This window comes from Pteronotus mesoamericanus, unplaced genomic scaffold (assembly GCF_021234165.1).
Source record: "Pteronotus mesoamericanus isolate MK-2021 breed Mesoamerican mustached bat unplaced genomic scaffold, CSHL_Meso_final contig_20, whole genome shotgun sequence".
Classification (NCBI taxonomy): Eukaryota; Metazoa; Chordata; class Mammalia; order Chiroptera; family Mormoopidae; genus Pteronotus; species Pteronotus mesoamericanus.
The window spans coordinates 80,104,379-80,349,586 of record NW_026555085.1 but is presented as its reverse complement, the minus strand read 5'-3'; the positions used below and the strand labels follow the sequence as shown (position 1 = coordinate 80,349,586).

Genomic DNA, 245,208 nt, shown 5'->3' with positions numbered 1-245,208 from the left:
TCTGCTATGAAAAGCAACATAAAAAAGGATTTGTTCAAACTGAAGAAAATCACATAATTAGTTCTATTAGTGGCAGTGAGTGGTGCATGTAGTAAGATAATTCTAGGGCAAAAGAACTTTCTGCAGATTAGCTGTCACCAGCTTTCTTTTTCCTCCTGTCAACTTATCCAAAATTTCACTCCTTTCAAATTTGGATAATGCTTCTCTTCCTTTGCTTGCTGTTAACCTTATTAATCTCTTGCTCACACCTCCATCTCTCTCTTTCCCTGTACTTTTCTACCTCTCTCTTACAAAACCCTTTTTCCATGATAACATTTGCTCACAAATTATAATGAATGTACATGAGAAAAAAAAGTAATTCATGATTTCAACATTTTCTTTGCAAACAGCACTTTGGTTACAGGTCAGTGGTGGAAGACAATGAAGTGCATGTAAACAACTGGGACATTGGAGAGTTCTTCTCTAGGCTGTTTTTGAAACTCTCCCTGCAGACAAGATCTGATGCTATGTAAAAATTGTAGAGTTGAATGAATGAATAAAGAGAAGAGATAGAAATGGCCTCAAGCATTCAGGTTCATAAGGACTTTTACAGAATGTCTTGGAGTCCTGCTCTCCTCCTGTGATGAAATTTCCTCCCACATCTCTCTCCCACATCAAGGTAGCTTGCCCCAGAGTTAAGTGGCTTTTGTGACTGACAGTCTCTCTTTATTCAGAAAGGAATTTCCTGATCTTGAAATGTTTGCTTAGTCCAAATCGAGGGCCACCCTTTCCTTAATTTTTGACCCTTGCCTACCAATAGTGACTCCACCGTGTGTATATGGGAGTTGGGGGTTTGCACCCTGCATTTTCTCTCTAACTTCTGACTTGACTGAGGACCTTTAGAAGCTTCCCTTTCTTTCTCTATTTCTTTGGACCTTGGAGAACATTCACCCCCAATATCTAGGGCTGTGTTTTGTGGAGGTGTTTTCCCACAGGCCAAAGTTAAACATCAGAATGAATTTTCACATGGAAGCAATGTTATCCAAGAGATGTGTCCAACAGGCATAATGAGTATGGATATATGGTTGAGCCACAACATGGCTTCCCAATCATTCATTTGTTGGCTCAGTATATATTTATTTATTTATCAGCTGACTGCTATATGCAAGCACCATTTTACAAGCTAGGGTATAAAACCGGTAAGAACTGCTGTTCTTATGGAACTCATATTCAAGTCATGACAGTTAAAAATAAAAATAAGTAAGATATATAAGATGTTAGACGGTGATAAGAGCCAAGGGAAAAAAAATAAAGCAGGGAAGGGAGAGAGAGATGGATGGGAGAGAGACTAAGGGAGAAGCAAAGGCAGGGGGAAGAGAGAGAGAGAGACTTAGGGAAAAGCAAGAGGCAGGGAGGGAGAGAGAGACCGTGCAATATTAAATAGAGTAGCAAGAGAAGACTGAGACAGGTCTTCTCTCGCTACACTATAAAATCTGAATAAAGGTCTGAAGGAAGAGAAAGAGCAAGTCTTGCATATATCTGAGGGGAGAACATTTCAGGCAGAGGGTTCAGCAAGTGTAAAGAATCTATCTGAGGTAGTTGTGAACGTGTATTCCAGGAAGAGCAAGAGGGCTAGTGAGGCTGGAGTGGAATAAGAGAGCGAGAGGACCTCCGGAGACAAGGCCAGAGAAGTGTGAGTGGGTCAAATCCTGTGATTCTTTGGAGAATACTGCAAAAACTTCAGTTCTTTTGCAGGTAACATGAAAAACTATGCGCAGATAGTTGTTAAGCAGATAATTGCCATGTTTTGATTTTAATTCAAAAGGGCTTGTACTAGACACACCGTTAAAAAAAAAGTCTGAAGAGGACATCTGCAAGGCCAGAACAGGTGAGAGAAGATGGTGGTTTAGACCAAGACCAAGTAGTACAGATGATGAAAGAAAATATACCTGGAAATGTAAAGTCAGTAAGCCACTGCCAGTGGATCTAATAAGGGGTGAGCAAAAACAGGAACAGCTGAGGTAGTTGTCTTGGTGTGGTTGAAGTGTTCTAGAAGACATTAACCTCTCAATTTATCAATTTGCAATTGAAATAGATACTACCAATAATGTCTGTACTTACAGAAGAGGAAATTGAAGTTTAGAGAGATAAGGTAATTTGCTTAAAGTTTGTAAAGGGAGAAACTAAGGCTTAAAACTCTACATCCATCTGATTAGAATCCATAATTTTAATCATCATGATTTACTAACACACTTTCTAGACAATAGTAAGAACAATATTTTAATTTACCTTTGCTATCTACCCTAAAATTTTTTACCCAGCTTTATTGAGATATAATTAACTGAAAAAAAATTTTAAGGAGCAGAAATCATTATAAAGGTGATATCCAAGAGAAAGAGAGCAATGTACACTGAGTTACAAAATCTGTTTATACTATGTTTCCTATCATTGCTGATAAAACTAGTGTATAATAAAGTGTGGCTGACAAGTAGACATGGCTTACAAAAGCAGGAACACCTCTTAAAGAAAATGGAAATGGCTGGGATATGACTGTATGTAGGAGAGCATCTTCCTCTTAGTCCAATTTGTCCAGCCTGACTGATGGTTTTTAAGGAGTTCTCCCCAATTTGGAGAGGCAACATGTTTTCTGAGTCACTGGGCTTCATCCTCTCTACAGCCTATTCTTTGATAAACTGTCAACCTTTCAATACATCCTCCATTTACACCTTAGCCTACGCTGATCCAGTTTGCCTCCTATTTTGGTCCCAGGCTTTGCTCTGATTCATAGCTATTGTTTTTACCTCTTCCACAGGATAGGGAATCAGTGAATAGTTTCTCAGGTTTATTTGTGTGCCTTGGCTCCTCCTCTTTTTGTTTTTTTGTTTTTAAATAGACCCCCACTCAGATCTGTTCTGGCCCTCTGCCTCTATTTGTAAGTCAGTGGTTTAAAACTCAACGTGCATTTTCCTATGAACACTATACGAGACCATTCGTCCCTCAAGTGCATCTATAAATGCAGATGACAACATTTTGAGCAAAAAGAACATGAACTAGGCAGACCTGACTAGTATTAGGATAAAAATGAGCAAATGTTATAAATCTAATGTATTTTATGGCTCAGAATAGGACTCCCTTTCTTCCTTTAGCTATGACCTACTGCCAAAGGAAATATACTGTCACATCTTTTCCCCAACACTCCTGACTAAGAAATAAACACATAGTCCTCCTGAGGATTTATAGTGTTTTAAAGAGTTAGTAACATTGAAAAAATATAAAGTATATGAGAAGTTTTTAAAAACTTCTATTTGCCATCCTCTCAGACTTGAAGTGGAGAGCCAGTGTAATGTATTGACACCAGGGGTCAAAGGAAACAGGAGGCAAGATGAAAGAGAAGAAAATGAAAGAAGGAGATATTTATTGAGCATATACTCAATGCTAGGTGTGTGCTAGGCACTTCCAAGTATTACACCATGTAATCATCTTCTGTTGTAAGAGTATCTCTATAAGAGACAGGAGAACATCAAGGCTCTGAGTTGATGAATCTTGCCTAAGTTCCTTAAGCTACTAAGGGGTGGAACGGGTATTTAAAGCTAACTCTGTCTGACTTCTTGTCCATAATATTTTAATATGTTTAACATATAACAAAATGTATGTAAATAGTATCTTACATTCTTAAAATCAGCCTTTATGTATCTTTCATAAAGTAAGTACTAAGTCATTGTTCTCCCAAAGAGTAATCTTATATTTCAATCACAACATTTTAACATGTTGAAGCCCAATTAATATGAGAAATCTGAATAAAATGGTAATGCTAATTTAGTTTTGTTTTTCACAGACTTTTAAAGAATTTATAATAAAAATACCTTTCTAAATGTAACTGTGGCGTAACTTCCTCAGTACTTTAATAGCTTCCAGATGGTTAGATAATTTTGTTTAGAAACTTTGTAAATTATCAAAGTTCTTTGCTGATTAAATAAGACTTATAATAAAGTAAGTCTTCTCTGCCCTGTTAGACCTCATGATGTTGAAAATCTTTTTGAAGTCATAACTTCAAAGTAGTTTACATGGTTGTAGTCTCATAACAAATGTAGGATTACAGACTTTTCTGTAAGATTATAAAGGAAATGAGACAGAAATAATGACAAAATGACTTCCCATGTTCGTATCTCTTCCTTTAAATGTTTACCAATTGGTCAACAAACTTGATATGCTGAAAGTCTTATTGACATCAAAGAATATTTTCTTTAGTGTCAAGGGTCAAGTGCAGTGCCTTGCCAACTGACAGACCACTGGCAACAGAGTTAAACAACTTAAATGAACTTGAGATAATGTCAGTTTGTGCAGTGGGAAGTAAAAATTCTAGATTTGTAGGTTGGAGACATGAATAACAAAGAGTAAAAGGTGAGGAACCAATTAAGAAAAGTGTGAAGCCATGTTAATAAGATGCTCAGATACAATGGTTATATTCCAAATCCTGAAGACTTTGAGGATGAGAGAAAGGGATTTGATATAAAAACAAACAAAATAAATAAATAAAAAGGGTTGTAACTAAAAGTGAGAGATAACTTTTTAAAAATTTGATTTCTTTGTTTTAAAGGTATACAATATTTTAAGGCTCCAGAAGATAGCAGCAACAATGAAAAGCTGAAATTGAAATAAGTAATAATATAGCCGAGAGTGTCACATGTAGCTATTGTCATTAGGGTGTGTGGTGAACTTGGACTATTGCCACATTTGTGGATGAAATTCTATTGCACAGCTTGTTTTCTGTCTATTGATCACCACCATCTTTTCCATCTGACTTGCTGAAAGTACAAAAACTTTGTAAGTATATACTTTGAAAGTATATTCACACACATATACACACACATGTGTGTGTGTGTATATATACATATTTTTAAACAGAAACACAAGATAGTACAGAGCCAGTAAGAACAATTGAGAAATAAGACTTCAATCCTCTTAGATAGCTTAGAGAACGTTAAAGGTGGCATATATTATAAATATTACTATAGTAGAAAATTCCACCTGCTTACTTAACCCTATTGCATTTGAACAATTGGTTAACTACTTATTTATAAGTAGTTTTCAGTTGTTTTTCTTACATTGTCTCCTAGATCTTATTTGATATCCTTTTCCCTGGGAATTTGCTTTACTAAAATTGTTCTGTGATTCAACAAAGGGACCATGACACTGAACTGGAAAAAAATAATGTTTACTTTTCTTAGCTAATTAGCTTTTGTTTTGATTTCTCTCTCTCTCTCTCTCTCTCTCTTTTTTAAATGGATAACATTGTGAGACAAGCCTTCTCTTGCCTAGGTAAGTTTTGCCACAGGCTATGTATTCTATATATTGTGATTTAAAACAAAATGCTTCTTATTTAGAACCCAGATGTGATAGGGCTGTATTTCTTCAGATTTGCACATGTTCACAAATATAATTATGCTATTGTTCTAATTTCTTGATTACTCACAAGAACAATCATATCCAATTTACATTGTTGTTAAAAATATACATTTTTTTTGTTTTGATCTTGAGAATCGAGATCATATCGATAGAAATACATTTCCATCACACATGTAAAGTCATAACTGATATTCCTGAATACAAAGCAATAGTACTATTGAGAAATATATTAAATATATTTATTCAAATAAGAAAACTAACAGTACAATTTTGAGAGACAAAAGTATATTTAATTTTGAAACCATGCTCCTTTAAAATGTTTTTTTCAAAAGTGAAAATAAAAACTGGTAGCTATTTACTTAGCAGTAATTAACAGCTTAAGGAGACAAATCAATCTGAATGAACCAAATATTAGGGCGAGCAGCTATGCTATCTTAAAATTGGTTTTAATGTTTTTAAGACAATTTGAAATATATTCCCGAAGTGAGGGGTTAATGCTTTCTGCTATGAAGGCCTATGATAAAAACAGAGATCAAATGGACACATTTTTTCCCTCAATATCTGTTTTTTATTAGACTTTTTATTTAAGTATAACATACAGAAAAGTGCATAAATTGTAAGCTCAATGAACTTTTACAATGTTAATACACTTGTGTAACCATCACCCATATCCGGAAATGGATAATTGCCAGCACCCTACCAGTGAAATTAACCATCTCCCCTGATTACCTGTTTTTTGAACTTTATATAAATGGAATTCTATATATTCTTTTGTGTCTGGCTTTTTTCATTCAGCATTATATTTTTGAGGTACATCCATATTTGCTTGTAGCTATAATTCATTCATTTTCTATGTTGTAGTATAACTGATTTGATGAATATACCATAATTATATTGTTTGTATGTGGTCTGTTATTTGGGCTATTACAAAAAATGCTGCTATGTACATTTGAACATCTATCTATCTGGGTGTGTTTTTAAAAAATAATTATGAAAGTTTATGTGAGCTAAACTGACAACATCTGCTGGGGACGATGATCTCAAATGCATCCTATCTTGGCATGTTTATGAACCCATTTCTTTAGAATATATTCTTTGAAGTAGAATTTTGGAGACATAGATATACATATATTCAGTTTTAATATATACTGCCAAACAGTTTTCCAAATTGGTTTTCGCAGTTTGTACTCTCACCATCCTTAACATTTAGTACATCATTCCTTTTAATTTTAGTCATTCTGGTGGGTATACAGTGATATAACACTGTGATTTTAATTTGCATTCCCTGGTGACTAATGATGGTGAACATCTTTTTATATGTTTGTTTCCCATTTGAGTATCCTGTTTTAATGAAGTTTCCATGTCTTTTGCCCATTTTCTATTGAGTTTTCAGGTTTATTTTTATTGACTGGTAGGTGTTTTGTTTTTAAGATTTTGTTTATTTACTTTTAGAGAGAGAGGAAGAGAGGGAGAAAGAGAGGGAGAAACATTAATGTGTGTGAGATACATTGATCAGCTGCGTCTCACATGCCCCCAATGGGGACCTGGCCTGCATCCCAGGCATGTGCCCTGACTGGGAATCACACCAGTGACCTTTTGGTTTGCAGGCCAGTACTTAATCCACTGAGCCACACCAGCAAGGGCTGTACTTTATGTGTACTAGATAAGGATACTTTGTCAGATATATGAATTCCAAACATTTACTTCCAACTTGAAGCTTGCCTTTCACTCTCTTGATAAAAATGTTGTCAGATGAACATACATTTTCAGTACTAATGAAGTGAAATTGATCAATATGTTTCTTAATGGTTAGTGTTTGGTGTGTGCATATGTGCATGTTAATTTTAAAATGTTTCTGCCTATTCCAAGATCATGAAGTCATTATTTTATGTTAGCTTGTAGAAAGAAACTTTATTGTTTTACCATTTACACAGGTCTACAATTCAGCTACAACTGTTTTTTTCCTGTTTTAAAAATTTTTATTTTTTAATTATATTTTATTGATTATGCTATTACAGTTGTCCCAATTTTTCTCTCTTTGCCCCTTCCATCCAGCACCTCCCACTCCCTCAGGCAATCCCCATACCTTTGCTTATGTCCATGGGTCATGCTTATAAGTTGTTTGGCTACTCTGTTTCCTATTCTGTACTTTACATACCCATGGATGTTATTTTTAAGTGATATCTTTGCTAGGTAGAGCAATCTTGGCTGTAGATCCCTGATTTTCATGACTTTGAATATTTCTTGCCAATCCCTTTTAGCCTGCAAAGTTTCTTTTGAGAGAGCAGGTGACAGTCTTATGGGAACTCCCCTGTAGGTAACTTCTTTTCTCTTGCTGTGTTTAAGATTCTCTCTTTATCTTTAACCTTTGGCATTTTGATTATTATGTGTCTTGGAGTGGGCCTCTTTGCATCCATCTTGTTTGGAACTCTCTGTGCTTCCTGGACTTGCATGTCTATTTCCTTCACCAAATTAGGGAAGTTTTCTTTCATTATTTTTTCAAAAAGATTTCCAATTTCTTGTTCTTTCTCTTCTCCTTCTGTCACCTCTAGGATGAGAATCTTGGAACACTTGAAGTTGTCCCAGAGACTGCTTATACTATCTTCTTTTTTTTGCAGTGGGAGGGGGAAGGTTCTTTTTTCTTCTTGTTGTTCTGATTGGTTGTTTTTTGTTTCCTTATGTTCCAAGTCATTGATTTGATTCTTGGCTTCATCCACTCTACCGTTGTTTCCCTGTAAATTGTTCTTTATTTCAATTAGTGTATCCTTCACTTCTGACTGGGCATTTTTTATGATGTTGAGGTCCTCTAGGCATCAAGGTGAGAGTTAGGGGATAGCTTTCTTCCAGATAGAAAGACAGGCAGAAGCTATTGTCCCTTTTCTGAACCTTCTCCCCACAGAACCACAGAATCAGCAGGCAGGTGCCATATCTGAGACTCCATCAACCTGGCTAACACTTTTTGCCTTGCCCTGGAGATCTCCTAAGAATCCATCCCACCCAACTTATGGGCCCACCTGAGCTGTTAACAATGACTTTTCCATATGAATGGCTGGTCTTGGCTCATGCTTCATAATATCTTAAATCCTCTCAAACTAGCAGCAGCCTGGCTAGATTCACAGTTTGGCTTCTCACAGGAATCTCCAAGCCCAGACAAGTAGCAGCCATCTCAGATTGCTATTTAGTTCATGCAACGTGGGCCTGGGCAGAACGCAGGTGGGAGCTGATCTTGGCCTGCACCACCCGGGAAACCCCCGAGCCTGCACACTCAGTGGACAGCTATACACCATATCAGAACACCAGCACCCTGTCCTTGCACAGCTGATCCTCCATGGAGGGTGGAGGTTGATGGTCAGTGATCACAGCCAGTCCTTGCAGCTGAATGGCCTGGGTAAATCCCTCCCATTGGCCTACCAACAGCAATCAAGGCTCAACTACGAGAGGGTGGTCTACTCAGCCCACATGAAGGGAGCACTTCAAGTATCCAGCTTAGGTGTTAGGGGAAGCTGTGCCACTAGACCCTATAGGACACCTACTACTTTAAGCCATGCTACCAAGATGGGGAGTCATAGCAGTTCTATCTGATACATAGAAACAAACACAGGGAGGCTGCCAAATTGAGGGGACAAAGAAACATGATTCAAACGAAAGAACAGAACAAATTCCAGAAAAAGAACTGAACAAAATGAAGATAAGCAATCTGTTAGTTGCAGAGTGATCATAAGGACAACCGGTTTTTAAGTATGGAAGGAAGTATGGGTCAAGATTCATTTCATTTCCTATATGGCTATCTAGTGGACTCAGTATCATTTATTGACATGACCATCCTTTCTCAGTTTCTCTGCATTGGCACCTTTCTCATAAATCAAGTGACCATATATGTGTGGGTATGTTTTGAGACATTCTGTTGTGTTTTAGTGGTCTACTTCTCCATCTTTCTAGCAATATCCTGTAGATTTATAAAATATCTTTATATCAAGTAGTGTAAGACACATCTAGATATTGAATTAAAAGAAATATTTTTGACTGAATAAAAGTTTCATTTGCTTCTTATTCCTCTTATTGTCCCATCTAACTTTTTTCTAGATTGGTCCTGCTAGAGCTTATTAATTTTATAAATATTTTTATAGAACCAAATTTTGACTGCAGTGATCCTCTCTTCTGGGTGTGTTTTAGATCTTTATTTTCTACTTTTATATTTATTACTGTCTTAGGGAAGAACCTCTCTTTTTAAAATTAATTTTTAATGTTCGATGCTTATTTTATTAATTTTCAAACTTCCTTCTTTTCAGTACATACAGTTAAAGCAATGAATTCTTTCTAAGTACCATTTTAGCTGAATTCTGCTATTGTTTTAATCATGTCATAATTAGTTCAAACATTTCATAATTTCCATGTTCTCCTGTCTCCATGAGTTATTAAGATGTACCCTCCCAAATATAAAGAATTTTAAAAGTTACTTAGTCCAAAAAAAGTTTAGTCCCCATTTATGTGCTAATTGCCATGAAGTCAGACCATATGGTATATCAGTTATGAGAAATTTGAGACTTGAATTTGAAAGTTGAAAGTTGAGACTTATTTTATGCCCTAGTGTGCAATTTTCATAAATAGTGCTTCTATATTTTAGAAGATTCCATATCTGTAGTTTGGTGCAATTTTCTACATCTGTTCATTATATCAGGATTATTAATTGTACTTTTAAATTTTTATATATTCCTACTGATTCTGTTCACTTGATTAGTTAAATACTGATAGAGATGTCTTAATCTTTCTTAGTGATAGTAGTTTGTTAACTTTCACCAGGAATTTTGTTTTCACTTTATATATTTTGAAGCTATGTTATATGATGCATGTAATCAAGTTTAAAATTTTTTATGCCTTTCTGGTGAATTAATTTTTAGAAATAATATTGATCTACCTTACCCCTAGTATTGCTTTACTCCTTAAAATCTATTTTATCTACTATTAATATAGGAACGACAGCTTTCTTTTAATTAGCATTAGCTTGGCTTACCTCTTTCAGTCCTAACATAGTCGTTCTCTGTCCTTTATGTAAACAGCACATAGCTGGATTTATGAAGCTGCAGTCTGTCAATCTTTGCCTTTTAACTAGTCATGTGATTCATTTATAATGATTATAATATTGTGCTAAAATTGGACTACCGCTATCTTAATTTTTACTTCTATTTTTATTATTGTTACCACGATTTCCCAGTTCCCAAAGGGGGATGTGAAGAAGGCCAAGTGATCAGTTTTAACATGTATGTTATTTCCTTACTGTTTACTTATTATTACTATTGATTATTTCAAAATTAAAAAATTTTCAAATGCATCATACATACTTGTTTTATATCATTTGATAATTTCTATAACTATAGTCATTGAGCATTTGAAACTGTACATTGTTAGTTTTTCTGATTCTTGCTTATGATGACTTGCTTATATATGTATTTTATAATTTTTTATTGTGAATATACTTTCTTTGGAATTTTAACTGTGAGATTTCTTTGAGAATTTGGTTGAAAGTTGATCTGTGAGAAAAGATTTACACTTGCTTCTTGCCAGGTGCTAAATTTTTGAGTTGGAGTTTCTCAGGCCACAAAGGCAGCATATATTCTAACTCTGAATACTGGGTAACAGGTGAGCTGCATTAGGAATTCTCAGGGAGATGTTTTCTCTTTCCCTCCTGCTTCCAGAATTAATGCAAAGTCTTTCTGTAGAGAAGACTTTTTTTCTAATTGCCTCACCAAGGGTATTGCTTTTCAAATCCAGCTGACTTGTAATAATGTGGTCAATTTAAGACAAAGCCTTTCTAATAGTGTGGTCTGTTCAAGACAAAGCCCTAAAACAACCAAGGATGTGCAGCATGATGCCAGGCAAAAGCTAGCTCAGTGCTTCTGCGAGGTGTGAAGCACAAATGGCACCCTGTAAGGATGGATACATTTGAAAAGGTACTGCTTCTTCTGGATTGCTTCAGGCCTGTACCATGACACAAGCCTTGAGGAGCTAAGTGTGGGCTAAACATTGCCTCACTTTGCACTGTCAGTGGGTGCTCTTACGCGCAGCACAACTTCATCATTGTATGTAGAGGCCTGTGCCAGTTTTCCTTACCTTTCTGAATGGGCTCATTCTCATAGATTTTGGCTTCTTGCAATTATTTTACCTTTTCTATCAGGGTCAGCCATGTATTTAAGAAATGATTTTTACTTATTGTATCCATCATTTTTAGGTGTGTGTTCTAAGAACTTTTCCCTGAAAATTAGATCTTAATATATATATATAAATAGAATATAAGTGTGGGAAATGGAAGTTACCTCATTCTTTTTCAATTAGGGTTACACTTTCATTTGTTCAACAAATACTTGCTGAAGAAGTCCTGTATGAGCCACAGTGCTTGAAAGTAAAATATAGTGGTAGAAGAAGCAGGCCAAGACCCTGTCTTCATAAAGCATGTAATTAGTTGAGGGGTCCTCTGCTATTATTTTGTGGTTGTGTGTTTCTTCTAGTGATTGTTCTCTCCAGGAGGATATTCCTCTGGAGAGGATGGGGTGAAAGAAAGCAATAGCATATACAAAACCTTAACATTCCTATCTTTCTAATTGTGTTCAATAAGTAGAACACATTTGTGTGCCTTTGGGAACCACACAATACCAAACTGAAAAAATGGTACTTTGTTCAAACCAACCTTCCACCACACATCTGTTTTAAATAAACTAAAGACCACACCCTAAGATGCTCTACTTTGTAAATGTAGGAATTTATTTGCTTTGAAAATGCAATAGTCCAGTTCCAATCCCACTGTTCCCAGTATTTCTGGAGGCTATTTTACAAAATAGTCAGTTGAGTCTGGGCTATGTAAATATCTCAAGCAAAACCCACGTAATCCAGGGGATTCATCTCCTAATTTTTCTCTTAGTGCTTTTATTCAACAGTCTCTCCTGCTGCTACTATTGCTGTTGCTGATGGGGTTCTTACCAAATAATATAGGCTGAGACTACTTAGAAATTAGGCCCCGCAGGCAAGGTTCCTTGCAGTGTGCTCAAAGCAGTTGGCTCTTGCTTTGTGCCACATCAGAATTTTTCTGTGGTAGCTCTGCTTATCCTGCAAAGTGCAATGACACTGCTTCAGGGCCATTTTGGCTCCCCAATCCCCACAGCTAATTAAGTGGGAAGTGGAAGTAACAGTGTTTCTCTTGCACCTGACCAAGCTCTCTCCAGTCTCTGTGTCTGGGAAAGAGCTTTGCAACTGCATGTCTGCTGACCACAGGCCTGTGGGGGGAGTGACATGCAAATCCGTTCTCATTAACGTTTGGGGTTCTGCTAGGTTCTTTCCACTGACTCTTCTTTTCTGTAGATTCTAGGTTTATGTCAAGGAATGAGCCTTCCCTTCTGACCTCTAGCCTTTCTTACTGAAGATCAGGCATATATGGAAGGCCCTATAATCTTTCTTTACTTACCAATGAGAATCAAAGTCAAATATAAAATTTTACAAACTTGCTCTGTATTATTGCTTGAATTGGTACAAAATGGTACTGACTCAATGATGCTTACATATTAATATCAAAAGATGTTATTTTATCATTGTATTTCTTATATACTCTACATAAAATGGCAGAGACTACTGTCTGTCCTAGGTAGCAAGGACAATATAGGGCACAGATAGAAACCAGAATTCCTGATTCCCTTTGACTAATTTTATTATCTGCCAGACTGTGAACTCCACCACAGCAAGGACAACATATTAGTCAGTTTTCTAAAGTCCAGGGCATGACATGAGGCCTGGTACGCAACAGATTGTTAAACTGAAATAATGCATCTTTGTTTCACTCTTCCCAAACGTAGCTTTTTAGGGGACATCTCCTATTTCTGCTTTCAGATTTATGGAGCAATTGGCCATGAGATCCCATAGAGTGCAACTGTGGAGATTCCGCCCCAGCTCATGGGAAACAGCATGTCCAGGCTTCTGTCTCTGTCACTGAGCCAGATGAAGCGCGGCTGTGTGCGTGGCACAGCTCCAACTACAATTGAGGGAATACCTCGGTTTGGCAGGCTCGAGATACTTATACCTTGAATAAGCCATAGTTGGGAGTGGCCTTTCAAAAGGAATGCAGATGGATGCAGCCACTGTGGAAAGCAGGATGGAGCTACTTCAAAAAATTAAAAATGGATCTGCCTTTTGACCCAGTGATCCCGCTTCTGGGAATATATCTGAAAGAACCCCAAACACTAATTTGAAAAAACACAAGCACCGCTATGTTCATTGCAGTGTTATTTAAAGTGCCAAGATATGGAAGCAGCCAGTGTCCATGAGTAGATGACTGGATAAAACAACTGTGGGACATTTATACAATGGAATACTACATGGCGGTAAAAAAGAATAAATTTTTTCCCTTTGCGACAGTATAGATAGACCTGGAGAACATTACGCTCAGTGAAATGAGCCAATCAGAGAAAGAAAAACACCATATGATTTCACTTATATGTGGAATCTAATGAACAAAATTAAAAATTTTTTAATTGGTTAAAAAACCAATAAGGAGAATAGAAACAGACTCATAGATGGAGAAAAGATGACAGCGAGTTAGGAGGAGATTACGGGGTAGAGGGACTGAGCAAAAAGGAAAAAGGACTCATGGACATGGACAACAGCAGGGTGATTGCTGGGGGAAGGACAGTCTAAGGGGGCTAAATGGTAATGGGAAAAAATACAATAAAGATTAAATTTAGAAAAAAAGGGGATTATTATGGCTCAGTGTGATTTAGATAGAAAAGGGGAGGCTTTTGAGAAAAAAAAAAGCCTTTGGAAAATTTTACTGCTGATGGGAATAAAAAAAGAGCCGCTTAGGAGGCAGACTCTAATACTAGACTAGAAAAACATGGCTTGTGTGGTAAAATGTTTCCCAAGGTGGCTGCCAACAGTGCTTTCCATCTGTACATACATTATACTCTTCCTATCAAGTGCTAAAGTCTGTGATTCTCTCTCCTTGAACTGGAGTTGGCTCTGTGACTTGCCTTGACCAACAGGATTGGATATAAGTGATGCTGTGACTTCTGCGGTAAGGCCTTAAAGGCCTTACAGGTTTTGTTTTTATCTTCTTAGAAGCCAGGTGTTATGTAAGAAAGTCTGGGCTATTCTGCTAAGAGGCCGCATGGTGAGAGAAAGTTCCTGGAAGATCAGAGTCCATTTGGAGAAGAAATTAGGCTACCCCGTTAACAGGAAGCACCAACTGCCAGACATGTGAGTGAGGCCATCTCAGATCTGTCATCCACAGGTGTGCCTCCCAATTGACACCACACAGAGCAGAGATGAGCCACCCTGTTGAGCCCGGCTTCAATGCCTACCCTGAAGAATCATGAGCAGTAAAATGATTATCATAAAGTTTTGGGGTCATGTAGCCACAGATAACTGAAACAGCTTCAAGGATTGGCCAGGGGATAGTTTGACTCCTGTTGACATTTGTGTGGCATCTTCTGTTGTTATGGCAGTGGAACTAGGGATGCATACAATCCCAGTAAAGTTTGAGATTGCCTTAGCCTGACAGAAAAATGAGAGTGAATGGTTAGATATTCCTGCCTGGGGACCATGTAAAGTAACGGTAGGTTCTCAATCCAGAGCCACTTCAATATTTTCATGTGGTTGGGTTTGGCATTCAGAAGGCACAAAGATAAAAGGAGTCACTAGTATAGTGAGATCCAGATGTCTTAGAAATTGCTGTGTGAGTTCGTAAGAAAAGGCACTAAGGAGGTGCTGGGTAAATTTCTAGTCCAAATTGCCAGACTGGCTTTGCCTGTAGGTGGTGTTACGGTTTGAGGCTGCAATGCTAAATTTGGATATGGTGACTCTCAGGCCAGAATCTAGGTTCCTGTTTTGCTCTTTGTGTCAAGTCCTTTGCCTGTGATTCTACTCTGTCTAGTGGGAAGACCCAGCCTTGCTTTTATCAGTCTCTTTTCCTGCTGATTAATGTTCTGGCCTTGAACCACAGCCTGTTAGTCCTGCCACATGATGCCAGTGTTTTAGCTTGCTGACATCACTGGATATCACCTGTTCAGGACTTTGTCCTTCTTGTCTGTCCAAACCCCTTTTGTCTCCCTGTTAAGACCTCCCTGCTTGCCTGGACTACCACCTGTTGTTTGCATATATCCGTATGGTGCCATGTTTTATATTTTCTTTACTTCCTTAAAGCTCCTGGAACTTGATTTTTCTACTATCAGTTCTTGCCAAGCTCTCATCGAATCTGCTCCATTCCACTGAAATGTTGGGGCCATGTGAGACTGTGTCCAGAATACAGAGTCTAGTTCTTCTTCCACACAACAGACTTTACATATTTGATAACAACCTTTCCATCACCTTTACTCATCTGTTTAGGCTAAATCTTGCTTTTTTCCTGCATTATCAAAGTCACCCAACTATGGATATAATTTAGCTTGTCAATATTCCTCTTAAAAGGCGGCATACAGAAATGATTCATTTGCTTCAAAGGAGAATATAGTAAGGATATTATTTCCTATGATAAAGGCATATTTTATTAATTATTCCTACATTTATATTATTATTTTGCATTAGTATTTTAAAGAGTTTTCATCAGGAACAGACTACAGTTTTATGGGCCATAAAGCTTATAAAACATAGGGACTCTCTTTAATAATTTTGTTTTTTATAAATATATAATTAATTTCAAGACCCATGAAAATGAAGGATCCTGAAGCTTAAGTTTTTGTAAGTTTCATTGTAAATCTGCCTCAAAGCTCCTAATAGTATTTGTCTGGTAAAATTCCCAGGTCTTCTTTACCAGACCTGCTACCTAATCAGATTCTTTCTGTACCAGTGAGTCTTAAGTTTAACTTGGGTACCTAGCATATGGGGGATTAAATAAGTTAACATAGGTGAGGGACTTAGAACAACATCTAGCACATATAGCATGCAATAAATAGTAGCAATTATTATTTTTATTACTCACCAGTAGAACCTTAGCAAATAATTTATTTTCCTGACTCTTAATTTTCTCTTTGATATAATGAAGATAATACTTGCTCTGATTCTTTATAAGTTATTGTGAAGATCAAATGATAAAATAGGTGAACGTGCTTTGTTAACTGAAAAGCATCATGCACATGGAAGGCATTGTAGCTGAGGTTTCATTTGGCATTGTTAATTTTAGAAAAGGTTATGGTTAGAAAAGAAAAGAAGACTTTACTTTGGTGGAGGTGGAGTCACTAAAGACCTCAGTAAAGGTGGGAGGAGGCAAAGGACAAGAGGTACAGATGCCAGAGGCAATGACCTGCACATCCTGTTGGACATGCAAACATTCAGAGAAGTAAAATCTGACAGAGAGCATGTAATTTACACGAAAGGAAAGAACTGGGAGGTATTTGTGTGTGTGTGTGTGGCTTTCCACAATGGCCTTAACCTAGGTCTCCAGCCTCTTTTTCAGCCATATTCTGCTCTGCAACCCAGGCTCCCAGGCCTGGAGAAATCCTCTCACACTTTGGGCTTAGAAAAAAGCCCCTGCTTCCTGGGGTTTCCCCAATTCCTCCTGTTCCTCCCACAGGAAGACTAAATTGTTCCTCTTCAATGCCCTCTCTGTGACAGCACTTCCACTCTAGACTAAGAGGGACCCAGTTTTCCTTATTTCCGTGTCTCCAGGGCCTAGCCTTGCCTGCCATTGAATAGGTGTTCAAAAAGGTTTAGTCAGAGAATTTACTTTGGAGAAACAAGTTTTAAAAGTTGATAAAAGGGCATTTAAGGTTGGGATTCGCAAGGAACAACGCCTTGCCCAACCGCATAAGCACTCGTTATCCCGGGCTGCTTTGAGGGTCAGATGTCCTTCCAGCCTGGGGTACCAGGCGACGGATCTCAGAGGATCCCGCGGGAAGGGCAGCACGCACCGCCTCGGGGGCGTGGTCTGGGAGCAGCGGGGCGTGGCGAGGCCCGAGGGGTTTTCGTGCCGGGGGCTCGTCCGGCGGGGGCGCGGGAGGGGCTTCCGCTCCGAGGGGGCGGGGCCAGCGCTGCGAGTCCTCTGACGGCCCCAGTCAGGGAATTTCAATTTGAAACCTAGCAGAGGGAGGAGGCGGGCGCGGTTGCGGAGAAGCTGGGGCTGAAGCGGGACAGGTCCCCGCGGCGAGAGAGCTTCTGGAGTGCGGTGTCCGGGTAAGGAAGCATGCGGGGCTGTGGAATGGCGGGCCTAAGGCAGTGGAACCCGGGCCCACTGACTCGTCCTGCGAAACTGCAGGGGCGGCTCGGATTTTTCCTCTGGCTGCAGCTGGGAAGCTGATCCCAGGCAGGAAGCGGTGGCGGGACGGTCCCACTTGGGGGGAGGGCGGCCGGCTTTGGGATTTTCTGCAGTTCCCTCTCCTCTCCTCCCCGTTTCTGCTGGACCCCATTCCCTTTCTAGAGTGCGGGTCCTGTTGCTCCCGGCCAGATCCTCGCTTCTCCGCTCTACTGTGGATCCCTCTCCCCCCTTCCTTGGGAGCCGGGGCCAAGTCTTGTCGTAGCTCGGAGAGGTAGGGATACGGTGAGGACTGTGTGGGCTCCGCCCGCGTGCCATGGGCTCAGGGTCTCGCGCCCCGATCCCGAGGAGCGGCTGGAGCTGGAATCCGGCTCCATCGGGGCGCGGGCCGTGATGAAAGAGCGGGTCTTGGCCAGGAGCAGCCGCCCGCCTTCGGCGCCTGGCGATGTACGCCGGGGTTCCGGGGACGCAGCAGCGGCAGCGGCGGCCTTCGGTAGTATGATTTTGGGAGAGGAAACGCAGACGGGGACGCTGCGCCTTCTCGGGCCATCTGCCTGTGTGGGCACTGCGAGGAGCCGGGCGAGTGCCACGCGCCTGTCCCACGCGCCCTGGGGGTCGAGCCCCGCGTCATCCCGCGCGGATGCGGAGAAGGACGCACGTTTTGCGCGCGGATCCTTACAATTCCGACAGCCTGGCCATCTTCCCGCAGATGGCATTTTTTCCTCCTCTGGGGCTGGAGGCAGAGGGTTAGAAGCATTTTTAGGTGAGCTGCAAGGGAAGGAGGAGGAGGAGGAAAACAGAACGGAACGGGCAGAGTTGGGATTGGCGTCCGGGACCCCATCCCCAGCCTGCAACGCTGTCCTAGCTAGCAGCAGGGAGGGATGTCTGCGGACGGACGTCGGTGATTATGCTTCCCAAGATCGCAAACTTCCTTTGAGGTCAGGTTTTTTAAATTTTTTTTTTGTTTTGTTTTGTGAGGTTAAAAGAGCTTTGGCCTAGAGTCTATTATTTTTGGGAGGGATCTGTATGTGGAGCCTCCCTACTGACCGAGGACGCCTTAAATTGAAATCTCCATCACCACAATCGCTGCCCCTGTTTTTAAGAGTCCTGAGTGGGTAGATGGGAAGGTAGGGAACCTAAGAAGAGCTGTGGATGTATCTTCCCTTTTCTGAATCACATCTTTTCCTCAGTGTCATGACCTTCTTGCATCTGAAATGGCATGTATGTGCCAGGCCTCTTGTTCTTATTGTTTTTCTTTATTCTTCCCTTTTTTTCGTTCCCTCTTTATTTTTCCCCTTATTTTTGTTCTTTTATCGGAATCCATTATTTCTATATCTCTACATCACTGTATTGAAAAAGCATTTTAGTGGGTGTCCTATTACATTTCCCCTTGGGTTTAACACTTGAGGGAAACCGAGTGAATTTGTTGGCCGCAGGAACTGGGATTTAAAATTCTCAGTCTTTCAACTGGTTTTACCGGGAAACAAATAGCACTTAATCCTATTCGGTTTCCGTTTGCAGGCTCATTGCTGTGGGAAATCACTGGGTTGCTCTTGCAGCCACTGATTGGGCTGCATTGCAATGCAATCTTGAATTGTGATAAGGGTAAACCCAGTACATTCTTCAGGCTGACACAACTTTTTAAGAGCTTGGCTGTGTCACCTGTCAGCTTGAGTGATCACTCCTATAATTTAATTTAAGAACTACCATCAAACTTCAAATATCTACTCTTTGGAGGTTATTGGAGAACTGTACAAGTGGAGATGGCTTGGAACAATGGCATGGATTTAGGGCTAATTTAATCCTATCCTGTCTTCCTCACTTCTTGGGCAGAATTCCCACTGAAGTCAGTAGTGGTCTTGTGTGCTGAAGGACTGCAGAGAACAAGAGGCTGCTCATTTAGAGTAACTGGAAGGGACAGTTTCTTTCCTTTTTAAAACATCCCCTTTTAAGAAAGACCTAGTCATAACAGTTCTTTAATCCTTTACCTCTAGTTGAAGTAGATAGAGCAGTGTGTGCAAAGACCTTGCAGAGAAAACATGTGGCTGAGTTGAGCTCCCAGTCTCAAATTCTTGATCTCTAAATTGAATAAGGGCTGCTTAAAGTGATTAAAAGCGATAAAAAATCATCATTTAATAAAGTTAGAATTTCATTTCAGTAAAATTATACCTGACTTGAAAAAGAAATTTAAACTGCTATGGACTATTTTCAACTAGGTTTGTGTATTAAACTGGGTATGTATACAACTGGATATGTATATTAAAACCTGAAATTTAATTCCAGTAGAAAGAAGCAAATTTTCAGATTTAGGAGACAAATCTGAAGAGAGGCCCACAAAAAAAAAACAATGCAAATATATAAAACTAGTAAATTCAGATAGCTCTTACTGTGTTTGGAGAGCTAGTAAAGTTTTTATATATAGTGACTTTCTTGGCCCAGCATTAGATTTGTGAATACTTGGAGGTTTCCAGGTTAACTTTGTGCTGATCTGAGTTGGTGAACTTGTTAGGTCCTTTGCTTCTTAATGTAACGCTCTTGTGGTTTACCCTTTCCAAATTACTGGTTCTAAAGAATTGAGTTTAGAAACCCGATCCAGCCACCAGATTTTAAAAATAGATTTTTAAAAATCATAACCATGTCCACGTGTACTACCCAACTACTTGCTTTCAACTAAAAATACTTGCAAAGATGACAAAGCAGTCCTCAACCAAAATATTTATTGGTAAAATTACTCTGTAATTAGTAATATTGTATAGTTAACTTTAACATCAGGTTTTGCTCTGAATCACCACTCTCATATTACTGTGGTAGAGAATTACAAAGGTTCTGTCTTTGCCATTTTATTTAGGAATGTGGGGTTTATATTTTATATAACAGAATGCTAAATATTTTTGAAGACTTGACTGTTTCTGTTTCCACAGGGAAGTATAAACCCTTTCTTTTTTCTTTTTTGTACTGAAGTAGTCTGTTTAAAAGCTGTGTGTGGACTTTTTGAAAAGTATGAATTGCTAGTCTTTTTATAAAGCAATAAAATAGTTTATAAGAATCAATATTGCTGAGGGTCAAATTTTGCATTTTTAAAATTGGTGTTGTTTATTTGGAGAAAACAAAGGATTTGTGCCTACCTCCTCCCCCTTTTATTTAGAAACCTTTTCAGGGGCCTTGTTTGCTTTTTCAGATTCAAAATTACTGTAGCTAACCATTGGGCACCCTTACAGATTTAAAAGCCTCAAGTAAATGTTTCTGCTGGCTGCAGTAGTTAGCGAATACTAGCCAAACCCTAATTTACTGCCCTTTTATAGAATCTTGGAATCTCAGGGCCAGGGCCGGACCTTTAGGAGTCAGCAAATCCATTTTCAGTCATTGCCCCTTCCTCTCAGCACACATACATGTCCAGCACCTTTGGAAGGCCAGAGTTAATAGAAGATTTGTAGATGATTCCTCCACAGATTCCAGACAGCGTCTTCTGGGATTGCTATGTTTTGGCACAAACCAGCAACTTGATATTCATAAGATTTTTATAATTCCTCTGACTGGGCAGTGCCCCAGATTAAAATCTAAAATGGAATCAATGTCTGGTGTCATTAACTACAGGGCCTCCATTTGGCCTCCAAATATAAATAATATAGTTATTTAGAAGTTACAGGTAAACCAAAAAGCACAGAAAAAAAAATTATCTTGAATAGCAGCTAGAAATAACTGATTGTGATAACCAATGCTTTCTAAGTCTCCCACCCCCCATAAAGTGTATGTGTATTTTGTATGAAAGTGGGAATATTTTGAAAGCAGGAATATATTGGGTTGGTCAAAAAGTCTGTTTAGTTTTTTCTGTAAATAAAAGATACATTTTCCATTTTCACCAATAACTTTATTGATTTGGATATTGAGTATGTTGGCTATCTCCTGTGTGCTGTAACATTGATTGTTCTCAATTAATGTCTCAATTTGATCATCATCAACTTCAACTCCATGGAGCATCGTCCAGTGAGAAATCTCCAGCACAAAACTTCACAAACCACTTTTGACACATTTGATCAGTCATAACTCCGCCTCCATTCACTGCACTAATCTATTTCTTTTTTGGGTTTCAGTTGCATTTTTACCTTTCTTGAAATAGTAAAGCGTAATATGCCAAAAATGTTTGTTGTTTTCTTCCATCATCAATATTAAAACGGCTACCCCAAAATTCATCAATTTTGATTTTTTCTTAAATGCATCCTGATATGACAGCTGTCACAATACAATCCAACAAAATTGTTTTGAATAAAGTGAAAGAACTAAGTGCGCTAGGGCCATCTTAACGGGAAAAAACAAACGGATTTTTTGACTCGTACAAAATATACAGACATAAACACACTTTAAAAAATATATACAGTGGTACCTCGGTACTCATGGTTAATTTGTTCCGGAACTTGTGACACGAGTGCCGACACCGAGGAGTACTAGATGATGAATCATTTTCTCTTGTGGGTTGTGTTTTGTGACACATACAAGTTCTAGGAAGTGGGATGAGTCCCGAGCAAGTGCCGAGTGACAAAACCTTTTTATCTTGTCAAAATGCAATGAGTACAGGATTTGACGAGTTCTGAAGCCAATGAGTACCGAGGTATGACTGTATATTTGTTATGTGGAGACCTATAACATTGCTTACGGTTAATAAATTTGATGAATCAATTCATTGAACCTTTATGTAATATATTAGAGGTGCTTTTAGTGAAGATTCTTTGAAAGTTGGAGTTGACTTTGTAGGATTCGGTACTGTTACACATAGAAATGCCTGTCATACAGGTAATATTTTATATAGGGTATTTGCTTTTCCTTCTACTGGATGTTGTTTCCTCTTGTTTTGTGGTTGGCTTGAGATCTATGTGTGTTTCTTAGATGCATGTTTTTCATGTCTGGAAGGGTAGATAATCTATATATTCCCTAAATACCAAGTGTTTGCCATGGTATTTATTTTTAATGAGAATTTTAGCGGTGGTCTCAACATTTTCATTTTTAGCCCTGGCTGGTGTGGCTCAGTGGATTGAGTGCCGTCCTGAGAACCAAAGCGTTGCCAGTTCGATTCCCAGTCAGGGCACATGCCTGTGTTGCAGGCCAGGTCCCCAGTAGAGGGGGCCCGTGAGAGGCAACCACACATTGATGTTTCTCTCCCTCTCTTCTTCCCTTCCCCTCTCTCTAAAAATAAATAAAATCTTTAAAACATTTTTTTTTTCATTTTTAAAGTGATGTTTCTTACCTCTTAGAATAGGGTTAGGCCTCATGTGGCCTGTGAGTACATTCATATGGTTTCTGGATTTTTTTCCCAAAGATTGAAATTGGGCTTATTTCATATTCTCAGTTACTTTTAACATGGAAATATGTTTTTATTTCACAAATAATTCTCTGCACTTTGGTATTTTTTTCACTTTGGCATATTAGAGTCATTAAGGTCTAAATGTATACAGATTGCCTTCTAAATAATCTTTGTAGTAATATGGACTAAATTTGAGGAATGAGAATTATCTTTTTATTTAATCTGAGAAGTTTCTTAAGTAAGGCTTTTCTTTTGGTAACCAAGATGACGTTTTACATATGTAACTATATTCAGTGTCATGGGGATGATTTTAGTTCCTTCCAGTTTAAGAACCAGAGGGCATCGAAATGGTTCCAAAGTGATTTTTGTCACTGTTCATTAGTAAAATTTTATTGTCTAGGTCAGGTATGTAAAGTTCATTGTATGTAAATTAAACCTTTTTTGCTATAATTGAAAACTCAGTTTCCTCTTGCTTTGCCCTTTTCAGGGCCTCACTATCAACCTCTATGAAAGAGTTTTCAAATACTTAAAAAAGACTTAGGTCACCCTCTAATTGCCTTTTCCAAGATAATTGTGGTTTAAAAATTTTTTCATATAGATCTGATTACCCAGCTCTCTAAGCATCTTTTCCAAGCCCTGACTTCAGGTTCTTAGACCTCCTTATGAGCTTCGGAGCTGGACTCATCACCAGGATAACAGTGCTGAGTGTAATCTCATTTTTGATTCTAGTAGTAGAGGTACACGTGCTTGAAGATATTAAATGAAAATCTCTGCCATAACTGTTAGGTTCTTTTTCTTTTTGTCCAAACAGGCCACTTGTTTTTCACCTTAGGTTCATTCACCTAGTGGATAAAAGGGCATATAGGGGTCATTTAGTTCAGATCCAACCTGAGGTGGGAAATGGGGTTAGTGGAGAAAGTGTTGCCCAGGGTGGGTGTTACAAGTTCATGAACTGTCTGAGACTGTAAGTAAATTGGTGTCTGTGTATGTGTGTCAGAGAGAGAAAAAGAGAGGGGGGGAGGGGAGGAGGTGTTTTTGGGAGCAGTTTTTGAAATGGTTTTGGGAAACAGAAAGGATTGAAAACTGCTGATCTAGTTCAGTTCTTACTTTTGACATTAGGAAATCCAAATCTTAAGACTTTTTTTTTCTCTTTCTTAATATTACCATACTGTACTTTCATAACAGATTCCCCTATCCTCCTGCACTTATTTCCATTCAATTGTCTTTTTTTTTTAACCCATTTGTCAAGGTTAGGCTGAATTCTGATGGCATCTTGGCCTCTTACATTCTTACCTGTGAATTTAGTGAATTTAACAAATGGACTTTTATTTTCTCACAAATTTCTTTGATGGAAATCTTGATTAGAAGGGATCAATCTACACTATTAGGTGCTGGTTAGACTGTCACTTAACGTCAGTAACCTTGGGTAAATTATTTCTCAAAGCCTTAGTTTTCTTATCTTTAGTATGGGGTGGACAATCAACCTACCTCATAGAATTATATGAGGATTAAATGAGCTAGTGCTTATAAAATGCTCTTCATGGTGCCTGACATCTGTGAAAATTGTTAGGTTAAGAAAAGACTTAGTGGGTTGATTGTGAATATGTGGTTAGCAGTTGTTTTTTTTTGCAGTGGTCAGGAATAGTTATCTGTGTGGAACTACAGTTTATTGATATGAAACTGTAATTTTCTATGGTCATCACAAGTTAAAACCACTTTTTAACAATTACAGTACAATCTCTAGAATTTTTGAACTTTTAGAAAACTTTAACAGACTGTCTATTCCTTTTGGTAGTATTCAAAAGAACATACACCTGGCAGAGCTCTTTGGCTCTTGTTTCAACAACACAGAGTGTTTGTAAAATTTCCTAGGGCCGAGAGACCAAAGACAGAGGCCAACAACTTCAGCATATTACATCAGGAGTTTATATACAAGGTGCGTCTTGGGCTGTGCCAGGACGACATGGATTATTTCCTCTGCTGCAGGGCGGGTGCTAAAGAATCACACAGGGCAGGGCAGGATGGATGGGGCACTGGCGTATGACCTGCCCCACAGAAGGGGAAAACGCCTGCATGCTTGCCTGGAACAGAGCAGTCGTCTGCTCCAGGAACAAGCATGTGGTGGGGTGCTGGGAGGGGTGGATCAGACAGTATCCAAGGGGATTTACAGGAAAACATTCTCTGTTTTGGCCAGGATCTAGCGGGCTGGTCCCACTGTGGTCACATCATGGAACAGTCTGTCCTCCATACGGGGAGAATGTAGTTTTTCTGTTATGTTGCCAGAGGTAACTTACTCTGAGTGTAAAATATGTATGCATTCTACTATACGATAACTTCCCCTCTATAACTTAGTAAGCTTGCTGAAAGAAATCTGTGAATGGGATTTCTATTGATAATGTTTAAATCTCTGCAAGTGGCATAAAAATGTGACCGCTAAAAACCCAGTACATATTTTTGTACGAGAAATAGACCTGCAGACATTACTTTCCTTTGACATAGTGTATTGACTTTTAAATTTGTTGCCAACATTAAGAAATCAGGAGGTTTCACATAAGTATCCTTATTTTAGGCTTCTCTGGGGAAACTGGAGGGTCTCGGGCCGGCCCACCTGGGAAACACCGGGCTTGTGCTCCTCTGGTGCAACGGCCGTCAGCTGGGCCTTAGCGGTTCCTGCCCCATTTTGCACAGGTCATCCTCTCCCTGCTTTGCTGAAGTTTCTCCCATTTCCTTTTGTCTTACCTGTAGACATTTTCAATATACATCTGTCTCCTTCAGGCTATTGAATTTGCACCTTTAAAAAAAAAAAAATGTCGGTCGAAAGATGCAAAAAAAGCCCAGATCTGTATGACCTTACCGTAGGGATTCCTGGCAGTGGGGCTCTTCTATCTTTCGGGCCAGCAGTCATTTCCCGCTCCCCTCTTCCTGAAGACTCACCTTTGGGGCACTGTTGGTCTTAGTTATTGGAGCCCACTAATCAGTGCCCGCTCACAGTAGGCTCTTTCCAGTGTCCTCCTAGACTTCATGACTCATTGTTCATAAACACATCCTTGTTCTTTGAAGCCTCGTGTTACACTCCAGGAGCCTATAGTTGTACCTTATTTGGATGTTGTTTGGTTTTTTTAAAAGCCTTTTTTCCCATTTCATCATTTAATGTTGTAGTGTGTATTTCTAGAAGGACTTTGTTGTAAACATAACTGGAATACTATCATTACCCTAAAAACGCCTTAATATCATCAAATATCTAATTGTGGCCATTCAGATGTCCAGTTATCTCAAGTATCATTTTTTTAATGAGATAGAATTGAAGTATAACATTATATCAGTTTCAGGTGTTCAGCATAATGATCTGATATTTGTGTACATTGCAATGATCACCATGATAAGTTAGTTAACATTCATTACTACATGGTTATACATTTTTTTTCCTTGTGGTGAGAACTTTTGAGATCTATTCTCTTAGCAACTTTAAAATACTCAATATAGTGTTATTAATTATAGTCACCATGCTATATATTATATCCCCAGGATTTATTTTATGACTGGAAGTTTGTATCTTTTGATCCCTTTGATCCATTTTGCCAACCCCTGACCCCCTGCCTCTGGCAACCACCAGTCTGTTCTTTATATCTCAAGTATCAGTTTTTGAAAAAAAAATTAGTTTGATTGAAGATCCAGTTAAGAGCTACACATTATGCTTGGTTGATATAACTTTAAAGACCAATAAGTTATGGTTTCCCCTTCTTCTTTTTTCTTGCAATTTATTTGTTGCAGAAACTTCATTGGTTGTTCTATGTAGGTTTCCCACAGTCTGAATTCTGCAGATTTCAACCCTGTAGTATAGTAGACCTGTTCCTCTGCTTCCTGGCTTTTCTTTAAGAAAAGAGTTTGTATCTCAGATCAGCCATGACCTCTGAAGGGTTAAATTGGTGGGTGCATCTAGAGACTAAGTCTAGTTCAATTTCTTTATTATCATTATTAGTTTTTCTAAGATTACTCCAGAGTTGTAGGCTTCTGTTTGATACTTCTTGCTTTCTTTGCCCCCAATCCCCATGTGGCTTCAGGTGCTCTCACAGCAGCCACTTTGTCATCTGCTTAACCTGTCCTGGACAAGTGCATTTTACGCTCATGGGTTGGCTTTGTTCTAGGTTCAGTTTTAAGTAATTAAGTCAGGCCAGAAGCCTGACTTAATTTCAGTAATCATGCTTATTGAAAATTAATAAGCATATAAAAAAAGGAAGGAAAAAACTCTTATAGACAATAGACCGCAAGCCAAGGATGGTAGCTGGTGCTTTACACATGTTAATATCCCAGTCCTTCTTGCAGCAGCACCTTGAAGTTGGGATGCAGCTCATTTTATAGATGGAAAAAAAACTGAGGCTTAACCATTGAATATTTGCTTAAGGTCACCCAGCCTGTGTGCTGCTGAAACTTGTGCTTCTTATGCTAGGGAGGGCTAGTTACTGCTTTTAATCACTTAACGCTTTTACTGCATAGAACTTCAGGTTTTTAGGAATTTGTTGGCACCTAGAGTATCTGATTTTTATAAAAGACAAGCTTGTTTTCCTAACTTGTTTTTCTTTTGAAAGTTATGATTAGGAAGCTGACCTCTCTAAAAATAAATAAATAAAATCTTAAAAAAAAACCCAAGATAAAAGGTACTCCCAATTCCAGCATGATTCTTGAATCACACAGTAAAAAGTAGTACTCATTGGTTGGAATTAGCCTTCTTTCCTAACTCCCTCTTCCCGCACATTGACTCACACTCTCTCATTCTACACCACATACATGGAGTAGCTAAGCCATGTAAAGTGCTCTGATTGGATGCAATTTTTTTTCACCTTTTTGTTTTGTTCTGAAGTTAATTGCCTTCCCCCTTCCATCCTTAATTTAGCCCTAAACTACACTGAAAACTATTGACAACCCTTTTCTTTTTTCTCAGAGACATCCTTCCGGGCCCTCTAGCCTCCTGGACTGGTTTATTTCTAGAACTGCTGCGCTGTGCTCTTCCTGGCCTCCCAGGTTTCTGGGCTCCATATCCCTTTCTTAACTCTTACTTTACCTGAGTACATCTTCCAGTAGTTTCCCAAGAAAGTGCAAACAGGATGTGAATTTCTTGAGATCTTGCATGTCTAAAAACAACTTTCTTCCACTCTTAAAATGCCTTGTTTGCACTCAGTTTGAATGCTATTATAGTTTGTCTGGGTATAGAATTCTAAGGTAGTGATTACTTTTCCTCCAGATTTTGAAGACATCATTGCATTCTAGCATCCCAGTGTCGCTGTTGAAAAGAGTGATGTGATTCTAATTTCTGTTTCTGTGTGTGTATAGTTTGTTCTCTTTAGGAGTTTTCAGGATTTTCTTTTGAACGTGGTGTTTTGAAGTTTTAGGGTGGTGTGTCTCCTGGTGTGGGAGGCTTTTCATTCATTGTGTGAGGCGCTCACTCACTGGGCCCTGTCATCTGGGACACTCTTGTCTTTCAGAAATGTACGTACCTCTGTGATAATTTCTCCCTCTGTGTTCTTTGTTTTTTCTGGAACTGCGTTATTTGGATGTTGAATTTACTAGAATGACTCTCCAATTTTATTACTTTTTTTCCTCTGTTATCATCTCTTTGTCCTTTTGTTTTGCCTTTTGGGGAATTTCTTCATTGTTTACTTCTAATCTCTGTACTAAATTTTTTTATTTTCCAATTTTCTAAGCTCCTCCTTGGTCACTGAATTTTCTGTTTTAATGTCCTTTTCTTTTTTCAGAAAAAGATATTACGTGTATGTAATATCTCTAGTCCATCCCTACTTGATGCACCTCTGTACTTACTTTCTCTCTGGAATGCTCTCCCCTCGTGTACTTGCATGGCTTGCCCCCTTGACTCCTTCAGATCTTTGCTTTCCATGATCATTCATTTGCAACTACTGTACAGACTACTCTCACCCCTGCTCCAGCATAGCCTAATTCCTTTCCTTGTCTTTTCTTTCTTCTGTACTATGTATTATTATCATCTGATACATTATATACTTTGCTTTTTGTTTATTGACTGCCCCCTCACTGGAATATAAACTTCATGAAGGCAAACATTTTTGTCTATTTTGTTTGCCCTAGTATTTCCGGTACCTAGAGCAGTGCCTGGACACAGAGTAGGTTACGCTCTGAGTATTTGTTCACTGAATACATGGACCTCTTTGTTTTCTGTGGCGTGCCTCACATCTGCTCCTATATCTGGATTTCCTGACCTACAGCCTTTCCTCCCTCAGCTTCTCTGGAGAGTGATCCTCCTGTTTTTGGCTGCGAAGGATTGGGAAGAGTGAGAGATGGAGGAGGGGAGGGAAGGAGAGAGAGTTTTAAATGTTCCTTGTATTTACTTATAACTGGTCTCCTGTTTTCAACTCTCTATCACCTCAGCCCTCAGTGGTATTGTTTCTGGTAGGCCCTCACCAAAATAGGAATTCAGGGTTCGGCTTCCGCTTGTCTGCTAAGTCAGTTACTCTGTACATCTGTTTTCCATCTTCTAAAATTCTGTTGATATATCTCATCTGCTGGCCTGCCCCCTCCCGTGTGTGTGTGTCTGTGTGTGTGTGTGTGTGTGTGTGTGTGTGTGTGTGAATGTGTATTTGTCTAAGGTGTCATTTTAGTGTGGTTTTGGGAAGAAACAGAAATTAACTCATGTTTAATCCACAGATTTTAGGGTTTTAAATTGATAAAAGTAAAATTCCCAAGATACTGTGGTACTCACAATTTGGTAAGGACTGCAGCTCTAATAAAATGGTCCTTTTTTTTTCATGCCAGATGCTTGAGTTGAATGTTAGTTATATGTTTGTACATAGAGAGAGAAAAGTCCGGTGAATTAGTCAACATCTAGAGTGAACGGAAGTGGATGAACAAGAAGGTGCTTCCTAGGAGGAAATCAGCAAATATGTTAGTTTTTTTTTCTGTAGTATTGTAAGAATTAATTCATTATAGGCACTTAAAAGTTATATAATATAACTTGAACTAGATTTAAATATAAACAACAAAAACAAATTTGGTGAATGTGTATCAGGAATGGCCATGTTAGAATTTATTGCATATCTTAGTTTATCTTTGGTTGACACATGGTTTGTATACATAAATTTGGATATTCTTTGAATATTGAATATAGAGGAAACATGTAAGACAGGTGGGTTCTGTTAAATACTTTTAGGGTGAAAAATTTCATTACTAGGGTATGAATAGCAAGCGGGAATTACCCTAATGTGAAGATACACACTTTAAGGGATTTTTATGTATGGGGTTTGAGGGAAGTAAGAAAAAAATGGAGGTTCTGCATAAGGTAGTGGCTGTGAGGTCTGAGGGAGTTCCAAGAAGACCCAAAGGCTCATCATGCATGCGTGTGGTTAGTGTTGGTTAAATTACCCAGGGGGTTTTAGTGGTTTATAGGTTCAAATACTCTATTCATTAATGTTGAAGGTGGTATAGGCAATAGATCAGGACAGTATTTCCTTAAAATGTGATGGCATGTTAAAATGATTTGGGATGGTACACAGATGGATCTTTCTTACAGTGGTTAAATGTATGTGTCAGCAGGCATCAGAAAAATGTACAAATACTTCAAAACTGTGATTTAATTGATATTAGTGTAAGGCTAAATAAGTATTTTTTAAGTGACTTGATCTAAAGATTAGTACTCAATAATAAATAATAATATAGTAGCTCTTAGGTTTGGCAAAGATTGTAAAGTAGGTTTGTGAACAACACTTGAGAAACATTGGGTAGTTTCAAAATACAATTTTCTTAATCTAGGTGCTTTGTTCATTTCTTCTTTCTCCTAGTATGTAACAGCATGAAACTATATGGTGAGTGTGGCATGGAATTCTAAGCATTTTCTTTCCTTTTTAAAATTCAGTTTTAATTTGTAAATTTTTTTTCTCTTCAAAATCAATTATAAGAACACTTTCTCATTTGATTGTTAAAGCAATTTCATACCATAGATTTGACAGGTAAGAAAAATGAGTCAGGAAGATGTTAAACTTACCCAAAGTCATTTGGCAATTCAATAATGGAGCTTCAGGCACAGCCAAGGTCTCCTTGTGTCTAGAGCTGTTCGCTCTGCATTGTTTTCTCTCGCTTTTAATGGAATTGTCAATTAAAGTTTTTTTGGGGAATTCAGGAGGTCTGCCAAGTTTTGTAGCTAGAGGGCTGTCCTGTAGCTTTCATGTATTTGTATCTTGAGGCCAGAAGGTAGACAGAGCTAGGTGTTCCAAAAATAGTTCAATAAATGTGTCAACATTTTGAAATACTATTAAAAAAACAAGGAAGCATGTGACCTATGGGATTATTGGAAAATGGTGGCAAATGCCTTCATGGGTATATGAAAAGCAAATGTGGCAGTGGTCATATGCTAGACAGTGGTGCATACTCAGCCGTTATTTTTGGAGCCCATTTTTATTATAATAATCTTTTACTTTTCCCCAGTATACTCTGTTTAATTGCTTTTGACTGTGGTTAAAAAAAAAAAAATCTGCTAAATGATCTCCCATGAAAAATTATCTCTAATCCACTTCTTTTAATGAGAAAAGGAAAAACGTATTTTAAAAAATAAAATGATTAAAAATTGTACATGAGAAAGGTTAAAGTGGCAAGAAATGAGTTGGGTCTGTCCACTAACAAAGGAATCAAGAGTTTATCCATTAGTTTGTAACCAGAACTGTTTTTGGATCTTCGCCATTAAAATCAACATCAGTAAAGCCTGCATCTTAATTTCCTAATGCCAAGATTGTCTGTTTTAAATCATGCACATATGGGAATGTGAATACATTCGTTCGTGTTACCCCTGTATTCCTCCCTCCTGCAAACAGAAAAATAAAGGTATGTTGGAGATACTCTGAACTTTTGCAGCTCTGCAGTGCAGAGCTGTAGATGTGGGCAGCATATGTAGTGCAGATGTGCCTCTACTTTCCCCTAATTGAGCCCAGTTCACTTTCATCCTCAGTCCTGCAAGCTTGAATCCAAAGACGTGAGGGTGGATTCTAGAGCATTCTGTAGATCTGAGATCTGTGTGTTCGCTCTGTGCAGTATATACATGATAGTGGTGAAGGATAATTAGGCTTTTTTTAAGGACTTTTTTTTTTGTCATTACTAGATTTTTTAAAAGACGTACTTTTGCTGTGTGATTATCTATTGAAGTGATATATTTTGGAGAAAGTATGTTCCATTGTGTTTTTCTTTTTAAAAATTTGAATTATGAAAAATTTAAAATACATTCAGAAGTAGAGAAAATAGTGATGTAATATAATAAACCCCATGTACCCTCAGCCAGCTTTGACAATTCCCAGCACATAGCCAGTCTTGCTTCATTTATATTTCTCTTCCACTCCCTGATAATTCCCCACCCCCATTATTTTGAAGCAAATTCTAGACATTATATAATTTCATTTGTATATAAGATATTCCCCTTCCCTCTTTTGGATGTGTACTTTCTGGGCTCCAAAAGAAAGCTCATTATGACATAGTCAGTTCGCTTGTGGGGTTTTGTTTTTTTTTTTTTTTTTTGCAATAAACACATAAATATAGTTTTGACTGATGAAAGCAGTTTCACCTAAATGTAATATTGTGGACATAGGAAATGCTTTAGCCAATGTTAAAAAATACCTAACAATTTCTAAATCAGATCCTCAAATTCCATTTTAATATTGATGTTTTATGAATTTCCCCCTATGACTCCTGCATGTATTTACACTAGATTTTAATGTTTTTATATTTTTATTTTTTTTCTTTTCTCCCTTGCTCCTTACACACCTCTTCCTCTGTTCCTCCCCTCTGTCCTGTCTCCCCCACCTTCTTTTTCTCTAATTCTTCTTTTGCTTGGTATAGTTTAGTGGCAATATGTTGGAACCAAGTGAAACTTTTATTTTTCCAGCTGACTGGATTTTAATGTGACTCCACAGTTGTTATAAAATCCCATCAACCTGCTGCGTGTGTGGCCTGTCTGGCTGTAGAGAAGGGAAAGTGTGTGCCTCAGACATTGATCATACACTAGTTTAGAAATGTGTAAAACATGGGCATTATAGATGAAGCTGACTGTAGCTTAATATTTGAAGTGCTTTTGATAATGAATACAGGCAGGACTACTATGTTTGAGATAATTTATTTTATATTTTAATTTGTACTTTCATAAAATATTGTATATGCTCTCTTTGTAAGGATATTACATATTGAATTAGAAAATGTTTATAATAGGTAACATTTCTTTAATACTAAGTATGTGTCAGAATCTGTTCTATAAGCACTTGTATAATACTTACTAATTTAATCCTCACAGTAACCATGTGTAGTGAGTATTGGCCTCACTGTACTGTGTGGTGAGTAGGTTGGCCTGATATGAAAATTCAGTAACTCGCAAGGTTTAGTACTGTGCTCTGGGTCATTCAGCTCATTAATGGCAGAGCAGGGGTTTGAACCCAGGCCTTCTGATTCCAGAGCCTATAGTAATTATTTGCTGTCCTATATTATCCCTAAAAATATGTAAATTTTTTCTTCACACTGCATTCCTACTTGCGTTCCCTTCCTCAGAGGTACATACTTGAACCAGAACCAGCACTACACTATTGTATTAGGATATAATTTGATCACTGTGGGGGTAGTTTTTAGTCAGAAACTTGAAAGCAGTTAATGAGATGCTACTCATGTTCCTTTACTGGTTTTAATTTAAAGAAGAAAGGTGTGAGAGAGTGGAAGCATGTAGAAAGTAAGGTGGTAACCGCTGATATCTGTGTTCCTTCACCCCCAGCTGTTTTTAAAAATGGAATGTTCAGGCCATCTGGAATGTTGACAGGTCACCAAGAAGTTGCTGAAGTCAATGGTTCTAAGCACCACTGAGCGATCTAAATTTGTGTCTTCGGTTCAGTATCTTGAAGTGCCAGATATATTGTTGAAACTTTGGGCATCACTGGTATGTTCTGTAAAGTACAGACTTGTGGGAGTGTGTCCTGAGTCTATTGTGACTGGAATTTTAACAAATCAGTTACCTGATATTGTTCCCTTCCCCCCCACCTTTTTTTCTGAAAGGAGCAGAGGACAGAAAGAAAATTGTTCCAGCCCCCAAGTTCCAGTCCCAGGTCAGCAGTTACTAACTGTGACAATTGGGTAAGTTATGTTGCTTCTTATGTCTCTTTTAAATGATTCAGATGCCCTGAAATAAGCCCTAATCTGTGTCACATGTTGACTGTGCCTCATTTATTTGTTTCTGTGGAGAAAGCCATTTAAAGTGTCCTTCCTCAGAGGAAAAACAGGATTTTGGCAAAACACTTACTTTCGTGGTATATTTATAGCAACTTTGGGAAAAAAAGAGTTTTGTACTTTGTGATCACTGACATGTCTTCCAGGATATTTTGATTTTTAATTTTGTGACTTGCTCAAATTTTAAGGTGAGTAAAGTTATTTAAGTGAAAAATATTAATTCTGAATTTATTTGCCTCTATTCTACTTGCTTAAGTCAAATATTTCTCAGTTCTTTTGTAGGTGTGAATTTTATTTTTAAATTTTGTTTTAATTTTATAAATTAACTTTATTATTTCATTTTTTCACACAAAAATTTTATATATATAAAAAATTACCTGTACATTTCGATCACCCAGATGAAACAAGTATCAACTCATGGCTAGTCTTATTTTATCTATATCCCTATTCACTTCACCACAACAGTATTATTTTGAAGCAAACCCCAGGCATTATTTCATCTACATATATTTTGATATTTTGAAAAAACTCATAATACCATTATTACACCTTAAAATGTTACTGGTAAATCCTTAATATCATCAAATATTTAATGTGTTCACATTTCCAGTTGTCTTTTATCTTTCAAACTTCATTGTTTGAATTAGGGTTTAGATTAAGTCTATGTAATTACGATTAGTGATTCTGTGTAATCTATAGGTTCTCTCTCTTCTTTTATGCAGGGATGGGCAAAAGGTTTACTGTTATAATACAAATAAATAATAACAATTAATAAGTAGTACAAGAATGACTGTGTTTCATATACTCACAACTGTAAATCTACTTTTGTCCCCGCCTGTATATCCTTGTAATTAATTATTTTGAAGAAACTGGGTTGCTTGTCCTATATCATTCCCACCATTTTTATTTTTCTGGTTTCATCCCCATGGTATAGTTTAACCTGTTACTCTGTCCTGTAAATTGGTAGTTACTTCAGAGGTTTCTAAAATCAGCTTTGGGTTCAATTAGAAAATTTTTTTTTGTCGTGGATATTTTATTGGTTCTGTTTTTTCTTAAAACCACTCAAAAAGTATACCAAAGGTGATTGGGTTTCTTAGTTCTTCATTTTTTGAAGTTATCCTAAGCCAAATTCACCATAAAAACAGATGGAACCACTTAGAAATTTGGGAAGATAATAATCCTCTGCAAACACCACATCCAAATACAAGTTACACAAGAATTTCTAGGCCAGCTTCATTTCCAAAAAAGAAAGGAAGAAAGCAGATGCCATAGTAATTTCTGTAGACCACAAGCTCGTTTTTCAGTTAAAGTGTGACATTTTACTGTAAAATCAGTCTTGATTTTTCAAACCAATGTAGAAACAGTTCAGTTTTGCTAGTTAAATTTCCCACCCAGAAAACAAGTATTGTTAGTGACTGAGGTTTCTCCCTGTTCCTCCTTGGCCGTTGGAAGTAAAAGGATAAAAGTGGGAAAATGGCAAGTCAGAAAGCAACCAGTCAATATATGTAGGCAATCAAATAAATGTGTTCTACAGTGATCGGAGGGATGTTTGTAATCTTTTTATTCCTACCTTTTATTGTGGAAAATTTCAAATGTACAAATAAATAGAGAAGCTAGTATAATGAATGTCCATATTCTCACCACCTAGTTTTTCCCCTCTTGTTTACTATAGTTTTTAAAAATTGGGTATGGACTCACACTGCTGTTGACCAGAATCTTCTCTTTTTTTCATTTGTTATGAGGTTTGAGTTGCAGGCCTTACATCTTTTTAAATTTCTTTTGTCAGTGTTGATAAATCTTTTGCTAGATTTTATATTATTTTATTTTGGTTGGTGCTCATTATGTTAGGTAGTCCGTAAAGATGATTCTGTGGTTAGGTGAATATGATATAATTAGGCTTCATTGCCTGCCTTCTTATTCATCTTTTTAAAAAAATTTTTTTTATAATGGAAGCCAACAGAAAGAGATGGGATAGAATAGTGAGTTTTTATGCACCCATCTTGTAGCTATCAACATATGGTCAATTTGTGTTATTTATGTGCCCCTAAACCCCTGTCTTCCCACTCGGTCCCATGATGGATTGTTTTAAAGCCAACCACAGACATTATTATCACTTCATAAATATTTTTTTATATGTCTGTGATGGGTAAGAATTTAAAAAAACAAAACCAAATCACAACTCCATTGTCGTATCTAAAAAATTTAATATATCCTTAATAGCAAATACTCAGTGAGTGTTTATATATTCCCCTTTGTTTCCTAAATGTTTTTATAGGTGATTTGTTGAAGTTAGGACCCAAATACAGTCCACATTTTACTTGATTGCTATATCTCTTAAATATCTTAAGTAGTTTATTTCACCTCTTTTTCTTTTAGTTTATTTGGTGAAGAAACTGCTGTTTCTTTAGTATTTACCACATTCTGGATTTTGTTGATTGCATCCCTGTAGTAGTGTTTAATATGTTTCTATCTTCTGAATTTTCTGTAAATTGGAGGTAGATCTGAGGCCTAATCAGGTTCAAGGTAGTAATTAGATTCAAGGTTGATTTTGGTGGTGGTGGTTTGGAGAATTCTTCATAGTTGGTGTTTATTTCTTACTGTATCTCTTCAAAAGACACATATATGTTTGGCTCTCTTTTTGGAATGAAGGTAGACCAATGGGCACAGATATTGTTAGCCAGCTTGATCTGTGCATTGTAAAGTTTCTCATCAAGCTTTTGCCTAGTGGGTTTCCTCCCCCCGCAATTTTATTTATTTATTTGTAGACAGAGGGGAATGGAGGAAGGAAGAGCAGGAGAGAAACTTCAGTGTGTGGTTGCCTCTTGCGTTCCCCCTACTGGGCACCTGGCCCACAACCCAGGCGTGTATCCTGACTGGGAATCTTAACCTGTGACCCTTCGGTTTGCAGGCTGTCGCTCAATCCACTGAGCCACATCAGCCAGGGCTACCTAGTGGTTTTTAGCAGCCATTGATGATCATTATCTAGAAGCTTTTTTCTTTGCATTAACTTTTTACACTATATATTTTTTTCTCTGAAGTATCTTAAGGTAAATTATGGAACTCATGACCTTTCACCCTATTTCTTTATTATTATTTGTAAAAATTGTGGATATTTTCCCATTTAACCAAAATACTCTATTTGCCTATAATAATAAATTGACAATACTACTCTAATGTTATCTAATATCCAGTCTATGTTAAACTCTCTCCAGTCGTCCCCATGACATACCTTATAGCTTAGCAAGCGAGCTAGGATCTTGTCAAGGAGCACATACTACATTTGGTTTTGGTTACTGTTATGTCACTTCCTTTCTCTTTTTATTGTCTATTCATGACAACAATCTGTTGTAGAGATACCAGAAGATGCCTACATAGTTGAATCTTTCTTTTTCTAGGTTTGTCTGATTGTTTCCATGTAGTGGTTATTAAGCTTAGTCTTCTATACTCTGTGTTTAATATAAAGTGGAATTTAGAGCTAAATCATTGATCAGCTTCAGAATGTATGTTTTTGATAAGACTTTGCATCATATCAGGACCCACAAATGTAGCTTCCTCATTATTAGTGAAGGAAGAATTGATTAGAGTGATGACTGATCTCCCCAATGTAAAATTATATTTTTCTCTTTGAGACTAACGTATAGCCTGGGAGAGGTGAGACTTTGGAACCATACAAATATCTAGTTCCTTATCTGTCTTTCATTATATCTGTTGAATAATGTTAGTATTTATTGGTTATCCTTAGTCGAATCAGTTAATCTTATTGGGAGTGGCAAAATGGGGATTAAATAGGATTTTAAGTGCATATAACATGAAATTTATCATCTTAACCATCTTTAAATAAACAGTTTAGTAGTGTTAGGTACACTGACACTGTTGTCAGACTGATTTCATTTTGCCAAACTGAAGCTCTGTACCCTAAAATGGGATTTTTACATTTTAACATTTATTCGACTTTATATGCTTGCAATTTTCTGTGCCAAATAGCTTTCCTTTAACAGTGTAGGCTATATGATCACCATGAAATACAGTTTTTTAATTTGAAATGGAGGATAAAAACTTAATTTTTTCCTTTACCAAGTTTTAGAATAAGCCGTTAGTATAATAAGTATCTCAGGTTTTTGTCTCTTTTTTCGAGTATCTTTATTGGCTTGTTGATTTTTATATGTTTAGTGAATTTCACTCAAACACAGTCATTCTTTTAGATATTCAAATTGTCCCGACTTTGGCCAGTGGGAACTACTTTAGGTTGACTCCTGAGTCCTTTTGACATGACCCTATCAGGCATTGAAAGCAAGGAACATGTTTATATAAAAGAAATAAAAATTTCCTAGGAGAATAGGGTCAAATCTCTATTAGCCATAGCAGAGAAAACATCTACGTTATAGAAAAGTGCCATAGAGCAGAGTAAAACCTTGATACCAAGGCCCTAATTTATCAATATATGGAAAAACAGGTTGAAGTTAGGTGATTTCTAAGGCCGCTTGTCATTTTATGTTCTGTGATTTTTCACCATCTATAAAATTATTTTACTATATAGTTATTATTGGAAGAAAATATTTCAAGAGTTTAAATGTTGTCAGATTTTGTCTTCAAGAACATCTTTAGTACTTTCTTCCTGTTATGATAGATAACTTCCTGAGCCATGCATTAAAGGACTGAATTTAGTAGTGCGGGGGTTTCAGTATATTTCACAGTTATAGAGTGTATTGTCAGAGGAAATGAGAAGGTGTTTGCTTCCTAATCTTTGCTTTGTATTTCAACATAATGTGGCTAAACATTTCACGTGGAGAAGGTCAACCATGTAATGCTGGATCAATAAGCTGCTGCCTTGTTTCCTGCAGATGGTGTTTTTCTTCTGATTTGAGTAAACAGATGAGGTTTCATCAAGAGTTTAAATGTATACCTGAATTTGTGAAGACCTGTTTTATATATCATAATACTTATGTAATGTTTCCAAACTTCTGGGAAGTCACTGTCTGCCATCTTAAAAAGCATGTTAGTTTTATAAATTGACTTTTTCATTCTGTTGTAGAGTTTAATGTGGATAATTATCATCCCATAAGCAATAATAGTTATTTTCAGTTTAATAGGTTTTCCTTTCCAAAATGAATGTGGCTCAGCTTTATCATTATGCCCCCATAGTCACTATCATGAGTCTTTCGTTAAGTATTAAACTTGAATTGCCAGTTTTTAATTCTTTGAACTCTCAGTGAATGGTGGGCGGAAGTACAAATAATACAGCTGCATACCATACTAATAAAAGCAACATGTAGTGCCTTAAAAACCATTTCTTCTCCAAGAACAGAAAGAAGTATTACGGAATTCTGTATTTACTCATCACCGAGTTAAGTTTTGGAATAAATAAAAGATTATACTATAGTTTAGTTAAAGAATTCCTTTTCAGTGTCAGGCATGGTTGGTTTGTAGAATAAACTTATAAAGATCATTTTTATAACTATAAGAAGACCAGTACATTTTTTTTTTTTACAAAAGCTGTCACTTTAAAAGCATGTTAAGTTGCTTTAACTGTAGATACTATATATGAATCTTGTCATATCTAGTAAATAAAGTTCATTCTGTTAATTTTCCAATTGGTGACAGCAACTGGAAGGATGTGATTCAGTTCTTTCCCATTTGTGACATTAATGAATTGTGAATTAGTGCAATTGAAATCTGTACTGGACTGTCCACATAAGACTGTAGAGGCTTGGTGTCTTCTGTATGAGAAATTTCAGTATAAGTATTCAGAGAGGTAATTATTTTCTTTATTACTCTAACAAAGAATTTGAAGCATATTATAGGGAACATATGAGATACATTTGCTTAAATAAAAATAAATGGAGGTCAGATGGTCAGATAAATTAGAAATTAAAGAAAAATCACAGTGGAGATCTGCCCTCTTTGTACACCTCCTGTTTCTGAACATACATATATAAGCTGTGCCTATAGCCTACTGTACATTTTCATTGGTTCTGATTTTGTATATCTTTGTGTGTGTGTGTGTGTGTGTGTGTGTGTGTGTGTGTATTTTTTCCATAAGAAAGATCTTTAAAGATAATGTTTGATAAAGGCATTACTGTTCTCTGAAATGTCTTCTGGAAGTTATTGAAGATTATTTCCATAGATATGATCCTTAAATATTTTGGCCTTTTAAAGTATAAAGATGAATAACATTTTTGAAAAAAGGAAATTAGGATAATAGTTGATATTTTCTCAGTTTTTCAAAAAAAAAAGATAAGCATTAAATGCTTTAGAGCCGGTTCTTTTAAGCCGTCCTTATGAAAAGTGAGTCATGTCATCCATGCCACAGCTCATATGTCAGTTTTTCCATGAAGGTCTGATTTCCGCAAGTAGAATTAATCTCTCTGTTTCCTGCATCTCCCAAAGAATTTAGCGGCAATTACCAGGTTGGATTTTAAAATCCTAAAATGGTCATCTTTCTTACTATATAAATTTTTCCAGGGCAGCAACCCTACATTGCTTGTGTATTCCCAGGGACCAACATAGAGCACAAAGGACTATATAGAATAGGTACTTTTGGAATGAACACCAGCAAATGAAAAAAAAGTTTTAATAGATTTTCAACTTCACATATTTTGCTTGTTTTAGAATAAGCTAATATATTTGACCGACTTGATAACCTTTTATTGTACAATCATTTTTTAGGTGCCAATAATAATGCGAATTGACTTGTAGTTGGAATTTGGAACATTCTTGCACGGGGGTGATGGAGATGATCAGCTGACAACTGCTAACTGTTTTTCTACCCAACACTGGCTTGACCCATCCTTACCTCTTTTCTGCCTGTGAGTGGAAAAGGTGGCCTTTCTCCTGTCTGTGGATAAGTAAGCTCCTGCCAGTTGCACTGTAGAATCCTATCCCCATCACTTCTGGCCTACCCAGCGATGTCCTTCTATCAATTAATCACTAATGTTTTGTCTTTACCCCTTTTTTTAGACAGAGGTTCTCAGCCCTGCCTGTGCATTAAAATCATCGGGGGACCTTTAAAAAAAAAAGTCTTGGCTCCTATCCAGATCAGTTATATCAGAATCTTAGAATCATGGAAATGTAGAAAGTTGGAAAAAATAAAACTTTTATTTTATGAGGGCACCTCGAGACTTTAGGGGGCTCTTTTAAAGCTAATGCTTCTAATTAATCTAAAAGACTTGGGTCAAGAACTTAAGGATTTGTAAAGCCTCTCCATGGCTGCTATCTCCCAGCTCAATATCTCAGAATCATTGAGTTCCATCCGTTCCGTCTCTTGGTTGGTTTTGCCCCCTTAATCTCCATTTCCCAATATAATATGTTCTCCCCTCTATGCTATGATTATTTTATAATGTTCTTCTTCTGCTCATAAGATCCTGTTCTTTTATTACGTGACTCGTCTACCTCTAGTAGCTTGTTTTTGCTGTGCAGGAAGTCAGAAGTAGCAGTCTTCTTCCTTGTGGTCCCCGTTTTGGATCCATGTCCTATTGTACAGCCAATGTGTATTTCTGAATTCTTAATACATTCCATAAACTGCACCTAGAATTCCTTCCTTCTCTCACTTTACTGACCTGATTCCTACACCAAATCATGGAATGGTAGCTCCAGAAGATGTTAGCAATCGTTTAATTCAGCCTTTTAAATTTATAGATGATGAAACTGAGACCCTGAAAAGTTATATAATCTCCTACTGCCGGGGCAACAAAGCAAATTAGCCTCAGACCCAGGTTCTTTGTTCACTTTTCATAAAGACCTTTTTCTTTTAAGATGCAGCTCAAATTCTAGCGTTTCCCTCAAACTATCTTTGATCACCTCAGAATTCTGGCCCCCAAACTTTGGTACTACATATTGTGTTGTGACAGCCTTCGTGCTTCAGTTGTAATAATAATGAACAGTGATGTTGCTTACTTTGAGTGCTTACTGCAACAGTTCCTGTGTTAATAAGCACATTGCTTATTTCACTTTCACCTCACATTCAGCCAGCATAGCGTAGGTATTGTTATCCCCATTATAGACATAAGGAAACAGGTGTAGGGAGGCAAAGTCTGAAAAGGTCAAGACTTACCTTTGAACTCAGTTGGCTCTGATCCCAGAGCCAAGCTCATCTGAGCTTTGTAGTCTTTTAATTGTAAACATCTGTTGTTTTCCACTGGATTATAATGCTCTTAATAACAGTGAACAGGTCATGAATGTCTTTGTATCTCCTACAGTATCTATCACAGAAGAGCTCAGTAAATAATTGTTGATGTCATTTGGACAGGTGGAAACCTGGTGACCACATTTTGATGGTCTCAGCATTGGTGTACATTGGAGAAGGAAGCAGGTGACATGTTAAGCTTTTCTCAAATTTAGGCACTAAATCTAGGATGGGAACAAGAGTCTGGGGTTGGTTGGTGTTACGATAGAATGATGTGGGTAGGAGAATTCCATCAACTTTGTTTAGTGGCTGTAATTAGATATTATACATTTGTTTACCTGTGAGAGTTTCCAAGAGAATCTCAGTTGGACATTGTCTTTTTGGCTTTGTTCCTTGTTGTGCTGGGTGTTACTTTCTTCAGGTTCTCCTGAATATGTGAACCAGAGTATTAGCAAATACCTTTCCGCGTAAGATTGATCTTTTTAATCAAGAGAGGTCTTGGGCACTTTTCTCAAAATAGGATCTTGAACAGTCTTTTAACAGAGAGCTTCTGAACTGGTGGGATGCTTGAGCGGTGCAAATTCAATTTCGATTATGGATGTGGGTTAGGTGAACGATTGTTCTTTTGTAATTAGCAGTTAGGTGTGAAGAATCTTTTTGTTCCTTCTACTTGTTAGTGCAGCAAAACCCTTAAGCTGTGTGGACATATTGATTTTCCATTTTTCTCGGATTTGAGTTTGTCTTCTTTGTTCTTTTGAATTAACCCCCGTAAGGTATTGTGCGAACTTAATTCTTTAGTGATTGGGGGTGTTAGAATGAGGCCTCCTCATTAAAGGGAGGTAGATTTAAGTCTTGTAGTGTGATTTTTTTCCTTTTTTTTGAGGTATACATTTCAGAACACTTGAATAACCTTATTTAATACGCACTTATTTAATATGCACTTATGTAACCTTATTTCAGATGGAGGATGAGTAAAATGTTCAAACTAAACTGAGCGAGAAAGAGCACTAGTTTAAGAGACAAAAGACCTGAGTTGTTCTAGTCCTTATTTTATCATTAACCCAGTTGTATGGTCTTAGAAAAGTCTGAGTTTCTTTTTTTTTTATTTCTTACTTTTAATGAGTTGGATTATATTATCCTCCTTGCTTAATTAAATAAGATAATTCTACTTAGAATTTAGCATGTAGTCCCTCAACTGCTTAATGGCAAAACCTATTGAATTTACTACCTCTATGTTTGATTATTTTTGAGCCATATTGGGTACCAAGTCAGCCTTTTCTGTAGCTTTTTAAAAATAGTGCATTTTTTAATTGTATTTTTTTCCATTACCACTTACCCCATTATACCCTCTTCCACCTCCACCCACACGTCCCCCCCGCATGCCACAGTATGGGTCACGTCCATGAGTTCTCGCTTTTGTTCAATCCCTCCAACCCAAAGACACCCTCCCCCCACCATAGTGCTGTCAGCTTGCTCTCTGTGTATGAGGCTGTGTCTCTCTTTTGCTTGTTAGTTCCATTTGTTCATCGGGTGTTCTGCATTAGTGAAGTCATGTGGTACTTGTCTTTCTCTGACTGGCTTATTTCACGTAGTGTAACGTTCTCCAGATCCATCCATGCTGTTGCAAAGGGCAAGCTTTTCTTTTTTATGGCCAAGCAGTATTCTGTTATGTAAATGTACCATAGCTATTTTATCCATTCATCTGTTGATAGCCACGTGGGCTGCTTCCAAATCTTGGCTATTGTAAGTAATGCTGCAATGAATATAGGCGTGCATATATTTTTTTAAATTATTGTTTCAGGATACTTTGGATAAATTCCCCTAAGTAGAATAGCTGGGATATAAGGCATTTCCATTTTTAGTTTTCTGAGGTAATTCCATACTGCTTTCCACAGAGGCTGCACCAATCTGCATTCCCACCAACAGTGCAGAAGGGTTCCTCTCTCTCCACATCCTTGCCTGCACTTGTTTGTTGATTTATTGATGATAGCCATTCGGACAGGTGTGAGGTGATATCTCATTGTGGTTTTAGTCTACATTTCTCTGATGATTTGTGACATTTTATTTGAGTCCTCTCTCTTTTTTTCTTGATGAGTCTGGTTAAACATTTGTCCATCTTATTTATCTTTTTAAAGAACCAGCTCTAGGTTTCATTGATCTTTCATATTTTTTTTTATGCTATTTTGTTTATTTCTGCTCTGATCTTTATTATTTCCTCTCTTCTACTCACTTTGGGCTTTGTTTGTTGCTCCTTTTTGAGTAAGGTTAGACTATTTGAACTTTTTTCCTTTTTTTTGAGATAGGCCTGTAATGCTATGAATTTTCCTCTTAGAACTGCTCTCCTTATGTCCCACAGATTGTGGGTTTTTGCTTTCTCATTTTTACTTGTTTCAAGGTATATTGATTTTTTCCTTGATCTCATTGTTAACCCATTCATTGTTTAATAACGTTATTTAGCTTTCATGTTTTTGTGTATCTTTAAGTTTTTTTCTTTTGATTGATTTCTAGTTTCATAATATTATGGTCAGTGATGATGGTTAATGTGACTTCAGTCTTCTTAAATTTACTGAGACTTGTTTTGTGTCCTAACATGTGCTCTATCCTAGAAAATGTTTCATGTGCAGTTGAAAAGAACGTATTCTGCTCCTTGGGTTGAAATGCTCTGAAGATATCACTTAAACATTTGACCTAGTGTATCATTTAAGGCCGCTGTCTCCTTGTTGATTTTTTGTCTGGAAGAACAATTCATCAAAGTCAATATGGTGTTAAAATCCCCTATTATGACTATTTCTGTCCGTCTTTCCCTTTATGTCCATCAAGATATGCTTTATGTATTTAGGTGCTCCTAAGTTGAGTGTATAAATGTTTACTTGGGTTATATCCTCTTGCTGGATTATTCCCATTATCATTATGTAGTGTCCTCCTTTTAGAGAGGGTCTCCCCTAGGGAGGGTCTCATATTATAGCCTTGTTTTTAAAGCCTATTTTGTCAGATAGAAGTTTGGCAACCCTTGCTTTTTTCCCCCTTTCCATTTGCATAAAATGTTTGTTTTCCACCCGTTTACTTTTAGTCTGTGAATATCTTTTGTTCTCAGGTGGGTGTCTTGAAGATAGCATGTATATGGGTCTTGTTTTCTTCTCCATTCAGCTTCCCTGTGTCTTATGATTAGAACATTTAAACCATTTATATTTAAAGTGATTCCTGATAGTTACATATTTGTTACATTTTCTTTTCTTTTTTTTTAACTATTTTACCGTGTCGTTGTTGACTTTTATTTCTTTCTCTTCCTTCACTTCTCCCTCCTCCTTCTTCTTCAAGCAAGCCCTTTAACATTTGTTGTAATACTGGATTCATGGTAACAAATTCCTTTAGCTTTTTCTTGTCTGGGAAGCTCTTTATTTCTCCTTCAGTTTTAAATGATGGCCTTGCTGGGTAAAGTAGTCTTGGTTGTAGGTCCTTGCTTTTCATCTCTTTGAATATTTCATGCCAGTCGCTTCAGACCTTTAATGTTTCTGTTGAAAAATCCTATGACATCTTATGGGGGCTCCCTTCTAGGTATCTAACTGCTTTTCTCTTGGGGCTTTTAAGATTCTCCCCTTATCTTTAAGCTTTGCCATATTAATTATGACATGTCTTGGTGTGGGCCCCTTTGGGTCCATCTTGATTGGGACTCAGTGCTTCCTGGACTTGTGTATCTTTTTCCTTCACCAAGTTAGGGAAGCTTTTGGTCATTATTTCTTCAAATAAGTTCTTAGTCTCTTACTTTTTCCTTTCTCCTTCTGGTAGCCTTATGATGCAGATGTTAGGCTTCATGTTGTCCCAAAGGTCCCTTAAACTATTTTTATTTTTTGAAATTCTTTCTTTCTTTGTTTTTCTTTTTTACTGCTCTGATTAGTTGTTTTTCTACCTTGTCTTCCAAATCGCTGATTTGATCTGCTGCTTCATCTAACTTACTGTTTATTCCCTCCAGTGTATTACTTATTTCAGATACTATATATTTCTGTCTGGTCCTTTTCATCGTGTCTGTGTCTTTTCATGCTGTTGAGTATCCTTATAATCATTACTTTGAACTCTGTGTCTGATAAATTGCTTATGTGCATTTAATTTAGCTCTTCTTCTGGAGAATTCTTTTTGTTGTTTTGAGTCCTGTTTCTTTGTCTTCCGATTTTGGCTGCCTCTGAGTTTGTTTCTATGTATTAGGTAGATCTGCAAAAGCTCTGGTACAAGCCTATATCTGTTGCTGCCCGTGACCTGCTCTGGGTAACCTGTTTGGAGGTATCAGTGATACACAGCTTGTTGCTGCCTCTGCTGGGTCTGAGTGTGTGTGGAAAGAACCAGGCTGTGCACCAAGTCCCGCTTTTACCAGTACTTGGCCTTAGGGAGGGTCAGCTAAAGTCTGAAAACACCCAGAGATCTGACTCTGCCTGCAGGCTGTCTCTTAGGCTTAATCACTGAAAGAGCCTCTGGCTGTACCCTTAGTGGGGCTTACACTTGACAGCTTGGGGCTAGAGGGATTCCTGAGGGTGAAGCTATTCCTTCCCCCCAGGGTGATGCCACATGGAGGGGAGTGCTTTGCTTGAAAAATGGCATCTGCAGTATGGGGAGTGACTGAGCACAGCAATCTCGGCAGCTGACCCTTCAGCTCTTTCCTTAGACCCACCAGCCCCAGACTCTCTTCATGTCGCTCTAGTCTGCTCTACCCTCCCCTTGCTGGAGCCCAAGGTAAGTACTTGCAAATGAAATATTGTGCATTGGCCGTTTAAGAAGGTGCCTGTATCTCTACCCATCTCTTCCTGGAGGACAGAAACCCTGTTGCTTTTCAAATGTTATGTGGGCATCTTCCTCAATTCTGGTGGTCTAGGCTGGGGAGCTTGGCTTGGTGTTGAGACCCCACACTTCTCAGGGGAAGCCCGCCTTGCTGCTGAACCATCCCTCCAGAACTTCAGCTGCTGCCTATGGGAGCCTAGGCAGCCCTCTTGGGCCTACGCACTTCCTACCAGTCTCGATGTGGTAGTGGGGATTCTTCTGTAAGTCCTTGGTTATAAGGCTTCTCTCTAGCTAGCCTTCAGTTGGTTGGTCAGGATAAGTTTTCTACAAATGAGTTGTGATTCCAGTTTTGTCCTGGGAGGAAGTTAGTGTAGCTTCCACCTACTCTGTCACTATTTTGGATCCTTGTGTGTGGGGGTGTTTTTTTTTTTTTTGCCCATTGCTATTATGTATGTAGCTTTCTCTATTATATCTTTTTTAATATTTCCATATTTTCTCATTCTTACCAGCTTGCTTACTTTTCTACCCATTGGTCTAAAGAGACGTTTAGGTAAATCTCTTTTCTAACTTGAGTACTTAAACCAACAGTTTTTAAGAGGTGCCTACTATGTGTGCTGCACCACTGTGCTGCATTTTAATATTCTCTACTGATCTCTATAAACTTGTGAATCAGAGCCTTTGGTGCCTCTAGGCAGAAGATGTCATTTAATTTATTAGCAGCTCTTGCTGTCTACAATTAATTATATTTGATTACAAGTGCATTTTGTAAGATGAGTCTGGTAAAGTCATTATATACATGAATTCAGATTAAGAATATTATTTAATGCTGAAGTAAGTGCTTGAGAGAAGTTCTGTCTATTAATGGAGAAATACTTTGACTTATGGAGAAAAACTGCTGATACAGTTTTGGCAAAACCAAGGGTACAAGAGGCAGCGGTGAGAGCAGGAGGTTCAGGCAGCATGGAAGATGGCTGAGCTCAGCCCTGCTGTGAGATGCCACATGCCCAGTGGTAAAGGGAAGGGCCAGGCCCTGTAGTCAGCAGTCACATGTGTGTGTGTGTATTTTTGTGTGTTTGAGAGAGACTGACTGTGTGTATACACATTCGCGGATGGCTGCAATGCACATACTATTCTCCTCTGATTGTGGGGAGGGCTGCATGGAAAAACAGAATAAATCCTCCCCTGAGGATTTCATTGTTGGACAAAGGGCTCAGAACAATCAAATCTTGGTTCAGACTTTCAGGTAGTATGGCACCAACATCTGTGGCCTATTAAAGATCAACTTTCAGCAGTTTGGTAGTAGTTAAATGTCCCTGGAATGTTTATGCAAGCAATTGCTTTGTAATTTGACAGGCTTCTCAAAGATTCCAAAGTAAATGTATAAAATCTAAGGCATTCTTTGACATGTGAATTGTATTCAGGATTTCATGGAGGAAAATGTACTTTTAATTTCTGGAATTAACTTGGCAATCTAAAAATAGAACTATGATAGCTCTGATCCTTTCTGCATGTTTTAAAAATTTATTTCCATACAATGAAACTGTAGAATGTAAATTTAGCTTTTGGAAGGACAATGATTGATGTACTGTTTACCCAAGTGATTCTTCAGATCTGACTAGTGGAATTTATTTAAAACACTTTGTCACAAATACTGAGGTGGGGAGTAGGGTGATATTTTCAGGTTTTTGTAGAATAAACACTAAACAATTAAGCTTTTCACTCCTAAGCAAAGAGAGAGGGCCTCAGCATTCACTTGATGCTTTTCCCAAGTATAGCCCACTAAAAGAGGAAGTAAGTCACAGGGAGTAAAAGTCTTGTATTTCCTTACCAGAATTTTGGAAAGGACAGAGAAATTAGGGAGGAAAATACCCAGGAAAATATGGAATGTTTAAGATTTTCTTTTTTTCTTTAGTAGTCTCTCTCTAGTATTATCACTAATGAGTTACACAGATTGGAAGGTGGGACAGTTGAAATGTTTACTCTTTGATAAAAGCAACCAGTCACCAAAACTCCCAGAGAGAACTGAGCTACCTTGAGAGCAGATCCTTTTTCACTTTGTAGCCCTCTCCAGCTGAGTGGAGCAGTCTTTATGGTCTGTATCCTCAGTAATTTGGCCATTCATAAATGCAGCCAGATTTTTAAAGGATTTGTTAAGAATTGGGGGCACAGGGAATAAACACATGACAAGTTCACGTTATTTCAGAGTGAGACATATTGCTATAAGGAATTACTACTTATATAACATTTAAGTCACCTGATTACTCTATGATTAGAAAACAATAACGAAGAGAAAATATATGTAAATTTGTATTTATCTGTAATATGCAAGGTACCCTGAAGAACTTTCCATGAAACTGGTATAATTTAGTATATGACTTAGGTGATGTAGGGACTGCATGACCTTCTTTTCTTCTGATTATGGAGACATAAAAAGTTACGTTGTCGAGGGCTGCTTTGGTGAAGGACATATACTTAATATAGAGCATCATAGTGTTCAAAGTACTGGATTAAACTTAACAGTTCCATCAAACATTTATAGTTAATGTTTTCCCTTTTAAAATAAACTAGTCAGAGTCAACTTGTATAGTCTAGTATATAGTGAACATCATACTGTGGGATATTTTTACTTCATTGCCTTATTCCCAGGAGCACAAAATTTTCACACTGAGGGATAATCCAATCCGTGTGTTGAGATAGCACATGATTAGGTAGTCTCTTGGGGGTGCGGTGGGGAATGAATTCTGTGTATAGAACAGCAAACTGCTTTGTGCCTTTATCACGAAGGGACTTTTTTGGCTTATAGTTTTCTAAGCGGCCTAATAATTGCTTTGCCTTCTCTGGAAATGGTCTTTTAAAACAGATATTAATTCTTAGAAGATGTCAGAAATCCTGATGTTGCTCTACAGTGATTGGTAATATGAGTTGTTGACTTAATTTCATCTCTTTGTTCATAGCATTAATAAAGGACAAATCAGCTTCATAAATTATAACAACTAACTTAAACTCAGATATTTAATTTATGAAAACGTGTTAGAACTCTGGCTCTCTGTTTACCCTTTTTTTCGTCAGATTTTTTACAGTTACCTCGGCAGCCACCAGATAAGTATACTCCTACATGGTAGAGGTTTGAATTTTTGTTTATGCACTAATGACAAGTTATGATGCAGAATTTTCACTTTGACTTCCTTGGAAATATTTCAATTCCTGGCTGTTTTGAATAAACTATTTAAAATTGGGTATCAGCAAAACGTTAAGACCTTGGAATAGTTTGAAACTCTTGCAAACATGAATAAATAATTTTTTTGACAATTCTTTTAAATTTTGGAGAGGGGATGTTAAATTCATATTCATCATTAAGTTTCTCTATTACTAGCTTAAGAACTCCATACATTTTCGTTGATTTTTTTTTTTTTTTCCCCTCAGTGAGTTGAAGTTTTCCTATTTTGGGGGACTATCTTAAGGCAATGCTGTTTTTAAACACATATTTACCTAGGAAATTGGAGGTACACACAGCCTTTTGTGAACAATTACTACGAAAAATCGTAATTGCTTTACATGTTTTCTGATGTGATGTAGAAGGGGTTAATCACTGCAGGGCACGGGCACTGAATAAGGGTTAAAAGGCCTGTCCTTCATTCATTTAAGAAACATGAAACAGCTACTGTTCTTTAGGGAGGTGTTATCTTGAGATAAACATGAGGGTAAGGAGTTAAACAACACAAGTATATAATTTTACTGATCTGACGTCCATATGAACTCCTCAGAGTGTGGCCAGGCCCATTGCTGTGACGTTGGGCTCGTGGAATCACTGTTAATCATTGGCTGCTTTTACCATTGGCCTTGTGTCTTGGCAAACGTTTGGGTCTCTGCAGGTTTGTGAGGTAATGGGTAATAATTGTTTGACTTCCTAGGCAACAGCCCGCCGAGACCCAGTCTTATTTGTTCCAGGGGGAGCTGTAACAGTTGTGTTGAGGTCTGGCCCCGTGGAAAGGAAGCTTCGGCGCCTTATTGTCAGCTTTCGTTGTATTATTACATACATGGACATGATGCACACTAAGATGAGAGTCTAAATTCTAGGCCTTACTGTTATGACTGAGTGTATTTCAGATTTAAAGGAATGAAGTCCACCTAATGATTCTTGCTTGCAGAAAAGAAAAAAATTCAAAATCCAACCCTAATGTAGACGGGAAATTTAACTTTTTAGTATTTGGTTATCAAGTATGTTTCATTTATTATAGAAACATGTATTTTTCCTGTGTATTTTGTCTGGTCCCATACATAGTATGTCCTGGGAATGAAGGATAGAAAAGTGATTTTTTTCTAAGTGAAAAAGTGAAATTTTCTAAGAATTTTTGTCCTTGAGCTCATACGATGTTAGACAGAGTTAAATAACTAAAACAATGACACAGGAATTTTAAGACCAGTAGTAAGCGTTATTGAGGCACCTACAAGAGTTTACAGTAATGGAAGAAGTCTGAGAAGCACTGATGAGTTCGATTGGGGAAGGAGGTGGTGGGAACACAGGAATGGTGGTGAAATGATGTAGTGCGTGCAAAGACTGAGATGGATGCAGAGGGGCGGTGCCGTGGCTGGACTGGGTAGACAGGACTTCATGGCAGACTAGAGGAGTTAAAATTTGAACTGAAAGATGATAGGCATCCATTGGAGCTTCTAAGCTCTGGCAAGATGAACCAGCATTTTGAAAAGATGATTTGGACTTGTCAAAGATGTATAGGATGGTTGGTGTTAAAGGCTTGAATTAGTGTTGGACACCAGGACAGACAGGTCTATTGGTACACAGTAGCTTCTCTCATGACATGACATTTATGTTGTTCAATGGACTTTAGCCCAGAGTTTGAAGCCTCTGTCTTAGAGACACAAATTTGATCCTGTCAATCAGTATCTTGTTAATAATGGGGCTTGGGAAAACTGAATCATGCTGTTCCTCCTCCCCGTCAAGCAAGAAAAACAAAAAAACCCCAAAACCCAATTCCTACAAATAATAAATAATGAACCTTTTTATTAGAATGCCAACCTATTATAGTGGGAAATATAGTGGGCAGGAGGAGTATATATGTACATCGTCCTGTCTAGTGTGTGTTCTGCTTGTTGACCACATGGCTGGCACATTGTCAGGTGGCGAGTTGTGAGTGTGGAATCAGAACTGGAAGGTTGGTTATAATGATAAGGGATGGCATATGAGTAATTCAGTGTTATTTTTGTATCTGCTATCTGCCCACGCCTGGGCTAGGTGCTCTCTTTTGTTTATACAGCATCAACAAAATGGATCCCAGTCCCTGTCCTCATCCATCCTCACAATAAGGTTATTCTTGCTAGAAGGGACTCAGTCTGACCATATACTCTCTCCCTTTGAAAATCTGTCTACTCATTGCTGACCACTCTTAAGATTGAAAAACTTTTCCTAAGTCATTTAAATAACTCCAGTCATCGTGCCTCAGGTTTGAGTGATGTGCAGGCTGTTTGGTGTCCTTTTGGTGATTTTAGACCACTTTGCTTTGATCCACTTTATGCTGGTTTTTCTGTGCTAGTAAACATTTCCTTTTGCCCCTGTGAACTGTGTGCAATTTGAACTAGTCCAAGGCTGCTGGAAGGGAAGTAAGCCAGGAGGCCAGCTCAGGGGTTCAGCTTCTGCTCACAGTGATATTCCAGCTCTGAGCTTGTCTTGCTTTTTGTATAGTATTTCCATACCTTACAGGGCTTGGAGTAGAGGGTTCGCTGTGGTAACAAAGACAAAGGGATGACTCTACTGATCTTTGCAAAGAACAGGTGACAGATGCTAGTTACGGCGAATGTGGGTGAAAGAGAAGATGGAATTAGAGGCAACTTAGAAGTGAAAGCTTTTGACAAAGCCAAAATAGATCAGCCAAGTGGAAATGAATATGGGTTAGTGGTTAGATATTGTGATTTTGGTGATTGGTGAAGTCAGAATGTACATTTGGGTAGGCTCCATTCAAAATAATGGCTGTGTGATCTTGAACAAGTCTGTTTTAAAAAGGTAATAATTCATGCCTTAAGTTCCTCAGGATGTTGGTTTAATGATTAACAATAAATTAGCTAACACTGTATTATGCTAAGTATCTATTCAGTATCTCATTTAATCTCGAACATAAGCTAGGAATCAGATACCTTTATCCCTGTTATATGGAGGGGAAACAGGCTTAGAGGGCAGCCCAGATTGCACACTTAAACAAGGGTGGGGTTGGCACTTGTAGGTGTTCAGCTACTGAGCTTAAACTCTTAACCACTACACATTGTTGCCTCTTAAGTAGATAATTTATATGAAAGCAATAAAAAAGCATATGGCTTAGAAAAGAACGAAACAAACTGAAAATAAGCAGAATAGAGTGAGGCCTCTAGTGGAGAAGGAAGTGGGCTGGACAGAGTTTTGGATGATACCCCAGAATGAGGAATGTAGAAGTAGATTAAGAAACAGGTGAATTTGGAGAAGGATGTCTTTGAATCTAAATCGAAGTGTATTAAGGAGGAGGTTATTTATTGCTAAACATCAGATGAGGATATAAGTAGAGAATAAAAACAAAATCCTACAGCTGGCCTTTTCTCATCCTCAGGTATTACTTTTAAATATCACCTTCTCGGTGAGTGAGGCCCTGAGAGTAGTTGGGATGTGGCAGTGTAAGATTCATGAGTGCCCAGTGCTTAGTATAATTTGTGGTGCATCGTAAGTCTTTGCCATCTGGTAAATAGAGGAATTGTGGCAGTAGACCTTTGGGAGGTACATTTGAGTAACACGTTGTGGTCCATGCCCTCAGAGACCTCTTGGTATAGTCAGGTAACTTGATTGTTAAAGCATAAATAGTGGTGTGCTAATGAATAGCTCTCTAGCTGACATGAGCCTTTGATTTGTGGTCCTGCTTATTCACCATCTGTCACATGCCGTTCTATGACACAGATGCCCAGGTACGGGAACCTCTTGAGCAGGGACCGTTTACTAGTGCCTTTGCCACTTCCTTGGCCTGAATGTAAGATCCATTTTAGCGAGCAGCCCTCCTTCCCAGCAGCTCCGTCCCCTCACTTCCCCACAATTCCAACCATCAACCCTATACTTTAGTGATACCAAATTACAGAGTACTCATTTTCTTCATGAACATGCCGTCTTGCTCCATGGCTTGGGCTTTTGGAGCTGTTACTCCCTCTGCCTGTTTCTCCTTTTCCTGACCTGTCAGACTTGCACTGACCTTCACAGTTCAGTTGAAAAGGTGGTCATCCTGGTGGACTTGTACTGCCCTCACCCCTGTAGCAGCCGGTTTCTCCTTTCTCTGTGACTCTGCCTGTGTTATAGCCCTTCTGTATCACTTCAGAATTTTGTGTTTATGCCCATCTCTAATCGCGAGTGGCAGTGCTTTGAGAACATGGGCCGTGTTTAACCTTCCTCCTTTTTCCTCAGAGTCTAGCCCAATACCTGAGTCACAGGGAATGTTCAATAAGTAGGTCCCGAATGAGTGAAAAAATAATGGCTCACTGCCACTTATACATTGGCATGTTTCTCTAGTGTTTGTTTTTGAAAAATGTTTATTTGATATGAAAGGAAAGTTAAATACTACTGTAGACACAGAGTTCTTTTCAGGAAAGGGAAGTTTGTATTTATATTCATTGAAATCTTTGGCTCACTCAGGATTAGATGGAACTAGTTTGGAGGGACGAGGAAGGACAACAGGAAAAGAAATGCATAGTAAAGCTGATTACGTCCTTCAGATGATTTTTAGGTCATCGTGGCTATATAAACTTTTAGGCTAGTGGATGAAATAAAATCTTTTAGGTGTTTGATTTTACCACTTAGTAATTACACATCCATATTAAAGTAGCAGTATATCTTTTATTGATATGGAAGGATTGCTTCTGGCATTCTTTTACTTTATGGAACTTCTTATGTAAATCGTTTTATCCAGCATAGTTTTCCAGGATATAACATAATCTTCATTTGCTTTTAAATTGTTTGAGATTTGTACTTTTTTATTAATTTATTCAACAAACATATATTGGTGCCAAGCAGTGTTATAGGTAATAGTAATAGAGTGATTTATGAAATAGACAACGATTCCTGTCTTCATGAAAATCCTGTTCTAAAGTTGAATCTAGTATGCTGATGTCACAAGAATTTTACCCAGCGACATACTTGATTACTTAATATCTTTGAGATCCACTAGAGGTTAGTATTACAGAATTCAATTTTTAAAAGATTTTTAAAAGGCTCATACAATGTTATTGTTAATAATTGACAGGGAATACCCCCTAGGAATGGGTAGTAATGGTGATCACACTATTCTTAAATGGCAGCTAACACAGATTGTTTACCATGTACCAGGTACTATAATACAACTAGAATATTTTTTATCCTCACCCAAGGACATTTTTTTATTGCTTTTTACAGAGAGAGAAAGAGGGAGGGGAAAGGGGAGAGGAGAGGGAGAAACATTGATGTGAGAGAGAATCACCTACTGGTTGCCTCCTGTACGTACCTGGATAGGGGACTGAACGCACCCGGACTGTGGACCAAACCTACAGTCTAGGTCTGTGCCCTCACCAGGAATCAAACCCGCAATCTTTCGGTTATGGGATGACGCTCCAATCAACCGAGTCGCATTGATCAGGGCCAACTAGAATGTTTTAATTCATTTAAGATCCACATTCCATTTATGAGATAGGTGCTATCGGTAATTTTCATTTTGCAGATGAGGAAACAGAGGAAAGGAGATTAAATCCCTTGCACGGTAGCTAATTGGTTGAGCCAGGATTTGAACTTAAGCATGGTACTAATTGATTATTCAAAATAAAGCAATTAAGAGATTGTTCCCTTTGATGAGAGACTTTATGCAGATTTAAATATAGAGCTGATGGAGAATTACCTATAGGAGATGGTAGAAAGCATATGGTACCAGGTGGTACCTAATTTAGTAATTAGGATCAGTATCAGAGCCAGAATGTTTGGATTTGTCACTTAGCAGCTGTGTGCTTTAGTTTCCTCGTCTATGAGATGAGAACAAGAATAGCACCTACTTCACAGAGTTTTTGTGAGGATTAAATCAGTACATGCAAAAACTTTTAGCAGAATGCCCGATGCATGGAAGTTTTCAGGAAGTGTTAGTTGATGCTCTTACTATTATTGTTACTGGTACTGTTTTTAATGTTGTATATATTTGGTTATATATACCTTTTGTACTTTCCTGATTTATCTTTTGGTTTTGAATCTGTGGTGTTTGTGGCCATGGTTTTTCTTAGGTGAGTATTAGAATGTGGTTCTTTGAGTCTGTGGAGGGTTTTTAATGCTTTTTCATTAATTCTTGCTTGCTATACCTTCTAACAGTGTATTACATAAGAAGTCCTTCAGTCTTGAAAGGATGCCTGCTGAAATGATCTTTCTCTGGGTGAGCTTCTCCTGTGGGAGGATCACAACACTCATTAGACCACATGAGGTGATGAGAAAGGGAGGGAGCTTTACGTCCTGAATATAGGTCTGGCCTGGCTTGCCCCCCCTCCCCCCGCCCCCCGCCCCCTGCTTGGAATATGGAGATAATGCCTAGAGCTGGAGCAGCTGATTTACAACAGAAAAGCTGAAGCTACCTGTTAAAGATGTCAGAGCAGGAGGATAAAAGACTAGTTTTTTGAAGACATTCCCGACTAGATATATCACCTATGGGTTACCTACTGCCATACTTGTAGTCATATGAGAAAAATGATTTTGGTGTTTCCTAGGCACTGTAGTTGGGCTTTCAGGTGGGTTACTGAAAATAGCCAGTATCCTTCAGGGATTACAGTCTTGATTATATATGAACACCTCCTCGAAATCAGCACAAAAAAGAAAAATCGCCCAATAAAAAAGAAATCAAGAATAATGGTAGAGTGAGTCACAAAACTGGAAACCCAAATGGCCAGTTAGCATAAGAATCTCTGTTAGGAAATACAAGTTAAAACAGAGACTTTTCTATAACCGTTATGATATGAGTCTAAAAATATCAAGTATTGGAGAAGATGTAGAGCAGTTTTTATCATGTACTGTTGGTGAAAATATAATTCGTGCAATTGTCCTGGAGAACATTTTGACAGTGTCAAGTAAATGAACCAGGCCATACAAGCCAGCATTCCACTAAGTCTGTACCCTAGAGATTCCTGTACTTTTGCATAGAGACATTGAAGAAGTAGTCAGTGAGGTAATACAATAATGGAAATAATCTGTCCTTCAATTGGGAAAAAGAAAGTATATTTTATTGTGCGATGGATTACCACATAGGATTTAAAAAGAATGACCTATATATGAACTACCTAGAGCTACATATATGAGCAAAACTTGAACTAAAAACATAAAAGTTATGAATGCAGTCATAATATTTATATAAAATATAAAAGCAATATTGAAACTACACAAAAAAGTCACTTCCTGTAGCCACTGAGATATACAAACCTTGGCAAATATTTTCTGCACATACATAATTTTTCTGGAAGTGTAAAAATGTTAATTCATTGCCTATTTTGTTCATTGACCAGTTGTGTAAGATAAATTTTTAAACACTTTGCAAAACATATTCATATATATTCACTTAATCTAACTACATTTTAAGATAAAGGATAAGCAGGATTTTTATTCCTACTCAAATTAAGTGGCAGTAGTTTGACTTACCTTTCTGATTTCTAGTTTAGTTTTATATATTTTTCCACACTCAATTTAATGACTAGGTATACTTTATTTATGCAGCAGAATGATAATAATTTAAATGTAATCACCGTGGTGATGAGTTATTTTTTATTTTTTAGTAAATAATGACATTGATTTGTTGCATTTTGGGGGGAGATAGAGGTGAATACAGATTTTAAATCTTAAATTTTCATACTTAAACCTTAGTATGCACAAGAATCATCCAGTGAATTTAAGAAAAACAAACACAGCTTCTCTACCCACTCCCCCATGCCAACCCCCAGCCTAAAAATTCTGCCTTTCTCCTTTTCTCTATTACTAGATTGGTTTCTCAAAGGCTGTGAGCTTTTCTTGTGCATTTTGGTATTCTCAACAGTGAACAGATTGCCTGGTGGGGCGTGAGTGTGTGTGCGTGTATGTGTTGTGTTTAGTAAATGTTTGCAGGATGAATTCAGGAAGAACATTCCAGAAGTGAATACCTAAACAAAATTAGTACTGTATTATTAATTGTGGATGGAGAAGAGCAGAAAGCATTTTAAATGCTCAAAAATTAGACGTGTGCTGAAATTGGTTTTCAGCCAACCTGGTAAGCATTATTTTCAGACATTCTTTTCACTAGCAAGATTATTTAAAAACATGATTATAAAGTTCAAGAGAAGGATTTTACTGGAAAAGGTATAATAGAAAGTAAGAGTAAACAGAAAAATCAGGTGGTTTAGCACAAGTGTACCAAGCCAGCTTAGAAGTTAACAGTCCTCTTCTTAGAGGAGTGTTCTCTAGCATAAACTACTGCGAATTGTTCAGTCCATTGGCAGTAAAACAGAAAACTGCCCTTTTCACCCTTTCCAGCACACAAATGTGGACAATTCATAGCTGGAACTTATCTTCAAGAAATTGCTGGTTTTATTGAAGCCAAATGTGTAGTTTTTCATTTAGACACACGGAAGGCCTTTAGAGCTCTTGCCATGTATAAAGTAAACCACACAGATACTTAAAAAAACACAAGCAAACAAAACATCCTCAACTTATTGTATGTAAATGAAGATGCAGGCATAACCTATTTGTTGTTAAATACATCTGTCTTGTGCACAGTTTATCCCTTCTCAGTGTTAGTTGGGTGCTCTTTAAATATTATAACTGTGCAATTAATCCTAATTGAATATAGGTTAGAGGTGGGATGAAAACTGACAAATTGGTGACTGATTCTACATTTTCCATCTCGTTGGCTGTTTAGAAGAAGTCCAATTCTATTTTAAGGTGGGTTTTCTTACTTTCTTTCTTTTAAAGATTTTATTTATTTTTAGAGAAGGGGAAGGGAGGAAGGGAGAGAAACATCAGTGTGTGGTTGTCTCTCACATGCCCCCTACTGGGGACCTGGCCCACAACCCAGACATGTGCCCTGACTGGGAATCGAGCTGGCGACCCTTTGGTTTGTGGGCCAGGGCTCAATCCACTGAGCCACACCAGCCAGGCCTTAAGGTGGGTTTTGTAATGGTGTGAGGAATTCAAAAAGGAACAGTACTAAAAGAAATTTCTTAATTGCCTGTTTAGCTCTAACCTGAAGCAAACTTTCCTAGACTGAACTTATCTAACATGGACCAGAAAAACCGTGTGCTTGAACAGAAACTTGAATGTATTGACGTTTCGTGCTAGACCTCTGGATAGCCTTGGGTAATTCTTCTGTTGCTGTTTACTTACTCCAAAATAAGTGAGATGTGGACAGTTAACTCAAGAAATGCTTTTGTTGTGTCATTGGCGATTGTCTTACAGGCTGTTTCATGCTAGTGTTGAATAGCAGACAGGACTATCTCAGACCCACAGAGTAAATAAATCTCCAACAATTAGAGTATACTTTGAAGATGCTGATAACCTGATAAGGAGTAATATGTAATATCCATGATATTATTTTGTTTATGGAGATGAAAGATGGTATGGTTTATTGTCAGTTAAAGGAAGCTGTGAATGGGAAGCATGTTTGCAATTAGTGCTTGCTCCATGTGCAGTGTATCTATTTAAATTGGAAAGATTATCTAAATACAAGGTGTGTTGTTTGGGCTTAGACACAGGCAAGCCAGGTCTTAGTAGACACATGAGAATATTCCTTTGAATTTCTAATTGAGGCATATTTAAAATTAGTGTTAATATTGAGCTCTGAAAAATACTCTTTTGATTATCTTCTATTAAATCAAAGTAATACTATGTATAGTTGAATGGAGGCTCAGTTGCTTATCATTTTTGTCTCGTGGTTTTTGGACAATTTCTGATCTTTTGCCCTTTCTGGAAAGTTGCCTTTGCACCATTATTGGAACTTGTTTGAAGTTGCAGATCATTTTGGGAGACAGAAAATGATCCCTAGAAAATACTGAACTGATCTTCAATCTGAATGATTCACCAGATTGAATTTTGGCCTTTGACTCTCTCAAGGGCAGGGTAGTGTCCAGCTACGTTTTGCAAGTAACTGCAAATGCCTTTTTGCCATTTTGGTTTTTAATTTTTTTTTTTTTTTTTAATAAATGACCTCTGTGAAACTTTAAGCCAAATGATTTTCAAAGGTTCTTTTTTATTTTGCATTTAAAATACAATATTAGGTTTTTGTTTTTGTTTTTTTGTTTTAGGAATTAAATATGTACAGCTGTAATTTCCCACCTCCTCCCCTCATCCTTGCTTAAGTTATTGAAGGAGAAAATCGTAGACTGACTTTGTATGCCTGAATAAAAAACTGAGAGGGCGACTGAGAGGGAACTTCAACTTCATTCTGGTCACTGTCCTTGCCCAAATACTTTCATATGATCATTTAGGTTGTCGGAAAACTCCAGATTCAGAGGGAAGGGAACAGTTGAGGTTGTTTATTTATTTTTTAATCAAAAGGCAGATGTACCTATTTTAACTCCTTACTTGAAACAAGGCAAGTTGAGAGCAGTGGGAAGTCAAGGACAATGAATCCTCAGGAAACAGCTTCACATGTTGCCTATTGCATCCTGGATGATTTGGATAAAACAGAAACAGCTGGGATGCCAAATAACCTATAAATTTCCAGTGTTGGCGGAAAGTGTGGGGTAGCGCATTTATGAGCTGATTTAATAGAGGGCTTTGCCCACAAGTCTTTGGTGATTTGCTTTCAGTTTTCTTCACAAAAATGCAAAATATTTGGGGCCCTTCTTATTACTAAATGAAAAATCGTGTGCATTTGGCTCCCTAAAGCTAGTAGCCTTGAGAGATGGGCCTGCCTAGAAATTGACTACATTTTTGTGGGAGAAAGGGTGAAAAGGGCAGTTTCCTGTGTTGCTGCCAAAAGGTCTGAACAATTTGTAGTAGCTTGTGGCTAGAAAACAACTTCTGTGAGGCAAAACAGCAACTACCAACTGGCTCTGGGTATGTGTGAGAAAGTGCTCTTCTTTCCTGTTTGATTGTTAGGATTTATGGAAAATTTAAATGCTGTGTCCTTATACTCAACTACTTAAAATGGTGTTTTGGTTGATTTGGATAAAAACTTGGGGAATATGTATGTTTGGAGTTAGCACAAGTGGTGCATATGGTTATTTTTTAAAAAGGGCAGCATTTATATTTTGCTTTTATTGTATCCGTGGGCTTGGATGGTAATCCATTTTTCTCCTGCCTTAAGAAAGAGCAGGTAAATCTGGCATCTAAGGTGTGCATTTTTACAGGACTATTCCCCGCCCCACCCTCCACCCGCTGAGTTAACTTTTTAGAAGTATGCTTTTCTCTTAGTCCATTTGGGCTTTGCATCAGATGTATGTTTGTAAAATATATATGTAAGTAACTACTGGTAATTGCCACTTAACGGTGCTTCCAGCGTGCCAGACACCATGCTGATGTTCCTGGTTATGTTCTTCACTTTTTCTTTGGCTGAGGGAGACAGCTTAGAGAGGGGTTAAATGTCGTGGCTATGTAATGGTTGGAGCCAGGTTTTGCAGTTTTGTCTGTGTGTTCCTAATTATTTTCAAATAGTTACAATTTCAAATTTTCATTCAGTGAACTTAAAATCTGTTAATAATTTTCTTCTGGTAGAATGGGCTTGGATATGTAGAATGAAGATAGATTTGGTTTGATTCGGTTTTAACGTTTTCACTAAGCTCTTTTTTCAAGTGCTGCTTCCACCACCCCCGACCTTCTCTGTATTTAACCCTTTGCCCTAGCTGTCTGAGCTAGCAGTCAGCAGCATATATACGCAGTCATGCTGTTATTTAAATACTTCGGACTTTTACATTTTTGGCCTTAATTTTGATTTTTCTCTTTGGTTGGGGATATCTGTTAGTTTTTCATTAAAATGCAGATGATAGCTGATTAAAGCATAACCTTTTTCTTAATATTTTGCTGTGTTTATCAATGTCATTTTTTCCTTTTTTTGTTTATTTAGTAAGTAGCCTGATGCTTATAATCTAGCACAGGGGTTCTCAACTGGGGTGGGGGTTGGTCCGTGATTTTTGTTCCTCTAGGGAACATTTGGCAGTCTCTGCGACATTTTTGATTGCCATGTCTTGAGGGCACCCTGCTGGCATCTAGTGAGATCATGTCTGCTGCTAAACATTTTTTAACGTACAGGATAGACCCTCACAACAAAAAATTATGTGGCAAAAATGTTAGTAGTGCAGGGGTTGAAAAATCCTGATTTGGCTAACAAGGCAGTAACCAAATCTGATTAATTAAAAACTCTTATTCTTCATGACAGTTTTTTTCCATTAAAAAAAATACAGTAACTCAGTGGTAACGAGGCAAATTTTTATTCTGTCTTCTAGAGGTAGAGGAAGAGGTTGCCTGTCTGTCTGCTCACCCAGCCCTAAGCCAAATCACACAAGTTGACCTTATACTGGATTCTCTTTCAGTGGCTTCCTACCTTCATCCCCTATCCCACTCAGAAGAGATCACATTATCTTAGTCACAAATAATTTCCTGCTTATTCAGAATGTTACATGACCTATCTTGGCTTGGGGTGGAGGAAAAGCAAAGGAATGAAAGGGACATTCACCAAAGTTTTGACTGGGATGAAAAGTCCTAGTGTGCCTTTCATGATTACTTTGAGTACCAGAGAATGCAGTTGTGAGTGATATATTTAAGTTCACACATACCTACAGAGGCAAGGGTTAATTAAATAGCGCTGTAAACAAAACAAATTCAATGAATAAGTGGAATTTTTAGATAATCTTTAAAATAAGAAATCTCTAGGTCCTGTATCTGAAATTTCTATGTCCAGTGTCTATCAAATAACTACCTGTTAGTGGGGAAATTGGCACTTGCATTTTATCTTGTGGGTTCCTGGGCCTACCCTTTGTGATTCTGAGTAAATGTAAAAAGTTGGAAAGAGCCACTTGTAGTGCTATTTGGATGCCTTTGTAAGTACTTGGGATTCTGCGCCTTCTTTCTTTGCTCCTTGTCCTTCAGATATGGCTCCAGTTTTACCTAACTTCATTTTCTGTTCTTCTGCTTCCCCCCGTCCCGGCCCCCCCACCCTGATTGCTTTATGTAGTTATTTCTCAGAATGAATCATAATCATTGGTTTCCTCTCTATGTCTCTTACCAGGCTGTGCTGTTATATATATTACAGTGCTGGGGACAGAGGCCATTCCCTAAATATTGGATGAATGAATGAATGAATGAATGGTGGAGGAAAAGGAGAAGCAAGCACCTTAACAGTCTTAAAACTAAGTAACAGAAGACAGGTGTTACAGGGCTTTGACAGTCAAGGTGCTGGGGACCGAATGTAAGTGAAGGTAGAATTGTGATGTTAGCATGACTGCATTGGTGTGGTTTGTGCTGTGCCATTTTTTTTTTTTTTAAATGTTGATAGTGTGGGTGACAGGCTGATAGGCTAACTGTGGCCTTGGCCATCTCTGCTTGCATAAGTGGTGCTCATGTCTCCTACCTCCAAGCAAAATTATTTTTTACACTGAAGGGCTCGTAGGCTTTGCATGTTCTGGAATATAATCTGCCTATTTGCTGGCATATGTGATTTCAGTCTAGATTTCTCAACTGAGTTTATTATGTATGTTCCCCCGCTGCAGGAAGAACAAAAGTTTTAAACTGATAGACATGAACCTTGAAGACCTGCAGTGATTTTCCTGTGGCAGCATCCTTGTAGCACTTTGAATTCTGGGCTTGGGCAGATATGCTTCCTTCACCTTCACTTCAACTGGTCGCAGAATTTCAGGAGACACAGCTCCATTTTACTCGGGGGTTCATTCTCTTACGTGCATGAGTGTCACCATTAGTGACCTGGGTTAGAATAAATAGCGACTCTATAATGGGTGTGTTTTGTTTGCCTGTTGAACTGTATGAAAACATTTATTAGATAATTTGATTCGAAGTAGAAGTAATTATGGAAAAAGCTTTCTTTCAGCAAAAGGCCCACTAACAGGGCACCAGTGCTTATCACTGTGGCCACGCCATTGGACTCGTCTCTTGCCAATTGAACATGCCTGATTGCACAAGCATTTGCGTGGTTGAACAAATTATATGTGGACAATAAACTGTTGATGCCTGGTAGTGATTATGGAGGAAGGGCAGAGTTGCACTTCTTTGGTAAGAAAATTAAAGATAGACTATTACCTAACACTTTCATAAAAGAGAATAAGATAAAAACACTTTTGAGTTAAATAACTTTTTCTTTTATTCTTTAATGGTTAAGTGTTCTTAAACTTATTAATGTTGGAAGTCAGCCTTATACTGGACAGTTTTGTTTTTTAACAAATGGCTAGTAACTTTTGATTATTTATAACAACTTTGTTCAGTTATGTCAGGCTTTCTTTATTAGAGGACAGCTCTATGTAGTTTATGGCTCAGACCATAGGAAGACCCAATTCCCAGTGTCATATCTTTTTGTCTGTAATTTTTTTGCTCTATGTACAGGTGTAAAGGTATGACCAGGAGAGTGGGGTGTGGATTTACTAGGGTACTGTCGTAGGCTTTCTGGAGATTGCTAGGAGTTCTCAAAGACTGTGGCTGGGAATTGAAATTGAGAAAAATCATCATAGTTATTTTTGTTTGGCGGCATGAGTGCAAGTGTGAAGTAAGGGCAGAGTTAGGTGGAACCACAGAGCACGAGAGGTTCTGGGCTGTGGAGAGGAGGGCTGGGCTGAGAGTCCAGGGTATAATGGTTGCCATGGAATCCAAGCCACTGAAGGAGGGTAATGAAGAAGGCAGTGGGAAGCGGGTAGGGGCGCAGGCTGCCCAGGGTCAAGAATTGTTGAAGTTGGGTGTCAAGAGGGATTGAGCTGGAGAGATAGAAGATAATCAGAGGTCGGGATGCCTGAAATTAAGATAATGGTAGGATTATAGGTCTAGGGCAGGAGTTTTCAAGAAATCATTTTAGAAGGCCATAACAGGCATTTAGAAAATGCAATAAGATAAACAACACGAGAATCAGGGCCCTATCTAGCATATATGGCACTTCTATGTGAATTGAAAAAAATTTTTACCCTTTGGGAAAAGTTTTCAGTTACTAATAATTGTGCTTCAGACGAGCCTCTTAGGCTGCAGTTCTGCCACAGTGCAGAGCCTCCCCTTTGGGAGCGGAAAGAAAAAGCCGAGTGTGGGGGAAGAGATGCCCTTTCTTTCTGCTGAGACAGAGAAGGCTCACTGACGGGGGTTTGGGGCTGGATTTAGCGCAAACTGCCTGAGCTTAGGCTTTCTTTCTGATCATAGTGGGTCGCACTTTTGAAAACTTTGGTTTCCATTAAAACTGGGGTGTTTGTGATGTATTTATGAACTGCGTTGGGATGTAAATATTTTGCTCTGAAACACAGTTGGAAAAATTTGAAAGCCATTGCTTGGGGTATGACCATGGGAATGGATGACTGAGATGGTGAGGAGGACAAGCTCACTGAGATTTGCTTTTTAAGTAGGAGCAAACTAACATTCTCTCTCTCCGACACTCTCCCCCCCCCGCCCCCTCCCCCCACTTATACACACTCCTCTGCTCTGTGCCTTATGGAAAAGGAGTAAGAGTACAGGTGATAAAAACGATTTTGTTTAGGATGCATTGAACACGTGAAGGTTTGGGATTCAGCTCCCACTTCCCTAGAAAGATGTTAAACAATGTGGGGTGGTGAAGAAAAGTATGGCCCATATGGCCCAAATATTGGTTGAGCTTCTGGCTCAGCATTGTGTCCCTGCTGCTTCACTGTCAGACCAGGGGAAATAAGTAACTTGGAATAATGCCAGAGTCTGGGTCATGGCTAAGAGTGTGTGATTCTGTAAAAGTTGGGCACTTAGGAGAGGGTACTTTTGAGTCATAGGAAAAGAGCTCTTTGCAACTTAGACAGTTAGAGGTTGACTGCAAAATACATATTTAGCAATAGAAAATGGGAAATTAAATTTTAGAGGGTTGTGAGGGCAACAAAGCTCTGTAAAAGATCACGTAGACAGACACAGTTTTGGGAACTATGAGATATTAGTTCTAGCCTCTCCCTTGTTTTGCTCCCTTGATGATTTGTTAAAAACAACAACAAAAAAAAATAGCACTGGAGTGTGATTTATTAAAAACAAACAAAAAAATAGCATCCTAGTGTGATTTTGACCATGCCTTTAGAAGTAAAAACAAAAATTGGATCTGGACCCACCTTCCTACTATTACGCATAGTAAAATCTTGAGAGTCTAGTTTCCCTTCGTCCCGAACCATATTAGTCAGGGGTTGGCAGTGGGAAGGAAGTAGGAAGCTACATTCTGGGGCTCTTAAAAAGGAAGGGAAAGGTGGCAGGGCATTGTGGAGCGGGGAGTTAGGAAGTTCTTGTAGCCCTTCACCCCATTCCCCCAGAGTTCCCACCCTCCCCCCTTGTCAGGCACCCCATCTCTTAGGGAGGCCTTTGTGGAGGAACGGTAGGGTAGGGCTTCTCATTGGGCTAATATGAACGGAGGGTGACAGAAAGGGTCAATTCCCACTCACTCCGCTGGGGAGCAAATGGGTTTTAGTTTTTGTGTGTCTTCCTTAGAAGCGTTAAAATTTGCAGTTAAATTTTCAGATACTTAGAGGTGCATTAGAGGTTAATTGGACCTTCTTAGTATGGTTGGGAGTCAGTATTCCCTTTAATGATGGCTTCTGTGGGGAAAAAGAATTATAATGAACATTTCCTTAGTGCTTACTTTGCCAGAAACTGTCATTCTATCTACATTATTTTATCTGTACGGAGAGCCAGGCATTCTGTTTTCTTAGCTTCATCTTACAGAATGAGGATTGCGGCTCATACCCCCAACCTCACTTTGTCATCCTTGTCTCATTCATTCCCCTACTGTGACCGTCCCTTCCTCAGCCAAGTCCTCATTTATCCTTTTTTTTTTTTTTTTTTTTTAAGCCAGTGACTCAAAATCGGGCCTATCATGAGTTAGGGGACTGCCTGCAGACAGGTGTGCAGAGTTAGTCCCCCACAAGTCTGCCAGACGTAAAGGTAGGAGCCGCCAAAGTTTGGCCTTCCGAGGACAGTATTTGATGCTGTGCTCTACAAAAATGTTTAAAGCTGAAAAGCTGTGAATATAGGGCTTCCTAAGTACAGTCAAGTATAGTCAAGAGTGTGAGTGAGGCTTTCTAGGGCCAGAAGGACTGTATTTTGTGTTAAACAGCGTTGGGTGGGCTCAGGGATTCTAGCCACGGCTGCATTCCAGAGGCAGTTGAGAGCCATGGCTGGTAATGACATCATCTCCACAGGTGCCAAATCTCCGCCCCCCCGCCACCCCCGCCAAAAAAAGCCTTTGCTTCTTCCCCCCTTTCTTTTTAGAGGACGTCTAAGCACTACTATGAGGTTTTGTTGCGAAAATAAGTATGAAATTCAATTCTGGGAGTGTGCGCAGAGGTAGGGAGATGAAAATACAGTGCTGTTTGAAAACCACACAGTCCCAGAAATTCCAGTTTTAGGTTACTTGTGTTCATTCACTCCCAGGAGATTTTTGCGGGGGAGGGTGGGGGCTGGAGGAGGGGATAGAGACTAGATGAGAAAAGTAGCCTTGGAAAAAGTAGGTTGAGGGGCTTTCTCCCCTCTTTTCCCCCTCCTTGAAGACTGGACTATACTGTTTCTAAGTGTACTCTGATTTCCAGCATATTTTGTAGAGGCTGACAAGCTCTGATTTCCTCATGTCAAACTTGATTTCAAGGGATAACAGTGAATTTATATGTTTGTGGAATAAAATTTGGAATAGAGAGAGACATAATAAAAGCCAGCCTATTCTCACTTTCAGACATAATTATTTAATATTTTGTTGTTTTTATCCTTGGATCCTACATTTATGTCTTATAGAATAAATACTTGAGCAAATTTGTATACACTTCACAATGTGTTTGCTTTTGATGTCTGTTTTCAACCTGTGTATAGTTTGCCATACTAAGTAACTCTTTAAAAAGGTATACTTTTAGGATTTTGAGGCATGTTAAGAGATAAATAATCTACCTGTTATTTAATCGATGAGAAAATTTAGTAAAGGGAAGTTAAGTGACTTTCTCAAAGTTACTACTTTCAGAGCTGGAGTTAGAACTGGCTTCACTTCAGTATACTTTTAACTATACCATTCAGTCTATATTACGTTGTTCACTGGGGAGAATTTGTGAAGTATTACACTTCACAAAGATAAATTAGAGCTTATTGCCTCAGAAGAGTTAAATCCATCTAACTGTAACTTTGAGTATGAAAAAAGGTGACACATTGAGGCTATCCAAACACACTTGTGTAGTTAAATTAATTTGCCCCAAGTGATTTGGAAAAGTTTGAAAACCATTATGATATGGCTGGATTGCTTCTCTTTCAGGGTTGTTTGATGTAAGCCTGAAAAGAATGGAAGTTAAAATGTATGTTTTACATTTAGCATAAGCATATTTGAAGTTTCTCTCTTCCTGCCATGTTTAAACCGATAAATCAAATAAAGCTTTTTAGTGGTTTTGCCAAACTGTTAATTATCTCATATGCCAACTTTCTTCCACTCTGGAATATATTTGCCATATTTTGCTGAATCCTGTAGGAATTCATATCTGTGTAATTTCTTTGGCAATTACTCATATAGCCTTACGGCATTTCTTCTACTGTTGTCTTGAAATTTGAACGTTTTATGAATGTTCACTTTCTTTGGGGTTGTGTGTTAACAGTCTGGATATCAGCGTCTCAAGGAAAGAATGTTGTCATTCTTCTGCCTTCCTCTCTGCCTCTCCCCCTCCGCTTTGCTTGTCTCCATAGTACTAAGAGCACACTTTGTAGATTCTCACTAGTAGTACTGTGACTTGTTCAAAAGTCTCTGAGAGTGTTTAGGGCAAATAAAGGAACATGGCCTCTTCCTCACCCTCTCTGATTTGACAGTGGTGCTGGCACCACTGATTGTGGGGATAGCTCTGCAGGAAGGGGAAGTCTAGCATCATTTGCTCATTTTTCATTTTGGTCAGTGGGTATTTTACATGTCCTCTTTGAGGCTGTTGTGTGGATCCAGACAAGGTACTGGCACACAGAGTCGCAGCCTCACCCTCACCTCTGATTGACTTCGGTGAGATGGGAGGAACACTTGGAAAATAGGTGATGGGGAATTGTCAGTTTCTGTTTTTCTTGGAAAAATCTTCCCCACAAGAAATCTTCAGTATACTAAATTATGCATCGTGAAGACTTACTGACAGTGTTGTGCATTTCTTGGCTTTCTGCATCTTGAGGGAAGAACTGAAGGTGAAATCAGGGAAATGAAGAAACTTAGTGTTGAAAATATGAAGAGTAAGGAGTGGAAAAGAAAAGGAATAATTGCTTGTGTGTATTTGTAGGTAGGAGAAGAAGGAAAAGGAGAAAGAATGAAAACACCATGAAGAAGTAAGGATAAGTAGCCAAATGCTAGGGTGGGGACCAAATCTGAATGTCATTTGGCAAAGTTGATTATGCTTTTGGTTCTCTTCCAGAAGTTTTTCAAATCATTGGAGTGGGTGGGGGAACTCCACTAGAGATGACAGCTTAAGTGTTGGAGAAATATGACGGAAATAGCTTGAGTGACTAAAGAGGGAAGAAACAATTAAGAAAATTCTTTTTTTTCTTTTTTCTGGCAATGCTCTGTTTCTCATAATGCTATACTTAATTTGTTCTCTCGTGTTGTATCAGGAAGCTTGTTCAGTATAATATAAAGAATCTTCTTTTTGATCAACTACTTGATTTTTTCCTCCATCTTTCTGTAAGCCGCTTGCCATAGAATAGGCCTTGGAACCCTCTCTATCTCCCAACTTGTTCACTGTGGGAAAGTGTCAGGATGTAGATGTGATGCCAAAGGAGACAGATTCCAGGAGCCTCACAGGAGAGCAGCCACACACCCCCACTTTGTGGACCAAGCACACTTGTGTGGTCTCTGTGTGTGGGCATACACATATGCTCTTTTCTCTTAAAAAAGAAGTGCATAGGCGTGACGTATTTGTGCAGAAAGTTTCATGTGTTGCTAGAGTGTGATCTCATTTATCTTAAGTCTTTTTAAAATTCATTTTATTTATGTAATAATGGATATGCATATTCTCTAGGCTGTGTAGAATCATTTTCTACCTGTTTCTGTTTGGTTCAGCGAAAAGAGTAAATTAATTTGGGGAATACTTTTACAATTGGAAAAGGCACTCTGCTTCTTAGAGATATTTATGTTCACTGTCCGGTTCCAGTATGGATCGCATTACTTTCTGATCCAGGGCTGGGCCACCTCTGACATACGAGTTAGGAACTGAATTGTGTCAGCATTGCTACTTAAGGCGTTTATCCTAATCCAGGCGTCCTTGGATTTTTCAGTGCCAACAAGCAAGGTGGTAGCAGCTATCTCCAACCTAGGCTGCAGGAGTGAATTTTGAGGAGATCTGTGATTGCTTGGTGAATTCATTACCAGTAAATGTGAGTTGGTGTTTTTCTTTGGATGCTCTGTTTTGACTGCATGAAGATAGTGGTTTTTACGTTATTTGCAAGTTGATCCTAGAAGAAAATGAAAAACAGTGAATTCTATCTCACAGGGTGCTGTTATGCAGCAAAAGTAAATGGGGGTGAGGGCCAGTGAGGAACCAGCCGCAGAGCTTACATGGTCCAGATTTGGGTTTTTGGTATTTGTGTTGGCCAGGTTTCCTGGAAGACAGGCTTATATTGTATTTATATAGATAATCCTAAAACTTCTGTGTAACGGTTACAGAATCATATTTGATGTTCCAGAAAAATAGAATAGTGAATTTCTTATGCCTCAGTTCTGATAGCCACAGCTACTGCTTTCTGAGACAGGTGCTTCACTTTTCCTTGTCTCTGCTTTCTGCTGTGTGTGATACATGCTATGCACAAAGAAGAGATTATAGTAATACCCATAATTAAAAACAAAACCAAACGAAACAAACCAGCTGCTATTTTACATTTTCATACTGTTTTACACCTTTAGGGAATCAGAAGCTCAGCACAGTGAGGTGCATCGGGAAAAGAAGAGACTGAGAGTCAAGTGTGTTTAGAAAAATGGGCAAATTCATTTAGAAACATGAGCTTATCACCTGGTTGATTTAAAACGTTAACGCAAATAAGAAGTATCTGGCAGATAGTCTAAAAAATGATCCCTCAGTCACTTAGCTCAGTTTAAAATTTCTTAGTCTTAAGTATCTCTAGTATAAAGGATGGGCTAAATTATTTTTTCAGATTCCTCCCAAATCTAAAGTGATGTGATTCAGGAGGACTATGACATATATTGTAGGAGTTGTTTCAGAGCCATTTCTATTTTCTTGTCACTTTTCTTAGAATTTAATACCTTTTTAAAGATAATGATTCTTTAGTTGAGTCTTAACCCATGAAAAAGAGTCATGTAGGGTGAAGATAGTATATCCCACACTCCTTGCATTTTTATAATATGAATCTTAAAAGATGGCATGAGATTTCTCATTATAAATGTGCCAAAATGATATTTGTTCCATTAGAGGGCAATTTAATTAAGTATTATACTTACATTATCAAATCATTAAGGTGATTATCTTGGGTAATAGAAAAATGAGATTATAACTGTTTAAAAAAATAGGTGCACTGAATTTCTTTTCTTAAAGGTGTTTTCTTCTACCCTCATTTATTTCTAGCCAAATACGCTGAGAATAACTTGTGCACAGGGATGTGTTTTTTGCTGTTGAGGATGCAGGGATGGATGAGTGAGAGAGACTTGTTCAGTAGAGCGGGTAAGATGGGAACCTGGGGCCTGTGCTGAAGAAAACTGCTGAGCTCTGGAAGGCACACAGGGAATGCGGTGGGCATCTGGAGGAGGGAAGGCTAGCACAGGGCCAAGAGTGGCTGGAACATGTTGGGCAAGATCGTAGTTTATCACTGGATTTTGTCTGATGATGGTAGTGATGATGGGTGTGCTACTTGGCTGGCTCACTTTTGAGAAGAAACTGCAGGAGTGAACCTGGTGGCCTGAGTGGCCTTCCCCCCTCCTCGGCATCCTCGGCATCGAATTCATCATGGCCAGTAGTGAGCAGAAAGGCTAGAAATTCTAAGATGGTCTGGCCAGAGCCTGGAAGACTCTGCATTTCAGGTGGAAAAATTGGGTTTTCTTTCCTCAGTTGCTAAGGTTTTCCAAACAGATGAACGATGTGATCAGAACTGGAGTTTAGAAGATAAGTTGGGTGGTTATTCAAAGAAGGACTAACAATTTATGTGAAACAAATAACTATGAGAAAAATTTACCTATTGGTAGCTTATTTACTGGTGTTACTTTAATCAGGATCTCCTGTTTAACTTAATCTTAACTGAATCTCCTGTAATCTTAACTGAAGCTTTTTTCTCACAATACAAAAAGTCATCAAATTGTCTTTTAGGTGACTATCCACTGAAGATAGCTAAGCACATACACTTCAGATACAAAGTAGGGAATAATCAGCTTAAGGTCCTGATTTTGATTTTTCTCCATCCGGTGTGTTCTGATATTTATTTTGTAATTAACTCTGTCTCTTCGCACTCCCCTCTCTCTTTTTTTGAAGGCATTTTAAAGCTTTGTCTTAACAGTGTTTTGAAAATGTTATTTGATTAAGAGTAAGTATATCCCAATTTCCCCTCCACTCTTAATTTATCAAGCCTCTATTTCCATTTCAATTTATTGTTTTAGGAAAGCTGTTGCCTTATTTTTGACAATCGTTTGTCTAATTCTTGTGAACATTATTTGATGTCGATAGTCTTGAAATTCAGAGTAAAAGCATCTTGGAAAGAAAGACGAAGTCTCAAAGCTAGGAGGTGAAAGAGTTGGAATTGAAACTTAGATCTGCCTGATACAGAGCCATTTTATATCTGTAAGCCTCGGTTTTCTTATCTGTAAAATGGAAGCATTGATAGTACATTTTTTGTATGAAGTGATCATGAGAAACTAAATGAAATGAGATATGTAGATTGCTTAGCATAATGCTGGCATAGGTTGTTTATAAGCTGTGTTTTAAACAACATGAATTAATAGAAGCGCAGTGTTTATGAATCTAAAAAAACTTAATTGAGTCGATTGATAAGTAATTTTTGAATGTTTTAGTTATAATTTTTCTTTTCAAGTTCAATATTTGAAATTACCCAGTTTTTAAAATGTTAAGCACTCTTTTAATTTTATGTCCTATAATGAGTGAAACTCGTGTCCTCAATAGTTCCTTTAATTTTCCCCTACAGACTGTCATTCTACACGTTGAGTTCTGTTTTGTGTTAATTTTTACTGCTCTCTCCCTCTCCCCCCATTGAAATGCAATAGTCCTGTAGTGTCTTAGTGGAAACATTGTTCTCTTTGTTAGGGCTAAAGCAGTGCCTTTGTCATTCCTTTGAGACATTCTGCAGATGCCATTTTGCAGCTCTGAAAAATATGTCCCTGTCCTCCTCGTGCAGTGTTAAATTGTGTGTGTGTGTATGGCTTGGTATTTTAATGAAGTCGTAGTGAAAACTTGACAGTGCTACTTGTCATATGATAACAAAACAAAAAAAGGCTCTTTCTCTATAGAATGTAGCTATGTGCTCTCTGTCTCTCTGTAGCTCCGTGTGGTCTGAAAGTAGGTCCCTCCTGCACTTAGATACGCTCTCAGATGTTTGATATTTTTTGACTGACCTCATAGGAAACTGTTAAAAACAACTCCTTCTGAGCAAGAACTCAGCCTTTTGTTGATGTGTATTGCTTTTTAAAGATCTCCTAATTTACATGTTCTTAATAGCATTTTAAGTGGCGAGTATACACTCTAATTTGCTAAGTGGCTTTAATCCTTGTATTAAGAGGAGAAGTGGGGGCAAAAATCTGTTGGGAAATTGCCCTGATAAAACCCAGGAAATTCCTCTCATTTTTTTAAATCCAGTTAAAATCTAACTTTAAAAAAAGGCCTCTGATGTCACCGTGTCTGAAAACATGTGCTGCTGGAGTCCAGTAATTTCTTGTACATAGTGCCAGGCTCAGAAAGAGGAGCAGTATGAATGTTCCTCTGTGTTTTAGGTAAATCTATACCACATGGCAGGGTACCAGTTTATTATAACTTTGCTAGGACTTAGTCATTCTGTTTTGTATTGCCTTTAAAAGCGCTAAGCAGGAATACAGAAATAAAGGGAGAAAACTTCATATTTTTTGCTTCTAATAGACTTTTAAGTTATTTAAAATTTTTTCTTAATTACAATAGTAACATGTTCAGTGAAGAAAAAGTTGGTAACAGAGAATAACACAGATAAAGCAAAATTTCCTGTTGCCCATATTCGGGAACAACCACTGTTATCATTTGGGCTAAGCATTTCCAATCTTCTATCTGTCAATTTTGTACACATGGGTTAAAACAACAGCAGTATCCTTTTAAACCTGCTTATTTTTCCTTGGGACAGTGTGGCAAATGTGTCTCCGTAAATTCTTAAGATAATAGTGCCTGCCTTTGGAAATGTTAATCCATAGGACATTCATTCATTAGATGGACTCAAAAGTTCTCTATTAGTTGAAAGTACGTACATTTATTGCCGATGGATACATGTGTTAGAAAGGGGTAGGCTAATCATTTTGGATGTTTTCCAGGATCATAAAAACATAACAAGTCTATATTAGAACTGTAAAGAAGCCTTTGAAACAAGGAAAGATCTTATCACAGGAGCCCTGGCTGGTCCTGGACAGCTGGCTCACTGGTCTCCAACAAGAGCTGGTTCTGCTTGGTGGCTCGACTGCTGCCATCTGGGGCAGAGGCACAGAGGGATTACAGTGTTTGTATATGCTGGCCATCAGCTGGACTTGTTTTATATAATGATAGCAAGCCCTGTGTCATGCCATTCTGTCTGTTTCTTTTAAAGATAAATACACAATCGGTATAGGACAGATCCTGCTACAATGAACTCCATGGCAGAAATAAACTCTTTATATGGATATTTCTATATATTAAGGATTTAAGTGGGAGAAAACTCTTCCAAGGAGCCTTGGTGGATACTGGGGATACTCTCCCCAAAGGGAACAAAGTACCTGAGGCCCTGGCCTCATTACACTTGGGTCCAACAGGAAGAATATTTACTTTTGATAGATAGATTATAAGATGGCAAAACCAAATTTCCTTATTTTGTTATAACTATGCTGTTCTGTTGGTTCACTTAACATTTGTTGAATTTAGGTGTTCCAGCATGGTTACCGTGGAATTTATAGGGAATAATGGGAGGAGATAATAAGGGATTGAGAGGAAGGGTATGAGATATGATATAAATTATGGTGGGACCCAAAGTACTGAATAGAACTAGCGAAAATCATTAGACTGGGGTTGATTATGGTGGAGGAAAAGGTCAGGTAGATGGTGACAAAGGGGAAATTAGTTGTGGCAGCTAAGTTGGTTTACATGAGTGCTACATTACCCCCCTTTTGTCTGATACATGTGTGTGTATACACACATTTCTATACATCAAAGTAAAATATATCACTGTGTATGTATCCTTTCCTAGCATATAGTCATAGTTAGGCCATACAAAGTCCTGTTGGCCTATTGCATCTAGAAGCAATGTTTTGTCTCAAAGAACATGATCTACAGGTAATGTTCATTCCTCTGGTTCCACTTCCATGAGCCAAAATGTCACTTGGCAGCCCCTTTGCAGAGGTTTCCCCCTACAGTCCTCAGCCCTGCCCTGGCTGTTGCGTAGCTATAAATAACATTCTGCAGGTCATCAGTTGTGTGATTCATGGGGTAAATGATTAGGTAAGTGAAAGCGGTGACTGCTCTGGATATAGCTTGTTTTTGAAGTGTGACTCCTGATCAGATCTTACTGCCCTCGTTCTGTCCACTGGGATGATTGCGTTTATCCACCGAGTATATCTCAGGGTCGTCTCAGAGAAGCAGTTGCATTACTCAGCCCAGTTTAGCTTGACTTCCCCATTCGGCACATCCTGCTTTCCCTGCCAGTGGGTGTTGTTGCTGGTGCGGCAGTGAGTCCCTGCTGGCTTGGATTGCCATCTACTAGACTTCTCTTTGACAGCCTTGTGATTTGTGAATGTTTGTGTGTATTTTACTCTCACAGATACCCTAACTGGGCTTCCCTCCACCCCACGTTTGATTCTGGGTATCTTGTGGCTTAAAAATCTGTAACAGAGCGATTGTGAGGTTTGGTGATAAACTGCCTATTTCTAACCTTACACCTGAAGGCTTGTGTTGGATTTTCTTTTCCCCCCAAATGTAGACATGGGCAGTGGACAGGCTAGACAGGGAGAGTCAGCATTAATAAGGACACGGAAGCATGAAGATTCATTTCGTGTTGAGGGGCTGACATGACTGGGGCACAGAGCGTGTGAGAGAGGGGGCAGAAAGCGGAAGAAGGGCTGTGGGTCTGGCCTGGAGCCAGCCTGTGCTCCACCCCGAGGGTACACTGAGGTGTCTGGCCTTCATCCTGGTGGCTCTGCAGAGCCACTGGAAGCCTTTCAAAAATGATTATTACTTTTTTTTTTTTTTTTATAAGGAAGGGACATAATTAAAATATATGTGCTTTAGAAGTATAACATGACAGGTTTTCTGGAGAATTACCTAATTTACCTGGATAGCTATTCTGGTGATGTTTAGTGTCAGTTAAAGGAGGCTTTTTTTTTTTTTTTTGTTACTTCTATTTATAACTTCTAGGTGACATTTCCAACTCCAGTACTGCTCTCGTATTTCTCTGTGCCGTAAACTCTGGTCTTACGAATTCTCCTTTTTTGGTGGTATTTATTCTAAAGGTCTTTTGAATCAAATATTTATTTAACTTAATTATAATAGTAAATCTTGTTACCAATTAAGTACATTGTGTTTACTACAGATTAATAATACGAAGGTTGGGAATACTGATTGAAGTAAAGCTATCTTTAGTTACTCTTTATTAGATAAATTTCTACACAGTCTTACTATGTGCCAGGCTGGGAATTCAAAAGGCCGAGATGCTGCTGAGTTCACAAAAAGACAAACTGATGCCAAGAATTAAAAAAAAAAAAAAAAAAGGGTCACTTTAGCAGTAGAAATACGTATAGAGAAAGGACAGCAAAGTGAAGCCTGCATGGAGGGAGGAAAGGCTTAAGAGTACTATGGCCTGTACTATTTCTCTCTCTCCTCTCCTCTTCTCTCTCTCTCTCTCTCTCTCTCTCTCTCTCTGTGCGCCACTGGGATTTTGTTTGTAGCTAATATTATTTAATGAATATGATCCAATTATTAATTCATCATCATGTGTTCCTCTTGCCTAGTTACTGTATTCCAGGTACTATGTCAGGTTGTGGGGAAAGACTGCAGTCTCTACTGTTTAGGAATCTGATCGTTCACGTGGAGAAGCAGCTAGTCAATACAATAGCAAAGAGAGGCATCCTGAGGACTGGGAATTGTCCTGCAAAGCTGACAAATACATTTTTCTTAATTAGTCTTTTTGCTTAATATTTAAGGGAATCTTATTGTGTATCAAGTTTGTGAGAAGGGAAAGCCTTTTGTAAATCACTTTACTTAGTTGCTTAAGAAATATTTGTTGAATGAATGAATCTTTTGTGTAAGAATAGATTTTTACAAACTGTTAATTCAAAAGAATATTTGCATTAGTTGCTACTTGCTTTTATTACATGGGAAGGAAATTTTTTTTTTTAATTGAAATTTCCAGGAAGCATCACTGTCCTAGGGTTTTGTCCAAGCACTTTTCTGAAGCCAATGGGTGGGTGTATATTTAGATCCAAGAGAAACAAATTATAATCATGGATGCGAACTTTTCACAGTCTTCTCAAAATAAAAGCTTGAACATTTTTTTAATGCTTTTCTTTTACAAAGACTAAATATCCCATTTTAAAGAGGCATAAAAACAAAGGTAATATGTTAAGCTTACACGGACCTTTATATTGTTCTCACTACTTCCCTAGTAATTAGCAGAATCCCTCAAAATGTTCATTGAGCCCATAATTTTAAACCATAAAAATTGTAGAAGTAGTTATATGGTGAAGTTCAAGTAACATTGGACATGGCTATTTTAAAGAATGTAGGCATTTTGGGAGTCAAAGAACAAAAATATTATAGCATTAGATTTATGAAGGCAAGCAAAAGAAAATAATAGATATTCAATGAGATCTTTCTATTAAATTAAACAAATTAGATACTTTGAAAGTCTCTTAGCTTACATTTATTAAGTATGAATGCAGTTGAGAAGAGGTAAAGACTTTGTAAATTGTAAAGACCCTGTAAATGCAAACTGGGTGTAACCCACAGGTTTCTTAAGCTTCCCGCCCCTCTTGTGACTACCATCCTGTTTTGTTTGGTACAGAAGAGGACCCAGCTGTGGAGCTGCCTGTAGAGCTGCACGTTATTAACCCGGTAGAAGGGGGAAGTGGAAAAGGGGTAGGAGAAGAGTAGTACAGCTGTAAAATTGACATATTTTAGGTTCAAAGCCTCTGGTGTTTCTAAATTATGGTCTTTAAACAAAGGTTGTGTAGTTTAGTAACTAAAATTTACTTGCATGATTAGGCTGTAAACACCTTCAAGACATTTATTTGTATACCCTAAGTGTAGTCTGTCGACCACAGTTATTTGCAATATGAGTTCTTTTTCTAGACTTTGCCTCCTTACTCTTCCACTAAACAGAGCGTCCCATTCCTGCTGTCGATGGCCCTCTCTTTGTTATCACAATTTATTATTTACATCACAGTTTGTTTCTTCATACCAGTTGTGTTCCCAGTCCTTATAAGTCAAAGTAGATTTCTTGTACACAACAGAGAATTGAATCTTGTTTTTTGTTTTGTTTTGTTTTTTGTACTCAACCTGACAACCTCTGCCTTTTAATAGGTACATTTAGACCATTTACATTTAATCTGATTATTGGTGTGGTTGGGTACCATCTTGCTATTTGTTTTTTATTTGGCTCATATGTTGTTTCTTCCCCCACCCCCCACCCCCCCCCACTTTTCCTGTCTTCCTCTGGATTGGGTGTTTTTCTCTGATTCCATTTTATCTTCACTATTGATTTATTTGTTATTCCTCCTTGTTTTACTGTTACTCAATCTAAATTGATCTCATTAACTTGCCTCCAAACAACCTCCTACTCTCCTTTTTTGTTAATTATTTCACTAAATAGCTTTGCCATACAAATAATTGCCCTTCATCTTTGAGCGACTTCATTACTTTGCTTTATTTCTCTGTCCCTTAAGTTCCATGTGTCACTGAATTCTTACCATTCTATTACTTGAATATTTCTTGAATTTATCCACTTTATTCCACTGATACTTTCCATATTAAGACACTATAACCTGAATAAAGCTGAGCTCTCTCATGGTCCAGTTCTTACTTTGGTAGCTAAAGAAACACGAGCCCCAACAAGAGATGAATTGATAAACCATATTTTTACTCTGGTCTCTTGAAAAAAAAAATCAAAACAAGAAGTTGCATTATAACATTAAATTTAAAAAACGTATCTTCGTTAATTTGTGATTTTTTTTTTCTGATTCTGTTTCATCACATTATATAGACCAGCCAGCCTACAGATGCTCCCTTTGACCACTTTGCTTCTCCAAAAGAAACACCGACTCTGTTTCAACTGAAGTTTTTTTTGTTTTGTTTATGAGTCTAGGCTTTTCTGTTCTCTAGTAACTCAGCCCATTCCACAGTGAGTCAGTCAGGCAAGCTACTTTCAGAAGTAAAATTACAAAGTCAGAATTCTATTTGAGAGACTGTGCCACCCATTTGTTAATTTTGTTTTAAACATTGTACAGCTATCATTTTTGTCCGTATAAAATGACGTGTTCTGTTTGGTTTTTCTGCCTTTTTCTATAATCTGGTTTTTATATTATAGTCAAAGTAGTAGTTTTAAAAATTTTTTAAATTGATTTTAGAGAGAGAGGGAAAGGGATGGAGGAGAGGGGGAGGAGAGAGAGGAGAAACAGAAACATCGTTTTGTTTTGTTGTTCCACCCATTTGTGCACTCACTGGTTGATTCTTGTCTGTGCTCTGACCGAAATCCAACCCACGTCCTTGGTGTATTTGGATGATGCTCTAACCAACTGAGCTACCTGGCTAGGGCTCAAAGTAGTAGTTTTAAAGTTTTTTATTTTTGTGATTAAAGACTGTTCATGGCACCAAATTGTTTTAAAAGAGGCCTGAAGTTTTTAAAGTTACTTTTATCTTACGAGATTCTTGCTGTTCTGGATTTTAATTTACTGGTCGTGTCTCCCTGCTTACCTATCAGATTTTCTCTCACCTGTAGACTTTTGTATGTGTTGGCAGGAATATCTACTCTCAGGCTTTAATTTAGATGTAACTTCCTCAGGGTTGCCTTCCTCCTGTGGTTCTTCCTTCCACTGGGCCCCCTCCTTTCTGTTAGATTACCTACTGTACGCTCTCTATAAACAACTTCCTTTTTCCCCAGTTGACTCTTCATTTGCCTTTCTCCTCCATCAGGTTTTTAGGTCCATAGAGTCAGTTACCACATCTGCATTCACAATTGTCTTGCACTTAATGGTCTCTCAACAATTATTTGATGAATGAATGAATGAATGAATGAATGATGACTTGAATGATCTGATATGGGGCTTCCTGTCCTTTGTTCTTAGTGCTTAGCTTGTCCTGCTGTGCTGGTTGGTAGCCAGTGTTCCTTTGGTGGATTATTGGCCTGATAGTGAGATACTCTTCTTAATATTTTTCTCACTAAACACAGGTAGGTTACTCTGTACCCGCTTGAGTAGGTAGATTCTATCTATCATGTTTAGTTTTTACAGTACCTGGAACTCTATTCTTGGTATGCAAACGTTTATCTCGTTCTGTCACCTTTGGGTGCCCTGCCAGTCAAATAGTCTTTTTTTTTTTTTTTTTTTAAGGAAATCCTGGCTTTTAAGATAGCTTTTCTCTATTACCGTATTACTGAAACTCTCAACAATAGTCACTTTTTAGGAAATAAGGTAAAAGATTAATAATAAATAAAATAGTAGCACATACTAGAATTAGGGACATATTCTCTGACTTCTGGGGTAACTTCCAAGTTATCACTTCAGGTTTTGATTTCTGTAATCCTCTCTAAAGATCGCACATCATTGTTTTAAACTGGGTATCTATGCTTAAAAGTTCCCAGATCTTGAAAATTCTCCTTGTCTTCTGGGTTTGCAACCTTGGCATTATTTTTTAGTTATGTCTCTTTTTCATCTGCTGTCTACTTAGGCATCAACCTTTACGGAATATTTTCTCTGAGATTTATTTAATATCAATCCTTTATTTGTTATTACTACTGCTGCCTCCACATGAGCCTAATTTTGTTCCCAAGCTTTATTGAGATATAATTGGCAGAATTGTAATATATTTGGAGTACAACATGATGATTTGATATATGTATACATTGTGAAATAATTCCCACATCAAGGGTAACACATCCACCACCTCACATATCAAACTGTTGTTTTCTTTTGGTAAGAACGCTTACTCTATTGGCGCATTTCAAGTATGCAGCACAGTATTATTAACTGTTGTCACCATGATGACGACTACTGAGCTTGAGTATCTTTTTCTGTGATGATTGGACATTTGTATATCCTCTTTGAAGAAATGTTTATTCAAGTTCTTTGCCCATTTTTTAAATTGGGTTGTTTTTCATTTTGTTGTTTAGTTGTAGGTGCTTTTTATATTCTGCATACTAGAAGCCTACACCTCTTTCCTTCAAAGAGCGTCATTATTTTAGCTCCTACATTTTAGGTCTTTGATCCATTTTGAGTTAAAATTTGTATATGGTGTCAGGTAGTTCAGATTCATTCTTCTGCATGTGCATATTCAGTTGTCCCAGTACCATTTGTTGAAAAGACTATTCTTTTGTGGTACATATATACAATAGAATATTACTTGGCCATAAAAAGATTGAAATTTACCATTTGTAACAACATGGATTGACCTAGGGGGTATTATGCTAAGTGAAATGTGTCAGATAGAGAAAGACAACATGTGATTTCACTTATATGTGGAATTTAAAGGAGCAAACGAACAAACAAAACAGGAACAACTCAATAGATATAGAGAATAAATTGAGGGTTGTCAAATGGGAGGGGTGTTGGGGGCTTGGTGAAAAAGATGAAGGGATTAAGAAGTACATATTAATAGTTACAAAATAATCATGGGAATGTAGAATACAGCATAGGGAATATAGCCAGTACTGCTGTAATAACTATATGGTGCTGGGTGGGTGGGTACTGGAATTATCAGGGGCATCACTTCTTAAGTTACGTAGTTGTTTAACCACTATCCTGTACACCTGAAACTAATATAAAATAATATTTAATGTCAATTGTAACTGAAAAAAAAGAAAAGACTATTCTTTCCTTATTGAATGTGCTTGGCACCTTTGTTAAGATAGAATGTCTATAGATGTACAGGTTTATTTTTGAACTCTCAAATCTATTCCACTCATCTGTATATTATTCTTATGCCAGTGCCACACTGCTTTGATTACTCTAGCTTTGTAGTAAGTTTTGAAATCAGGAAGTATGAATCCTTCCACTTTGTTTTTCTGTTTCAGGATTTGTTTGGCTGAGGTCTCTTGTGATTCCATGTGAATTTTAGAATTAACCTGTTCATTTCTGCAAAAAAGGTGGTTGGAATTTTGATACGGGTTGTGTCAAATCTGTCAGTTAATTCGGGGATTATTGCCATTTAACAATATTAAGTTTTTGAATCTATGAACATCAATTTATTTAGGTCTTTTTCAATTTGTATGAACAGTGTGTTTTAGTTTTCAGTGTACAAGTCTGGTTTCTTGGTTATATTTTCTCTTAGGTATTTTATTTTTTTTGATGCCAGGTGGAATTATTCTTTGGATTGTTTATTGCTTATGTATAAAAATACAGTTCAGTATGTATATTGATCTTATATCCTGAAACTTTGCTCAATTCCTTTTTAGTTTTTTTTCTGGATTTTTAAGGATTTTTTTCTTTTTTAACATATGATCATGTCATTTGTAAACAGAAATTACTTACTTTCTTCCTTTCCTCCTTCTTGGATACTTTTTATTTATTTATTTTTTGCCTAATTGTCCTGGCTTGAACTTTAAGTACAGTGTTCAATAGAAGTTGTAAGAGAGGATATCCTGTCTTGTTCTGGATGTTAAGTGGAAAACTTTTAGTCTTTTGCCTTTAATTTATGATGTTAGCTGTGGGTTTTTGTAGAAGCCTTTTCCCATGTTGAGTAAGTTCCCTTCTATTCCTAGCTGAGTATTTTTATCATGAAAGGGTGGCTGGATTTTGTTAAGTGCTTTTTCTGTCCATTGAAATGGTCATGTATTTTTCTCTTTTATTAATATGATTTATTATATTGGTTGATTTTTATATGTTGAATCATCCTTGTATTCCTGTAATAATTCCATTTGGTCATGGTGTAAGATCTTAATAATCTTGTTAGATTTGTTTTGCCAGTATTTTGTTGAGGACTTTTGCCTCAGTATTTATTAGTGATACTGGTCTGTAGTTTTCTTTCTTTCTTTCTTTTTTTTCCTAATGTCTTTGTTTGGCTTTAGTATCAGGTTGTCATAGAATGAGTTAGGATATTTGGAGTTTTTGGGGCGGGGGCTTGATGAAATATGTTCTGTAATTGTTTGTGGTTGCACAACTGACTGTATTAAAAGCCTTGAATTGTATACTTAAGTGGGTGACTTGTATAGTACTTTCTCAGTAAAGCTGTTACCAAAACAAAACACAAACAGTCTGTTGGTGAGCTTACCTATTTTCTTTAACCCAAAGTCACTATCCTGGCCTTCAAAGCCTCAACAATTTTTCCAGCCATGATACTTCGGCATTACCTCTAACTCCTCTTTGTATGTCAGTGATCCAGTGATTGTGGTCAACCTGCTGACCAGCTCACCACTTCCTAGTCCCTGAGGTCTCCCAGAACATCTTGTACCCTGCCCAGGGACATTTCCATGTCTTGAATGTCCTTGTCTCTCTTTCCTACCAATGACAGTCCACCCTTTCTTGGCAGTGTTCTCAAGTTTCTTCCATTTATTATTCCAACTTGCAGGTATCTTTTACTCCCAAGTCCCTAAATCTGATTGTTACCTCACTTAAAAAAGTTATGTGTGATTTGGAATGTGTGAGTTTCCTTAAGGAGACAGTGGGACAGAATATTTGTAATCAGAACTGTTCTGGGAAATCTGGTATATGTGTTTGTAGTACCCATAGGCATATACTTTTTAAAAATTCATTTGCAATTAACTCAAGTCTATAGGGTTTACTTTTCATGTTGCACTTCTCTGGTCTCCCCAAATGGTTCTTAGTGCTCTGAAGAAAGGCACAGTGTGGTATATTCAGCAATGAGCATTCAATGCCAGGTGTGTATTGATGTACATGTATATGTTTGAAAGATAAAACAATTCAGAACTCTCAGCTGTTTCACAGTCTTCCTTATGTATTTCTAAAAAATATTTTTGAGAAAATTTTTGTGTTAGAGTAGAAACAGTTAAGTCTTAATGCATAGCGTCCATGTGCAAATGTGAAGCATAGGTAGGCAAGTCTGGTAGGTAAAGGCTGCCTTTTCATGTTTGGTGAAGTATAACTGGGAGGTTACATAAGCATCATGGTGTATTGTCAAGAACATATTTCACCTAAAGTAGATTTGGATTCACATCTTGGGTATCTACCTCTTAGGTGTTATTGAGTTAAGCCAAGATCCAAATTCAGGTTTGTCTAGCTTTAGGACTGACAACCACTATGCTATTGTGCATTCGATGCTTATTAAAGGAAGTTATTTTATTTCCCTGAGCCTCATTTTATTCATGTATAGAATGAACTTGCTGTGCAGAGATGTTTTGAGGCATAAGGATGTTTGTAAAGCATTCAACAGAGAGCTTGCTCACGAAATAGGCAGGCCTGTTTCTGTTAGTAAAATACACTATTTTGTTTGCCTTAAAACAATAAGCACCAACAAAAGATTTTGAAAACATGTCTAAAACTTATGCAGAGAAATTTGCTTATCTTTCAGCTTTATAACATTAAATTCTTTATATTTTGGCACAAGGTTTTCAGTGTTCTTTTTCTCTAGAATTTAGATAATTTTCCAAGTAAGTCATTTGCTAGTAATTACTTTCTTTCCCTCTATTGTCTTTTTTGTTTTTGTTCAGAATGAGTTTTAATCAAAGAAGTACACTTTCTTTGTCATTAACTTCCTTTCTGAAGAATTTGAGAATATCTGACATTTGTGGTTAACTGAAGTTGTTACATAGTTTAGCCTTAGGTTTTGCATTCTTGGAGTGAAGTTTAGGAAGGGTGGATTTTTTTGTTGTAAGCCATAATAGAAATGAACTAGAAAAGTGGTTATTGGTTTTCATCTTGGATACAAAAGTATTTGTATAAGAGTAGTGTTGGTGTTGTTATAGAAACCTACTCAAAACTACAGCAGGGAAAGCATCACAAATGAAACATTGACCTTGTTACCTGAATTGTTTTTCTTATGTTGGAGTTACTCATAATTGGTTAAAAAAATGTCTGACTTTTCATTCCCAAGTATTATAAATATTCAGTTACCATAAGTTCAAAATACATCAGTACTGAGAACGCATGCTGATATTAATCATCTAAATGTTTTTGGTCAGTGCTACTCCTTAGAGGTTTGGGAAAAAACTGTTAAGGCAAATCCAAATTTCTTGTTTGTGATAGTGATGGCTTGTAATTTAAAAAATGTGTATCTTCTGGTGTTTCAGGATAGTTTTGGTTCATTTGGGAATTTTTCTTAATGAAAACCATGTATAGATATTTTTTTCAAGTTTTATTTATGTTTTCTTTTACCAATTTATTATGAAGCTATACCAGCCGTGCTGTCCATTTTAGCTGTTTAATAAAGCCACAATTTGGATCAGGAGAAAGTGGTTCCACTAAGCAGTTTGTAGGGGATAATAGCTCTGCTTCTGGCTTTTATAGACTGTCTTGCTCAAAGGAAGAACAGCTAGTGAGTCAGTTGCAACTTCAGTGGAAGATGTCTTGCAGCTGTGCCTTTTTGGTTTTGTTCCAGAGATAGTATTTGTGTGTACTGTCAGAATGTCTTAAAGGCCCGCCCTGGAAAGGATTCAACTCTGTAAAAGGAGTTTTGTTTTATAACCTTTCACATATTCTTATGGGGTTCTGGTGGTGATGGTGGTCTTCATTGTCTTGTCTTTTAAACTGGCATTTTATTGAGACACAGGCTTCACAGTTTGAGAATAGAATTTGCAGTTATAGTTATTGTATCTTGTGAAATACACTTAGCCAAGTTCTTGGCACACACCATGATTAAAACAAATCACCCCTCTTCAAATCTTGGGATTTCAGTGAGTTATTTTTTAACTTCTGCCCCTATACGGATAGGAAGATGGCATTAATTTGGTTATATTTTTCTAGGTAATTTAATAGATATGGATTTACAAATCAAGTTGACATATTAGAAGACAGATTATGCAGGGAATCCCAAAGTTTGTAAAGTTTAAGACACCAATGACTTCTCATTTTGAAAACTATTCAGTTTAACCTGTTTTGAGTCATGTTGATACAAATGATAAGGGAATTATCATTGAATATGTCCTAGGAGATTGACCATATATTCTCCAAAATTTTTACTTTTCTCCGTACCCGCCTGTCCTCCCCCTTTAACTGCCCCCAGCACGCTCCTGTCTTCCTGACTTCTTTAAACCTCTTCCTGCCCCAGGTACCTGCCTCTGGTCTCTGAGGTAGCGGTGTTCCTCTTGCTGCCCCAGATTAAACCCTTCTCTTGTGGTTTTGATCTTCTTTTCACTCTCTTTTCAACTACCTTCTGTCCATTTTTCTTTTTCTCCTTTGTGTCTTCAAACTCTCCCCCCTTTGTCTCTCCCACGGAAAAGCCTGTACCAACCAAAACATCTTCCCACAACCTCACACTTATTACTTCCCTTTTTCTCTAGCCCTTTCCTTATCGCTAAATTTAAGATTAATTTACGTTATCGCTTACCCTCCTCTCTTCAATATTTTTTAGTAGCCAGTTGGCTCTTTCTGTCACCTTCCAGTGAAGCTGCTCTTTGAGGTTCCCAGCGATGTTTATTATGACACTTTTAAAACCTTTTTGGTGCCCGAAGCAATCTTCGCTTGGCCTTTGTTGTTGTCCACTCCTTCCAGCTTCACTCTTATCTTCTGGTTTGCTGTGTTTTCTCTTAAGCTGAACCTGCCCAGCCTCCTTTATAGGTTCTTTGCTCTCTGTCTGGGGACTTACTACGAGCATTTTTCTCACTGTTTGCCTGGGGTGTTACCCACCTCCGTAGGTTCAAACAACACTCGCTGACGAAGTAGTTCCAAATCTTACCATGGAAACCCGGACTCTGTTGTTCAGACACGTATCTCTAGCCATCTTGATTTTCCAGCTGGATGTCACACAGTCACCTCAGTTTAAATGCATTAAAAGTAGCAGCTTGTGGGTTTTTTTTTTTACCCCTCTTTCCTACTCTTTGGAAATCCACGTTTGGGTGAATGGCACCACTATCTGACCTTTGACTGCCAGGAACCTGGGAACTTTGTTCCCTATTACTTTAACAGTCCAATTTAGTATCAAATCCTGTCCGTTTACCTACTAAACATTTATTGACTCCATCTCTTCCTTTGCATCTTTGTTGCCTCTGTCTTAGTTTAGATGCTGTTTCCTGAATCTCTGGAGCTTCTTAACCAGTTTCCTTTCATTGTGTCACTTGTTTTCACACGACTGCCAAAGTAATCCTTCAGAAATACAAAATTAATATTGTTTTCCATTGCCTACAGGACAGATAAAAACATCTGAGCTTAGCATTCTGATCACTTATTATTTGGCTGCCTCCTTGTCTCTCTCCTCCAGTCCCCGCCCTGTGTTCCAGGCAGATGAGGCACTTACCATTCCCTACAATGCATTTATCTTTTACAATTCTGTGCCTTTCACTTATTGTTCCCACAGTGCTTTTACCCACTTATATTTGGCCCAGTAAGCTCCTTCTTATACTTCAAGGTCAGCTCAAATGTCTCATGGGGAAGCATTCTTCCCCCATTAAGTCAGTTACTGGTGAATTGCTTGTCCCTATATTCTAACTCTTACTCTTTTTGTAGTACAGTTATTTGAGTCCTCTGCTTTTGCACTGCTAGAGCCAAGTTTTACACAGGTGTGTATCCTTAGCAGCTATCAGTAAACAGAGTGATGTCTCCCTGGGGAATGGATTATTGCAAAACCCAAAAGTATGGAATTAAAATTAAGATTTCATGGGGAAGGGTAATGGTGAATACTCTGGCTTGATGTTGGATAGTCTTTATTTATTGATTTGGGTGAGTAGGGTCTGTGGATTGAGAACATATTAACACTTGTTCTTAGGGATTTTTTTCATAATTTAAATTTGGAGAGTTGGGTTTTAAAGGTGATGCTACCGGAGGAAATGAGTGAAGCTACAGTTTTAAATTACGAAGGGCTGAAAGTATTCTGGGTTCGCGGACAGGTGCTTAAACCTTGCCGAAGGCCTGTATCAGGCAGAAGGAAGACGGTGATGCAGGTGAAGTGAGGAGAGGGCCCCAGATGGGGTGTCCTTCCCCAGGGCATGATGGGTAGCTGTGCACTACGTCCTCCATACACCTTACCATTTCCTTGGCTTGCCCTGGTAGAAGTCATGGTCAACTATATGCAACACTTCTCTTTTTCTGTGTGTGTTTTTTTTTTTCTTTTTTATAAGAATCTTGTGTTGACATGTTCGCTGTTTATGTGGTTCCAGTAGGGCCTCTTGGATAGTGGGGGCCCTTTTAAAGGGAAGGAGGAAAAAGAAAGAAGGGAAATTATAGGAGGGTGGCTTAGGGTGAGGAAACAGTTTTCCTTATACAACTTGAAGGAAAAACAGATAAATGGAATTGGTAGAAGATTACTGTATGGTAATGCTTGATTTTTAAAAATAAAGTTAAACAAAATGATACAGTCAACCATTTCTAGGGGAAAGCCTAGATAAATTTTTTGACCATTGCAATTCTGTGTTTAATAGTATCTAGCATTCATTAGCATTTGCACTTTACCTAGCAGCTGTTGTGATTCTCCTGTGCTCTTTACAACCCTATGCTATGTAGGCTGTTGCCTTCATTTTACAGACTTAACTAAGTGGCAACCTGGGGGATATATACAGACTGAGTATGAATTTATTATTCTTTCCAATCGGGAAGAGTAGGTAATTTCTTGGCAATTGCCTCTTTATTTTTGGAAACTTATAATTTTTTTTTTTTTAGGGGGGGGAGGGTATAGAGATATTTTTGGATGCCTCTTCTCAGGGCTCTTCTTTTCTTCTGGCCCTTGGGCAGCCATAAAGGGCCTCTCTATCCCCTGTTTTCTCCTTAACAGTGTCTCTCCCCTTCTCATCTGGGCCGGGCAGTCTGCATAGGGAAAGGCAATGGAATTACTAGTCAGAATCTGACTTCTAGACTGCGTTCTACAGCTGACTTACTGGGTAGCCCGAACAAGAACCTAACTTCTGGCCTCAGGTTCTCCATCTGTGAAAGGCAAGGACTAGAGGAATGCTGGGAGCCCTTTTGGCCCTAAATTTATTCTATAAAAACCCCATGTGCTCAGTCATATGTAGAGTGTTGCACACGTGCTAACAAGATCTTTGTTTCTGCTTTGTATCTAATGGGCTTTGTGATTGGTGCTTTTGTTTCTTTAGCCCCAGTGTGTGGCAAGGGGGTGTCAATACCACATTAGCAGTAGCATTTGTACATTTGAAATGAGAGATGAATGAACCTAAACATGGTGAGCCCATAATGTCTTTCCTTACCCTATCCCCCCCCCAGGGGAATTGTCCACTTTGCCTTGCCCTTCCTGTACTTCTGCTATAGCCCTTATCACATGTGGTATAATTATCTGTTTATATCTCTGTCTTCCCTGCTAGACTGTGAATTCCCTGAGGGCTGGTATGAGGAAGAACTTCTGAGTGGTAGACCAGTGTCTGGTGCAAAAGAGGAACTTAGCAAATGTTTCCTAGACAGATGTGGAATGAAAATAATACATTTCAAAGTAAATGCTGGATTACTCTACTGGTCTGAATGTGTAATTCTAATAGTGATGCTTTTGACTTTTTAGTTTAAAAAAACAAAGAGAATTAGCTTTGCCTAACACTTTCTAGATAGTTTCAAAACATTCACTTTTTGACTGTGGATTCCCAACCACCACTCCTTTATTCCCCGCCCCACCTGCACCTACTCTCTTTCCAAACCCCCTGTAAAAATCTTGGGTCATACAGCATGTTTCTTTCCTGGAGTTTCACAGATCTATAGTACCTTCTAATGTTACATTTTAAAGATGTGGTAGGAAGGAAATTTTGCGAATGACTCATGAGCAGTTGTGCAAATTATTCTGGATTTAGAGCCTGAGAGGAGTTAAGCTGCGGTGCTGTGTGATCAGAAGAGAGCTTACACATAGAAACCGTGGAACTGGTGCAGATTTTTTTCCTTTTTGCTGACATCGGATAGCAACGATCCTGTGAAATGTGGGCTGTTAGAAAATTTTATAGACCCGTTGAAGTTCACCCAGATTGAAAGAGTCCTAAACCTTTTCTCCATGTTTGTTCAGGAAGTATAATCTTGCCTGATGATTGGTCAATGGGAAGATCGTGTTCCTGTAAAATGAGTAGAATCAAAAACCAGAGGTTTGTTTTGAGTACTTTTTAGGTTATTTCAGGGTTATATCAGAAAACTCTGAGCTTTTTTTCTCGCTTAACAGATAGATGATTGCTTCTCAGATGGAGGCTACATGAACAAAGGTGGGAACTGAAAGCAGCTGTCTGTCTTTCTCAGTGTCTTTCTGCAATGTGGGTAACTTTATTTTCTGCACAGAATTTGGTTGTAGAGCTATGAATAACCCATCAGATTATTGGGTCCTTTATGTCTTACTCAATTCCATTCTTAGTTTCCATAAAGCCAGGAGGTAGGATGATTTTAGAAAATGAAGACATGATACCGGGTTTGCGATAAAATTCTGTATACGCACAAACCTGAAAAACAAATATAGGAAAAATGTTTCCACCTTAATTAATCCCAACCAACTCCCTTTAATATTATAAAAATAGTATTCTGAGATAAACCTCAAATTTTCCTTTTTAGTGGAAAAATGAGACAGTGCCAAAACATGGCTATTTAGGATCTTCCCAAGACAGATGTAATAGAAATAAATTCATATTAACAAGGTTTAATATTAAGACATGTAGCTGTTTTAACCAGTGTATTTTGTGTACTTTAATATGTTTAAAATCTTACTGAAAATGAATAATTTAAATGATACAGGACCTGGTTTGTGTGTGTCTTTGCCAGTAATCCGCTGAGTAATCTTCTATAAGTTATTTCACTTCTTTGGGTTAAGCTGACTCATCTGGAAAACAAGGATGTTAAAATAGAGATGATGCAGCATTGGTGGAGAAGTGCCTTTGATTTGGAAGGCAGCTTTGCTCACCACCGCAACACCAAGGCCACTAGTATTGGCTTTGAAGACCAATTTGGTATAAATTCTGTTTTTACCACTTAATGGGCATGAGTTTGGAAATTCATTTAAATTCTCTGGATTCTCTTTTTAATTATTAATAGTTAAATGGTATTAATGGTTTGTTTGGTTTCCATATCACAGTGCCATGAGACTTTCTGTTGTAGTTCCTTTAACATTTGTTTGAATAATGAGACTGAGATGCCTTCTAAGCAGGAATCTTTTATACTGGAGCCCGCAGAGGAGCTTGAGTGGCAGCATTCAGCTTTGGCTGCTCTAACAAGATACCGTACACTGGGTGGCTTAAACAACAAATTTATTTCCTTACAGTTTTGGAGGCTGGAAGTCCAAGATCAAGGTTGTTAGCATGGTCGGTTTTTGGTGACTGCTCCCTTCCTGGCTTGTTGATGGCCTCCTCCTCCCTTTAACCTCACGTGGTGACATGAGAGAGAACAGGAGAAGGTCAAAGAATGAGCAAGCGCTCTAGTGTCTTCTCTTATAAGGGCACTAATTTTACCGTGATGGCCCCCACCCTTATGGAATTATCTAAATCTTAATTCCTCAAAGGTGCCATCTCCAAGTACCATCATATTTGGGGCGGGGCATGCATAGTGCCTCAACATAGGAATTTTGTGGGAACATAATTCAGTCCTAGAGTAGGGGAGTTAAGAGGGCAGGACACCCAGGGGTGATGGGAGATATCTGGGCGGGATTGTAGATTGCTACAAGTGTTAACGTCACTAAATCCAGTGTTTATGTCAGTAGTTCTGAGACTTCTGGGTTTCATGGAGTAACATTTCAGAAAACAACTTGGAGCCAGTATTTTTCCAAATAAGTATATTGAAATAAATCTGTCACATACTGGAGTATTTATTTAAAAATGCATTTAACATTTAAAAAATAGGAAGAACATAAAATAGAGGATGGCACTTTGAATTGAATAAAATTTGCTCTACTGAGACTCACCAAATTGCCCTATTGTGAACCAGTGAAAACTTGGAAGTGGATGGGGAAGTTTATTTACTTCCCTTATACTTCCTCTTTTAAAGTTTTATATTTGTTCATTTTGACAGAGATTAATCTCTTCAGAGCTAGCTGTTACTGAAACATATTTTCAGTAAGTTTCCCATAAAGCAAGCCTTACCCTTTCTCTAACAGTTGGCACAGGTGACATCTTGCTTATTTAAGTATCTAAAGTGTTTTCTTTGTAATCAAAAAAGACCTATGTTTTTTCCTATTTTTTAAAAAAGTCTTTGCTGTAGGTGAATGTGAACATAAAATACTAGTTGATATCAGAACTGCTTGCTAAGACAGCAATATGGTAGCAGTTTGAAGTTGTAAAAATGCATGCCTGGGTCCAGAGTCTGACTGTTTTCGTCCTGATTCGTTAATATATCTACACTGTGGAGTGGCGGCGGGGGACAACAACCAGAATTTAAATTGTGGGAATGTAAATTGTATAATTGAGGAAGATTAGTTGTTTCACAGGTTTCTCTGACCCGAATCTTAAAAAATTAATGTGTTGTAGAATTGTAGAATTGAAGATTAGTTGCTTCATAGATTTCTCTGACCTGAATCTTAAAATTAATGTGTTTTCCTCTAGTGTCTTTACATTTACTTTGCTTCCATATATATTTATATTCATATGACAAACATGATTACATTTGTATCCATCATTTCTCAATGTAAGGTTGACGAAATAATAAAGCAAGAATATATCAGCTTTGTAACTATGTGATGGGACCTATAAAAATACATTAAAGTGAGCTATCAATTGTGAAATGAATAAGCAAATTCTTTTACAAGTGAATCAAAATTAGTATTTCATTTTTATATATTTAAAACTGGACTATATATTTGCAGGGTTTTCCCTGGAAATGTATATATCACTTTATAGTAGTCTATAAATAAAGATGATTAGCCCATATGTTGTATACATATACTTTTGGTGTCTATTTGTAGGGTGGAATAAAATGACAAAAATAAAAACACAGTTGAGCAGAGGAGACAGCATGCAAAGTAAAAATCATACCCACAAGAACAGAAAAAATTCCAGCAATAATAGAATTTAAAAAATTATCATAGAATTATAGTTGTGTCATTAAAATTATTCTTTATGTGAGCTTTTTTTCATATGGCGGGTAGAGCAGGCAACAGGAAGATGACTTTTTCTTTGACCCACGTGAATTCTCTAGCTGAGGAATGAAGTAACTCGGAACCAAGCTGGGCTTTTCTACTGAGCATGCCCTTCTCCAGCAGTGTCCGGCTTGGGTGGCGCTGGTCTTGCTCATTAAGCTTTTGCAGACTAGATTTCTATCAGTTTTCCACAGCCTTCTAATGACAGGGAACAGCAGACAACGGCTTGATGTACTTAAAAGCTACGTATGTATTTCAAGGGGGAGGTTTTTAGGAAATTTCTCTTGTAGCAGTTGGGTTTTATTGTATATGCTTGAATGTTCTGGCTTTGAAAGAAGCTCGCCTTTGAGAGTGTCAGTATTCAGGAGACTGAAAATTTGGAAAATGCTAATGTGTAGGGTGAATGGAATCTGGGTAAGGGCACTGTTTGAAAAGAGAATATGTTCAGATATATTTGAGCTAAGCCCTATGAAAAAATATTTTGTGTGTGTGTGTGTGTGTGTGTGTGTGTGTGTGTGTGTAGTCAAGAGTCTAGTTTAAACCACTTGTATTTTTTTTAAGAAAATAATTGAATTTTGTCAGGTTATTTTTAACATGACTGCCTTTTCAGGTTTGCTCTATGACAATAATGAAAATACTTGCTTTATTTTATATACTTGTCCTGCTCTTGATTTATTCAGTAGTGAGTATATGGAAGTTAATTATCTTAAATTACATTAAGGACTATGTGAGGTTAATAGTGTTCAGTTATTTATTTTTTTTAACATGTCAAAGGAGGACAGATTTGAATTTCCTTTATAAGGTGCTTCATTTTCACGCTAACCTGATTGCAAGAAGCACTGTGGCTATCAGAGATTTGAGTTCACATTTTTCAGCATCTGCAAATTAGTGACTGTTAACAGTTATAAGAATTATATATCGTTTTGATGTTGTTACACTCTAAGTGTGATATTAGCTGAATAAGGGTATAGGCTTCAACACGTTGTTTTACTGAATATTTAATTTGTTGTCACATTGAACAAATGTGAAAATTCACCATGTTGTCCAGATGCTGTTATCCAGACTTAGGAAAAATTGTCTTCATGATTTTTCTTGATATAATCTACCAGTCTGACAACAACCCTTTTTTTTTTTTTTTAAAGACCCTTATTTGCATGCTACTTTCTAACAAAATGAAAAACAGTACTGCTGTGATGGATAGGCAGTGATTTTGGCAAGTTCCTTCCTTGTTGACTTTACAGGGAATGCCCTGATACCACTGAAGTAATTACTAGGTATTGGAGGTGGGGGGATGGGGAAGTGCATGTGTATTTGGGAAGTTTAAGTTTTCTATTTTTAGGCACAAGAAAGAACTGTCTATTTAAATGATTGGCACCTTGGGTGTGGAAATAAATAACTGTAAAAGTGATGCTGATGATTTGTATAGCTAGTTATAGGCCCGTTCCCCAACCCCCATCCCGCGCTCCCATCTCCTTTGAGTATTCCTGTGCATACTGTATGGTTTATTAATGACGTATAGTTTAACAAAGAAAGTTGGAAAGGGAAAATTTTAAACTTTGACATTTAGTTTGCTTGAATATTTTGGTGAACTCTAAGGTTGGATGCTTGTCGTATTGTCGCAGGATCCTCTACCAAGCCATGTTTACAAATGTTTGAGTTTTGGGACTCTTACCTCCAGAGAAAGAAATATATTCAGTTGAAATAAAAACTTGTCCTCGCAAGCACCACCTAGAAAGTAATTATTTGAAGCTCTTACAAAGTCAAGTAGTTTTGAGCTAAACTAATGCTCAGAGAAGAAATTAAAAAAAAAAAAAAAGGTTTTAAGCATTTCCAAATGACATGTCTGTAATTCCATTGTAGTTACAGCTTTTCCCACCTGGGGAAAGTTGCTTTTATCACTCCAGGCTTGGAGGGTTCACAAGCTAACAGTCTACAAGGCACCTTCTGCTAACTTACCAGAGGACTAGCATCAACATTTGGGTCTGCTTACCTAAGCTAGAAAGATCACTCAATTTATAGTCTCATTCTACTCTTTGGAAGTGCTGTAAATATTTAATATGGCAGAAGATCTAACAATTGAAATTCATGAAGTGAATTATATTTTTTGACAAGATTTAGGTATTCATGCTTGTCGACTCTAGTATTCCAAAGCTTACAGAGAAGAGGATTTGAAAGTGTGAGATCAGTATAGGCTCCAGCTTGGTGGCCTTGTCATAGTGTGGGGAGTTGATTGACTTTGACAAGCTTTTGTCTTATGACTTATTAAAATGCAGCGTCTGCAGCCTGTGCATTTATCCTGTGCAGTTAACCTTGGTGGATTGGTTGTTAGCTTATTGGTGAAAACCCTCCTGAACCCCTGTTATTTTTTAGCTAAAGAATTTAGAGTTTGATTCACACAGGAATAGTATTAGACTGGTTGTAGATTACCACTTGATACCAAGTGTATTTTATAATGGTCTGGGTGAAGATCCTATGCAGGAGGTAGTTGTGGGATGAGCTCAGAGAAAGTACACTCCCTAGTATGTGTTATGATTATGAGAGATTGTTGGTGTTGGCTTTGCTTGTTTGAATCTGGTTATGATGTCACTGGAAGAAACTGCATAGTGCATTTTTCTTTTGTTTAGAACATTATATGGTGGTGGTCCAAATAAATGTTCCCAGAATACTAGGAACATCAGAAATTTATCGCAAAGCCACAGGGTGCAAAAATACACATGCACTAGGAACGTGTAGTTACTCATCTGAACAAAATTGCACTCTCTTCATGGGAGCACAGGAGCAGATATGGGGCAGGGAGAAGGTGTGGACAGGAAACATGACATCCTTGTGCTTGTCAGGCCAATTTTGTTCCTGCTTTTGCCTATAAATGAGGAAGAAGCTGCTGACAGATTTGGAATGTTTTTGTATGACCAGCTTAGAAATCATTAATAACTATCTTCCATTGTGCTTTACTCTCCTTTTAAAAATCTTCTCAACTTTCAGAGAAATCTATTTGTAAGTTCCCTGTTCCCACTTATCCAGCAGAAAATAGGAATAATCTTTTTGGCTAGACTTCATGAGTCAGTATATTGTTAGCAAAAGACACCTTTTTGTTTCATTTCCACACCGGGAAAAAGAGTAAAAAAAATTAGCTCGGTTTTCTCAGGAACTATATGTGCTTTTTGTTTGTTTGTTTTTGAATGAAAAATTGATATACTTGAAAGAAGACATCTGGCTGCTCTAAAGGCTTAGGTTGTGAGCTTTAAGAGAGCAGTGTGTATAGGGTAAGGGATGGGCTTGTGCTTGTGAAGCGTGTGTGACAGTTTATGGCAGTTGTGGCTTTTGGGTTGTGTCCAAGGAGGCAGACCAACCAAGCTAGGTTCACTTAATGCATTGGCTATCTTAATGCATAAATATTTTTTTCCTAGTAAATTATTTAAGTGCTTCAGTTTGTACAAACTTCTCAGTGACAACTTTTTCTCCCATATCTGCACCTCTGGACCTCATCTGCCCAGTGCCATCCACCATTTCCCATAATCACTATTGTTAGTCTTCTGTGTCCTTCCCTATTTTCTTTGTGCGTTTATAGGAAAATATGTACATGTGTGTTCACATATTTATAATTCTCACACACATTGCTTTCAAGCCCATAAGATAGCATATCCTATGTGCTATCTGAATTTTGCTTTTTTTACTTGACAGTGTAACTTGGAGATATTTCTGTAACTGGGAAGAAAACTTTCCTCATTTTTTTCTTTATAGCTGCAGAGTATTCTGTTTTGCGCATGTGGTATAATGTCCCCTACAGACATTGATCTTTTTCTTTGCAAACAATATTACAGGGAATCATCTGTACATAATTATTTTATATATGTGCAAATGTATCTGTAGGATACACTCCAATAAGCAGGATTACTGGTTTAGTGTTTACATGTTTGGAATTTTGGCCCTTGGCAAATTGACTTCCATGGGGTTGGTGCCTATTTACTCTCCTACCCGCAGTGATTCGAGAGTGCCTCTGTTTCCATAGCCGTGCTCAGTGCCGATGTGATTAAGCTTTTTGACTTTTCATGCTGAACTTTTAGCTTGTATATCTTTTACTGTAAGTGTGGTGAGCGAGCATCATTTCATATGTTTATGTGTCCCTTGTATTTGTTTTTCTGTTAACTTTATAATCATCCTTTAGCTACTTTTTTTTTTCTTCTATTGAGGGAGGGGTTATCCTGGCCAATTTAAAAATGAAATTTATTTTGAATTTTCGATGTTAAGGAAATTTATAACCAGTACTATTTGGCATTTTAGTCAAATTACTTGGGTTCAGCTAGAGAGAAATTCAATTGAGAATGAGAATTAAGTGCTCTTTAAAGAGCATGATGCCTATTTGTGTTATGTGAGTGTTTAATCTACGTTTTCCGTAAGGCCCATTGTGTGACTTCTTGAAGAAATGACAATGGTAGTTTTTCAGAAAACTATGTCAGCTTTACAAACTAGTAGTAATTTCTGAATATAAGTGACCAAAATTTCTGAATTAGTGGCCAGTTGTTTGAATTAATATTAATGCTAATCTTGCTATTTCTGTCCCCTACTAGACTGAGAGCAGGATTCTTTCCTCTGTATTGCTGGTTTCAGGTACATATGCTTAGAAACATTTGTTTTGAAAGAAGGGGTTAAGATACCAATGCAACCCATATCCTGAAGGTCACTGAAATTTATTGGGGGCTCAGAACATGCTATTAAGGTAGTAATAGTTTATCGATCCTCCCCTCCCCGCCCCTCCCTCCCTCCCTCCCTCCCTCCCTCCCTCTTTTTCCCTTCCTTCCTTCCTTCCTTCCTAACAAATAATGATCTGGCATTATGCTAGGTGCTATTTATAAAATACTGAAGTTGTTTGGGATTGGTAGCAGTATTGCATAAGCTCTCTGCAGCTGGACATCCTGGGTTCGAATTCTGGCTCTTAAATATACTGGTTATATGGCTTGTGTAAGTTAATTTATCTTCTTTTTTTACCTTCCTCACCTGTGATATGGGAATAATTTTAATTCCAACCTCAAAGAATTGTGAAGATGAAAGAAATTGGTACATACAAAGTCTCAAGAACAGTGCTCAGCAAACTGCTGACATTGTAATTACTTATTATTGTTATTATGTTATTAAGTAGGTTGTGCTTACTATTACTATTATAATTTTTAGTGGAAAACAGACATAGTTCATTTTTTTCCCACAGAATTCCTATTTGGTGATGGTCCACCATTTATTATGAATTTACTATCTGATCTCATCCTTAGAGCCACCAGCGAGTATGTATTATATCCCTGTTTTGCTCATGAGGAAACTGAAACGCAGCAAGACTGAGTAACTTGTTTATGGTTACATGGCTAGTGAGAGACAGAGCTGTAATTCTAATTCTGGTATTTGGTTCCCAGACTTATCTCTAGACTGCCATGTTATTTTACCCAAAGATTAGTTAGCTTCGCACAGAAAGTTTTGGCCATTACAAAATTTGGGTCCTCATGTGAGAGAAGGAATTTGAGCAAATGCGGTTTGTCAGTATTTATCACACAATTCAGTGTACATGATTGATGAAGAGCCAGCACCTCGGTTAGTGCATGCTGTTGGAGTGCCCAGTATGACAAGGCTTATGTGCATTTAGATTATGAGAATAATGATGTTCAGCATTGGGATCCCTAGTGATTCATGCGCAGCACCTGGATATTGAGTCCTCACTTCAGGAAAGAGTATTTTGGGGATGACCCTAGTTATTTGTGGATACTGCCTGGCACAGATCCCTTTCTTGACCTAATTCTGAAATGGCGTAGCAGGAACTTGCTTTAACAAATGAGATTATTAGCACTACTAGAATTAGACATTATTGAAAATTATGCCTTGATTTTCCTACCCCACCTCCAGTTTATGTAGGGAATCTTACAGTTTGATGACCTCTAAGATTTTTGTTTTTTGTTTTATTCTTATATAGAGTTGTTAAGAATACAGAATCAATGGTTTATCTAATATTAACTCAGATAATAGATTTTTAAAAATTGAACGTCTGGAAATAATTGAACATTTTGATAATCATGGCTCTTATGTAGGAGGGCCATTAAACCCCCTGAGGGGTGGTAATTAATCTGAGATGGTTCTGTATGTACTATCCTTTTCTTAGGGCTCATTTTCCAGTGCTTGCCTCAGAAGATAATGTGCAGAGCCTAACGGTGACTGCAAGTGACTAAAACCCTTGTCTCAACCTTTGACCCATAGGGGAGTATATTGTCTCATGTAATGAGAAGTTCAAACATAGGACCTGGCCGCGTGTGGCACACGCTGAGGGCTCTGGTGCTCTTCTGCACGAGTCTCTTGCCAGTGTCCCTCTACTGTATGCCTCTTCTGAGGCCTTCTCCTCTCGCAGATTATTCAGGGAGGCAGCGGCATTTCTAGGAGTCCTGTACATAATACTCAGTGGGGAAAGAGGGGCTTTCTTTTCCTTGTGGCTCTTTTAAGAGGGAGGAATCTTCTCCCAGAAGCCTACCAACAGACTTTCTGCATGTCCTCGTAGCATGGGGAGGGGCACTACCCCGATTGCCCTAGACCAGCCTCCACTGACACGCATGTAGAAGAGAAGAAAGCTGAACAAAATTTGGGTCCTCCGAAAAAGGAGAAAGGGTGGAGGAAATACATGCTCTGAATGTAACCTGATCCTGCCTGGACTTGAACTAGCAAAGGGCTACAGTTCATCTCTTTTGTATGTATGGGTTTAATCTAAACCAGATGCTCGCTTGTATCTTTATAGATATATTCCTTCTCTCTTATAGGTCCTTTATCTCTTAAAAAAAGTGACATAATGTGTTATAAAGGTAACTAGGGTGGGCAGCATTGGATTATTTCAAAACTAACTCTTGTTTATCTTCATCATATAGATAATATCAATATAAACGGTCAAATAGTCTCTTTGGAATGTATTTGTACTTATATGAATATGGGATATAGTATTTTCTAGACCTTCTGACACTTAGGATAAATAAATGTACTAAGGAGAGGAATTTCTTACATTCTGCTCTAAGTCAGCCTGTTTTGTTACTGCTTCTCCCTCTGCAGATATTTTTTCCCTCTTTCCTCCCTTTCCTCCTCCCCTTTGTTCCTCCTCCCTCCCTTTTATATGAGGGATATACTAACAGTCAGCTTCAGAACTTGTCAGAATTTTTTGATGAGAAAAATTGTTTCAGCACTTAGTGCTTGTTTATTACTTGTCGCACTTGCGAGAACTTATATGAGTCATGATGCCACCACACAAGAGAAAATGCTTCATCAATCGTTGCATTCTTGCCACTCGTGGGAACGAATTAACCATGAGTACCAAGGTGCCACTGAATTTGAAAACCATCACTCTTACTATGTTCCAAGTAGAGTTAGGTAGCTGCTGAATCATTCCTATATTTTGGTTGCTGTATTTGTTTTTCTCACATTTAATTCTTTAAGGGAAGGTGGTGGGGTAATAAAAGACCTTCTCTCAGAGTACAGGCCATGTGGGGAGATGAACATAAGCAAGTGATCTCAGCAGAGGGTGGGAGCCACTCTGCTGGCAGCAGCACCCACCCTACCCTGTTCTCTTTGCAGGGATTTTGTTAACAGTGAGGCCTCAAAGTAGGCAGACTCTGCTTCTCTCAAGGTCTTAAAGAAACATCTGGACCCAATAATTAGCATGAACCCCCTTGCTTGAAGTTATTTGTATGAGTGTCTAGAGTTGTGTAACCATTTGCTTTGTTTTGCTTGCTCTAGTGCTTTGATAAAGGGCCAGTGTTTTCAGCAGCATAATGTTAATAGGGTGGGAAGGTGAGGCTAGAGACAGCACCTTGGAATTTACCTTCTTTTTTAAGCATTAGAAAAAGAATGGCTTCCCTTCTTGCACAGCTTAACACAGCTCCTTACCTGACCAGTACTGATCCTCTATTGATGATGGTTTTCTGCTTGGTTGCATGTTAAGTGACTCATGCTCTTTCTCATGGAGCTGTTGCAATAATGAACACTTTTTATCAATCCAGTTGGAGCATGCCAATGTGGTAATTGTGTTGAAAACAAATGTTTCTCTAATGGGCTGGCTATTCACGGCAATGTTCTTTTTGGTTGATGGTAATAGAAAGGTCTTTACTTAGTATGTTATATAACTTAATAATGAGGGATTTTTAGGTACTTGTAATTAAACTTAGTGGAATGAACATTGCTGGAGTTTGGGAAACCATACTTCTGGTTTCGACTTCGCCCATCTAGCTTTGGGATTTCAGGCAAATAGTCTCTCAGAGCTTCAGTTTCCTTGTTGATAAGTTAAAGTAAGGGTATTAGAGTAGATAATTTCACAACACTCAATCAGTAAATATTTATCTCGCGTCTGTTGTGTGCCAGCCTAGATCTGTTATGTGCCAGCCTAGATCTGTTATGTGCCAGCCTAGATGCTGGGAACACTGCAGTAAAGAAAAGACAGATCCCAGCATTCTGGATCTTTACTTTCAGTGGGAGGGATTGGCGTTCTTCTGCAGGAGTTTCCATTTTAGTGGATGGTGGCGTTTAAAGGCTTATCCATCTTTGAAACCCAGAGAGTTACAAGCATGATAATTATGGTGAATGGGTGTGCTATAATACATGTTTTCTTGATGGTGGTAATTTGTTCAAGAAACCATTTTATCAACAAAGAAGGTAGTGTTTGAGCTTTGTTGATTTCTCAAAACTATTTTAAGAATGTACTTATTTACATATAATTACATCCACCCTTATTGTTGAGTATTTACAATCTAATTAGCCATTTCCATTTTTTAAAGAAATCTACTTGGATGGGCAATGCCGATCAGCTCTGAGGTTCAATGTTACTTTTTGAGGTAACATTGGTTAATAACATAAATTTCAGGTGTACAGCTTTACAGTTCCATGTCTGTATACTCTGTTGTTTGCACACCATAGTTCTTGAAATGTAGGTTTTTGAAATAACAGCAGTGATTGAGGAGTACTGCTTTGTGAGGCTTCATGGCTTTGTCTCTGCATTAGTGCCTTGCCTTTAGTTTCTATCCATTAACTCAGTTTTGATTGCATGGCCAAGTAATAGCCTTCAAAATCATTTTCTATGATGGGAACCCACTATAAATTTTTAATTTTGAGCAGGGGGCAGGGCTAGTTATACAATAGTAATAATATAGGATTCATGTTGTTCTGTAGTCATATCTACAGACTGGCGTGAACCTTCTTTGACTTAAGGCTCTAGTTGATTTGATTGTTCATAGACAGTGGTGGAGTTGTGATTGCATTTTGAAATACAAGCAAGAACAGATGCACACAGCACTGTGGTCCTCCACCTAGTGACCTTGGGCAAGTCAGCTTCTTCTCCTATGCTGATTACCTGCAAAGTGGGGATAATCTCACCTAGTAGGATGTTTTTGAGGAGTGGGAGTTATATGTACAATGTCTGACCCACAGGCAATGAATGATAGCTCTTATGATTAAAATACTAATACTAATACTTTTAATAGTTTCAAATTTCATTGCTTCTAAAATATTTTGGTCAAAAATGAGCTTTAGTTGATGAGTCTCCAGGCACATTTTCATAGCCAAGTAATTGGCTGTTGCTTACCTTGGTTAGCTTTGACAACTTTGGGGCATTTTTTTTTTAAGTTTTTACTAGGTCATTCATTCAACTCTCAAAAAGTAGTGAGAGTATATGCTCAGACTTTAACCTTAGTCATTTCATGATTGAGTGGCACATGGAAAATGGTACATTATAGAAGAAGAATAAAGGTTTTCTCTGCAATGGAACCAGTTAAAGTACTCGTGTAAGGGTCTTATTGCAAAACATGATTTTGAATTTTAAATGCCTAATAGTGGTGCAGCCACAATGAAAAACCAGTGTGGTGATTCCTCAAAGAGTTGAAAATGGAACTACCATATGATTCAGCAGTTCTACTTCTGGTTATTTATTCACAGAAAATGAAAACACTAATTTGAAAAGATTTTTGCACCCCCATGTTCAACAGAGTACTATTTACAATAGCCAAGATGTGAAAATAACTGAAGTATCTATTGATTGATGAATGGATAAAGAATGTGAGAGATATATCTATATATATAATATATATATCTATAATATGAATATTATTTATTCATTAAAAAGAATAAAATCTTGCAATTCACGACAACATGAAATAACCTTGAGGACATTATGCTAAATGAAATAAGTCAGATAGAGGAAAAACAGATACCATGTGATCTCTCATACTATGTGGAATCTTCTCCCCAAACACAAAAACCAACCTCATAGAAGTGGTTGCTGTTGGTAGGGGTTGGGTGAGGTGGAAGAAATGGGTGACTGTTTTTTAATCCTCACCCGAGGGGAAAAGAGGGAGAGGGGGACGGGACGGGGATGGGGGTGGGGAGAGGGAAACATTGATGTGGGAGGGAGAAATTGATCGGATGACCCCCCACTGGGGACCAATCCTGCAACCTAGATATGTGCCCTGACTAGGAATCGAACCCACGACCTTTCTGTTTACTGGAGGATGCTTCAGCCAACTGAGCCATGCTGGCCAGAGCGATGTTACTGCAAACACATGCATACATTCATACATTATAGAGACATCCAATTGATAAGTGCAAATTTTGAAATATGTATGGAATTATAATTTAAAAATGCCTAAGAATGAGAAGATTAGATATGCTAATAGTATAGTTACCTAGAATATTGCTTATTTATATCATCGCCCTCAAGGACATTACTTTCCCTGATCTCCCTGTCTCACTATGTATTTCTTCTCGCCCTCACACCTTTCCCTCTGCCTGATGCTTATATTTTGGTGGTGATAAGAGCTCTTTTCAGGACCCTATAAACTCAGACTATACTTTTTGTTAAGGTGATGTCAGTATCATGTGTGCTTTTAGCTATCATCCATATGATAACTCCCAAATTTGTGTCTCTGGTGTATATCTGGCCTCTGTTCAAGACCCGTGTGTCAAGTGGCTGACTGAACACCTCCACAAACTTCTAATGGCAGTGAATTCAAAACCGAGTTTAGTTGTTTCAGACAGACCCTCTTTTCCTTGTGTTTTCTATTTCCATGGATGGTTCTACCATCGCCTCAGTCTCCTATGACTTGGGACTCTTCTTCAACCCTTTCCTCTCTTGGACTTGCTATATTCGGTGTGGGCACCATGTCATGCCCCATGTCCCTCTTTACCATTGGACTCATTTTTTTACTCTTTATCTCACTGCTTTTGCTGTAATACAGACAGATCCTCCTCTTCTCATGCCTGGATTATTGCAACAGTGTTCTGGATGTCTTTGTACATCAGCCTTTTCTCTCTTCCTTTACTTTCCAGCCAGGTTGGGCTATCTGAAATGTGAATCTGATTACATTACTCCTTTACTTACATTGCTTGTATGAATTCTCATTGCCTTTAAATCAACACAAAATTTTAAGGTTCTGGCTTCTGCTTATTACTGCTGCTGCTGCTACTACTACTTCATCATTAATAATTCACGTTTCTCCTTTCTTCCTATCCCTCCTTACACGATCCTACTTAACTTGTACAATGTATTATTGTTTAGTACTTGTGGTTTTCTATGGGAAGAGTATTCTCATGTTTCCGTATTCCCCTATGCCTGGCATATGCCTCATATCCTGATTCCTTTGCCTGAATAATGAGGACATGATTTTAAAGCAACACAATGTCAACCTTTGCAGGAAGTCTTGCCTGATGACTCTCTTCCCCTAATCTGGGTTAAGTGTCTGTCCTGTGGTTTTAAGCAACATGCTCTTGACTTATCTGTACCCTCTACTCCCTCAGCAACTTGAAGACAGTCTTTATTCATATGCCCTGTACTTGGCACATTGTAGGGGCTCATTAAATATAGGCTGATGGAATGTTTTTATGCTTGCATATTAGACGTAACATTGTTAAAATTATTTTTTAAAGTTTACAGTGGAGTGACTTTGAGTATGTTCACAAGGTTGTACAACTGTCACCGCTGTCTACTTACAAAACATGTTTATCACCCCCAAAAGAAGCCCTGTACCTATTAGCAGTTGTTCGCTATTCCAGCCCTTCGCAACTGCTAATCTACTTTGTGTCTGTGGATTTGCTTATTCTGGAAATTTCATCTAAAGGGATTATGCAGGATGTGGCTTTTTGTAGCTGACCTATTCACTTACCATAATGTTTTCAAGGTTGCACGTGGCAGCATGTATCGGTACTTCATTCCTTTTCATTACCTAACATTCTGTTGTATTTCATGTATGAAAACTTACAATATTTTGGTTATTCATTTAGCCAGCTATTGGGCATTTGGATCGTTTCCATTTTTTGACTATTATGAATAATGCTGTTGTGATCATGCATTTCAACTTTTTGTGTGAACATGTTTTCATTTCTTTTGGGTATATACCTAGGAGTGAAATTGCTGGATCATAGGGTAACTTTGTTTTAACTTTTTGAGGAATTGCCAAATAATCTTCCAAAGTGGCTGTGCCATTTTACAGTTTTGCCAGCAGCGTTCAGAGTTCAGATTATTCACATCCTCACCAATACGTGTTACCATCTGTCTTTTTGATTATGGTATACTAATGCATGTGAAGTCGTGGTGTCTCATGGTGGTTTTGATTTGTATTTCCCTAATGACTGATGATTTTTAGCATCATTTCAAGTGCTTATGGCCATTTGTATATGTCTTTTGAAGAAATGTCTACTCAAATCCTTTGCTCTTTATTTATTTATTTACTTACTTATTTAATTTTGTGGTTGTTGAGTTATAGAGTTCTTTATAAATGCTGGATACCAGACTCTTACTGGATCCATGTTTGTCAAAAGATGGTGAATAATTTAAGAAACAAGTGTAATGCTGGTTCACACTACAGCAGATGACTTCTGAAAACATACTAAGTGAAAATGCCACATGTCATATACATGTAATTTCATTTATTTGAAATGTGTGTAATAGGCAAACCTCTAAGACTGAAAGTAGATTAGTGGTTGCCAGGGGCTGCAGAGAGGGGGAAGAATGGAGGGTAACTATTCATGGACACAGGGTTTCTTTTTGGGATGATGAAAATGTTCTAGGATTCAATAGTGGTAATGGTTGTACAACCTATGAATATATTCAACACCATTAACTGGATAATTGAAAAAGGGTAAATTTTATGGTCTGTGAATAATATTTCAGTAAAACTTTAAAGAGTGTATTTTATTATTTGAACTGTTCAAGTTTCTGCCACTTTTGAAGAGTGCTGGGAAAGTTCCCGTTGGTCAGGGTGCCAGGCCTTTGAGCACTTTAATCATTGGTAAGAGAGGAGAGTCTGTCGTTCCTGCAGATTGTTTTTTATGTCAGTGGTGCTGCTATGCTTTAAAAGTCCCTCTTTGCCTGTGTAAAATGTAGATAACCGGTTACATTCAGATTTAATTTCAATTTGGTTTTCATTATTTGTGATGGGATCAGTTATTAGATGCATTATTTTCCCCCCACCCATATAATGTTTTTATTTGGTGCAGATTAGTAGTCTTTGGATGTTTTCTTGTAAGGCAAACACAAAGGAAACTGTATTCATGGTTGGGTGGGATGGAGTTTTGGAGTTCTGATCGTAGTTTGAGTACCTTTACCAGAAGACTGTCTTTTGCACTGGAATAGTGATGATGAGTTATGGGATTTAATATTGGAACAAAGAAGAATATGAACATTACAGATATAATTTTCTCACTATTAAGCACCTAATATTTAACATTAATTTTATAATACCTAATATTTTAATTTTAATATGTGAAATTTCAGTGAAAGATGTCTCAGTACTTTCTAACATCATCAGTGATACTTTTTATTGTAGAGTAAGGGATACCAAGTATAGAGAAAAGTAATTTTTCTTAAAAATTGGATTTTGGTATGAATTATTATTGTGTATAGCTAGATGAAATAGAATGTAAGTAATCACTCTAGAACTCTTGATAATTTTAAGTTCTATCTGTACAGAATCAGAATTCCATTGTGATGCTAGTTTGGGTTCTTTGATTCCGATAGAGAATTCTCCAAGTTAGAGCAGCAGCCTCCATTTTTGGCTTGTGTTTATTAACCTCATTTCTCTATGGGTGTTTCATTCCCATCATCTCTCTGCTGTTACCTTTCCCATCCTTTTTTACCATGTCTCTTGCCTCTGAACTAGGAGAGGTTGTAAAATACCCCTTTGTGATTTTGTTTTGTTTCAGCATAAGCCGTGACCATGACTACTGAAGTTGGCTCCACGTCTGAAGTGAAGAAGGAATCTGACCAGTTAGGAGCAGATGCGACCAAGGAGAAACCTAAAGAAGTAGCAGAAAATCAGCAGAATCCATCATCGGATCCAGAGGAGGAAAAAGATTCCAAGTCACCTCCTTCAGCTAAAAGCCAAAGTAGTCCCCACCGCCAGAAAAGGCAGAAGGATCCATCTGAGAGTAGGGGCATTTCTCGCTTCATACCCCCTTGGCTTAAGAAACAAAAGTCCTATAACTTAGTAGTGGCCAAAGATGGAGGAGATAAGAAAGAGCCTACCCAAGCTGTTGTGGAAGAACAGGTTTTAGATAAAGAGGAATCTCTTCCTGAAGAAGAAAGGCAGGCCAAGGGTGATGCTGAAGAAATAGCTCAGAGAAAACAGCAGGTCATTAAAGTTGATGTCAAGGAAGAGAAACCTCCGGTGAGCAGTCCTGAGACACAGGTATGTTTGTGAAGTCACTGTCTAGAAATGAGAGCTTGATGCTGTGACCACGCAACAAAGGGGTTTGTTTGCTTTGGGTCATTTATGCACTTCTTGCTTTAAGATACTGTTTTGGAATATGGGTCTTGGAGTGGTTTACCACAGCCTTTTCCTGTTATTCCTTTTAAAAGTTTCCAAAATAATAAGGCAAAAAAAAAATCTACCATATATGTACACCATAAAGAATTTGTTTCTATTTTTTTATAAAGATTTTATTCATTTATTAGAGAGAGGGGAAGGGAGGGAGAAAGACAGGGAGAGAAACATTGTTGTGAGGGAGAAACATGTATTGGTTGCCTCTCATACATGCCCCATCTGAGGACTGAGCCTGAAGCCCAGGCATGTGCCCAGACCAGAAATCGAACTGGCAACCCTTCGCTTTGCCGGACAGAGCTCCAACCAACTGAGCTGCACCAGTCAAGGCAGTCTGCCTGTTTCTTTTAAGGTTAAATGCATACTCTCAAGAACCCCGGCATCACTTCTTTTGTATGATACACACTTTTATACCTCCTCGATTTGATTTATTTAAGTGTTCAGTGAGTAGGAAGAAATAGAGGGGTATGTGTGTGCATTTTGTTTGCCTAATGAAGCCTAGGTTTTGCTATGGTCTTGAGGTTATAATTGTAAATGTTATTTGAAATGATATTTATATTGCAGTTGCCAGGATGTAGTTTCTTTTGCTCATTTAATGCTCAAATTATCAACTTGGCAAAAATGAGAAAATTGGCAGTGGACTATGCGAAGGAAGATGTGCGGAAATATTCTTTCTAGAGAACATTTGAAGTCTTGAAATTTTAGGCTTATAGTGTTTGTAACAATCACCATTCTTGTTAGGATTTTGCTTTTAATTTGTTGTTTTTTGCAAATTGGTGAACTTTAGTAGTATAAACTTCATTTTTTCATCACAGCCTGCTGAAGAAGTAAGAAAGGAGAGAGAGGAGGAGAAGGGAAAGGAAATACAGGAAGACAAATCAGAAGAAACAGCAAAGAGGGAGACAAAGGAAGTGCAGACCAATGAGCTAAAAGCAGAGAAGGCTGCTCAGAAGGCCACCAAAAAGGCCAAAACTGTCCAGTGTAAAGTGACCCTCCTCGATGGCACCGAGTACAGCTGTGACCTGGAGGTGAGTTGGGGAACCCCCGAGAGCTCTCTTGACCTGTGAATGCAAGCAGAAGTGCAGTCTGCCCTCATCTGTGGCTTGGCACAACAAATATACTTTTGTGTTCCTTTGAATTAGTTGGTCACAAGTTTACATTTAAAAAATGAGAAAATATAGAAGAGGATCATCATTTCCATCACAAACAATAGCTCCTGACCCTTAAGGGTAAGCAGGGCTGATGTTCTGCCATTCTGCACCAGTCATGTATATTGTCTGGTATCTCTTCTGAATGGGCATTAAAACAGTTTGAATATTACCTCCGGCTATAAGCTACTTCGCTTGACGAAAAATGGTAGCCCTAGGTTGACATTTCAGTCATGAAATTTCAGCACTTTAACCCCAAGTGTTTTTATCCTGGGACAGATCATGATTTAACATCTAGCTCATTTATTTAGATTTAATTTAAAAACCACTTGTAATTTTTAAAGCACATAATTCATTAGCACCGATACTGATTGATACCACTGTATTTTTTAAAAGTATCTGGCACCTTATAATCTTACGTTAATCATAAGAGTTTGCTGCTTTTCATAGGTAAATTGCTTTATTTATATAATATATAGTAATACACGATATTTACTGAAGAACTGTGTGAGGAGCTTTGAATGGATTATCTCATGTCATATTTATAAGAATCTATATGAGGTAGGTATTATGAGTGTTGCCAGTGTTACAATAGGGAGTGTAAGCTTATAGTTAGGCTTATAGAGGCTAAGTCGTTCGCCTCAAGTTTCATAGCTAGCTAGTGATTGAGCCTGAATTCCAGCCCCAGTTTGACTCCGGAGATCATGAACCTGACCACTGAACTAAGATAAATGATTCATGGTCCTTGCCTTTATCTTTGTATTAGTTATCTAGAACTTTTTACTCATTTATTGATAACTGTTCTGATATTTCAGTTGTTTCAAGAAAAAGAGTGGCAAAAGAGGATAAATAATACAGCTCAAAAAAGAGAGAGGAAGGAGAGAGAAAATGATACTGTGTGTCTCAGCAGTAGGGAGCAGTAAGGAAAACAATAGAATGGGTTTCTGAACTTAACTCAGTTACATTGCTTGTGACCACATGTCCCTCATTTTTCCTACCTATCCTAGAAGTTAGGCAGTCTAGAGTTTGAGAACCAACTTTGTAACTTATTACATGACCTTCAGTCATTTATTCAGTCTCTCTGGGCCAAACTGAGCCCCTGAAACTGACTATAGAAGTATAGTATTAATTAGATAACCTGGAAGACCCCTGTCATCTCTGCAGTTCTTTATAATCACTAAACCTCAAGACTGAAAAACGTGCTTTATGGTTTAAATCTATTTTTGTTCTCTCTTTTTTTTCTCATTTTATTTATTTATTTTTTTAAATTTTATTTTAATTTATTTTTTCAAATACATTTGTCTCTGCCAACCCCCCACCACTTTCCCTTGCCCCCTCCCTCCTTCCCTCCCTCAGCTCTTCCCCTTTGGTTTTGTCCATGAGTCCTTGCTATATGTTCCTTGACTTTCCCCTTCCCTTCCTTGTCCCCACCCCCCTCCCTCCTTCCCTCTTGTCTCTGTTGATTTCTTTTCTTTCAGTGTTGCTGGTCTTATTTTCCTTGCATCTTTGTATTGTTGGTTAGGTTCCACTTATAGGTGAGATCATATGGTATTTGTCTTTTGCCCCCTGGCTTATTTCGCTTAGCATAATGCTCTCCAGTTCCATCCATGCTGTCAAGAAGTTTAGTAGTTTTTTTTTTTCTTTCTGATGCGTAGTATTCCATTGTGTATATGTACCATCACTTTTTGATCCAATCATCTACTGATGGGCATTAAGTTTGCTTCCAACACTTGGCTATTGTAAATTGTGCTGCTATGAACATTGGGGTGCATAGGATCTTTTGTATTGGTGTTTTGGTGTTCTTAGGGTATAGTCCCAGCAGGGGAATCACAGGATCAACAGGCAGTTCCATTTTCAGCTTTTTGAGGAAATTCCACACTGCTTTCCACAGTGGCTGCACCAGTCTGCATTCCCACCAACAGTGTACTAGGGTTCCCTTTTCTCTACAGCCTCGCCAGCGCCTGTTGTTTGTTGATCTGTTTATGATGGCCATTCTGACCGGTGTGAGGTGGTACCTCATGGTGGTTTTGATGTACATTTCTCTGATGGCTAGTGATGCTGAGCATGCTTTCAAATGCCTCTGGGCCCTCTGTATCTCCTCCTTGGAAAAGCGTCTGCCCAGGTCCTTTGCCCATTTTTTGATTGGATCTTTTGTCTTCTTGGAGTGGAGTCGAGTGAGTTCTTTATATATCTTGGAGATCAAACCTCTATCTGATGTATCATTAGTGAATATATTTTCCCATAGGGTTGGCTCCCTTTTCATTTTGCTGATATTTTCTATTGCCGTGCAGAAGCTTCTTATTTTGATGAGGTCCCACTTGTTTATTCTTTCCTTTATGTCCCTTGCTTTAGGAGACGTATCAGTGAAAAAATTGCTGCGTGGGATATCTGAGAGTTTCCTGCCAATGTTCTCCTCTAGGACTTTGATGGTGTTGCAACTTATATTTAAGTCTTTGATCCATCTTGAGTTTATTTTTGTGTATGGTGTCAGCTGATGATCCAATTTCAATTTTTTGCATGTAGCCGTCCAGCTCTTCCAACGCCATTTGTTGAAGAGGCTATTATGGCTCCATTTTATGCTTCTGCCCTCTTTGTCAAATATTAGATGCCCATCGAGACCTGAGCTTATTTCTGGGCTTTCTATTCTGTTCCACTGGTCTCTGGGTCTGTTCTTGTGCCAGTACCAGATTGTTTTGAGTATAGTGGCTTTGTAGTAGAGTTTGATGTCCGGTATTGTGATCCCTCCTACTTCGTTTTTCTTTCTCAAAATTGCTGAGGCTATTCGGGGTTGTTTATGGTTCCGTATAAATTTTTGAAATGTCTGTTCTATTTCTGTGAAATACGTCATTGGTATCATAATAGGGATTGCGTTGAATCTATAAATTGCTTTGGGTAGTATGGACATTTTGATGATATTAATTCTTCCAATCCATGAGCACGGTATATGCTTCCATTTATTTGTGTCTTCCTTAATTTCTTTCTTCAATGTTGTATAGTTTTCTGCATACAGGTCTTTTACGTCTTTGGTTAAATTTATGCCTAGGTACTTTATTTTTCTTCTTGCTATATCGAATGGTATTTTCTTTTTTTTCTGATTTCTTCTTCTATTGCATTGCTGGTGTACAAAAACGCCTTTGATTTCTGAATGTTGACTTTGTATCCTGCTGTTTTGCCAAATTCACTTATTAGGTTGAGGAGTTTTTATTTTTGTTCTTTTTTTTAAAAAAAGTCACGATATATTTAGGAGTACAAAATATAGAAACAATAAAAGAGACAATTTCATGTTCACAAGAAATAAAACATTAAGGACATTGCATGCTACAGTCTCATTCCTGCCTCTCCTGTCTTGTTCTCCCTGTGTCTGTTTATGATGTGCAAATCTACTTCATTCTTTTCAGCTGCTGTGTAATAGTGCTCTGAATGACTAAACCAGCTTATCCATTTCCCTACTGAGGCACATCATCTTTGTGTTATATAACAGTTGGTGCTTTAGTGAACACTGCTGTGCATACTCCCTTGTTTACTTGTGCAAGAGGTCAGGGTAGGCACCTCGTAGTGGAATTACTAGGTTGATGAGTTTTACTTCTTCAGTTTTCCCAGATAGTGCCAAACTGATCTACAAAGTGGTTGTGCCAATTTAAGTTGCAAACAACAACTGCAACTGTGTTTGGTTTTTCCATGTTGTCATCAGCACTTCCTGTTATCAGACCTTAATTTTTACCAATCAAATGGATGTGAAATAGAGTCTCACTATTTCAATTTGCATTTATTTGATCATTGTCAACTTTCACTAGGTTATGCTGTAGTAACGAACAGCTTCGAAATATTCTGGACTTACAAAAATGGGTTATTCCTTGCTCATGTTATATGCCCCTGGTGGGTTGGCTGTGGCTCTGCTCCATGTCTTCTTGGTCTTCGGACCAAGACTCAAGGTATAGCCTTTACCTGGGACCTGCTGTTCTTGTAGTACAATAGAGGGAGAAGAAAAAGCACAGCAGAACCACACTAACTCTTCTTCTTGGAAGTGGTATAGATCACTTTCACTTAACATCTCATTGGCCAAGCAAGTCGTGGTTAAGGCTGATAACAATAGGTGGGCAAGTTTGATCTCCTCAAAGGAAGAGGCTGGTAAATCATTGAAAACATGGGAACAATACTGTGATTTACAACTGATGAAGCTGAGCATCGTTTCTGTAAGTTTTATATGGGTTTCTAGGATTGCACTAAGATTTTAAAAAATAGGTATTTTTTCTCAGATTAAAGATATTCTTTTTCTAGTTTTTTAAGAGTGAAACTAGGAAGGTTTCATGGACAGTGAAAGATAGGAATTGATAGTGAATTTTATCATATATCCGCATCAACTGAGATGATCTTACTTTTTTGTAATCTGTTAATGTTGTAATTCACATTCATGTTTTCTAATGTTAAGCCATCTTTGAACATTTGTAATATAAATACTACTTGTTTGTGATGATTTGGTATTCACTTTTTTTAGGAGTTTTTGCATATATTACCTTTAATTTTCTTTTATCAAACTATCTTCATCAAATTTTACCTGGGTTATGCTAGTCATGTAAAGTTGCTCTTCCCAATATTTTCTGTGATAGCTTGGCTAAGTTAGGGATTAACTGTTTTTTGCAGATCTGGTAAAACATGCCTTAAAATTGTCTTGAGCTGATGGCCTTTTTGTGGGAATAGTAGCGTTGGAGGGTATATATTTTTAAATAATTGACTCAATTTCCTTATAGTCTGTTTTTTGTTTTTTGGTTTTAGTCAGTTTTAGTAGTTCATATTTTCGGTGGAAACTATCCATTTTGACTAACTTGACAAATCTTATTGGCATGAAGTTTTATTTTTTAATAAATATTTTTATCTTGTGTATTTGATTTTGATTTATTTATTTGATTTTGATTTATGTGCATTTTCTTCTGGATCACTCTTCTGTAGAGTTAACTATTTTAATCTTTTTTTTCCAAAGAAACAACTTAGTTTTGTTTAGTGTTTCTCTTACATTTTGTAATATTTTGTTCCCTTTTGTTCTTTATTTTTTTCCTTGGGATTTCTTTATTCTTTTTCCAGTTTTTTGAGTTGAATATTAAAACAAACAAAAGAATACTTTCATGATTCTAATTTTCCCTTCAGGTACCTCTTGTTAATTATACAAGTTTTGAAATATTGAGCTTTTATTGCTATTTAGTTCTTCATATTTTCTCATCCCATTATGGGTCATTTTTGACCACTGAAGTTTTTATAAGTGTGTTTTTAAAAATTTCCAGAGTGTGGATGTGTTTATGGATACATATATGTGTGCATGTCTTGTGTTTTTCTTTTGTGCAGATTTCTGTTTTATTACATTGTAGGTAGATAGAATATGGTCTAAGAAAGAGATTCTATTGCATTTCTTAAGACTTAATTTGCAGCCTAATATATAGTCAATTTTTATAACAGTTCTTTTGATATTGGAAAATCATGTTATCTTTTCATTGTTGGCACAGGTTTCTAGTTTTGTTGTCTCAACCAGACTTACTAATTATGTTGGTAATGTCTCTGTTTCCATTAATTGTTTAACTGCATATAGGCATGTTAAAATCTTTCCCTGTAATGGTTGATTTGGCAATTTCTCTTTGTATTCTGAAGTTTATGCTTATAAAATTTGAGGTTGTATTAGATGCATACATATACAGACTATATGGGCATACATATACCCTTGGGTCCTCGCCCCTTTTACATTCACAGTACCTCAAATTTTTATTTCATATTAACTTTGCTAGCTCTATTTTGGTTAGCATTTGTCTGGACCAGCAGGTTTCAACCTTTTGTCATCTCATGGCACACATAAATTAATTACTAAAATTCTGTGGCACACTAAAAAAAAATGTATTTTTTGCTGATCTGACAAAAAATAGGTATAATTTTGATTCATTCACACCCGGCAACTATTGCTGTGTTGGCTGTTGTCATTTTTTTTATTTGACGATCTAAGGGAAAATAGGTCAGCGCCCTTGTCTAAATAGTCAGGTATTGCATGTTTTAAAAATTCTTGCGGCATTAGCGGTTGAAAGTAACTGGTCTAGACTTTTTATTTTTTGGCTCTTTCTTTTTTTTTTTTTTTTCCTTTGCTTTTAAACATTGTGTCCTTATGTCTTTGAGGGGTCATGTTTTTTAATACCATTTGAGGATTCTTTCTTTTCACTTGTGAATTTAAGCCATTTATTTCATATAATATATGTGGCTATATAGGGTCATTTAAGTTTGGGTGGCCTTTTCATTGTTTGTTTGTTTACTTGCATTTATTTCCCTTTTATTTTATTTTTAAATTTTCTTTAGGAATGGCCCTTAAGTGTTTTGTAGGCATACTTGACTTTTAATAAAGTCTAACATTAATCACCATGCCTACCTCCTTCTTTCCCGTCTTGTTTAGCACTTACATGTTGGATGCCTGATCTCATTTTGGAATGGTACGAAATAAAGCCATTTCTTATCTGTGGCACTGGTCCCTCTTTGATTCTACCAACCATGGGAAATGAAGTCATTGTGTGACTCAAAGGACAGTTGAGAACGTGTCCAAAGTTAGAAGCAGCAGTGTACTCATTTAAGTCACTACAGCTTAAATTAGTTGGGAAAGCATAGGGGTCTTTCTTTTAATGACTGTATTAATTTACAGACAGACTCTCTTTTCAGCTAATAAGTGTTTACTTAATATATCACTTGTGAATGAGTTTCTGAGGACAGTGGATACATTTGAAATGTGTTGAATAAACCTTTTTTTCTATCAAACACAAAACAAAATAGACCTTGAGCAGATTGTAGCGATGGGCCTGCACAGCAGGTGTCACGCACCAGCAGTTCACTGGAATTCCAGGCAGCGACTTTGTTTGACCACTGGGTATAATTCATCTGTGACATAGTAGTTGTTATAACCATACAGACATTATTACTTGTATTCCCTGTTTTGATTAATTTCTCTTTTAACCAGTGTTTCCTGTTTCGGTTCTCAGATGGCTTGCTTAGTGTCATTAGTATGGGTCCAGGACTCATCAGACGTGCTGTTATTACCTCTAGGTGTAGAGCTCAAAGGCAGCCGTCCCGCGGTTTGAGTGCTCTCATGTTTCCCAGTTCCAGTGCTGACCTTAGACAGACAGATTGGGTGATATGCTGATGCAGTTTATCTGTAGTTCTATAGCTCTGTACCGGAAATTGGTGTCTGAGGACTATATGGGGAAGTACATTGTGGGAAAATGTAGTTATTAATGAACTTGCAAACACTCAAGGAAGATAAATGCAATGTGGAAATGCATACTTTTACACTCTTTGGTTAGAGAGATTAAGTTTGTTTCTACCTGTTTACTGTCATTAAAGATTACGTCTATCATTGCTTTTCAGCGTCTATAGTTGTTTTATTTTTTCTTTCTGTATGCACCTTTAGAGTATAGCATGCATCCTGAAGAGAGTCTGTGTCTTCACTCAGGGTGCGTAGAACAGGAGAGGGAAGCACAGCCTATGCAGGAAGTCTGAGGAATTGGATAGGCCTGATTTAGAGGGAACTTTTTGTAGAGTAGGATGATGTTCTAGAAAGCCTCAAATGTCAGGGTGAGAAGATCAAAACTGATCCATGGAACCAAAGGGAGCGGGGGAGAAATGGACCAGAGATTGTCAAGTCATTAGTATAGAAGTACTAGAAGGGGTAAGAAAGCTATTTAAATTTTAGGACATGATAGATAGCTATGTGGCTACAGGAATTTAAGGGGGACTTTTTATTCACTGTGTTGGTCAAGATGCGTATCAGTGGTCTTTATAGATATGATTTTATCAGTGTGATAGAGCATTGGGAAAGTTAGGCCATTTCCTGTTGTTATCTGCCAGTACATTTGATCAGTGAAAGGATCCCTTTTAAACCATTTAATATAGATGTTACTGTATTAATATTTTTTTTCTAAATCAAGACATGTAGTTCTTGGAGATATTTTTGTTTGGTATCCTAACATCATCTCTGCTTCTCAGATGATTTCCCTTAACATAGGTAGGTAGATAGATTCATAGATCTTGGCATATCTCTCTATCTATATCCCTTCTTCCTTCCCCTACTCTCTACTTTTAATGGCTTTTTCTATATTCTCCTGTGGGCCATCTGAGCCTATTCCTTCTTGAACCTTGGGAATTAAAGGAAAGGTTCTGTCCAGAGAACCAAGGCAGCATCATTTCAAAAACTAATTATTCTCTTTGAAGTTTACATTCTTTGGGGGAAAGAGAGTATGTGTTAGTATCAAGTGGAAAAAATAGCTTCACACACAATATTTATGAGCATAAATATTGGATAACTGCATATTTAAAGAATGATTATTGTCAAGTTAAAAAAAATACAGAAATAGCTTAATTTTAATGTAACTTTTGGCTTACGTAACAGTGGGCTTATTGCTAAACCATGCATTAATTTTGATGCAAGGCCTAGTTTGTCTTTGTGCATCTGTTCCAGATTTTTATATGAAGTATTTTTTCACTGTAGTTAGTGAAAATTACACTTATATTTTATACTAATTTGTCATCTATTGATAATAAACTGAGATCTCAACGTTTGCTTGAAAAAAATCATGGAGGACTGTTATATTTTTAATGAAGAAGCTTGATAGTTTTGGTTCTTTGATATGTCTGTTTTTATCTCATTGAATATCATTGAAATATTTAATGGTATGTGACAAGCTCCTTTGGTACCAGGCTTTAATTGTAAAGAATTTTGAGGAGGCTTCTGGATTCTTCATTGTTCCAGAGACCTGGCTGTAGAACTTTTGTGATATTGCTGAAGTCATTCGCACACTTGGTGAGTTAAAACAGTGGGGCTCTTTCCTTCAAGGAAAAATACAGTAAGGTTTCGTAGAAGCCATAGATCTAAAGTCAGGACCTGTATGTTTCCTTTTCTCTTGACTCTTTGGATATCTTGGGAAAGTCACTTCTCATTTTTCTTTCATTCGCATATTGCAAAGTAAGAATGAAAATACTTGCTTCCTCTGTTTCTAGCACTGAGCTAGTTTTACTTTGGCTAATAAGTCTGTATGTTTTTTTAAAAGTCTGAAAATAAACGTAAAAGTTCCTGCAAGATTTTGGAAGCACGCATGAATGTGCAGTCGGCATCAGAGTTGCTCACATTTTCCTCTAGCATCTGAAAGTCATTCCCACGTGTTGATTTTGCCTGAGAACTGAGGGCATTGTTTCTGCCCACACAGGAATGTCAGTACCCTTTTTCTCAGGGCTATGAATAAGGCTATCAGAATGCACGCTCTCTCGTCAGTGTTCTGATGATAATTTATCAGAAAGGAGAGTTTATCGAGGCTTTCTTGCCTTTCTTGTGTAGAGTGTTGGCCTCAGAAATCCAGTTTTATATTATTGCTTTTTACTGTGCTTTATTTGTTTACTTGGTGGTTAATGTCTGCGTTCATCCTCCAAGATTATTCTTTCAGACTTCTAGTACCGACCGTCACTAGATTTACTAGTAAATAATAGTTTTCACTCTCTTTGTGCTTGTGGGGGATCTGGAAGTTGTGGCACTCACACTTCCCACAAAAAAGTGTTAGATTTAAACATGTTTCAGGAACTGGGAATAATTTATTGGCATATGTTATGTGCAGTTTAAGATTCCAGTGACATAAGTCCAAATGGATGTCTCTGGCTAACTGTCCATCTATTCCTTTAGCTTAAAAAATCCTTTGAAAAGGATTTAAGGTGATAATTCTCTTCAGTGATTTAATTTTTATTTTTGAAGTGGGAAAAGGCCATCATGCCATGAGAGCAGTCTCATGCTTTAGTCCAGCATGAGGAACAAACATGGATTCACAGGAGTAGAGTGTGGCTTCATCATGTCATTCCTTAGCTGGGCATTCAGGACCCTATTAGGTATGACCTCAGACTGTCTTTTGATCTTTTACTCCAGGATTTTCTGAGTCCCTCCCCTGTCAGTCAAATTGGTATTCTAATCAGGCACATCCTGCATTGTCTATCTGCCTTTCAAGTTTTTACTTAGACCATCTCCACATTTTTAAATATTTCCCCATGTACCCGCTTACTTCCTATCTTTTACTGTCCAACTCAACTCCAGCTTTCAGAGTGTTACTTTCTTCCTCTGAACTTGTTTACACCATTAATTTGGCAACCAATCATGCACTGCCTTGTGAAAGACTCTTTTGTATTGAACAACTTCTAAACTCCTATTTTGTTGTTTGATTCTTCTCCTGCTTGTATTGTTTCTTCACCTGGATTTTTAGTTCTTGGTGAAAAAATCTTTCTCTCTTGCTATAGGGCGTTAACTTTGCCTGTAGCTCTATTCCTGGAAAGTAACTGTTGATTTATTTCTTTCTACTTCCCTGTGCATGTATAAAATTTTAATCCTTATCTAAGCTAAATGATCACATTTGCTTGCTTACTTAATGTTCCTAATTCTTTTCTTAGTTTTCTCTAATTAGAAAAGAAAGATTTGAGTGTATGTATATATGTATATATAATCTGTCCCCTCACTCACTCCCCCTCTCCCATTGCTACTTCTGTCTCCTACAGCCCTGCTTTTTTAAATACAGGGTGGGACAAAAGTAGGTTTACAGTTGTTCATATGGAAAATATACAATAATGAGTAATAATATAAGAATAAACTGTTTTCCAAAATAATAATACAAGGATAAACTTTCTCACACTAACAACTGTAAACCTACTTTTTGCCCCACCCTATACTTGGAACAGTAGGTTAATTTGTTGAGAAACACTTCAAGGGCTTATATTTTATACTAATTTGTCATCTATTGATAATAAACTGAGATCTCAACGTTTGCTTGAAAAAAATCATGGAGGACTGTTATATTTTTAATGAAGAAGCTTGATAGTATGTCTGTTTTTATATCATTGAATATCATTGAAATATTTAATGGTATGTGACAAGCTCCTTTGGTACCAGGCTTTAATTGCAAAGAATTTTGAGGAGGCTTCTGGATTCTTCATTGTTGAAGAATAGCCTTCAAGGGCTATTATTTTAAAAAATTATTTTTTAAAAATTATATGTTATTGATTATGCTATTACAGTTGTCCTGATTTTTCCACCCCTTGCTCCCCTCTACCCAGCAACCCCCTATTCCCTCAGGCAGTGCCCCCACCCTTGTCCATGTCCACAGGTCATGCATGTAAATTCTTTGGCTACTCCCTTTCCTATACTCTACTTTACATCCCCATGGCTATTCTGTATTCTGTACCTATTTGTACTCTATGATCCTCTCACTTCTCACCCATTCTCCCATACCCTTCTTCCCATCTTTTTAAATTTAGCCTTCGGCATTTTAATTATGATGTGTCCCGGACTGGGCCTCTTTGCATCCATCTGGTTTGGCACTCTCTGTGCTTCCTGGACTTGCATCTCTATTTCCTTCACCAAATTAGAGAAGTTTTCTTTCATTAATTTTTCAAAGAGGTTTCCAATTTCTTGCTCTTTCTCTTCTCCTTCTGGCACCCTTATGAAGCGAATGTTAGATTGCTTAAAGTTGTCCCACAGACTGCTTATACTATCCTCGTTTTTTTTGGATTCTCTCTCTCTCTTTTTTTTTTTTTTTTTGGTTGCTCCAATTGGTTGTTTTTTGCTTCCTTATGTTCCACTTCATTGATTTGATTCTCAGCTTCATCCACTCTACTGTCGTTTCCCTGTAAATTGTTCTTTATTTCAATTAGTGTATGCTTCGTTTCTGACTGGATCATTCTTATGCTGTTAATGTCCTCACTAAATTCCTTGAGCATCCTTATAAGCAGTGTTTTAAGCTCCGCATCTGATAGATTGTTTATCTCCATTTCTTTTAGCTCTTTCTCTGGATTTTTGACCTATCCTTTCATGTGTGCCATGTTTCTTTGTCTCCTCATTTTGGCAGCCTCCCTGTGTTTGTTTCTATGTATTAAGTGGAGCTGCTTTGACTCTGTGTCTCGGTAGTGTGGCCTAATATGGTAGGTGTCCTGTAGGGTCCAGTGGCACAGCCTCTCTTATCACCCAAGCTGGGTACTTGAGGTGCGCCCTTCGTGTGTTTTCAGTACACCCTCTTGTAAGTTGAGCCTTGGTTGCTGTTGGCAGATCGAGGGGAGGGATCTACTCAGGCCAGTCAGCTGCAAGGATTGGCTGTGACCACTTACTACCAACTTTCACCCTCTGTGGAGCATCAGCTGTGCAGGGGCAGGGTGGTGGTGGTCTGTAGCTGTCCACTGGGTGCACAGGCTGTGGGGTTTCCTGGGTGGTGCAGGTCAAGATCAGCCCCCACCTATGTTTTGCTAGGGTCCACCCTGCCTGAGCTGTAAAGCTATCTGAGATAGATGCTACTTGTATTGGGCTTAGAGATTCCCAGGCACCAAGCTGTGAATCTAGGCTGCTAGTTCCAGGACTGAGGCTCACGGAGGCCAGTTGTTGCTTGTTTGAGAGGATTTAGGAAGTTGTGAAGCCTGAGCCAAGATCAGCCATTCATATGGAACAGCAGCTTGGGTGGGCCTATAGGATGGGTGGGGCACAGTCTCTGGGGCTCTCCAAGGTGAGTCAAATGGTGTTAGCCAGGTTGATGCAGTCTCAGATACAGCACCAGCCTGCCAGCTTTGTGGTGGAAGCGCCCAGAAAAGGGACACTGACCCCTGCTTGCCTTGATGCCAGACACCTCAGCCTCCCCCTGCATACCACTGGTGCCCCTCCAGTCACCTCCCCGGTGCTGCAGCCCAGACCGAGTGAGTCTGAGTAGGTGAGTTCCTGTGTGGGCTCTTTAAGAGGAACTGCTTGGGGCTCCAGAAGTTTCTTCTACCTACTCAATGCCTGCTGATTTTTGCAGCCAGAAGTTGTGGGGACCTGTCTTCCTGGTACTGGAGCTGGGGCTAGGGGGCTAGGTTGGGGCTGGGACTCCTGGCTCCTGAGATATCCCTTCCAAATTGTTATCCACCACATGTGGAGGTGGGACCAGCCCCTTCTGTGTCTGTGCCACTCCTACCAGTCTGGATGGATGTGGTTTCTTTAATTCTTTTGCTGTCAGACTTCCATTCAACTTGATTTCCGTCTGTTCTGAGCTATGGTTGTTCCATATTTTAGTTGCAATTTTGTTGTTGTGTGAAGAGGCAAGCCATGTCTGAAAAAAATTTAATAAATTTTTATAAAAGACTACATGAAACTGCTAGGGATGAGAGTGATACAAAAGTGGATAAGATATGGTCTTAGGAATACAGAGCCGGGAGGGGAATGCACACTCCCAGAAGCCTAAGAGTTCTTTCACTTAAATGAGAGCTCTTTGGTCCAATTACTTGCTCTGGGTGTAGGCTGAGCTTGGTGAGAAGAATATAATAAATACCTTATTCCCTGCCTCTTCTTCTCTAACGTTTCTTCTTCTCTTGATCAAACTAAACAATGATGTGATTTTATTTCTCAGCTCTCAAGAATTTGACCACATGCTTTCTCTTCTCCATCTTCCCCACTTTTGGTTTCATATTTGGGGTCTTGCCTCTTTTTTGCCCTTGCATCAGTGGTATGTTGAAGGTATTACACTTGACACTTGAAAGTGATTTCTCACTATGAGTAACCATCCTGATGTAATTTTGAAGGCAACATTCATCTCTTTCTGGCCCTTCTCACACATGCTGCCAGGCAAGCTAACTGCCTGGTAATTTACCACTTACTAACTTGGCGCTATAATCTGAGGGTGGTAGTACACTAGGCACTGGGTCTTTGAATTATTTTTTCTCTTCGAATGAAAGTTATTTGAAGGTTGAGTAATATTGGAAATAGTGGGAAGAAGGAAAGGTTATTTTCAGAGTAAATCTGTATTTCAAAATCTGTTTCGACATTTTTCTCTATAATTAAAAAATTTTAAATCTTTGTCAGAGTTTATAAAAATGAAGAAATATAATCTTATTTCTCATTCAGTAAAACCCATAAGAAATCTTTTGTTAAAGCTGTTCTGCTCAGAATCCCTTGGTTTCCATTACTACTTTATTTCCAGCCTCTTTTCCCTGCTATTGTGCTCTCTTCTCCTGAGCAAAGTAAAGGTGTTACAGTTTTTATTTCTCAGCTGTTAGGGAATGTTGCAGGAAACCCCCGTCCTTGATCCCATCTTTCTACTTCCCACTTCTCCCTTAAGTTTCCTGTGGTGATGTGTGTAGGGCTTGATGAGGACAAGGGTTTGAGAATCTTGCCTCTCCCTGTGAGTGTGGCTTATTTCACAAAAGTTGGAGCTGCGGCTGTTGTGTTCATACGTCTCCTCCACAGCAGGATGCATGCTCTGCGGCCCAGAAGCGTGGACACACTTTAGCATTCCTATTTACAGCACTGTAATACAATATGCTAGGACTGGGATCTTAAAGGGATTGGATGTAATATAACAGAATAAAATATAATTTATAAAAAGCATTAGATTCCTCAAAAAAAATTTCATCAAGGTGACTAAATGACTAAAGTATTGATATATGATCTGTCAGATTGCTGTTTTTATTTTTGTATAATTCTATTCTGCAACAAAGTTAAATATTAACTGTTAGAAAAGTTATGATTAGAGAAAAAGAAAAGTTATGATTCGGAGTGTTACTTAATTTTTTAAAGCTCATATTTTGGACAGGCATCTCACGACAAAAGCTGCATTCTACCAATGCGTTGAAGTGCATCTCATAACTGGGCTTCATTTGCAGAATATGCCCTTTTATCTGTTTTGAGGTGGAGTCTGATTTTGTGCATCATCTAGTTATTCACATAGAGAGAAAATTTAATCTGAGTCTTATAATATTCTTTATATTCATTGATCTCTTTCCATATTTTTGCCAGTAACAATCGAAAGATAATCAACTAGGAATGCTCAACTAAGCTATTTTTCTATAGCACAGAAAGCCTGTATGAATCAAATGTCAAAATTCATTCTGGGCAAATAGTTTACAGAGAATGTGCTAGCCTACAGAATTTTTCTGCTTACGGTTGTTGAAGTAAGTTCTAATGGAAATGGTAAATTTTTTAAAAAGATACTTAAAAAATTGGGTGTGTTTTTCTGACTGATATTTAATACCAGTTTATCTAACAGTTTAGTCACTTCTCTGTCTTTTCAAGAAGATTATACTTCTTCATAGATTTTTAAAGAGATTACACTTTTTAGCAGATTTATGCCAACTCTTGCTATTCAAAGTGAATAATAGAAAAAGCTGTATAAAAAGAAGTTGGAGTTTTCATTTCATTAAGAATTATTTTAATGACATGGCTGCTGAACTCCCTTAGTGTAATATGTAATTTTTAAGAAAAATGGGAAGTTAAATAGGTCATATTTGTATACTATTTTACAAATGTGGTCTCAAAATATTATTCATTTAAATATATCTTGTGTGTTTGGAAATAATTTTATCCTTAAATATTGATTTGGTTCCTATCTTTGCTGAGAAGATAAAAAGTATGAAATACTATTTTTCCTCTTAAGTTGCTTATAAACTTTTCTTTCAGATCAGCTTTACATTCAAAAACAAGAATAGGAATGTAATTGATAAGCACTGCTTATGGTTAAGATAAATAATACAAGAGTGCAGAAGTGCCACATTACTGTAGTTAATAAACGTCTTCATTGAGGAGAAAACTCCTGGACTCTGAAGAGAGATGTATTTAGGAAAATTCAGCAACACCTAGCTTCTGTTACATTTTTCATTTGAAAATGGTGAAATAGTAATATCCAAGCGGAGATTTGGAGTTATAAGAAAAGGTTTTAATGTTTACTTCCTTATAGGTCAGGGATATCATGCTAAAATGTACTGTAAACTTTTGTTAGGAACAAGCCACTTTTGCTTGGCCAGTGTCACCATATTTGACCCAGCTGTTCTTGGCTTGGATTTAACTAGGAATCCATTTATCTTGAAAAGCCAGTATGTTGTTGGGGTTCAAATGAATCAAGCCCTTAACTTTTCAACATTAGAAGTGGGCTTCCATCCATAGAGGAGGTTGCAAAGAAAACATAAAATATAAATGCATGATGTAAATCTCCTGAGCTTTTCAGCCTGCTTTCCAAATTTTGTTCACGCTGATCGCATTCTTTCTCCTTTCCCTATGTCAGGAGAAAAAAAAATGAATCTGTATATTTACACACACACTACATCATTTTAGAATAGCTTCCTTGGGGAGCAGAGCTAAATATATTTGTTTAATCTACTGTTTTTAATGGGAAGTCCACTTTCCCATAAAAATTTGAACAATGGGCATGATTTATCACTAGGAGAAGGTGAAATGGACCAGTTCAATGCAGCAGATATCAAAGTTGCCATAAAGCCTTTTGGATATTTTGTTATAAAAGACTTTTAATTGGTTATGGTAGCTTTAATATCATCCTTTTTCACATTGTTCACAGTTTTTAGTTTTCATTTTCTTGCTTCATTGTTTCCTGCAGGTGTCTAGATAGCCCATTTTATTTTGCATGTGTGTTTAATTGGGCAGAGTGAAGGTGAGTCATAGAAGAGGAAACAATGGAAATGCTGTTTCACTTACAGTGCTTTTGGGGGGGGGGGCAAATAACAAGTTTGATTCCATTTTTATCCCCACGGTTTGGGCCATTATCTATTATATAAAGTGTGTGGCTTTGCTCGTGAGATATTTCTGGACCAGGCATTGGTGAGGCTGGTGAGGAATAATCAGTCTCCTCAGGCCTGGGGTCAGCGCCTGTGTAGCACGGGAAGGGGAGGCCGCACTCCTGTGATCGGGGCTGGATTGCAGTCGCATTTCCCAGCAGCAGGGACTTGTTCTGGATGTGGTGATTTGGGAATGTGTCAAAAGTTAATGTTCCTGTGAAGGGTTTTAATTTGTAGAATGCTTCTTTCTATGTGTTTCATCATTTGACATCACAGTAATTGAGGAAGGGAGGGTGGGTGTCACAACGGAAGTATTGCATTGGTACCATAGTTCTCAAATTTAAAATGCATTTATTTCAATTTGAGCTTTGTAATGTTTTGAAATCTGGACCTACACCACAATATATGTCAAAAGAAACTTGATAATGATAAGATTTTCATTCTGCACAATAAGCTCACAGTACTGATGGAGGCCAGTAGCATGCCCAGAGGGGAGGGGCTGGGCTTCACTAAGATAGGTCTTGGAGGAGTTTAGCCAGTGTGCTCAGTCTGGCCCTCAGCGTTAGGGCATACTTTAACTCTTTATTCACTGTGCTCAAGTCAGTCAGAGGAAAACTGACCGTCTCCGACCAGTCCTAGGAACATAGACACATTAGAATGCCAGGGAATGAATTGATAGCAAGGGATAACTGCCAGGAAGAATCAATTGGTTGACTGGTTCTTTTCTTTATAACAAGAAGGTTATCGAGTGATCCAGGTGATCATCATAAGATGTCTTTGAGAACATGAAATTCAGAGCAAGAAGTATCGCATCAACATAGTAATGGGTGTGTTGGATGCACGGTAACTGTGGAGCATGAGTACATCTGACAAGGTCAAGAATAACTGTACTTTCAGGCCAAGTACCCTTCTTTTAAGTGATACTGATATTTTTTCACTTTTTGTTATCCCCACTCCTCCCTCTTCAAGAAGCCTAGCTGGGTCTGTAGATTTGTACACAAACACATGCTCCCCTTTCCCCCTAAAATTTCCCATATCCATCCCCGCAGTCAGATCATTTCATTCCTTGCATGTGTAGATTTTACTTAGGTTTCCCAGTTTATATTAAATTGCTGGGTTGGCCAAGAAGTTTGTTTAGTTTTTTTTCCATATGATGGCTCTAGTAGTGCTTAGTTGTCTTGAATTTCATTTGAAACAATTTTGTTAGATTGTATTGTAACAGCTGTCATATATCAGCATTTATTTAAAAAGGACTTATCAAAATTGATGAATTATTGTGCAGCCATTTTAATATTGAAGATGGAAGAAAATGCATGATATTTTTGGCATATAACTTGTATTATTTCAAGAAAGGTAAAAACATGACAGCAATGCAAAAAATAAAAGATTTGTGCAGTGTATGGAGAGGGTGCTGATCAGATGTGTCAAGTGATTTGTGAAGTCTCTTGGTACTATTGACATTTTGGCCAAATAATACTTTGCTGTGGGGCTGTCTTATGCATTGGAAGATGTTTAGCAGCATCCCTGGCCTCTATCAACTAGAAGCCAGTGGCGGGAGAGAGCTGGCATACTCAAATATACCCAAATCAAAGTAAGTACCCAAAGCTGCCAAAGTCAGAATACCCAGGTCAGTAAAGTTATTGGTGAGAATGAGAAATGTGTCTTTTATTTTGCGAAAAAAACATAATGGACTTTTCGGTCAACCCAACATTTCCCAGTTCTGTTGGAAATCTTATAACTTTAGTATTTATAGTTGTGTATGTTATTGACCTAATAGGCTTGGGATGGGAGTTGACGCTGGAAAGAGGAATGATTCAGCTGAAACTCTTTGCCATGTAAAAATATTGTTTCTGTTGGAAAAGATTATGAATTTCAAATAAATGTCACATGTCATTTTGCATTTTAGGGCAGAAATAACATCGGAGGGCTTTGCATGGGCTATCTGGGTATGTGAGTACATAGTACAGAGAGGCACTGCAGAGGGAGTTTCCAGCTTATCAACAGGTTATCTGTACATGTCCTATGTCAGCAGATGATTCGTTTGGAAAATATGTTTTTCTGTAGAAACAGGACACAAATGATGATTCGATTTCTAGGCATTTTGTTAAAGCCTGTACATTATGTTTTTGAATTGTATTCTGGGTGCTTAATTTCTAAGCAGGTGGATAAACACAGAATTTCTACCCCACTTTTCTAACTCAGGCCCAAAATTTTAAATCTGTATTTTTCATGTTATTTTCCTATTTCTTGTTGCCTATCCCCCCTTAGACTTCGTGTTTCAACTATACAATGATATTCTATAACTCTATTGTATTATAATACTACTCTTATATAGTATTATAATGCCAAAAAAAAGATTCTGTGTTTCTTGCCTACTTTTTCTTCCTCTAAAATCAAAACTCCTGTTTCTTCAAATGTTCACATTTCACAGCTAAATAATGAGTGGGTCAGCAGTTTGAATGAATGACTTCAGTATGTGAATGAATTACCTGTACTGCCTTCTAGTAGAGACTTGCATTTCAAAAGAAACCTATTCTATCTAAAGAATCATAAAGGTGGAATTTCACTAGTAAAGCCAAGAGAAAATGAAAAAATTAAGGCAGTTTGTGAGGGGCTAGAGGGCTGGATTTGTGGCATGTTTGGGTCAGTACATTGCTGGCAAGGTAGCCTTTTGGGGAGCTACGCCTCAGGCTCACTAAACACTTCCTAGCTTTTCTGCTTCTGAATTCCCATGTTTCTCTGTGATACTTGACAGTTTTTCTCCTTATATAGTTGACTTAATTGATGGTATGTGTGTTTTAGGTCAAGCAAAGTCTTAACAAGTCTCCCCCCTCCCCCACCCCAAAGATGAACAAAGACCTTGTTGTTACTTTCTCCTTTGTTTTACCTTAGTTTGTTAGTCATCTACCAAGAAGGGAAAACTTTTACTTGGAAAATGCGTCAGGTTCAATGGAAGCACTGTTGCCTCAGATCTGAATGTGTAAAAACTTGAGATATCTCAAAATGAAACATATTTTATTCTCAGATTGCCCAGAAGTTTTTTGTCATTGTATTCAAGAGTCAGAAATTCAGGTGGTGAGGTGTAAGGAAATTAGTGTTGCTAAGAAACTTCTCAAGACCACTCTCTTTGTATCAGATCCTCTTTCCCTCTGTTTTATAATCATCATAAAGTAAATATTTAAGTGATTGAGATTATTCTGTATTACAGCTGGGCTTCCACTTTGGTCAGTTGTAAAAAGTACTTTAAATGCTCCTGGTCAGTAGAGGTAAGAATAGTTTTATTGAGCCTGGTTTGTGGTAAGATCTTCAGACAAATGGCTGGCTTGTGTTTTTGTATCTGGTGATTTCTTTTTCAAAGCTAGTCTCAAATGCAGTTGTCATTAAAAATTTGTCATAAATTTTATACTACCAGGCTGTATGAACCGGTCACTTTTAAAAAGGATTTTAAATGAAAACTTGAGCAATTGATGTATTATCCAGCAAGACCTGCAAGGGATGAAAGGGAAGTTGCCCAGCCAGACTGAAAAACCACAAGCTGATGGACTTGGAGTGTGAGGGCAGATAGTCTTAACTCTGGGAGAGAGTATCTGTTTGCTTACCCTGGTATCAGCCCTGCCTCATGGTCAGAATCCTTGGTTAAGCTTTTTAGAAATATGGGAGCACAGAGGATTGTTAGGGCAGTGAAACTACTTTATATGGTAGTATAATGGTGGAGGGATAATGTCATCATATATTTGTCCAAACCCACAGAATATACAACACCCAGAATGAGCCCTAATATAAACTGTGGATTTTGGGTAATTATGATGTATCAATGTAGGTTCATCAGTTGTAACAGATGTACCTCATTGTGGGGGATGTTGATAATGGGGGAGGCTATGTGTGTATGGGGGTAGAGGGTACATAGGGAAATCTCTGTAACTCTGTTCAGTTTTTCTGTGAATATATTTTCTGTGAATATATTCTAAAATATTCTAAGAAAAAAGTCCAATACAAAACTCAAAAAAAAAATTTAGATGCACAGGTGCCACCTTTGAAAATTCTCATTTAATGGGTCTATGCCAAGCTCAAGCATCTGTGCAACCCAGAGCTAAGAACTGCTTCAGAAGGCTATGACATGCTGTTGGCAAGGCACTTCCTGGCAGAGCACCTGCTTCCACATATATAAGGTGAATTCTTCAGTCAGCTCCTTGTCAGGTATTAGCGTGGCTGGTGGGGAATTTTCCCTCAGTGATAGGAAAGTGAGTGTAGTAGAGACCTTACATTAAGACTGCAGGAGGTCTAATTAAGTGTCTGTTGGTTCACTCACTTACTTGACAGCTGTTTGCTAACTCTAATTAGTGGCTGAATTTGTCTGGTTATGATTTGCTTTGAGCAATCTCCAACATACAATAAGAGCTTGGAAAATATCATCTGCAATTATTATTATATTTTAAAACCCTGACTATGATTTTCTAAGGATCTGATCATTTTTCTTGAATTTTTGATGAAAATACTTAAGTGCTATGCCTTGGATAAATTCCCAGTATTCTTATATTTTATCAATACGTTAAAGTGGCTTGGACGGCCCATGGTGTAAATTCATACCACTTGTATACGAGGGGGGACCCAAAAAACCCCAGAGTTTATTTATAAAAAATTGTGTATTCTTACATGTTTAAACTTCAGTCACCTTCAAGGTATTCTCCCTTTGATGCACTACAGCTATTGAGACATTTTTTTCCCACTGCTCACAAAGTTTTTTGGACTCATCAATTTTGATGCCTTTTAGTGCTTCAGCCGTTTTTTTTGTTTCACCTCTTCAACATCTGCAAAACATTTCCCTTTGAAGACTTTTTTCATTGGGGGGAAACAAGCAAAAAAAAAAAAGAAAGTTGCTTGGGATGAGAGTGGTGAGTAAGGAGGGGTGGGTCACGGGAATCATTCCGTTTTTGGTCAAAAACTGGCGAACACTCAGCACAGTGCACTGGTAAATCACCCATCATGAAATGGGCAAACGCCTTGATAAGAGTCTTCAGAAAAAACTTAAACTGAAACTGAATGCAGCCTCTCACAACACCACCGGCTGGTACACTGATACAGATGGGTCTAGTGGGAGAAGCCTGTACAAGGGACCCACCCTCCAGAAGATACTTACGGTTATTTGGTGGAGGATTTTGATGTCCCCGCCCCTGCTATTCACAATGGCCTTGTAATTTAAAGAACTTGCTTAGACTCAAAAAATAAATTTTAGATAGTACTATTAAAAGTAAGAAAAATATCCACAAGACTTAAAAACAATATACTTTGTGTTGAAATTTTGAATAAACCAATCCCTAGTTTCAAAGTGCTTAGGTTCATGTTGGAGAGGCATTGGTCTTAACCAGTTGAGTTAAAAGCAGAATGTCAAAGATGAATTTATTTACTTTACTACTAAAATAAACTCTAGAAGTAGAAATACAGTTGGATTTCGCATATGAGACGCTGCAGGCTATTTGGTTAGAGCAAATGCAGATTAGATGGTCCTTCGTCCTACGCTGCAATATCATTCCATTAAACTTTTATTACCAAAGGAAGGCATTTAAGGCACCACACTTTATAAACAGCTGAGCAACTGATGTGTATTAGAATTAGGGGTGTTTATCATTCCTTATCATTTAGTTAAAGCCAAAAAATAAGTATAATTCCTTGTATAAGATTTGTGTGCAGATATTTACATTTCACCAACAAATGTGGTTTGCTGAGCCTGTTTCAAGATCCATTACTGTAGGGGTTTGGTGAGGTTTTCTGCAGCTCCACTCCAGAGCTTGGTTTTGGGATTACCCTGGAGCCAGCATATTGGTGAGAAGAGTGGGAACTGGCTTTTGGAATAGCCGTCTGCAGGCCGCCCCTGCGGTGTGGAGACAGAGTCCTCGGAGAGGGTGCCTCTCTGGTCAGCTAGCTGATTCTTGTGTCCTGAAAACAGATGAAAACCTCAGGGTTTCCGGAAAAAAGAACAACAGCCCCCTCAGAAATGTAGGGTGTGATTACAGATGAAAGATTAAAAGTTTAATGTTTTATCTTTTAAAACTAAAAATTAGCATTTATTTGCTTTGAGGTGGGGGGGGCGGAACCAAGCTAATAGATGTAAATTTGTGGTTGACAGTTTATTTTGCTTGTTTGTGAATAATATTGGTAGCAGATTTCTGTTGTTTTTGCCGTTTTCCACATAGCATAAAAATGAAACATCCTTTTCTGTCTTGTTTGTGATCACAACTTAACTAGTTGCTTATGAGAGGAATTGTGTCCTCAGTTAAGAATTTTAAAAAGTTTCAAAACCCAGATGGCTAGGGTGGAAAAACATTCCATTTGAATACTCCATTTAGACTTGGAAGCATTGTGCTCATGAAATAGGGTCTTACTTATAATGTATGTGAGTGTCCTTGAGGAGATAATTTAGGTATGTGTATGATTTTATTCAAGGTGAGCCTACAAGCTTCTAGCTACATTAGGATTTCCTTTAAAATTATTGCAAGGTATAGTTACTAGAGGGTATTGTGCAATCTCTTTTGACTAGTATTTGTTTTTGTTTTAGTAACAGCCTTTTCATTTTTATTTCTAACACTTAAAACTATGTCGAATACTATTTTATGTTGTTCATGTCAACAATATTGCAAAATTTCCCCAGTGTTCTATCATAATCCTCTGAATCCTGTGGAATGGAAAAGAAATAGAGATTCTGTAATGAGCTGCGAGAGGTTTTGTTCTTTTTACCATTCCCTTTTGTAGCCTAGTCTTGATGGAATACTATCTAAGAGTAATTTCTTATTTTGATTCTTTGTAGTGATTCATAGCAAACCTATAGGCTTACATATCTTTGGTAATACATGTTAGTCTGTTTCTCTCTGTCATCGGTGGATGTACATATATACAGTTTGCCTGATCACTAATGAAAAATAAGTCTGAAAACTTTTCAACTACGTAAAAAGAGGCGATACATACATGTGTGTACATGTACATGTATGTGTGTATACATACACATTTATATATTACATGTTTATATTTATATATTTTTATATGTAATAGATACACATCTTTTTTGGTGTATTGGAAAAAATTCTTTAAACTTAATTCATGTGAATAATCAGGAAAAATTTACTTAAAATCTTCCTTTACCATAAGTGACTAATTTACTTCTGGAATTAAGTTTTTGATACATACACTCTAAATCATTGGATGTGGTTTCTTCCTTTATGTTGGAGTTTGAATGAACTTTAGGACACAGGTGTTTAAAGATGGTAGGTAAAGAATGATCTGACAAATGATAGCCTTAGGCTATGTGGACACTCCCCTTTCCCTTATTGATAGTTTTCTTTGATTTCCTCCACTCTCCTTGACAATGTGTCAGTTGTTCTGTTTGCTCTTTACATACGTTTCTTTCTTAGGCCTTTTATAATTTGCATAGTGTAGTTTAGAACCAGCGCAAAATACAGAGTTCAGGGGCTGTGATGTATGGATCGCATTGTGTACTTCCCAGCACTGTCTGCTCAGTACACAATAACTGCAGTGTGGAGGAACCTACACGGAGACAGTGATGGTGTTTTATAAAACGCCAGTGGTGTGTGGCGTTGACTGCAATCTGCCGGGTAAGCAGTTGCACAAATTCCTTCAAGTTGAGAGGCCTCCAGAAATGTCATGTTTTGGACTCAATAATGAATGCCACAAATAACAGCACAGGCACGGGGGACTTGGCTCAGCGTCTCAGATTCCAGCCTGCCTTTCTTCAGCTGGGACTGCTGTAGATTGCTTTGCCCTCTTTTTTTTTTTTTTTTGAAATGCTCCCCAAAGCTAGTCTTTCAGTTCCTGAATACTATACTTTAAACCCATCTAAATTGTCTTGTTTTGTCTCTCCCCTTTGGATATCTCTAATGTATTATGCAATCTTTTAAAGGAAAAAATATCTGATACCTGAAAAGTAGATCGAAGGACTTTTTTTTTTGTTTTGTTTTTTTTAAACTATTGATTTTATATTGCTGGTCAATGGTGTAAGTGGGGTTAGGGAGAGGCAGACAGGAAAAACAGATTACAAAGCTTATTGGCATTTAAAATAGAGAAAGTAAGATTTCTCTTTGAAAATGTACTTGAAGAGTTTTACTAACAGTTGTATGGTTTTAATTGTTTAATTACTTGGTATTCTATTACCAGAATAGAGATTTGCAGTTTGTGCTCTATACAGATTCTACCTAAGAAGGGGTACAAAGCAAAGGCCTGCTTCAGGTTGCAAGAGTAGATTAACGGTGAAACAGATGTCTTAGTGAAGGAATGCGTAGAGACTGAAACGCCCCACAGTCCCCTTCTTCATTAAGGTGGGACCTGGCCGGCACCTAGGGGCAAGGGTCAGATTAGTGTTTGTGCTTTTGTCATCCCACTAGTTCCCAAGAAATATTTGGACATGCTCTATATTACTAAGGAAGAGTTTAAGTACAATGTAGTAGAATTGTGAGAATAAAATGTGAATCTGTGGCTGCTCTTCTCCCAGAATCTGTTTGGCAGTGTGTGTTGTTGAGTTCCCTGAATATCTATGGGCTGGTGGTCTGTGAGCCAGGTCCAGCAGATTGCATAAGACTGTGAGCCGCAAGGCCTCAATTCTGGACTCGACTCTGCCAACTTTTTGCCTGGTTTCATGGCACCGAGCCATTCCATCCAACAGATATCTTGGCCTACTGGTGAGCTAGTTACTCAGTGAGGTGCTGCCATCGGATACTTACTTTGCTTAAGGAACTCAGTCTCCAGAAGTAATAAGCCTCAAAAGGAGAAGAGTGTAAGAGTAAGTACCATAGATATGAAGTAAATTGTGGGAAGGAGAAAGATGGATATTTGGAGACTGGAATAAGCTTCATTGGGAAGAAGTACTTAGAGATTTGTTTAGAGATAGGGTTTCAACAGTTGGAAATCAAGGTAAAAAAGAAATTTAGAGTATTTCTTGGCAAATCAGTAGGTCCGTTCCTTCCCCTACCCCGATCAGTACCCCCAAATTGCTATACCAGCTAGTGAACAGCTACATCTGTTGGTATCTTTGATGCAAAATACCTGTGCATTTTGCTTAGTTAACAAATGTATATTTATAGTACTTTTCATGCAATAGAATTTAAGTTGTTTGTAAAAAGAAAAATCAAAATAATGATAATAGGAAAAAATAAGAATTCAGTTCTTTAAAAGAAATTCAGGAAATCAGACTGAAAATTTAGATCGTCTAAACTCTGTAACCTCACTTTCCTCATTTGTGAAATGAGATTGGGTGACATAACTGAAAATTCTTTAATCATATTTAAAATCAATTATTATTTTTAGAGCAATTCACAAAGGTCCTGTGATTTGAGCTGCCTTTTTATGAATCCATGTAATATGCCAAACATTTTAAGTGCTTTAAAATACACTTTATGTAGCCCTGGCTGGTGTGGCTCAGTGGATTGAATGCTGACCTAAGAACCAAAGGGTCACCAGTTCGATTCCCAGTCAGGGCACATTGCCTGGGTTGTAAGCCAGGGCCCCAGTTGGGGGCATGTGAGAGGCACCCACACATTGATGTTTCTCTCCCTCTCTTTCTCCTTCCTTTCCCATCTTTCTAAAAATAAATACATAAAATCTTTAAAAGAAATAAAATACTCTTTATTTAATTCTCTTATCACCATTATAAGGTGAGTATTTTTATTTTAAAGAGAGGAAACTGAGGCACGGCAAAGTTAAATAACTTGTCTGAAACTACACAGCTGTTAAGAGGTAGGGTTAGTACTCTTGGATTCTATCATAGGTTATGCCTTGGTTCCTCTCCTTCAAATGGTGAGAGTTATTATGTACGGATGTGTGTCGTGAGCAGTGTGAAGGCGAAAAAGAAGTTGTGAGCCAGTGGGTAGCATACTGTTAAAGCGTAGGCAGCACGTTTGATTGCAGATTAGTACTCATAAAAAGTAATAATTTGGGACATTTAATATGTAGCATGTAATACCTGTCTCCTGATAATCTGACACATTTTTTTTATGGAATAAGAAGAAATATGCTATTTTGTTTGCCCCTTTCAATTAGCTTCCAAAAGTAGATCAGTTTTAGGTTTTTTTCTTGAATAGCTTCCCTGGGTTTTCTCTTATATATTCTTTCCTAGCTTATGTTTCTTAACTTCTTGCCGTGATGCTTTTTATTTATTTATTTATTTCTGAGGCATTTGTTAAAAAGAAAATTGTCTATTTCTTTGGGTTTGCTTAATGTGTACTTCCCTCAGTAGGTGTTTTTTGGGAGTAAAGCATTTTACTTTCTTCTGGCCTTGCTAATAATAGGAGCTGGCCCAGGAATACCAGCCACTCCACTTGTTACTTACATCCTTTCCTCCTCACGCTGCAGTCTGTGGAGACAGTAATCATACCTGACCTGCTTCTCTCTCATTTGCCACCATGAGCATCAGGTGAGACAGTACCTTGGGGGACACACCCTTTGTAATTTGCGGTGGCCTTCACATGTGTCACTGGGACAAACTACATAGTGATGTTAAAAAAATTTTAGTCTCAATTTTTTTCCATATGCATTTTATGTTTAATTGAGACTAAAAGTAGTAAGATATCTACTGTTTTATTTTCTTCCTTTCTTGTTGATCTTAAGATTTTTTTTTTTTTCATCATCATGCAGCTTTTTGGAGTATCAATGGATTTTTATTCTTTTAATAAAATTTTTATTTTTCTTATTTTCTTTATTTCTAGTCATTCAATGGCTTTTCAGAGTATCAGTGGATTTTTATTCTTTTAGTATAACTTTTTATATTCTTACAATCCTTTATTTCTAGTCATTCTCTTACAATTTTATTGGAATATTGTTTTTCTAAAGGACTTTTCTCCTCTTTAAAAAAAAAGCAATGATTTCTTGCATACTTTTTTGAATGATAATTGTTTTCTAATATTTCCTTCTGGTTTCTTTAGCAAATCATTTTTAGAAACAAAGCTCTTCCATTATTTTAAAAGAATGAATGTCAAATAAACCTTTTGAATGTTAATGAGTGTAGATAATTAATTAATGGAATAAAGTGATTGTAGATTAATAGATTTTATTTTATCTGGCTGGAGAACTGTTGAGTTTCCTTAATTTGAGAGATTTAGCATTTATTAACCATTATGTCTTAATATACCCTCTCCCTTATTCTCGTCTTCATGGAGAATTTTAATGAGCTAGATGTAAACCTTCTTAATTTTGTCTTCCATATCTGAAAATTCCTTAATATTTTTCATCTCCTTGTGTTTTTGTGCATTCTGAGTAGTTTTCTTCATATCCATTTTTCAGTTCATTGGTTTTTTCTTTAGCTGTGTCAAACCCTGTGCGTTTGGTTTACAATTTAATTATTACAGTTTTTATTTCTAAATGTTCTATTTGATTCTTTGTAGAATCTGCTTTGTGATACTTTTCCTTTGATGATATTGTAAAATTTCATTTATTTCTTTAATTATGTAAAACAAACATTTTATACATGAGAATTACCATCATCTACAGTCTCTTAAGGTCTGATGCTGATGCTGAATCTAACTCTTAGTAGTAACAACTGGTTTCCTTGTGTTTGAATTTTTTGTTATGTTTGTTGAGATTTCATCTATGGAAATTATTTTCTTCTGCCAGACAGCTGGGCACATCCAATCCAGTTTAAACTGAATTGTCTTTTTTGGTGTTTTTAAACCAAAAAGATAATGTTAATTAATGCCAGTCTTCAAATTTGCATGAGGGCCAGATCATCGTAATTCTCTACCTCCTTTCTTGAGCTGTGTTCTCTTGAACACTAATTCTGCTGTGGAATAAGTTAGTATTTTATTTTATTTTACTTTAAACTTTGTTTCATTTTTAGCAAGAGAAAATAACCAAATTCAAAACATACATATGTATGGGGACCCTGCATATGTGATCGAGTCAGGACCCCACATACAAGAGAGGCTCAGAGACAGAAAGGGGGATAAGACATTCTGAGCTAGGGATGCGGTAATGCACCTTGGGGGTGTCAAAGGGCATTGCAGGATGATAAGAAGAGCAGATGTTTGGTAAATAAAATTTGGCCCTGCCATGTAGGTGGGTCAAAAAGGTTATTGCAGGTAATCTTTTATGGGGAAGGTCTGTAATTCAAATTCTTGTAGGCAGTTACGATGAAGTTTCTCCTGAGCCTGCAGCTAAAGTCACCTGTAGCTTCAAATAGTCTGCATACCACTGCAGCACAGCTTGGGGTGACTTGTTCTGGACCCCCATAGTCCCCTCTGAAACGTCCCTGGAAGTTTCACTTTCTGGAAGTTGGGTTGGTAGATTGTTCTTTATGTCATTAAACCAGTCTCAGTCTTGAGAAAAGTTCAGTTCAGTTAAATACTTGTGTCTCACTTTTAAAAGATAGCAGGGGTTTTTTTTGTTTGTTTGTTTTTTGTTTTTGTTTGCCAAATTTTGAGAAGCATTAGGTTGAATGATAGGACATGAGTTTTTTGTTTCATCATAGAACTTCTTAGGGTACCTGTCTTAAATGCAAACAGGACTTTTGATGCTTAGTAGTTATATACAGTACCCAGAATTTTTCTTGTCCCACTCTATCCCCTTTCTGGGGATATGGGTATATAGGTGGACCATCTCATGAGACCCCTGGAACATATTTTGGCAAATACAAGTCTGCTTCCCAATACCTTTGTGTTTTGCTTACTGTCTTCTCATTGTCTTTTCCTCTGTGTTTGTACTTCTCTATGACTTTGTGTGTCTATACATAAGTCTGTGTGTGTATTCGTCTTGTGTGTAACCTCCATATAGGAAGATGTGATTGTATCCGGTAATCTTATCCCCAGAGTAAGACATAGTCTTTGGGTAGAGCTCTTGTGTCAGGCTATCTCATAGGCCATTGATCATTTGTCTTTGGATCCGTTGGACAAGGTACCCGGTTATGTCCGAAGTGGTAGATTAATAAGACTTTTTGAGGGGTGGTGGGGGGGTGTTTCCTTTTTATTTTCTGTCTTGGCCAGTTGAATATAAAGTTCCTGAGACCACGTAGATCTTATTTATTGTTATTTCCCCAATATCTTATCATAGGAACTGATGCATATTAGATGTTGTATCAGTACGTATTGAGCCTTTTAGAATGGCAGGCCCTCATGGTCATCGGAGAGTAGGACAGAATATCCGTCAGTCATATTGCATGGCTAGTCCATTACGGATGGGTTACTTTTTTTCATCTATTGTATCCTCCAGTATCTTTGGAATAAAAATTGTCTCTGTCAGAATCTAAACATCCAAAGTAAAAAATTAAGTTCTTTTGAGTATTCTGTTTCTCTGCCTTAAAAAAAATCATTTCCCTCTTTAAGATTCATTTCAGATGTCAGTCGTGGTGAAGCTGTGATTTTTCTCACATTCTGATTCCAATCTTGGTGTTCCCATAGCACTTTGTATATGAATCTTTCAGCACGTGTCTCATAGTATTGTTGCATTTTTTGTCTTTCCAGTCAGACTTTGCATTCATTGAAGGTGGAGATGCTGAATGGAAGCTTAAATGATATGTGTGTGCAGTTAAGATCTTATCAAGCATTTAAAATATCTGTTTCGTGGAGAGAGAAGGAGAGAATAGTAGAGAAGCAATCTGAGTATCTAGAAGATATTTTGGCAGTTTTTTAGTTGTAGGCTAGTAAAAGAACAGTTGGGAATAGAATTCAGCTACGATTGAGTAAGGCACTTAGTTTGGCACTTGGTCATATACTATCTTACTGGGTTAATCTGACCCTTACAGTGAGCTGTTAAAAAAGCTGTGATCTCACTTTACATTTTACTTTAGGGCCACTAAGTGGTTTGTCCATTGTCACATTCATCTAGTTAAATAGTAAAGTGCTTACGGAATGTTGAGTGAGGTGGGGCTGGGTCTGATCCCAGCTCATGCTGATGCCCCGCTCTGCTGCCCAGCCTCCCAACACTACATTGTGGTGGTGAGCTTTGTGGATGTTTCCCTCTTAATCTTAGAGGGGAATTCTGTCCACTAGAGCATGTTTCTATTTTTGAAACATACCAGTGAGGAAGTATGATTTATTAACAAAAATTGACTCTACACCAATGTTGGAATGTGCTCTCCCTTTGAACGGAGGGTATATATTTATAGACAACAGTTGTCTTAAATATCTTTTTCACTGTAATTTCAAATAGCATTATAACCAAATGAAATAGTATGCATCTCGTCTTGACTCTTGTCACGTTTCTTCTGCGATATCTGCAGCTACTAAGTTTCAGTATTTTGCTATTTTGAAAGTAGTTGTCTTTATAGTCATAGAAACAATCTTTGAGAATTATATCTGATTAAAGGTCAACTTCTTGTATAAGCTTCCATTGACTTTTTTTAGTGTCTTTTTAAGTAAGAAGATAATTCTTTATAGTAGATAAAATGTCCTCTGTGACTCGTTTATACCTCATAATAAAGCATGGTGGGTGATAATCTAAGTAGATAAATGTGGCGGGAGCTCTAAAAGCTCGCTCCCTTTGTTACCTCAGGTAGGGAAAGTTCCTAATTACAACTCAGGCACGGAAAGTATAGCTGTAGTCAGTCACTGTGAGCCTTAGCCGGTGCAGTGTCACCTCATTTACAGTATGTTACATACAGGTATTTTCTTCAGCTCCTGTTGTGCCAGCCAGTCTTCTACTCATTGGAGATTCAGGAGTGGAACAATGTAGAGATTCAGGACATTCAGAACAATGAAATTAATGCAAGAGAAAGCAAATTCTAGCTTAGATTATCGATCACCTTTAAAATATTCTTTGCTATTATTTGCAACCAGATCTCACATCTACTCCAGCCTCCTATAAAGAAGAGACAGTGGGTTTCACTGCACATTTAAGAAAATAACTGTCATGATTTCAGCCACCCTCTTCTCATAAAATTATTTTAAAATACCTCCAAATTCAGTTTTAAATGTATATATTAATAATTCTTGCAGATTAGATAATAAAATTTAGAACCTCTCATTTTAAAAACTTAAAGCAAAGTTTCATATAAATGAAATTAGTCATTTTTCATGTTCTAAAACTCTCCAGCTTATAAACAATAGGAGCCAGTATTGATTAGGCACAGTGTTCTAGGCTCTCTCTATGTATTACAGCTCATTTAGTACTCACCATGCCCTTTGTGGTAAATTTTATTATTCCCCTTTCAAGGATGGGCAAAATTAGGCAATTAGAAGTTGTGTCCTGTCCCTGGTTATATAGCTTGTAAATAATAGGAATGCATTCAGAACTTTGGTATTTGGAATCCAGATCCCAATACTCTTAATTTACTATACTATATTTCTATGTACTTTAAATGCAAGGACATATAAACACCTATCTTAAATGTACTTATTAATTTAATTTTCTGGATATGTAGTGATGTGAATAGCACATTGTCTGTCATATTGTAATGTAATCTATGTGGCTTTCTTCCTCATTACTATTTGAATTAATTTATTTTTTAAGAATATTACTATAAAAGGTTTAATAATAGTAATTCTAGATTCTCCTTTGCAAACATTTCACGCATGCATTTCTTACCTCTGCTCCCACAAAGAGGGGGACTAAAAGGTTAGAGGAGAGAAATAAGCCCTTGAATTGAGTTTCTGTGAAAACTATTGTTTGTAACCCCTTATCACAGTTATACTTATTTGAAATTATTAATAAAATGTCTTTTATATCTTACTACATTTTTAAAGGTACAGATGTGGGAAACTTTAATTTTCACACACTGGATAACTAACAAGTATGTACTTTGATAGTGTGAGGACATTCATCTTGAGGACAGAAAAGTCTGGTGGCTTGTTCATTTTTCACTTGCAGTGGTGGTTGCTTACATCGCTGTTGTGGGGGGGGTGTGGGGGCGGGGGGGGGGGAGGGAGGCGATGTGACCTGACCTTGCAGTTGGGCATTCTCAGGGGTGTGCATCTTAATTGGAAATGAGTCACCGCTTTATGTTTTGCCATTGATTACACAATGGGCTTTTCTTCCTTGTCTGTCAAAGGCTTTTACATCTCTGCTGATAGCAGCTTCTTAAAAAAACAAAACACAAACTAATACAAAAATATGTTAAATCCTAGAGGCAGCTGATTTATTGTCCCAGTTCCATTACCTTATATTTTTAAACTTTGTTCTAAAGCGTTAATGCTAGATCATTCTCAAAAAAAAAATTATAGCTTGTATTGAAAAAAAAATTCTTCTACAAATATCACAGAACAAAATCAAACCTAAGTGCTGATGGGATCAATTGTATTAGGCTACACTGAGGAATAAGGCTAAATGAGTTTCCTAGAGGGCAGCATACCTTGTAAATAGATAGGACATGAGCAATTCTGAGGAATTGAGTCAGTTTGCACATATTTTTATATGTTTTATAAATAAGTGAACTCTTAGCATTTTACTTTTTTAATCCTTTTGTATTTATATAGAAAAGCATAAAACATGGAGTGTCTTTCTGATTATGTGTGTTTATTTTAGAATTTATGCTTTGTATAGTTATAAAAGATTAGAAAACAAATGTATTATTTTAAGCTAAGAAATGTTATAAGATGCTCTTTATTAGTAGTACTCATGGAATCTCTAGTGCTTGAAAAGTAAAGATATTATTTCTTTTCCCTCAGAAAAGTGCTAAGGGACAAGTGTTATTTGACAAAGTGTGTGAACATCTCAACCTCTTGGAGAAGGACTACTTTGGACTTACATTTCAGGAAAGCCCTGAGCAGAAAGTAAGTGAAGTTTCAAGTTCATTTATATTGTTTTAGAAAAATACTGTATTTTTCTTTATTAGTGCCAAATTCAGCTTTAAAATAAACATATTTTATGTTTTTATTATGACATATTTTATGTTCCTTGTAGGAATTTGGTACATACTGAAAACTTGTGTAGGGAGAATCACCTATAACTTTTTGCTATTGTGTGTACCTGCTTTTTCACTTATATTATAAGCAGACATAATAGAATGCTCACAAACTTATTAGAGACTGAAAGAACTGATTCAAAAATAATTTTTTTGTTTTTGTCCCAGTTGTTCCTAATTTTTATTGTTTATTCTCTTCTTCCATTTCTTTTTTAAAACATATATTTTATTGATTATGCTATGACAGTTGTGTTGATTTTTTTATTCCCCCCTTTGTTCCTCTCTACCCGGCAACCCCCATTCCCTCAGGCGGACTCCCCCCCGCCCCCCATTGTTCACGTCCATGAGTCATACGTATAAGTTCTTTGGCTACTCCATTTCCTATACTGTACTTTACATCCTCCCGGCTATTCTGTAACTACCTGTTTGCACTTCTTAAGCCCCTCAATTCTTTGTCCATTTCCCACACCCTCCTCCCATCCAAATGGTCTCCATATCCATGATTCTGTCTCTCTGTTCTTGTTTGCTTGGTTTATTTTTTAGATTCAATTGTTGATAGGTATGTATTTTTGCATTTTATTGTTCATAGTTTTGATCTTTTTCTTTTTTAAAAAATATTTATTTTTAGAGAGGGGAAGAGAAGGAGAAAGAGAAGAGAGAGAAACGTCAATGTGTGGTTGCCTCTCGCGCACCCCCTACTGGGGACCTGGCCCTGCAGCCCAGGCATGTGCCCTGACTGGGAATCAAACTGGCAACCCTTTGGTTCGCAGTTTTGACACTCAGTCCATTGAGCCACACCAACCAAGGCTGATCTTTTTTTTTTTTTAAATAAGTCCCTTTAACATTTCATATAATAATAGTTTGGTGATGATGAACTCCTTTATTCTAGTCTGGGAAGCTCTTTATCTGTCTTTTGATTCTACATGATAGCTTTGCTGGGTAGAGCAATCTTGGCTATAGGTCCCTGCTTTTCATGACTTTGAATATTTCTTGCCAGTCCCTTCTAGCCTGCATAGTTTCTTTAGAGAAATCAGCTGACAGTCTTATGGAAATCCCCTGTAGGTAACTAACTGCTCTTCTCTTGCTGCTTTTAAGATTCTCTCTTTATCTTTAACCTTTGGCATTTTAATTATGATGTGTCTTGGAGTGGGCCTCTTTGCATCCATCTTGTTTGGAACTCTCTGTGCTTCCTGAACTTGCATGTCTATTTCCTTCATCAAATCAGGGAAGTTTTCTTTCATTATTTTTCCAAATAGATTTCCAGTTTCTTGCTCTTTCTCTTCTCCTTCCAGCACCCCTATGATGTGAATGTGGGAATGTTTGAAGCTGTCTCAGAGGCTGCTTGCACTCTCCTCATATTTTTGGATTCTTTTTTTCTTCTTTTTGTTCTGATTGGTTGTTTTTTGCTTCCTTATGTTTCAAATCATTGATTTGATTCTCAGCTTCATCTACTCTACTGTAGTTTCCATATAAATTGTTCTTTATTTCAATTAGTGTATCCTTTGTTTCTGACTCTATCTTTTTTATGCTGCTGAGGTCCTTACTAAATTCCTTGAAGCATCCTCATAACCAGTGTTCTGAACTTTGTATCTGATAGATTGTTTATTTCCATTTCATTTAGCTCTTTTTCTGGAGTTCTTATCTATTCTTTTATTTGGGTCATATTTCTTTGTTTCTTCATTTTGACAGCCTCCCAGTGTTTGTTTCTATATATTAGGAAGAGCTGCTTTGGCTGGGTGTCTTGGTAATATGGCCTAATGTAGTAGGTGTCCTGAAGGGTCCAGTGACACAACTTTCCTGTCACCCTAGCTGGGTACTCAAGGTGTGTGCTGAGTACCCTCCTCTTGTAGTTAAGCCTTGGTTGCTGTTGGCAGATCAATGGGAGGGATTTACCCAGGTCAGTCAGCTGCAAGAGCATTCTGTGATCACTGACCACCAGCCTCCAACCTCCTTAGAGGATTAGCTGTGCAGAGGCAGGGTGGTGGTGTTCCAACATGGTCTGTAGCTGTCCACTGGGTGCGGTGGCCCTGAGGTTTCTCAGGTGGTGCAGACCAAGGTCAGCCCCCACCTGCGTTTTGTTCAGGGCCACCTTGCCTGAGCTATAAAGCAGAGATGGCTGCTAGTTGTGCTGGGGTTGGAGATTCCCAGGTGAAGCCAAGGTGTGAATCTAGGCTGGCTGCTGCTAGTGCTGGGTCTGGGGCTCACTGGGGCCAGCTGTTGCTTTTTTGAGATATTCCTCCCAAATTTTTATCCACCACATGTTGGTGTGGGACCAGCCCTTTCCATGTCTGTGCCTCTCCTACCAATTTGGATGGATGGATGTGGTTTCTTTAATTCTGTAGTTGTCAGACTACCGTTCAACTTGATTTCTGACAGTTTTGAGTGATGGTTGTTGAAAATTTTAGGTGTGATATTGATGTGGTTGTGTGAAGAGGTGACCCATGTCTGCCTACCTGTCCATCTGGACCGGAAGTCCACAAACATTTATTTGAAGTTTTAGCTCTTGAATTTACCTGTATATTAGGAATTAAGCATCCTTGAAAAGCAGGAAAGGAGGCTTAATGGAAGGAATGTTAAGAGGAGCCATGTGTACTTGTGTTTAGTTTTAAGAGAGAGCATTTGCCTTGCTGAAAAGACCTTTGTAGATGTGTGAGGTGAAAGTGTTCCCTGTTGTTGGGGCATTGGAGGTGAAAAAGGAGACGGGGCCCAGCCCAACTCAGGAGGTTCTGTTTCACCAGCCAGGACCCTGTGGAGGTCTGCCTGATATCAGGAAGGCGTTTAGATGGTTTCTGCTCCAGGAGTTTTCCATGACACTAAGCAGGAGCATAAGAGTTCTATAACGATTAATGGTAATCTCAGGGAACTTGAGAGCTTTTTGGTTACATAGGTAAGTTAAAGAGAGAAAATTATCCAGTTCGGACAATTAGCCAGGCTCAACCTGTAGACTTCTGTCTTTGTCAGTTCAGGCTTTTCTAACAAAGTCCCTGATGACTTATAAACAATGGACATGTATTTCTGATAGCTCAGGAGACTGGAAAGTTCAAGACCAAGGTGCTTAGCTGATTCGTTGTCTGGCAAGGGCCTACTCCTGGTTCATAACAGTGCCTTCTCGTTGTGTCTTCTGATGGCGGGTGGGACAGGATGTTCTCTGAAGCCTCCTTTATATAATCCTATTCATGAGGGTTCTCTTTGCATAATCTAATCATCCCCAAAGGCCCCACCTCTGAGTACTCTCACATGGGGGATTGGGTTTCACTATATGAATTGGGAGTGTGGGAGTGGCGGGGGTGCAAACATTCAGCCTCTAACACTTCCCTCAATATTAGGAAAGGACTTTTCTATGTCACTGTCTGAGTGTTCAGATTTAAGCCTAGTGAAACTAGTGAGTATAGAAGAGTAAAGGTTTGGTCCAGGATTGCACCCTAAAGAGAAGCCCTTTTAAGTTTGTTATTGTGGCTGTGGGCAGATTCACTGTGTTCATTCTGTCTGAGGATGTCCAGAGCACTTGGTCACAGTGAACGGAGTTCCTTTTTAACATCTAACATTCACATCAGTCAACAGAACAGTTAGTAGATGAATATAGGCTGTCAGTTTTATTTATCTACATGCCATCATTGTTTGTATTTATATGTCCTGGTAATAAAATGCAGAGTATAAGGGTGATAATTACATATGAATTAAATTTTCTCAACTTGCTTAATGTCCTTGATGATAATTTGTGGTTTATTTCCACATTTAAAGTAAAGACAATTCAATTGCATGCCTTCCTGCTGAATAGTATGTGGGCATTCTTATTAGAACTCTATTTAGAATACTTTTCTCAGAAGTAATAACATATTAGACGTTTGACTAAATAAACTACACGCTCTTTTTAGACTTTAAATTATAAGGTAGTCTTGATAACATTTCCAATCACGTGCCCTTCTGTTGGCCCTCAAAGCTGGAAAAGAGAGAGTGGTAGGAGTTGGGCTATCATTATCCACTTTTTTTGAGATTACATATTGGTAGAGCCTTAGCAGTGTTCAGTGTTTGTAAGAAAGGGATACCATGCAGTATGGTGTAAAATACGTAGAATAATATGTCCAGTTAGTAGAAACAGGATATGCTGCAGTAAGAAGTCTGGTGTTTTTAGAACACTAGATTTACCTAAGGAAGAGTAGTATTTAGACAGAATGCACTGTTACTTATTTTGAGCCTCCCAGTATAGGCATCTAATTCATCTTTCACCTGACTCCCAGACTCATATACAACACTTACCTGGCTACTGGACACTACATTCAGTTGTCTAAATGCAAATTGGTTATTTTCCCTTTAAACTTCATCTATCCCCTGAAGAGTAGGTATATATTTCTTATGCTTCTTGTACCTCTTTTCTTTGCTTTTCACTCAACAAACTGTCTTTTCTTCCTGCTAATTTGCTTCTCCTGATTCTCTTTGTTCATAGTTCTTGCTTTGGTTCAGGCCCCTGTCATCTCTTGCTTTGACTATTTTATTTGTCTGCTAACTGTACTAACTGCCTAGTCCCAGGTGTCTGTGATCATTCTTCACACTGTTGCTAGGTTGAGCTTTCTGGATGCCTGTCCAGTTCTGGTACTCCCTGGCTTAAAACCATTTAATGGATACAATCGAACTCTCTTAGTGCAGTTCAACAGGCTCTTGGTCATGTGACTTCAGTCTTTTTTTCTTTTTTTTCCCTTAAGCTTCATTTCTCTGTAACATCTCACATACAGTCTATATTTAATCCATACCAATTTCCCACCTAAAAGGTACAAACAGTATCTGCTTGAGTGTATTATTTCTTACATTTGGAATATACTTTACATTTTTGCATCTGAATGCCTACTTTTCCTTAAGATCCAACTCCAGTATCCCACCCTATGACATTTCCTTGAGTGCTTCACCACCAGCCCACCTCCGCCTTAAAGAGAGTTGAGAGTTCCCTTATCTGTCATGTAGAGATTTAGCACAAATTTCTTTTGTGTGTCAGTCTTTCCCTCCATTCCTCTAGGAACTTCTCTAGGGTAAGGACCATACTTTTGTTTAGTCTTTGTAGCCTCAGTATATATAGACATTAAAAATATTTATTAAATTCTACCTTGGTGCCATCTCACAGCCATTATGGGAAGCAGTATAGTGTTACTCAAAAAATTATAAATAGAATTACCGTATGATTCAGCAATCCCACATCTGGCGTATATTCAAAAAAATTGAAAGCAGGGTCTGGAGGAGATAGTTGCATACCCATGTTCATTGTAGCATTAACAATAGCCAAGAAGTAGAAGCAACCCAAACGTTCATTGTTGGATGAATTGTGTAAACAAAAATGTGGTGAATGGAATATTAATGAGCCTTAAAAAAGAAGGAAATCCTGTCACATGTGATAAGACAGATCAACCTAGACGACATTATATTAAGTGAAATAAACCAGGCACAGAAAGACAAGTGCTAAATGATTCCACTTCCATGAGGTATCTGTAGTCAAACTCATGGAAATAGGAAGTAAAATGGTGGTGTCCAGGGACTGAGACTGAGGGAGGGGAAAAGGAGAGTTGTAGTTCAGTGCGTACGTAGAGTTTTAGTTTTGCAAGATGAAAAAGTTCTAGAATCTGTTTCACAACAATGTGAATATAGTTAGCACTGCTGACAAACAATAAAAAATGGTTAAGATGGTACATTTTATGTGTTTTTTGCCACAATTAAAAAAAAATACCTGTATGCAAACCAGCATACTACTTTGCATCTAGCAGTAAACAACTAAGACATAGACCCTACCTTCGCTAATGTCCCCACTTAATGTTCTAGTGAAGGAGACAGAGTAAAGGTCTGAATTACACAGTTACTAAATTTTAATTACTTCTCTACAGGAAAGATTCAGGGAAAACTTCATAGGAGAGAATGCTGCTTAAGCAGAGACCTAAAGTATAGCGGGCTTTGGCCAGGTGAAGGGGCATGGGAAGCACATCCGTAGCACCCCGAGGCAGAATAGCTGAAAACTGGAAGGAGGACTGTTGTGGTTAGTGAGCAGATGATGCAGTGAGGCTGGGGAAGAGGCCAGGTGTTGAGAGGGGTCAAATCATGCAGGGCCATCTAGGCTATATATTTAGGCTTGGGAGATTTCCTTTTTTCTCAGAAAAATGGTACGTCATTGATGGGCTGAAACAGTGATGTGAGAGAGCCAGCTTTGCCTTTTGGAAAGTCAGTTGGCTGTTAGAGGGACTGGAATGAGGGAATTTGAGCAGAACTGCTCCCCCAGAGCACACAGGTGGCCTCAAATTTGAGGTTGTGATAGTGAAAGTAAATAAGCTGACGATTTAAGAGAGATTTAGGAAGGAGGTAGAAGCAATCAGATGATTGATTGGGTATGAGGGCTGACAAACACCAAGAATTAGACCTGAGTTTCTGGATGGATGCAGGTGACATTCAGAGAGAAGGGGGAGGCCCCAGCGGAGAGAGTGGCAGTATATAACGTGATGTACTTTTAGACTTGTTAAGTGTTAGATCAGATAACTTTTGGAAGAACAAGTAAATCAGTAAGTTTAATTTTCGATATGTCTTAAGAGTGGAACCTAGCGCAGTATAAATACTCCAAAATACTCCAGGTGGAACCTAGCTCAGCAATACAGAGTGCAGAGGGGGGGTTTTGTTTCCTGAAGGGAAGGTCATATTTATATTGAGGCTCTTAGTTAGGCATACTTATTTATAACTTACTTTTTAAAAGAATCTGCAATGTCTTTTGCATATTCCAAAATAAAATAGATGTAATTATTACTAGCTAACCATTCTGGGAATCTTGCAGTGTAGCAGGCACTGTCCTAAGCACTTTCTTTCTTTCTTTTTTTTTTTCTTTTCAGTAATTTCTTACAATCCTTTGGTTTTCTGTGGTATCAGTTTTAACTCTCCTCTTTCATTTCTGATATTATTTTTGGGGCCCTCTCCCTTTTTTTCTTGATGAGTCTGCTTAAAGGCTTGTTGGTTTTGTTTATCTTTTCAAAGAACCAACTCCTGGATTTGTTGATCCTTTGAATTTTTCTATTAGTCTCATGTCATTCAGTACTGTTCTGATCTAGATTATTTCATATCTTCTTCTCTCTCTGGGCCCTCTCTGGGCTTTGTTTGTTGTTGTTTCTTCAGTTCTTGAAGCCATAGGGTTAGGTCATTTATTTGAAATGTTTCTATCTTTTTTTAGGTAGGCTTGTATTGCTATGAACTTCCCTCTCAGGACTGCAGTTGCTGTGTCCCATAGGTTTTGGACTGTTGTGTGTTTATTTCATTTGTTTCCAGAAACTTTTTGATTTCTTCTTTGATCTCATTACTGAACCATTCATTGTTTAATAGCATGCTATTCAGTCTCCATGTGTTTGAATGTTTTTGAGTTTTTTCCTTGAGGTTGGTTTCTAGTTTAAAGCCCTTTTGGTCAGAGAAAGTGCTTGTTATGATTTCAATTTTCTTGAATTTGTTAAGTCTTCTTTTGTGTCCTATCATATGGTCTGTCTTCGAAAGTGTTCCATGTGCATTTGAAAAGAATGCGTATTTTGCTTCTTTGGAATGAAAGGTTCTAGATATGTCAGTTAAGTCCATTTGAAATAATGCATTGTTCAGTTCCACAGTATCCTTGTTGATGTTTTGTTTGGAAGATCTATCTATTGTTGACCGTGGGGTGTTAAAATTCCCCACTATCAGTGTGTTGCTATCTATATCTTCCTTGAAGTCCTCCAAGATTTTCCTTTATATTCGGGGGCTCCTATGTTGGGTGCATATAAGTTTACAATGTTTATGTCTTCTTGATGGATTCTTCCTTGGAATATTATGAAGTGTCCTTCTGGGTCTCTTTTTATGGCCTTTGTTTTGAAACCTATTTTGTCTGATATAAGTATTGCTACCCCTGCTTTTCTTTTTTCTGTCCATTTGCTTGGAATATTTTTTTTCCATCCCTTTACTTTCAGTCTATGTAGGTCCTTTGTTCTGAGGTGGGTCTCTTATAGGCAGCATATGTGCACGTCATGTTTTCTTATCTGTTCAGCTACCCTATGTCTTTTGATTGGAGCATTTACTCCATTTACATTTAAAGTTATTATTGATAGGTACTTATTCATTTTTTCCCTTTGTACCTGTGTTCCTCTCTTTCTCACTCTTTTTCATCATCTTCTTAAAGCTGTCCCTTTAGCGTATCTCGCAGTGCTGGTTTGGTGGAGGTGTATTCTTTTAGTCTTCTGTCTGGGAAACTCCTTACTTCACCTTCCATTTTAATTGAGAGGCTTGCTGGGCAGAGCAGTGTTGGTTGTAGTACTTTTCATGACTTGGAATATTTCTTGCCACTCTCTTCTGGCTTGCTGTGTTTCTGTTGAGAAGTCAGCTGCTAGCCGTATTGATCTTCCTTATATGTTACTACCCTCTTTCTCCCTTGCTTCCTTTAGTGTTCTTTGTCTTTGATATTTGCCACTTTAATTATGATGTGTCTTGGAGTGGGTTTCATTGAGTTCCTCTTGAATGGGACCCTCTGTGCTTCCTGGACTTGTGTGATTTTTTATCTCCTCAAATTAGGGAAGTTTTCCATTATTTTTTCAGACAGATTTTCTATCCCTTTCTCCTCTTCTTCTCCTTTGTGGTATCCCTATTATACAGATATTATTACGTTTCAGGTTGTCCTGCATTCCGCTAAACGCCTCTTCATTCTTTTTGAGTCTTTTTTCATTTTCTTGCTCTTTCCGAGAGTTTTTTTTCTATCTTGTCTCCCAGCTCGTTGATTTGACCCTCTGCTTCATCTAGCCTGTTTTTGATTCCTTCTACTGTGTTCTTCAATTCAGAAATTGTATTTTTCATTTTCTCTTGCCTCTTATTGATGGTTTCTATGTCCTTTTTCACACTGATATGGGTTGCAGTAAATGCCTCGTAGATTCCCTGTAGTTTTGGTAATTCTCTCTGAGCTCACTGAGCTTCCTTAGAACCATTGTTTGGAACTCAATATCTGATAGTTTACTTGCCTCTATGTCATTTAGTTCTCTTTGTGGGGATTAATCTTTTCCTTTTTACTGGGGGGTATTTCTTTGTCTTCCCATTATTTGAGAGACTCTTCCTTTTTGCTTCTGCTTCTTGAATTGACCTGTCTTGATTTACTGACTTTGTGATGTGAACATCTTTGGTGGGAGACCACTGTTTTTTCTTTCTGGATCTGCCTCTGATGATGTCAGCTGTTGACCCTGTCTGACCTTAGGCAGTCTGTTTGAGATTTCCAGGAATCTCCTGTGTTCTAAGCACTTTGCTTGTGTTGTCTTGTACAGTTCTCAGAACAACCTTCAAAGGTGGTAGATATTATCAGCCACACTTTATAGATGCAGGAAGTGAAGGCATAGAGAAGTTCAATAATTCACCCAGACTCACCTAAGTAATAAATGTTAAAGATTAAAAACCAGTAAACTAGGAAGAAGGAAAAGAGAAAACTCAACAATTCTGAACTTTCTTTCAAAGGTAAAAATGAATATATTTTATAGCTCTCATAACTTGAAAAGTGGAAGAATACCATTTGCCTTAGAGGAATTTTTCATCTTATCAAATTCTGAAAGTCATCCTGCAAGACTTTCTATATGGGTTATCAAAGGTTGTTATGGGCTCTGTTTCCAGTATAAGTTTTCCAGTTGATGTTTCCATATAGTGTCAATAAATGTAAGGGACGGCCTGACTTACTGATGGTGATTCTATGAGAGTCTGTAACAGTGCTTCTTGAAATCACCCGGGAGCTGAATTTCCAGTTAGGAATCTTACTTCCACCCCCATTGTTCATTCATGTACTAACATGTATGCAACCTAGCCACACTGTCATTGCGCTCACTATGTATGCCATGATTCCTCCCTTTCAAGTTAAATAAGAGCACAATCACTGTTTACCTATGGGTTATTGATGGACATTAGAGCTATGTTACCATGTGGGATATGTCTTATTTCTCAGATGTCTTTGGACAATTACTAGATTGTTAACTTTTTGACAAATAATAGATTATTACCAAGTGTCTTAGTCTGTTTGGGCTGCTTTAACAAAATATCAGAGACTAGGTGGTTTATAAACAACAGAAATTTACTTCTTACACTTCTGGAGGCTGGGAAATCTAAGATCAGGATACTGGCAAATTCATCATCTGGGAAGGGCCCACTTCCTCATTCATAATGGCATCTTCCTGTGTCCTCATGTTTCACATGGTGGAAGGGGACAGGGGAGTTCTCTGGCACCACTTTTATAAGGGCACTAATCCCAACCAGGAGGGCTTCACCCCCATGACTTAATCACCTCCTGGAGGTCTCACCTCCTGATACATCACATTGTGCATTAGGATTTACACATGAATTTGAGGAGGATACAAACCTTCAGACCATAGCAGTGAGGCTAATATTATTCATGTATGTCAGCTTCCAGTAATTGAACTCAGCTCAATGATAGAACATACCCTATCCTAACTATCAGCTAGGCATTTATTACTAACTAGTTAGGGGACACGTTTAAGTTTTACTGCCTGATAAAGGGCCTGTGGTACGAATATTTTTTGTTGTTTTATAAAGGCAGATATGTGCATTTTAGAAATAGTAGCAGTTTAATACTGTTATAGAAATTGAAGATTGTGACTAGTATTCTGCATGTGGGGAGGGAAGGGACATTTTGCGTAGAAAAAGGGTAGTGGTTCCAGTGTGAATGACCGTAGTATGTGCGAGAAATTTCAAGTTGTTTGACAGGACTGGAGGATGTGGCAGTGCCATAGTCTCTTTGTACAGGAAGGACCTGTGAGGTCCAGGCAGGTGGGAAAGAGCAGCTGGGGACTTGTCTCTCTGAAGCTGTGTTTTCTCAGCAAGCTCAGTGTTTTAACTTATGTCATGGGTTAATTTGGGGGCTTTGTGGGGAGTAATGGTGGAGGTTATAAGAAAGCAGGGAAGGGATCATACCTTGGAAGGCCTTGTATCTTGTACTAAGGAGTCTAGATTTTTGTCCTAATGTGAAGGGTTTAAAATAGGAAGTGACACAGTCCAATTTGCATTTCAGTAAGAGTTACCTGTTCATGGTGTAGAGAGAGATTATAGGTGACTGAGACTGGAGGCAGGAATGTCAGGTGTCCAGTTAAGAGCTGATGGAAACTGGGACAGTGACATCGGGAGTGAAGGCAGAGAGACACAGATCGTGTCTGCAGGACTTCGATCGACTCTGAGGTACGCGGGTGAGTGAGGGGTTGAGGATAAACCCCGCTTCGAGCTTGGGTAGCTAGAGGGCTTGTCGGAAACTTTTACACAGGGAACTTGGAGGAGCAGCAGCACTTTGGAATTAGGGGGCAGAGATGGACTCTAACTTTAATTTTGCTAAGCTGGAAATGCTTGTACACTGTTGGCTGGATGATGTTTGGGGTGAAAATCAGGGTGTAGGTGAGGGCTGAGGTAAGTTAACAGTAAAGCGTTTGAGAGTGGGCGTAAACTATTATTTCAAGAAGCCTGGCCATGAAGAGAAGGACAGATGGGAGAGGGATACTAGAGGATGTAGGCTGGTGCCTTTCACGATGATGACATGTTCTATACCTGCTCTGTCTGGTGTGGTAGCTGCTAGTCACATACGGCTGTTGATCAAGACGGCAGGTGTGACTGAGGAAGTAAGTTAAATTTTATTTCCTTGTACAAATTTAAATTGGTGGCTATTATATATAACAGTGCAGAGAGTTTACTGGGGCAATGGCAGTTGGCATATTTGCTTGGATGGAAAAAACTTTGACTTTGGCTGTGGAAAGCCTAAGAAAAGGGTGAGTTTGAAAAAAAAGAAAGTAAGGATGATGGAAGAAGAGGTGAAGCCTTGAATAAAGAGAGTGACCTCATACCCGGAGCCTGCAAGATAGAGTGCAGTTGTAAACAAATCTGAGTTAAGTAAAGTGCAAAGTATCCTCTGAGAAAGGGGAGGTGAAATCCTCTGCTAAGAGTGACTAGGATAGCAGTGGGGACCCTGAGAGGCGGACTACTGAAGGCGGTCGAGTGGGTTGCTGTGGACAGTCCTGTGGAGAGTGGAGATCCCACAGTTGTGATGGCACAAGGATATATTGCTGTTTGTTTTTCTCTAATGGCCATCTGCACCCTGGATATGATAGTGGGGAAATGGAGGGTGAAAGAGGTCCACAGCTGGCTGTGTTCACGGTGGTTATGGTAAGAGGACAAACAGTTTAGAAAACTGGAGAAGCTGATGAGATAGTAATGACAGGGTCACAGGAAGGAACATAACGGAAGCTGAAATGGCCCGGCAGACTGGGCGAAATGGCTAGGGCCAAAGGAAGGAAGTTCAAGTTAAAGAACAGGTGCAGTGGGAAGAAATGGGTAGAAAACTTAGAAGGAGAGATAATTGTGTCTGAGAATGGCTGAGGAAGTCTAATGAAATGGAGAGCAAGTGTTCGGTCAGGAAAAGGGGTGGCTGAAGTCAAGGAGAAGTTAAGGTCATTAAGGCAGAGAATGTAAAGGTAAGGTTAAGTTTGGAGGGGTTTCCCTTAGGATTCTCGGTAACAAAAAAATATTAATGCTAAATAAGGAGCTCATAACTCCTTGTTTACTTTGTAGTTTCTCTTATGAAATGCCAGATGGAAATGCCCACACATATAAGCATACACTATTTTTTTTTAAATCTCTGTAGGTGCTTTATTCAGATGGTTGGCCATCTAAGAAGATGGCAGGTTTGTACCCCAAGAGACCATCTTAAATTCCATCTTAAACTGACCCTTTTTATAAGGAGGAGAAAAGTGTAGGTAAGGGGTTTGGCATTCAGGGGAAAAGTTAATCAGATAAAAAGCTGCAGCATTCTTTAATCTGTATCCTGGGCGGTGGGTGTCTCGTCCTGGAGCACAATGGCTCAGATACCATCTTGATGGCTTGAGTCCTCCTGAGGCCCAGAGGTGGACCTGCTATGGTCTCCTGGAGTCCAAGTGGGTCATACCCTCCTGTTCCTGAAACAATAGCTTTTTACATGCTTTGATTACTAAGCTTATTAGCTATTACCTGAAACTAGAAATTTTCTAACATTTGGGTCCCCCATCATTCCCCCACTGTTAGTTTAAACAGTTTATCTTATTTCTGTGAGATAAGTTTCATATTGAAATACTCATTTGGTTGTTGAGCATGTGTCTTAGCATTAGACTGTCTGGTAGAGGGCTTAGGAATACATTTAATTGCAGATCCACAACATGCTATGATAAAGCACAAAACAGTTTTCAGCACAATTGACGAAAGTTGCACACTGTTCAGCTGGGGCTACATTAGTGACTTTTATGGAAAACATTTCCCTGTCCTCCAGAGTTACCACAGGTCCCCAATTATAAATATTGGAGTAGGTTATTTTCTTATTGATATGCTGAAACAAAGTATAATTTCGAAGGCTTTCCAAGGGAGTACCAACACCTATAAGACATATAGTAAAAGTTTGTACAACCTAAGTTCCTCTTGTGAGACAAAATCCAGAGATGTTTAGGACATTTTTGCTAACTATGCCCAAATATTTTCATCTCATTTGAAAGGAACAAGTTCTCCATAACATGAGGTTAAACAAAGTAATGAAAAGAATACAAGTCATTATTTTTGAAAGGTGGCGTTAAGGTCTTACTGAGGTTCGGCGGTCTATTGTTCCTCTGGTAGTTTCTTTACTTTGGTGTGATGAATCCAAAGTTTTATTCCTTCCAACTTCAACATGGTCGGGCGGGGCTGGGGGCATGGTTGAGAGTACATCCCAAGGTTCAGTCCACTTTTCTTCTAGTTGGCTTTCCGGCGATGCTGTTGTCCAAGTCTTGAATGGCACCTTATCTCCAGGCTCAAAGGAATATAGCGAGCATGTAGGGGAGATGTCTGTAATACTAGCAAGGTCATTAATTACAGCTAAGGTCTGACTTAAGTGTTGTACATTTTCTTTACCTTCATTTCTTGATCTATATACATATCTCCCACCCCCAATCTTGCCTGAAATGGTCACCCTTACACAATTTCATAAGAACTCAATTGAATCCCGCTTAGAGGAACCACCCTTTTCCTGAGCAGTACAATAAATAAAACATGATCGCAATGGAGAGGAGTTTCTTGGCACAGCTTGGCTATATTTTTCTTCAAGGTGTGATTCATCTTCTCTACCTTCACGAAATGTAGATATACAGTTTGTTATCTAGGCTTTAACTACGGAGCATTGGGAGAATAAACAGAGAGGTGTCCTTTCCGAAATATTCACTTTTTAGAAAATGAATGCTCCACTGTAATTGGCAATATATTTAATTATTTATATATAACATTTGTTTTTATAACTTTTGTATAATTTCTTTTTATTTCTTATATAGACAAAATTGAGTCTTAAGACATCTAGGCAAAAGAACTCTTTATTTTTCAAATATAGATTTGTATTATGTCTTATTTTTTCCACAGAAAATTATTACTATTGTACCAGCTCAGCTTAAACATTCCTGTCTTGTTTGACACACATGCAGCTTCAACAGTAGGGTAGTATAGGACACAGGAATTTAAGCTGCTTTCTTTTGCATGTTGGACATTATCTGCAGTTATAGAAGTTTCAGTCACTTACCATTTCACCCTTTTATACAGTAAAGGTGAGGGTAAAGCCGTGGTTATTGTGTGAAAATTTTCCATGGAGAGAAAAATCTAAAGTTTCTTTTCATTTTAGTGTAGCATTGTGTTGTGTCTGCCGTGTTTGAGACCTTGAGTTGGAAGCCTTTTGATTCACTCTGAGTATGAAAATATGTCATTATTTGTGTAGAACTTTTTCATGTCTGTTGAGAACTCTTATGTAAACTTTACTATGGAAAATATTAAAAATATGTGGGATGAAGCACTTTTGTTGCTTTTTTATAATGAAATTCCAAGTCCATAAAGTTCTTTTATTCATGTCTACATGGAGCCATGATTAAGAATTTTGGACTTTCTTTAAAGAGGAAAAACATTGTCTTGAATTTTTGATGTTTATAATAGAGTTTGGCATGTGGCCCCCAGATTATAGTATCATTTTGCTTCAAACAATATTGAAAGAGGAGCTTATTAGAAGTATAATTGATATCCACAGCTAACTTTATGAAATTGATTAAAGCCAGGCCATTTCCCCCAAGAAACTAGAACTAAAAACTGAAATATTAACCTCTTTTGTCATATATAATTTATTCTTTAATAAAATTCTATATTCAATCCAGTTACACCTTATAATACCACAGACAGGAGTTGAATCACCTTCTCCCAGATGCCTAGCGAATGATTCACTATAATATAATAGGAAGCCTGCACTTCCCGGCTTGCCCCCAACATCATGCAGTGTTCTGTTAGACCTGATTTAGGCAAAAGTGCACTAAAGGAGATCTGCTTTAGTGCTATGGATTCTCAAGGAAAAATGCAGACTTCAGACAAAGTTACTCTTACACTTTTAACATTTGGTAATACAGTATGTGCTGCGTTGAATTTAATTTCTCTCACCTGACCAAATTGACAACCACCAAAAGTGAGTGAGGGAGGCAGGGCTAGGCATTTGGAAGACTTCTAACTGTGGGATCTTAGCATCCAGCCTGAAGGGGAGTTAGGCAATATGGAAGGTTTCTTGGAGCTGTTGTCTAGGTCTAGTCCGGTGAGTGGCCCGGACAGGCAGCTACGCACTCATGCTGCCAATGGGACGCTGATAGGAAGGAGTTCAAAGAAGCACTTAGATATGAGAATGAGGAAGCAGTGTCATGCTAGAGCTTTCTGCAGGACGCCATCAACAATTAGAATATTGAGCCAGCAAAGACTAGGCATTTACCTGACATAAGTAGGTAAAGGACTTGAAAAATGTCTCTCTACATTTGATTTTCAGGAAAAGATAGGAATTTCTACATAAAAAGAAATCTAGGGCTGTACTACTCAAGGAGTGGTCCAGGGGCCCATGGCATAGGCACCACCCAGACGCTTGTTGGAAATGAAGAATCCAGTCCTCACCCTAGACTTACTCAGTTGTAATCTGTTCTCTGACTAGATCTTCAGATGATTCACGTCAAGTTTCCAAGGGAGACCAACCTTTCGGTGTCTCTGGGCCACACTGGAAGAAAAAGAGTTGTCTTGGGCCACACATTAAATACACAAACATTAATGAAAACTGATGAACACAAGAGGTTATAAGTAACTTTACGATTTTGTGTTGGGCCGCATTCATAGCCATCACAGGCCACATGTGACCCATGGGCTGCGGATTGGACACCCTTGATTATAAATCTTTAAGGTTTGAGAAGCACTGATCTAAAGGATAAAGTAGTCTTTTGAGGTGGCAGAAAGAGTTATATGGGTTTAGAATGTCACCAGAGCCGAAGGAGTAGGGAGCCCTAATAACCCAAAGTGGCTCGTGGTTCCAGAAGTGTTGCAGCACTCAGCCACTTGGGGAGGAGGTAGGCCATCCCTATTTCCTTCTGCATAGAAATTTGGACCACACGTCTATGAGGGCTTTTTTTTTTTTTTTTTTTTTTTTTGATAACACTGGCATCCTATGAATGTAAATACAATGATTCATAAGCAAGTGTTTATATTTTTCTAGGTGATTCTGATGTTAGAGAATAATTGAGAATCATTTTTATTTTACACTTTTTTCTGAGAACCACTATTGAAAATGTCCTAGGGAAAGGCCAGAACATTTGGTTAACCAAGACTGTTTTACCCTCAGATTTGTAGTAGTAGAGAACAGGATTAAGGAACTTCTCTAATGAACTGACAGAAGGACTTCAATATAAGAAACAAGTGTACAGCTCTTTTCTGCTTAGTTAAAAAAGTTCCTGAAATCTTATGGGTTATTTTTAAAATCTTTTTTTGTGCTGAGGATTCCTTTAGCAGTCTGTTGAATTCTATGGGTTGCTTCTCAGAACAGTGTTTTAAAGGTATAATTATAAAGTACACAGGCCTACAAAGGAAGCCAATGACAAACAACATTCTCAAAATATTAAAGAATTTGAGATAAAGTAGTCATCAGTATCTAATCTACCATATTTTGCTGTGTATAATGTGCTCCCATGTATAATGCATACCCATGTATTTTGCCCCAACTTTCAGGAAAAAAAAATCTTTTAATTTTAAATTTTAATCCAGTTATTTATTTATTTATATTTAGGTACTTCTTTTTGTATTATAAAGGAATTTCAGCATTTATTTTTGAACATATGGTACAAGAAATTTTATGTAACAAATAATTAAAAACCCAAGAACAGATACAATGTATAATGTGAATTCTTATTTTTCCCTCAAATATTTGGGCAAAAAATGCATATTATGCATGACAAAATATGGTAATTCCTACTGTGATTTTAAAATATTGATTAGCATAAATGCTATTTCAATATCTGCAAGTACTCTAATATGATAACGGAAATATTTTTGATTTCAATGAGTGACAAAGCTAAAGGTACTGCTGATATTAACCAGGCTTTCTTTTCCTCCATTCATAATTGACGGTAATGCTATATTTCAGTTAGTGAAAGCAACGATGTAAGATTTTTTACCCTCACCTGATTGATAAACTCGTGATTTTATGTTCTAATGTGATTTAATAACACTGAACAGTCTAGGACCACATTTCAATTTTCATCTGCTTCTGTTGGAAGGCTATGATACAGGATTCCTGGTAACCTTTATTAATTTCTTACTTTACCTGATAATCATTCAGAAGATAAATATTTACTGAGTTCATACTTTGGGAATGGAGTGGGGATGAAGAGGGGAAAGTGAGGAGAAGGGTACCAAATTGAGTGAATGGATGTCTCTGCTCTCAAGTAGCAGGCAAAATACTTGACTTTCACTTCCGGTAAACCAAAAGAAACTTCATTGACATCTAGCAAGGATTTTAGCTCTTGTTAGTTTTGTATTGCTGATTATATCTTAAAGTTTGGATATAATTCCCATCTTGCCTGATCATGAATTTGCGTGGGGCTGTCACATTACATAGAGATTCTCAGGCCCCTCTACTGGAGAACATTTCAGTATGTTTCAGGTGGGTGATGGGTAAATCTGTCTTTTTAACAAATTTGCCAGATGGATCCTCATCATCATGCAGTATTTAGAAAAGCTTACCTAGATAATAATTGAACATTATATAAAAACACTTGGACTTATCACATTGGTAATTATTTTCATGAGGAGGGATTATGTTGTTTTTGTCCTGTCCTCATTTTCTGGAGGAATCTTCACTACAATAGGGCAGCTTTGTAGAAAGGGCTGATATTATCAGATAGTTTTCTCTAAGGAAAAGGTGTCTTACTTTTATTTTACCTGGCTCATGAATATAGTGATTGTATTTTGTGAACTCAGAGTCTGTTCATTAACTTTTTAAGGGTAGAAATATTTACATAAATATTCACTTCTTTAATATATGTAACGTCACCTTTAGAAATATAAAATTATGTGAGAAAGGGATGGAGATATATATATATATATATAGATGATAAGCCAAAAAGCCATCTATTAAAGACATTGGGTAAAGTACTACTCTTCAGGAAGCACTGAATGAATGATTGATTGAAAAGAACTACCCTATGACTTAGATGTTATCATCGTCATCTTACACTTGAAGAAGCTGAAGCTTAAAGAAGCCAAGGACTAAGCCCAAGTTCACACAAGAGTTGGTGGAAAGCTAGAATTTGACTCCATGTATTTCTGATTCCAAAGTCTGTAAATGTGGCAGCCAAATCTTTAAAAATTGGTAATGACGTACCGTAATCTATCATAATGTGTGTGTACATTTACATCATTCACTTTTTTCATGCTTTTGTGTCTGCTTCTTGATCTACCCAGCACTCCTCCTTAAGTGTCAAAACTAAGAAGTTTATTTTTTAGTTATTAGGAGAGTTTTATGTCTATTAGGAGAGCTTTATGTCTATTAATTTACTTATAATTGTTAATGCAGATAATAGACTTGTATCTATTTTAAAAGTCATATTAAGTCATTTTTGTTTTTTACTCATGTGTTTTGTGCCTAGGCCATAAAATTAAATCTTACTCATGATCTAAGTACTCATTGGAGTTTATTATTTAAATAAAAACAGATGTAATATAATGATAGAATCTGTGGTCTTTTTAGATGACCACAGCATCGGCAGGTAGAAGGCAAGCAATAGGCAGGTATTAGTCAACAAGTGTTAATTTAGTACCTACTGTTGCCTAAAACTGCCAAGTACTGTGGAGGATATGTGTAGTATGGGCCATCCTTGCCCTTTCTAAGTTGTACAGAAGACCATCTCATGTGATGGTGGGAATGGAGTTCACAGGGTGGAAGTAAGTGTCCTTATTAGTAAAGGGAAGACTGTACAGGTGAATGGAAGGAGTCACTTCTGCTGCTGCTGTTTGATCACATCAGGCAAACTGCCTACTTAGGTCTTTGGATAGAGATCTGAAATGAAGAAATCTTTGGATAGGGATCTGAAATAAAGAAAAAAGCCACTTCAATCTTTTACCGCTGTGGCCGGCATTGTTGTGGAAAGTGGCCTGAAGATGACACCAGTTCTGAATTTGGCTGATGGGTGCATAGAAACTTGTCATTCATAGTCTTGAGTCTACAGAGCTCTCGGGACTCTCTCCATGCTGTGCAGAAACTGTCAGGTAACTCACACAAGGGGTTGGTGCTTCAGGTGAGAAGGGAAGGTGCTGAGTGGCGTGGGCACTGAGTTATTCCTGGGGGTTCACAGAAGATGCTGTTGCTTTTGTCATCTTCCTGCTCAAAAAGAGAGGGGTTTTTTTGTTTTTGTTTTTTTTGTTTGTGTTTTGTTTTTGCTAGGCCTTTAAGACCAAGTAGGTAGTTTCCCTTCCACTCTCTTTTTTTCTCTGTGTTAATGTTCGGAGGAACTTTTTTTTCCATTTTTTGTTTGGTACCAGGTGACTCTGATTCATTTTTTTCTTTCTGTGGTTGTTCCTTCCTTGGATGAAATGCCACAACACATTTGATCCTCCTTCGCCTCTCCCCCAGACTCTCCTTCGTCTGGCTAGAGACCGAAGGATGTGTTTTTCTCATTTGAGATCACTCATCGTAGTCGGCCATTTGTGAGCCAGCTGTTGTGTGGGACAACAGCTGCAAGGCCAGGAAGCCGAATGCCAGGCTCTTTCCTAGGGGGAGAACTAGAGCTGTTCCTTACTGGTGCACTGGAGGTACCATTAGGAGGTTCCACCGGCCCTGCACGTCACTGGGCCATGTAGCTGGGGCACCAGTAACATAAAACTGGGCCAAGCTCTGGTAGTCTTTTATTGAGGGGTTTGCATTTGACTGCTGTTAGAACAGAGCCATGCACACCTTGGATCCTTGCTGGCCTGAGTGCAAGCTGTGGCAGGTGTATTAAACCCACAGGGCTCTGTGCAGCTTTGCTTTCAAAACATCGTGTTTTAACAAAACTTAGGAGTGGAAGTTAATGTTCTGTTGTGCTAATTCAATTTCTCATTGAAACAGTAAGCTATATCTTCTACATAATGAACATTTTGTTTGCTTTATGTATCAAAATAAAATTCTGTTTAAATACAGATGTCATAATACATTATTTGGGATACTTATAGAATGAATGAAACTTATTTATTACAAAGCCAGTTATTTGAGTCAATTTATTGTATCTCAAAAAAAATACTTGTTCTCCTGTATTAATGAAGAAAAATTAAAGTGAACTTCAATAATGACTTGTGCATAAGGTGGGAGAAGTGTAAAACAATAAACAAAATATGTATAAAAAATTTTTAGATGGGTCTTTTGCCTATAGCTTTGAAAGGCAAATATTTAATACCCTTTGGTAACTTCAATTTAGTAGTTAAAATTTGGTCTTTTTGCTTTAGGATATTATAATGGTTTCCTAGGATTATTATTTTTTTAATGTTAAGTTTCTCAAAGGGGAGACCTAAGGGGATAGTGAAGCAGAGTTCTTTATGATTGTGATTTCCAAGTTGAGATGAAGTTTAAACAGGATGTTATATGAAGACCAGGAAGGAAACTTTCTGCTCCAATCTGATAACAACTTCTCCACAACCTTGCAGAGTTGCAAGGGAAAAGAAAATTTAAGAAAGGGAAAGAGTTGGCTTTAGGAGTTGAGATGATTGTGTTTGATTGGGGTATACATACTTTTAACTGATAGTCTCCAGTTCACATTTTATTCTTCATGAGTTGAGCCTGTTATTGATCTCTCATTTCAGTGTCCGCAGGGGCTGTTTCCTGGCAGTTCTATAGAATAAGGACATATGTCTGTCTAACTACTATGTTATACCTCTGAAATTAATACAAAATAATATTGAATGTAAACTACAGTTGAAAGGTAAAATAAAAAGACTGAGTGTAGATACACTATGTCTCATCATATGGATAGATGTTTGATTTCATATCCCATAAAATGAGGCCCAAGAGATTCACCTTAAAAGTGTTGTCACATTTTATTTATGACACATTAAAAAACAAATCAGTGCTGAGTCCAGTGGAATGCTAAGAGGTGGAAGCTATTTCTTTTTCTTTTCTTTTTTTTTTTAAGATTTTATTTATTTATTTTTAGAGAGAGGGGAAGGGAGGAAGAAAGAGAGGGAGAGAAACATCATCAATGTGTGGTTGCCTCTCGCGCATCTAGGCATGTGCCCTGACTGGGAATCAAACCCATGACCCTTTTGTTTGCAGGCTGGTGCCCAATTCACTGAGCCACACCATCAAGGGCTGAAGCTACTTCTAAAGGACTTTATATTAAAATATGTTTACATTTAAATAAGTAACTATAAACTGTGAACTATAAACTGTTCCATTTTGGACTCTGAGATATTTCTTATGGGTTAATTAACCTCTTTTTTTCCTCCTCTGCAGAACTGGCTAGATCCTGCAAAACAAATAAAGAGACAGCTTCGAAGTGAGTATTTAAATAATCATACTTTGAAGTTATTAAGCTAATCTTTACATCTATAATATTCATAGAAATGTAACCTAGAATAATAATATAGTGATAGAATAATCAGCTCTATTTTGCATTTGTATCTTATAGGTAGTGAAGTGTAATAATGATGTTTTTCTGGAATCATGATGTTATTTTGTACATGAGGTCCAGAGGTTCTAGACTCAATCATATTGTTTTCTCACAGGGTCTACCACTTAAAGGTATATCTGACTTTTTTCTCTGGAGAAAAGAATGGAAAGGTGCTTTCTCTAACTATGTAATTTTACTGTATTAATAAGTACTTTGCTTCATCTTGGAAGCATGTAATTAATTTAACTAATAAGCTTATCTCTGGCCCCAGAGACCTATAGATGCACTGTTTCTAGACGCACTGGAGTGAGGACCGTAGGGAGAAAACATGCAAAACGGTCTTTTTGGTCCTCTGAGGTCATTCCCTTCTCTTTTTTTTTTTCCCCTACTCTAGACGTTATTTACAAATAATATTTCCCCTCCATTGTTACGGTTTTCTTTCTCAAATTTAAATTATAATCTACTTCAAAGTTATTTTGGTATGAGATCAGTACGTTCTCTACTCCTTTGTCTCACATTCCAAGGCTGCCTATCGTGCTCTTTAGGCTGGATTTCTCATTAGTCCTGCGTGGCCCTTCCATTTAGCCATTTGTTCTTATTGTAGACTCCTACAGTGACGTTGTGTCCTGTCCCAGCTGGCTTTAGTTCCCTCTGTAGGCTCTGCCTCCGCATGTTGATTTGCCTTGTGGCTGACTTAGTGATATCTGTGCTGAGAAACATTATCACCATGGAAAAATCTCTCATAGGGGATCTGGATACTTAATTTACTCAGGGTCTGCGAATGACTGAAGCAGAAAACTTAGGGAGCCGCTAACAGCTGGAATTTTCAGGACAACAAAATTCTTACCAGCCCTCCTGGACTGTGGGCCATGAGCTGTCCAGGGTGAAACCATGTCCCTGAGTGCCAGCACAGAGTGCCCCTTGTGCCGTTGGTTTCATTCCTTCCTTACTACTGCTAACGTCAGAACACTGGAGCAGACCTGTACTTTCCCTTCCATTCTTTTCTGTCTACCTTCTGTCTCACTTCACATTCTCACATTTGTTTTCTTCATTTTTTTTCCTTTCTCAAATTATTAATCTTTTTTATAGTTTTTTCTGTCATTTTTTCTTTTTCTACTCTTATTCTCAGCATATATATAGGCACATTTATCTATATCTTATTTTTTCTACTTCCTCTCCTTATAGACTCTCCTTTCTTTTATTTAAATCTTTGATTAGAGTAATCTTTCTGATTTGCCAAGGGCTGAAAACTGAGAGGTTCTCAGGATGTGGACCTTTCATTTCTGAAACCGCAGTAGTCCCAGGCAAACCGGGATGGTCTGTTGTCCTATCTTTTGACTATTATCCCTGGCTTTCCAGCATGTCCCTGCTCCATTCCTCACACCCTCCCAGTCTCCCTGCATTTATTATCTTGGTGTTTCATCTGTGTGTTTGTTTCATGATGGAAAAAGGGGGAATAAAGAAAAGGAGTAAAATTAGACACAGATAAATTATGCTGGCATTATGGCAGAAATTGTACTTGAATGCTTTGGAGCTTTTTCCTCTGTCCCTTCTACAGTTATTACATGCTAACAAAGTGCATGGATTCAGAAAGGCACAGATGTGTGTTTCTTTCACTTTCTCTGAAACCAGATCTGCCACGTGACTTCAACAGGAGAGAACAGGATAACCTCTGAAACATGATTGATGTTCCATTGAGTTGTTTCCTATGGTTTTGTTTTGGCTTTTGTTTGATTATTTTTGAGAGCTGCTCATGTCAGAGTCATGGAGATTTTCTGACTTTTGGAAGGAGAGACTCTTGCTGATTATGAGTCACGGTCTTATGTTTTGATTATTTGTGAAGTTTTTTAGAGTTATTTCAGGACTTTTGCCCTTGTGGTTTGGCAAGAAGAATAATAGTAACAAATAGGATTTGATTTTTTCAGACTATTGGAGTGAGTTCTCTAAATGGAATCCTGTACTGTCCCCATTATGAGAGTAGGCCGAGGAAATAAAATTTTGATGGTGTATTTTACCTTTCTTTCTGCTGGTGTTAGAATGGGCAGAAGAACTGCTTCTTCTGTCTTAGCATCTGCAGTGGTTTATTGTTACTCAATTAATTGGCAACTGGCAAAGGTAAAAGTTAATCTTTTTTTGAGTTACTTTTGATGAGCAACAACCTAGCTCCTGTGTAAAATGTGCCTTAAAATCTATGTATTTCAAATGTATAAAAATAAGACTATCCATCTAAGGTTTGCCTATGATTAATAGATACATAATTCATAGCTAGATGGACTTTATATATAGCTAGGTAAAAATTATCATAACAATAATGTATAATTAAATTAAAAGTTTAGCATTATTGGTGCACTTTATCAATGTTAGAATTGGAAGTATACCCTCAAGTATGTGTTCCACTAGAAGTTTAACCCTGTAGTCATGTTCAGGCAAGCATGTGCTAGAAAGCAAATAAATAATGATCCATTAAAAACTGACCTTCCTGAATATGGGTTAGCAGTCAAAGAAGCGCAAATGCATCTCAGCCAGCATGGAGATACCGGCCAAGAAGCAGCGTGTCTCTCCAAATTTAGGAAAATCCTGTATCCCTTTATGAAGTTTTAAATGCGTAAGGCAAAATGTTTTTTAGCTGAAAAAGAATTGACTTTATTAGTAGAATAATGATGTTTTGAACCAAAATTCAGCAAAAGTGCATGTGTGTTCATAGTAGCCGTTCATCAACTCTTTGTTAACTTTGGAGTAGAAGTTAATATGCTTATGGTGAGAGAAGGACAAGATGACACATTGAACAAGGGAATGGGACTCAAGAAATTTTTCTTCAAGTTTATAAATTAGAGCAATAGTGAGGCCTTCAAATGGGTATGAAATGAAGTAACAGACATTCTTTTTTGTTTTAATTTGGAAATACTATAGACTTTGAGCACAGCTCTGAATTCCAGGCATTGGAATTAGTTGGATCCCTTTAGGACAATAACACTTTCCCTTTCCCCAGAGCTGTGTGTTTTTGTTTGTTTTTAAAGACATCCAAAGCATGTTATATAGAATGTTAAATGTTAATGTATATAGATGTTTAACTTTTAAAGACATGACATAGTTGTTTGATATATTTATTCTTTTTGACATAGTACAGGCAAGTGTATATGCCATATGAGTGTACTTCAGGAAACCTGGGAAATAATTTTATTGTCTTAAAAGTATTGTGGCATTTTACCTCTCTCTCCTTTCTTTAGGATTTCTCTTAACACTTCCTTCAAATAATCCATTAATAATTTCCTGAATAGCTGTAGTGATCACTCAGTCATTACCCTTCTTCTTCCAACAAAGTAGGAATTCTAAAATGCTTTTTTTTAAAGAGTGGAGAATGCTTGCCATCTAGGGATTCTGTGGTTAAAACAAATCTTATCTCAGAACTGTTCCATGAGGTTAGATTAAAATTTTTACATAATAGATCACCATATAAAACATTTGCTGAAGTACCAGTAAACATTTATAAAAAATGTGATCCTATTTTTGTTTTATAAATGGTATTCTCTTTAAATTAAAACATAAAATTCTCTCAACTGATTTATACAGGGATTAGTCTATAGTGTTTGAAAGTGTACCTCTAAGTATTATCAAAATAAATGGTCATTCTGTTGGTTGGGTAAATAACCATGATATTTAAAAATTACAGATCTTCCCTGGCTGTTTGCTTTTAATGTGAAGTTTTATCCTCCTGATCCTTCTCAATTGACTGAAGATATCACCAGGTACTTTATATTTACATCAAAAATAAACCTTTACTTACAGCTCTCATTTATTTCTGTGCCCTGGGATAATAGTGGTAGTTTCATTATTCAAATGAAAGCATTTTTTTTTAACTTGAGTTTTAGAAGTGTCTTTGGAAGTTCCAAAATAGTTTGAAATGTTGCTGGTTTCAAAATTTTTCTTTTCGTTGAATTACCCATTTATATTTGAATAATGGAATATTTTTAAAAATTTGCTGGCAACTTTATTTCCTATGTTATTCTTTCAAAAATCATTGATATTTAATATTTTAGTTTTTATTGCTCAGGTGGTTTTTATTATACAACCCATGTGTGCCTGTGTACTAGTCTCATATTACAAGGTGATAGAAGGGTGGAAGAACAAAATTATTTTTAAAAGTCAATTGAACTGTTATTTTTTTTGTTGTGTTCCCCCCGCCTTTCCAAACAAACAATAAGGTAGGCTTTCTTATTTCACTTCATTTCATTTCATTTCATCTCCTCTGAGATTGTCTGGGATATACAAACCATATGCTTAAATTGCAAATTAAAGATTCAGTTTAGGAGCAAGAGAGGATTTTCTGATTCTGAGAACAAGGAATATTTGAATGGTAACCAAAGAACATTCTGTATGTACTAGTGCCTTCATAGCTTAGCCCTATTAAACTGGCTTCCAGTGGTAGGATTTCTTAGCTTTGGTAAGAATAAGCCAGTAGGGTGATTTGCATGTATTTTTAAGGGGTTATTTACATGGCCAAAGAAAACTACACACACACAGACTCTCTCTCTCTCTCTCCCTCTCTCTCTTTATTTTAGAAAACTAGGGGGCCTTATTAGAAGCCTCTGCTTTTGATTCCTGTGGTTACTGTGCCTTGATGCTTTCTGCTAGGCCAGTATTGTTGTCAGATATCAAGTTCCATGGGTGCTTGAGAGAATGATATCCATGTGAAATAGGAATGATGGAGATTTCTTTCCAGGGCAGGTTTTTTCTTTTTTTTTCCCCTGAATAGGGATGTGTACTGGTACTAATTAAGTTGTGATCAAATTAGCTTCAGCTAGTAAATAAATAGTAGCTTTTGTAACTGCACATTGAGCTGCTTGGAGCTGAAAACTTGACAGTTTTGCAGGCGTAAGCTACAGAGCCTCACTGCAGGGTGCCATTAAACCGTGCGGGTAACCGGGGCTTTGCGACTCAACATCTCTGTACATATACTACTCTCTGCAGTATCTTGTTTGGGGGATGACAAGCCTTTGGTGAATGCAACTTACAGCATCAGTAAGTGCTTTGCCTTTCCTTTGAAATGGGGCTTTAACAGTCTCCCTATGTACAGTGGGTGGAATGATAGAGCCTAGTGAGGTAACTAATAGCCTTAGCAGAGTGCAGCCTGAGACTGGCCACTTGCCTGTACGTGTAACCTAGTAGCCTGCTTGTCATGATTGAAATCCTCACCATGACTTGAGTGAACATTGAGAAGGTGAGTTAGACTTTTGAGGAGAGCATGAGCTCTGTTCAGAATAATGTTTAAAGAATGTTGTTTCCTACAGTATAAATTTCCTGAGTTAGGGAAATCAGGGAACTATTGCAGTTCCTATTGGAGCTTTTTGGACCTTAGACTTAAACTTTGAAAACAGAGGAAAGGACCAATGTGAAAAGTAGAGACAATAATATAAAAGGGAGCAACTAGATTTTAGTAATAGATGGAATCTTTGTGGTTAGGTCTTAAAAAGTGTCATAAAATGTGGAGAACTAGCACTATTCTTGATTAGTCTTAGAGAATTTGAGGATAACCTGAATCATTGTTTAAAATTTAGTTTTCTAAAATGACTGCAGTGATATTCATGCTGTTCATGCTGTTCTAGAAGTCAAGGAAATGTATAATCTTCCTTAGAAGTCGATCTCCTGCAATGCATAAAAACACTCAGACTGTAGCGATAGACAAGTTTCAGTCTCAGAACATTATCACACATTCTACATGTGGAAGTACTTTGCTAACTGTGGGACTGTGATGGTGATACACTGAGGCCCTGCCCTGCCCGACAGATTTGCATGGTGATCCAGGTCCGGGGGTAACTGAACTATGTGATGGCTGCTGGCAGGCGCTGGGTCGTGCTCTCTGGCTCCACAGCAGCGAGGCCTGGCTGGGAGGCAGCACGCCCGCCTGAGTGTGTTGGCTGGAGGGCAAGAGGAGTACGGGGCCCTGAAACCCATGCTGGGCAGAAGCGTGCACGGGAAGATGGTGGCTAGCTTCTAGTGGGAGTGGCAGTCACTAACAAATCTTTAAAAATGAGGGCACTGACATTTAGTTTGGAGTGGTCGTTGGTAGCCTAAGCAATTGGTTTTAAATTTGAGAGTAAGGATCAGGTTTTAAAATGTCACCAAAAGGAGTTAGGGGGGAAAACAATCATTGTGGGATATAAATAACATGCTTCTTCATGTTATTTAGTAAAAAGTAGAATCTTTTATAACTGTAGTAAGCTACCTGGGGCATTGAATAATAATTATTGTAACTAATAATAATAACAACATTATTATGATCATGGCTACCAAATACCAAATATCAATTCCCAAGTACCAGGCCATGGGTTTTATCTGTATTATCTAATTGTTTTACCCTCCACTTCAAAGGGAGGTAGAGTTTTCCCCCCTTTTTACAGGTGACGAATTAGCCCAAGGCAAGTAAATTAATTTATTCAAAATTACATAGTGTCAGCCTTGCTTGGCCCTGAAGCCCAGGATTTCTCTGCTCAGACTGAACTAGCTGGCTGTTAAGATGAGGTAAACGGGCAAGTAAGGGCTTCAGAGTAGAGACTAATAACTGTTGTTAAAAGCATCTCAGGAAAATGAAAAATTAGTATGAAAAGGATAGAGTGGATTAAGGGTAAGGTGACTTTAGCCTTTCTTGCTAGTGCTTAAGAAGCTGCAGCTATTTTTAAAATTTTAATACTCTTTACAACTTTGAAGGTCATACTAATTTTAATTAGTTTTAAATCCAAGGGGACAGTCTAGTTGGAATTTTTACCTTCAATCACAAAACTCTTTGTTGTAATAGTCATAGTCATAATATGCTATTATTGGAATAGAAGTTCAGAGATTCCATTCTATTTCTTTGCTCACTAGAATCAGTTTCTGTATATAAGCCACAAGGTGGGAATCCAAGGGGAAAGGTGGACTTCTTATTAGAGGAAACTTTTTTTGCTAGAGATATGAAGATTGCCTATATTGCATGTTTGTTTTCAAAATGAATATTAGAACTCAGGGATTATGAGTGCTGTGGTCTTAACTAATTGTTCTTCCCTACCCTTTTCTCCCCTGCTTCTCAGATACTTCCTGTGCCTTCAGCTCCGGCAGGACATTGCCTCTGGCCGCCTGCCCTGCTCATTTGTGACTCATGCCCTCCTGGGATCTTACACACTACAGGCTGAACTTGGAGACTATGACCCAGAAGAGCATGCCAGTCATGACCTCAGTGACTTCCACTTTGCCCCCTCCCAGACTAAGGAGTTGGAAGAGAAGGTGGTAGAGCTGCATAAAACCCACAGGTCTGTTGACTTGTTTGCTGGAGAGGGAATGGCCATCATGGATTTAAATAGCTTTTCTTATAAAACTTGCTAGACATAGAGCCTAGTTGATGAGATTACCCAGTTTTTCCTTTTGGAGCTTCACGGAGTACTAATCAAGACACCCTGCTGCCCTTGAGATATGCTGTCTGGGTATTCATGGCTGTAATATGAGGAACTATGCTCATGAGGCTAAATGTTTTCATTTATTGGAAAAATTTACTTTTCTTATGGCATCTTTTGTCTAGTCCTATCCCTGATAAACATACACACATGAAACAAACTTGTTTTTATTACCATCTTTAAGAAGAAAACCAGGGAGATGATGAGGCATTAGGATCTGAATCAGAAATGTGGAAGGTGATGGATATAGGAGAGATAGTGAAATACACAGGGGGTTTCTCTCCACAAAAGATCACCTTTGGTGTAGCTAAGGATTACTTAGTTACTTACATTCCATGTTATACTTTGAGAACTTTTATATCTGTGAAAACAAAATGCTTTTTTCAGTATACTCTAGCTACAATAGTTTGTTGTTTTTCTTTTTTTTTTTTAGATTTTATTTATTTATTTTTAGAGAGAGGGGAAGGGAAAGAGAAAGAGAGGGAGAGAAGCAGCAATATGTATTTCCTTCTCATACCCCCCAATACTGGGGACCTCGCCCGCAATCTAGGCATGTGCTCTTACTGGGAATCAAACCAGTGACCCTTTGATTCACAGGCCAGCACTCAATCCATTGAGCCACACCAGCCAGGGCTATAGTTTGTTCCATAAGCAAAATTGAAGTTCTAACAACTTGTGATGAAATGATTTGAAAGGAACTTTTAGAGATTAAAAGTTTTTAGACAAACTACATTCATTGACTTTTCTTTAAAAAAAGAAAAATTAATAAACGCAGTCTCCACTGACTGCAGTGGTATGAAACACACAAAGACTTGGAAGATAAATAATATGTTACCAAACAAGAATGGGTTAACAATGAGATAAAGCAAGAAGTTAAAAGATACCTTGAAACAAACAAAAATAATACACAACACCCCAAAGTCTATGAGAGAGGGGGAAAGTAGTCCTGAGAGGGAAATTCATAGTATTACAGGCCTATCTCAAGAAACAAGAGAAAGCTCAAATAAACAATCTAACTTTACACTTAAAAGAACTTGAGCAAGAACAACAAATCAAGCCTGAAGTGATTTGAAGGAAGGAAGTAATAAAGATCAAAGAAGAAATAAATGAAATATGTCTTAAAAAATAATACAAAAGATTAATGAAATGAGGAGCTGGTTTTTTGAAAAGGTAAATAAGATTGACAGACTTTGAATCAGACTCATCAAGAAAAAAGAGAGAGGACCCAAGTAAATAAAATTAGGAATGAAAGAGGAGAAGTAACAACTGACACCAAAAAAATACAAAGGATTGTAATAAAATATTATGAACAACTATATACCAACAAATTGGACAGTTTGGACAAAATAGGTAAATTCCGAGAGACATACAATCTTCCAAAACTGAATCAGGAAGAATCAGAATTTGAATATACAGATTAAAACTAGTGAAATTGAAGCAGTAGTCAGAAAACTTCCAAAAACCAAAAAAGTCCTGGACCGGATTGCTTCTCAGGTAAATTTACCAAACATTCGAAGAGGACCTAACACCTTCCCTTTTCAAACTATCCATAAATGTCAAGGGGAGGGAAGACTCCCAAGCTCATTTTGCAAGGCCAGCATTATCCTAATTCCAAAACCAGTTAAAGAAACTACAAAGAAGAAAGTTATAGGCCAATATCCCTGATGAAAATAGATGCTAAAATCCTCAACAAAATAATAGCAAATTGGATTCAGCAGTACTTTTAAAAAGATCATACACCATGATCAAGTGGGACTTATTCTTGGGATGCAAGTTTGGTACGATATTTGCAAAGCAATAAATGTGATACATCATATAAACAAAATGATAAAAACCACATGATCATTTCCATAGATGCAGAAAAAGCACTTGATAAAATCCAGCACCCATTTATGAAAAAACTCCTTAGCAATATGGAAATAGAGGGTACATATCTCAACGTAATAAAGGCTTATATGACAAACCCACAGCCAACATCATACTCAATGGGCCATTTCCCTTAAGACTGGGAACAAGAGAGGGATGTCTGCTTTCACTACTCTTACTCAACGTAACACTGGAAGTCCTAGCCACAGCAGTCAGACAAGAAGAAATAAAAGGCATCCAAATTGGAAAGGAAGAATTAAAACTGTCATTATTTGCAGATGACATGATGCTACAGGTAGAGAACTTGATAGATTCCACCAAAAAACTAGTAGAGTTAATAACTGAATTCAGTAAAGTAACAGGATACAACATAAATATCCATATATCTTTTGCATTTGTATACATCACTAATAAACTGTCAGAAAAGGAAACTTAAGAAAAGTCTCATTCACCATTGCTTCAGAAAAAAAAAAACCAACCTAGGAATAAATTTTACCAAGGATGTAAAAGGCCCGTATTTGGAAAATTGTAATCTGTCCAATTTTCCCAACACCATTTGAGAATAAACTCAAAATGGATTAAAAACTTAAATATTAGGTTCAAATCCATAAAAATCCCATAAGAAGAAGTTGGCAGTTTAGAGATTAAATCTCAGACATTTTTTGTAAAAATATGTAAATCTCAGACATTTTTTGTAAAAAAATTCTTTCTGATATACCTCCTCTGGAATTGGGGAAAAAATAAATAGGTGGGACTACATCAAACTAAAAAGTTTTTGCACAGCAAAGAAGACCATCAACAAAAGGAAAAGACAACCCACTGAATGGGAGAACATATTCGTCAATGATAGATTCGGTAAAGAGTCAGTATCTAAAAATTGCAAAGAACTTACAAAACTCATCACCTAAAAAACTACCGAATTATAAAATGAGCAAAGGACCTTAATAGACACTAATCCAAAGAGGATATACAGGTGACCAATAGACATATGAAAAGATGCTCAAAGTCATTAATCATCAGAAATGCAAATTAAAACCAATGAGCTATCATCTCACACCGGAAAGAATGGCAATCATTAATAAACCCACAACCAGGTGTTGGTGAGGATGTGGAGAAAGGACAGTCCTCATGTACTATCTGTTGATAGGGATGTAGATTCATGCAGCAACTGTGGAAAACTGTGGAGTTACCTCAGAAAATTAAAAATGGAACTGCCTTATGACCTGGCATTTCTACTTCTAGGAATATATACGATGAAACCTGAAACAATAATTTGAAAGAATATATGCATCCCTATGTTCATTGCAGCATTATTTACAATAGCCAAGATAAGGAAGCAGTGCAGGTGTTCATCACTAGATGAGTGGATTAAAAACTGTGGTACATTTACACAATGGAATACTACTCAGCCATAAAAAAGAAGGAAATCTTTCCTTTTGCAACATCATGGATGGACCTGGAGAGTATTAAGCTAAGTGAAGTAAGCCAGTCATCAGAAGACAAATACCGTATGATTTCACTCATATGGAATTTAATGAACAAAATAAACTAAGTAGAATAAAAATAAGACAGAAGAGAAATGGACTCATAGATAGAGAATAGGCTGACAGCTGTTAGAAGGGAGGGGGATTGTGTAGCTGGGCGAAAAAAAAGTGAAGGCATTAAGCAAGAAATAAAATGAAACAAAACTCATAGACACAAACAACAGTATGATGATTAACAGAGGGAAAGGGGTGTGGGGAGGTAAAAGAGTGTCTGGGGCAGAAATGGTGATGGAAGGAAACTCGACTTGAAGGGGGCGAACACATAGTACCATATACAGGTGATGTGTTAATAGAATTGTACACCTGAAACCTATAAAATTTTATTAACCTAAGTCCTCCCAATAAATTCAATAAAATAATGAAGTAAAAAACAAAGAACAAATGCAGTATTTGACTTTAAATATTTTTAATTTGATAAATGATACATTTAAATATTTTTAACTTAAAGTCAAATACTTTTTATTTTTACACATGCCAATAGAAATGCATTATAATTTGAAACACCATGTTCTGAAGTGCCTTGGGCAATATGAAGATTGATGGGACATGGTCCTGCTTTGCAGGAGCTTTAAATTTGGTTGGGAATGTAGATAGGAAGGGAAATAATTGTAGCACGTATAGAATGTGATGTGTTTCCTCTGCCATAGGTGTAAAATCAAATGCCAATACTTAGGCTCTTTGTTATGATCAATGAGAATGAAATAAAATTAAGCACTAAGAATTTGTTTATTTCAGAAAGATAAAATCCTTTAAAATTTTTTTCATTTTATTATTTTATTTTTGTTAATTATGCTGTACCCATTATTGCTAGGGCTTTTTTCCCTATTGAAAAAAATTGAAAGTAACTTTCTGAGATAAAAGAAAGGTAGGGTGAAGGTGCATCTTCTTGTAGTAAACAGGTTTATATTAGAGGATCTTAAGAGAAGAATTCTAGAGGTTGAGAACTGAACCTTCTTACCTGTTTTTCACTTGTCTGCAAATTTATCTGTGTTACTCCCTCCACCCTAAACTCTCCAAGCTCATACACCCCTTTCTCCATCTCAGGCACATTTTCTTTGCCTTCACCAATAAGATAACATTGTTTCTTTTAATTCTTAGGGGCTTATCTCCAGCACAAGCTGATTCTCAGTTCTTAGAAAATGCAAAGAGACTTTCCATGTATGGCGTTGACCTACATCATGCCAAGGTAATGTAATGTAATGGCGAGGCAGCCTCTTTCCAGTCTCGTGACTAGCGTTTGAGAGGGCTCCAGGGTCAGAATAGCCTGGTTTGCCCTTAGGAAAAGGCTACTCACCCTCACCCATGGGCCTCTGTAATATTTCTTTGGTGACTAGTTGTGTTTATGGTGGTGGGAGGGTCCATTTATCCCCCGCCCCCCTTCTTTCTTCTCTTCCCAGTATTTTTAATTAATACCCTTTCATATGTACTTCTCCTAAGACTCACCATATGAGCCTTTTTGATCCTCCATCCAGGTGTATTCTGTGTCCCGGCTTTTGCTCTGCCAAGTGCAACCTCTGTCCCAGCTCCCTTTCCTGCATCTGTCTTGGGATCAGAGAGCAGACCTTAGCCACATGAAAGGGAAAAAGCAGCGTGGTTATTGACCACTGTCCCAAAGGCGCTCTGGGTGTGAAGGAGCTCTCCGTTTGGGTTTCTTCCTATTGATCTGTTTTGTATCTTTTATAAGGTAGAGTAGGCTGGCCCAGACTCTAGGTGACGTAGCACCTTCAGTCTAATTGGAGAGGTGGGAAGAGAATGAACTGAAGGAGATAGGTGATTGGAGAAGGTGGGGTGGGGTGGGTTAGGAGAATGATAGTAATAAACATCACCTACTTCATGATACTTGTTTGGATGACCACTTAGTGGGGAGAGTCAAGGAGAACAAGAGGTAAGGTGAAAGATGGATTTGATTTTGAAAAATATGGCCAGAGTCAACTCGACATGCTGAGAGAACGTGTGTTAGCCCCCTTGTAAAAGACCCTGCCAGTCCCTAGATGTGGCATAGGAAGCCCAGGTTAATGATTGCAAAATCTCCAGGAGAGCACTCCCCACCCGAAGATATCTTTCCTCCCTAGGCCTCAGATTCATACTCTTTGCTTTTGTGTTCATAGTACTTCGTATTTGCAAAGTACTCTTTTTCCTTCAGCGGCTTCCTTTATTCTTTAAATATTTTTTCATCATTACAAAAGTATTACATGTTCATCATAGAAAATAGAGGCAAACAGAAGAAAATAACAGCCACTGAAATCTGTGTGTGAAACAATCACTGGTAATATTTTTATACATTTTCTTATTTTAAAAACAGTCTTTGGGCAGTTGAACTCATACATTTTAAAAATGGGATTATGCTGCACTTTGTGAGGATTTTTTTTTTTAATTTTAACTTGCTTTTATAAACACTTTTCCATGTTAGCAAATAGTCCCTGGCAGCCAGCATTATTTTAACTGGTAGGAGCTGTATATCTTTTTAAAAGTATTTCCATATACACCATCTCATTTAAGAGTTGAATGTTTTTATTTTACAACACTAAAACAGTGCAGCAAATAACTTGCCTCAAGCCACATAGTATAAAGCCAGCTCCATCCGCCTGTATTTTGTGCTAAGTCACTAGGAGCTGCGACATCTTAACATTTGAGTGTCTTTCAGCTCATTTCTCTGTGTGATGGAGACAGGCTGGGTTGCTGAGAAACAGGTAAAGGAGAGAGGAGAGAACAGGTTTGGAGCAATATCCCTCCTCCTCTTAACCCTGTTACACCTGCCATATGTAAATCTTGCATATATCATTAGTTAGAAACCCATCCATCCTTCACTGAAATACTGGAAGGTTTTAAGATTCTTGATTTTATTGTTGAACCTTAGAATAGTAAAAAAGTTGCCAAATCCATAACAAGTATAATTAAAGTTCTTGCTCTGTGGTCAACAATTTAAAGTAACATTTATTCACTCATTCCTTCTATCATCTGATGGACTCTGGTAATGTTTGATAAGGATAAGCAAGATATTTGTAGCTCATTTGAAAGAATATCCGTAGCAATTAAAGTTTTTATGTCGTTTTTGTGCCTTAATACCTTTTCCGTTTTCTTGAGATCTTATTTAAAAATTTTTTAATAAATATTTTATTATCAGTTCTTAATGGCACACGCACATTAGGGCAAATTGGAGGACGTTGAATAAAGGTTCTCTTGGCAAAGGAACAGGGAAACCACAAGAGCAGTGGTGCCTCTGGGGTGGTATAACAGCAGCCCCTCTCTGGATCCAAAAGGTGGGGATAAGGAGTGGTTGCCGGAGCCTCGGAGAGGGCCGTCCTGCGAGGAGCTGTCATTGTCAAGGACACAGCCAGCCAGATGGCAGCCATACAGGGAGGGAATCTGGGTATTAAAAACCTTGACCACTCCCTCCCACCCTCCCTCCTCTCTCTGATCTTCTTTGAGAACTTTCCATAGGCTGAACCCTTCAGTCATGGGGGGGGTGGGGGCGGGACACGGTATCCTCTTAATAGTCGTGCGGGGCAGCTTCCTGAGGCAGTGAGCAAGGCAGAGAAGACGTTCTCCTTTTTATTAGTTTATTTCTCTGACTTTGTTGTTGAAAGTCAGAAGTCAGATATGAAGAACTAAGGCATGCTTTTTTTCCCCTTTCAGTTTTTATTGTTTATCTGTAATTTCTAGTCATACAAATACTGATGATTTTAAAACAATGTGTGGGACAACTGAAAATCAAGTTATTTACTTGGATCCAGATTTTGCTTATTTTTAAGTCAGATAAAATAGCTTCAGACTAGGGATGGCTTTGTTTAGTGTTTCAGATGAGGATTGCCTCCTTACTTGTGGTGAGAACATGCTGTCTTGGGAAATCTTCGGCCTGCTTCCTGTGACCGTGGCCAGCGATGGTTTTGGCAAACACACCATTTGTGTCTGGTGCCAAGTTCCTTGGGCACCTGTGCCTGATTCACCCCAGCCTTTTACTCTACTCTGTTCCTAGAGAGAGTTGTGGCTGCCAAGACACTGGTGAATAAAAAGTGCCTTATCGATTAGATTTTCAAACTTCCTCAGATGATCTAATGTAATTTTATTTATAAATATGAATTACTCACATATCAGCAACTAAAGCAATTGGCATCAGTTACCTAGAACTGTACTTTTATTTTTTAAAAAAACTAATACAAATTATGCTAAATTGTTCTCAGTTACAAGACAATCAAAATGTTATACTTTCATTGAATTAAGACCTAGACTAACTGTAGTGTTTCGGATTTTTTTTTTTTTTTTTGAGAATTTGTTCTCTTAATGATTGCTGAAAATGTTAGTATCTCTAATAATATTCTTCAATTTTATAGATTTTGCATTAGATTCAGTTTTTCCCTTAAAGATAAGCAGTTTGTATATTTGAATATTGTACATATTTTCAACACTACTTAAAATATGAGGAGCCAATTTTTTACTTTTGTCTGTAAACGTATTTGATAGTTTAAAACCTTTCAGGCTTGTGATTATTCCAGGTTGTCATCTATTCTAAATTAAAACACCGGGAAAGGAAAACAACATTAATAAGTTCAAGAATAGCCTGCAGTTCTTTGAATTACGCCAGCCAAAGGAATGCTGTACGAGAACTGGGTGGCAGCACTCCGAGTTAGTGAAGAACTACTTGAAAGAATTCAAAGATTTCAACATGGTCAGCCTAGAAGAGAAGTTTTCTGTGAGGGACTGGTGTTTTGCAAAATACAGGCATAACTTTAGCTATTTGCTGGAACAATCTGTCTGAGATAAATTTGCCTCAAGTAAAAGGCTCAATGTATTTGAGGCCAACATACTATCCCCTAGGGCTGGAATAGCCTCTTGGAAAACAGATTTAATCTCTCCTATCTCCAAGATACCTAAATTGTGTTGTGTTTCCTTTCTTCCTTGTTAGCTGTTAGAACTGAGGTTGGGAACATAAATTATGCCTTTAGAAGAATACCACATCCTGTCATCATGTTTTGACTTCTTTGGCAAGTCAAATCTGATCCCTGAAGGATGACTAGATTTAAGATGTGTTGTGTGTTTCTATTAATTTGTGTGCTGTCGCTGGAATTTAACCACAAACCTGTTAAGTTGGTATTCCCAGTCATGGTTTGAGGGGCTAATGAGCTTTGGATCTGTGTAACTTTCACAAACTCTAACCATTGTCAAATGGCTTATGCTTGGCAGGACTCAGAAGGCGTGGACATCAAGCTGGGCGTGTGTGCTAATGGGCTCCTCATTTACAAAGACAGACTGAGAATCAATCGTTTTGCTTGGCCAAAAATCTTGAAAATTTCCTATAAGCGCAGTAACTTCTACATTAAAGTTAGGCCAGCAGAGGTAAGCATGTTATGTAGCCCTGGGCCTGCCTGATCAGGCTTTGTCACTGTTCTCCGTTTTGGCCATGAACTAGCTAACTGAATTCTTTTCACTGGATTGAAGAAAATGAACTATTCTTTATTCCTCTGTGGTAAAAAAAAGGTCAGGGTTCTTGATGATAAACCTGCATATACGTATATCCTTGTTGCTAAAAACAAGCAACAGCCACAATTTCACAGAACAACAGGAAAGATAGTAAGTGCCTGCACATTGTGGGGGCTCTTGTTTTGTTTTGTTTATTTATTTTTTAATCAAGTGTGCGGTAGAGATCCATAGGAAGATGGTAAAATGAGTTTTAGTGGACACTGAAGGATAGTTGCTTTATGTCAGTGGTTGTATACCTACTTTTCATAGAAACTAGTATTGAACTATCCATTTTGTATAATTCTATTAGACACGCTCATACTTTTTCAAGAAGAATTACTTTTTAGAGAAAATCTGAATCTGTGTTTCTCAGTAGCTTCTAGTAACTCTTAAAGAAATATGCTGATTTACCTTATGGATTTATTGTAGCAGGAACAGTTTGAGAGCACCATTGGATTCAAACTGCCGAACCACCGGGCTGCAAAAAGGCTATGGAAAGTGTGCGTGGAGCATCACACTTTTTACAGGTAATGGAAAGGACACAGCTTAAAATTAATTACAACAGCTCTTGGTACCCTCTCCATCCTGGGAGGTGGTAGTTGAGAGTGTGACAGATGCAGCAACACCCGTTACGGCTCTTTGCTCACCTCAGTGTCAGGTCTCCTTCGTCCGCACAGTCCTCTCCCATGCCTATTTCTGTTGCCCAGGCCATGCCTTGTCATCACGCCGAACTGTCTGCCTCTGCAGTGATCCTAAATGCCACACTTTCTGACTGCAGCCACCCTTCCCCCCGACCGCCACCACCGTCTCCTAACCCGGCCGCCACTCCTCATTCCACCGTCGCTCATCCTAGGTTTCATTTAGCAGTTCTTATCAGCTTCCCTCCTGCTCAGCTTCTTTCCTAAACCAGCTTGAACCCTTTGGTCTGCCCCTCTGCCACTTTATCAAGAATCTTCTAACCTCCTCAAGACCCTGCCCTTCTTGCACGTCCGCCTGCCAATACGCTGGTCCTAGATTTGTCCTGTGTCCTGACCTCACCATTTCTGTACCTGTGCTATATCAAGTGCTACCTTAAATAGCACAGTTGTCCTGATACACACACTCATTCTCTTTTTTTTTTTTTTTTTTTTAATGCATACACATATACACATTCTGTATCAGAGAAAATCACACAAGTCTATGGGTTAGTACTATTCCAGGCGTATCAGTTATATCAGTCAGATCCTCAGTGCTACAGGGTAGTTGATCCTTCCACTTTCCTTCCCATTCCAAATATTCATGGCTATCTCGCGCCTGTCAATGGTACCCCCTGCCTTGCTGCTCAGATGCCCTCCATTGTGTGATACACTGTTAGAAGCCGTGGGTCCGGAGTGTTGTTGGTCCTATGCATCTTCTCTTTTTCTTCTTCCGACTGTAATTAACCATCATTCTCCCCTCTCTTCATTCATTTTTTTCTTTCTCTTGTCTCAAGGAGAAAGTAGCCGTTCCTCTACCGTTGTCCCTCATTTCATGCCTCCCATAGGACTGTGCTTTGTAAATTTGCTTCTCTCTTTCCAGTGGGTGCCTTTAACTTCCTCTTTGGCCAATAAACACGTGTATGTCTTGCTTCCTTAAAAACTGTGAGAAGAGAAGATCTCCTTAAACCTTCTAGTTTTCTTTAGCTTATTACCTGTCTCTTGTCATACTTTTGTTCAAAGGCATGTTTCTTGTATCACTATTCTTAGCAAAGAGTACTTTGCTGGTCTTCATTATGTCTATTTCCTCAACTTCCTATCACTGTGCAATATTTAGCTGTATCTAGACCCTTCACCTTTAAGGTTTTTGCTCTGGACTGTTAGGCTCTAACCCTGTTCCTCCACGTGCCAGGCATGCATGTGACTGTGGGTAAGTTACTCCACCTTTCCCAGTCTCACTTTCCTCATCCATTTGATAGTGGTAATAATCATATCTGCTTTATAGGGTTCTTTTGAAAAGCAAATGAAATTACACATGTGAAACAAACTTAGAACCTCTGCTATGTTTATTGTCATCGTTCTCATTATTCTTAGTTTGGTACCACAGTGTGCTATTTATCTGTTTTCAAGACTGCCCTAATAGACTCATTTTAGAGGAGAAGTGCAACTCGTAAAGTATACCTAAATCCATCTGACATGATTACAGTGATCATTTAAATCTTTGAAAAGTTTACAGTTTCTCTTGGTAGCCATGGGATCTTTCTCCTAAGACAACATGAGCCTGGCTCAGATATAGCTAGGAGGTAACATTTTATGAGTGAAATGACATGGGTCCCCGGAAGCACAGGCAGCAGGCTTCCCTGTTCAGGAGCGATGATAAAAGCAATAATCATGTTACACTTGATCTTAGCCAAAAGGCTGAGCAGCAATAAAAGCAATAATCATTTTAGAAATGGCAAGTGCTGCCATTTATTGAGCGTATATTGTTGTCAGACACAGAACTGATTGCTTTACATAGTCCCCTCTCGTTTATTCCTCACCCCACGTGGAGGCTGCGGCTCAGAGCTGGGTACCCGCGGCAGGGCTCAGAGGCCAGGCATGCAGGTGGAGGTGGAGGCCAGGCGTTCTGATTCTAAAGCCCAGTTCTTTACCCCTGTACTGTCCTCCTGCCTGTATTCTAGGAGTTTCTGAGATGTCTGTTAGCTCTGCAAAGCCTCAGGTGCTGCCATCATTTTTGCTCACGTAACTCCAGTTTTAAAACATATCCGTTTCCTCCTGCAGACTCTTAGGATAATAATTAATAAAAAACATTTTTGTGTCTTTAAATCTTGTATAACGTTGCTCACAAATGGTATCAAACGTGTATATAACACAGGGCAAGTTTGTCTGCAGAATGCTTTGAATCCAGTCCGTGGATTTTGTTTTAGTTTATCACAAAAGATGCGAGTGATTTCTTTACAAAATTAAAATGGCTTTCAGTTTGAAGCTGTAAGCAGATCTTTGTAATGATTGACAGACAGCCTCTAAGCTAGACTAATATTAGTGGAGCAAGAATATCATAAAGCTGCTATTAAAGCTTGCTTGACCAGTTAATAGAGCCCATCACCATTCTAAATGCTGTGCATGATAATTTTATGAATCCTTTTAACACATCTTCTAGGGCAGGTGCAATTATCTTCACTTACATATGGAGAAACTGAGGAGCAGAGAAGTTAAGAAATATGCCCTTAGTCATATAGCTAATAACAAGCGGTGATGGAATTCAGACCCAGGTAGTGTGGCTCCAGGTGCCCACAGGCGTATCCACTGTGCTAGACTTCCCAACTGAATTTGTAGCTGATGTTTCCTGGCATTTTCTCAATGTTTTTTTGAGGGGTTGGGGGGGGCAGCGTGTAGACGGTATATAAACAAGATTAACGTGAGGTCCTCTAGCTTAACATTAAACTGCCCTTTAAACCTGGCATTGTAAATCCAGGGTAATCCCAAGTGAATTAGTGTCATCAGCCACTCCAAAAAAGCTCTCTTTTTTGGAAACCTGTGGCACTCGTTAAATGTATGGTGGATTTACTAATTGGTTTGTGGGTTTTATTAAAATGTTCATTTCACACAGATAAACATTAATAATACTTGGTTTATAATTATAGGACTGATATAAAATTAAAATGTTCATATACTTCTTAAGCAGTGAAATATGTAAAAGTTGAATTTCTTTGTAACGCATCATTACTACATTATCTTGCTTCAGGCTTTTAACACTGATGATTAGTTCCTTATCATAGCTTTTAAATTTCCAAAAATGAAATGATAGATGCCTTATAGTGGTTTTGATGTTATTCTTATGAAGGTAGGGTCTGATGTGGAAAATAAAAACAATATCAAAAGAAAATAAAGTGATTTTTGAAGTGATAGTATTGAAATATTTTATTGATTGGTCTACATTTTCTTACAAAAATTATTTATATTATCATTGACTTAAATCACCAAAAAAAAATTTTTTTTAGAGAGAGCTAGTAAGTGTCTGTGGTCAAGTCAACCCTTTTTTGTTTTGATGTTTGCTTCTGTTTAATTGAAGTGTAATTACTTAAGGATTTTTTGTGTGTGTGTCATCAGAAAATCTGTAAGCTAATATTTTATGTATGTGGTTACCAGTGCCAGTCTGGCAAGAAAGTGTTTTATCTCAATTTGAAAGAAAATAAAACATGCTATAGTTTAATGACTGCCTCTTTTGCATTGTGATACATATCCTTACAAAATCTACTGGCAAAAAATGACAGATTTTAAGAAACATTTCTACCATCCTACAATGAGTAAAGCCAAGAGAGCCAGAGTGTTTTAGTTCTTCTTTCATTAGTTTAATTTTAACACTTTCTTTTTTTTTTTTTTGCAGAGGGGTTAATACTCCGCAGAATCCTTAATAAATGAAGGATCGCCTCTTGTATTATTATATGTAGCTTTACCTTCACTCGAATCTTTTTTCATTGCTTATTAAGCAGAATAAGACTTCTAAAAAAGTTGGGCAAAAGGTCTAGAAATACTTGAAATGGTAACAAATTCTTAAAGAAATCTCTTATTTGGAATATGATAGGAAAAATTTTGGTAGCATTCTCCATATTGTGGAATTGTCAACTAAAGCCTTCTTGTTTAATAAACTCTACAAGAGCTCTGAGATTTTTGTTGTTTTTGTTAAGATGTTTTGCCAACTCTTGATCCAAGGATGAAAGTGAGGAAATTTCTGTTGTATTCCAGATAAGCTTGCTTATTTACGAAAAAACATGCTTTTGCATCCATGGAAGTATTTGACATTAAGTTTCAACTTTATTGATTATGAACTATAGGTTTAACCAGTAGAGTTGTGCTAGCAAGGAAGGATGTTAGTCATCTCTGCAGATCCACCGTGTGCTGCGTTTTTCATGGGAAAGCATTGCTTAATGGAATAAATTCCTGAATTAGATGTTCTTTCCCAGAAGAAATAGACATAAATATTAAGAATTACTAATGGTAATGGATTGCGATTTGGCTCTTAACAGCTAGGAGGAAGACTTCAGACATAAGTGTTTATCTAAACCATTTAAGCTAATACAAGTAAATTACCTTTGATACACACTGAGAACAGCTGCACTTTTGCTCAGGTTGAGGAAAACATAATATTCATGTGTACATCAATATGGATTTATTTATCACTATTGTCAAGCTCTTATGTGTATAAATGTCCTTTTTCATTAGTTTGGTCATCCTTTTTTTTTCTAGATTGAGTGATCATAATAAAATCAGTTAGTTTTTAAATTCATAAAGAATCCATAAATTATAATTTTGTTCCTTTATCTCCCACTGTAGGCTTGTGTCTCCAGAGCAGCCACCAAAGGCCAAGTTCCTGACCTTGGGGTCCAAATTCCGCTACAGTGGCCGCACCCAGGCCCAGACCCGCCAGGCAAGCACCCTCATTGATAGGCCAGCGCCACACTTTGAGCGCACATCTAGTAAGCGGGTCTCCAGGATTCTAGATGGAGGTAAACACATTTATGGTAGTTTTGGATTTCATTAATCTTTCTAATCCAATGGGATCAGAAAAGGTCGATCTAGTTGATAGGACCCCCAGCAGTACCCTAGAGGGGTAGCTATTTTTTCTGAATAAATGAAGGTCTATTTCTTATACTCACAAGGAAAGATGGTAGTGTTTTGAAGTTGTCATTCTGAAACTTAAGGGTTTTTTTTTTTCATAGTATCAGTGGACACAAATGTAGCTAAGAGTTCTCATTGATAAGATGTTGGATAAATACAGATTTACTGGTCCGACTTAAGTATGATGTATTTTATGTGGCTTAATTTCTTGGCAGATATGTAATTTCAAGAGTTTTTGGTGTGGTAACATCTGAACTTTTATTCAAAGACACTTAAAACATTCAGATTTTTATGAGTTTAGAAACTCTGACTGAAGCTAACCAAGCATCCCAGCAACTGAGAAACCACTCACAGCTTCAAAACATTAGTTTAAATAATCTGTTTTAACAAAAGGAAAGGAAATGTATTTGTTTGCTCTTTCGGCCAAAGGGAAATATGTATAAATTTGTAGGTATTTCCTGTTGGAATTCTAATTAGTTACATATTTGTAGTTTTATTTAAATTATACTTAGAAATAAGTTGATGTTGCTTCCTTTCATGTGTGTATCTTAGTACCCTAATTTTGAGTTACCATATTTTGCTGTGTATAATGCGCACTTTCTTGCCCAAGTTTTTGAGGCAAGAAAAGAGGATACACATTATCCATGGGTGGTAGTACTAATTCCATATCTATGTAAACTTTTTAATTTTTTTATTTATGCTTATGCATTTAAAATGTAACTCTAGAAAGCAATAACAATATCTGTGTGCAAAATAATACCCTGGAATATGATAATCGGTTTTGTTTCTAAATATAAATAAATAAAAAATTAATTAAAAAATTAAAATGAAAATGAAAGATTTTTTCCTGAAAGTTTGGGCCAGAAACATGGGTGTGCATTATACATGGCCAAATACGATTAATAGCAGGTTTCCTAAAAAATAAGTAAGGTTAATTTTATATCAGAATATTTTATGAAGGACTAAATTTTTTTTTTAACCTAAAATAAGGTAATTGGTGTGGATGACTTTTCTACCAGAAGAAGTAATGTAACAACACTTTTGTTGATGAATCTCAAAACAGACACAAAAACAGTTATATAAACTTTAAAAATTCTGTTTTACCTTAATCAGCAGAAACTTTTTTTCCATGGCTTGTTGTTACTGATATCTTTTTGCAATATGAATTTGAATAACGGATTTTAAATAATTAGCTAAAACAGACTGGATATGCTAATAGATAAAAACATTCTCTCATTAGTGAAGGATTGACACCCCTTGGGCTCGATCTGCTTTTTCTGGAATAAACTTGGAAAAGAGATCCAGGCATACACATGGAGATGCTTCTCAGGCTTTGTTGGTGGGCGTCTTGGTGTATATAGTTATTGAAAGTTGCTTCTGGAGAATCTTCAGTATAGTTTTTTGAGACCACCCAAAAAAAGGACAAGGGGAGCGTAAACTTGTTCAAATAAATGTCCACATTCCCAAATGTTGAGATTTAAATTAAGTGAATTCTTAATGTAAGATAGCTGTCAGTGTAACTTTTAGCTAATTGGTGACTGAACATTTTTCAAGTAAATGTGAAAAATGTGCCCACTTACGTAAATATTTCACAAGCTTTGCTCCTTGTTAAAGAGAATTTATGCAAGTGCTGAATAAATGCAGTCAGTGTTGTTTAATGCCCTGGGAGAAATCATTCCTCTTTCTGGAACACTGTCTGTTTCAGCCTTTGTTTTAAATTGTGAGACTTTATAACTCTTACATTGCGAATTTTAGAGTTTATAAAGAAGAGTAAACTACTGCGATTTCTGTGAGGTATATCAACTGTGCTCAAGGAAACCCACCATCTTACATGGGCAACTAGTGCAGAGGGTTATAATAGGTTTGTATCTGAAAACAATGATTTTTACAAGTAAAAGCAGCAAACATGGCACAGTAATCCATTATTTTTCCTTTTGTGTTTTGGACACTGTAATTCATCAGATGGGCAAGTTATCAAAAGGATTATTGTGTTATAGTGAAAAATAGAAGGCTTTTCATGCCAGTGCAGGACCAGACAGCTAGTGAACTATTTGGTTGGGGCTTATATTCTCCTTTTTTTTCCCCTCCTTGAAGCAAAGCGAGGCTGTAGCCTGGTACTGAGCTTTATTTTTTTCCCACCATTCCCCATTAATATCCTATTTTGTTGTTGTTGACATGTGTTGTATTCTATTTTTCATGTTTAGTTTTTAAAGCTAGCCTAAACTCATATAGATATATGTATAAATGTCCTAACTTTAAGGTTTGACAAATTAAATCTTCTAGTGATTACACAGAACATAAAAATCAATGTCATATCTAAAATCAAATATCAAAATAAAAGCCAATCTAGAATAGCTGTTTTAGCACAGTGAGATTCTAATATTGGAAAAGCAAACCAAAAAGGAGGTAGATGAGTCATTTAAATAACTGAGGTGCATTTGAGAGCAGGGGAAGCAATGATTTCATGAAAGGGGAAAATATTATAAGCAGGGACACTAGTTAGATTGAGTCATCTGGCAACAGAGACCGATCCGAAGAAGAACTATTAGGCAGCCATGCGTAGAGCAGGACATAGAGCATTGCATGCAGCAGGAGGAACAGGTCTGAAGGTGAAGACTAAGGAGAGCTTGATGCATTCCAGAGCAGAAAGAAGGCATATGTAGTCACAGCTTAGTAAGTGATGGGGAGAGGTAGGCTGGGGCAGGCCATGCAGGGCCTTGCAGGCCATGGTAAAGAATGTGGTTTTTATTTTAGTTGTCGGAAACTGCTGTAAGTTTTCTTGTGTGTGTGTGTGTGTGTGTGTACAGATGTGTACACATGTGTGCTAGCACATAAGCACACAGTGTTATCTTTTTAAAAAAGAATAACTTTGCAGTTGAAAATGATTAGCGAGGACGAAAGAGGAATCAGGCGGACTGGTTGGGAATAGTCCAGTTGATAGTAACGGTCTTGCTTTGGTGATAGGGGAGGCTATTTAGCCATTTGGCACCCTAAGTTCAGTGCTTGGGGCATATTTCATACAAACTTTTCAGGGTTCTGTAAGTGTTAAAGACCTGAAAAAAAAATGAATTGCTTCAAAATCCAAAAAACAAACAAAAACCCCCCTGCAAACTGAAATTATTAAGTGTTTAAAAGTATGCAAAGTCAACATTTGGTCAACATCCTTGTGTAACTTTAAATTTGAAATTCATTGAAGTTTTGACATTATACCTGAAACCATTTCTAGATCAAATTTTTCCCATTTTGCATTAATTTCTGAGTATGTGTAAGGGTGTTTAAAAGAGTTACTCAGAACTGTATACTTTCCAAGGGAAAATTATGAAAATCTTAAAAGTTACAAAAAAATCCTGAAAAATTGTTATACTTAATGTAAGATATGAGTTCATTTTATGACATTCTGTGAGTTTCAAAAGTATGAGTACCTAATGACTGTGAAAGATTTCAAAGGACCCAGTTGCTAAAATAGAGATAGAAGAACTGTCCACATTTAGAAATAGGCTATTTCTCAGTGTGTTTGATGTTGACTTGCTGGTGTTGAGGGGTGAAGGAAGAGCCTTTGAGGCTTCTGGCTTGAGTAACTGGGTACAAATACGGGGGTGGCCAGAAAGGCAAGACAGGAGAAGAAGGAAGTTTTAGTCAGCGCACGTGAGGGGTGTGGATCAAAGGTTTCTTGGAAAACATGGACTAGAGGCGCTTGGTGCCTCCCCAGGTCAGTGTGGTGGATCACACACAGTCCCTGCCCTCCAGGAGCTTGCAGCCCAAAGGCCTTCGTGGTTACTGGGCTTCTCTGGGGGCGTGGAACTGGGCCAATCAAGCACCTTTCATACAACTGAATGACCTCTGGTTGTTCCCGTGGTTTGAGGGAGAAAGTGCAGATAGGCAGGCTTTGCCAGTGGCTGCTCACTTTACCTTGTTGAGACCTGCGGCCGTCTTGGCTGATCTGCCACATGATACAGATTTCAATGCAGTGTTCCTCCTGCCCATCTGTGGGAAAGATGAAGGGATCACATGAGGGCTGCGTTTCCTGAGTGGGAGAGCGTCTATGTCTGAAGTTTACTGTTAGGTCAAGTTGAGGCATTGAGGAGGCAGGTTAGAAAAATGAACATTTAAACATAAAGAAGTTCATTTCCTAAAATCTACCTTTACTGTCTTGTCACAATTTTAAAGGGCATTCAAATTAAAGGTTCTTCTATGGGAGAATTCTTTCAACTTATCAAAGCAAATCATTTTAGTAAATATTTGTTTCAGAAATTGATTCAGAATAAGCTCAGACAAGATCAAAGAAACCCCAGTGAATTACAATAGTACTTACATTGTAATTCTGACACACTGCTTTGACTTGTGTTTCAGCCGGTCCTGGAGCTCCTTCTACTGGCTAATTCCATGATCAGTGTATATCCTTCAAAACACTGATTTGAGAACCTGGTGTAGTTTAGTGGATTAAAATGCAGAATCCTTTTAGAGTCTGGGAGAATTTAGAGATGAGTTTACTTGATATGTTGGTGTTTTCAGAGCTCAGACAACCTTCAAATAATGCTGCCTGTTTATCTGTGTAAAGGAGGTAAGTTTCATAGCTTTTCACCACATAAATGTCCTAACCTAATCCAAACGGTGGTTCTTTACTAGCTCTAATTGGTGATGTGGACCAAAGTCTTAGGAAGGATTTTCCTGGCCCTGCTGGGGAGGTGTCAGCGTATGGCCGTGGAGCTGTCGGCGCTGTTACAGTCCAGGATGCAGATGGCAGGAGGGACATCAGAAGCCCCACTAAAGCCCCACATGTGCAGCTCATTGAAGGAAAGGTATGGTAAATTAATAGAATATGTGATTTTAAATGTGTACTTAGACTAGAGGCTATCTGCTGCATTTGTTATTTCAGAATTCAAATTATTTAAAAATCAGTCCATGTATGTTCTCTGTTGATACAACTTTCTAGTTTTCAGATATGTGTAGACTCTTGCTGGTTTGGACAGGGTCCCTAACCTTTTTCTCGTTGGTGTTCAAAGCAAAATATTTCAGCATAAATTATATTAATGCAAGTAAGTAATTTATTGGTCTTTTTTACTCTCTTCATAATCATTTTATTTAAATCCCCAAATGATAAAAGCTATGATTATTTGAAATTTATATTTGTTTGTTACAAGTAAATTTTTAAAGTATAACCTGTCTTACTATTTTAACTTAAATTTTGGAATGACTAAAATTTTTTGGAATGAACAAAGGTGGTCTTTATGAAAAATACGATTTTCATTAATAATCTATAACTGATGAAATTGTTTAACAAAGGATAATTGTTTTGTGAACAGTGAGAAGATGGTGTGTTGCTTTTGGCTGTGTTTGTTGCATATCCCATACTGAGTGGAGAAAGTACCCTGTACTATGTTTTCAAATTTGTCACTGTTATTTTATGTTACCTTAGGCAAGTAAAGTCACTTAGAGATTGATTTGAAGAGGCTTTGAGTTCTTCAGATCTCTTTTCTGTACCTGCACAAAGCAACACAAAAAAGAAATGAAGTCATTCTGTAGGTTTATAATATTTTCTGAATTTTAACTTTGAAAATTCTAAAGACATATATCATGAATTCATGAAGAACCTGCTAGATGAAGTAGCTGCCAGCTCCTCAGGAATTCAACACCCCCTAATACCCAGCGTGGGGGTGGGGTGGGGAGCGGGGCCCTGTGGACTCTTGCCGCAAGGACAGGGGCTTCAGGTAGCATGTGCTGTCAGATCACCTGCATAACTTTATTACAGACTTTGTGAGTATTATATTTTTAAAATTATTTGGTCAAAAGTTATTTAGTGTTAAATATAACAGAAATCATGTTCAACAAAGTATCCTTTAACTGCTGAAAAGTTGTCAGAATCTTTTATGATTATGCTGATGAGGCACCCAGGAGAGTGCTGATAAAGGAAAAGCTCAGCAGTTCAAAGTCTCTGTTTCATTTTGCCTGGTTAATTTGATACATCCAGTTATTTTCTAAAGTTCTTTTAAATTCCAAAGGAAATCCTGCTTATCTTCAGTAAAAGACTGTGTTGGCCTTTTTGCTAATGCTCTGAATGTCTGTCATCACCCAGGTTTAAAAGTAATAATGCTATTTGAGTTTCATTAGCTCTATTTGCAACCAGTTAGAAAGATAATAATTAAATTAGTCTACACCTTTACGTGTACAATTTACGTGCTAAAAGTAGTTGTTTTCCTCTTTAAAAATGGATCATTAAATTCATTTTCTAACCACACTGTGTTAATACGATCTCTACTTTTGAGTAAAATTGTTGACTAACTACCCATTTCTTCTCTCCTTTCTCTCCCTTGCCTTTGTTTCTCCTTTGAATGCATCTGTTGTGTAATTTCACATCCAACCATGGATTTGCTCCTGAGAGCAGCCTATTTTCACATGCCCACCTTCACCATTCATCCGCCATGCTTCATTTCTTTCCCCAAACTTGTTGCCAGTCCCTGAAATGGACTTGCTTTCAGACATTTCGGAGGAAGACCCCTTTGGGGAGGCCGACCAAATCACACTTGACAGCTTAGAGCTCCTTTCCACAGGGGAAACATCAGAGCAGGGGGACTGTGAAGCCGCTGTCCTTGATTCCGTCTTGGATCCTGTTATAGCCCCTTCTCGGATTGACTCTCCTCCCACCCATGAGCAGCCTCTAAAAGAGGCTGACCACAAGGATTCTGAGTTGGGGTACTTTTCCTTCAGTTTCTGCAAATGCTTGCCATCCGGCTTCCCCTCACTCCTCGATGAAGATGGGTATCTTGCTTTCCCCAGCCTCCCCAAGGTCTGGGTCTCCTTCCTCCCTGCTGACATCCAGCACTATGTTCCTATCACCTCCCCTTCATTCCTTCCTTCCCTCATCCTCATCTTTGGGCTACTTCTCTCTGCTTCTCAGTCAGTGCCTTTTTCCCTCACCTTTTCCCTTCCTCTGGCTCTATGCCTCTGCTACCTGGAGACTAAAGCCACTCCTTTTAATGTGGCTTATGACTGTAACTTGAATGACAGAACAGAGGAAGAGGAAGCAGTTGTTGGTACTCCTACATAGTCTTCAATTTGTGCAGTCAACAGAACTACACTTCATTTTAAACCCTTCCTAATGTAGAGTGTAAACGTGTGCATAAACTTTACCACTGATTACCGTCAATATAGTCTGAGCTGTACCTGCTCACACATATAGCATTTCAGTGCATGAGAAACAAGTGTAAGCATTTCCCCTTTCATTGATGTCTATTGACCAGGTCCTCACATTCTGAGTTGAAAGCAAACTTACAGGACTATTTTATAAATAGCTATAGACCTTACTAGGTCTTAAAAAAAGAACTTAGAATGCAGTAGACATCACTGTAATTGATGTATATTATTAGAACTCCTTATTATTTCTTTTGTTAGAAAGCCAGACTTGTTTTTCTTGAACATATGAGGATGCATCTTTACTCTTTTACTTCTGAAATTTGTAGGTATAATCTTAGAAACTCCTTGTCTCCCTATTATTGTAGCATCTGGAGACCAGATGACTTTCAGGTAGAGTTTTTTTTTTTTTTTTTTTTTTTTTTTTAAACTCTAAATCATGTAACTGTATGACAGAGTTACCGTCAGGTATTTTGTAAGAAAGATACTATTCTGTTATCTTTTCTTTAACAAAACACTATATGCAATGTATATGGAAAATGAAACAAGGCTTTTTGAAAATTTAGAATATATAGCCCTAAGGTTGGGCCTCTTAGTGTTCTTTTATTTAGAATTAGGTATCTGGTTTGAGGATTTTTACCTCTTTGTAGGGCTACCTCTGTACTGCTAGTCAGTCAGTGCTAATGTGTATGTTATTGATTGTTTTTCTAAATGTGGTCTGGTGACTTAGTGTTTCAATATCCTGAGGTTACTATCAATACAAAGAGTATGTCACAAAATTTAGAGCAAACCTAAAGAAAAATGTGAAGATAATACTATGTATGATTAGGCATTGTGGGAGAAACCATGGTTCTGAAAGGTTACCTGCAGATGTCAAAGATGGAGATTTTAGAGAACTCACTGTTGACCAAGGAATTGGAAGCTAATTCTTAAAAGGATTGGGTTGGCTGTGTCTCATTTTTACCTTCTGATAAAAAGATACTGTGACCTTCTTTCTGACTTCTCAAAAATACTGGAAATTTTTTCTTTAAAAGAGCATTTTGAACTCTCTCAGATTCAACACTATCATTTTAGTAAAGGGAAAGAAAAAAAAAGAATAGGATATATATGACCCTGCTATCAATTAACATGTAAAGGTTAAACTATTTTCCTTTGGTATCAGAATCAGTATGTTTTTTCTTGCCATTCCTGTCCCTGAGTCAGTAGTCATCGGTATCTAGCCAGTTTTAAATTTACAAATTTATTCTTTTTGTATGTTAAATGCTTAGAATTGTCCAACTATGGAAAATGGTTCTCGTTTAAAGAATTTTATGAAAGAAAAGTGACTATATTTCAATGAGTTTTTTTAAATATCCACCATTTTAACATGAATGTAGCAAAGTAGACCAATTTCCACCAAGGAAAGAAACCTATGTTAAAAAACTGAATAATAGTATGAACATTTGTTCCTAACATGAAGCAAAAGCCAAATTTTACATCATTGTACTTTGCTCTCACTCATAATTAGTTCATTTAGACATTTCAAATGAGAACAGGTTGAATTATGCCATTTTTACACTCTCCTATTTTCATTCCTGAGTAAAAGTATATATACACATAATTTTTTGTGTTTGTGTGTGTGTGTATATATATATACACACATACACAGAAAAGCAGTGCATATAATTTAGGGACTGAGAAAGAGTGAAGCTTCCATTCTCCATTCCACCTTTGCAAAGGATCATTTCTATCATTTATACAACACTGTAGGTGAAGAGAGACCAAAGTGGCTTAATATTCTGCATCTTCTGAGGGCCACACAATAAAGGTTGGTAATGCTGGTTTACCATTGAAGTTCAAATACAGCTTCTTTGCACCTAGAGTTTCCACTAATTCTTCAATGTTCTGGCCATTTGCTGTATGACTTTTCAGGTGAAGATGGAAGAAGAGGAAACGCAGCTGGAGGAGGTGGATATTTTTTCTGCAAAAATAAAAGCTGGTGGCTGCTGCCTGCCATTATTATTGTGTGGGGGGGGGATGATGCACTCTCAGGGTTTATTTGTGAGTTTTGTTTGTGGTGGCTTGAGGTTCTTAAGATTTTTATCACTTTTAATGTCTTAGACTATCCAAGTCAGGGTTGTTTCTGGTGCTTGCTGATTCATACACTTATGTTTATTTGCTTTTTCCCCCTCTGTGTGTGATTTAATTTCACAGAAAAATTCCTTGAGAGTAGAAGGGGATAATATTTATGTCAGACATAGCAATTTAATGTTGGAGGTTTGTATAAATTTAAGAAAACAACTCTCCTGATGGCTGCCAGGCTGCTGTGGACGGGAGGTCACTCACAGGCTGGCTGGCAACTCTTTTCAAGCACAGTGCATGACATGCATGGGGAAAATTCAAGTCGGGAATGCATGTTACCAGTCCAACTTTGTTCTTTTAAAGTGGCTTAGGTAGGAATATATACACTAGAAGCTCTCAAAGTGACAACTGGGAAAAAAAGTTCTATTTCATCAAATGAATGAAGTTTTTATCCATTAATCTTGAAGTTCGATAAGTAAACTTACTCTCTCCTTAATGGGCTATCTCTCATTAAGGCATGGAATCTGAAGTAATATGATCCCATCCTTTATATACATTAACCAGAAAAGATATTTGTTGATCCGACATTAAAACATTTTACTCTCAATCTCTGTCCACATTTTTTTTGCGGAGTTGGGACGTGTTTGGTCGCTCTAAAGTCCATGCAATTAGGAGTGTGGCCCACTTAAAGTGTTCCATTTGAGAGTATGCTAATTAATGGAATTATTATGATTAAGAAGAAAAAAAATAAATGAAAGAAAGGGGGGGAACCCCTACCCACCCAATTAGGAATGTAAATTATATTCCCCGTGTCACACGAGAACTTTTTTTTCCCCTTATTTTAGGGTAGTACAGGGCAATGTATTTAGTGGTGAACTGCAATTCTGAGTAATCTGACTAATCATTTTGGTTGCTTTTGGCAGCTTTGATAATTGTTGGAAATGTATTTTTGCATAACTTACTAAACTGCTCTAAAGTGTAAAATATAACATTGCTTTGAACAAATACAAGAAATGTGCCTGATCTCAAGCCACAGTCATTTTTCTATGCCATGCAAAGATTTTTAGATTTTCATGAGTTTTTGCAAATGGCTGTAGAAGCTCACAGATGAGCAACTATGCTTGTGCATGAATATGGAATATCTAATTTTATCAGATGCATGACCTGTTCCTCTGGGAGTGGGATGAAAGCTATAGTCCATAGGTGGCCCTTATGATTTTTCAAAGTAAGAATATATTTAAAATTCAGTTAAAATCATTTCCTGGAAAATAATTAGCTTTAATTCTTGCACACACTAGTTATCAGGGCCGATATAAAAATCCCACAAATACCATTCATCAGGGCCTACTCCATTGAAAATCAACAAGGTAATTTTTCCTGCATTTCTGTCTGTATAAGGACCATTTGCTCTGTTGGGCAGCTGACCCCCACATTTGTGCTCGGCAAGTACATGAAACCAGTATGAGATTCACTTATTATATAGAGAGGTCAAATACAAGCAGCATATGGAAGCCACTGCTGAAGTTTCCTAAAAAAAGTCAGTCCCTGCCTCAACCACTTTTTTGGGTGGCTGATCCTGGGTGAGCTTTCCCATTAGGCCAAATGTGCTTCTGAGTTCACCTTTCTCTCTTTTTACTTGATTTAGTATGTTCGCAAAAGGCAATTTTAGTAATTGGTAGCCCTAATCAGAAAGATGAACTGACAAGAACAAAGGCGTGAGCTGTGTTTGAAATCCAACTATTGGAAGGGTTATTAACCATTTTGAGTATAGTTCTATGACTTCCTTCTAATGATATAAAAAGTTATTCCTTAAAAAAATTCTAATCAGACAAGACATTAGAACCCTTTAAAATGTGAATCATAAACATAATTGCTCATTGACTTTATTTTCAAATTTTGAGGAACTCATTAAGGCTACTCATAGGTGATAATATGGCTTTTGAGACTTGGCATTTTTCTTGCTTTACTATGTTATTTTTAATCATAAGTTTGCTTTGTCTTATTTTTTGGTTTTACTTTTTGATTTTATTTTTGTCCTACTGGGTGTTTTTCCTTTTGGACCCTTCCCCCCTCTTTATTACGTTACACATTGCTAGGACCTGGATAAGGCCCAGGAGGACATACTGAAACATCAGGCTAGCATTAGTGAACTCAAGCGCAATTTTATGGAATCCACACCTGAGCCGCGCCCTAATGAATGGGAAAAACGACGTATCACACCTCTGTCCCTACAGACACAAGGGGTATGTCACTAGCTATTTATTGGCTATATGTCTCCAGCTTTTCAGTAAAACTCAGGTTGCTAATCTCTGATGTTGATTCCCAGAAGTTACAAAATGTTCCCTGTTTTTCTAAAAATGTAATTGCTAACAATTTTTTAAAATACTAAATATTTATTAACAGTGTAATACATATTGACCTAGTTCTTAAGTAAAATGTATGAGTTTCAAAATATTTTTGAAACCATTTCAGAATAATTATTTTACTCATGCAAATTAGTGGCAATGAATTTTTATATAGGATGACTTAGAAATTGACATTATGTGGTTTTAATAAGCTTTTCAGATACTGATTTCTGAAATAAGGAATTGTACTTAACAATTAAATAATTAATGTAGACCATATTTAGAATGGTTTAAGATAATTGTTGTGAGAAAAAGTGAGTTAAACTTTACTTTGAAGATTGGTGAGCCCTGTTGGAAACTCGCAAAATGTTATATCATACAACTTAATACCAAAACTTCCTAGTAATGAAATGTAGACTAGTGTTTTATAAACATTGTCAACCAGAACATTCTTTTTCTTTCCATGGTTACTTCTTCCCACCAATATATGTTTTGCCTTTAGAATATGTTCTCAGAATATGTCTCCATTTATTCCCATCTATATCTGTTCCTTTCTGATGCTCTCAGAATCTTTGCTATCAACCAAGAATGTCTTCCATGGGTTCATGTATCATACTTGAGGAGATAGTGATTATGCTTTTATAAATACAGAGTTCAAAAAGTGTATAAAAATGTTACCTTACCATTTCATCTTTCCCCTTTTCCTTCATTCCTCACTTCTTCTTAAGCCGGTCATCCAGACTGGCTTGAGTGTTGCCAAATAGTACACATTTGCTTTAGATAGTTTCATGCTATTTTATTAACCTTTTCTTTAAAAGCAAAGCTGTTAGTTGCTTTAAATTTCTAAGTTGGTGTCAGTGAAAAGAAAAATAGCTCTTCAAGAACAGATGAGCAAAGATAATTGCGAACTGAAAAAACAACTTCTGAAAATGCCAAGTTTTAAAACACCATGGTGTAGGGTCTTATGAAGTTGTATACAACTTAAATTCTTATTTTTAGATTTTTGGAAGGCATTGATGTTCGCATTTCAGCAGTTGACTGGAGTGTTATGTATTCTGGAGAAACAGTATCTGACATGCTACGATTTTAGCCTCCCTGTGTTGTGTGCCGCTTCATCTGGTTTGATCCGCTGACCACACAGTTTTATGTTTGTGTTGCTGTCAATGTGATGTACTTGTCTTATTTGTTGATTATGTCTATTGTTTAAAACAATAGAGAAAAGGAGACCATGTTTTCAAGGATATTTTATCCGTGAAGGAGAAGCATCAGATGGCGGCAACACGGACACTTGAAGAAAAAGCCCAGGAGGCAGACAAGGTGTTCACCTTGCATCCTTGGATCTACTCTTGCTTTTTCCTCTTTTCCTTTTATTCTCTTCACAGCCATAAGATATTCTGTTTTTCTTATGAGTCAATCTAAATTTTTAAAAATACTTTTTGAGCATTTCAAATGTTAAATCTCCATGTATAGAAACAGGGGATCATTTGGTAAGATGTTGCAGAAGTACTTTATTTGAAAATTCACAATTTGAAATGCAGACATAGCAACTGAATTAATAAGTGACACGCCCCCCCCCCCCCCCCCATTTTGAGATATGTGGCTGGCAGTTGGGAAACCATGATTTCATGTGAAAATGCACTGTCTGTACAATGCTGTGCACACTGTGGTGGTGTTAAAATAACAAATTAGGTGCAATTTGGGTTACTAGTTTACTAATTATATTTGGAAACCTTTTGAGTTTTCATTTTTAAGATTTTTAATGGGAAAAAAGATTTTGGTGCACCAGAGCAGCCTTTGGATCTCTCTCTGTGCTTCTGCATATGTGGAATATCTGGCATTGCTAAGAGGGTAGCTTTCTGTTGCTTTTGCACTCTTATTCTTCTGTTTCTCCTGGTTTTGCTTAGCCAGCTGGTTATCCACTCAGTTGCTGGGACTAGTGAGCTTAGAGTCTGTTGGAGGAGACAGACAGTAGACATATAAATTATAATTAGAAAATGTGGAATACTAAAGAAGTTGGTGTTAAAGATGCAATACAGTTTCATGTTAGAAGGTGACTGGGAAGGCTGTTTTACCATTGTGGTCAGCAAGAGATGGCGTTTAAGTTGAGACCGAAATGAGGAGGAGGTAGCTGGGAAGATTTTTCCCTGTATAGGGAGGAGCCAAGGCAGGAACTCGTTTAAGGACCTGAAAGACCAAATGACAAGGGTGTAGGAAAAATCAAGGAGGTTAGACCCTAGTAGACCCTGTCAGTTCTCAAAGACTATCTTGACATTTTGGAATTTGATGACAAGAGTGATGGGAAGCCACTGCAGAGTTTTAAGCTGCATCTGGCAGAGCTCCATCTGCTGCTGGATGAGGAGTGGAATACCCGGGGTGTGAATGAAAGCAAAAATCAGTAATGTGTGTCTTCCTCCCACAAAAGTCTGAGTTTTTAAATGAGTAGAGAGTATTATCAGAGCATACAGTAAGGTGGAGAAGGAGGTAAAATGAATTGAAGAGGAAGTCTTGTCCTAAAGGAATGGGAGGTGTAGTTGAGGTGAAATATTTCTAGAATACTGCAAATGAGAAAGCTAGACCAAGTGGCATATTTATGTACTTAAATGTTAGTGAGAAGTCCAAAACCAATTAGATTCTGTGTAAAATGATGACTGATAACACGTGATTTAAAATATGTGCTTTTGCAAGTTTAACCTGCAGAAGCAAGTCAGGTGGTAGATTTGTTCAATTTAAAGTAATGTCCTTGTACTTCTTGCAGTAGGAAACTTTGGAATTTTGTTGAAGATGTAAGATGTTTAAAATTATCGTTTTTCTGGATGTCATGGTTTAGGAATGTACAATATAAAATATGATGTTGTAGAAGTTACCATTACATTAAAGTGAGGTTACATGAAATTTAAACTTGGATTTTACCCTCTGTTAAGGTACTAAATGGTTTATCTGCTTGAAGTTACTGCTTTTTTTCTTGTTCTTTTCCTCTCCAACTATGTATATGGGCTGCTGTGACTGCAATCATCCATTCATCCATTCTTAACAACAAACATTGATGGATCACTTGCAATACATCTTTTCCCCCCAAATAGTTATCACTGTTTTTAGTTGAAAGTACATGAGTAGTTACGTCTGCTGTAGTGTTTTGACTTTTAACAGGATATCTTAAAAAGTTCTTCGCTGCATCTTCATTTCGCTACTGATTTTGCAGGGGTTTTTGATTATCTTTAAATTGTAATCCTTAATGAAATAAAACAATTATGCATGAGTATAATTTGACCAAATTTTCCAAATTTTGGTAATGTGTTCTATAGATTAAAAAAAAGTAATAGTTTTTTGTTTATAAGTTAATACATTGGACTTTCAAAATGGCTTCAATTTGAATATGAACAGTTTTGAGAGTAGAGCAGAAAATTGGAGACCAAATCACTTAGTCTTTAATTGACAAATAGCTCTATTTGTATATCCTCTTATGTATTGTGATAATTATGACATACTTAAACTTGTATAAAATATTCTCTCATGAGTCTAGTAGAGATTACATAGACTACAGGTTTAAAGTACTTTTGAAGATATTTTATCAAATAATTAAATGCATGGCACTTACAGAAACTCCCCAGTTAACTCTTACTGGGAAGGATATCCTCTCCACTAACTCAACCCCTAGGGATGGTGTAAGTAAGGAGATTATAATTAAAATGAATTAGGTCAGAAGCTCTTTTTATCCTCATGAATATTGCAAATGCTTATGCACTTAGTCCTCCTCATCTCATTGTCCCTATTCCTCACTCATCCTAGTGCACTGTCTCAAAAGGGGCATCCTCAAAACATCATTCATTCCTTCCTTCCTCTCTTCTTCCTCCCTTCCTCCCTTCCTCTATCATTAAGCTCAAGGAGCAGCGGGGTTTATTAGGAAGTATTCGTGCACACTTCTGTCACGACGGAAAGCTTCCTGGTGACTCTGCTGTGGGCATTTCAGGTGCCTGGGACACTCCTCAGCTTTCCTTTTGTGCCTTCAGGGAGGTTAGGGACCATAGAAATGTGAAGAGTAAATTTGCCTTGATAGTTTTTCAGGGACAGATGATTTTAACAGTAGTCACTGAGTGTTTAACCTCTTGAGTGTACCTTCCTAGTTAGAATTCTTTTCTTGACCTGTCATTTATGGAAAAGTACCCTTTCTTCGTCCCATGGCATATTTAGCATGTCTGAGGGAATTTCTGTGGGTTACTAACAGGTCACTCGTATGCAAAGTAATGTGGAAAAGGGAAAACGTTGTAGGAGCTGGTACGGTTGGGAAAGGGCATGCACAAAATAGGAAATGTCAGGTGTACTGCAGACAGGTGATACAATTGGGAAGGGCACTGGAGGCAGGAGGATAGGGTCGGCCAAGCTGTGACACAGGAATAAGTGTGTCAAGTGTAGGGGCCACTGAAGAGGCCATTCTGTGCAGAAAGAGGCTCATGCTGAGAAGCTGCCTCAAGAAGACACAAAATGGTGCTGACGGGTGGGGAGGTCATGCTCAGTTTGTAAGTAAAGCTTTAGTGACAAATCAAGGAGTTTGGGCTGGTTTTCACAGGTTAGAGCTATCAAAGATTCTCCAGCAGGGTGGAAAGCTGACCTTCAGGCAAACTGCCATGTACGCCTACAGCAGAATCTTGCAGAAACCTCCCTTTCGATCTATGCTGTTCTGTGATTCTTTCTTGTGTAACATTTCGTTTCTTTCACTAGGTCACTGCTCTCTGTTCCAACTTATTGTTAATTCTTTGCTCTTCCTTTTCTGACCTCTCTAGAGCCTAGAAGAGGAGATAACATCAATTTTGTTTAGTGAAAAGGGCTTTTCCGATAGCATGAAAGCCACCTTCACTTCAGCCACCACTTGGACAGCAGAGGGCACTGTTGTGAACTATAATGCACCTTCTGAAATGCTTTCTTCCTCGTCCTCCTCACAGTTGCCTGAGGTGCATTTTACTTTGTTTCCCCTGTTTTTAAAAGCCACATAAAGAGCGATTTTTATTTTTTAAATATTCAGGAACCCTTCTCATAAGTGCTTGCATTGGTGAAATTCATTCTTCCTGGGAAAAACATTCATGAAATAATGACTGAATTTGGACATAAGGAAAGGATACAGATTGGATGTTCTCCTGCCTCTTTTGGGTCTCAGATAACTATTTATCTGAGATCTCCACAAAAATTACCTGCCTAAATTCAGAGAACCATTTAAACCACTAAAGACCAGTTTTGGAGTTGTTGTGTGCAGGGAAACCATATACTAAGTATAGAAGCTAAGTGTGCTTTGCAGAATTAAAGATATTCAAAATGTAAATGCCTTTTGGACACCTTTTGATGGCTTATTTTAAAAAATGGAAAAATTTGAGATGCCTGCCATACTCAGTGAAATAATTGTTTTCATTTTTTTGGAACAAACCTAAGGAGTTCCCTGAAATTGGGCAGAACCCATCTAAACATTTGAAGTTAAGTAATAATAAGAATCCACTGACTTGTAATAATAATGGACATTTAGATACTGTAATCCTTCACTAGAGTAAATTTACTACCAACGAGTAGATGTCTGCGAGGGGCAGGAGTGAGCATCTCAAATAGCAAAGCTGGTTCGTTTCAGTTTTCAAAGATGCTACTGGTAGAGGAGCTAAATTCTAAGAGAAAGCCCTTGGAGTCATCATTGACATATACCCTCATGAAATAATGCCCTTTTTTAATAATCTGTAATACATTTTGAGATGTTAATAGCCATTTTGGAACAAGATTTTTATTTTAATAGTTGTCTGAGACCAACTATAATTTTGCTAGTTAAAACTGATTTTTTTTTTTTTTTTTTTTAATGAACCAGCATAAAACAAAGGTTCCATATTATTAACACTATATTCATTTAGGAATCGGGTTTCGGGCAGGCTGTATAGTCTAATTAAGATCAAAACTGTGGAATAGGTTTTAAAAGTTTTAAAATTTATACTTTAAAATAATCAGTAAGCTTTTGTGTAATTCCAGTTTTTTCCATATCTTTTCAGCTACATAAGTAGAGCGTATAGGTGTAGCTATAATAAAAGCACTTTATTTCTTTGGGAAGATGCTGGCTGTTTTGCGTTTTTTTGTTTCCTTTTGTAAGCTTTTTGCATTTGTCTCGATTGTCTTTTATGTGACCTTGAGCAAAGGTTTTTGTAGATGCTGATTCTTACTGTTCTGTCTTCGCAGTGTCAGATGTTTGCTTTGGTGGGTGTTGAGGTAAAACTTTATTGATTTTGTGTCCTCGGTTGCTTTTTGTTTCGCAGAAACGCGCTCCTGAGTCAGAAGGGCCTTGCACTGGAGCCAGTGATGCTGTTAAGGTTCTCCCCTTCTCCATGTTAACACCATTGCCTGACGCTCTGACCCCCTCACGTTTTCCCCGCTTCCCTTTCAGTCAGCCATCATAATCACCTTTGTTTTCCTCCATGACATGAACGTACCATCAGTTAATTTTGGTTTCCGTCGTTTTTATTTATTCATGTATTTTTGTTTTCCCTCATCCACTTCTTTTTTGTGCAGAGTTCACATGAGACTCTGAATGTAGTGGAGGAGAAGAAGCAGGCAGAGGTTGGGAAAGACGAAAGAGTAATCACAGAAGAAATGAACGGTAAAGAGCTATCACCTGGGAGTGGTCCTGGGGAGAGCCGTAAGGTGGAGCCTCTGACCCAGAAAGACTCCACCTCCCTGTCTTCTGAGAGCAGCAGCAGCAGCAGCGAGAGCGAGGATGAAGATGGGGGCGAGTACCGGCCCCACCACCGAGTGACCGAGGGCACCATACAGGAAGAACAGGAGGACGAAGAAGAGGTGGAGGAAGAGGCCGGCCGAGCAGCCAAGGTAGTAGAGAGGGAGCAGCCAGTGCCAGAAGCCAGCCCAGGCAAACAAGCAGGTGCCAGTGTAAGCACAGTAGAAACAGTGGCCCAGGAAAACGTAGGTGCCCCCAAGGTATCTGCAGAGAAGAGTGTACACGAAGGTGCTCTTAAGCAAGACGTGAGCGAAGACACAGAGGACGAGCAGCATAAAGTTAACGGAGAGGTGTCTCATGTTGACATTGATGTTATGCCACAAATTATTTGTTGTTCCGAGGTAAATGGGAGACTCAAGCGGGAGCTACACTCTGGAGCTTTTCTCAGGTGGAGAACACCTGCCTATTTTCTCCTGTCCTCCCAATTCTTCCCTCAGCTTTTTCAGCAAGATTTCTATTTTGGTCTCTCACGGGAGGAAGGGGAAGGCACTGCTTTGTAGAATTTCTGCCAGCTCGGGTCAAGGTTGCTGACTTCCTTACTCAACTGAATCACCTGATCCAGTAAACTTACCTACAACCACTACATCATTTTTTCATTCTTGTTGCACATCTAAATTTTTCTTTGCATGTTTTGGATGTTTTCAACTTTCTATCTTGAGTTGCACTGCTTCCTCATACTTAATGCCTTTTTCATTGGTTTAATGAGAAAATTGTATACGTGTTGTTGAAAAATGGTCAGTGTGAGTGTGTGTGCTGCTGCTGTTGTGACTGGGTTTGACTTTTTGGCTCATTGTCTCTTCAGCTTGGGAATTTTAGAAATGGCAGCGGGCTCTGACTGCCATGGTGCTCTGAACTCAACATCTGGCAGGGATAAAAATAGTATTTCCTAAATACCACTGTGGTTTCTGTTTTCAGATTCCAAGGATTGTGTGGTTTGATTGAAGCCTTTGCTTTCCTTTTAGACAGCAAAGGGCTAGACTGTTTAATAGGATATTACTCTTCTCATTCTTTCCCATCATCAATTCTGGATTATTCACAGGTGGATCATATGTTTTATGGATTATCTACATTGGATCTCAGTCTTTTCTTTTTTTGCTCTTCAAGAAGGAAAACTTTCCTCACTCCTCTTAGATTAAGCCTTGCTCTCTGGGTGCAGCATCTCTGAATTGGAAGTTAAAGTTTTGTGGAGGGAAAGCTTCCTTCCAGGTGAATATGTCTTGACTCTAAAATGAGGTGCCCACAGTGTAGGGATTATCTGTATTTGCTCTTTGATGAACAGGAAATATCTTGAAGTGACTTTGTCTTGAAATAGTTAAATATATTTTTATTCTGTTACTTTAAACTTCCTGGTTCTCTTCAGGGAACACATTTGCAAGAGTCTTATCATGCTCTAAACTATTATTTTCCACATTTACCATACATTACACTTCGGAATTTTCTCTCCAAGTACTCTAGTAGTTTGACGGTGGCAATTAGTCTGACGCTGTATTAAACATACGTGTTCAGCTGACTGCAATATTAACAGGCTGTGAACCTTTCCTTTAATGTTTTTCATCAGAGTGGTAATGCAATATTGGTGGACTAATTCTAAATATAACAGTTTAACTTATGTAACACAGAAGAAACACCACAACTTTTAGACAAGTATAATTGAAAACAGTTATACTTGAAGATAATCCTTCTGAGAATGAGATCCCCTTGTCAACAGAGCAAGAAGAAAAGAGCAAATCTTAGCCTACCTAGATGGTGTGCCAATTAAAGGCAATGAGCCTTTACACAAACCACATCGTTCTTTAAACTGCAGTAAAAATCAAGGCAGGTCACTTCACATAGTTCATTCTGTTTTTTCTTTTTCAAATTTACCATTAGTTGCCCAAAGCTAAAGTTTCTGTATCACGGTATGCCAGGCTTGATGTGTAAGTAACTTGGGACCATCATAATTTGAAGTCTATCATAATTTATGGAGCCATTATGTTAGCTTATTCTTTCCATATATATGATATTTGAAAGAAGGTGTTTTTCTTTGGTGTCTTTTGTTTTTAGATTACTTACTTTTTTCCTTTGTGTATGCGTGTGTGTTTGGATATACATCTTTATTACAATTATTTTTGAAGGTTCCATTAAGTACTTTTACTTCATTGCCTCTGGAGTTTATTTTTCCCTTCCTTTTCACCTCAGCCACCCGTGGTAAAGACAGAGATGGTAACAATTTCTGATGCCTCACAAAGGACAGAAATCTCCACCAAGGAAGTCCCTATTGTCCAAACTGAGACCAAAACCATCACATATGAATCTCCACAGGTACAAAAGCTCTAGATTTGGACTGAGTTCTTTGTTTCTCTTTCCATTCTGTCTTCTCCTAGTTTACATGTCTCTGACTTTGATGTAGCTTTTTATATCTCCACTTCATAATTGTACTTCAACAACATAACTTGTTATGTTGCTGCTTAGATTGAGACAGAGAACTGTAATCAGATTGGCGACCCAGTGATTATAGGAGGGAAGCACACACATGATTGCTGAGGACAGGAGCTGCTAATCTTGGTCCTACTATTATAAGTCATTTCTGGCTTCACATATCCAGGAGTGTTTATGTATACTTGGGAAACAGATCATCTTAGAGAGTTTATTTGATGTGATATCATTTGTAGATTAGTAGGATTTAGGCATTCTCTTCCCGCCCCATGCCGAGAGATCCTGTCAACTCACTCTTGCTTGCCAGTATACGCACATGTTCACACACACACGTTCACACACAGTTGTGCTTCTCTTTCACGTGGTATTATTTTCTAAGGATATATGTCATCATTCTTATGTAAATGGGTTACTATATGTCTAAATAATCAAAGTTTTGTGTTTGATTTTAGGTATTCAGGCATCGATTCTGTAAAGATTTGAAATAAGCATTAAGATATCTAACCTGAAGGGTAACAGGAAAAAAGAAATTATTTATCATTTCAAAATGGAACTGTTTAGAAATTTGTACAAGTATTTTTCTCAATGCAGAAATTTAGCCCTCTCTGGTGTGGCTCAGTGGATTGAGTTCCAGCCTGTGAACCAAAGGGTCTCAGGTTCGATTCCCAGTCAGGGCACATGACTGGCTTGCAGACCCAGTCCCCAGTAAGGGGTGTGCAAGAGACAACCACACATTGACGTTTCTCTCCCTCTTTCTCCCTCCTTTCCTCTCTCTCTAAAAATAAATAAATAAAATCTTTTTTAAAAAAGAAAGAAATTTAATGTTCATAGTAGAATTGTACCATAGTGAAGGGTGGCAGATTATTATCCTTGAAGTATTTTTTAAAATGTTTAATCTCTGTGTGTGAAACGTTACTCAAAATTTTTTTAGATGTGCTATCTTAAATGTGCATTGATCCCAAACAGGCACAAACAGGTTTTTAATGAATGGGTGTGGTGGGAGAGCATGTACTCATCTGTTTTTATGGTGGTAAATGCCCTGGTAAAAAGAAAAAAACACACATTGCCGCCCTGGCTGAGCGGCTCTGTTGGTTGGAGCATCATCCCATACACCAAAAGGTCACAGGTTCGATTCCTGGTCAGGGCACAAGCCTAGGTTGTGGGTTCAATCCTCAGTCAGAGTGTGTATGGGAGGCACCAATCTATGTTTCTCTCTCATATTGATGTTTCTCTCTTTCTCTCTCCCCCTTTCTGTCTCTCTAAAATCAATAAATATGTATTCTCGGGTAAGGATTAAAAAAAGAAAAAAATATCCATTGCATGAACCACGTTTGAAAGAGATTTCCTCTTAATTTACAGTAATAAAGGCTCTGGACCTTCCAGTTATTTTCTTGTGTCAGAAAACAGGAGGCAAATATATGGTGGTCTTAACATAAACTAACACTTAGTTTATGACCTTAATGTAAACTAAAACTCTTAATTTGCTTTATTATTTCTGTCAATAAACCCTAGAATTCCACCTTTTCTAGTATCAAAGCAAACAAGTTAAAACCTATTTAGATATCTGCAAAGGATTTATGTATGAAATATATGTATATATAGAGATAGCACGTGCATGCATACTTATTGAAGTATGTCTATATATATATATATATATATATGCTCATAATCCACAAACTATTACAGGAAAAATGTCATTTGAAAATCTACTAGAGATAAGCAAACCATGCTAGTTTAGTCTATCCTAGGTAGGTTCTGTTGCTTAGTAATCTGAGAAAGCATTATTCTGTTTTTATCCACCTGTGCTTAAACAGCAAAACCATCACCTCTGGTCACTTTGGAAGCTTCTCTCTCTGGGTCTCTAGTTCCTTTTTCAAGCTTCTACAAATGGCCTTCGTCAAGTTCTCCTGTGACCTCCTGATAGCTCTCAATCCCACCTCCTACTACCACTCTTTCTTCCTTCCCCCGTATCTGGGGTTTGCCTCTCCATGTGTGTTTAGCCTTTGCTTTTACTCCATTTAAATGCCAGCCATTCTCTTGGTCAGTAAGTTACCCCTATAAACCTGAAAAGACAGATAGCATCTTCTGACCACTGCAAAGATTTTAAATGATGCATATTCAATGGGGAGGGTTTTCTGTGACAACATAGTGGAAGTTAAGCATTGCTTTGTATTTTCCCCCAACTATTCAAAGGTTGATGGTGGGGCTGCTGGTGACTCGGGCACATTACTGACCGCACAGACCATCACATCCGATTCCGTGTCGACAACCACCACCACACACATCACCAAGGTAAAGCAATCCAGGGGGTTCCTAGGGCGAGGATGGTACGTTGCAAATAGAGTCTTTTCTGAATTGTTTCTTTGTTCCTGTGCACACTTCCAAGTTATACACGGTGCCAGTGGAATAAAAAGGCAGACTTTTAAAGTATCCAAGAAATCGGGCTCCACTGACAAATATATTTAAATCAAATTACAATTTTGTGAAGTACAAGGGGGTAAAAGTGTGTGATGAATAGCTATACCTAAGACAGGTACAGGAACAGAAAAAATTTAATGAAAGTGGAAGCACAGGTTTAGTAAGTACAAAGTGAATGAAGATGATTGAAAAATTTCAGCAAGTTCTTCAAATAATGTAAATTTTCTCTCAATGATTGAGGACTCTAGTATATAGACTTGCGGTATATTTCCAGGTCATTGTCTAAATGTTTAACACCAGATGACCAGTGATTCTGAAGGGGTGGTCTCTGGTTTAGAAGTGTGACTACTGTGGGCCCCACTCCAGACCTGCTGAAACCCTGGGTGTGTTTTCAAAAGCCCTCTCAGTGATTCTCTCACTACAGTTATCAGATTTGTAACTCCTGCCTTATCTTCCATATCAAGAATCAAGCAGGCAAAATGATAACATCAAGCAATTTCCCAAACCTAAAAAAGATACTGAAATTGTTAGAATTCCTTGTACCTTTACATAAACCAAACAATGATCTCTTCTTCCTTCTTTTCAAAAATTGGCCAACAGAATGTCCCAGTGGTAGAGCTATATGGATTAAATGGCAACTGTTCCCTTTTAATGTCACGGGAATCTTGATAAATTAGTTTAAAGTTGCTTTCATTTGAGAAATACTTATGGATGCTACAACTTTAACAACAGGATTCTCCATTGAGCTTAAAAATAAGGAAAGTTTCCAGAACTCCAGTTTTTGCCTTTCAGTGTGCATTGCCTTACAGTTATTGGAAGGTCTAGGTGTGCTCCATCTCTGTTTCTCTGATGATGTGTAAAGATGCTTTAGTGATTACTGTTTCTCCCCTTCTTTTCTTTATGACCTTTAGACTATAAAAGGTGGAATATCTGAAACAAGAATTGAGAAACGCATTGTGATCACAGGAGATGCAGATATTGATCATGACCAGGTAAAGACCTGAGGTTCTGGTTCTGAAACTGACTGTGCTTAGTTTCTAAGTTTTGCATCTGTCATCTGTCACATAAAATATATCCCACCCCTTCTCCCAGAGCCTCCTGGTTGAATCAAGGGCACTGCATAAGGGCACTTCACAGCCTGGATGCAGCCTGTCCTTTTAGCCTTCCTAACACTGAATCAGTGTAAATATGGATTGCTTCTTATTTCCCACTGGCTTTCTGTGCACTTTTGGGTCAAAATAATCATGAAGATTCCTGGTAGCCTTTAGGTATTCATATGGGCCTGGTTTAAGGCAAGTCATCAATTATTAAAACACAAATGGCAGTTTAATGATATTCAAAAAATAAGCAAAGCCACTAAGTTTGACTTATGCCTACTTTTAGGAACTTAAAAAAGTTTTTATAGCATTAGAAAAGTTGAGCCATTTACCATTAATTATTGCTATTATTGAGGGGTAGGGAAAGATAGTCTAAGACCTCTTACAGAGTGAGAATTTAGCTGTGTTCAGAAAAATTTTTGAAGGAGTTGTGCTTCCATTTTAATGTTGAGCAGAATGCATGACTTTAAAAGCAGGTGATGAATGGAACAGCTGGAGACTTTGAGAGTAGTTTTAATTTTAGACATCAATCCTAAGTGATGGTAAGTTTTTGTTTTATTTTCTGAGTGATTTTAACTCAACTTTAAAGGAGACCAAGCTGTTTTTCCTTTACAACAACTCGAAAGAAGGAAAAGAAATGTTCAGTTGACCATCCCAGCTGGAGAGTAGGAACAAACGTTTGTAACCTGGCTTTGAACATAATATTGAACTCAGGCAAGAGAATTTTAGAGAAAAAAATTTCTCATTTAAGAAAGACTTGCTATATATGACCAAAATAGAAGTACTATGCCTTCAAAGAAAATTACTGTTTTTTAAAATCCTGTAAGCATGATTTTACTTACATATTTCATATGTGTTGTTTTTACTACCTTAAATTATTAGAGGTTGAAAGGTCATCCTGACTCTGTATTTTGACTTAAGAGTACAGATTCCTAGTGAATGACCAGTATGCGTGCCTATTTACCACTGGAAAGTGAATTACTTACTTGCAAACCAGGCCTCCAGTTTCCCATGTAGAGGATTTTTCTGGGGCAACCTTGAGTTCTTTTGACCTGAAGTCAGAGCAAAGGTATTCTTGCTTTTTGGCGGCAGGACCCTCGCTCAGCAAGCATTTGTTGAATTCCTACAGTGTGCTAGGCAGGAGCCCAGGTTCCTTTGGCTTGGTGGAAAATGGAAATTGGGGTCTTCTTCCAGCCTTTGTTTCCTTTACCCTCTGTCTTCTCTGAACTGAAGCCCTCTCCAGCTTTCAAATGCCACTGTCCCCCTTAGAGATTACCCTCTGGTTTTATTCTGTGTGCATTCTTTTGTGTTTTGGCCTGTTTTAACTAAAAACTCAAATTTAGGCCATACTGCTTCTGAAAAGCCAATGGAAAAAACACAGACTGAAAGCTAACTACCCAAGTAGCACGTGTTCCTGACTGTTGCTGCAAAGACATGCATTTGTATGATGTCATGCTTCAGCCCACATTGACACTGAGGTCAGATATCCAGATGACCAGAATAGAGATGCAACTTTTACATAACGTTTTCATGTCTAATTATAAGATGGCATAAACTTTTTCTTTTTTTTTGTTAAAGTAAATTTAATTGTGGCTTTTGGTATGCTTGACACTAGAAGCTCATTATGAGTTCACTTGCCCTTTAAAACCTGTAATGAGATGATGGAACTGTTTAAAATTAATGGAGGAAAATCACCTCTCTGCTCAAAACTGATGTTGACAATGTAGTGTCTTTAATATTATTGACACTTTTTTTTAGCTCCTTGCCTACATAAAAGGATCTTAATAATGGAAAGAATTCCTTCATCCAAGCAAGATAGGGGGGAAAAAGAAAAGAGAGAAGAAGGAATCTGTTCTGTGCTGGCAAATTAAAGCAGCGAGATTTCATAGATCCTTGCTTTGCAGTTCTTTACCCTGTTCGGTCAATGACACCCTCAGCTCTTTACCGGGAGGTGTGGACGGCCTGGCCGTTGTTCCTCAGTCGGCTGTCAGCTGAGGTTACCGAGCTAAACCCAGTTCTAATAAAGTGACTTCTCGGTTTGGCAATATGATATGTTATCTCACAGTCTCCTGTTACCATAATAAGTTAGCTTTTATGTTATTTAACCTTGTGTACTGATACCACATAATGAAAGAAACTAATGGCAAACTGATTTCAGCTATGTTCATAGGTGATTATAGAAATTTTCAGGGTTCTCTGCTTTTCTAATTGGAGCATGTTTGACACGTGTAACTTTCCCGTGAGCATCATTTATACTTTTGCTTCAGCAGTTACACTGCTTTAATGTAGCTAGATCTTTGGAGTGAACAGAAACTCAAAAGTATCTGATGAAGTTGTCTACAGCTACGTTTGGCTCCCATCAGAGCTTGTCCCGCCCAATTCAGATTGCGCAGACCAACGTGGGGTACACGGTGTCCATCATGTTAGTCTCCTTCTTTCCTCCGAACACGCACACAAACTTGGCGTCACGCCTCTGTTCCGGTTGTAGCCCTTGCACGGAAGCACTTTCTGCCCTTCTCTGAGATAAGATTCCCCACTCCACCCCTGCCCTGCTGCCTTCCTGCTTTCCCCATGTGACAAACGGCTGTGCTCTTGTTCACGTCGGAGGCTGTTCCCCTGTCTGACCTCTTTCTTGTCCTGACAGTCCCCTAGTACAAATTTAAGCACCAGCAGGTGTCTTCCAAGCTTCTGTTGCAAAAGTTTTTTGGTGTAAAAATTTCTTTCTGTAGCTTTACCTTTCTGTGTGTGTGGAATGAGGCTCAGTCAGGGCTTTCCTCAGTAACCTTCCTGCTGACCGTAACTATATTCCAAATGAGAAATGCAGTTGTCTCCTTAGGCAGGTGACAGAGCATCAGGAAAAAATTGTGCTGCTTTTTCAGATGCGTATTTTCTGTATGAGTTAGGGTACTTCGTAGCCCAGTAGAATTCCTTTTTTGTTTTAAATACCTGTCCTAGATTTTGAGTGTTGTTCTGTGATGTTTCTTTTACTTTTCCCACGACCTCTTTAAACATCTTTCCCTTTTGAAAAATCAGATCTTTCCCCTTTTCCACAGTGCTCACATTCCATGCACTTCCTGACACAGTGCAGAGAAACCGTGTGGCTTTTCACAGCCTGGTCCAGAAGAACGAAGCAGTGGAAGGGCGCCCTGGGCGCCCCGTGGCCCGCGGCCCCTCGGCAGGATGCCTTGGGAAAGCGGCCGTCAACCCAGGACCTGCGCTTTATCACCTGAAGATTAGTCTGTCTCTGGTCTCAAGTTTTACTGATTATGTGTCATGGTCATTGCTGCAGTTTTAATTTTTCTTTGCCTTAGATGTTTATAGATATTTTCACTGCAGCATTTTAGTTCAGTGAATGTTTTACTCAATTACTTGAGAGCCCAAGAGGACAGGGGTGAGCGAGGCCAGGTCCTGTGCCCTGGGGTTTCAGGCAACTGGGCGATAGCAAGTGTCACTTGAGTGTACAGGGTAGGCACTATGCTGGGTGCTGTACATCACCCCTTCCGTCCTTAAAACAAAACCTTAAAATGACCTCTGCAACCTTCACTTTAGGCTCAAGTTACGGGTGAGACTGCTCAGACACAACCTGTTCTCCCCAAGTCTCGCAGTGAGGGCGCAGCTGGGATTCAGAGCCAGGGTATTTCTTCCACATTATTATTTGAAAATAGACCGGAGAAATGGGGACTTTGGGGAAATGAGAAGTATTCTCTAAAGTGAACAATGAGCCCATTCAGATCTCCCTGCTTCCTCAGAGAAAGCAGTAAAACCACCTTGGCCTGAGGTGGGTCCCAGGTGATCAGCATGCTTGTGTGTTGCGTCCTGAGAAGGATCTTTCTGGCACTGACAGTGCTGTCTCCTGACCTGGCAGGCGCTGGCCCAGGCCATCCGGGAAGCCAGAGAGCAGCACCCCGACATGTCGGTCACGAGAGTGGTGGTGCACAAAGAGACTGAGTTGGAGGAAGGGGAAGACTAAGTTAAGGTAAGAGAGCCTGTGTTGTCCGGGGCCTTTTCTCTTGACTGTTCTGCACTTCGGAACCTGCCGAGGGACGTGGAATGGACTTCCGTGTCACAGTGTCTGTCTCCCGTAGTCCCATCGGGTCTTCCAGACTGTGGTATCTCCAAGTACATCTGCTCAGGTTACCTGCATAGAGTTATAAACTTTCCACTGATGGGCACGTGGTGTTAGTAACTGCCATGTATTGAGACCTGCTAATAATTGAGGTTAAAGGTTGCTTTGCTGTTTAAAAGCACACTAGTACAGTTATCTTAATTAATGTTCACAATGACCCTTTGAGGAAGGTGCTATTGCTGTCATTTAGATGAGGGTTTTTATTGCAGAGGGCGTAAAAGGAGAGATGAGTTTAATATAGACATTAATAATGATATATCAAAGAGTGAACCATAAAAGGACATGTTTGCTTTGACTGTACAAAAATGTAAAATTTTAATCAAAACAACAAAAACAAAAGTAAAAGATAAATGACAACATTTAACATGCCTGGCAGGGAAGGGATTAATATCCTGAATATATTAAGAATGCTTATATGTCATTAAAAATTTAAACACTTAAGCAAAAAAATGGGCTGAGGATTAAGCAAGTAAACCACATAGAAGCTAAGTGAATGTTAACAAAAATGTTGAGGCTCACTGTTGCTTAAATCAATGTCAATTAAAAATTCAGTGTGCAAGTTTTCACTTATAAACCTGGCCAAGTTTATGCTTTTTGCCAGTGTGGGGGAGGTTGCAGGAGGAAAAATATATTCATATGCTGCTGTATAGATTAGTAATATTTTTTGGAGAATAATTTGGCAAAAACCTACGTTAAGCATGCCTACTATATATACCACTTTTGAGAACTTACCTAAATAATCAGAGATGTGTACAAGATTTACGTACATGTACATGGATCACATTTTTATACACACTTCAAGGGGCTGGTCGTACCTTACGCTGCCATTGTTATGTGATGACTAAATATAGCTATTGAAAGTTGTGCTAAAGAACTTAATGAAATTAGTAAATGTCCATAATGACACATGTATTCACTTTTTAAAAAGCAGGTTTTATCACACAGCATGGAATCCTAGTAAGATTGCTTTTTTGTTTTTAAAATGACCCATCCATTGATAAGTCTATAGATAAATGCCCTAGAGTGATGGCTGGTCACAGAACCCATGTCTTCCACCTGGTGGCAAGGCCGAGTGCTTTCTCATTGCGAGAAGTGAGGGGTCCAACCATAGCGCACAACCTTCTCTCTCACTTTTTCATTTTTGCCAGTTTGATAGATTTGAAATCATGTCACTTTCTTTCTTCTTGTTCTTAGTGAACAAGATTCTGGATGTTAATCCTTCATCAATTTTATGTGTTGTGGATTGTCTTGTATTACTAATATAGTTATTAATATATTGAATATAGTTATTAATATAGTTAGTATAGTTGAATTATCACAGCTTTTCTTTATGGCTTATGCTCTTTCCATACCCTGCATATTAAAGATATTTTTGATCCTGAAATTTTAATGTTGCCTTTCACATATCAATTCTTAAATCATCAAAAATTGTTTTTCCTGTGTGATGAGAAACAGTGGTCCATTTGTTTTCTGTGTAAGTAGCTGGCGTTCAGTATTGTTTACTGAAGAGCCCACCCTTTCCCCCTCTGATCTGCAGGTCATGTACCAAGTTGCTCGTACGCATGGGTGTGTTTCAGGGCGCTCTCATTTCCATGCTGTGCTGTCTTGTCACTGTAGCTTTAAAATGAGTCTTGATACCTGGGAGGCTGTGTCTCCCGAATTGTGTTCTTTTTCTTCAGGAGTATCTTGGCTATTCTGGGCTCATTTATATGGAACAGAATGTTCCATATAAACTTCAGAATCAGATTGTTAGGTTCTAAGGTAAACCTGGTGGTATTTTAGTTGGAATTATATCCACTCTCTAACTTCAGTATATTAAGAACTATATCTTTATGATATTGTCTTCTTTTCCACAAACATAAAATAACTCTCCAGTTATATAGGTCTTCTTTAATTTATTTCAATAAAATTGTATAATTTATTTTTTCTCCTGCAGAAAGAGGTCTTACATATCTTTTCTGGCTGTTGCTAGTGTAGGGAGATACAGTTGGCTTTTCTGTATTGGTCTTGTACCTAGCAACTTTGTATTTTAGGTATAATTTTCAACACAGGGTGTACAAAGGGCCTACAAGCAGAAATCATTTAAGATTTTAGCACAAGACAATGTCTAGTTACCTGAATAAATGGAATAAATGTGGTGTATTATATGCTCAATGTCCATCTTTTTATTTTGGGGATGTATTTCCCTGATGATTTTATATATGAAAGGCTGAGAACTTCTAAGCTAGGAGTCGGATGGGCAAGCACTATGTTTTAATCTTGCCACATCTCAGGCTATGTGTCATTGGGCAAATCAGTGGGGATGGTTAAATCTACCTTTCTAAATTCATAGGACTTATTTATAATGGTATAATATGATAATGAGTGAGGAAATGAAGAAATGTTGGGTATTTCTCCTCTAAATTCTATGAATCAGTAGTGACCACTGTGAATGTTACCAACACCCTCACCTTCATTTGTGGCATTTTAATACATTTTAAAAATGAATTAGTTATGTCAGTTGTTCCTGGCCCCTTATATGCATTTTTGCAGTGGGGACACATATAGACGTAGCCTTTTAAGTTTGCCTGTTTTTGAGGTCATCATTTATAAGTAACCTTGTGAAACATATTTAGGAAGTTAAAGTATACATTCATATAGAAGGTGAGCAAACTAGGTTAATTTGGAAAAACGTATTCATCCATTCAAAAAATATCTGAGTGCCAAAATGTGCTATAGAAGGGCTAAGCCTTGAGGATTCAAGTTGTCAAAATTGGTAGAAGAAATGAATACAGACTTGAACTGTTATTTAACCTATTACTTGAGAAAGAAAGTTTGAGTTGAAATCTTAAGAAGGAATAGGAATTACCTCATTGTCTCAAGTTATTTTACCACCTCCCCACCCTCCACCCGCCACTGATTGCAGCCTGTTTTTGAACAGTTGCCTTTGCTGGTTCTGGTCAGGGCTGAGGAGAGTGTGCTTCTACTGCCTCAGCTGCCCTCTGACTGCCCTGCCAGGGTTCCACAGAGGCAGCAGGTGGGCCAGGCAAAGAGCAGGACTGCGGCAATATCCGAATGTCAGAAAAGAATAAATAACTGTGTATCTGTCTGGCTCCCCTTTTCAGATGTGAAAAGCTCTCCTGCTGACCTCACCTCTCCCCTTTGGAGTAGTTCGAACTTCTGATCAAGCACTGAAAGGTGGGGGTGGCGGTGGGGGTGGCAAGGCGGAGAGATGGTCAAAGGACAACCTGCAGTGGACTGAACCTCGCAGGTCTGCTGTCTCAGCTGGGTGTTGGCCAGCCGTGAGGCAGAGGAGCTAAATTCAGATACTGTGACAATGAAAACACAGACTTCAGAGGAGTGCTTCACTAAATCTTTGTAACCTTTTATGTCCTCTTATGGACTATTCTGCCCTGTCAGCTTGTCAAAAATGCATATTTATGAGCCCTCAAATGGACGCAGAGTGCAACTGAGCTGTCACCACTGGGATGGTGTCCCAGGCCCTCCTGCTCAGGAGGGAGAGGAGTGCAGGCTCCGGTGTGGTCTGCATGGCCTCAGAGTGAGCCCCAGCAGGGGGAGCTCGCGGCTCTGCTTCAGTTATTGCCAGGAGCTCTCCACTCCTGAGTACTCAGTGATGTGGGGTAAAAAAAAAAAAAAAAAGAGGAAACACTGCCTGCTTTTCATGCGAAAGAAGTGAGCAGCCTCTCAACTATTCACTCATTTTGTTCATTGATTTGCTTATTATACAACTATGAACGGGGTGCCCATTAGATACCTTTTACTGTTTTACTATGGAGATTTCAAAGCAAACAAGGTCACACTCACAGAGAGTAAATCAGTGTTACCAAAATAGTTTCAAGTCTTACGATATGTTCTCAACTGATTTTAGTGGGAACAGAAAGCAAGGTTTCTAAATCAAAATGGGGCGTGTCATTTGAGTGTCAACGTGAGCAGGAGTTTGTGCAGTGAAAAAAGGCGTGGAAGGGGGCATTCCAGGCAGGATATGGTGCTGTGGACTTGATGCTCTAGGAGCAGCGCAAAATCAGGCGTAGCTGGATTGCAGAATCACTCGTAGGAGAGTGAAGGGCGATGAGGGGAGCGGGAGGCGGGGGCCCCGTCCGAGAGTCTTGTAAGCCAAGCTGCAGAGGCTAAACTGTACCTGAAAAGCTGTGGGTACTCCTCACGCATTTCAGATACAGTACGTAGGTGAAGGTTTGTGACTGGGCGACTGCAGGAAGGTACGCGAGTTAGTAAGATGAGTACGTGAATCAGCAGGGAAGATTCGCAGATAACCCCCAGGTTTGTAGCTTGAGCAAAAGAATCGATGGTGGTTCCTGTAATTTCAGTCACGGAATATGTGTTTTATTTTTCACATGTGTGTTATCCTCAGTCCTCTACCCTGTCTTTAAACAAAAGTGTATTTTTTGTTCTGTAGTACTTTATTAGGAGAAACCAACTGCTGAAGGAATTATGGAGGAAGCTTGGAAGGGAACCTATAAGGTCCCGTCTTTTATGCACACCATACGTGGGTACTTGGAAGTTTTCCAGATCGTGTGGCATAAGGAGTAGCGTAGTGGATTTGCAGGGTTCAGATCTGCTCCCTGGCTGTAGGGCCTGGCCAGGCTACTTCCATTCTCTGCCTCAGGTCTGCCACCGGTAAACCGGGACTGATCATAGAATTTACCGAAGGGTTTGTTTTCAAGGCAGGTTTTAAGAACTTTTTGTAACCTATGGTCAGCCACGACTCCTTTTTTGGTCTTAAGGGTTAAATAAATATGAAAAATATCCAGAGATGTCACTTGGAGAGAAATGTCTACATGAAGAGGTCCAGGAGGTAGACCAGAGTTGAGGGAGGCTTGGATGAAGAGACGGAGATTTGAAGGTCCTCTGAATATGTCATCTGCTGATGAAGCCTTAGGTTTCAGTAGCATCACCCAAGACCAGGTCAGATTGTTGAGACCTTGGGCGCAGAGGACATAGAAGAAGAGGAACCAGAGGTAGGAAGAAAACAGGGAGAAAGGGCATCAGGAATGCTGCGAGAGAGGATAGCTTCAAGAAGGAGAGAGTGATCAAGTGTTAAATATGGCAAAGAAGTCAAGTGAATGTGTCCTTTGAAATTGTCGGTACAGCTGGGGGCTTTGGCAGAGCTACTTCAGTCAAGAAGTAGGGACGAAGCCCTGTAGCAGGTTGAGGCAAAAGGGATTTTCCATGGAGAGTGCTTTCAAGAAGCTGGAAACCAGTAATGGGGCCCTTGGCCTTTGTGTCTGCTCTGCCCGCCTCTGTCTGCGAAGATGGAGAGCATCGCGTTAGCCTTCACAGAGCCCCCGGAGCTGGCGCCGTGATTACTTAAGAACCTGGCAAGTCCTTGGACTCTGTTCTTGGACCCTGTTAGACATACCCTGAGTCCCAATCCCCAAGTCACAGTAAATCCGTAACTAAGTTAGTGGCATTGCTTTCTGTGCTATTGTGCATCTGTGAACACCAATTTTTAAAGATAATATTGTGTTCAACCTGACATTTCAAAGTCAGGGTGATGTTCATGGCTTCAAGATGAACTCACAAGCCAAACAGGAAATCAGCATCAGCTGTCTAGCTGACTTGACAGGAGAAAGCCACGTTGGCTGAGCTGAGCTCTCTCCAGCTCGTTGTGAGCTACTCGTTTACAGGGGGGCTCTGGTGGGCACCACCCCGTCCTCTGAAGAGGAACACAAGCCTATTGGCTTCCCGATGACTGTTTCCCGTTCGGGAGGTCTGCGGGTATATCGGATGTGTTGCATTCCTAAAGTCAGCATTTTATTACAGCTTAGTTTTCAGTATGATCAAACCTAAAGTGAAGATTTCCTGTACATAGAAATAAAAAGGCATTTTGGGGTTCGTGAGTTTTGGTCATAGCCACTTTTTACTCTGGAATGCCGTGGAATGTTCAGTTTTAATATTTATAAACCTGGCGGGTGCTCTCAGTGAGTTAGTTACGGGGCACCTGGACTGCCCATCGGAGCCGGTGCTGAGGTCATTGCTTTAGTGCAGACGTCGGTGCCTGCTAGTCGCCAGCTCCCCAAGGAGCACGCTGGACAAAGTTGCTATCAGCCTTATCTTTATTGGGTTTTTTTTTTTCCCCCTGGTAATAAGAAAACAGAGGAAGATATAATTTTTTATAAGGAAAAGACCGTAGGAAATGAAAGTGACCCATAATTCCTTTGCTCCTAGAGGTAGATAATTCCTTCTCACATGTATGTATGTATGAACACATACTCACGCACATGCCCTCACACCCCAGTTTACATAGGCTGAGACTGTTGATTCTATTATGTGTCTTTCTTTTTTCTCCACTTAACAGTACATTGTAGATAATTTCTCTTGCCGTTACCCCAGCATTTTTCAACAGCAATTGAATGGATGCATGATGGTTACCTAGCCCTGATTAGTGGTTATTTGGATTAGCTCTCAGTTTTCACAATTCATACTTGTGTTTACAGTTTTCTGTATTAATTTCATTGTTTCTCTAGGGTAAGGATTTTCTAAAATTAGAGTTGGCATGCCACCGAGGGTTTGACTTATTGCTAAGTGTCTTTCTTAAGGTTCTACAAGGCTAGACTCCCACTAGCAGTTTGAGCATCTCTGTTCCCCATGCCCTTGTTAGCACTAAAGATGAAAAAGAAAAAAAATCTTTGTCAATCTGATGGGGAAAGAGTATTTTCCCTTTCTTTTTAAATTGTGAGGAAAGAGCATTTTTTAATTGTGTTTTTTCATTGCTAGTGAGGTCGAAATACACATACACTCAAACACATACACAGCTTTCGTTTCTTTGAATTGCCAGTCTGTATCCTTTGTCTATTTTTCTGTTCAGGTGTTTATCTTTTATCTTTTCCAAGAATAAGGTTATTAATCCCATACAATTGCTGCATCTTTTCCCCAGTTTTTTATTCGTACTGAGGGTTAAAATGTCACTAGCAAGGTGAAAGAAGGAAAAGACAAAATCTTCAAATTGAAGACATGCAGGCAAGTCATATGACTTTTCTTTTTCAGCCAAAGCAGCATTTTTTAGAATTTGAATTAATTACTAATGCTCAAGATAGGAAGATACCCAGCTGTGGAAGCTCTGACAATATTGAGCCTGCTTCTCTCACGGCTACAGTGGCTGCTAGGGGCTGCCACCTTTGCACAGGGAGGAGCTCTCCAAGTCGCAGCATCTTTTATGTTGAGCTCCTTGGTACCTGGTCTCCCTACCCATCTGTTACCCTCCTGACCTCCGAGGGGGGTGGAGGTAGTGGTTATGACCTTATATACCCTCATCTAGGGCGTATTTAAGAGTATGGAAATTTAAAAGTACGTATGGTGCATCTTCTCTCATCTCGCCCTTTTTTATGAAGAAATAGAATTCTAAAGATTAAAATGATTTGCCATAGTCAGTTATACTCAAGAGTCATAAAATATGATCCCCTTGTGGAGCTAAGTATAATTTCATTTGTCTCAGGAACTTCTCTAATGTTAGACATCCCAGATATTTTTTTGAACATATAAATTTTTGAGTGATAGTAGGAGGGAATTTTGCTACAGGAGCTAATTAATAAGTGTGTATGTGTGTGTGTGTGTGTGTGTGTGTGTGTGTGTGTGTGTGTGTGTATGTGTGTATGTGTGTATTTTTAAGGTAACTCCAGTCCTCATGAGGATTACTTTCCAAGGACACATTAGTCCTGTTTATTTAACTCTCACCCATCAAAATAGCTGTTAACACTAGAGCAAGTGGAAACCTAGATCTGTTCTGTTCCGTATTGGTAGCCAGTACCCAGTGTGGCTGCTGGGAATTTGAAATGTGTCTCTGCCAAGTGGAGATGTACTTCAAGTGTAAAATGACATACTGGCTTCTGAAGACAAAAGAAAAAAAGATAAACTGGTAAGTCAGAGAGTTGAGTCTAGAGATGAATACTTTTGATTGCTACTACCTTTCTATAAGGAAAATTTTAAATGAAAACTTAGTTCTGTTTTAAATGCTTCAAAGATGGTTTTCTAAAAGGTAAAGATTTTGTTACTAGTTTTTAAGAGCAACAGTTATTTGATGCTACAGAGAAATGTCTTCTCACCTCTGCTTATCTGGTGAACCTAGATTTATAAAGTCTTGGCTCTAGAATAGAGTATTCTGAGTACAACCTTAACTGTAGTGCATTTGTTATTTAGAAGAAGCTTTTTGATATTGTGGAATGCTTTCATAGCAAGTTCCCACAAGATTTGAACCTAGCAGAGTGAACCGGAAGCCCTGACGTTAGCTTTCAGGCCAAATAATTTCTCTTAGACATCTTTGTCAAAGCTTCAGACACTTGGGGAAAACTTTTTTTTTTTTTTTTTTTTAAGAAGAAGTAAGAATTCTGGAATTTCATAGATGTAGTTATTCAACAAAGGAGAACAGAAAAAAACCGAGTTTCCCACTTACATCGGCAGCTGAATGTGCTGGTGAAGACAGGCAGCAGTGCTTTCTTCCATGGACGCGATGCACCTCTGAGTGTTCCCGCCCTCAAGCCCCTGTTTTTGCCTTACCTTGAAGATTAGCCCCTATTACTTTAATTCATGGATTCATTAATATATATTGTGAACCTACGTGCCCAAGGGACTATTATGGTTGGTATAAAACGAGAAAAGTATAAGAACACATATACAAATGGTATAAAGGGTAAAAAAATAGTATTTTTCAAGAGAAACCTAGATAATAAAGGGTTAGGAAAGTGGACAGGAGGAACTGTTTCTGATCAGTGAGGACCTTCCTGATAACAGTGACTCGAAAGCTCTTCTGTGCAGAGTGCTGGGGAGGGTTTGAATAGATGGGTAGAGAGGAAAGAACATGCAGGAAAACGATGGGATGGATATCAGGAAGAGCAATTTCTACATTTTAGCTTTGTGTTGTGTTCCCGGCAGACCTAGGAAGATTTGTCAAAAGCAAACTGCAGAGGGTATTACATTCTAGGTTAGTACCTTAGTTCAGACTTTTCTCTGTAGCCCATCTGCATAGGGTATTTGAGTATGGAAAGAGCGCTGTCCTTCAGTAAGATTTATTCAGCAGTAGCACGTAAGATTGATTGAAATGGTGCTCCATGAGGTGAAGTGCCCTGTGAGGGAACCATTATACTGATTCAGGCAATTATTCATGGAAAAGCTGAAGTGGACATCTCTGTGTTTAAGAGTAAATGGCATTTCATTTGAAAGCAAAACTAGGAAGAAATCATGTATAGAAATCTATTAAAATAATATTAGCTAACATTTTTTGAGTGAGTGCCCACTCTGTGCCCAGCGTTATTTGAGAACTTGGCCATTTATTGTCTGAATTAATTCTTATCTTCATCTATGATGTGTAGGTGAGGACACTGAGGCCTAGAGAGCTTCTGTCTCTCACCCCGGTCACGCAGGTGGCGATGACACAGCCAGAACCCACCGTAGGCAGCTTGAATCCATGTTATGTATTGTTTTGCACAAGAATCCATGGTTGGAATCTTTCAGATAACAAACTCCCAACCATGTACTTGAAACACGACTCATTTTAGAAACATTTACTTTGCACAAATGTTTTTTGAGGTTGCAGCTATGATACAAAGCTAAGCGAACCATACTTTGTAAAATAGTCATGTATCAAAATGAGATAAAATTGACAGGGTATTCTAAAATTGCTATGTGGTAGTCATTCTTTAAGCAGAGTGACTTGAATGTGTCAGGCATAAAGATTCTAATAGAAAAATTACTGTTAGCTCTAAAGAAAACCCATTTAATTGGCCTGAAGAAATCACTGGTAGCTCACCCTTTTCTCAACGGCAAGGGAGTTTAACCGGCCCAAAGATAAAAAGAGAGCTTAGACCATCACTAGGTGGATGGGAAGGGAGTGGCTCTTCCTGGAACCTCCTCAGAATGGGAGGCAACCTCAGCTGTGCAAACACATGCCTTTCTTAAAAAAGTGGAAATTTTGGAGAAACGTTTCAAAATAGACTTTCCCGAAAGCAGAAATACCTCCATGACTTGCTATTCTAGCGAACTTTGAACTGAGTTTTTGTCTTTGAAGTGGAATTGTGTTAGTATGTATGTTACTGAGCACAGTACAGTTGGCATTCAGAGGAGGCAGAGATCCGGGATTCCAGCCTGTCCTGGAAGGCCTATGAGACGCGGGTCTCAAATGGCCCACACGAGAGCCTGGGGAGAAGAGAGTGGCATTAGTGCGTTCAGGCAAACCAGAGGACGCAAACCCACTTTGCTGGATTATTTGTATTATGGATGGAGAGTTTCATATGACTGAAAAGGAAAAAACCATGTAAGATTCAATTTTCCTCTTTGTATTTAGCCGACACGAGTAAATATTTGCGAGAGAAGGAAACAGCAATAGGTTGGTGATAGCATATTCAATGTAAGTAGTACCAGAGCTTCATGGTCTCAGGACCACTTTACATTCTTAAAAATTATTGAGCCCAAAGAGCTTCTGTTCATGTGAATTGCATCTATTGAGATTCACCATATTACATATCAGAAACTGAAATTTACCATATTATAAATCAGGTTTTAAAATATGTATTAAGCTAAAAGTAATCAGCTAAAGAAGCCTGTCTGAAAAGGTTACATGATTCCAACTGTATGGCATCCTGGAAAAGGCAAATTAATTGATAGTAAGAAGATCAGTAGTTGCCACTGGGCTCATCAGAAGGTATTTTAAATACTGGGAAGCTAGGAAGTCCACGGTGGTCAAAATACAATTTTCCAAAATTCTAATTTTTATTGGAAAACTTGAATTTTACCATTGACAACAAATGCTCTTTATTGTTTCCCTTGAAATGATAGGCTCACTTCATTCTCAAGAAAATGCCTGCCAAATATCCAAATGGAATAGAACAGTTTGTCAATAATTCTCAAGTAAAAAAGTTTTATGAAAAAAGTGGCTTCTTCAACTCACAATTCTAACATTTTTGCACAAATGCTTGTGGTCCAGACACCCCCAGCTGTTCTGTGTGCAGCGCCCCCGCTTTATGTGTGCTTCCCGCTTCATCACACAGAATGTTGAGACACCGACACAGGTGTTGAGATGTAAGACCTCTGATAATTTTTTGTTCCATCAAGGACATCCTTACTAAGTGAAACTGGCTTTCTTTCTTTCTTTCTTTCTTTCTTTCTTTTCTTTCTTTTCTTTCTTTTCTTTCTTTTCTTTCTTTTCTTTCTTTTCTTTCTTTTCTTTCTTTCTTCTTTATTTCACTGCAAGAGCCTGGGAGATAAAGACACAGTTTGTTCTGGTGCCACTACCTTGTGTGCTAAGGTACCAACAGGTTTGCTCATCATCGTTGGGCCATCAGTGAAAATGTGAACACCCTGAAAAGGACCATGTCTTAGCATGATTGTGAGGTGGCTTTGACTTCATGACTGCCGGAAACAGCCTTGGCGACTTCCAGGGCCTGCTGACCACACTCTGAGAACTGGCAGGGCCTAACTGTAGTGGTCACACCGGCATTGTAAGAATTGTCTGTTTCCTGGATTGACCAAATGGAAATGTAACAACTTGCATTTTTGGTTCTAGGATTCTTTCAATGGAAATTCTCTTTCAAAATTAAAATCATATATGCAAACTGAAAACCAAGGAAGAATAAAATGAAAGGTTAGCATTAGAAATACCTGAAATTCATAAATTATTATATTTAAAACTGGACTTTACACTTGAGTGCATGGACCTGATTTTTATTTAAGAAATAGTTGCATTGTGTCTTAACTAAATATTTTATTTGTATTTCTGTAATCTCCGCTTATATTACTGCCCTTTAGTAATTGAGTCTGCATTTATCTGAAGAAATGCTGTATTTTCTTGCATTTTAAAAATTATTTTGTATAAAAACCACAGTCTTGCATTTTTTACTGAGACTTTCCTGCAGGAATCTTTACTGCTAAAAGGCAGTGTTTCCACTAGTTTGTGTCAAATACTTAGGGGAACATTGGCAATTTATTGAGTCAATTTCTGGAGTAGAGCACACTCTAGATTGAGACCACTATATGGGCCCCTTGTCTCTGGAGACTGAGGTGGTGCTTTTCAGGTGAGGTGCAGAGCTTCAGTGCTTGAACTCATGTGATCAGTTTCCCACTGCTCATCATGACACCCTGAGAAAGATAAATTTAAGAACACTCTGGACCCACAGTGAGTGCAAAAGGCCAAGCAGGTAACCGGCATGTGTCCTTGAAGATTCTATGTATATGTATTCTGTGGACATAGAATTAGACCTGTGATTAGATCAGACAGCCTTTTAATCACAAATGTGTCAAACGTATTCTCACATTGGCCAACAGAGGGGGACACAGGCTATGAAATGTCACTACAGTACTTAGAAATGTTCACTGACATTGTATAGTCTAAGGTTGAGAAACTGAAGTGTGAAAAGAGTGGTTTGGGTTTGTGTTTGCTTGACCAAAATATTAATGTACAGAATATAATCCATGTGCTTAACAGCTATGATCATATCTGAACTTGAGGTGTGAATGTTATGATGTTGTCAAAAGTGAAAGCAAGTTGAGTTAATATCAATAATTAATGCCTATCAATTTGTATAAAGATATTAAGATTTCCATGAATATGAGGTAGAGAATTCAAGCTTTAAAAATTCAAGAGTTCTTGAACCTTTACAGCTTGTATATGAAGAACCAGTGCCTAGTTTTCACTTTGGTTGGGATATGTGATAAATCATTTAGATCCAAAATGTAGTCTGTTAAGAATGGCCAGATATTTTTTTTTCTCATAGATACATGACAAAATAACAGAAATTAAAATGGCTAATGCTCTTCCATCCTTAATCTTTGCTCCTTCCCAGCTCAAAAGCTAGATATTTACTACTGGTAAATATGTTTCTGTGTGTTTTCAAGTGCAAAAGCAGTCAAAATAAGATAGGTGGATGTGTAAATAAAAAACTTCGCACAATAAGTTAGTCCTTATTCATCTGGAACAATAAGGCACTGAGTGTTCTGAAACATTGAATATATCATTAGCTCAGAGTTATACACGATTTACTGCTTTTTAAAGAACAAGAAAAAATGTGTTTAACATTATAATTATAAATAAGTTAAATTTTCTTTGATTCCAAATGCTATTTGGAGTACAAAGAGCACGTTATCATTTGTAATGCTTATTATCAGAAAAAATTTATTTACTTTCTAGTGGTTTGATTGTGAATAAATGAAAGTAAATGATATTTGGCTTTAGGTGGATGGCTGTGTCTTTTTCTCTGAATATATTTCAATCAGTGTTGATGCTCTTTGAAATGAAGATTTCTTTCATTCATTTTCTACATACTCCTAGATTTCTGTTTGTCTACTAATGACTTTTAAACAGGTTTAATTTTAGCTTCATTTTACACACTGAAACTTTAATTTTTGGCCAAAACAGATTCAGTGAAATAAAGTGACATGGAGCCTAAAGGAAATGGAGACTCGACTCCTAAACCTCGTTCTTTCTGTAGGTTTCCTGGCACTGTAGTATCAGGGGTTCATTTTCTATAGCATAAGCTAGACAAAGTGGCAGCTGTGTTCAGCAGACAATGCGTGTTTACTAAGCAAAGAGCACAGATAACAGTCCGTAAAGAAAAAGGATAGGTAGGTAGCGTGACTGAAAGTCACAGATAACTTCCGAATCCAGTTCAATTGGTAGTTTTATCCATTCCCTCCTCACTCCCCCACGTTACTTTTCATAATTGCTAACCTAGAAAAAGACGACTTTGTGTTTTCTCCATTGATTTTTTTACCCCCTCTGCCTAGAATCAGGCAGAAGTACTAATGAGTAATGAAATAGCCTAGAGCAGACAACAGGGTGGGAAAAAAAATGAATTTGATTAATCAATCTGTCCTGAATAATCAAGAGGTTATAATAATATCTGTGATAAATATAAATGGTGAGATTTTACATTAAAACAAGACTTAATTTGGGACCAGTGTGTCTTAGAAAGGACCTTAATTACCTATCACTCTCTATCATCGTCTGTAATCACCTACCTTCTGCCAAAACTTCCAATCCAGCTGAAATAGAAAATGAAACAATTGTCTTAAAACCCTTTTCTCTTTCAGAGACAATGCACCATCCTTGTTTTTTGTCTGCCTCCCTGTCCACTCCTATTTTAGTCCTTTCTCTGACCTTCTTTCTTTGATCGTGGGCCCTCAAGATGCATGTCTTTCATTTCTTTTATATTTACATGAGACAAATTCTATCTGTTGGTTTCACCTGTCCCTTTGTGCCACCAAATCTATGTCTCTGGCCCTGAGACCTCACCAGGCTGTGAGCCTGTTATTCTGCCTCTGTTTTTGAGATCCGAGACCCCAAAGCTGATGTGCTCTCTGGTACCCGCCTCCTAGTCACCACCCTCGGGTTCTCCTCCTTCAGTGGTGTCTCTCCACGCCCCCTCTTCCACCTGATTTCTGCAGCCCTGGCTCAAGTCTGGGGTTTTACCCTCTTGCAGCCGCGCCTGACCTTTGTCACCCTCCTTGTGCAGCCTGCACTGCTCCAGTGGCCTCCAGATGGCGTTCCTGTCTTCCCTCCTCTCCACCTTTACCCTTTTCATCACACTGAAGCCACAGTGATGTTGTCAAGACAAATCCCACACCGTGTCAGAGCTTCCTCAGAACTAAAGGAGGGTCAGACACAACCTCCTCCTCTCCAGACTGGTCATGGCCTCCGTGAACTTGCCACCCCCTGGCTCCCTGACCTGCCATCCCTGCCTCTCACCCTCTACTCTGGAGCATTGCAGTAGATTGACAGTTGGTCTTTTTATTTAATGCTCTTCCTGAATTCATTCCTTGTCCATTAGACCAAGATCATACTTAGTCTGATATTAAACAATGTACCTAATACTTTTACCTTCAGTTACTCAGCATACCGTTACTTAGCTTCAGTAATGTCCCTTTCTTCACTATGCTGTCCCTCCCGTTCCTTCTGGCCCAAACCCCTTACACCTGCACACCCGTCTTACTATCACGACTCTCCCGCTCCCAGGCCTCTTTCCTCACTCCACTCTCCGCACCCGAAGTGCCCGTTCTGTTCCTTGCAGTGAAGTCAGCATTGACTTTGTTTTTCTTCCTTCTTTGAATCTACTTTTAAAAACCTATTTGGTTTTTCTTTTGTCTTTTTTTACTATATGAATTACCTCTGTTTTTATAATTTACTTTCTTTACGTTTACTTGTCAGTTATTTCTAGTATGCTTGTCAGTTTTCAAGATAATGCTCCATCTCAAGAGCTGACCCGGGTCTCATGTATGTCTTCTGGTAAACATGTTTATTCAATACTACAGAAGTAGTCAGTCACTGTTACTTGATTTGGAATTTAATGAATGTTACATTTTTCTTTGAACTCTCTGTCTTTGGAATATTTAATTAAGCTTTGTCTCTTTTTCCCTTGTAGAAAGTCATTTATTAAACAACATTCAACTTTGTGAACCTGAAGAATTTTGACCATTTCAAGTCTTAATGCCACACCACTACTGCAGCGAATTTATACTACGACTGGTAACAATGACCAGAAGCCTGAAGAATTAAAATGCCAACACCAAACCTTACCTTAACAGCTCTGGTCTACACTGTTCCCTTGCATTTTAATATATTATTTTGTTTTATAACCACTTCTAAATATGCTTGGTTCTTTCTTTCTTTTCTTTTTCTTTCTTTCTTTTTTTTTTTTAAATTAGGGAGTTTTCTTCCCTGTTTACTTTGTGTACAACTACCTGCTTTGTATGACTCATTTTTGATCCAATGATAGTGAACAAAGCCAGCCCCAGCTGGTAAGGTGCTGTTCACTTGAACAGGTGCTGTTGTGCGGAAAGGAAACTCTGTGACTAACTTAGACAGTGGCTTTCCTTCTTCCAGATTCTTCCCGCTGAATTCCCATTGAATTCCCGTAAATATTGACAGTTTTCAGATTGCAGTAAACATGCTGTATGAGAAAATATTAATACAGATTAATGGCATTTCTTACATCTCAAAAATTTTCTAATGTTTGAGAAATTCATTGGGGATATTTTTTATATCGCACTCTTATTGACTTTCCAGTCCTGTGACTTTTTACTGTTCGTAGACGGTCAGAGACTGTCCAGACTGGAGAATTAGGAAGAAGTCCGCCGACCACGCACTGTGTAGAGACCCCATCGTGCGCAGTGCCGGCGCTTCCCAGACGCACGCTCTTCGGCAGCATTCCAGGACCAGGAGGGAGGAGACAGGAAACTGTGTCTTCCCTTCGACTAAAATGTTCAGGCAGCTTAAAACCTTAGTGCTTTCTTTCTTAACATGTCCATATTTCAATACTTTCCGCTGTTGGAACATTTGGGTAGAACACTTGCTTTGTATTAAACCTCCTTGTCGACATGTAAAACTGGCCTTTTGTTAATTGAGCAGGTCTGTCTCCTCCAGAGAGGAGTTGGATGATCCACACAGGTTGGAGGACACTGGGGAGGGGAGGAGGTAGGGGCTGTGGCGGTGTTCTGATGCTTAAAAGAAAGCTAGACCATTTAAAGCTCACACGAGAGACCTGATAGGGACTTATTAACTGTATTGAACATTTTTTCCTTTGCTTTTGACCCTATGTATAGTTATGATGCCAGATTAGATTTATAGCAGCTTCAAGTTGTATTAAATGATATTTTGCTTTCTGTAATACTGTTATAAAATAAAGTTGGTTTATTCTCTAACCTTGTCATTTCTCTCTTTTATAAAGATTTAAAAAGATAAACTCAAGTGATATTTTCAGTCAGGAGTCCTGTTATTTTGTGGGATGTAGCATTCTTAAAATCTGTCATTCAGATCTCTGATGAGTTGATGCTGCTGCCAACATCACCGATTTCAAAGGGCCGGGGCAGTGTTGAAAGTTTGTAAATCTAATTTGGAATGCCAGACTCCCTCCGGCTTGGTTGCATAATCACCTGCAGCTTTTACAAATCCTCCCAAGTGATGATTTTGCTTGTTATCTTGGTGTATTTTTTTGTCTTGATTTAGGAAACATGTAGCTGTATCGTCTGAAGGCTGCTTCTGTGTTTCACGTTGTGCTTTGCTTTCCACGGGGCCTCAAGGTATCAGGCTGAATGGGCTGTGCTGAAGGCTGTGGCTGTCTAATCGGGACCGTGCATTGTGAAGCTTTTGCCAAGACCCACCGCATTAAGTGCCAAATTTTCTTTCAAACATTAAAAGCATTACACAGCAAATGACCAACCAACAAGGGAATATTCCACTTAAAATGTTACATAGGATTCCTTTCCCTGGTCACTTAAAGCGAGCGTGTTAAATACAGTGTGCATGACTGCCTTCTTTGGAATCTGTCTCCACTGAAGGCTCTCTCCCCTGTGAAAGGTCTTTCTCACTTTCTCTAGAATGGTTGCAAAAACAACTCCTCCTCTCTGAAGAAGCCTATCTCAGCAAGCCAGGACTTAGAAATATTATGGAACCAAATGTGATTCTGTAAATATATTTTTCATCAGAAAGTTTATGTATATAACATTCATATTTCAAGCAGAGGTTGATCATGCCAGGGATTTTTTAGAACAGTATCCTTCCATGCTTCTCAAGACAGTTGCAGTGACGGGAAATGTGTGCATGGCCGCTCCAGTGGACTGGGAAATGCAGCGTTCAGTTAGGGCTCGGTCTGCCTCGGCCCAGAGAGCAAGGGCAGGGCACCCCAGAGACGCCAAGAACAATGTTGGCAATGTCACCCATTATTACAGCAGCAAGGTTGTCTTTTTTGATATTTTGTATTTCTAACAAAATACTTCTCAGGATGTTATAATCTTTATAAACTGAGCTTTCAAAACCCTAAATGATAGAATGAGAAAGTAGGTCAACAGGGTCACTGAAGTGAAACATCAAGGTGCTAATTATATATCGTAAGTTAAAAGCAACATAATTTGGAGGTGATAAGCAATAATTCCGTTTAGTTGCATGTGGTTTTTACAAGTATGTGTTATTTTACATGATTCTTGCAGCAGTCCTGTGTGGAATGCAGGAAACAGCAATTCATTTTCCACAGTCATGGCAGGGTCAAAAATAAGGTTTTCAAAAAGTTTGTAGGGTTGGCTTATCTTGGATACTTGACTCTCTTGAATAGATTCTCTTTTTGTTTATGATATATACTGTGGCATTACTTACTGCATAGACCAGAGTTCATGGAATAATTACCCCCAGGACTCTGGCAATGAAGCAAACTAGCCGTAACTACTGCCCAGCGTGGACTTCATTTAGCATATCTCTTCTAATGGATAAAATTATATGATGTCTAAGAATATTATATAATTGAGAATTCAAAATGATACAAAGGTAGGGAAGAGTAAGTCGTAGCTCAAATGAAAGATCGTCCATGAGTTAATAATTGCTGGAGACAAGTGGTGTAAATGGGGATTCATTATTTGTTAATTTCATTATAAAGTCTAAAAATGCCACAAAGCCCCATAATTCTAAACAAGTCTGTTATCCATGTCCTGTGAGTGCATACATTGTTCTTCATTGTATGGTGCTCGGCTCAATTTCCACTATGGTGTTAGACACCTTAGAGATTAGGGCATGTGACTGTCACTGCTGAGACAAAGTAGGGAACATACTCCTGACAATTTTTTCAGGAGTCAGCCCGGATCCTAGCATGCATGTGTCCAGATATTTGCTGGGATTAGGCCATGGTGGAGAGTAGGCCCCAGAAGAGAACATGACCCGCCGACAAATCCGAGATGGCAAACTCCTGACCCTTGGCCATGGGTTTATAAATAATGACCCTATGTATATTTATGATGCCAGATTAGACTCATGGCAGCTTCGAGTTATATAAAATATTTGCTTCAAATACACTGGCTTCAAAATTCTACAGGTGGGCATTTGAATCCCTTACTCCAAGTAACTGAGCCATGTGACTTTAAAGAAGACACTTAAGCATCTATAAAGTGAAGGTAGTAATACATTCCAATATGGGGGTATTCTGGTGGTTAAATGAAATAAAAATGCATAAAATACCTGGTGGAGTTCTTGGCACAAAAATGCCCTCAACAAAATGCTAGTCATTATGAGTTATAATACCGTGCATGAGTGAATCCACCAAGAGCAAATTCATGGGAGGCATCACCAGTCTGAGCTGTGTTCTTGCAAGGTCTTTCCATAACAGAATTCTGTACTGCTAGGGGGTCGCTGGGGAAGCCTGCTGCGAAGGATTTGGCTTTGGAGGAGAGTGGACAGACAGTGCCGAGCCCTGCGTTGTCGCGTGTGGAGGCAGCTAAGGTGGCTGGTGTAAGAGGCACAGATCCTTTCTTAACACTCCGGCTGCAGGCTTCTAACCCCAGGCTCCTGGATGGGTTTCTCGGGGCTGAGCTTTTCACTAATATTTGCAAAATCATGGTTGTACGCATTTTTCCTAGAGATAAAAGATGATTCCTGGCTCGGCAGAATTCTTAAAAGTATTACTACTTACTTAAAGGTTAGGAACCTCTGTTCTTAAGCTGGGTTTGGAAAGTGGATTTGCAAAATAGAGAAAGTAGAAAGAATATTTTAAAATTCGCCATCTGGGGGTGATCAAGGTTTTTTTGGATACATGTTTCTTGTTTAGGTTCTGTCACTCATTTGCCTGAGTGAATGCCATGGCGCAAATTCTGATAATGTCACAGGCCTCTTCTGAGCGCCCCACTAACTGTAAAGTCAGAAAGCAAGAATCCCAAGAGCATTTTGTTTTGAAAAACCAGAAAATTGATTTCACAAGTATGTATAACAGTTATGAACTGTGATTTCTGAGGAACAGTTTTGCCAAAGAACTCAAAAATTTCAGGAAAAAAGCAGTTGTTGGTGTACGGAACTGTTTATCTGTTCTTGATTTCCCAGTTGCTACTAAATTCTATCTAGAAACTAGTGGAGGCTGTTCCCTGGTCAGATAATTCTAAATAAGTCTTTATTTTGTTTAAAAAAGGGTTGTAAATTATACTTTAGGGAACTAAAGTATATTTATGCTCTTCCTCATGTTATGTTTTATCTACTTGTACAGGTTCAGGATGTGAAGCAAAGGTCGACTTCCAGTTTCCTGGAGCCAAATTTCCAAATTACCAACCCTGTTACCAAGAGAGATGTGCAGATAATATTAGCAATTTTAGGTTAGCCCTGTTTTAAAAAATTCTTTGATTAATTTTCATTGACTAACTGGCAACATAACAAAACTTGAAGTGTCCATTAAAGTCTTTTATTGAAGGTGTCGTGTTGGGGAAACAGAATTGGTAATTCTTTCGATACAAGAACATTAGAAATAAGATGAGGAACTAGTGAGGTGAGACCATGTAGGGCTGTGAGAACATTTCTGGCCCCTGGGTAAGAGTAATACAGAATAATGTAAGAAGACGACAGGCCTGGTCCAGGCGGCAGCCACGATGAAGAGCCAAAGCAGTCCAAGCTGGAATGAGGTCAGTTTTAAACAGGACTGAGCACTGAAGGGTGAAGACAAAGCCGTGTGGGCTGCGCTCTATAAAGCACTGTCAAATTGAGTAGTAGCGCCCGCAAGCAGATTATAGTGAAACCCTTGGGCTTGGTCGCTCCGTGGGAAAACTAACGTATTTCTGTTCCTGTCTACATATAAAGACATTCACGGCTCTATTCATGATTTCATTGGAAATTCCTTGCTCTCATTCTACGCAACAGCAACAAAAGAGGTAGGCCTTGCTTTAAGCTACTTGGTTATGCTTATCACCGAAAACATGAATGTTTAGAGCTCATCTGCTTTCACTGTAGCTGGAAAGGCAGGGATGGTGGAATGGCATCCGCTGAAGCCAAAAGTCAAGCTACCGAAGTGCTTGTCTCTGGAAGGTGAACGCTGGTGGCTGAACCACAGGTTTGACTGGCAGCTGGAAATACGATGCATCCTTCCACACTTTCTGTTCCAAAGAGCATTTTTACATAAGCTGATTTCCATCAGGGGCTAAAAAGAGATCCCTCCCAGAACTGGAAGAATACTGTTCTTCCTTCCATATGGCATGAATACTGTTATTCTAAATTACCCCAGTCTGAAAGCCCCAGCAGACATTTTCTTTGTAAGCAAAGGCACTAAAATACAGGAGTGAGTGTCTTCAGTCAAAGGGTGAGTTTCATATTTTTCAAGAAGTGCAAATAGAGACCAATAGCTCAGTGGATACATATGAAGAGTTTGAGGGTAGGGGGAAGAAGCAGAAAATATCCAGCATTGGTGGTGGGTTCCTGCATTTTTTTTATCATCCATATGGTCTTTCTTACAACTATGTCACTGTGGAAATTGGTGCATTTTTTACAGGTGTATACATTGTTTTATAAAGTTAATCACTCTAAAAGCTTGTTAGATTCATATACAAATATTGAAATATAAACAGAATGACACTAAGGACATGTTAAGTATCTTTTGTTCATGTTAATTAGAAAAAAATAGTAATTACTATTTTAACTACCACTTTGAATTAAATATTTAAGTTTCCTATGTTGGTTGGTTGGGGTTTTCACTGAAAGAGGATTCTGCTAGGGAAATGTTAACTTCTTTCCTATTTCCATTCAGAAATAGCTCTCTGATGTTTTGGCTTTAAAGGCAAAGTCTTGAATTATTCTCCTCACAAGTGAGGTGAACATTCTGCTCTCCTTTGGCCAACACTGAATCGCCAGTATTTCCGAGCTCATCGTGCTGAAAGCTACGTGCATGGGCGCGCCATACCTAGTGTTGGGAGACTGCGCTTGTTCTGTGATTTGACTATGTGATTGGCAACTGGGAGAAGGAGAGATGCAAATGCAGGGCAAGAATGATGCTTGAAAATTGTCAAGAGCTGTGGAAGTGAAAGAGGAGGAGGCGTGAGTCCTCTCACAGGAAATGCATGGGGTTCCGGGCCATTCGTCTTCTGCTCTCTGATTGCCTTCTACCAGAGTGTCTTTACCTGTACAGTAATGTGGGCTTCCACAGAATTATGTGCTATTGGATGCTTAGGGATTTTATTTTTAAAATATGCCCTTCAGAGTAGATATAGTCCTATAAAAGAAAGTTACAATGTGTCCATAGAGCACATCCAAGAAGATCTTACAGTCTTGGTACTCTCTGAAGAATTGCTGTTTAAGCTAAGTCTCAAAGAAGTCTGTTTGGATAAGAGTTGCCACTTTTCCATATGGTTCAGAACAAGCATCTTGCTGTGGCTGTAGTTTATGAACCTTGGCAAACTAAAAGGTTGACCATTACTCTCTCAGCAGAAGTTCAGTGCACTCTAGCCGTTGATGGGTCCCCAAGTGTCACGTTCCTTTCATTCTCTGGTACAGGGGAGAGCCAGCCTTGCGATGGTGTTGGTGACGAGGAATCTGGGACAGTTCTTCTTTGACTAAAAAGAAGAATATCAGTTAATACTTTGGAAACAGCTGAGTGTCAGAATGCTTATTGTGCAGCATTTTATGCTTGTGGCCCCAGCAGGTTACAGAAGTCCAGGTCTTTTGAGCAAGTCCAAGAGCAGGAACTCTCCTGACCTCAACCATTTCCAAAAAAATAGAAATACTTGCTTCTGAAGAATCGTCCTGTGTAGAGTGGACAAATTACTAGTGTAATAAGAAGTTGTTACATGCTAAGTATATTTTGTATGTAGTCAGTTAAGTGTGGATTAAATTTATTAAGATCCTCGTATTCAATAAGCATTTATTAAGCAGGTCTCTCCAGGAGCTGGGGGTATAGAAACATGTAAGATAGGTTTTCTGTCCCTGCTCCTCTCCCCACCCCAAACATGTTTGGGTGTTTGTAGTCTTTAGGTATGTCAAATTATGCGTCTTCCTTTACCTTTTGACATCTTTTGCTGAAGACTGACAGTTTAAAATTTTTACCACCTACACACTACTTAATTCCTTAAAATGTAACTTCAATTAAAGCTAGTCTCACTAAAATATTAAAAACTTACCAATGATATTCTAATTATGCTAAATCTAGTGGCACTTTCCGATCCCCAGGTTGCGTCCTCTGTAGTGTTTGACATGAGCCTCCCCCCAGGGCCCCGTCATTTTACTCCCTGTGGCTTCCGTTGTGTCCATCTTCCTGTGCGCTCTGTTCTGTGGCTTGAACGGCTCCTGCTTGGCAATAGCAGATGTGAGCTTTAGCTCTGAGATGTCTCCTGAGATCCCGACAAGTATCCCTTGAGATCTAATGCCGTGCAAAAACTTTCAGGCTTCCCATAGACACATTTTTTTAAATAAGAATGTTTTTGGCAATGTTGGTGATTTTGAAGAAGAGTTTGTTCTTGATCAGCATTATGGTATTTTGGGGACAAAAAAAGGTCACTAAAAGTAGAAGTTTAGGAATCTCAGGATTTGGGGAGATAAGACAAGCAAAACTCAATCCTGCAAGACATGAAATGTCTATGACATGGTTGAGAAAGGGTTTGGCGATGGAAAGTTCAAGCCTCAGACCGCCACCTCAAGAGCTACTACTCAAGGCCATTGACAGATTGAATAGTACAGGATGTTAGAGAATTTTCTTTCTTCCTTTTTGAGAAAATTGATGTTCTCTACATACTAATTAAATTTATGTGCGCCATTACCTCCAAAGGCTGGCAGTGTAGGGATTAATGCTGAATAATTACAATACCTCCGCATGCTTTCCATCACGTCTTAAAGTGCCTCTCCTGTCTGGCGGGCTAGAGCCAGGCAAACTGAGTCTCTCTTTCAGAACGCAGGGCTCTAGGGGTCTGTGAATGCACCAGTTAATCTGTCAATGTTCCTTTCTTTACAGGAACAAAATAGGAATGATTACACTTGCCATAATCCTGGTTGGAAGATTAATGACATGACATTAGACCATCTGTTTACAGTTTTTAAGTGGGAGCTGCTAAATAGAGATACAAACCGGTGATATTTTATTTGGGGCCAAGCGATCTCATTTGTCCTCAAACTGGAGAGGAGGTATTACTACCTACCCTTAGGAGAGTGGCTATAGAAAGAACTGTATTTTTAAAAGCTATGTGTTCTTAGAGTTTTCATTTTAAGAAGATGGAAGAATTTGGAATTAAAGGGACTAGATCTACATAAAAGTGAAAACATGGCTTTGTCCAAGGTTATTTGCTAACGCTGGAAAACATAATGAGGAATTACTCCAGAAAAAGGATGCACAGATCCCATTTGGGATGAGGTGGTGGGTGGAATATAAACAAAGGTGGTTTGAATAGTAAATTCCTGAGGCAGTAACAGAGTCCAGCCTGCCCCTCAACTGCCACCCTGGCCAGGTAACTAAGGAAGAGCACCAAGGGCTCCAGTTTCTTCACCCCACCACGCTTGGGGCCCAGCTGAAACCGGATGAAAACTGACAGCAGGGAAGACTGTGTTGGTCCAGTCAGCCAGGCAGTCCTCTCTCAGCATCCTCCCGATGGTTCGCGGGCAGGCCGCTAGTGACAGAGTGCTAGGAGTCATTAGTATTCTTTCCGGCAATAAACTTCTCAGGGGGACCCCCAGTGCAGTAAGTGGCTGATGCACAGATTTTTGTTAGCTCCTTTCACATCCGCATTCACTCCCCCGTGCTCCTCAGCTGGGGCCCATAAGACCGGGCACACTTCAGTGAGAGCCCATGGAAAAGAACAACAGAACATGGAAGCTCGTTACATTGCAGGGGGTGGGGTGGGGGGGCTCTTAGCTGTTTACAGGGTCCTGCCTCTGATGGGAGTGTTCAACTCTCCCTCTGAGACAAGACTGAAGGAGAAAGGGCAGGTCATTCTTACAGGCCTTTGACCAGACATCTGACGAAGCCCGAGCCAGAAGCCTGCAGATCGGCAGCAGCTCTCCTCTATCTTCTAATGATTTCGCCAGATGCCTTTTCTGGTTTTCAGAACTGAGTTTGTTTTCCTTCAGTCCTGCAGGCCCATAGGAAAAAGTCTGTTCCGGTATCTAGGACAATCTCTGGTTTATGGTACAATCGATTCTTAAATATCTGTTGAATGAATGAATGAATGAGAGAGAACTCTTCCTATCTGGAAGTATTATGCGAATTTAAAGCAAGCCTCAAAGTTGGTGAAAGGACTCGACCCAGAGAGCATTAGCCCTCATCACATGAGGCTGACCTTGCTGTCCCTTGGGTTAGATGCTATATTGCAAACAATGGGGGCTTTGGGAGGGATGGGACAGACCTGTAGTTCAGGAGGTGCAGAAGGCAAGAAAAACTCCGTCGCCTCTGAGAGTTTAGAATGAAGAGGAGCGAAGGAAATGTGAAGAGAGAACAGGTGTTCGGGGCCCTCCGCTTCCTTCACACATGTTCTTCAGAAGCAGTTCCAATTGTATTGAACTACACACTTAAGGTGATTATTTTTGTCTGAGACCTGATTTCTAGACAACTTCCATGGCAAGGATGTGTTGAAGGCAGAAGGGTGTCCCCATGCAGTGATCACAGCGATGTACACACGGGGCACCTCCCTGGGCCCCGGGCCTGGGAGCGGTGCCCTGCCTGCGTGTTCTATGGCATCAGCCCCTGGGTTGCCGGGCTACGCTCTCAAGAGCAAGTTCACTTTTCCAGGGCATTCTGAAGGAATGTGATTGATAGGCTTATACCTCAGTGTTATCTAAATGAGTAAAATCCTGCAGACCCATGTAAATTTTACGTACTATAGATGGTTTCCCCTGAATGCTACTCAGAGATAAAGCTATAAACCCAAGATTCATCCTTTTTTTTTTTTTTTTTTTTTTTTTTTTGCAGAGTTTGTCCCAGATACCAACTGTTCTGTCAAATGATCTGACCTATGATAACTCGTAAGTAGATGCCAGTAAGAGACTGGAACTCAGGAGGTTATCTCGGCCTGTTGTTTGCCTCATTTAAAGCTTAACACATTTTTGAGATACTAAAATTTTATTTGACCAAAGAGGCAGCCCGAAATGACACTTGGAAGTGACATGAGCTATCCAAGTCCCTGACTGTGATATCAGCATCCTATTACTGCTCCACAGGGTGCTCAGTATCAGTGGGAGCCTGGCATGCTTGTAACTGACAGTGACTATTGCAACAGTTTTAAAAGACCTTCAAAATGGGAATGTTGGCAGTGGCTAGGAATTAAACCTACTCCGAAGAATCTGAAGGGGCCCTGTAATTAGGAGCTTGGGGATTTTTAATTTTTCTTTTTCAGAGGCTCTTTTCCAGGGATTGGTGGTAATGAATGGCTGAGTGGCAAAACATCCAGCAGACTGGTCTTGGGGCAGTGGAGGATAAACTGACCTAATAAAGAAAAGGATTTATCGCACGAACGCTGTGGAGCAAGGCGGACTGCAGCTGGGTCACTCAGTAAGAGAGCTGTTCATAGAAATGAGACACAAAAAAATGAAAGTCTGGGGGATATTTGAGTACATGATGATCGAAAATATATTATTCCATTGTGTGCTCTCTGTCCTCTAGGATTTTGTGTGTTCTAAATCTCATAAAAATGAGTATCCCCATTTGTACTTCTATTCAATTTTAGATCATACGTGATCTCATACAAGATTCTGAACATCTGTTTATACAGTAATATCCATGAAGGTATTGCCTGGACTTGCTAGGTGTTTGTGGGAGAGAGAGGGGTTTTAAATTTGTTTTATTTAGCACTTTAATATGACACCATCTGGCTTAAGAAATATTACTGATTTTTTATTGTTGATCTTGCTAAGATACCTATTAACCTCTGTGATATCAATCTATTGTTTGCTGGGCACACTGTTAACACACAGCCTCTCAGGTTGCAGTCCAGTTTTATTAGTTTCAATTACAGCAGAATAAACAGTCTCAATTTAGGACCCAACTGCCCCCGTCTAAATCACTTTAAGCTTCCTGAGGTTTTTTGTTTATTTGATTGGTTTTAGGTTTCTCTCTCTTTTTTTTTTTCTCCACCTTAAGTCTACAGCCTCATGGAGAGTTGACACCAAGCCATCAAATATCTAGTAGGGCTTGACATGTTGCCAAACACCCCAGTGTTTGGCACGTTTCCTTAACAGAAGTTCAGGGGATGAGAAAGAAGAGTGGGCACACATGCTCACAGGCACACACGCATGTCTGACGGAGGGAGAGAGCAGACCATGAGAAATGTTTTACTGTGTGTGAACCTATTGCCCTGAGAGAGACAAGCAATGACACATGGAAGCTGCTGATTCACAGCCTGACTGAGAGGCTGCCATCCAGGGGGCCCCACAGGAGGCCTTGAGAACCTGGCTGGGATCCGCACTCCTGAAAGGATCCAGTTCTGCCCCATTCACTAGTGACGGTATCTTGAGAGAGCTTTTCTTAAGACGAACCTACAAATGAAAAACAGGTGCTGCTCCCTGGAGCCTCCCAGAAAACACTGCCCTCTCACTGGCTTGTTGCTAAAGGGTGTTGTGCGAAGGGACTTCCAACCTCTGCCTTGTGTGGGTTCACACTTACCCTCCATCAGTTTGATCCTGAAGTAGGCGATGAGGAGGAGCAGCAGCAAAGTCACAGGCAGGAAGACCCCGAAGAGCAGGAACCAGCCCGGGAGCTCTCTCAGGAACGCTGACAGCACAGGGCTCATTGCCAATCACACAGCCGCCCCACCCCGCCCCCGGGCCAGTGAGGTCTGCCCTGAGGATAAGGGTTGCTCGGTCTACACTGGTTTTCTTCTGGGAATCTGCCCTTTGCTCAGCCCATCTCAGTGGAACTTTCTGTGGACTTTGCTTATTTGAACAGCCTCATGGACTCTGAGAGGATTGCTGGCAGGTTACTCTGTAACTCAGCTGCACAGTGTAGAGGAATTCCAGGGTGATTCTCCTACATCATTCTGGAGAGGAGTGTTTACCTGGCAGGGTTGGAAATGACACCAGGAGGCCTAGATTCTTTGTATTCAGTTTATGTGGAATGAAAAGTACCTGACTTCAAGAAAACCTCATCGTTATATATATATTCTATTTACATATTCCTTGACATAAGAATTTTTCCTGCATTTTTTACATTTTGGAGTTAAAATGACTTAGTAACCATGTTAATGTACCTGTGAGTGAAGCTTTGACTAGAAAAAGTGAATTTTCCTTCATACTTAGTTGACACAACTAATCTCAAGGAAGAAGAAACAATTTTGTTTTTCCATATTGAAAAACTCTTTTAGTATGTCTTGCTCTGAATGCTTTTCTGAGAGGTGCACTCATGTATTTATTTATTCAACACACATGTAATTCTACAAGAACCCAACCTCTTGACTAAGATGCTGGGTTGGCAAAGCAGAGGAAGTCATGGTCCTGTCCTCTGAGAGTGGAGACAGGCACGGAGACAATGGCCATAACTGATAATGATAGGATGGATGGTAACGTGGCCCCTCCACCTCCTCCCCTTGATGTGTGAGGGTTTGCTTCCTGCACTGGGAGCTTGTATTCTCAGCTCCCTTCTACTTCCACATTCCCATGGCCCACCAATTGCAGGAGAATGTAGGCCCTAACTGATAGTGATGTGGGCTGTGTGGTAACAAAGTTTCTGGGAAATGAAGAGGTAATACACAATGTCCACTTGTTGACTCAGTTGTGTTGCCACTGACGACTTTAATAAAAATTTTTCAAAGGTGCTAATCTATTCAGCTAAAACCAACTGAAAGACTCACTTTCACATTAAAATGATTTCTTGGAAAAATTGTAAAATTTGTTGGGGGGGGGGGGGATTGGCAGCCATCTTCTTGGGTTCGTGTCCCTTCTTATGTTCTGAACCCGTCTCCTACCCCTGTCTTGGCAGCTGCTTGGGTGAGTGGCTGGCAGTGTCTCATGAACTTGCTGCTCTCAGTGCCTCCCACATTCTTTCAGCAAGGAATTTGCATGGCCATGCAGAATCTTAGTCCCAGCTGTGAAGTGGGTTCCCTAATTTATAAAATAATAAGGATGGGGGGGTGGGTCTTGAAAATGCTTGGCTGGCATTTCTGAGCACTGACTAGGAAGGAGACATCTTAATTTGCAAGAGGCATTTAGAGCGCCCGAGATGAGGCACTCGTGCTTGCTTTGCTTCTCTTCTCCCACTCCGCAAATGCTTGAGCGGTGCTGCTGCTATTCCTCTGTGTGCCCTCCAAGGAGAGGGCTCTCTGGCACTCCTTCAGCTTGAACAGGATGCTGATTTGTAAAGTGTCAATCTACAAAAAACTTCCATAAAGAGGTGACATTACCAGGGAGATGTCAGGCAGCTGTTAGGCAGGCTGTTTGTCATGTTCGCTCTTTCTGTTGCATTCCTTTCAGCAAGCCTTCATTGAATGCCTGGACAAAGGTGAGTGAGAGGGACCAGCAAATATATACATGACAGTAATGTAAGCTCCCAGACTGACATGTCAATGAATGCAATGGGAGCACTGAAAAAAGACTGATTAATTCCAGTTGGGGAATTGGGCTGAAATCATGAAAAACAGGATTTGGGTGGAGCCTGGGCACGGGGAGTTGAGGGTGCGCTCCTTAACCCAACGTGTGGCAGGAGGGCGGAGCATGGTTTATGGAGGACAGGGAAGAACTGAGAATGTCTAAATGATACAGGGTTCAGGGCACAGAGTGTCTTCAGAGGTGGAAAAGTGGCATAGCATCGAAGCATATAGGCTTTTGAATGCTCTATGAATGTTCTACTAAGGACTACACTATCTGGACAAGGGGGACCAATCGATGGTCTTTGATCACGGAAGGGCATGATCTGCCCTGGTTCATTAAGCACTTAGCACTTGAGAAAATGGACTGAAGAGAAAAGAGATCAGAGTAGGCTGTCTCAACATGATGTCAAGATATAAAGAGATAGGAGATGGCAGAGGGAAGGGAGAGAAGGGGACTGGCAGTCTGCAGAGATGACATGAATAGCCCTTGGTGAATAATTATGCAGAGAGAGGTAGATGTCACCAATGATACTAGTATTAAAGGTTTCCTTAATTTATGAAAAATGCTATACCACTGGGAACTTTTAAAAGATTAAATATCAGAATTTATTAAAACATCTTCCAGAGTTTGAGGACTATTACTTATAAAGGCTCTTATCCCAATCCAAACTGGGTGCCGGGGATTCTGCTTCATAGGCACAGCAACTATAAAAAGATGGATGTTGGAACACTGGTAATATATTTGATTTACTGAATTTCAGGGTGGGGTTCCATAGAGGATGCGCAATTTACTACCATAATGACAACGAATCCTTTTCCTGGCTCCCTATCTTGTGTGGGAATGA

At 38.3% G+C, this 245,208-nt stretch overlaps 2 protein-coding genes across 13 annotated transcripts; both read left to right on the top strand.

Annotated features, from left to right (window-relative positions):
- The first annotated feature begins 17,434 nt into the window (after positions 1 to 17,434).
- Positions 17,435 to 231,694, top strand: EPB41L2 (erythrocyte membrane protein band 4.1 like 2). 12 transcript variants are annotated; one of them, XM_054569960.1, is made up of 25 exons: positions 17,435 to 17,529; positions 33,942 to 34,019; positions 70,397 to 70,495; positions 107,818 to 108,302; positions 109,250 to 109,462; positions 142,738 to 142,842; positions 164,776 to 164,818; positions 168,603 to 168,678; positions 171,997 to 172,215; positions 176,865 to 176,952; positions 180,948 to 181,100; positions 181,653 to 181,750; positions 186,512 to 186,684; positions 191,423 to 191,595; positions 196,118 to 196,180; positions 198,082 to 198,228; positions 199,546 to 199,647; positions 203,109 to 203,276; positions 204,606 to 204,659; positions 204,859 to 205,422; positions 207,260 to 207,382; positions 209,690 to 209,788; positions 210,826 to 210,906; positions 214,877 to 214,987; positions 230,500 to 231,694. In XM_054569960.1, the coding sequence occupies exons 4-24, from the start codon at positions 107,832 to 107,834 to the stop codon at positions 214,979 to 214,981; spliced, it is 3,318 nt and encodes a 1,105-aa protein (XP_054425935.1). In that variant the 5' UTR covers positions 17,435 to 17,529; positions 33,942 to 34,019; positions 70,397 to 70,495; positions 107,818 to 107,831; the 3' UTR covers positions 214,982 to 214,987; positions 230,500 to 231,694. The 12 variants fall into 12 exon arrangements, with proteins under 12 accessions (XP_054425935.1, XP_054425929.1, XP_054425923.1 ...); XM_054569954.1 differs by lacking the exon at positions 203,109 to 203,276 and having other exon boundaries at positions 181,656 to 181,750; XM_054569948.1 differs by lacking the exon at positions 203,109 to 203,276.
- On the top strand, positions 193,013 to 194,185 carry LOC129067771 (band 4.1-like protein 3). The gene has a single exon (XM_054569962.1). It carries the CDS (start codon positions 193,257 to 193,259, stop codon positions 193,839 to 193,841), a length of 585 nt encoding a protein of 194 aa, XP_054425937.1. The 5' UTR covers positions 193,013 to 193,256; the 3' UTR covers positions 193,842 to 194,185.
- Positions 231,695 to 245,208: the final 13,514 nt, after the last annotated feature.

Coding starts and splice junctions, on each gene's coding strand:
- EPB41L2 (XM_054569960.1), top strand. CDS start 107,832: ATGACTACTGAAGTTGGCTCCACGTCTGAAGTGAAGAAGGAATCTGAC. Junction 172,216..176,864: donor GAGCTGCATAAAACCCACAG/GTCTGTTGACTT, acceptor TTTAATTCTTAG/GGGCTTATCTCCAGCACAAG. Junction 181,101..181,652: donor TTAAAGTTAGGCCAGCAGAG/GTAAGCATGTTA, acceptor GATTTATTGTAG/CAGGAACAGTTTGAGAGCAC.
- LOC129067771 (XM_054569962.1), top strand. CDS start 193,257: ATGGACTTGCTTTCAGACATTTCGGAGGAAGACCCCTTTGGGGAGGCC.